At 43.4% G+C, this 240623-nt stretch overlaps 15 protein-coding genes across 36 annotated transcripts; 9 read left to right on the top strand and 6 right to left on the bottom strand.

The window, feature by feature from the left end:
- Positions 1 to 1505: 1505 nt before the first annotated feature.
- mrpl45 (mitochondrial ribosomal protein L45) lies at positions 1506 to 11864 on the bottom strand. Its single transcript, XM_040146232.1, has 8 exons — positions 11733 to 11864; positions 10833 to 11028; positions 9271 to 9388; positions 8963 to 9061; positions 7133 to 7181; positions 6850 to 6999; positions 5324 to 5497; positions 1506 to 2100 (listed from the first exon to the last, which is right to left on the bottom strand). Exons 1-8 carry the CDS (start codon positions 11793 to 11795, stop codon positions 2002 to 2004), a joined length of 948 nt encoding a protein of 315 aa, XP_040002166.1. The 5' UTR covers positions 11796 to 11864; the 3' UTR covers positions 1506 to 2001.
- Positions 11865 to 13431: 1567 nt separating this feature from the next.
- Positions 13432 to 36973, top strand: npepps (aminopeptidase puromycin sensitive). Its single transcript, XM_040146231.1, has 23 exons — positions 13432 to 13780; positions 16709 to 16793; positions 17031 to 17108; positions 17237 to 17358; positions 18692 to 18799; positions 21424 to 21624; positions 21973 to 22069; positions 22162 to 22195; positions 23916 to 24030; positions 24384 to 24548; positions 24918 to 25022; positions 25106 to 25166; positions 25264 to 25373; positions 25594 to 25657; positions 26471 to 26610; positions 28124 to 28258; positions 31756 to 31975; positions 32655 to 32797; positions 33327 to 33383; positions 33624 to 33731; positions 34212 to 34367; positions 34751 to 34798; positions 36801 to 36973. The coding sequence occupies exons 1-23, from the start codon at positions 13658 to 13660 to the stop codon at positions 36945 to 36947; spliced, it is 2622 nt and encodes an 873-aa protein (XP_040002165.1). The 5' UTR covers positions 13432 to 13657; the 3' UTR covers positions 36948 to 36973.
- A 3457-nt stretch (positions 36974 to 40430) lies between these two features.
- c15h6orf120 (chromosome 15 C6orf120 homolog) lies at positions 40431 to 45554 on the top strand. Of its 3 annotated transcripts, none has more exons than XM_040147112.1 (2): positions 40431 to 40476; positions 42673 to 45554. In XM_040147112.1, exon 2 carries the CDS (start codon positions 42721 to 42723, stop codon positions 43267 to 43269), a length of 549 nt encoding a protein of 182 aa, XP_040003046.1. In that variant the 5' UTR covers positions 40431 to 40476; positions 42673 to 42720; the 3' UTR covers positions 43270 to 45554. The 3 variants fall into 3 exon arrangements, with proteins under 3 accessions (XP_040003046.1, XP_040003045.1, XP_040003047.1); XM_040147111.1 differs by lacking the exon at positions 40431 to 40476 and adding an exon at positions 40483 to 40550; XM_040147113.1 differs by lacking the exon at positions 40431 to 40476 and adding an exon at positions 40805 to 41205.
- A 1788-nt stretch (positions 45555 to 47342) lies between these two features.
- On the bottom strand, positions 47343 to 48167 carry mrpl21 (mitochondrial ribosomal protein L21). The gene has a single exon (XM_040147110.1). The coding sequence runs from the start codon at positions 48148 to 48150 to the stop codon at positions 47563 to 47565; it is 588 nt and encodes a 195-aa protein (XP_040003044.1). The 5' UTR covers positions 48151 to 48167; the 3' UTR covers positions 47343 to 47562.
- A 15-nt stretch (positions 48168 to 48182) lies between these two features.
- wipf2a (WAS/WASL interacting protein family, member 2a) lies at positions 48183 to 78352 on the top strand. 2 transcript variants are annotated; one of them, XM_040147108.1, is made up of 9 exons: positions 48183 to 49163; positions 49263 to 49586; positions 59588 to 59732; positions 62169 to 62301; positions 65138 to 65257; positions 66892 to 67578; positions 70194 to 70430; positions 74211 to 74312; positions 75972 to 78352. In XM_040147108.1, the coding sequence occupies exons 3-9, from the start codon at positions 59670 to 59672 to the stop codon at positions 76013 to 76015; spliced, it is 1386 nt and encodes a 461-aa protein (XP_040003042.1). In that variant the 5' UTR covers positions 48183 to 49163; positions 49263 to 49586; positions 59588 to 59669; the 3' UTR covers positions 76016 to 78352. The 2 variants fall into 2 exon arrangements, with proteins under 2 accessions (XP_040003042.1, XP_040003043.1); XM_040147109.1 differs by having other exon boundaries at positions 48183 to 49176.
- A 918-nt stretch (positions 78353 to 79270) lies between these two features.
- Positions 79271 to 87010, top strand: cdc6 (cell division cycle 6 homolog (S. cerevisiae)). Its single transcript, XM_040146300.1, has 12 exons — positions 79271 to 79427; positions 80478 to 80760; positions 81571 to 81777; positions 82694 to 82893; positions 83541 to 83689; positions 84026 to 84132; positions 84212 to 84351; positions 84468 to 84568; positions 85035 to 85102; positions 85306 to 85484; positions 86568 to 86708; positions 86871 to 87010. Exons 2-12 carry the CDS (start codon positions 80490 to 80492, stop codon positions 86961 to 86963), a joined length of 1656 nt encoding a protein of 551 aa, XP_040002234.1. The 5' UTR covers positions 79271 to 79427; positions 80478 to 80489; the 3' UTR covers positions 86964 to 87010.
- Positions 87011 to 91997: 4987 nt separating this feature from the next.
- ccsapa (centriole, cilia and spindle-associated protein a) lies at positions 91998 to 104284 on the bottom strand. 4 transcript variants are annotated; one of them, XM_040146918.1, is made up of 5 exons: positions 104183 to 104284; positions 99621 to 100015; positions 97395 to 97747; positions 95179 to 95354; positions 91998 to 93171 (listed from the first exon to the last, which is right to left on the bottom strand). In XM_040146918.1, exons 2-5 carry the CDS (start codon positions 99979 to 99981, stop codon positions 93138 to 93140), a joined length of 924 nt encoding a protein of 307 aa, XP_040002852.1. In that variant the 5' UTR covers positions 99982 to 100015; positions 104183 to 104284; the 3' UTR covers positions 91998 to 93137. The 4 variants fall into 4 exon arrangements, with proteins under 4 accessions (XP_040002852.1, XP_040002853.1, XP_040002854.1 ...); XM_040146919.1 differs by having other exon boundaries at positions 97395 to 97744; XM_040146920.1 differs by lacking the exon at positions 91998 to 93171 and having other exon boundaries at positions 93798 to 95354.
- A 2301-nt stretch (positions 104285 to 106585) lies between these two features.
- Positions 106586 to 114561, bottom strand: acta1a (actin alpha 1, skeletal muscle a). The gene is made up of 7 exons (XM_040147008.1): positions 114430 to 114561; positions 112258 to 112397; positions 110645 to 110969; positions 109292 to 109453; positions 108763 to 108954; positions 107673 to 107854; positions 106586 to 107077 (listed from the first exon to the last, which is right to left on the bottom strand). The coding sequence occupies exons 2-7, from the start codon at positions 112384 to 112386 to the stop codon at positions 106934 to 106936; spliced, it is 1134 nt and encodes a 377-aa protein (XP_040002942.1). The 5' UTR covers positions 112387 to 112397; positions 114430 to 114561; the 3' UTR covers positions 106586 to 106933.
- A 4694-nt stretch (positions 114562 to 119255) lies between these two features.
- Positions 119256 to 137964, bottom strand: nup133 (nucleoporin 133). The gene is made up of 25 exons (XM_040146703.1): positions 136775 to 137964; positions 135159 to 135274; positions 134890 to 134993; positions 133528 to 133761; positions 133045 to 133215; positions 132792 to 132947; positions 132518 to 132588; positions 131927 to 132074; positions 131537 to 131687; positions 130752 to 130906; positions 129922 to 130013; positions 129193 to 129356; positions 128402 to 128496; positions 127492 to 127716; positions 127280 to 127402; positions 126990 to 127089; positions 125967 to 126230; positions 124801 to 124934; positions 123789 to 123947; positions 121951 to 122086; positions 121664 to 121782; positions 120628 to 120708; positions 120470 to 120534; positions 120080 to 120168; positions 119256 to 119507 (listed from the first exon to the last, which is right to left on the bottom strand). Exons 1-25 carry the CDS (start codon positions 136900 to 136902, stop codon positions 119371 to 119373), a joined length of 3417 nt encoding a protein of 1138 aa, XP_040002637.1. The 5' UTR covers positions 136903 to 137964; the 3' UTR covers positions 119256 to 119370.
- Positions 137965 to 138988: 1024 nt separating this feature from the next.
- LOC120800022 (NACHT, LRR and PYD domains-containing protein 1-like) lies at positions 138989 to 159168 on the top strand. Of its 8 annotated transcripts, none has more exons than XM_040145741.1 (22): positions 138989 to 139071; positions 140593 to 140744; positions 141956 to 142129; positions 142435 to 142611; positions 143320 to 143493; positions 144188 to 144361; positions 144437 to 144610; positions 146353 to 146399; positions 147588 to 147667; positions 148170 to 148216; positions 150580 to 150641; positions 150874 to 150947; positions 151039 to 151105; positions 151411 to 151523; positions 152389 to 152444; positions 152860 to 153089; positions 153222 to 153487; positions 154375 to 154488; positions 155694 to 155835; positions 156248 to 156331; positions 156757 to 156852; positions 158177 to 159168. In XM_040145741.1, the coding sequence occupies exons 2-22, from the start codon at positions 140614 to 140616 to the stop codon at positions 158479 to 158481; spliced, it is 2787 nt and encodes a 928-aa protein (XP_040001675.1). In that variant the 5' UTR covers positions 138989 to 139071; positions 140593 to 140613; the 3' UTR covers positions 158482 to 159168. The 8 variants fall into 8 exon arrangements, with proteins under 8 accessions (XP_040001675.1, XP_040001674.1, XP_040001672.1 ...); XM_040145740.1 differs by having other exon boundaries at positions 139000 to 139226; XM_040145738.1 differs by lacking the exon at positions 138989 to 139071 and adding an exon at positions 139233 to 139370.
- A 1035-nt stretch (positions 159169 to 160203) lies between these two features.
- Positions 160204 to 165406, top strand: taf5l (TAF5-like RNA polymerase II, p300/CBP-associated factor (PCAF)-associated factor). 4 transcript variants are annotated; one of them, XM_040145745.1, is made up of 5 exons: positions 160204 to 160408; positions 160962 to 161103; positions 161912 to 162016; positions 162239 to 162999; positions 164077 to 165406. In XM_040145745.1, the coding sequence occupies exons 2-5, from the start codon at positions 160965 to 160967 to the stop codon at positions 164872 to 164874; spliced, it is 1803 nt and encodes a 600-aa protein (XP_040001679.1). In that variant the 5' UTR covers positions 160204 to 160408; positions 160962 to 160964; the 3' UTR covers positions 164875 to 165406. The 4 variants fall into 4 exon arrangements, with proteins under 4 accessions (XP_040001679.1, XP_040001681.1, XP_040001680.1 ...); XM_040145747.1 differs by having other exon boundaries at positions 160395 to 160506; XM_040145746.1 differs by lacking the exon at positions 160204 to 160408 and adding an exon at positions 160462 to 160589.
- Positions 165407 to 168101: 2695 nt separating this feature from the next.
- Positions 168102 to 182639, top strand: capn9 (calpain 9). Its single transcript, XM_040145920.1, has 20 exons — positions 168102 to 168308; positions 169396 to 169465; positions 169560 to 169678; positions 170884 to 171017; positions 172383 to 172551; positions 172680 to 172763; positions 173007 to 173092; positions 174203 to 174280; positions 174807 to 174967; positions 175128 to 175285; positions 176992 to 177200; positions 177551 to 177587; positions 177671 to 177751; positions 178733 to 178790; positions 180007 to 180071; positions 180679 to 180747; positions 180840 to 180918; positions 181867 to 181983; positions 182151 to 182209; positions 182432 to 182639. The coding sequence occupies exons 1-20, from the start codon at positions 168102 to 168104 to the stop codon at positions 182456 to 182458; spliced, it is 2067 nt and encodes a 688-aa protein (XP_040001854.1). The 3' UTR covers positions 182459 to 182639.
- Positions 182640 to 186434: 3795 nt separating this feature from the next.
- Positions 186435 to 198429, top strand: ltv1 (LTV1 ribosome biogenesis factor). The gene is given in 12 exon segments (XM_040145989.1): positions 186435 to 186654; positions 187782 to 187913; positions 188574 to 188774; positions 189468 to 189555; positions 190170 to 190302; positions 191315 to 191555; positions 192551 to 192678; positions 192865 to 192908; positions 192911 to 193009; positions 194643 to 194695; positions 195941 to 196141; positions 197599 to 198429. Coding segments are annotated over 12 exon segments (1434 nt in total). The 5' UTR covers positions 186435 to 186651; the 3' UTR covers positions 197710 to 198429.
- A 553-nt stretch (positions 198430 to 198982) lies between these two features.
- Positions 198983 to 209471, bottom strand: ifngr1 (interferon gamma receptor 1). Of its 3 annotated transcripts, none has more exons than XM_040145991.1 (7): positions 209192 to 209471; positions 206507 to 206624; positions 203825 to 204006; positions 203523 to 203671; positions 202464 to 202635; positions 200387 to 200514; positions 198983 to 200281 (listed from the first exon to the last, which is right to left on the bottom strand). In XM_040145991.1, the coding sequence occupies exons 1-7, from the start codon at positions 209253 to 209255 to the stop codon at positions 199889 to 199891; spliced, it is 1206 nt and encodes a 401-aa protein (XP_040001925.1). In that variant the 5' UTR covers positions 209256 to 209471; the 3' UTR covers positions 198983 to 199888. The 3 variants fall into 3 exon arrangements, with proteins under 3 accessions (XP_040001925.1, XP_040001926.1, XP_040001924.1); XM_040145992.1 differs by lacking the exon at positions 209192 to 209471 and adding an exon at positions 208999 to 209059; XM_040145990.1 differs by lacking the exons at positions 206507 to 206624; positions 209192 to 209471 and adding an exon at positions 205108 to 205521.
- Positions 209472 to 218025: 8554 nt separating this feature from the next.
- LOC120800138 (small integral membrane protein 28-like) lies at positions 218026 to 224773 on the top strand. Of its 4 annotated transcripts, none has more exons than XM_040145994.1 (2): positions 218026 to 218126; positions 223890 to 224773. In XM_040145994.1, the coding sequence occupies exons 1-2, from the start codon at positions 218100 to 218102 to the stop codon at positions 224310 to 224312; spliced, it is 450 nt and encodes a 149-aa protein (XP_040001928.1). In that variant the 5' UTR covers positions 218026 to 218099; the 3' UTR covers positions 224313 to 224773. The 4 variants fall into 4 exon arrangements, 3 of the variants coding, with proteins under 3 accessions (XP_040001928.1, XP_040001927.1, XP_040001929.1); XM_040145993.1 differs by lacking the exon at positions 218026 to 218126 and adding an exon at positions 220439 to 220658; XR_005708953.1 differs by lacking the exon at positions 218026 to 218126 and adding an exon at positions 222137 to 222159 and having other exon boundaries at positions 223890 to 223991.
- Positions 224774 to 240623: the final 15850 nt, after the last annotated feature.

Raw genomic sequence — 240623 nt, 5'->3', positions numbered from 1 at the left:
GTTGTGCAGTCCTGACTGAAAATAATCTCTCTTTTTACTGAAGCACATATTGCAGACTCATCACGTCCCTCATTGATCCAGCAATGATCCACAAACAGATATTCTCTGAACGATGGAAGGGCATCTAAGGCAATTAGATGAAGTCCCTTTTCTTCCTGCTTCTACCCTCCCCCCATTATAAATTAAAATGTTTTTTGTGTCTTTGCATGTTTTTAGCCGACAATTCACATATTTGCCATGTACGTAGAGTATGTTGGACAAATGGCTGGTGCGAATATAATCACAAAATCGGAACTTAAAAAGTCTACAGTGCTCGCAGATGCAAATATAGCACAGGACCTTTGAGACAAAACCCTAATCCAGCGTACACGTGATAAATTCAGTCTAATTCTGTTCTTTTGTGGAAATTATATTTTTAAAGTAGAAGAAAGTGTTAAGTGTCAAGCAGTGCCGCCACGACTACAACGGATGTCAAATTTCATTTCAATTAAGTATCAACGATTCATAAAACTATGCATACCTGTTTGCTTAAGTGACTGATTAAAATTACTCCCTCACTTTTGACTCAGTCATAATAACGGGAAAAATAACACTCAACCAATAAAAAAGGCAATGCCAAAAACTGCATAAAGCACCATAAACTCAGACTTGAGGCCTAAGAATTCTCCCCGTTACGGCGCAGTGATTACTGCACATTTCTTTTACATCTGAGATCTGCAGAAAATGCCACTGCAGTCACTGCTAGAAATAGGTACTCTTTGGTCTTGGAAAGGAACTAGATTTTAAGAGATCCTTCTGCAAGAACCCGTTAATATACAGAGAGAGATGGTAACACTGGAGAAAGAATGATGCTGATTTTTCCATGAAATCAGTTTAGGGATTAGGCAAAGATTTCTTATGACTATAAGATATCTTCATTACAAGCTAATAATTTATCTGCATCAACAGTGGCCCTACATTCCAACGTCTCAGCAGTGAGTAGTATTTTATAAAGCTCTGAATCATTACACTAAGTTTAAGGTACAGACGATTGCAACTTTTTAAAAGCAGTATTATTTTTGGAAAAAGGTTTTATGGTGAATAAAACAGTATTAGCAGTTTTTTCTGTATTGATGTAATCAAGTCACGCGTCTATGACAGCGAGTATTCTGTGAAATCGACGGTCAATTGTTGGTGATGGGGACGACGACCAGCACTCCTGCTGCAGCTACAGTCATTCAGTCTCACGCAGCTTCAGGTTTCTTTCATTTAGTGATCTCATTGTTAAACACTGCGCCAAGTTTTTTTAGTCAGTGAAGTGACCTAGTTTTTGTGAGCCTTGTTGCATGTTTGTGTGTTTTTGAATGAGCGTGCTGTAATTTGTTGTCATGTAAAAAAAAAAAAAAGAAAAAAAAAATGTAATATTATTGTAACACACCCTTTGTTTCGCATAGAGAAGCAGCCCATGTACTGTTTTCAATTTTGTATGTATCTTCTATGAAAGATTATTCCGAAAAAACCTGGTGTGAAGAAAAGCAGATGGGACACTTTATTTTTGTATTTCCTGAGGTCAACACGCAGTATATTCATCACAGAAATAAACCATACAGTTTCTGGAGATCTGTACATTTTTATTTTTTACATGTACACATTAAACTAGTCTCATAAAGAAAACATAAAAATGTGTGAAACGACAGCGAGCTGAAGTCATGAAAAGAGCTGTTATTACTGTTCCAGACTTGTGTGTGATGATGATTTTCTGTAGAGTGCGAAGCAGCTTTATTGGCTTCGGGACACAGCGGTTTGTTCATCCTACAACTCACCTGCTGCTTCCACCATCTGAACAGCCAAAAGCCTTTTTTTCCCAAACAGAAAAGACAGAAAAGGCTCCAAAGGAAGCCTGGTTTCCTGCCAAAGGGGACAAACTAACCAATCATGGCCAAATTTTAAACGGCATTTGGCCCACGGCTGGTGCTAATGTCCTCCTGTGGTTTAATCGAAAGAGCAGCGCCATCTGGTGGCCTATTTATACCACTGTACTGCCGCTGGTTTGGGAACTTCATTGTTGACGGCATCGAGCTCTTGTCCGGCCCACAGCTTCGGACCAGGAATCATGACGGTCTGGGAGAGAACAAGGAGCAGATGAGCGTCACTTGTAAATTCATATCAACACGCAATCACATGATACATAACCAATATCTCAAGTGCCATCCATTCCGCACCCCATGTCATGACTTATTTTGTTCCAAGGGCAGTTAACCTTCGGGGCCAAGAGGGGCAAACCAGTTTGCATCGTTCAAAACACCGAGGAGCCACTGGACACGACTTCAACGATGCGATTACTGCGAAAGAAGCGTCCTAGTGGGACTGTAATGGTTTGCTTCTGCATTCCTCTGTTGTTTTATATCAATACGGACGATACAGTTCCCAACGTTTTCTTAGAATTAGGAGGTATTTGCTATTTACCCTACTTGTTTTTAAACTAAACACCAAGAGCAAACAAAGAAAATAAAAGAGCAGCAGATTAAGACGTAATTGCGTAAAACCTTTCCGGTTTAATTTTTTTTCCCCTCCATTTAATTGACTACAGCTTGTGAAAGTGTCCTGCTTTCGTTTGTCAGTTGGCTTGACAGATTGTGACTGACAGGTGGCAGAGCCTAAAATAACCGTAGACCGCAGAGGTTTGGTGAAACCGATTTGACTGAGGTTTTTGTAGCGTCATGCATGTAAAGAACCGCAAGAGGATTTAAAAGGAATGAAAAATGTTTAAAATATATATATTTTTAAATCTGCATAAAATGTATCATCTCTTCGGTCAGTTCTGGTTAAGAACTGAGTTTAATATTTTTTTACATAAACTAATCTCCCTTGTTTTCTTACAGTAAATGAAAGGTGTGAGGAAACTTGCAGCACTGCTTTTGAGATCACATTTACAACAAGGTCTGTTGCAAAGTAACAAAGAGAACGAAGGAGCAGAGACAGTGTCGTCACTTTTATGTTCACCGACAAAGTGAGCACCGATAGCGAAGCTTTTTTTTTTTTTTTAGGTTCTATCAGAGAAGAGTAAGAGACGCCTTCCAGGCAACATTACTGCTCCATCTGTCAGGTACATCTCAGACACAGCAGGGACTGACTCAAGGATTTAAGGTGATTAAGTTCTACGTTTTGCGGTGATGCGTATAATGCAAGTCATCTTCTATTCCAGTACACACACCGGGAACTTTATTAGGGACACCACACTAACCCTGGGTGGTTCCTCCCTTTGCTCTCAGAACAGCCTCAGGTCTTCGTGGCCTGGATTCTACAGGATGTTGGAAACTTTCCTCTGAGATTCTGGTCCACGTTGACACGATTGCATCACCTCATTTCTGCAGATTTGTCGGCGTCACATTCAAGCTGCCAATCTGTTCTACCACATCCCAGAGGAGTTCTACTGGATCCAGATCTGGTGACTGTGGAGGCCACTGAAGTCCACTGAACTCATTGTCATGTTCATGAAACCAGTTTGAGACGACTTTAGCTTTGTGCCATGGAGCATTATCCTGCTGGAAGTAGCCAGTAGAAGATGGTGAACTGTGGCCATAAAGGGAAGCACAAACACTCAGATGGTCTGTGGCATTCAGACCATGATATATAAGGGGCCCAAAGTGAACAGTCCCCACACCTTTACACCACCACCACCAGCCTGGACTGTTGACACAAGGCAGGTTTGGGTCCATGGATTCATGCTTTAGACACCAGATTCTGACCCCACCATCTGCTGCCTCAGATGAAATCCAGATTCATCAGACCAGGGTACTTTTTTCCAGTCTTCAGCTCTCCAGGTTTGGTGCAGCCCGTGGCCACCGCGGCAACAGATTTCTGTTCTCTTACCAGTAAAATGAGTAAACTCTCTGGAGACTGTTGTGTGTGACAATCCCAGGAGATCAGCAGTTTCAGAAACACTCAGACCAGCCCGTCTGGCACCAACAGTCCTGCCACGGTCAAAGTCTCTGAGATCACATTTTTCCGTAGTCTGACGTTTGATGTGAACCGAAGGTCCTGACCCGTATCTGCAGGATTTTCCGCACTAGACTGCCGCCACATGATTGGCCGAGATGTGCTATTTAATGAAATATACTGAAACATTAATAGAAATATTGCCGTTTAACTCGGAATCAACTCTGCGAGCAACACAATCCAGTCAGCAGGAGTCCCTTCCAGAGCGTAGTGATTAGGAAAAGTTCAGCCTGATGTTCGGACTCCGTTGACTGAGGAACATTAGCTACAGTAAAAGAGTTAGTTAACCCCAATTACAAAACACATATTTTGTTTTTCACCTCTGGTTGTATCTACAGACAGTTTTGGCTGCGTTTGTCCAGGTTTTGAGATCTCTGCCTCCAACCCAATACAATCGACGTGAAAGGAATTTTGGTTTGTGCTGCTCAGACCATTAAAAAAAAAAAAAAATTACATCTTTCCAGAACCAATTTCGCTGTTGTGATTTAATTTCAAAGAAACGAGTTCCTTTGTTAAATGTCTCACTAGTCCCCGAGGTCTATGGCAATATCCTTGTCAATAAGAAAATATAAAGTCTTCAATAACTGGACAGTTCACACTGGGTCAGTTATGGCTGATGAATGTCAGCACTGTAGCAGGGAAGTCTGTGTCGGGAACATTTTGGCTTAGCGATCTGACGAAACAAGCCCGAGTCAAGACCTCCTCACGAGCTCTTTCCGGAGCTTGTTCGGCAGCTGTTCCGATCTCCCCATTATCAAGTGCTATGTGTAAAGGCTACTGAGGGGACCCCGAGTCGGACATGTTCACTATTTCTAAATGCCAAGGATGCACTTTGGTGCTTCATTTTTGCCATATTTTATGTTTCTCTAGACAACTCTCTGCCGTGCGCCTCATGTTGATTTGAGGTTACCTGCAGTATCACGCTGTGATTAAAAAATATATATATTAAAAAGCTTATTACATATTCTATGCTCATGTTTCAGGAGATTACTCCTGTACTGATCTCAGTTGGAGCAGAATGTGGACTGTAATCAAACCCCAGATGTATCATTCTCTACTTTATGAGAAAAAGCGAAAGCACTTAAGAGGGTTCATATAAAAGCACGTGTGACAGCAAGGACAAGAAATATAATATACTTGAAGAAAATAAGAAAATGACATTAAAAAGTGTGAAAGATGGAAACATATTCCATCAACCTTGTTCACGTGGTCATTAAAGTGAAGTATGAACTGGCCAGTTAATAAAGGTTCTCTAATATCCTTTTGACAGGGAGAGTGGCTTGGACCTCTGCCTTCTTCTTACTAAAAGATAAATGCTGTCGGCCGGTGCAGAGTAGGGGGTCACCTTAATAATTGGGTCTTTGGCAGGAGCCCAGGATGGCACTATTTTTCCGTGTAACCTCCACCGGCCGTAGGGGTTGACGAGGTGTCGTTCTATAACCAGGTACTCCAGGACGTCCTTCGGCTGCTCCTCGCTGCCCAGCATCAGCCTCCCGAAGCGGTCGTAGATGGCCAGAGTCTGTAGGACAAACGCACATTTATATAAGAGGGTTTATTAAGTGATCTAAATCTGGATTTGAACCTTGGCTTTAGCCCTCGGACGCAAACCCCAAAACTGCTCTTCAATTAACTGTGTGCGACATACAGTGGATATATATAACATTAAAACCGTTCGGGTTTGGATGTTTTTTTAATCCGGCACCAGTGCAATTTGGGTCCCGAGATGTGACTTTGTTCTGTTCAGTTCAAAACACTTTATTTGTCTCTCAAGGGGCAATTTGAGGCAAGTGAGATTGCAAACAGAAGTGCACATAGACAATTCATTTAAACACATGAAAAGCAATCTAAAAATACAAATGTGACAGTGCTAGAAAGAGCAGCCCATGCAGTTGTACACAAAGGTTTTGAAGTGAAAAGAAGTAAATAAAACCCCTGCAGCAAAGCAGACATTAAAAAATGTCAACGCACCGTTACTTTTTATTTCATGAACTAAAAAAAAAAAAAAAGTCACAGCAATTCTGGAGTGTGCAACGGTTTAAGTCTAAGTCAGCAGTTACGAACCCTTCCTTTGGCAGATATCACAGCTTGCCAACACTTCTTGCAGCCAGCTATGAGTCTTTCTTTTCTTAATTTAGGAATTTTCACCCACTCTTCCTGCAGATCACTTCCAGTTTTGAGATATTTTTAGGCTGTAGCATGTGAGATATACAGTTTTAATGTCCCATCGCTGCAGGGGTTGTAGTTACTTTACTTCTTTTCATTTCAAAAAAAAAAAATCAACAAAACTTGTAATTTACTCTAAAATTTGCATACAAACGTAGCTGAAGGGCACAGATTCTGTCAAAAAAATTCAAGTGGCTCCCGGAATAATCAATCTAAAACACATTCCTTATTCTATTAGCTTACAGTAGTCACAGAGGGCATCACGTGCGGGGTTGTTGATAATCGTACATGTGCTTCTGAGGACTTGATCGGTATTAAGATGTATTAGAGGTCGCTGTGTTTTGCCAATAACTCTAGAGTTGAGGTTATCAACACCTTGGTTGTGGACCAGCAAACACATGAAAGAGGCTTTTCAATTAGAGGAATAAAACCTTGTCAAAGTTCTCGGACCTGAACCTGTTTCACAAGGACATCTGTATTAAAACTAAATCTCAATCTCTTATCAAACATAGTTCCCAAGTATTTCAGTGTATTTATGAGTTAAAATTAATTTATGTCCAAAACTATACTTGAGCCTTGGCCATGCATGGTAAGAGTTATAATGATATATCTCAACAAAAAAAAACAGGAAACACTTTGAGAAAACGCTCTGCACACAAATGGTTCGTACTCAATCCTGCATTGTAGCCATTAACACATGGATCGTACCTGTTTGGAGTGCATTCGAACCGTCACCTGGCCGTACAGGTTGCCTTTGGAGACCATGTCGGGGCAGCGGGCGTGGACCACTCTGGGTGGCTCCAGGGACTCGACAAACCTCCAGCGAATCGTCTTGTAGCGGTTCCCCCTCGTCATCTCCTGGACACGGGACAGAGGAGTGACAGGAGGAGTTGCAGTGCGGCATTTGATTAAAAAAAAAAAAAAAACGTAAACGAGAGGGGGATGTAGCTGAATTAGCTGGTGTGGTTCTTCACAAGAGGACGGAACTTACCGGATAACACCTCTCTGTTAACAAGGAGTGAAGTTTCTCCTTGTTAAACCTGAAAAAAATAAAATAAATAAAAAACAAGACCAGAGGTTCACCTTTCTCTCTTGACCTTAAACCAAATGTTCTTATATATTAAGTGAGTTAATGCTTCGTTTGACAAAAAAGTATTTAATTTCATGACAGGCTGCATTCGTTTAGGCTCTGCCTCATGTCAGTCAGGCTACACAAACATGATCACCTAGAAAATAATTCCCCTGTTAAAAATTCCCAGTTCATTTCAAGCTAATTTTGAACTGTAAAGTTTAGAGCCCAAACAACTAATTGATTAATCGGTCAGTTGATCTGACAGAAAATGAATCACCAACCAAAAAAAAAAAAAAAGCCAAATGTTCACTTCTTCCAGCGTCACATTTTTCGAGAATCAGCTGCTTGTCTTTGTCTTATTTGAAAATGAATGAAATGTTTACGATGAAAAGCCATTTGAAGATTGTTTTAGAATATTGTGATGGTCACAGCTGTCAGAAGAAAAATGGAAAATAATCTGCATAATCTACATGTGCTGTTTTGTTTCTAACAAGTAGACACGTACAGAATTAATTAAATAGTTTTTTGACCACAAAAAAAAAAAAAAAAAAACATGTCTAAAAGAACTTCATCATTGGGTGGAGTTTTCACGGTTTCATTTTAGTTTTATCCAGTTCAGTTTACTCTGACCGAGCAAACTCAATCCTCTGAAGAAGACTGAGAAATGTGGTTGAATGCTCCAGAAAAAGCTAGTAAGTGGACCTTGAGTTAGGCATTTTTTTGTGTCAAATATTGAATGAATTCTGTAAGACTGTTTTTTTGTTGTTGTTTTTTTTTTTTTTTTTTTTTAAATCATGACAATGACAACTGAGCACAAGTCGATGAGACAGTTTACTGAACAATGGCTGGATCAGAATTTGGACTGTAATCAAAAACCAGAAATTTCATCCTCCATGCTATGACAAGGAGCAAGGGCCACTAAGAGAGGACATGTTAAAGCACATGTGACAGCAAGGGAAGCTAGGTGTACCTAATAAACTGACAACTGGGTCGAAACTAGGGCGGATTGTAAGAAAATAATGAAAAAGGTTAATATACTGAAGAGTACCAGACAGTTTGATCACAGTAAACATGACTATCGTAACACTAAATGTACATGAGCTTAGTACAGCAGCTCTACAACATGTGATTAAATTGGAATGGCTGTCTAATTCTTGATTTTAAGTCTGCTATCTTTTTAACGCCTGGAAAAGAAGGGAAAATGGACATTAGTATTTATTTTGATTTCTCTAGTACTGTATATGTTTTTTTGTCAGTCACTCATTTTTTTTGGTGTAGAAAAGCAATGTGGTGTAGAAAGCAATGGTCTTTAGATTTTATTCCGGAAGAAGCCTAAGTTGCTTCTCTGTTTTCGGAAATCTACACACAGCAATCTGGTCCTGGCATGTATGAATTTGTGGTGTGTTGTAGGCCCATGTGTTCTGGGCATAGTTATATGCACAACAACAACAACATGAATAAAAATTTGACTGATTCATCCATTCCATCTTTGTCTTGTGAGATCTTTTCTGAGCACTGGCTCATTAATCACTAGTAAGTAGAACAAAGCCAGTTTTTTAGCCTAATTTGTCAACAATGCAAAGGATCTTTCTTTATTTGAGTTATTTCCCACTTTGCAGCATGTGTCATTACTCTCACTTCCGTAACAACTGTCACGCTGTTAGATTCGTTATGTCTCCCTGAGTGGGAGGCTGAGATAAGCTGTGTCAGCCGGCTGAGCGAAGTGGAGACAGGAGTTCATTTTCTTACTGTGTCAGAGCGTTGTGAGCCTCGATGAAGATTTCTTGAGCTCGCTCTGCAAAATCCTTCGTTGAGAACAGAGAGTCGTGCTCTTTGATTTTACGAATCCTGTGAAGACAGAATAAAAAATCTTCAGCGTTTGCAGCTTGATTGTAACAGCTGACCTTTTAAGATGTTTTGGATTTAAATGGATGAGACAGCTATAATAAAATGACAAACTCACACCGAACTCAGTTCTCTCCTGCAAGATCCAGACATGTTTGACGGGAAAAACGTCAGAACGCGAACAACGTGAGGGGTTAGAAAAACAATCTTACGCTAGCTGTGAGGCAGCGCTCTGTCGTATCTGTTCAGTCCGTTGTTTCAGGCCCTCTTTAGACAGAGTGGAAAGACGAGCGTCACCCTCTGGGGGGATGTAGGGATCAAAGATTCCCGCTGGTAAAAACAGCAGACAGGACTGATCAATCAGTGAGTACCCCCCAAACACCGACAGTTTTTAAAATAGATCGTTTCAATACCAAACTGCTATCTGATTGATGAAGAGTAGCCCCACTAAAAGACTCTTTTTAGGGAGTTGTAAACTGGGATTTATTACAAAACACAACAACAGCAGTTGTTGGACAAATGTGCTGAATCTATCTCACTACTCTGTGACTCCAGTTTCTTTAGCCAGATGATTACCGGATGTCTCAGTTTCTGTACCATTTACCAAAACAACACGTTTTTCTGCAACTCCCAGTAAGAAACTTGCACATCTTTTTCCATGACACCGTTTTCTTAATTTAACAAAATAACATCTTAAATGTTGAATTTTGTCTCAGCGCAGGCAGCCATACGATTGTAGCGATGAGGCACCAATTCAAATTACGGACATAAAACAAAGTGAAAACGAAATGGGTGCTAATATGCAATTTGGTCTGACTATCAGGCTACAAAAAATGAGGCAAAATATAATTTAAATCAGAATCAGTCTGATTGAAGAATACATAAAGAAGAATATGAATTTCGACTAGACAATGGATGCCAACTTTACTCTCCTGACAGTTTTTGATACCAAAACCACATTTTAGTCATCACCGAAAACTTTTGAGGTTCAGTACCCAGACCTACTGGTGGTTACATGTTAAAAGTCACTGGTAAACTGGTAAAGCTGGTGTGGTAAACTCACTAACCATCAACTTAAATCTACCGGCATTAGTCTGAATAGACACTATGAGCCTCTCCTGAAAAATATATATTGTTTTCGTAAACGATTCAATTTTCCAGTTTTACGTTCCTATTTCCTAATATTTCTCTAGTCAGATATTGAACACCTTCTTTAACTGTCTTGATAAAAAGGTTGGCGGACTGTGAAACACCACGGAAAAAGATGCAAATAACAGTTACTAATAACTAATTATTAATGTTAATAATAATCTCGGTGTTATCTCCGACTGTCCAGCGACTAAAGTTTTGCAATCCTGCTTTGTCCAACTGAGATATTTAACCAAGATCAGCTCATTCCTTTCACCTGCAGATGGAGAAAAAGGTCAACCACTCTTATCTCCTCCAGACTGGACTACTGCAACGCCCTTTAGTCTGGTATCAACAACCAAAGACTGTAGCTGATACAAAACGCTGCTGCCAGGCTTTCAACACGTTCTAAGAGAAGTTGCCACATCACACCAATCCTTGCTTCCCTTCACTGGTTACCTTACTCTGTAGTAATTGCTTTAATTGTTTATCATGTTTTAGATTAATTTATTATTTTTATTCCTGGGTTTTTACTGTAAAGCACCTTGTAACTGTGTTTTGAAAAGTGCTATATTAACAACGCTATTGTTATCATTATTATAAATAAGTTGACATAATATGTTAACATGAGCAGCAGCTGTTTTACCAGTGCAGGCGATGTTGATGGGCCTCTCAAAATACTCCTGTCGGATGACTACGCCCGTCGCTCGGCTCTTGGCCTCCATGCTCCCCTGCATCTTCCCCTTCATCCCCACCGTTGGAGGGATAAAGTACCGCTTCTTGGTCCGGACCGGCAGGAAAAGTGGGACTGGGTGCCTCACACCCAGAGACGCCTCGGCGTTCTAAGAGAAGGTGGACGGAGAAATGCTTGCTGATTACAGGTGTTTTCAAAATTAATCTACACTCAGTGGCCGCTTTATTAGGTACGATCTAATGCAATCCAACACGACAGCTCTGCCATGAATCCTAATGAAGTTTCATTTGTTGGTGACACTGTCAGAAAGGTGTCAATTTACTTCTTTATGTTATTATTGAGATCGTAGTAGGTGGTGGTTTTGTACATTACATTTAAGGGGGGTTTCTAATATTCTGCCCCTCCTCGTTAATGTAAATGGGGTGGAAAAAATATGAGAAACACCTTTCAATGTAATGCAGTTCACCACCACCCACTACGACCTTAAAATAATGTGATAAGTCAAAATTTTGCCTTTTAGAAGTTAAAATGATGTAAATTAAGTCAGAATTTTAACTTACCTTCCCTGTCACAGTTTTGACTCAGTAACTCTCATAAGTTCTACATCATATCCAATAATTCTGACTTAGAAACTTCCTGTTTTGACTTATTTGTTTTTATTCTCGTGGTGAAAACAGTCTCCCATGTCCTGACCGTTAGCTAACGTTAGCTAAGCTAGCTCCGGGAAGGACTGCGTGCAGCGCAGCGCGTTCAGAACAAAACAAACCGAAGCTGCTTCTTCAACAAATTCGCTGACTAATGCTTTTTAAAAGCAGTAACGTGTTATGGTTGACGTGTCAAATGTTTCGTTACCGTAAGACTGCTGCATGTTGCTCTGTGAAGGACCACCAGCGTCCTCCTCATGGGCATCGCCATTTTTTCCCCCGATTACCGGAAAGAAGAAAAAAAACTTCCGGTTATCACTTTCAAGATAAAACCGTGAACCGTGGAAATCGTGATAATAAAAAAATTGTCATGGTAAGTCAAATATTTCGACCAACTAAGTCCGAAATTTGACATAAAAAGTCAAAATTGTTAAATTAAAAAAGTCATAATTACGAGTTAGAAAGTCTAAATTTTGACTTACTATGTCAAAATAATGATTGAATACTCAAAATTAGGAGATGAAAAGTCAAGATTATGTAATAAAAAGTCAAAAATGATCAGACAAAAGTTGAAATTATGAGATGAAAAGTCACAGTTATGAGATAGAAAGTCACATCTTTAAATTCTAAATTTTGGGGCTTTTGAATGTTGGTCAGACGAAACAAAAAAATTTGAATTTGTTAACTTGGGCTCCGGAGCATATTTCACAATTTTTTGACATGTTAAACACTGAAAAATCAACTGATTATTGTAGAAATAATTGTCAGATTGATCATGAAAGTAACTGGTTGCAGCCTTACCTCTGTGATTGATTACCACTGCTTTATTGTAAGTTTGTGTAAATTACTTTTTTTAATTATTTCGATTAAAGTTAATTACTTTTTAATTCAGTGGGTCAAATAAAAACTAAAAAAAAACTTTAAAAAAGTTGGAGTAAATTGTCCATAGTGTGTTAGAGGAGCTGAAGGTTTTGTCGTTGTTCACAGGTGAAGACCTGAGACCTGAAAGGGCTTGAAGTTTCAGCTGAAGTGTAAGCACTGCATGCAGTTGAAATGTCAGTTACAGAATGGAAAAGACACAAATAAATCATAAATAAACCAAATAAATGATAAGTGTAACAGGACAGACTGCACACCTGGACTTTTTATTTATCAAATTATGTATAACATCTTTTATATATCAGAATAATCGGATCTTTCAAGGTTTGCGTGGCTCTGTACAGCATATATCCACCAGACTCGCACTAATTTACAGTGTATTATGGTATATTACCACCATTGTACAGTGTATATGCAGCACACAGTATAGCTGTGGGTCTATCTTCAGTCTCTATTTTTTAATGTATATTTATTTTTTGTTTTTATACTTTATATAGTCCATTTGGTTACTGTATAGAATTTAGCCTTTAACTGCATCATTTGTTATTGACCTACCTCATTTTTTTAATTTTTTGTTTTTTTATTTATTTATGTGCAGAAGCAGCTGCAACACTCCGATTTCCCTTTGGGATTGATAAAGTGCTCTAGTCTTGAAATAAAACCTCCTCAATGAAGGTTATAATGTTCAGCTTGTTTTAGAGAGTGGCTAATAAACGTATATAAATACAAATACACACACACACACACACACACACACACATATATATATAACTTCATACATATGGAACTTCAATTTCATCTTCAAACTCTTTAAGCAATTTCACTTGAGCTTGTGTTTTTGATTGCACGGCCATGTACACGCACGTTGGGCACGTATGCAGAGACGTGATGACGCTGTCTCCGTGTGTGAATGTGTATGTATGTATGTATGTGTGTGTGTGTGTGTGTGTGTGTGTGTGTGTGTGTGTGTTAGAGTGAGTGAGTGAGTGAGTGAGTGAGCGAGCGAGCGAGAGAGAGAGCGCGTGCGCGCGTGTGTGCGCGTGCGGACGCAGGTTAAACTGAGTTGTTTGGGCTGTTGCGGGGAGAGAGGAGTCGCCCAAGAGGGTTTCAGCGCACGGAGTCACTACCTGCTGTCCATCCCCACTGCCGAGGCCCGGTCTGGTCAGCGTTGCACTAATAAAACTCAGAGCGATAACTACCCTCACACACGCAGCACCGTCTTCGTTAGCGTAGCCAGCCAAAAATACAGGAACCATGCCCGAAAGGAGGCCCTTCGTACGGTTACCGACTGACGTTTACCCCGTCAACTACGGCTTATGCCTGAAGCCCGACCTGATCGACTTCACTTTCGAGGGCAAGCTGGAGGCGCTGGTGGAGGTATGTTATGGATAGGTTTGCGTCTGCATGGTGGAGGATCTCGTTATGTAATCTGACCATCTAACGTTTCCAGTAGCTGGCTAATTTTGCCGTGTTCGACGAAAACCTCGTTGACGGAGGTAGCTAGTGTTAACGTTAGCTGGCGGTTGCTAACTGACTAACCTTCTCTCAGGGGCTCACGCCGGCCGAAGGAGACCTGTGAATGGAGAACAAACGACGGCGGGGTGTTTGTGCGACTAGCCGCAAGCTAAGCGAAGCTAGCTAGCCCAACAGTCCCGTAGAAAGCCAGCAGACTTGCCTCCTCATGTTAGCTTAGCCAACTGTCTCATACGGTGGACATTAGCCTGCTAGCAGCGCCTGGCAATGCGCTTAATGTGCAGCCGGAGCACCGTAACCCCTTATAACATCAATGCATTACTGTTAGGCACTATCAGTATATAGGGTTTTCGATTACAGAAGTTGTTAACTATAGCTAACTAGCGGCTAGCAAGCGCTCACTAATGTTTGCTAAATCATGGCAACATCATGTCGCCCCCTCCCACCCCGAGCCTCTCTCGGTCATTCATTTCAACCCAGGTTTACCTTGCACACATATCTGGCAGTTTATTAGGTCCACCTAGCTAGAACTAACGCAGCCCCGCGGTAAGTCCTCCCTTCGCGGAGGTTATAATGTTCGCTTTTTGTTGAAACCGTGTTAGAGAGGTGTTGGTTCAACTGTGCGGTCACTGTGGAGGCTGCAGTTTGTTGCGCTGTCTAATTGCGTTACGGGTCTTAAAGGTGCTTCTATTGATTTGTCCAAACCACTTCCATCACCGAGGGTTGGCTAAATAACAAAAACACCTCTCCTTGTAACACAATACAGTTTCAACAGCACCACAAACTGCAGCCCTCCAACATGACCATCTGGTTGAGTCAACACCTCTCTAAAACTACTTCAACAAAAGCCGAACATTATAACCTTCAGGAAGGTAGAATTTGATGCAGGACTGTTGTATCAGATGGGTATAGATAAAACTAATGCAGTCTAATACAACAATCCTGCGATATTAGAATTATTTATTTATTTATTTTGGTTACCGAAATTGTTTTCAGAGAGATGTTGATTCAACTGTGATCACTTTGGAAGCTGCAGGCTCTGGTGCTGTTGAGTTGTGTGGTGTTATACAGTGCAGTGTTTGTTATTTCTAGTTTTCCTATTTCCTAATATTCCTAATAAACTGACAACTAAGTGTATTTAAACATTTTAAAACTGTCCTGACCGGGGTATCGCTTTGTGGATCAGTTGGGTCCCTTATTACTTGTTTCTGAAGTGGGTGTTAGATAGTAGCTGCTATAAAACTAACACATGGAACAATAGCAGCTCAATTTGCATATAAGTCATGAATAGAAGTGCAGTGTGTAAATGCAGAGTTGTGTGGCCACCTGTCAGCTGATTTTCCTACCACCTGTGCCTGCTGCTTCGTTTATATTACACCTTTCACTAATTTTGTATAACCTGCTTAACTATTCAGGAACAGATAAAGGAATAGTACTAAATGAACAACAATAGAACGTGAGTTCAAATACAAAGCCCACTGCTATAAAACAAATAAAATTTCCCTGACCAGCAGTCCTAAGCCCAATGATATACTGTTCACAATGATATAAAACTAAGAACAGCTGTAAATCCTCACATTGAGAAGCTTAGATCAACATGTGTTTGGCAATTTTCTTTGTAAAATGACTTAAAATGGATACTTACTCAAGGCTGTTGACAATTATCTTTCTGTCGACCGATTCATTGTTTCAGCACTAAACCACTAAAAGTTGGCACTGATTGCTTTTGAGAAGTTTGGCCTGTGTTGTTAAATGGCAAAAAAAAATCTTTTTTCCTTTTTTTTTTTTTTTTTTTTTTTTTAGACATGTGTTTATACACAGGGAAAAAAAGGTAAAAAGAGAGGATTGTTTTTATGTATCTTTACTAAAACTTCTTGTACTGTATTGGCACCGTTACTCAACCATGTGAAACGCCACCTAGCACAAGAAGTGTAAGAGATCATAAATTAAAAAAACTATTAAAGCAACACACATTCAAATACACTCAGACTGTTTTCATAAAACATTTAAACAGGTTTTGAGCATATTCAAACACACTGTTCTTGTGTTAATCATTTAAATGTTTGCCGGCGGTAATTGCAAATCCCATCTACAGCAAGTCTGTAAGTTGACTCCTCCTGAAATTTTTTTTGCTAATCAGTGAAAATTCCCTGTCATTGTTTGGTTTACTAATACCCCGTTTACCTGTGGTTTGTACAAAGCCTGGATAAAATAGAATAGAACAGAGGGAATTCAAGCAACGTGGCACTTTGCCATTTGCCCGGCATGTTTCATAATTGCTGCCTCTTTGTGGCTGTGTCAGCCTCCAAGTGTCTCAATAAACAGCAGCGTTGAACCAGCAGTGCCACAAACCGTGAATGTCACTACAACGGCCCCCTCTGAAAACTGCATGAAATCCAAGCGTGCCACTGTGTTTCTCCCTTGAAAGTCCCACTGTTTTTTTTTTTTTTACATCACACGCCAGAAGCTCCTAGTTTTTCTTTCTTTCTTTCTTTGTTTTTCACCACTTTCTTTGCTTTTTTTTTTTTTTTTTTTTTTGTATGCCAACTGGTACGTTCTTAAGCCTCTGCAGATTTAGCTCACAGTAAGGATATAGTCACTCCTGTCCCCACTGTCTGACCCAGGTTCAGTTTGGATTTACTGTCATTCGCGCATTTACACTAACAACACTCTGACATCTTTACGTACTCATTGTCAAGACCTGGTCATAGGTTGATAGAAGCATTACACTTTACTGAAACTTTATCTTTCCCAGACAGATGGGATTTTGAAATTTTGCCACAGCAGAGATTATAAGAGTATAAATATTCTGTTTTATGTCAATATTTACAGGTTACACAAGCCACAAATCAGATTGTGATGAACTGTGCTGACATCGACATTATCACGGCTTCCTTTGCACCACAGGGAGGAGAAGGTAAGGATCAGCCTTTGACAGCTTTTTCCCCTCTTTTTCTTTCTTTATTAATGACACTGTCATTAATGAAATGAAATACAATTTGTAGATACCTCATTTGACCTTGACTCTGTTTTGCTAAACCTGATTTAAAGTTCTTAATGGATGATTGTCAAAAGCAAACAGCGTATGCTCTGGCTCTCAGCCCGTGTTTGTCTTCCTCTTTATTATTTTTTTTCTTCCTTTTTTTTTTTTTAGAAATTAACGCTACAGGATTCAACTATCAAAACGAGGATGAAAAAGTCACCCTGTCATTTCCTAGCGCTCTACAGAAAGGTAAGAAGGGCCCTCACTGTGCTATGCGGAAAGCAGCCTATCATCGCTGCTGTTGAAGAATAACAGATTTTCCCCCTTTGGTCGCGGCTGAACAAACAGTGCAACTCTCTCTGTGCACGCGTCCCCAGGCTCCGGCACATTGAAGATCGACTTTGTTGGTGAGCTGAACGACAAAATGAAAGGATTCTATAGAAGTAAATATACAACCCCTGCTGGAGACATCCGCTACGCTGCTGTCACACAGTTTGAGGTGAGTTTATGGTCTCAGGGAAATAGAGCGTTTTCCTTAGGTGTATTGCTTAACTCATTACTTGCCTGTGTTGCAACATAGGGTGTGATGGTCATGTGAGCCTTATTTGTATTCAGAATGGTCCCGAAGATGCGGCGGTTTCTCATATTTCATTCTATTTATACGTTCTGTTTTGAAAATGCTGCTCTGTGTTTACATATGTTTCTTGGAAAGTAAAACCGGGTCAGTCTAGTCTGGCCACTGACTGGGGGCTTTGACCAGAAGCTGAACCTCTGCAGGTATAAATCTGTACACAGATCTCTAAAAAGATCTTTGTACAACAGAGTTATTGTGGAGGGTCTGCAACATGTAAACAAGTCACATGCAAATAAGTTTTGGTAGTTTCTCTTTAAGTTACTCACTCACACTCACACACACACACACAAATATGCCTTCATACCAAGTTAATCTCTGACTGTTAACAAAGCAACCTGAAAGACAGCAAATTTTAAAAAATAACTTGCAGTCAAGTAATGAATAATTGGAATACTTTCGACAGGGTGTAACAAGTAGAGTAATTTCGTTCAGAGTAACTTACCCACCACAATTTTTGTTCACTTGCTAGCTCACAAATGTGTTTCAGCAGACACTTGGTTTAAAAAGGAAATTTAGGAAATGTTTTTATATTTAAAGGAAATGCTACAAATGCCACAGCAAAATTTGAGGCCTCCAGCGCTTTGAAAAACAGCTTACAGGGCGTTACCTGGCACAGGTAACAATGCTCAACTGTAGTGCTGCCTACTCCTGCGCAGAAGAAAGAAGTTCGGGGCGGCTTGCCCAGCAACTTAACAGTCGGTGAGGGAAGAAAGTAAAAATAAGTGAAAATCCACATAGAATGGGACAGATAGACCAGTAAACTGAATTTGTGCTCTGAAAATGAGGGACGATGTTTAAAAATGGCTGTAATTCCTAAACAGTTAATATATTTTTGTTAAACCCCTTGAATTAAAGCTGAAAGTCGACGCTTAGATCAAATCTTGATGGGTTCGTTTCAAATCCATTGTGGTGGTGTACAGAGAACAGAGGGAGTTTTCTTGTTTGTTTGTTTGTTTGTTCTTTTTATCTGAAATGAATAAAGATCAGATAAACAATTTTTATTCGTGGGGGGGGCTAACCAGACAAGGGAAATATGATCACAACTGGGCTGGGAAACGTTTAAGATGCATTTTGATTGTGTGGTGTGAGCTGCAGTCCATCTCCCCACCTCAGTTGGACCTAAACACAGTCTAGACTCATCTGGATTCAACCCACCGGGTCTCACTTTTTTGTTCTTTCTCTTTCTGCCCCCCTCCAGGCCACGGACGCTCGCAGAGCTTTCCCCTGTTGGGACGAGCCAGCTATCAAAGCCACCTTTGACATCACTCTGATAGTTCCCAAGGACCGAGTAGCCTTGTCAAATATGGTACGTGTCGTATGTTCGCTCCTCCCTCTGAGAAACTAAACGGCTTCAGAAAACATCATCTGGTTTGGATTATTTCTAACAACACCCCTCCAGGCTAACACAGCTCATCTGGGCTAAATTTGGGTCTTTCTGACGACTGACTAACTATGAATGACATTAATGTATGCTGTCAGTGTTTATTAATGTGTCTTTTTAAGTCCACTCCCGTTTTGTCAGTTGTTGAATCCAGACAGACCCTTTTTAGACAAATTACCAAAGAATATTATAGGCAAATAACCCTAGTTGATAATACTAAATAACTAATTATTATTAGAGACGTATGACAATCGTAGTAGACAAATTGCAGACCAAGACTGAGGGCTCTGTTTAGACTCATGCTGGTCCAGCGCTTGACCTTTTTGTGTGCACATACCTGCTGAAATTTATTTTCTCTGCAAGTATACTGTGACCTTTTAAAGTCCAGTGCGAGACGATACTGCATTTACCTTGAGTTTGTACAGATGCTGCTAAGTGGTTGTGGTAAGAAGAGAGTTTTAAATTTCAGGTGACCCTAGAAAGTGCTCTTGTCATGTCGCTACAGAGTGAGCATGTTTATAGAGGAAATTAAGTTGCTAATTGTGGCTGTGCTAGATTTGTTTTCCTCCTCCACTGAGTCACACAGGAGCAACAGTCAACAGCTCCTTAATTCTCTTACCCCTGTTCCTGTGGGGTTTTTTTTTTTTTTTTTTTTCAATGTGTCTAAATACGTCTGTCCAACACCCTCGTGCAGATAGAGAAAGATATCTCAACAACCACTGGCCAAATTGTCAAACAGCTTGGTGATACTGCGTTTGTCCCCAAACCAGAAATTTGGGTACCGGTACCTTTTTTTAAATTCTAGGCTCGATACATTTGATTTACACACATACACACACATTCAGTGTGTAAGCAGTAGTTTAAATTGACGGACCAATTAACGACAGACCAATAGTGTGAAAATATTCATTAAAAAAGTCAACGCTATATTCTGACAGACTGAACGGGGATGGCGGTAGCCTACTGACGTTATGAGCTGTCGCTACGTTAGCCTGAACAAGATGACGTTAGCGTTTGTGAAGGTTGTGTGTGAGTGTGTGGAGTGTTGCCACGACAGATGCCAGCTGTCGCAGTTCGCAAACAACAAAGGTGACATTTCAGGACATGAGCGTTTTTACGACATGTTGTTAACATAAAGTTAACAGTTGAAACTTGCTGGCCCTGAATTCTGTGCACAGGTCAGGCTGTGTGTCTTTTGAAGTGTTTCTGATACCACATGCCTGCTGGCTTCTGGTTGTCTCTAACTTTTCCCTGGTGATCTGCCTCAAACACGAATCTTGGCGTGTTGCTGTAACTGCGCTTACCGCCACACAGATAAATGTAGTCATCGTTGACCATGTCTGCCATCCTTCTTCCTTTTGCATTTGACGTCACCTGTAGACTTATTATGCTGCCATCGTCGGTCCAGGAATAATCGCAGCTCCAGTACATGCGACATCTACGGCAGCCTCGGTACCTACGGTACTGTAGAAAAACACGTACCCTGACGTTTTCAGAATTTTGGCTTCGACTTGGTACCAATGTGGTGGTTCTTGTGCCATCACTGGGTGACATTCTAGATTTTTTTGATTTTTTTTTTTCTCATTATCAACCAATCCCCCAAAAAAGATCAAAACGAACATTAAATACATTCTACTAACAAGTATTGTTTGTGCGTATTAAAAAATATATTTTACTCCTCTCTGCCCACTGTTGTCCAAAAACTATTAAAAACAGTGAGCTACACTGTTACGCTGGGTGACATGTTCCTTCATTACCATGAAAAATCCCACATACACTGTCCTTCTGCCCCAAATACTCACCAGAGCACCACATGAGAATTAATCTGCCACTGAAAATAGTCCCCAACAAATTTTCCTCTTTTTGAGTGATGTTTGCTAAAAACAACAGTTCCAGCTGTTTCAGGATATTACTGAGCCTTTCTAACCAACAAAATTATGTATTTGTGAGGGTTTTTTTGTTTTAATGCTTTATTTCTTCAGTAGATAGTAATGGGTTTGGAGCTGAGAGCCACAGAGAGAGTACGGTAGTCCGACAGAACTGTGAGACGGACCAGCACGCTGTCGATTTTGGTCCTTTAGTTGATTTCAGATTCCGGTTTCCTAATGATTGTGAAGACCTGCTGATCTTTGTTCTAGTGCCACCACTGGGCCAATCTTTTCATTTGTTCAAAAGAAATGTCAAAAGCAAATGGGAAGAATTAATCAAATGTACCGAGGAGATTTATGCTCTCGGTGGATGTGCTGTTATTGATGGTGAATTTAATGACCCCATAACCGTTCTTCTCTTTTAGCCCCACTGCTAGTCAGCATAATCAGTATGCCTTTTTGCTCTGTCAGATATCACACGTGTTGTGGGTCATGAATATTTTAACCTGCAGTAGCTGCTGGTGGGTCTATAGACTTTTAGTCATTTTGTGTTATGCAACATGTCTATTTACCCAGAGAGAAATTTATGAGGGCATGGTGTTAAAGGCACACTTAGAGTTCAGCTCCGTCTACTTATGTCTCCACATCGAGCCGTTTCATTGTTGTCTTTCCTTCCTCCAGAATGTCATTGATCGAAAGCCATATCCAGAGGACGAGAACCTCGTTGAAGTGAAGTTTGCCACCACCCCCATCATGTCCACATACCTTGTAGCTTTTGTCATTGGTGAATATGACTATGTGGAGAGCCAGTCATCAGATGGTGTAACGGTACGCGTGTACACACCCGTGGGGAAGGCAGAACAAGGGAAATTTGCACTGGAGGTGAGCATGTTTTTGACACACTTCTACATTTCCAGACAGGAAACCACTGTTTAGTCCACCAACCACAGCAGCAGGGGCTTTCACCCCTGCCGTAAGAACTTTACAAACTACAAACATGGCTGTAGAGCTAGAGACATACACGGAAAACTAAAATCTTTTATCTACTTCATCCATTGTGTCTCCATCCGTCTTGCTGTGTAAACTTTGTAATAAACTCGTTTGAAAATGCTAAAACACAAATTAACAGACTTTTGAAGTTTTTTAAATGCTTTGTTACACTTTTAAACAGCTTTTGTACATTGTTACATTGTTTTTTGTTTTTTTTTTCTTCCCTCTTCTGTTTTGCAGGTTGCAACCAAGACCTTACCTTTCTATAAAGACTACTTCAGTGTTCCTTATCCGTTGCCTAAAATTGATCTCATAGCTATTGCTGATTTTGCTGCTGGTGAGTAGCTGTCATGACCACATTCAGTAGTTTGACACATTTCCAAAATTTTCACATTTAAAGTGAAACAAATGCTCCTTCCTCCCACCCAGGTGCCATGGAAAACTGGGGCCTTGTTACCTACAGGTAATCTTTAAGTTACTTTCTAACTACTGATTTTAAATTTTTTTTTTTTTTTTTTTTTTTTGGCATCATTATTGCATTTGCAAACCACATCATTGTCATTATGGCAGGTTTTGGGAAATGGGAACTGAACTAAAATGCCGATGTGCCTTAAATGAACGTCACTTCTTCACCACTTCTTATACTGCGATTTTAGTTTTCACAATGGATAATCATCTAATACAGCAAATTGGCAATAAAGTAAACCATTTCATTAGACCCAGAACGTTAGATGTAGATGTTTATCTTTAAAGTGCTGTACGATAATTGTATAGCTATAGGAAAAACAACCATACAGGTTACAGAGAAATGAAAAATGAAGCCAACAGTTGAGCCAGATTAGCAACCACTTTATCTTCATGGAAAACCAAAAGTGAGTGCATCTGAAATGGCTCTTGTAATCTGCCAGTGCAGAATGAAGCTGTGAGTGTGCATAACTACTGCTAGTATGGCAAAGCTGAACTAGGTATGATGGATGTTTATAACGGACAGTTTGGGTAATAATTTTATCATTTGCCTCAATTTCTTAGTTTTTATTGTTTTTAGAAGCAAACCAACCAAATAGTATAAAATAATAGAACAGACCAGGTCACCAGGGGAAATGCATGAACAAATACAAAACCAGGAAGTTTGTTGAGCTTTACATTTTCAGTTTTCACAGGGAAAGTGTATATGGAGAGGCAAACAAACCAACAAAAAGCCTTAAAAAAAAAAAAAAAAAGTCTTCCTCTTGTTTTGAAATTGAAAAAAGGCCCAATATGGCTACAGGTGTCGCTGTGTTTGCCCAAGAGCAAATAAACTAGAGTGAAATTAAATACAAAGGAAAAGGTAATAGGGGTGAGGTGGGGTATAAAATGAGGACATTTCAAGTCCATAACTGATTCATAGCCCCAAAGTAAATTCAGAAGGTTTGGCCTTATAGAGACGCCCAGTTTTCACCTGTCCATTACACATACAATTACTGCATTTACTCAGTAGAGGAGGATGATATAGATATGATAATACAGGTTTAAAAATAAACATAAAACATTAAGGCTGGTAAGAACCGCAAAGGAGTATGGGTAAAGCTAACCAAATACATAAAGGCCAGAAAAAACCAGGTGCTCTTACTCTTCCTTATTTTACTGTATCCATATTCATGTGCAATAACCATTTTGTCTAATACTTTATAAATTAATCAATCTGGAATCTCAACAAAAAAGTCATAGTACCTATATTTAGTGATGTTGTCAGATCTCAGTAATTACTCTGTTGAGCAGCATGTCGTCATAATCGACTGAACCAATGTCTAGATCTACAGAAATTGGTAATAAACTGTAGTTTTTCTTTAAATCACGGTCTCAAAATCTACCAAATTTGTTAAAGCAGCATTCCTCCTTCCTTTCTGAAAAACTCATCGTTGCAGTTGTGTCTTTTTGCATCGCTGATGGCTTTGTAATTGCTTTGTGATTAGTTAGACATGCTGCCACCTGTTAGGTAATCAGTTGGTATGTGATGAGCACACAGCGACAGGCTCCATTCATCTACCATCCTCAGCCACCTGCCCGCAGGTTTTCTGAATAAACAGCCCAGCGGCAGCTGCGAGCCGTTAATTGTCGTTGGAGGCAAAACCGGCTGCTGTTCAGACCAAGTGTCGACCTTCAGTCGTCTTTTGTGTCAACCTCGAGCCTCTGCTGTTTTCCAGGGAGACAGCACTGCTAATCGACCCGAAGAACTCCTGCTCGTCCTCCAGGCAGTGGGTGGCACTGGTGGTTGGACACGAACTCGCCCACCAGTGGTTTGGAAACTTGGTCACCATGGTAACCAGCCATAACCTTTTCACATTTCAGACACTCGTACACATGGACAGTTTGTGAGAAGTTTTCAAAATAGTGATAATCATAAGAATAACATAATGACAAAACTCATAACCGTAATGATTTAAAAAAAAAAAAAAAAAAAAACTGTAGCATTAACTGAAAGACCAGTTTCTAAAGTTTATGGAAAAAAGGGAACAATACAAGAAAGAGAACTGCAGTTTGTTTGTGTTCCAACAATCACTCAGAGTCAGTGTCAGTATTAGTTAATGTAGGAGGTCATATTTTGGAAGGGAAGAGTTTTTTGAAGGACAAATATATCTCATCTACGTGTGTGTGTGTGTGTATGGATACAGGAATGGTGGACCCATCTGTGGCTTAATGAGGGATTCGCATCCTGGATCGAGTATCTTTGTGTGGACCACTGCTTCCCGGAGTACGACATCTGGACTCAGTTTGTCTCAGCCGACTATACCCGCGCTCTGGACCTGGACGCGCTGGACAGCAGCCATCCCATAGAGGTGAGCTGTGGAGGGAGCCTGCAGGGTTTCGCTTTATATATCTGAAAGCCGCTGACTTATGTAGTCTGTTGGGAGGTAATACTCTTACTTGATAGTAATCATGATTATGATTTCTCTCCCAGGATATATAGCCTCCTTTGTACAGTTGCTCTTCACAGAACAGTTTGCAGTGTAACAGTGTTTGGTAAAATGGACATCCCACTGATTATGGATTATTTTAGAAGTAACCTCCTTATTTATTTAATGATTTGTTTATTTATTTATTTGAGTGTGTGAAGGGCAGATACTGGTTAGGTAAATGATTAGGCATGTTAACACCGTGGAAGTTGCTCGAACACCTGATTTCTGACTTTTCGTTGCGTGCTCCAGGTGAACGTGGGCCATCCATCAGAGGTAGATGAAATCTTTGACGCCATCTCCTACAGCAAAGGAGCGTCTGTGATCCGCATGTTGCACAACTACATAGGAGACGAGGTTGGTTGTCTAACGCTCGCTGCCTGACGGTTTCGTTTTTCTATTTTGTTCATTAAGATTCACCTCTAACTCTTTGCCTGTAGGACTTTAGGAAAGGAATGAATGCCTATCTTTTGAAGTTCCAACATAAAAATGCATCAACAGGTACGAACATGCAGGAAATATTTACCTCGAGATGGAGTAGCTGTGTGAATTGATTTCCCGGTTTCTATCGCTTCTGACGCCCTGCTGTCTTTCACAGAGGACCTATGGGACTGTCTGGAACAGGCCAGTGGGAAACCCATCGCTGCAGTGATGGGCTCGTGGACCAAGCAGATGGGCTTCCCGATCATTGTAGTGGACCAGGAACAGGTGAGCTTCACTGGACACAAGCAGTTTGTTTTTCCTGCTTTTACCTTTTTTTTTTTCCTCTCTGTTCATACTCTGAAAAAGCGATTAAACCATTAGAATTCACCAACAGAAATGACATTTTGCAGCTGCAGTCTGCCAGTTTTTGTCTGGTGACTTTTTCTAATTTTTGTACCCTGTTTGTTGAATTCTCATCCAACCTGACCAAGATATTTTTTTACAGCAAGGTGACGACCGCATTCTCAAGTTATCTCAGAAGAAGTTCTGTGCCAGTGGACCGCATAATGGTGAGTGTTTCGGACGTTAAGGCTGAATCTAAATTTCCGGACTTAACCGCACTCGCGCACTCGTGGACTCGCAGAAGTCTGCGAGTGCTGAGGGCTCTCCAAACCCGCAATTCATCCATTCCACAAGTGGCCTTAAGCAGACTTTCTGCATATTTCCAGAAAGTCCACTTGGGGTGCAGACTTCACTAGACTTCTATGATTTAATTACCCACAAGTCATTGCACAATTCGTTGCAATAGAGATGTGACGTTGTAGTTTTTCCATTTGCTGACTAATAAAACAAATAACTTTATTGTGATACTTTACTAAAATGTTCCTTGAACCCTGTAGGCCAGAAATAATATTCAACCAGATCATGATACAGAAATATGTAGAACTATAGGCTTTAGAGGTAATCAAATGCTTTTTATTGTTGTAGTCCTTAAGTGATGGTAGCCTATAAAAGCCATGCAGTGTAATGATAAAATACACAGGATAGGATGCTCCTAAATGTAAGTTACACCCTTTTCATTAGCAATAGGCCGGTCCTATAGGCCTGTCTATCAGGGGCTTAGAAAGCCTTGCGGTCTCCCACCCTCGACGACTGAAGTCAGCGACGGCTCAGCCGCAAGTCCGTGAGTCTGGAGGGTTGACATTTGGATTCAGCATCACAATGTAGTGTTGTCAGGTCAAGTTTTTGAGCAACTCAAACAGGCAAAAACAAACCATATATTTATTTATTTAAAAAAAAAAAAAATCAGCAGACCCAGGGCTATCTTAGCTTTGTGCTAATTCTAAAATAAGAATCATGACTGTTGCTCGTGTGTCGGACAGGTGAGGATTGCCCCAATTGGATGGTCCCCATTAGTATTTGTACCAGCGAGGACCCTAAATGCACCAAGCTCAAGGTTCTGCTGGACAGACCGGAGACAACTATCACTCTGAGTGGTGTTGCTTCAGACCAGTGGATCAAGGTGAGGACATGCTACAGTTCTTCTGACAACAGCAGCTAACATCACAGTTTGACTGAGGGTATTTAGATCAACACTTTAAATGATCAATTTTAGTTTTTACATCCCCAATAGAAATCACTAACAAACACTTGTACTGTAGGTAAGGACGCACTGCTGGATCTTTTTCTCTCCCGATAGCAATTCCGACAGCTGAACTCCTCAAAGCATCTGCCAAAGCGACGATTTGGTACCTGATATATAGTGATAAATAAAGCAATTTTATCGTCGTGGCACTCGGTAGCCTGCTGTGATACAATGGACTTCGTGATAGTGGAAACACTGAGTGACGTTGTTTCTACACACTGGCCCTTCAGTCGTTATACCTACATGGAATATTCAAGTGATCATTTATTTCTTGCTTTTAATTAAACATCTCTGCCTTCTCTGGTTTGAAAACACTGTGGCATCTGTTAATTTTACATGAGGCTATGACCGGATTTGTGAATACGGTCACGTACATACAAACATGTAAAACTTTAAACTAAGATAGTTACTACTTTGGGTAAATTTTAACCCTGTTCTCAATGGACGAGAATAGAGATTATTTCCAAACAGGACGCTGTTGGTTTTCCAGTGAATTAAGCTGCAGCCTGAATGTGACTTATTGACTGTGTGACAGTGACAGATTGTGGATTTAGCTGAATCGATTGATCTGAATCATAAGAGAAGATGCCTCAGTCTGTCCTGTTTTCATTAAAAGTGAAACATCAGAGTTCACACACAATTCAGTGACTGGAGTTCCCGGTTGTCAGTTTGGAGTAAGAGCAGGAAAGGATGTGGTCATCAGGGCCTCACCCAAACTCCTTTTGTCAACCAGTAGTTTCTACAGGTATTTACACAGTTTACTAAGTTGTATTATTTTAATCCTTTATTCTGTTGCTTCGGGAGTGTAAATTAGGGCTTTGACAAATGTGGCAAGAACGTGAATGGATTTGTTCGATCTCCCCTGGGTGTAACTCGTAAATTAGCAGAGCTGATGATGATTTTGGTGCCTGGATTAAAAACCTCATCAGAAGTGTAATGGTGTAAGCAAAGGATTGAAAATGGATTGCGCTTTATACAGCTGATACTAATCTATAAATAATGCCTTGAATCCCCACTGTTCCAATCCTGCGGTTCGGCTTGTCCGATGCTCCTGTTAGCAACTAATTTGTGAGACGGAGTAATGAGGCTCCCAACTACAATTTTGAGCCAAAGATTTGCAAAAAATGAAAATTGCAAAGACTAAAGTTCTGTTTCCAAATGTCTGTTGTTTTTAAAAGTCAATATTACCAGTGTTTGGGGAAAATTCAACCACCACGACCATCACATTCTTGACTAAACCCCCAAGCACTGACATTAGTGTAATGGCATTTCATTCATTTCAAGCCATTCTGGATAAGAGCACTCAGTCTGAAAGGTAAAAATATAAGGTTAAAAAAAAATAACAGGTTTTTCCCAGAGTTTGAATCAATTGTGCTCCTGGTGTTTACAGATCAACCCCGGCACTGTGGGCTTCTATCGCATTCAGTACAGTTCGTCCATGCTGGAGAGTCTGCTTCCGGGCATCAGAGACCTCAGCCTGGAGCCTGTGGACCGGCTCGGCCTGCAGAACGACCTGTTCTCCCTGGTGAGACTGAAGCACACACACAGAGCCCTACCGCTGTGCAGTAAAACAATAACAGTCATTTCCTTTTTGTTTTCATGGCAGAATGTAATCTGCTACAAGTATTTGGGCTCCTCAAAAGGCTTACTGTTCGTCAGTATGGAAGGGAAGTCCACTCCCGTCCAGTGTAAACAAATTACATGGTGCAGAATAGAAGAGAAAAGGAGGCCAGAAAAGAGAAAGCGAAGCATGACGGCATATTTGTAAAGTGTGGAAATACGAAGATAGTCTCACACATGCAAAATCTCCTTAAATTCTTGACACTCTTAACAGACAAAGGTTCCCAGGATCATTGGTTTGGCAGTATTAGATCTATTTCTTGCCCGGCCCAAAACATATGTTTTTTCCATTGTGAAATTTACCAAAGACATTCTCCAGTGAAGCCAGGTAGCAGATAATTGGCAATGTGGACCAGAACCAGGGGATCCCTCTAACGAGTCTTTGAAATCGGAGGTTCAGAGTTCCTGGGGCGACTGTGGCTCAGGAAATCTACCCGGAAGGTCGGTGGTTCAATCGCCGGCTCCTCCAGTCTGCATGACGAAGTGTCCTTGGACAAAATACCCTCTCTCTCTGTGTGTGTGTGTGTGTGTGTGAGTGTGTGTGTGTGTGTGTGTGTGAGTGTGTGAGTGTGTGAGTGTGTGAGTGTGTGAGTGTGTGAAGCACTTTGTGTGGTCAGTAGGTCTAGAAAGGTGCAATATAAGTTCAGTCCATTTACTTGGTGATCGCACCTCAGAGGTCCATTTTGTAGCTGCTCTGGAGCTTCAATCCTATCACATCATCTTCAATAGCAGATAAGGTTTGCCCCGTCGCCATAGAATTGTTGGCAACTGGGCAAACCATATTGTAATTGACAAGAACTTGGATGAGAGGTACTTTGTGTCCCTAAAAAATGGGAAATCGTACTTCTACGCTTCCATGGCAAATGGGAAAACTTTATCTGCTGGTCAAGATCCTATGATCTGATATGATCAGAAACTCCAAACAGCTTCCAAATGGACAGAACGATGAGAATGTTTTCTCAACGTCTCCGAATAATGCTTCTTGGCAGTAAGTTGAAATAGTTTTATTTTGGAATTTTATGTGTTATGTTTTTGTATATCTTAGGATGTGTAAATAAGTTCTCAGCTTACAGGAAACAGTGGTGGGGAAAAAAGCGGTTGCGGGTCAGGAACAGAAAACATTCAAGTGAGAGCCTCCATGCAAGGAAAGTTCCACGATTCAACAATTTATATCCTAAAAAAATCTGCTCTTTAATTAATCTTTGTAATTATTTATCTTTAGAAACTGTTTGTTTCTGCTAATATACGTTCTGGGACACGGGATATGACTAGTCTCCGAAAAATGTGTGTTGTAACAAGTTGATGATAAATCTGAAATTTAAAACCCGACTGAATCGTGTCGTAACAAATGAACCGCAGAGACTGACGCTTCATTCATCCTCCGGTTCCTTCCTCCCTGTCAGTTGCTCTTGTGCAGCTTCTTGCACGTGTCTGCTGGTAGTTTCTGCCGCTCTTCCACTGCTCCGCGTTCAAGCTCTTTTAAGTTTGCAGGAGTCCTTTTTCGCAACGGCAGACTTCAGCTCTCTCCAAAGGTTTTCATTGGGACTTGGGTCGGGACTCACTGCTGACCGGCTTAAAACAGTCCATCTTTTCCTTCTCAACTGTTCTTTTGTGTTGCTGGATGTTTGCTTTGGGTCGTTGTCCTGCTGAAAGACCCAAGACCTTCACCTCTAACCTCCTTTTCTGACACTGGGCCACACATTTCGGTCTAAAAGGCCTCAGCCATCATCTGATTTCATCATTCGTTTGACACGTTCAGTGCCTCCATTACCAGAGGCAGCAAAGCAACCCCACAGCAGCATGATAGAGCCTGCACCATGTTTTACTTTAGGTAGGCTGTTCTTTTCCTAAGGGGCTTCATTTCATCACCTATAAACAAACTGAAGCACTGCATTCCCAAAGAGCTCTACTTTGGTTTCTTCTGAATGAAAGTCTTGGCAAACATTACTCTTGCCTTTTTGTGCCTTTCTTTCAATAGCGGTGTCCCCCTGGGCCTTCGCCCATGGAGCCCTACTTGGTTTGGTGTGTGGCTTATGGTACAGGATGAAACCCACTCCAGCTCAGCCTGAAGCTCTTTAGATCTCCTGCGTGGTGTTTTTCCCACAATCCGCATCAAGCTTTCCAGACTTCTCTCGTTGAGTTTCTTCTCAGCCCCACGTCCTGGAAGCGTCTTGACAGTTTCAGTGACTGTGGAACATGACGAACTGTTGAAACAGGAATTTCAGGATGTTTGGAGTTCGCCTCGGAGCCTCTGGAATCGTTACGTTTCTTTATAATAGCATTTCTGTGAATAAGAAACTGGAAACAATTTGCCTCTTTTTTTTACGCAGTAAAACCATCATTCATTGGTTAATTCAGGTCATGGGAACACTGAAAATTAAGTCTTATTTGTTTTTTGTTTTTTTATTTTGTTTGAGGAACTAATTTACATTCATCATATACATTCCAGTAACTTTGGACATTTTATTAAAATGGTATGATTTTACAAAATTGGTTAATTTGCATATATTTCTGAAGATGTTCTAAATTCTGTACATAATACTCAGGGGTGCCAGTAATTTCAACCAGGTCTGTATTACCCAGTTATCACATGGTGAGAAGTAGCTGTTCATCCACATGTTGCTTCACTTTTAGTTTAATCACCACAGGAACATTTTGTAACCATGTGTCTGACTGTGAAGCCAAGACTAACACAATTATCATTCTGCTTGATGAGTCAGACTTTTAAGTGACACACAGTCACTTCACAGAAAGTTTATTATCACATCAGGAAACGTCATCGGATCTGATTCAATTTTTATTCGACTTTATTTATATAGCGCCAAGTCATGACACAGGTTATCTCAGGGCATTTTTTCACACAGAGCAGGTCTGGACTGTACTCTTTATACTATTATTTAAAGAGATCCAACATGTCCCCATGAGCAAGCACCTGGCGACAGCTGCAAGGAGAAATTCCCTTTTAACAGGGGGAAACCTTGAACAGAACCCGGGTCACTGTGGGCGGCCGTCTGCCCCCGACCAGCTGGGTTGAAATTGCTTCAAGAGAAGTCACTGTATAAGCTTGTTCACTACACCAAAATGCATCTAATGTAAAAAAATGATAAGAAAAGGCTTTTATTTTATAGTAGATTTATTTCCTTTTTTCCCTACTGGACGATGCCTTTTTTTACCAGCAGGTGCTCATACAAATTTCAGATCCAAATCTGCCATCCCAGATTTTTGAGCAATTGCCCTCTGCTCTGACTATGTAAAACCTGCAGTATGAAACTTTCAAAGTGCCATGAGATGCAACTTTACCCCACACTGTGCTTTCATTCTGCAGTAACTTATTCGTTTTAGAGAGTCGGGAATTTGTACAGTGTTAAACGATGCCCATTTTTTGTGTGTGTTCGCCTGTAGTCTCGTGCAGGGATGATCAGCACGGTCGAGGTGCTGAAGCTGATGGAGGCGTTCGTCAACGAGCCAAACTACACGGTGTGGAGCGACCTCAGCTGCAACCTGGGAGTGCTGTCATCGCTTCTGTCCCACACCGACTTCCACGAGGACATCCAGGAGTTCATCCGGGACCTCTTCACCCCCGTCGGCCTCGAGCTCGGCTGGGACAGCAAACCAGGAGAAGGTGAGGAGGAGGAGGAGCCGGGCAAGAACGAGTGATCATGGGCTTCATCTTCCTTATTTAGACCCAAGAAGATTCCTTTCCTCTTTATTACCGTTTAACTGAAAGGGCTTAACTAATTATAGCACTTTCATTGCTTTATGTAAACCACAACACGTTACATAGACATCTAACAAAGAAACAATTCCCATAGAAAAACATAGCTCAAAATAACCCGTCTCTGAGCCGGTCGTATTTTTTAACTCATTTATTTCCCAAATTCCCAAAAAACCAACCAGTCTTTTTTGGTTAAGTCCAATAGAAAAAAAATGGCTAGAAAGAATACTTATTACTTTCGGTTTAGTGCCGTGACCACATCAACTTTTGCAGTGTGTTTTACCATAAAATGTTTCATACAAATATCAAAGGGTATCTACAGTATATCATCACACATGACGGTAGAGCAGCACTCAAATGTACTTTCCTCTATCATGTCAGGAGGTCTAAATAGTGAACAGTGTAATGGGAGCTGAGTGAAAAAATTCTTTTTATTTGTTACCACTGTGAAATGGAGAAAATAGTATTTTTATACCCATCTGAGTGACGTGTTCGACTCCTGACTGATCTGCATCGGTCTCGAGAAGAGCACAGTCCATAAAGAAGAGAAGTAGAAGAACCGGAGTGTGATGTTTCTGTCCCGCAGGTCACCTGGACGCCCTGTTGAGAGGCCTGGTTCTGGGGAAGCTCGGAAAGGCGGGACACAAACCCACACTGGAGGAGGCCAGACGGAGATTCAAGGACCATGTGGAGGGCAAGCTGGTCCTGCCTGCAGACCTCAGGAGCCCCGTAAGTGGACCATACAGGGTCATACCCGCCGACGACGCGTTTCATTTCCTGCAGATTCATTTACTACTAGAGACCGTCTTGCGATGGGATCAAACCCGCCGCCACGTTCCGACCCACGAGTACGTGGGTGGAACCTCACCCATCTTCGAACTCGGCCCCTCATTGCTCGTCTGACTTATGTACCTTGTATTTCTGAGTTATATATTTTGAATTATTAGACATGTAACTCATATCCAGTACGAAAGGGATCAAATGACGCTGCTGTAGAGAGGTCATGTCAGAGTAAGAGTAGAAAACACATTCGCAACTGTGCATCTACGTCAGTTCCATCTTTGTCTGGATGGATCAATACAACATGATAAGACAAAGTGATTAGAAAATACAGGCAAAAAAGAAAAAAACATGGTGAACACTGTACAGTATGAAGTAATCCTGTAGAACAACCCAGACGGCAATGAGATTCTGTTGAATTTTGCAAAGCGATCATGTTTGAATATCATTTGACGCCGTGTTTGTGTCTTTTTATCAGGTGTATTTAACAGTGCTGAAGCATGGAGACAGTGCCACATTGGACACCATGCTGAAGGTAAAACTGCACCTGGCATGTCAGACTCTGCCCTAAACATCTTCATGGACGATCGCACCAACAAATCACAATAATCTGAGAGACTGAGCTTTACCATCGTCATCCTAGAGGAAGTGAAGACGTTTTCACAGGATTAGATGCCGTCAGATTTTTTTGCCTTGTAACTTTTCGCTCTCTCTCTCAACCCTTTCTACTCTCTTTCATACATCCATTCTTTCCCTGTGTCACTCGGCCCTTCAGCTCCACAAACAAGCTGACATGCAGGAGGAGAAGAATCGTATCGAGCGAGTGCTGGGCGCCATCTCCGCCCCCGACCTCATTCAGAAAGTCCTCAACTTCGCCCTCTCGGTACGTCTGGCCTCATTTTTACTCCTCGTCGCAGGTTTGGTTTTGTTACTCAGAGGAAATGAAAAGGACTGTCGTAGATTGTAAAGTGCTATTTTTAACCAACACGCTTCTAATCATGTTAATGAGGGAGATGAGATTTTTGAGAAAAATGTGGCATGTTACCTTTTATAAAAGTGTGTACATTTCAGCTTTGAAATACTAATATGTGCTGATTTTTACCGCGTCAGTTCTTCCAATAAAATTTTTTTAACTATAAAATTTAGGCCGCTATAAATAGAAACTGGAAGTCAAAGTTAAGCAATCAACTGTTGAGTCACGTCGACAAATTTACCAGCTTTCCAGTTACATGAAGTTCTTCAGTAACAGGGATGTTGAGGCCGTTTGCTCAGACTCAGCCGGCCCAAGTCAGCATCTGACTACCCGTCCTGTCAAACGTCTCGACAGCTTACCGCTTTTTCTTCTGGGTCTTCTCCCCAACAGGAAGATGTCCGTCCCCAGGACACGGTGTCGGTAATCGGGGGCGTGGCAGGGAGCAGCAAACAAGGCCGGAAAGCTGCCTGGAAGTTTGTCAAGGACAACTGGGAGGAACTTTACAACCGCTACCAGGGCGGCTTCCTCATATCACGGCTCATCAAGGTAAAAAACAAACACAGAAACAAACTCCCGCTGCCTCTGAATTACACTCTGAATCTCCTGAGGTCTTGTTTTGATGTGACAGTGGGTGTACGATTCATTTCTTCAGCACTGCTTCCAACACAGTGATCATGAATTAAAAATAAGCAGAAGCCTCAGTTATTTTAAGTTCTGGCCTATTTTTCACAACAAGGCAGGTGGACTATCGGTGTCTGTGGTTTGTCTTTGTTTTAAATAATAATCCGAAACTTTCAGGCGGCTGTAGTTTGAGTGAGAATATTTCCCAACCTGCTTTCATTCAAAACACAGATATCACTGAGTTTTTTTTCTTTTCTTTTTTCTTTCTGTTCAGCACACACACGTTTCTTGTTTGCTTGTCTTTGCAGCTCACGGTCGATGGATTCGCTATTGACAAAATGGCTACTGAAGTGAAGGTGAGAGCACTTTACAGAACTCCTCATTGGTTTTCATTTGTTGTGGGGTTTTTTTTAATATATTGGGTTTTTTCCTGGAAGTTTTGCTTTTTAACGGAGAAAAAAAGGGTTGTTATAATGTAATATTCTTTTAGTTCACATATATAAATGATTCCAACTTTTCCTTCTTGAATTAAGTCGATTTTTGAAACGTAGTAGTTGATTTGGAACAGATCTTGAAATTGAGACTGTTTAGGATTTAAGTGAATTAGGACTGACCCGTTTCCTAAACCTGCAGGAGCATTTTTTTTAACCACTAGAGGGCAGAATAACTTTAAACAAAACCAAAAAACCCCTCAGTAACACAGTCCTGACCTACCATCAGCTGTTTAGGCTGTTGTGGCTGGAGTGTGAGCACACAACTGCCTCCGTTCACGTCCAGCAGAGCAGCCGTAGCATCTCACTGGAGCGAACGAGGTCCAGTGTTCATTCTCTGTTGTAGGACTCACCGACTCTCCGTATGGACGGGTTTCTCGTTCACAAACAAGTGAGGATGCACATGCAGCACTGGGGTAGAAAACGCGTTACCACGGTGTCATAATAACCTATATGCGGACGGTTTCACTGGGAACCTGTTATACTGCTTTAGAGGGTGTATCTGTAGCTGACAAACGTCCTTTGCATCTTTTTGACAGGCATCTGTCAGCTCTGGCTGTAACTAACGTGAAGCCTGTTCCAGTGAGAAACTGATCATGCCGGAGGAGACTAGACACAAAGTTGGCTCCACGGGGGCAGAGAGCCGTGACCCGTGCGCGCCTGAAAACTGCCAACGCGGGTCGTGTTCAACCCAAAAACACGTAAACGAGTCAAGAGCTCGGACTCGCTCATCCTGGTTTTTATGTCTGTAAAATCAACGTGTATGAAAATCCTGCTCTCTCCTCGGAATGTAGCAGACACGGGGTTTCTGCCAGATGTGCTACGTTGGTACAAGAACTCGTATCGTAAGACGACTGCGGCGTAAACGGGCAGAGCTGCACTCGGTCCGGGACTTGATCAGGATCACTGATCGGCCACCAAGGATCGAGACTCCGCTGACCTGATTGATTCGTTTTCTCTGATAAATTATAAGCGTAACGTCCCGGTGCCACCAGTCTCCTCGTCGGTTGTCCCGGAATTAAACTTTCCTCACACGTCGAACACAGAGCCTCGGTAATATTCACCGGTACCAGCGGGAGCGGTCTGGCCTCAGAACTGCCATTTATTCCTGCGGCTTGGAGCAGGACCATCCGGGGCTAAGGGCTAATTCTGCGCCCTGGGCCGACGGGGCGGGTCTCCGTCCCGGGGTAATGAACATTTTCAGCTCGGTACTTTTGCGTTTTGTCGGTCTTCGTCTCGGTTACTTTTGCGGCTCTTGTTCCGCGTCCCGCCGCTGATGTCGCTTCGGAAACCCGTCTAGAATTATTACCTGCCGCATGAACGCTTCACCCGGTCTCTTCACTCAACGCAGACATCGCAAATATCACCCGATGCAGATTTAAGTGCGAGCAAGAAACGCGTGCAGGCGGCAGTGAACCTGATGGGGAAAGGTGCAAAATGACTTCAAAGATCCGAGAGATTGTCGATATCAAACTCTCGCGGACTGAAAAGTGACTTTATCAATACATGTTGTCTTTGCATTAGTTTTAGGTTTAGTTTTAAAGACGATAAACCCACATCCAGCAGCCCCAGTGACCCGTGTCCCTTCTGTTTCTCGCCACAAGGGTCCGTTTAGTAGCGGTTTTGTTTGTTCACGTGATCATCTTCAGCAATGGAAGTTGAAACCTTTACGTCCTTCCGAGCGCTTTACGGACTCCTCGTCAACTCCAGCCGCTCTGCCGAGGAAGGTCGATCAAAAGCTGCGCATCGGCCGCTAGATCGACTCTGCGGCTGGATTGTGGGGACATTTCTTTGTCCTCTTTGTTTGTTGGTCTCCTTCCCAGTGCCCTTCTGCAAACGGCCCTGTTTTTCCTCTTTGTCCCCGCAGAGTTTCTTTGAGAGTCACCCGGCGCCGGCGGCCGAGCGCACGGTGCAGCAGTGCTGCGAGAACATTCTCCTCAACGCCGCCTGGCTGAAGCGCGACGCGGACGACATCCACCAGTATCTACTGCAGCGCAAAGCGCCCCCCGTCTGAGCCGGGCCCCCCCCTCAGCCGCCTCCTCCAGCCCCCCCTCCCCACTCCCGACCCCCCTCCCTCCCTCCATTGCGGACCTCCCAGCATCATAGCTGCCTCGCCCCCCCCCTCACTACAGACCGGAGCGGGAGACCAGAGCGTACTTACAGCAGGCTTCATTCCTCTAAAGAAACTGTATGAAATCAAGAAGACAAAGCCAAGAATTTAACAAAGTGTTGGAAACACAAAGAGACTCTTTCTACGTTATCGAAGCGAAATCCATTTTAGTCAGACCAGGAATGTAGTTTTACCCCCATTCTGTCCACGAGCAGACGACACGTGGGTCAAAACCCGGCGCTCGGTGAGGGCGCGGAAACGCCGCGAGCCTCGAGGTGATCGCTAACCCTGCCCCGCGTGTCCACCCTCGTCCTCCTCTGCGTCGTAGCTGAGAAAACTGTGAATCGTCCCCGACCCCCGGCCTCCTTCTTTTTCCCGCCTCCTCCTGCCAGACATTTTTAAATGCATGAAGTGTGATTTTCTGCATTTGCTGCTTTGTTTACTTCCGTTTGTTTTCTGTACAAACAAATGATTTGTCGTTTTTTTGTTTTGTTTTCACCTCGCTGTTTGTGCTCGCGCCCTCTCCTCCGCCCCCTTCGCTTTCGGGCGTCGTGATTGGGTGAAAGCCGAGGGCACCTGGGCAGAATGGGGTTAATAACAGTAGTGTGTGTGTGTGTTGTAGTTTCCAACAGCACTGATTCTCCATTGCTAACAGATGATTAGGACGAGGCGAGCAGCGCTAGCATGGTACTACATTGTAAACTGTATAATGCAAGCTTTTTTTTTTCTTTCTTTTTTTTCTGGCGGACGATGTTCCTTTTAAAAGAATTAAGTGGAAAAGTTAAAAAAAAAAAAAAAAATCATGATTACATGTTTCCACCTCCCAACCTCCTCCTCCTCCACCTAAAAACCCCATCGAGCTCTGTTCAGTCAGAGTTTGTATAGTTTGAATCAACAATCAATTTAACCCCCCCCTCACACACCCCCCCCACCCCGTTTCTTTATCTTCCACCCCCAATGAAATGAAGGTATTGGCGTGTTTTTATAAGACATCAGATGCAGTGATTTATTTAAATGTCGAGATAATCTTATATTCTGAGTAAAGGAAGAAAAAAAAAAAAAGATCACAACACTACTTTTCGGGGCCTTTTGATTCTGTAGTAACATCAGGAAACGCCGCCTCGTAGGGCTGAGAGTCCGGCGAGGCTTGGTCCGGACTCTCTGGACGTGACAGATCGACTTTGACTCCGCTGTCGAACTTGGAAGCCTTAAATTGGTCGACTGGTTTGCAGTAAAATATGAAATACTGAAGTGGTGATAACAGGTGACTTCCACGTGACGTCAAATGTATCTAATGTGACAGATAATATAGACTTGTTGAACGAGTATATCTATATAGAATTTACAGTTTGATGTGGTTTTTGAAAAACATACCCACCGAGTCATCCAACCTGTTGTCGAGACTCTTTCCCCCCCTGGAACATTTGGTTTTGTTTTTTTTTTTTTTTTTTTTCTTTGTTTGTTTGATTTTGTTTTTTTCTTCTTTATTTTTTTTTGTTTAAAACTACAGTTGGTGTTCATTAAAGTGAAAAAGGATTATAAAAACAAATCATGTGAAATTAGTGCACACTGACTTTTTTTTTTTTTTTTTTTTTTTTTAATGAGTGAGGTGTGAGTGTTCATGCCTAGAAACAGATCGGTAATTTATTTTGTATTATCTCACACGTCAGCAGGTGAGGAGGTGATCGTATTGGATTGCAAGCAGCACTGAAACGAATAATGTGTACATATGACAGCGGAATTATACCTAACAAGAATAAAATGTGTTACAGATCAACACAAGATGATCAGAGAGAGGAAATTCAAATGTCAAAACATTTTGGTTTCATAAAGAGTCTGTAGAAAATGTTGAGGCAGTGTTTGGCTTTCAGTTTGTGTCATCCGTGCAGAGACGTTTACTGTTTTCTTGTCTTTTTTTTTTTCTTTTTCTAATGAATCTGACTCCTAGTTCGGCATGTGAAATTTGTTTGTGGTTCTTAAAGACGAGGACAGCTTTGAATTTAGTGTTGCCCCGGCAAACGTAAATATCCAGTCCAGTAAAGTAACGCTTGATGATACAGTATCAACGACAATAAAAACTAAAATGGTAAGGGCCCTACGGTGGCAGCTACATTGTTCTATGGGTCGTTTTATACCTTTTCGTTAGATTGCTGACAGTAGAGAGATGATGGGGAAATAAAAGAAGAGGAAGGTGGGGAATGACAACCCCTAGACCCTGTAGAGGGGCCATGTGTCAGAATCTCTTTATTTTTCAGTAATTTCGGGGCATTTTTGCCTCTATCAGAGAGGAGATAGTAGTTAGTTAGTCAGGAACTGTAGTGAGACAGATGAGGGGATGAGATGCAGGTAAAACCCTGGGCTGAACCTAACCAGGGATGTTGAGATGAACATACTGAGACCATTTGCGTTTTTAAATCTAGACTCAAAACAGCAGATTGACTCCGCTTAGATTTTTTTTTTTTTTCCTTCCTTCTTGTGGTGCATTTCTTCTGCTTTCTCTTCGATTACGCATTTATTTTATGATTGAAAATCCCATACTTATGAGGGTGGTCCTTAAAGTAATTTAAAAAAAAAAAAAAAGCCCCAACCTGTGGGTCAAGCTAATAAATAGACCTTTTTCGTATCTGTTTGATACAGTTCAATGAAAAAATAAAACAGTGTAGTGCAGTTATAATACTGTATGTAGCTACAGCTTTCAAATGTCCTCAACACTGCCAGAATTTAAGCACCAGTATCCTGCAGAATGTTCGTGATAATTCAATGCACAAAGCAGCTTTTATTTTTTTTGTAATAAGCTACAAAAATAAAAGTTCTACCTGAAGTATATACTCAGTTGGTAGTTTCAGCCTCCGAAACGAAGCAGCACCTCTCTGAAACAGTTGCAGTACAAACTGAACATAATAACCTTCATGAAGGGAGGATTTTTTTTATTTTTATTCCCCACCCCCCCCAACCAGACAGCTGTATTGGACTGCATCGGTTTTAGCAGGGTGTACCATGATAAACTGCCAAATGAGCGTATGAGGTAATTAGATGCCGCATGGAAAATATATTTCAAAGTACAAGCATTTATTCTCTGTTTAGTCCTTTTGCCAAAAATATGCAAAATGTACCAATTTATACTGTGATCTGTGAAATCAAATGAATCCAGTTATCGGATAAAATCAAGTCAAATGTAAAGTTTAGGTGAATCACACAGAAACAAATATAATTAATGATTCACGTGGTCATGGCTTATTTTCTTGAATACTAACTGTGAATCATATAATACATATCTGCATAATATTACCATATCCCTGCTTTATTCTTTTTGTCCGTCGTGAAGTCCGGTCTGTCAGCAGCTCGTCACTAAAAAGCACATTGAGTGGATGCCGATGAGTGCAGTTACCAGGTATGACCGGTAGGGCGGCGGAAGCGAGCGGCTTGCGGTCTGGTGAGTCTAAGCTAAAAGAAGAAGAAGAGGTGAACTTAGTTTCGGCAGGTATCCGTGTTTGGACGAAGATGCAGGTTAGAAACTAACAACTGTGCAAGAAGTGCGAATTTGCTCATGTATACGTGTTTAGTAATAATTTAGTTATTTAATTGTTAAATTTTAAGTTATCCCGCGGCCTTGAGAGCTGAAACTCGCACTCAAACTGAACAGGCTAACAGCGACGTTAGCTGCGTGAATGCTAACTGAATGTAAGAAGCTATTCAGCTGTTAGCTCGGGCGAATACCAGCCTTATTTCTACTTTAACACCGGGTGAAATAACAGGTGTATGACTAAACATGTACTTAGAGTAACCGGTAGTAGCTGGCTTGCATGTGCCGTGTTGGCTATTAGCATTAAACTCAAAAGCAGCGTCAGGACACTGTTCAAGTTAAATTGTTGCTAAATATAAACAGGGTTCCGTTTTAATATTAAATCCATCACACGTAGCTGGTTTAAAAGTGGTGAAGCTTCATATTAAAGCAGGTAGACTTTCAGGTGCTCCGGGTTGCTAACGTCCGGTGGTTAAAAACGTCATGTTTTTTTTCGTTCGTGTCAAAGGTCGGACTCGGCGGCGGAGCCGAGACCGAGCGGTTTGTTTTTTTTAACTCGGCCGAGGGGCTTTTAGTCAGCGCCGGTAGCTCCGCGGTTCCTTCTACACTCAGCTTTCACGGGGACTGGGAGTCGCTGTGGTGGGTGCATGAAGACGTTTGGCCTATGTTTTTGTTTTTCTAGTTTTCACTTTTCTCTTTAAAGTTACCTTTAATTTATGTTACATAAATGTACGTAATGTCTTAGGTCAGGGGTCGAGATTTAGTTTTCAACCGTGGGCCAGTGTAATAGTTTTACAAACTGTAAAGATGCAGGCTGTACTGTATATTGTAGATGGAGTTTTTTTCCCGTCGTTTTTGAGTATTTAATTATTATTTAGTATTCAGTATTATTTAGTTTGTCTTTGGATTGTATTTAAATTAAAATGTAATTTCTCCCATAGTAAATTAAAGCAGCCAAAACCGACAGCAGCCTGCTTCGTTTATGTTGGACCATGAAAAGGAAACCACCACTATAAAAGTGAAAAGCTCAGCTTTAGTTTGGGGCACGAATGTTTTTGTTGGAGGGCCAGATTTGGCCCACGGACCTGTTATTTGCCCACCACTGCCACAGGTTAATGTACAGCCGTTTAATCTTGGCAGAGGCTATCGACGAACACGATGTAACCTCACGCTGACTCTGGCAAATCAGCAAGAACTAAAACATTTCCTGTCCAAAAAAAAAAAAAAAAGCCCCTCATGGTTTCGCTTCAGTGACACACTCTGACCTTCACACACGGAACTTTATTTCTATCGCTGGTGGTGCTCAGGCCAGTCATTCAGGGAGATAACATAACATCAGACTCCCATTAGACACAAGAAAGGCTGCTAATGATTATTTTCGTTATCATTATTACGATCAAAGGTGATTTCTTTTAAGCATTTAGTTTGATTGTGTGAAAAATTTATACCATTCATTTGTAACTCTAGTGTGTCCACAGGTAAGTTCTTTTTTTGGATTTTTTTTGTACCTGGTAGATACTGGTTTTCATCCTGTTTGGTGGGATCTGGTTTGTGAATACCCACTAAACAGGATCCTAGGAATGTCCCACTAGAAGAGTACTTGTTGCCAAGTTAACAACTTAAGGGGAGCTGAATATCCAGTAAGCAGGGGCTAACATTTTTGTGGCTAAACATTTGACTTCTTAAAAATTATTTAGCCGGAAAAATATTTTTGAGCCAGTGCTGATTGCAATTTTGATAAAGTAATTTATTCAGCAAAGTTACGAAATATTCATTGGTTCCTTCCTCTCAAATGTGAGAGCTTGCAGACCTCCTCTTTTTAACAGCATTTTAAATGTAACATTTTGAGTTTTTGGACTGTTGGTTGGACAACGTAAGCAGTATGAAGATGACACCTCCAGCTCTTGGAAGTTGTGACAGGCATTTTTCACTATTTTCTTTGACATTTTATAGACTAAACAATCAGTCAGTTAATCAAAACTGTTGCTAGTTGCAGAATTAGTTTAATATTTCTTGCACTGAATCCAGCACAGCTTTAGCTTTCTTCCTTGTTTGTGTTTGGCAGCTAAATCCTGGTTTTCATCTGTGTCTCGTCCTGTTTTTCAGGCTGTCTGGTGTCGTCCAGGCGGGGTCTGATTGACAGATGCCTTTATCATGATGCTGAGCTGCAGCGCCCTGGTCGTCGCCCTCCTGCTGTCCCACGCCAGAAGCTTCCTGAGCCCCTCAGAGGACGATGGCATCCCTGAGGAGTGGGTGCTCCTCCATGTGGTTCAGGGCCACATCGGGGCCGGAAACTACAGCTACCTGCGCCTCAACCACGATGGCAGAATCATCCTGCATATGCAAAGCCTCAAGGGAGACGCGGACCTCTATGTGTCTGATAAAACCCTGCAGCCGAGCTTCGACACCTACAAGCTGCAGTCGGCCACCTGTGGAAAGGACGTGGTGGTGGTGCCGGGGGAATTCGTGAGGCCTGTGGGCATCGGCATTTACGGCCACCCGTCTCACCAGGAGAGCGAGTTTGAAATGCGGGTGTTTTACGATGAGACGGTGCCCCAGAATCCGTTCGATATGGGCTCGTACGGTTCAGAGGACGGACATAAGCAGAAGAAATTTCCTCAGGCATCAGAGGAGAAAGAGGAGTCGATCTTTTGGACAATTCTGATCGGGCTTTTGAAGATTATTCTTGAGATTTTGTTTTGAAAATGGTTTCCTTCCTTACTGCTGTGACGAAGGAGGAGACTGTTCTTGGCTCAGCCAGCCTTGATACATAAAAGAAGGTTATTTCCCTTCATTCCGCAAGGATGAGAAAATGTCGCACCAGACTCCAGTGAGATTTCTGGCATTTAAACAATAATTCGCTTGCGATCAAACATACAAACTCGATAGAAACAGTACAGATCAGATTTAAATTGTCGAAGGTGGATCACTGTGCTGAACTCACCGGTGAACCACTATCAATCAGAAAACATTTCACAAAGTCTTTATGTTTGGTGATAAGCAAATGAACATTAGCCCGTCAGATATAGCAGAGTGTTACTTTGCTTTGGTTTCCCCCCATACAAAGACAGAATGAAGCATGTTAAGGCAAAGAACAGGCACATGTTTATGGCTGAATTTTGGTCGCTGCGATTTTTTTTTTTTTTTTTTATTTCTTAATTTTATTTTTCTTTTCGTTGTTGAACTGCAGTTCAACCAAAAAGGCAAGAGGGTAATATTTCTGGAGTCTTAAAGGATGTTTTTTTTTTTGTTTGTTTGTTTTTTTTTAAGTTTATCAAACACTCACATGCACATATGTAAACTGAAAGACTTTTTGGTTGCTGCAGTCTCTCCGTTCGTGCATAGTGGCCATGAAGGGATCCCTTCCTAACATTCCAGTGTAAGAGATGAGGGACAAAATTCCCAGGTAACATGAAGCTGCAGCAGTCAGAGTTAAGGCCTCAGTGTGCCTTGAATGAAGAATGCTGAAACGCATGTTGTACAGTCGTGTCTAAAAGCAGAACTGCAGATGCCACGACCTCATTTACGTCCGGTATTGACATGCGACCTGTATATGGATATTCAGTCTTGATGAGGAAAAACATGTCTTAATGCAGACAGAACAGGTGTGTGATGGGAAACCGATCGAGTCGGCCAGACCACATCTAGAGGTCTGATTTGCACTTGAAGATTCGATCACAGTGCGGGCAGAATCGAGATTACGCGAACACTTGTTAATACCAAGTGTGAAAGCAGAGCGGATCAGGTGTCATTATCCAGGTAACGTAAGATCACATGTTAACGCCAGCTGTAAATGGGGCTAATATTGTTTTGAGAGTCAGACAAATAAGGAGGATTTCACACCTCTGAACACCTGGGCTATCACTGCGTAATGTGATCGTCAGCTCGTCTGTTTTGAGGAAGTCACAAAAAGTTTTTTGAACGTGTCGAAAGGAAAAATTGAGACGCTTTTTGACAAACCAGCTTCGTTTGAAACCCGTGAGGACCTGTAGCCGAATCACGTGGGTTATTTCCCTAAGGTCGTGTTTGTCCTTTTTTTTTTTTTTTTTTTTTGTAAAACCCTCTCTGATTTTCGCGTTTCTCCGCTGAGCCGAGGCGAAGGAACATGCTATACCCTGCTGGTCGCTTGTGGCTTTGTTGTTGGGACAAAACTACACACGACCACCGGGATGAAGATACCCGCTTCCTTTAACCACCGCGGACTGCTGAAGCCTCCTCTTAGTTTCGCTCACACAGGACTGTGGATGTTGTCCCCAGCTTTTTTTTTTACAGCGTATTCCCACGCAGAATGAACACCTTTTAAGGCCAGCGTGGACGGTGGCAACGACTGCAGCAACCTCTAACTCTCTCAATGCACATAAGGCGCGTGAGTGTTTTGTATTACTTTAAAAAAATTAAAAAAAGACCAGAGTTATCCTTCACCTTGTAGTAAACCTGTCAATCGAATTTAGCATCAAACAGAGATTACAGCTGTGGCTGTCTCTCACCTCGGCCTGTGAACGAATGAAACTGCTCGTCTTAACTCTGCAAATCAACATCGCACAGGACGTGTGTGGGTTTAAATATCAAGAACCTAGCAATACAGCCATCGTCAGCCATTTTGAGATATACACGCGGCTCCCGCGGGACAGGTCGGGATTATTGATTCTGTTTTTTCATTTCCTCTTTACTGGATAGTTTGCTGAATTTTAGACTCCAAATAAGAACCTCTGGTTTATGAAGAGACTTAACAGTAACAGCAGCATTTCATTTGGTTTGATCATTCACTTTGTTTTTGTTTTTTTTGTTTTTTTTGCCTGTTGGACAAGCTCCTGACTTAAACATCACCTCCAGCATCGGAGTTCAGTTATTGTTACCGCTGAGCAGAAATGTTCAACAGTGCCTTCAGATCAGTCCTCTGCGGGGGAGAACGGCCGAGCAGTTCTCCCGTTTCCAGAGACGTCTCAGTCTGATTTCTAAATAAAACGGTTATTTTGCAGACTGTTAAAGTCGTCTGTCTCATGAGTCTTTTGCTTCAGATTTTGATTAAGAGCAACCTGGGGCTTCATTACCAGGAGAGGTGGGTGGTTTGAGTCTGAGGAGAAGCTGGGAAAAAGCTCCTCACTTTCCTAAGTGGAAAAGACTGGGCAACAAAAAACAAAGGAAGAAGACGACGACGAAGGAGAACCTTCCTCCATTATCAATATACTGTATCAGGTCCCTTGTTCATCACATTGAACTGCATGGTTGTGGGAAATCATTTTTAGCTGAACTCCCTCAAGGATATGTCATGATGCTTTTTTAAAAAGTGCAACATTAGTCAATTGATCAATTAGTTGACTGGCAGAAAATTAATCAGCAACTATTCTGATAATCGATTAATCATCTTGTGTTTTTTTTTTGTTTTTTTTTCTTTTTAAGAAAATCTCTGAAAATCTCTTGGTTTTAGACTGTTGGTCAGACAAAACAAGATATTTGAAGACACTTGGGCACTAGGAATTCGTGATGGCCATTTTTAAAAAAAACTTTATGACATTTAATAGACAAACGACTAATTGATTAACCGATTAAATAATCCTCAATCGCAGCCCTACCCCGACATTACAACAATAAAGAGTAATTATAATCAGCATAACTGGAACAGAATAAGAAGCTGTATAACCCCAGAAATCATTTCCAAATATTAGAGTAAGGCTGGAAAATACTCTAAATACGTACAAGGATTTTTTTTTTTTTTTTTTTTTTTTGGGGGGGGGTCCGACGATGAAGAAACTATTCTGAATATGTGATTCACATAATAAGGTTACGTCGGCGCGTTTCTGCTGCCAAAGCGAGGAGGAGGACGAGGGGCAATAAGTCTAATGTCTGATGAGGACGATCAGACCGAAATGTCGCATTTATAATCGTGGGAAATGTTGAACGTTACGTGGATTATTTTCCTGATGAAAAACGCCATTATTTACATCCATCACCACCAAGGCTCCTGATGTTATTCTGAGCTCCGGTGATGGAACGGGAGTGAAAAAGGCCTGGAGAATGACGAAAACCCCACCACCATCACAATTCAGCTGTAATCATCGGCCTGTATTTATGTATTTACTGTGGGAAACTCTCCCTCTCTGTTTGCTAGAAGCTCGGTTTTGAAAAACCAGAGGGACAAGTGGAAAAACCCGGAGCGTCGAAACGACTCAGCTCCTCACTACTTGTCACTTGGTTGCACGTCCATGTCCGGGGGATCCCGAGAGCCCGGGGACAGCGGGACCCCCCCCCGCCGGGCGCCCGACGGCGGCTCACCGTGTCTTGTTTTTGAGACCCTCGCCGAAGAGGCCTTCTTCACGGCGGTGCCAGAACGGCTCCCGCCGATGCCTCGTCGATTTGATGATCCACGCGTCGACACTCGTTTGAGGTCAAATTGAGTTTGGTCGAGTTGCTTTAATCGGTTTGTTTTCCCGAGCGTCAAGTAATCGACACGGGAAAAGGCTACAGCGAGGTCGCATTACTCCACCGGGAAGGCGCTGTACGGCCGCAAACCCACGACTGTCCTCGGTATCGAGACATCCGACGTTTGTTTTCTTTAGTAGCCGGTTGGTTGTTCAGTGTAGGACGCGACAAAGAAAAAAAAAAAAAAAGTCCCCCCGCCATGTACAGTGAGGGGCCATAGGGGCCATAGGGGCCCAGCAGTAGGTTGTTAGGAGCCATCGACTTAAGGCCTTTTTTATCAATTTGAGATCATTTCACACCTTTTTAAACACTTTTCAGGACTTTTAAAGTCAGGATTTTAAAAAGCAACCAAGTACTGAAAACACGAATATTCAGTTTATTTCGTGCAGCTTCTGCAAGTGTCTTGTTTTATTTACAGGAGTAAACCCAACATTTCCAGCCCTGGCTTGTTGCGGTTTTAAAAAACGACCCTGACATGTTTGTTTACATATTTATAATCACTCAGAACAAATAAACCCGCAGTCTGTGTGCGAAGTAGTCCTGACTTCTTCTTCATCACCATCCTCCTCCTCTTCATCATGTCAGTCTGGGGGCCAGCTCGATGCTGTTGATCCTGAGCACAGTCTGCGGCTGGATGATGATCCTCTTGCGCTGGAACCGGTGTCTCCTCCAGAACCGCATGTGGACTTTGGGCCAGGACTCGGTCTTTTCGAGCACGGTGGCCTCGACCCGGACCAGCTCCTTCCCCAGCAGAGGCCTGCCGATCAGGGTGAAGTCCTCCGCCCCGACCAGTAGCACCTTCTCCATCCGGATCCGCTCCCCGCACTCCGCCTCGATGTGGTTCTCGATCAGGATCAAGTCCTCGTCCGTGACCTTCCACTGACGCCCGGCGAAGTGCACCACGGCGAAGAGCCGGCCGAAGTCCTGCCGGTGGATCCGCTGGTTCACGGTGCTCACCACCGCGGCGTGTCGTCCCCGCTCCTCCTCCTGCGGGACCAGGCTCGTCTGCTGCGGCCACGGCGGGCTGGACAGCGAGGTCCGGGGCACCAGGTCCCCGCTCACGGAGCTCTGTGGTCGGGCAGCAGCGGGGAGCAGGAGACGGGGTCTGGTTGACAACATGCTACATGTCCTCCACAGTCCCGAACACCCTCTGCTCACCGCCATCTTGACAGGAAATGCTGTTGTTCTCACAGCGCATGCGTGACTTCTGTAACGACACGTATGCGCGCGCACACACATAATATGACTTTTTCTGCTTTAAAAAACGTTTTATTATCATTTATATATCATATGATATTTTTATATTTTACATTATTCACACAAGTCACGTGCAAAGTAAGTTGGGGGACGAACAGGATCAATAAAATAAATCAGATGCAATGAAGGAAAAAAGTACAAGCCACATGTAAAAGCCACACAACAACAACATCCGTGCAAAGGTTTGGGCAGATTCCATATTTCTCACGGGTTTTTGAAGTGAAAAGAAGTAACTTACGACATTAAAGTGAGCCTCTCTACAAATGCTACTGCACTTTTGTTCCATGGGCACCTTATTAAGTCAATATTTACTAAGTGTGTCTCCGTGCAACTTTTGCATCTCTTTGTGGTCGGTTTTTGTCTTTTTGTGTCTCTCTTTGGTTGTGTTTCATCTATGTAGTCTTTTGCATCTCTGTGTCTTTGTGTACATTTTGCATCTGTTTAGTGTTTCTTTTGGGTATCTCATGGTCATTTTGCGTCTCTTTGGGTTCGTTTTTGCATCTCTTTGTGGTCGTTTGTTGTCTCTTTGTCGTTGTTTTATGTCTCTTTGGGGTTATTTTGCACCTGTTTAGTGTTTCCTTTGCATCTCATGTAGTCATTTTTGTATCTCTGCGGTTGTTTTGCATCACTTTGTGGTCGTTTTGTGTGTTTGGGGGGTCTAGGGGCCTGTGTCCTGTATTACCGTTCCGTTTTCATCCATGCCTGTTTGAACTTCTGTGTTCAGTAAAGTTACTTCCCCCACTTCCCTCTATACCTGACGCTCGACAGTATATTACGACCTTGTCGGTTGGACCTGGAATTTCCTAAAGCACCTGAATGCGGCGCTGACGTGCCTCCATTTTGTGTCGGTCGGCCGTTTCCGTGTTTCCGAGCAGGGACCGATTAAACGGTGTCAGCGGGGAGTATGGCTCTGCTTGCAGGTCGGGAGTGCGGGTAAACTTTTCCGTTGCTACCTAAAACTGTTAAAAGTCTCCCTTCAACGCTTTTAACGGTTTGTTTAATGCGCTGTGTTATCTCAGAGACGTCTTGCAGGGAGAGCCGGGCAGCGCTGACACTGACAGCTGGGTAGTAAACAGCTAACGGCCAACAGCTAACGGCTAAAAGCGGCTAGCTCCAGTGTTACCGCAACTAGCCGAGCTGGTAAACCGTCGATAGCAGGCTAACGTTAGCCGGCTAACCCGTGAGTGTTTTTGGTGGCGTTGAGTTACATCACCGCGACCTACCAGCACCCTCCCACCCTAATTTTTGTCAAACTGCTCCGACCACGGATTGCCACAACGGCACTTTCCATTCATGTTGTTTTGGAGGACGAGACAACCAGACCTCCTCTTCTTCGAGCCAGGGTAAGTTAAATGTCAGGCTGCCGGAGCTAACTTTACTCCACCTAAGTTGAAGCTAGTACCAGGTGTGTGTGTGTTTCCGTGGATATTTACCTGGGAGCGGCTGGAGCAGCTGCACACCCTGTCCAGGCCCGATTAATCCTGTTTTACTGAGCTTTATGTCGGCCGGCTTGTATGTTTTCCGCCTGTTGAATTTACTCAATAACATGTAGGATTTGTGTAGTTGAGGGAGAAGTATTCAGATCCTTTTCTTAAGTAAAACTACGAATAAGGAAAAGTACTGCTTCCTAAACTCCATTTAAGTAAAAAAAAAATGTAACTATTATCAGGAAAACCTACTTAAAGGATCAAAAGTAGATGTACTATATTGTTTCTGTAGGTTTTAAAGTCTTTAAAAGCAATGATTTAGCTTTTCTTTAAAAAAAAAAAAGGTATGAAAACGTGTTAAATTTCACCCACAGACGTTTCCAATAGTTTGTCTAGCCTGCCATAGACAGTAACATTTGTTATAAAATGTTTTTGCAAAAAAAAAAAAAATCCCTGGTAACAATTGTTCCAGACCTCTGATCTTAAATTGACCAGTCACTTCCTAATTCATTCGCCAATCTATCCATTTTCTGTTGCTTATCCACGTCCAGCTCAAAGATTATTTGATTATATTATTAGGGACATACCAGGAAATACTGTCCAAAATGTGAAATAAATGTAAATAAATTGACTTATTTCTCATTACACTTGGTAAATCACTGTAGGCTTTATCACTCCTACTGGTTTATATGGATGTCTTTCATGCTTAGGGCAGCATGACTGGGAAGCACGTATTAAATCTCATTATATTTGGTATTAAATAATCTTAGATTTAACCTGTTTAACCCTGGAAAAACCCTGTTTTCATTAGCGATCAATCTGTTGATAATTTTTTTGATTCATTGTATTGTGTACAAAACGCCAGACCAAGGTGACATCTTCAGATGCCTTGTTTTGTCCGACCACCAGTCCAAAATCCAAAGATATTCCCCTTATTGGTCACAAAGAAAATGATCGAATCTGCATATTTGAGAAGTTAGAAATGGCAAGTATTTGGCATTTTTTCGTAAGAAATGGCTACGTTGATTTACTCAATTGTCACATCTTTGTATCACTGTCTTGTTTTGTTCAACCAACAGTCCAAACCTCAAAATTCTTATTTACTCGGAGTCAATTTAAGGCAAGGAAAAACTGCAAAAATTCACATTTGAGAAGCTGAAACCATGTAGAGCTTCAACAAATTAGTCAACTAATCAATCAGCTAATTACCAACCATTTTTGATAATCAGTTAATCATTTCAGTCATTTTTCAAGTAGAAGCGCCAAACATGGTTTGATGGTTCCAGCTTCTCTAATGTGACAATTTGCTACTTTTCTCAATTTTACATCATAGTATATTGAATATTTTTACGTTCTAGGCTGTTGATCAAACAACACAAGACATCGGATAACGTAACCCGGTGCCGTAGGATATTGTCATGGGCATTTATCACTGTTTTCTTATGTTTTATTCACCAATGCATTGTCAGATTAATCGACAGTGAAAATATTTGTTAGTTGCAGCTCAAAAACCATGAAATGTTTGAATGACTGAATGAGTTATCCTAACACAAAGTGTATACACTGTTAGGTAGTTAGATTTTTCACAATGAATCATATTTTGAAAGTTATTTGTTTTTTGTCCAAAATCTTAACTATATTTGTTTCTAGGAAAAGCCTAGAAACAAACAGGCATTTAGCTTAGTGTATTTCCCTAACCACAAAAGTGTCTAACTTCCTCACCCCCCCCCGGGCTGTATTTCTCTGTGCAGCGTCACACTTTTCCATTATATGGCTAAATGGAGCCCAAACCGCAGTGATCATGACCTACTTCTTAGGACCTCAATTTACTTTCATCTGGTATGGAGAAGATTAGTCAGATTATAGGGGTCAGAGGTCAGGACCTGTTGGTTTTTTCAGTGTGGCTGCCAGTTTTGTGTGTTTTTGTGTAAATAGATGTATGCTGCGGAGGGCAAGACATATTCTTCAATCTTCTCTTCTAAAAGCCATCAGATCGTTATATTAAAGAGAGACTGATGGGGGATTTTGAATATTTTTTCAATATTTAAATACTCTGTATCTCATATGTCCTCCTACGTAGGGTTGCAACTAACAACTATTTTCATTATCAGAAAATAAGCTATTTTAATAGCTTGTTTTATTTAACCATCAGTCTAGAATCCCAAAATGTCCAGTTTATTATGATATATGACAAAGAAAAGAATTTCAAAAACGCACACATTTGAGAAACTGGGCCCATTAAATGTTTGTCATTTTTGCTTAAAAAATTACTAAAACACTTAATCAGTAATCAGAGTAGAGACCAAATCCTTTTTGGCTACTGTTTTCACCACCAGACTCAAATATTAATTTTCATAATCGAATGTCTGCATTTTACAATTTGACTATATAATTGATTTTAGAATATTTCTTGACAGCCCTAGTAAGTGTCTATACCCCGCCCTAAATCTGACCACGATAGGACAGTTTAACATGAAGTCAGTCTTACTAAGTCTTAGTGTCTGATCCCAAACTTTTGGTTCTTAGTGGACAAATGCTCCGCTATTTTTGCTTTTACCTAATAAAATATAGAACTTGTTGCAGCCCTAGACACATCAATGTGTCTGCAACTAAGGATTTTCATTCTCAATGAATCTGCCTGTTATTTATTTGATTAATTGCTTAATCATTTGGTATTTTTTTTCACAATCTTTTTACATTTCAAAACACCAGTCACAGCTTTATAGAATCCAAGGTGACATCGTCAGATGTCTTGTTTTGTCTGAACTGCAGTTTTCTGTTATGCATGCCAAAGATAAGCAGCAAATCCAGCTGGAACCTGAGAATGTGTAAAATGTTCTACATTTTTTTGCATGACTAAACGATTAATCAGTCATCAAAATTATATTATTATTATCAAGAAATTACATTTATAAATTTATTTTCATTTTGCAGTTACTAAAGGACAGAAGACAGGCCTAGGACAGACTTAACTCCAAGTATTCTGTATCAAGAGACTTTATTTTGTTCTTTTAGATCCCTTCAAGACACTCAGTACTTCTTACATCTGTTACTGTTTTGCAAAATACTTGTGTCAGCAGAAAACTTTTTTGCATCCACTGCAATTCAGAATAGAAGAGACTAGATATAACAAAAATAGAAAGTAATGTCAGCTCCAACAAGCCATTATTTTTAAAATCCATTAATCTGTCCAGTCTGTAGGAGGATGTTGTGATGGCAACCTCCCATCAGAGTTCACCAGGTCCAAACTGACGTCCTAAAAGTTGTTTATGTTTCAAATCAAACTGTATTCAATTTAGATTTATATCAAACAGAAAAAGCAGGAATTCTTCATACCCCAAAGCTGTAACAAGCAATACTTCATAAATAACTTAAAATATGAACTGATCATCAAAATTATCTTTGATTAATTTTCTTCTGATGGATTAAGCAGTCAATCAGCTGATTGTTAAAGCTCTAATTTAGAAGCAGAGTGATTTAAAAAAAAAACAAGATAAATACTTGAAAAGCCAGCAGTGTGTGTTTTTTGTTTTTACTAAAAGTAATCTAAAACATTTACATGACAGGGGTTTCATATAGTGAATTGGTTTTGGGTTTATACATCTTAAAATCAAACAGAATGATGTCATTGTTTGAGGTGTGTTATTTGTGTTTGGATAGTTAGTCTAATTATTAGTCTAATAATAACCGTCTTAATGCAAACACAGTCATTGAAACCAGTGTGTGGCTTCAGCCCTCATGCAGTCAGCAGACATATAAACATTTCTTCACCCCCCCCCTCTCAGTCTCTGTCTCTGCTGCTGTGCCCGTCCATTTAAACCTCATCACTGACTAACTGGTGAGCTTGCTTGGTGAGATTCCTTTGGTTTCCCTCGGTGAAAACCTGCCCTGACACTCAGCCCCTAGCAGCCTGAGCAATGGAGCAGCGGAGGGATAGGGTGGGGTGAGGAGCCAACGCTGCCTGCCAGAGCCAACAATGGGCCTAGACAGCTAACTGGTTTGGGGAGATCCAGTGATCAGAGTCAGTCATTGTGTGCAGAGCGGACACATGTAGAGCAGTTTCAGTTTTATGTATAGTTTAAACTTAAAACCTCCACTTTGCTCTAAAGAGCAGCGACTTTTACAGAAGTAAAACTGAGTAAAGATGCTACACAGAGCAGTACACCTTGATGCCGGAAAAATGTGCAAAGACCACCATACCCATCCCACCAACGCTCCTGGAGGCCAGCCGGCCGGCCGCCCAAGCGATTGTGCTGGGCAGGAAATCTAACAAGGACAAACCCTCAAAAATGCATCCACACTGAAAGTTGGCTAAATCTGAAAATGCTGTGTCCACATTAGGGCTGCGACTAACAATTATTTTCTGTAGTTTGCCAAGTAGTTGTTATGGTTTATAACATATCAGAAAATGGCAAAAATGCCCATTATATTTTCCCAGAGTTAAAGGTGTCATCTTTAAATGTCTTGTTCCATCTAAAACCCAAATATATTCAGTTTGCAATGATATAAAGGCGAGAAAAACAGAATTTCTTCAAATTTGAGCTACAGAAACAAGCACATTTTTGGCATTTTTGCTTTTTACTTGAATTTCGCTGTAGCACTGTTATCTGATAACTAAACAAGTGTAAAGTACTAATACAGTTAGGTCCATAAGTATTTATAATATAATTTTGACTCTGTACACCACCAGAATGGATTTTAAACAAAATCATCAACAAAAATATCACATTAACCGTTTAAGAATTACAGGTATTTTAAAACATAGTCAATTCATTTTCAGAGGCAGATTTCAGAGGAGAGATTCAGATACAGATTATTTTTAGTTCTTGGATGAAAACCCTTTGCAGTCAATGACTGCCTGAAGTTTGGAACCTATGGATATGACCAAATGCTGAGTTTCCTCCCTTCAGATGCTTTGCCAGGCCTTTACTGCAGCCACCTTCAGATGCTGCTGGTTTCTGGGACTCTCTGCCCTCAGTTGTCTCTTCAGGAATTGAAAAGCATCCTCAGTTGGGTTGAGGTCAGGTGACTGACTTGGCCTTTGAATAATATTCAATTTATTTGCCTTGAGAAGCTCTTGGGTTGCTTTCGCAGTATGTTTTGGGTCATTATCCATTTGTACTGTGAAGCACTGTCCTATCAGTTTTGCAGCATTTGGCTGAATCTGAGCAGACAGTATAGCCCTGTACACTCCAGAATTCATCCTGCTACTTCTATCAGCAGGCATCTTCAATAAAAACCAGTGACCCAGTTCCATAGGCAGCCATACATGCCCCTGCCATAACACTACATCCTCCATGTTTCACAGATGATGTGGTATGCTTTGGATCATAAGGCATTCCTTTCCTTCTCCATACTCTTCTCTTCCCATCATTCTTGTACAAGTTAATCTTGTTTTCATCTGTCCAAACAATCTTGTTCCAAAACTGGGCTGGCTTTTTTAGATGTTTTAGATGTTTTCTGGCCAATCTAATCTGGCCTTTCTGTTCTTCAGTGTTACCAGTGGTTTGCAGCTTGTGGTAAACCTTCTGTAGTTACATTCATGAAGGCGTCTTTTGATTGTAGACTTTGACAATGATACGCCTACCTCCTCAAAAGTGTTCTTGATCTGGGTTGATGCTGTGAAGGGTTTTCTTTAACCAAGGAAAAAATTCTGTGATCATCCACTCTGGTTGTCTTCTTTGGTCTTCCAGGCCTTTTTGGTGCTGTTGAGCTCTCCAGTGCATTCCTTCTTTCTAAGAATGTACCAAATTGTCGATTTGGCCTCTCTTAAAGTTTCTGCCATCTGTCTTTTCAGCCTAATGATGGCCTCCTTCATTTGCATCAACACCTCTGTGGACAGCATATTGAGTTTCCATGAACAGCTACCAAATGCAAATTCAACTCTTGGGATCAACTCCAGACGTTTTTGTTTTGTTTTTTTTTAAATCTGCTTAATTTTTCATGAAATAACAAGGGAACCGGCCACACCTGGCCATGAAACTCCAGTTACTTTTGAGCCCCTGTAAATGAGGGACTATTTTATAAAAATGGCTCTAATTCGTAAACAGTCTATGTGATTTTTTTTTTTTTCTTTTGTTAAACGCTAAAAGTCTACACTTTAATCACATCTTTATGGTTTAATTCCAAATCCATTGTCATGGTGCACGGAGACGAAATTATGAGAATTGTCTTGATTAGGAAAGCGGCCTTTCCTTTGATTTAATTTCTATTTTATGATCAGTAACTTATCTTACGCATTGACCAAAAGGGGGGAGTGCTGCAATGAATGGTTTACTAATGAGTCAGTTAGATCGACAAAAAATTAAATGGAAACAATTTTGATGATGAGTTAATTGTCTTAGTAGTATTTCAAGCAGAAACTGCAAAACATTCTGATTTCAGCTTCTCAAATGTAAAGATTTGCTGATTTTTCAGTTTTCTGTCACAGTAAGAAATTGAGTTTTAAATTATTGGTTGGACAAAACAAAAACATTTGAAGACATCGCCTTGGACTCTGGGGAAAATAGGATGGACGTTTTCCACTTTTTTTCGTCTTTTTTTGATATTTTGATCAACAGTGATTAATTGAAAAAATAATCAACAGATTAATCAATAATGGAAATAATCACTAGTTGAAACCCTAATAACAGCACATATATTTTGACTGTGGTTTGATTGATATTCAACAAGTGATCACAGCGAGTGCTAGAAATAAGAAAAAGTTATCTTCTTTACTGCTGTCCACAGCAAAGTGCAAAGCTTTTGTTTTCAAAAATTTCCATCCTGTAGCAGATTTTCAAAAGCTCAATTTTTTGGTCTGAAAAATCCTGCTTTAGTGTGGATGAAAGGCCAGAACACTGTGAAAAAGATTTTCAGTTCTAGCTGGGTTGGTGTGTTGGTGATTAAAAGCCACAACAGGGGGGACTGACACGGTCCCCCCCTTATGAACTCCACCTATAGGCTCGTCAAGACACCACAGTCAGTAGGATTCATCCTTTGGGGTCCATGAATATATGTACCAAATTTCATGGCAATCCATCCAAAAGTGGTCTAGATATTTCACTCCGGATTTACAGACCAGTGCTGCCATCCCATAGTCTTGATGTTAGCATGGCTACAAATGGGTTTAAAGCTGAGATTTAAAGCACTCTAAGCTTCTTTCTGTCTGTGGAGCCTTGTCGCAATGTCGTTTTCAAAACTACGCTGATGTATCCCAGGAGCTGCTGAAGTAACAGCTTCCTTCTACCAAGAATGTCGTCTTTAAAGCAAAGTGGGAACAGCCATTTGTTTCCGCTGTAAAGGATCTGAATTAAGCTTTCGTCATCTTTTCACTTTAACATAGCACACATGTAAGCTGAAAATTATTGCAGCTGCAACTAATCATGGTGTTCTCATGTTTTTGCAACTTCAGGTTTTGTCCTACAAATAGGTGGAGTGGGTTTCTTTCTTAAGAGTGGGTTTCTTTCTTAAGTCTCATAAAATCCTGATGAGGTTTTTAAAAAGGAGTCGTCACCATCATAATTGGAACACTTCATATAGAATTTAGTTGAGAATGTGTGTTGAATATTGATTGAAAACCGCAAAACATCGTAAAATATGAAATGAAAAATAAATAAGAATTGTTATTAATATTTGTAAATGCAGACTAGGTCACAATAAGGTTTGTCTTATTCATTGGAACTAGAATTTTTTTTGTGTCAAGAATACAGTTAATTAAGGAACTAGTCTCACAAGTCTCAGATCTTTTATTCTCATCTGAGTCCTGTTTAATAGTAGTCCTAACCCCATGTGAATCCCCATACTCACTGTTACCTTCACTTTTAACTGACCAACAGGGAGATAGACTCATGTTGCGTGCTAGTGGCCAAAGGAGACTAAATAAAAGCACTTTAATATTGTGCTCTTCACAACAAAGCACTTTCATTATGCCTCAGAAATACAGCTGATCTTCCTTGGTCCTTGTTACTGGAGGCAGTAATAAAGACGGACTGAGCACTCTTCTGGTAACTGGTTAAATTCAAAGACGATTATGCGCTAGTTCGATTCAATTCAACTTCATTTATATAGCGCCAAATCATAACACAGGTTATCTCAGGGCACTTTTCACGCAGAGCAGGTCTAGACTGTACTCTTTATACTATTATTTACAGAGATCCAACATGCCCCCATGAGCAAGCACTTGGCGACAGCTGCAAGGAGAAACTCCCTTTTAACAGGTAGAAACCTTGAACAGAACCCGGGTCATGGTGGGCGGCCGTCTGCCCCCGACCAGATGGGTTGAAAGAGAGCGAGAGAGTAGTGAATAGAGTAAACACTGAAAATGGAAATCGCATACTGTGGTTTAAGTATGAAGAAGTATATATCCTATATATAGTATGTATATAGTAATTTTTTGATCAAAAATGTACAACATCCACTGGTTCAAGTTTTGTCATTTGCGAGGATTTACTGCTTTCCTTCTCTCCCAGGATTTGTGTCTGCTTTTTCTTGTTGATACCTCATGTGTCTCAGTGGTCAGATGACTGGGGCTTGGGGCTTTTACAGTGCAGCTATGTACTTGTTGCCTGAAGTATTTCCCATTTCCACTGTAAGCCAATGAGGGATAACTACAACAATTTGGATTTTCAACTATTTCTGTAAAATATACAGTACTCGTTAAAAGATTTTAGGCACTAATAGTAAGGTGAAGCTGCTTTTAAAAAATAATGCCATGGATACTTTATTTAACAGCCAACTACATACAAGGAGCAGTAAACAGAAAAAACCTAAATCAAATCAGTATTTCATGTGATCTTCCTTTGCCTTTAAATCAGCACCGGTTCCCCTTGGTTAACCTGCACACACCTGCTAAGGTACTTGGCACGTAGGTTGTTCCATCATCTTGGTGAATTTGCCATAGTTCTTCTGGGGATTTAGTCTGTCCGAGTGTCTCCTGTCTCTTCTGGTGAATCCAGACTGACTCCATGATGCTTAGATTAGGACTCTGTGGGGGCCAGACCATCTGTTGCAGGACTCCTGGTTCTTCTTGTCTCTGAAGACAGCTCTATATGAATCTGGCTGTATATTTGGGCTCCTTGTCATGTTGCAGAATGAATGTGGGACCAGTCAGACATCTCCCTGATGGTATTGTGTGATGGACAAGAATCTAAACATGTGAAATGCCCAAACTGTTTGCTCAGTACTGTATATTCTATATGGTAGCCTATCCATCCTCATTTTATGCCAATATCACCAAGCTGCAGCTGTTGAGAACCATTTAAGAAAACTGTGTACAGAGGAGTGTTTTCTCAAAACCAAAGATTGTCCCACTGGCGAAGACATTTCACATTGTGGCTGTCTTTTCTTAGCAGCTATTTCATTATTTGTATGTATGTAGTATTTTAGGTTTTTCAAATATAAATCTTAGAAGAAGCCTACCACTGTTTTGTAGTCCTTTTTGGATCCATGCAAGGATACATCAAGGAAAGAAGAGGAAAACTGGTTAAATATTGCCACAATCCTACATATAGCCTTCATACTCTTACTTTCTCCTTAGAGTATGACAAAGTATGAAGGATATTACTTGTAGAAGTTTATTTTCCAGTGAACTATGTAGATTTTCCCCCACAAAAGGACCAAAAGTAGATCAAGCGAACAAGAACACATACTGTGAATTAAAGGACCTTGTTATGGTGGTATCAGTGCCAAAAAAATGCTGATTTGCACTCAGGTTTTCATTGTATCCAAGTAAAGAGCTATTTATGTTTGCTGTAAATTTAATAATTCACCTGTGAGTGCTTCATCAGTAACAGGATTTTTAGACCTGACTTGGACTTGGAAAGCACAGCCGCCTACATGTGATGTGGCTGCACAAACAAAGATGTTCCAGTTTTTAATGATCATTGAAGGGTTGTTTTTTCAGCTTGATCAGTTGAAATTTGTCTGCTGTTTTTCAGGAGTCAGTGTGTGTCGTCCCAGCTGAGACAGTGAAGTCACCTGCCTTTACCCCACACAGAGAGGTGCCAAGAGAGGGACAGGATGCCTATTCCTCCCCCTCCCCCTCCTCCCCCTGGACCCCCACCCCCACCCACCTTCAATGAGGTCAGTGAACGGACTGAACACACAGTACATCACACAGTCGAGGTTACATCACCAACCGCAAAAGTAATGTTGGCGATGGGGAGATAATACAGTTCAGTGTCGCAGAATTCAGTTACTAAACAGTTCAAGTCTAACATGAGTACATGATGGATTGCTGTTTACATGATGGTATACAGTGCCCTCAGAAAGTACTTCAGACCCCTTTACTTCTCGCCCCTTTTCACATTTTGTTATGTTGCAGCCTTATGTTAAAATGGTAAATTCATTTTTTCCCCCTCATCAAGCTACACTTAGTACCCCGTAATGAAAAAGCGAAAAACAGAATTTTAGAAATTTTTGAAAATGTATTAAAAGGAAAAACTGAAATATCACATTGACAGAAGTATACAGAGCCTTTGCTATGACAGTTGTAATTTAGCTCAGGCGCCTCCCAATTCTTTTGCTCACCTTCAAGATGTTTCTACGCCTTGATTTCCATTGTAAATGCAATGGATTGGACATGATTTGGAAAGGCAAACACTTGTCTATATAAGGTCTCACAGCTGACAACTCATATCAGAGCAAAAACCAAGCCCTGAGGTCAAAGGAACTGCCTGCAGAGCTCAGAGACAGGACTGTTTCGAGGCAAAGATCTGGGTAAGGCTACAGAAACATTTCTGCTGCATTGAAGGTTCCCCTAGAGCACAGTGGTCTCCATAATTCTTCAATGGAAGAAGTCTGGAACAACCAGGACTCTTCCTAGAGCATGCCGCCCAGCCAGACTGAGAATCCAGGGGAGAAGGGCCTTTGGTAAGAGAGGTGACCAAGAACCCAATGATCACTCTGGCTGAGCTGGAGAGATCCTGTGTCGAGATGGGAGAAATTTCCAGAAGGACAACCATCCCTGCAGCACTCCACCAATCTGGGCTTTATGACAGAGTGGCCAGATGGAAGCTTCTCCTCCGTAAATACAAATGAAAGCAGCTTTTAGTCTGCAAAAAAATCAACTAATGGGCTCTCAGAATGTGATAAACAAGATTCTCTGGTCTGATAAAACCCAGTGTGAACTGTTTGGCCTCAAATTTAAGCGTCATGTCTGGAGGAAACCAGGCACCGCTCATCATCTGCCCAATACCATCCCAACGGTGACGCTGTGGTGGTGGTAGCATCATGCTGGGGGTGTTTTTCAGCAGGGACAGGGAGACTGGTCAGGGCCGAGGGAAATCTAAATGGAGCAAAGCACAGAGAGATCCTTACTGAAAACCTGTTCCAGAAAGCTCAGGACCTCAGACTGGACAGAAGGGTCACCTTCCAACAGGACAATGACCCTGAACACGCAGCCAAGACCATGCAGGAGTGGCTCAGGGACAACCCTGTGAATGTCCTTAAGTGGCCCAGCCAGAGCCTTGACTTGAACCCAATTGAACATCTCTGGAAAGACCTGAAATTGGCTTGATGAGGATGAGGGATCCCACACTGCCAGGTCCTATCTTTCAGAATCATAAAACCATTTATCCAGAACAGATTACTGTAAATTTACACTGGCCTCTACTGTATTAGCTATACCTGTATAATCTAATACAAAAGCCCTGCACAAAATCTTGCATTTATGATCTTAAGATGTCTCGTTTTCAGTAGCTGAGTCAATGATACTGTAACTTTAGAGGCTTTAGTTTGATACCCCTTTATTGGATTGCATTCCTTGAGCAATCTTTCCTTTTTTCTTCATACTTGTTCAATTTACCAGTCAGCACCATGTACAGAATTACAGGTGAGAAGCTTCCCATTGTTCGGATCAGTTTTGCAAAGACTCCATTATGATAATGATGGTAATATTTTTTTTGATTAGAAGATTAACTGTTGCCTTTTTTTAAAGGTGAACATGATTTTGAAACAACTGTCTTTTACATTTTAAGAAATTTTGTCTGGCTACATTGGTCTAATGAAACACTGAGTATTAACACACAGGACTTCCAACAAGACTGCGATGGGACAGTAGTGAACAGTCATTTTCAAAAACATATTTGATTTGTTTAGCCAGGGGAAAAAAGTGAAATGCTTCCCTTTAGAGATCTGTAGTGCAGTTACTTAGTCTTAGAAAACTTAAGTGTAAGAAAATGAGTCCAACCTGAAATCTGGGCAGATGGTCGTGTTCCCATGTTTGTGTTCTTACCTGGCATGAACAATAAGGAAGGTTAATTATAATAAAATTCAGTTTCAAGGACTGGAGTCTAAATCTGCCAAAATCTAAAAAGCTGACAGGATGACAAGTTGCCAAAACCTGTCCAGTAAACCTGCTACCAAGTCATGTGACTTGTTTACATGCCCTGGTTCTCTCTTAAGTTTGCAGTTTGAGCTCAAACAAAGTCCACAAACTTCCCTCTATGGTTCAGACCAGAGGAAATATAAGTGTGATCACAGGCTTTTAATTTGGTAACTTTGTTTCCTCCCCCACAGGCAAACACGACTCCTCCCAAACTGAGCACATCCGAGGCTAAGGGCCGAGGAGCGCTGCTTTCAGACATCTGCAAAGGAACCAAGCTGAAGAGGGTCACTGCGGTCAGTGACCGGAGTGCTCCCGTTCTAGAGAGTGAGTCACAGTTCATTTTATATACAGTACACTCATACCTTAACGGAGAACTTATTCCAAATCAGCACACAAACAGGGATGGTTCGAGTTAAGAACCAGTTCCAAGTTGTCCGAACCATCGTAGTCGTATGCCTCCGAGCTTATCGGTTCACTCTCTCCCTCTAAACTTCATGACTCTTTGCATGCACATTGGTCACACGCTGCGCCACCCACCACCACAAGTAAATTCTCAATTCGTGGGAAACACTGTAATATCTGTAAAACGGTAATTTCAAGTAAGGTTGGAAACGTTAGCAATATGCTGAAACATCCTTCTATGCAACATAGATTGCCTTTTATTTCACACTCTACGCACGAGTACAACTGCTTCCCACCTGAGCAGCACGTCCGTTACCGGGGGTAAAATCCTATGTTTTTTTTGTTTTTTGTTTTTTTTCTTTGTTTAAGAAAACCTAACGGAAACGAATGCTGTACGAATATTCTCATTTCCTCCATTTTAGGTGATGACAGACAGACTTTCACTACAGCCTTTGTTCAGACTCAGAAATAATAAAAGTTGCGTTGAAATTTAGGAAATTTATCGGGAATCATTAAGGGACTCGATAAAAAAGCGGACTGATAAACAGAATTGATAATGGCACTGGTATCAGTAAAATCTTATCAGTTCCCATCCCTACCCACAAACAGAGAAGTTAGTCTACAGGTGTGTTAGTAGTGGTGTTGGTTGATTTGTTTTGTGTTTATGGAATAAGGGAACATGCAAAACACGATTTTACAATTTCAAAAATCTATTCTTAACTTTGGAAATGGTAGTTTAACGAAATATTCTTGACTCCAGGTCCATTGAAAAGCCGCAGAAAAGGCTATTTATTTTATCATAGAATACTACAAATGTGTGTTCTTTTTGTATTTAGGAATCTTTATTAAACAGGACAGTAGAGATGTAAACATTGTTGCCAGTTTATTCGTCACACGTACCTAAATCTAATGCAGGTGTTTCTTGTATTTTATCCTCCCCATTTATATCAATGAGGTTTGACCAGTGACTTTATATAAAGATGGACAACACGTGTCCACTTCCTCCCACTGTACAAAAATGAAGCCAAAATATCCCAGATACAAGCGCTGCCATCTTGCGCTGGTGACGTCACCATCCAAAAACAAATTAAACCACACTTACCACAAAAATGAACACTTGAACATAAATCAGCGTGATTTAAAAACTTCCTAAAATGACAGAAACCATCTTTATCCAGGGGGCAATCACGATGTTTTGGCTTCACTTTTGGGGAGCTGTCTTGTCGTCGTCCATAAATATAAATATAAACATTAGAAACAAACAAATAAATAAATACATGCACATACAAACCTATAGTCACTGGGGTCGACTAAATAATAAACACCTCTGTGTAATGCAATAAAATTTGACAGCACCATAAACTACATCCTCCAGAATGATCATACAGTTGAATCATCAACTCTCTATAACAGTTAACAAAGCCTGAACATTATGACCGCCATGAAAGGAGGATTTATTGCAGGAGTGTTATATTAGACCGCATTATATTTAGCTAGGTGGACCTGCTGCCAAGTGAGTGTATGTCCCTAATTCCTCAAATACGCGAGAGAAACTTTGTCATACAAGTTACGATTGACAACTTTGCTTCGAGGATTTTGTGTTGATCTTTAACAGTACTCTGAAGGGTCATTTATCCATTTTACCAGAACGTAATTTTTCCTTGTGCTCAGCTTCCTTGTGGGGGGGGACTTTAGAGTTACTTTGACTCTAAATTAGCTTTTTCATTCAGTTTTTATAATTAAGAACGCTTAGTTATGTGCAGTAAAGGAACATTTTTATTTGCCTGTGCAAATTTAATGGGATTTATTTAAGGCTGGTCAGTTTAAACTATTAAAATAATAGTTAAGTTAAACAATTTCAAAGAAAATGAATAAATATTGAGATATTCAGTATCATCAAATGATGTGAAAATATTAAGGTAACATTTTTTTTTAGAGAAATTGCCTAGGTCTTCTGTACAGGTTTTGCTGTATTGAACGGGGTATGAGCTGTGGACTTGCATACACTCTGTGATGCTGGGTCAATTTTATACTTGTAAGAAAAGAGGAAATAGGAATATTTGCATGGAAAGGAGGAACTAAGTCAACACACCCTCAGTGTTTCAACACATTTCAAACTTGATAAAGATTCGAAATGTCGAAATGTTGTTTATAAAAGGTGTTTAGTTGAATAAATGTTGTCGCTCTTTTCTTCCCTGTACATACTCCCATGGTGCTGAATAACTACTATTCTCTCCAAATATTTGAATACAGTGGAAACTGCAAATAATGATCTCACATTTCTGGGTAAAATTGATCACTACAAGTGGATGATTGTTAAAACCAATTTTTTTATTATTATTTATTTATTTTTATTTATCTCTCATGCAGATTATCATCTCATTGACATTTGTATAGTTATTACCTGAATCTAAAGTAATGAAACGGACATAAAATAACAAACTGCGCCAGGGCCCTCTCCTGGTGCAAGCCCCGTCTGAATGGTCAGGATGAAAACACTACCCTCCACTCACGTCACCAATTGCTGCAGTGAGAGAGCAAGGACGATAATTACGCACTGTAAAAGCCCCAAAACGCAGGCAGAGCAGGAACGGTTGGGCAAAATAACTCACTGCGGTGTGAGTACAGGAAGATTTCACATGGCACGTTCACACATACACTACACACACTGTATTTAAAATGTTTTCCTTGTTCTGCCTTCATTTTTGTCTGTATTGACATTTGCCTCTTTTTTTTTTTTTTTTTTTTCCCCCACCAGAATCAGGAGGAGGTGGCGGTGGAGGAGGTGGAGGTGGAGGTGGAGGATTTGGAGGTGGAGGGCCAAAGGGAATGGGGGGCCTTTTCCAAGGCGGTGTGCCAAAATTACGCCCAGTTGGAGGTAAAAACTTGTTTTGTGTGTGTGCTTCATTTCGTATTATTGTTACTGAAATGGCAGGACTAACACATTTTTGTCAAGGTGTCCTTATCGTTCGTTTAAATAAATAAACCCAAAGTCCACCTCTAAAGGGAGTGGGCTAACGTATAAGTCGGATTGTATCAGTCACTGATTATCTGTCGGTAGTTTAAGCAGTTCATATCTGCACATACAGTAGATAAACTGTGAGGAGAAAAAAGAGCTCTTTGTGAATTTTTTTGAGTTTGTAATTTTATTTCAACTCCTAGCGGTCTGTTTCTCTGAGGATGTAGGGTATTGATTCTGTGATTTTTATCACAGTAAAGGTGAGATTTTGCCATTCCTTTTACTCCTCTGGGTGTATTAGACTTGATTTGTCAGTTATTTCATTTGACACATTTTAATCTTTTTTTTTTTTTTTTTAAATCTATTTACAGTTTCTCAAATGAGAAAATGTACTATATCACAGTATGTATTAATATTGCTATACGAAATAACATATACTGTGATACAGGATTAACAACATTAGAGCTGAAACAGTTTTATGATTAACTGAGTAGTCGATGAGGTAGAACTGTGCAGTTTAATCGGCTTTAGCCGGCTTTTATGATGCCTGAAATGTCTAGATTTTGTTGACACTGTCTTAGAGGTGTTAATTCGGTTAGATATTTTAGTGCTGAGGTCATATTTGGTGATGTTTTTGTCCTGGACTGTATTATATTCAAAGGTTTATCTAATATTCTGACTCCCTCGTATTGAAATAGGGAGGATAAAGAAATAGAAACACCCCTCAAATTAATGTAATCCAGTACAGCTCCACTTTTAACTATGAACTCAGTAATAAACATATAATTTTAATTTACACATATCTCACAAGATTAAAAAGTAACAGTTGAGTAATTGATTGGGGGGAAAAAATACTCAGCAACTATTTTCGTAATACAGTAATGATTTATTTTAATAGTTTGAGTCATGTTCATAATAAAAATTGTTGAAAATTTTCTGGTTTCAGCTTCTCGTGTCATGTCGCATGTTGTTTTTTGTATCGTTTATCTTTTCTTTATCTTTTGGGTTTTATTTGGGGGGAAAAAAAACGATCACATCAACTTGGACTGTAGGAAATTATAACAGGAATTTTACCTACTTTCTGACATTTTAAAGAAAAAAATGATGACGATGAATCGAGAAAATAATCTGCCAATGAATCAATAATGAAAATAATCATAATTTTCAGGCCTAGAATTTATGGCAAGACTGTTGAATTGCAACAAATTGTACAGGTGTTCCTAATAAAGTGGCCTCTGGGTGTATTCTGATCATAGATCAATATATTTTCTTGAAAAACAATCTAAGATTCAGAGATTTACAGACTGTTGGTTGAACAAAACAAGCGATTTCAATTAGTTCATGACATTCTTTGGCATTTTATAGGCCAAATGATTTATTGATTAATCAAGAAAATAATCCGAAGAATCGTTGATAATGAAACTAATCTATTTCCTGTGAGCATCTTACAATTCATCGTTTTTACCTTCAGTAGTCTGAGGTGTTGAAAGTGTTTTTAATTTTAATTCCACTGCTGTCACGTACTAAACACCACCTCTCTGTCCTCCACCCAGATGGTTCAGCAGTAGGTGGTTCGGTGGGCAGATCCGCACTGAGGCCGCCGGGGTCGCGACCCACAGCCCCTCGCCCCCCAACGGGCCGCTCCAACTCGCCCTCCCCAGCCAACAGGCCCTCTCCACCCGAGCACCAGCGCTCCCACCGCCCCTCACTCCCCGACATCTCCCGCCCCTCCAGTAGCAGCAGCAGCTCGTCAACAGGCAGCGGGATGAAGCACAGCACCTCCGCCCCGCCCCCCCCTCCACCCTTCAACAGGGGTGGCCGTGGCAACGCTCCGCCTACCCCCAACCAGAAAGCACCCGCTACGCCTTCCACATCCTCTTCTCACAGCAGAGAGAAGCCCCTCCCGCCGACACCCAACAGAGGCCCCACCCCTTCCAGCTCCGTGAAGCCGCCGTCATCTTCCAGCAGACCTCCAACAGGCGGCTCCTCCGCTCCTCCGCCTCCCCCGCCCTACAGACCACACACATCAGTAGGCATCTCCAACGGGCCGTCCCACGTAGACGGGGGCGGTGCCCCGGAGCTGCCACAGAGGCACAACTCCCTGCACAAAAAACACACATCAGGAGGCGGCAGCCATGGACGCAGCCACGCCCCTCCACCTCCTCCTTCATCATCTCCATCCTCTCAGCAGGTCGCCAGACCACCACCACCTGCCAGAGATCCGCCTGGACGCAGAGCAGGTACACCCCACGGCACCGTGAACACACAATACAGCCACTAACTGTGTTTTAAAGGTCAGAGGTCGTGACTTGTGCTACTTGTACTGGACCCCAGGACGAAGGGCGACAAGGATCAGGATTTTGCGTCAGTTAATAACAATAAAAGTTAAACCATTCAAGATCACATCAGTCAGTCAGACGGACATTTTGTTTGTGCTTTTAAAGGCATAGTTAAAAGAGAGGTCCACTTGAAAACAATTCTACTGCACATTACCCAGTGATGTACCTCAGATTTCTGGGCCCCTGGGTGTATTTTTCTAATTTCCTTGGAATGACTGACTGACTACTTTGTCAATTTATTAATTGTTTAGTTTATAAAATGTCAGGAAAAATGCCAGTAACAGTTTCCCAGAGGCCAAGGTGACTGCTTCAGATTACTTGTTTTGTCTGACCAACAGGTCAAAACCCAAGTTTTTTGATAAATGAATTGAACAATGAATCAGTTATAAACTGCAGTCAGTTAACTGTGGCTGTGGTGGCTTAGGGGTTTACGGCGCTTACGAATCCTGACTTCTGTGGTGTGAATCTGTCATCTCTGTACAAAACAAAGGCATAAGATGCTTTGGAAAAATGAATTTTATGTTGTTACTTTTATATCATATTATATTATATTTTAAATTTGATTAGCCGACTAATCCAACGGTCAGTTGTTTCAGGCATTGGACGTCCCTCATTGTGTAATGAAGTTACCGATTATAAATGTGGGACGACTCCTCCCGATTTAATGTTGGAACGGTCCCAGTAATGAAGACGACATCAGTCTCCATCCTCAGGTGGAGGAATGTTTATACAGAGGCCAAAGCAAGTTTTGACTCGTTTTCTCTGAATCTGTACTGTGCAATGCAGCCTCAAAGCAGCACCGTGTTAAAACATTTCCTCCAGCTGATAACGCCTACTGCAGTTTGAATCTGAAAATGGAGCAGAGGGCAGCGACATGATTTGTTTGGCTCCGTATAACATTCAAATGGTATCCGAGCCAGGTGTCTGCACGGACACTTAACATACGGTAGTTTAATATTTCCTATGATAAGTACAGCTGCGTTTGTTTTTGGGAATTACTTTTTTCCTCATTGGAGCGGCAGTTGGGGAAATTACAGTATTTCAACATGTGGAGCAGATATGCTTTCCGTAAGCATGCGCGAATAGGCTTGGCCTGGTAGATGCTATGTGGATGATGAAACACATAAGATACCTCTGTACCTTTTAAGTGTGTAACCCAGAAGTTGCCTCTGTGTGTGTTGACGTAGAAATAAATACTGGAGGATTTAAGGGGCCTACACCTACAAAGCGCCCTGGTATAAATAGAAATAATCCTCTACATGAAACTAATACGTTTATAAACTTTCAGCTGATAATGTAGTTTCTTCCTCAGAGCAGATTCATGACTCACTGGAAACATAACCATAATTTGAATTCAGAGTGAACGCACAAAACAGGAAGGCACTTGTTAGCTGGAGCTCTGTGTTGTGATTGGACGAGGGAGCGATTGGCCACGAGGCCTCCTGGTTTCTCTGCATTCCTGAAGCCCTGTGGAATATTCCAGCATTCCTCTTCACTTTCACTGTCTCTGCTTTTCCCCTACATTTTATATTAACTCGCAGGACGACTGATGTCTCTCTTAATCTCGCGGCTTCTCATTATACTGCCCTATTAATTATTGGTTTTTAAAAGAACATATGAGAGAGCAAAATGATGTTACTAGTGCCGTACTTTGGTTACTGTGTCTGCTCGAACTGGAAATCATTTCACAATCCACAGTTTCTGTTCCAGATCTAACTAGAACCAACTGGTCATGGTGCTTTGCTGCTGTTTAGAGTGCTATAATGTGGCGTGTGGCCGTCGACATTTGATTAATCATTTTGTCTATACATTGCCAGAAAATGGTATCCAATATCCAATATCCAAAGTTATACAGGTTATGGTCATGTGAGACAAAGAAAAGCTTCAAATCCTCATATTTGAGAAGTTAGAAACAGCACGTATTTTAAAAATAACAGAAACAATGATTCAGTTATCAAAATAGTTGCCGGTTTTAATTTTCTGTTGATCGATTCATTGACTAATCTTTACAGACCTATAACAAAACACAGTTTGCCATTTTTACATTGTAGGTTTATCAGTATTCTGCAGTGTTTAAAGAACCATACAGTTGGCCCTGGGTGTGTTTAGTGCTGAAACAATTAGTCAGTTAATCTTAGTAGATCAAAAGCATTAAATGAATCATCAAATGAACAAATCGTTTGGTCATTTATAAAGCAAAAAATTTCTAGTAGTAGTTACTGACAGTTTTCCAGAGTAAACCAGCAGTGTTTGGACGGTTTTCCTTCCTTCCAGGAAGCAAAATTTATCACTAGTGAAATATTAAAGTCAACTTGAAGAGTCTTGAAACTTGCAGATAATTAAACCCACACAGAGAATATTTGAAGATATATCTATTGTTTGTTGTTGTAGGTACTAGGTACTACTACGCCGTACCTTGATATAGATACTGAGTACTACGTGTATGTGTGTGTGTGTGTGTGTGTGTGTGTGTGTGTGTGTGTGTGTGTGCATGTGCGTGTGTGTTGTCCACGCAGCTCCCCAGGTGCCTCGTAACGGCGGTCGTGATGCCCCTCCTCCCCCACCCCCGTACCGCATCAACAGCTCTGCGATCTCAGAGTCCCACACCCGAGCGGGAAAACCGCCTCCTCCTCCCTCCTCTTCCTCCATCTCATCCTCCTCCTCATCCACCCGCACCCCGGCCGGACCCCCTCCACCTCCCCCGCCCATCAGGAATGGCCACTCCATCACCTCCTCCTCCAAGTCCATCATAGGTAAGTCAGGGCAGACATCATCATCGTATTCTTCCTACACCATTCACAGCCACTGAAGGATTTTAATACTTTCACTGTTTTTTATGAGCCAAACATGTTTTTATAAAATAGCAGGACTCAAAAGTTTCTGTTTATAGTTAGTGTTTATCATCTAAGTACTGTTGTATGGAAACATTTTTGCACTGCTGGGCTATTTCCCCATTTCGTTGATTTTTGAAGTGAAAAGAAAAAAATACAACCCCCTGCAGCAAACACACTAAAAATTAGCCTTCCTTGATTTGATCTATACTCAGTTGTGGTTACTTAGTTGGTTAAATAAAATACAGCTGAACCCAGATAACACTCAGGTGGTGGCCTATCACTGGTTTTATGTACTGTTAAATGCTGAAAGGTGGGGATGACAGACTGGTTACCTCATGCACTGGTGACCTACTGAAGTTTGGTGATGAAGAAAAGTCCAGCACAGACAAAACGGGGCCCAGTTCAAAGTTATTTACGGTGAAAAAAACTATACAATAGTCAGTAAAGTTTTTTTTGCTTTTTATATCGAGTCTTGTCCTTCCTGTCATATGGTTTGTGGCCTGACACTGGTCTGCAGTGGGGGGGTAGGGAACCACTGGAAGGGAGGACACTAGCAATTTTCCTGTCATCACTCTATTTTTCTTGTGCTTCTTCTTCTTCTCAACAATCCAAAATAACTCTTCCTGGTCTGTTGCTAAATGTACTTTCATGCAGCCAGACGTCTTTCCACTCTTCAGCACTTCGCACGGGCCACGAGTAAAATCTGGCAGAACGAAATTTCAAATGTGAAGACACGTAGGGGAAAATAAAACAGCCCAATGCGTTGCTACTTGCTTAAAATCACGGGTTAGGGCTGGCTGCTGTTTTCTGCATGAAATGAGATGCGGTGATCCCTGACATTTGTGTTCCTTACAAACCACTCGGTTTTCTTTTTAAATCTACCGGTTATTCTGATGTCCAGCTCGTACCGACCTCTCTCGTCTCTCACGTCGGCGTCTTTTGTAGAATTTTTCTCCCCACCGTTCTCAGCCGTGTGTTCAATCCTCAGTCACAGGAACTGATAACAGGGTTATGTTCAGATCTTGATGCGATAGAGACGACAGTGATGAATGGCCATCGATAGTAAAATATCCCACTGCAGCCATGCAAACGAGCCTCCTTCGTTTCCTGTTGCACTGGAACAAATCAGGAAGGAAGGGACAGTTCCTAGATTACTGTCGGGGGTTCTTGCACTTCATGTCTCCAGGCAGAAAACTGAAAAAACACAAATATCCAAAGTAAAGTCAAAGTCATAGGACAGTGATATGTTAAATTTTTCAACATATAGAATTTAAAGACAGAAAATTACTTTGAAGTTAAAAGGCTGGCTTTTAGCTTTGAACGTTTTCAAGCATATCCATATGACTACGTAGACCCATGTTATACCAATCCCCAAATTTTAGGACAGTGCAACAGGACAGTGATTGTAAAATTTAAAGACAACATAAGAAGACCCTGAAACGAGCAGGAAGTAAAGATCGCTGCACTACAGGCCTCTCAGAGCAACAGCAGGGAAGAAAAAAAGTGTCTGCTGATGTTTGTAGCCTGCGAAATATTAGAACCAAATATTAAAGAAATATAAAGCAGTTTATTTTTATTTAACTGTCCAATTACTCGTGGTCCCCTAGGACCAAGGGGTTTAATTATATAGAGGGCTGAGTTCCCATACTGCAGATCCGAAGTGGATGTAAACCCTTAAAATTAAAGCAGAAAATCCACGCTGTTGACTGTACTGGCAAAGACAAACTATGTAACAGATAGAAAGGCAGTAAACAAATTGACCTTCTGTCAACCAAAGGACACACTAAGGCACTTGAAAACAGACAACATAAAACACAGGTTGCTTTTCAGACACCAAACATTACTTTCACAAATCGGTAACTCCTAACGGAGCATATTTAAATTGAGATTAAACTATCAAATAATATTTCGTTAAACTTGACTTAACTACTGTCTAGAGATCTCACCCAAAACATACTGCAAGGTTTACGCTGAGGAGTGCTCACACCTCCTCTTCATCGTGTCTCAAGGCCACACACTTTCCAAAAGCAGTAAATGGCCCTTGACCCTTAAACCTCAAACACATCCTGTTTCCCGCGTAGCCTGTAAGTGATAATATATGAGTAACCTCGTCTAATCGAGGAAACAGCAGCATCTGCTGAGCCCGTTGTTTGACACTTGTTCTGTTTGCATTTTTCCAAAACATTGCAATCAATCTTTTGGCATGCAGAAAACAAATATCTGTAAATATGCTTTCTCTTTTAATGAAGTCTTCTTGGTTCAACCATAATCTAACTAACCCAGGACCCACTGGAGTGACTTTTGAAATCATCTTTTCTACTGATTCTAATGTTCCCTCTTCTCAAAAGAGCTTTGTTCTAACACAGCGAAGCAGTGTCCTCCTCACAGTGCTTTCACGTTATGCGTTTTGAAGCAACTTCTCTGCACCGGCTGCTTCTATACTCTGCTGAGCTTGTTTAGATAATTATCCTATAGCCGTTTTCGTTTTTTCTTCATTATGAGATTAGGAACTGTCCCATTAGTATACGTGGGTTAATCTGCTATTTTTCAATTAGAAAGAGATTAGGTTTGTTATGAGCCTGCAGTGGCATCTCCCCAGATACAGCTCTTTTGTTTCAGCTGTGTCTCTGTGGCAGAGCTGTGGTTTGGTTGTAGCTTTATTTCATAGTAACCGTATTTTGTACGTGCTGTTTCCACTGAAGTGATACATTTCTAAGGGATAATGATTTTTAAGATGTTAAAACAGATGTCAAAAGAGTTTTGACCAAATGTGTATTTACTTTGTCCTAGTTTCGTAGGCCAGGGTGGAGCTGTTACTGAGCTGAAACATTAAAGTCCAATCTGCTGGAAATACAGAGACAAATAAAAAAAAAAATATATTAAACAAATATCCCACTGGTGTTATACTAGAGTTCAGACCTCAGTATAAAAAAGCAGTCATAACTTTAGAGCCTCTACTGGGAGAAGCCCCGGAGTACATTTCTGAATTGTTACCTTCATACATCATCTTAAAGTGGCTCGGGTCGGCAAATCAGTGTTTACTGGAAAAGAGTTCTACTTTATATTCACTTTTCCAATTCAACAGAAATTTTTAGGAAACTTCTCAAACTCTCCCTAAACTTCTTTGCTTTGAACTTTTGTATTATTTATCTGTTTATGGTTGTTTTTATTTCTGTTATATAAGTTCCATTGTTTTTCTTTTATTGGTTATAATCCTTCTCATGCTTTTATCGTGAAGCACTTTGTAACTTTTGTTTTGAAAAGTGCTCTGAGAATAAACTTTAACTTACATCGTGACTGCGGTTTGACACGTTTACAACAAAGTGTAAAATCATTTAGCTGCAATGTTTTTTGTTTGTTTTTTACCAAACACAAAAGCAAAGTGTAGTTAATTGTTTTGAGATAATTGTTTTAGAGGGTTGGTCATTAAACGATCAATAACGGATAGTTACATGCTTGAGGCGGCAGAATATTAAAAATGCCTTTTAATATAAAACAGTCCAGTAAAACACCAGTAACCGCAGCTTTAGAAATGATCATAGTTGAGTCAGCATTATGAGCTTCAGAGACAGGAATTATTGGAAACTGTCGGATTTGTTTGGACTAAGTTGTTCAAGTGGGCCAACTCGATGTACAGTTGGATATGCACATTTTTAAAATCTGCCTTTTTTTTTTGTATTTTTTTTCTCCCCCCTTCAGATGATTTTGAATCCAAGTTCAACTTCCACCCCATTGAAGACCTTCCACCTCCAGAGGAGTACAGGCATTTCAACAAGGTCTACCCCAGTAAAAACACCAAGGGTATGGACGCAGTTGTCATTTCAACCTCTTCTTTACAGGACAGTGGAGACCTGATGGGGGAGAAAATGCCCAGACTGTTTACACTTTTCAGTACACTTGCCTTTCTTTGACTTTACTTCTTCATGATGATGATGATGATGATACTAGAGGGAAACACGTCGCCTTTACTGCTCATACTGCTCACTGAGAGCAGAGTGTTGTGGTCAGACAAGTTGGGTCTATTTGCTCAGTTAAAACGTAGATGTAACGGGGTGAAAGTACAGGACTGAAGTAGAACAACAAAGTAAGCGCAAGAGAAGAGAAGGATCATCTATCTCTGAGGTTCGATTCGAGATGGACTTCATCTGTCACCCCTGATGTAACTGTCTCATGGTCCCAAGACATCAGATTTAGTTGTGTTGTGATTATGATTCACCTCGGTTACGGAGCTGATGATGTCAGTCTTCAGGGCGACGCTGCGAATCAGGAGGAAGTCTGGGTCCTGTGACACGTGAGCTGCTGTAGCTCCCGGTGGCTGCCGGGTGTCCGCGCCGACGTTATCGTTAGGTTAGCAATGAACGGTTCCACGACTTCTGTCCCATTTACTGCTTTGTTGGTCCCTCGTTGAGGCTTTATCTCAGGTGCTAGAGTGAGTAGGCCATCAGTCGTGGGGACGGTGGCTCAGTCTCGGGCTCAGTCTGTCCACGTGCTCAGCGGTGGAAACCAACTTATTTAGACTTCTCCGAGCTTTGTGTTTATTTCAGTTTTAGTTGGACTTTGGATGGAATACTTGTAAATACAAGGACTCATCGCTACGTGAAATAATCGCTCCCTTCATCTCCCTGCTCGGTTTGGTCTTTCGTCATGCACAGGCGTACGTTTAAAAGCCGATTAGAAACCCAGTTATGCGAAAACACGGCAGAGAAATTGGTGTCCACCGGGCGAAATCTACAAAAGACGTGATGCTGAGGAAATGAATGCCGTGTCTGAATTAACCGCCCTGTTCGCTCATATTAACATTATTTACATTCTTCACTACCAACACGAAACGTTTGTTTTATTTTATTGGTCTGCAAACTGATTTATCAGCATGAATTAATTCTAACAATAGCAGTATAATAATATATATATTTTAATGATTATATATTTCGTATTAATAATAAGCTGGTTACACAGCAATAAGCCCGTGTCATAGAAAAACCGGACTGTAACTAACCAGATGTGTCTCCGCTGTCGCTCTGTATTTCGGATGAGGAAATGTTACATTAACAACCGAACGGCCACTCAGACAACATCTGCTTTGATATCAGGTGGCTATAAACTCATCATAAAACTCAAATACCATCACATATCGGCCAGTGGCCATAGTTAACGTTATTAGACACTAACATGACCAGCTGATCCTGGTGCTGTGTGGGACCTTCAGCGCCAGGATGTGAACACTGATGGATGTTTTCCAGGCCGACTGTAGAAGAAGCAGCTAGAAAATCTATTCTATGAGCTGTTTCTTTATCCCCACATGTTCACGCTGCGGGTTACTTATTTCCAGCTTTCCTTCTGTCTTCATGTCACAGGAGCCCTGTAGGATTTATAGCCTGTTTTTTCAGAGTTAATCATTTCTACCGGTTTGAAATTGTGAGATCTGACCTTTAGTGACCCTGTCTCTGTTTGTGCCCTCAGCCATGATGAGAGGAGCTCCTCCAGCGCCACCAGTGGGGAGGTGAACAGGCTTCAGCTCAGGACTTGAAACTCTCAGTCAGCTGACTCGGTCAGGAGAGAGTGGTGAAGAAACACTCGAATCTCACACACACACACACACACACACACACACACACACACACACACACACGCTAACACTAAACCACCAGACAGAAGCACAGTGGCCAAAAAAAGTAAACACTACTACACCAGACAGGTTTGACACTACTCAGCGGTCACTTTCTTTCCTTGCACGAGAGAATAAAAACCACTCGGAGGCGAGAAACGGACTTGACCTTTGTGACCGTGACCATCGCGACTTCTCCTCTGCTGACTGGACGTAGAGGCCTCGGTTTGACTACACATATCAGGACCAAACTCCGAACACTTCCAAACCTGTGCATTCCACCTTTTCCACATTTTTTTAATGCATATTCTTGATGATGATGTTGATTTTCATAATTCTGAATAACCTCTTTTATTTTGTTTATTTTATTATTTTTGGTGTCAGCATTAATTTGTGGGGGAAAGAAATTGAATTGAATTTATGTTTTAGTTTTCAGCAAATGAATTCCACTCAAGTCTCCCCACAAAACTGATAATGCTACGAATGTGGGGTTTATTGATGGTAATTTTATTTTGTTATCTTTTTTTTTTCGGTTAAGTTTACGTCTTTAATAGCCATTCCAGCAGTGCCAGGTGAGGGTGCGTTTGATTCATCTCGCTGTCTCTGTGTGCCAAAAGCGGGTGGAGTCGAATGAACTACCAAGAGTGAGGACAGTTTTCACGCTTGTTTTTTATGTAACTATAAGTTCTCTCTGATCATGGACAAAATGCATTACAGGAAAGCTTGCCAAGTTTTGACAGAAGCTTTGCCTGGTTGTTTATTTTTACATTCGGAGAGGGACTGTTTCCTGCTTTTTTTTTTCTTCTTTTTTTCTTTTTTTTTCTCCTCTCCTTTATTTGAGGGTGTTTTTATTTCCATCTTCAGGCGATGTTGCACGGCAGCTTAACTGCTCAACCGAGACACTGTGCACGACGCTCATTTATGCACTTAACACATCGGGATTACACTCACATTGATGTAACACCAAACAAAAAACACACAAGGATTCATTCCTAGTCTGTCCCTGATGTGTCTAACTGTAGTTCACATAGCCAGCATCTTGCTCCACTCACACACTGTGGTTTCTGTGTGGGCCGTCGCGAAGCCCAACAGTAAATTATTAGTTGTTTACTGGACCAAGTTTTGATGAGTTTTAGCTGCAGGTTTGCAGAGTTTTGCAGGAGTTTATAAGGGATCGTTTATCACTTTCCGCAGAATTCCTTTTCCAGGGAAGTCGGTCCAACAGCTCAAGTCTGTTCTGAATCCATAATTTTACTTTTGCTGCTGGTGGCCCTTTAAAGAAGGACCGTACGACCACAGGAAGACGATATGTTGTTGTTGTTAAATTGCTATGCAGTTTGATAGATTGTAGCTGGTAAGAGCTAACCAAAAAAAAAAGGAACACTTAAGTGCCAGAGAACTATTAATTCAGATGGAGGTTCTTCACTACACTTTTTTTTCTTTTTTTTTTCCTTTAAGCTTGACTTAAAAAACACTAATTACATATTCAGACTAAGAAACCAGGCAGGAAAAATGAAGAAATAGAAATGCTTGTTCAGGTCATTCTCCATTCTCCATTCTCAGTGATGCAGCGCCTCCTGCTGGTCTTTGCCTTACACGAATCCGTTGTCACTCTCATCGGTACCAGTGCTTTTATTTTTGTTTGTTTTTTTTAGGGGGAAGATGATGACAACAAAGTAAATAAGACATAAGTCTATTTGAAAATGCAATAAATATTGTATATTTACATTAAGGAATATGGTAATCATAGTTATTGATCTATTTTTATGTTTGTAAAAAGCTTGTAATATAGGAAAGAGAAATGATTAAGAGTTATAACAATGTTCCAGTCGGTGAGCTGACTCTCTGTAGCACTTCTCCGGATGTTTGGCCATAGTGGTGAATGAGCTAAATGGATGTGTGTGAGGTTTTGCCAACGAGCCGACATTTTGGGGATTCCGTTTCTTAAAAATCCAGTTGCTGGGTGAACTAGTGAACAGGATGAGCGGTGGATGACGGCGACAACACACAAAGGAAAACGAAGAAGAAACAACAACAACAACATACGGAAGTACACTTCCTGTCCTGGATGAGCGCTCACCTTGACACGCAGGTGACCCATCACGTTTGTCTCCTCATGTTCTCACCTTGTCAAATCTGAAGAGTAAAAACCCTGTGGTCATTTCATGTTAATCAACCTTGTTTTTATCATTTGAAATAATTTCAAATAAATGTATTCCTGTTGGGGAAAAAGGTACCTGACGTGCAGTCTTTTTGTTTTTTCTTCCTTCTCCGTCTCTGTGTTTTAATGAGCCCGTGTCATTTGCAGTGGTTGGAAAAACCTCTGATACTTTGCTGACGTAAAAGCGGAAATATCTGCATTTCAAAATGTTACCAGGCTTGTGAACTTTTCAATTGTCTGGTCCTCTCTCTGATTGATGCTCATTTTAGATTGGTGCGTTAACGTGGAAGTGGTTTGTTAATGTTACTGTTGATAAGCTCAAACTTCATTTAAGCATCATAGTTTGAGTTGACGGTTTGTAAAATCTGACAGAAAGTAGTGACCACAGCTGTCGGATAAGTTTGTTCTGAAATGTTGATTTTAAAAAAATAAGAAATCAAACGGTCTCACAGAAAACAAATATCAAAGCACCAGGTCTCTGAAAATTGTCCTCGGAAACGATGCTCAAGTAAAAAAAAAATCAGATTGTTTACTCAAGTAATATATGTAATACCACACTATAAAAATACTCCAAATACTCAAAGTATTAATGTGTATTTAGTGTCAGGGTCGAGTTAAGTGCGTCATGTACTGTTGGGTATCTTCATCTATGATAATGTTCATAATGATCAGATTTTATCAACTAGACAAATGTTTTATATGTAATCTGAAAAATAAGTAACAAGTAACTAAAGACGTTAAATGAATGTAGTTTAGCAGAAGTATAAAGTAAAACTAGCTCAAAATTATACTTTAATTACTGTACTTGATTAACGTTGTTCTAATAATGCAGTTCCCGGGAAAATGATATTCCGCCAAAACTGTCTCCCGTTGAAATTCCCGCCAAGGACCTTGCGCGTGGGCTTGGAGACACACGACGTAACACCCGGTTTGAGCCGAGCCAATAAGCATCGGAGACGCGCTCGCTGTGAGCCAATCAGGGAGCAGCGGCGGGAAACAGCTGTTCGACGGGGAGGAAGTCGACTCGATTTGGCGCTAGTTTGGATTCAGTCTACGGCAGAAGACGGAGGGACGCGGAGGCAGAGCGAGCCTCAAGACACGGGAAAACGCTGCGCTCCGAGCTGAGACGACCCTTCCGCTTTCCGTACCGGTACGTTTATCGCCGACACGTCCATCTAAGCGCTAAGAGCCGAGCCGGTCTGTTAACTGATGGCGGGAAGAGCCCAAACAGGCGCCGGCTGCCTCCTGCTCCCCGGAGTAAAAAATGCCGCCATTGTTTCTCCTTTCACGTTACGCGCCGAAAAACCTCTTTCCGTCAGAACCGTTCTCGTGTCAACCTGCTCTGTTGTAGGCGGAACCGGGCCGGTGTCGCGCTCTGCCGCCTTGGCGCCATTAATCCGACGCGCTGTATTGTCTCCTGTGCTGGCGGCTGTTTCATCCAGACGTGGCCGGTAGATACGCATCGACCGACTCTTACACGTCAGTGTTAAGCGTTGTTTTACAACCCGAGGCGTTAACGTGAACTCAAACCTACTTTAAAACCACCGTAACCTTTACGGACTTCGTCCTGGACTCTGAAAAGCCTGGATGGCTTTTTTCCCCCCCCCTCGATTTAATTGAGAAAATAATTGGCCGATTAATCACCAGGGAAAGTATTCATCAGCTGCGTCCCTACACCCGAGTCATTTTCAGTCCCGGAAATCGTTCGATAACGGTATCGATACCAAAGCGATACTTGCAGGTCCTGACTATTCCGTTTATTGAATGTTGTGATACGATGAAAAATGCCCAGCGTGGTTCCGGCTAAAGATGTTAAACAGACCCCCCCAAAAAAAAGGCCATTAACAATTTCCCAAGGTTTAGAGTGACATCTTCGGATTTCTCGCAGGATATCCTGCAACAAGCAGTGTTAAATATTCCCAGGACGATGTTTCTTTGTTTTTTACATTCAGCTCCAACTCATGTCTAGTTATTTGTCTCGGATGGCTTTACAATCTGAAGAAAAACTCTGTACGTGTATGGAAACGGCTTTGCAAGAGCCAAATAAAAGACAATACGACATAACGCAAGTCTAAATTTAGAACTGGTGAACGGAACCGAAGATCTCACCAGATGTTCTTCAACAGATTTGGGTACTTGTCGGTTAATGTCCAGGTCACTTTTCCTTAATATTGGATTATTTTTCCCTTTTCTGATTCAGGCCAAACCCAAAATGCCCAGCACGCGCTCTCAGGGCCGGGCTCAGCCCACGCTGCAGTTCCCCCGACGCAAGTCCTGCAGAGTTTCCTCCCTGTCCAAGACGCCTCAGCCCCAAAAGTCTCCCGTCGCTTCACCGACCGGGCCCGAACCTCCCCGGATCCGGATCGGACCGCTCTCCCCGAGACGGCCCGCCGACCGGCCCGGCCCTCTGTCGCCCAGGTGCCCGCCGCCCTCCTCCCCCGGTCTCCAGCCACGGCTCCCCCTCAGCCCCCGAAAACGCACAGGTAAGAGGCCCCAGACTGGGAAGGTAAACCGGATCGGTGTTTTACTAAACCCCGGCGTCTGCATGACGGTTACCGGTTGGTTAGTAAGTAAGTAATGTTTGTTGTTACGGGTGAAACACCTTTCAAAACCGAGGTATATTACAGGTGCATGAAATATTAGAGAACCGGAAAATGTGACAGGAAGTTGAAGGAATAATCCATCAAAGAGAAGTTAATATAAAAAGAACAATATAAAGTCGTGGGGGGGTGAGTTAAAAATGAGCCAAAAGTGAACTGCGATGGTGAAACTGGACAAATGGGGCCAAGGGTTATTTTTAAACACTGTTGGTCACGTCTCAGGCTTTGTACCTGTTACATCCCCCTGCTTCGCATGTTCTTTATGGACTTTGATTAATAGCTGTTTATTTTTTTTAAATCAGTTTTTCAATTGACATTAAAGGACCACCACGGTGGTTTCAGACAAAAAGAGGTTGGGAGTCGAAGCAGCGGGAGCGGAGACATCTCGGATCCGGCTCCAAACGGGCCGGACCCTACGATTCCCATAGTGCTAAGGGGAAGGATCCGGCCCTTCCCTCCTGGCAGACGGCCACTGACCCACAGACGCCTTAACGTTTAAGTGTCGGGTCCAAACTGAAACAACCCCAGCGACATTATCGGGGTTCTTTTCTCAGACTTGGCGAAGCTCGTCCAGAGGAGGACGCTACGCCGCTGTCTCGGCTCCTTGAGATGTGACCGGAAACCTTCACGGGGAAAACCGCTGGCTTCTCCCTTTAAAACTGAATTCAGGGTTTAAAATTTTTGTCTCTCCAGGTGACGACAACAGCTGTAACCTCGGCGCCGGCCCGCTGGGCTCGCCGCCCAAGCAGAGCAAGCCGGCTCTGGCCTCGCCCCGAAGACTGGGCTTCGACGAGAACTCGCCGGTCCCGCCCTCGCCGCGGCGCCGGGAAACACCCGCCGGGAGTCCGGCGCGTCTGAACTCTGAGAAGAAGCCGCCGGTCGTTCGCCTGTTTGCAGAAAGTGAGTGTCTGGTGCGTCCGAAGCGTTCACTCGGGGCCACAGGTGACGATGGATTTCACCGTCGATCGGACCATTAATTTATTGTTTGGTTCAGAGATTTCTGTCACGGCTTCACATGTTAAAGTTCTGTCTCAGAAAAAGAAGAAATTACAGCAAATATTCCCATTTGACCACATGAAGCCAGAGAAATTTTCGGCATTTTAGTTTAAAAACCACCGTAAAACATTTAATCAATTGTTTAAAGAAAATAGTTGCAGGTAAAATGTTCTGTCCGTCCACTAATTGGTCCTGCTCCGGTCCACATTTGGTTTAATGGGGCAACGCATGGTGTGATCTGGTCCTCTGAGCTCTCTTTCTGATTAACGGTGGGGAATCAGTTCGAAATGTGGGACAAAGTCTGCGTTTTCCAGATTTTTAAAACTAATCACGGCACCAGAAGAAGCACAGCTGTAAACCTGAAACGATTAGCTGACTATTGGATTCGCTGGATGAAAGAGAATGTAAACTTTTCTTTATGTTCATTTTATTTCTCGCCTTTTTGAAACAAAACTGTCCGGAGATCTCTGGTTCCGTCTTTCCTGGTATGAGGACGAGCTTGTCTCTTATTTATCATCATAGACGGAATATTTTTGGGGACTTGGTCGGTGGGTCTGCGTCACCTTGAGCTCCGGGCAATTTAACATCCAGCGAATAAATGACTGACTGAAAAAAAAGTGATCTGCAGGTTAATTGAAAACGTAAATAATCAGCAGTGGAACTACCAACGTGCTTTTTAGGGAGAGAATGGACGCGAGCTGCCGTTGGACACGCACCTGGTTCTGTCAGCGATGTTTGTCCAAGGGTGGGTTCGGGTTTAGTTCCTCTGTCGGCGACATTGTTAACCTCCCCGTCCTGTCCTGTCCCGTCCCGTCCCCAGAGTCCAGGTTTCAGAGCGTGAAGCGGGCGCTCCACACCGCCGTCCCCGAGCGGCTCCTGTCCAGGGAGCCCGAGCGGGCGTCCATCCGGTCTTTCCTGGAGGAGAAGGTGCTGCGGCGTCTCCCCGGCAGCCTCTACATCTCTGGGGCCCCGGGCACCGGCAAGACCGCCTGCCTCAACTGCGTCCTGCAGGAGATGAAGGTACTTGAATAGCGGGGGGTTTTCAGAGTGAGAGGAGTTGAGCCGCTTTTCTGAAAGCGTCCACGGATCTTAGGTCCAAAGTTTTAGAAGCCACGGCGTCTCTCACTGGGAGTCTGGAGACCAGCCCCGATCCGGAGGCTCCCAGGGTTAAAGGCCTGCTGGAGGCATAAGGCTGCGCTGGGTCTCTAATGAATGCTGGTTTCTGGGCCCGCAGACCTCTTGACCCGGAAACTGAGCAGCAGCGTTATGGACCACTTGACCGGGGAGAACACATTTGTGCAACACACAATGATTGTGTTATTGTTATGTTGATTATTATTCCTGACAAGTGGTTTGAAAGTGGACGTCGCTTCGCTGTTTGGGGTCCCGGGCCTCAGAGGTTGAGAACTTAAAAGGGAAAAAGTGTCCAGAAACGAAACCATAGCAGATGAATGTGCTGGATTGTGTCTGGTGCAGGTTTTAAAAGCTGCTAAGGACCAACTGTGAAAGTTGGGTAACTGGTTAAACTGAATGTCTTTGGGTTGGACAAGACCAGCAGTCACCGTGGACCGTGGGAGAGTCTGATGAGCATCTTAATCTGTTGTGTGACACTTTGTCGCCTGAAGAATTTGAAAATAATCCCCTGATGGTTGTGGTTCCGTCCACAGGCCGAGCTGTCGTCGGTACGGACGGTGGTGGTGAACTGCATGAGTCTGAGGAGCTCCCACGCCGTCTTCCCGCTGCTGGCCGACAAGCTGGGGGCGTCCGGCGGACAGGGCGGCCTGCAGAGGCTCCTCACGGCCCCGGGGCCCGCAGTGTGAGTAAACCCAACCCTGTAGCGGGAGTCTGGGCGGCGACGCAGGCCGTCGTTGGGGGAATGTTGAGCCTCCGAGTGTTTTTGTCTCGTTCGTTCGTCGGTAACTTGAGACAGTCGAGACATCATCGTGATCACTTGCTTTAGACGTCCTAAACCCAGCACCGGCTTGTCTCTGCTTCTTGTCCTTTTTTTTTTTAACTGATTTTGAACTTGATGTACCGATGTCTTCGTGGGGTTGGGGACAAAACGCGTTCTGTCCAAAAAAGACTGAATCGGAGGACTCGGTAACCACGGACGCCAGAAGAGACTCTGACTCCGCCTCTCTTTCCCCCTCAGGCTTCTCGTTCTGGATGAGATGGACCAGCTGGACAGTAAAGCCCAGGACGTCCTCTACACCATCTTCGAGTGGCCATACCTGCCCAAGTCCCGCCTCTGTCTCGTCGGTAAGACCTCCGTCCGCCGGATGTTGTCCCTGTTTCCCACGAGCCGCGGTATTTATTGGTCGTTTTTTTTTTTTGGCAGGTATTGCCAACGCTCTGGATCTGACAGACCGGATCCTGCCCAGGCTGCAGGCTCGGCCTCACTGTCGCCCCCTGCTGTTAAACTTCCCTCCCTACAGCCGCCAGGAGCTCGCCGCCATCGTGCAGGACAGACTCGCACAGGTAAACGCGCACAGGACCGCAAAGTGGCGTCGGGGAGGCAGGTGAACGCGCCGAATAAGGCAAAGCCGCGAGCGTGGCTGTGATTCTTCTATTAACCTGTGACCCCCCCCCCCCAGGCGTCGGCTGACGGGATCCTCGAGGCCTCGGCGGTTCAGTTCTGTGCCAGAAAAGTGTCGGCGGTGTCTGGAGACGCCAGGAAAGCTCTGGACATCTGCAGGTAAACGCGTCTCCCTGCTCCTGCTTCTCTCTCTAAACGTGAGACATTTGTCTCGGCGTTGACGCTTTTCCTGTCGCAAGCAGGAGATTTTAGCAAGATTGAGATCGGTCAGTTTGTTTTCTCTCCTCATGAGATGAAACTACATTTCCTTCTGGTTTCCCCCATTGAATGATCCGTCTGGAGCATATTAATGAAACGCTGGTTTGATTTAGTTTTCCACTTATTTCTTTCGATTTGCCCACAATATTTCTGCAATGATGACCTTACAAATACAGAGAAAAACTTGAAACGTTAATTTAAAAAAGTGTCTGAAAACCACTCAACATTTTGGGCCAAGCTTTTTTCTTCTTCTTCTCTCTGCTCTAAAAAACCGTCCGTGGATCTCTCATTCTGTTGAACTACATCGGCTCAGGAGCCGAATTTCTTCCGCGTTGCACTGATTTTTCTTTTCTTTTCTTTTCTTCAGGAGAGCAGTTGAGATCGTGGAGTCTGACGAGAGAAAGAAAGCAGCCGATCCAAAAGAGGAAACTAAAGGTGAGTGAAGCTGAGCCGTCTGTGATTAAAATGATTCCCTTAGCAGATTCAGTAGCCGCATCATTGTGATTATGGTACCGACGTGAGGGATGATTTAGAAATTGGCCGCTGAAAAACGGGGTCTGCTCCAGCCGATTGGCTGATTCTTGCTTTTCGCCGGACCTGAACTCTGACTGAAACGCTTCTCGTCCCGCTTGCTTCAGCGTCCCGGGTCGGCCTCCCTCAGGTCGCGCGGGTGCTGTCGGAGGTGTACGGCGACCGGATGGCGTCTCCCAGCGGCGGCTCGGAGGGAGAGAGTTTCCCCCTGCAGCAGAAGCTGCTCGTCTGCTGCCTCCTGCTGCTCATTCGCAACGGAAAGAGCAAAGAGATCGGCCTCGGAAAGGTGAGACCCTGAGCCGGTTCGGCTTGTGTAGAGGGAGCGATGACATCTTTGGTCCCGGAGCACCAAGATGATCTGAATCTGTGGTTCCTTAGCCTGGGGGTCCCAGGGGAAGGGTGCTAAAAAAGGCTAACACGAAGTAAAATCATGCTGCCGACTAATAAAACGCATTCTGAGAAGTATTTTAATCCCAAAAAAGTGGTTCCACTGCTAAAAGATCGAGAAAAACCACGGATCTAAATGAAACCGAGCAGGAGGTGAGTCCTTGAATCTTGTGTTTGGTGACAGGATCTCAGGGACCATGCTGCCACCGTTTCAGACTTAAAACATCCTATTATTCCTTCCCGCTGCTGCTTCGTTAAGTGACCCCAAAATATATTTTCTGGCCAGTGAACGTGAAATACCTTTTTTTTCCGGACACTGCGCTTGAACCTGTATCAGTGTTACGGGAACTCAGAACCTAAAGAGACGGTCGACCTCAAACTTGACCTTTCGTGGCAAAAATGATGTTAGAAGGCAAGTTTATTTGTGTAGAGCCATTCAACACTTCACACAAGAGAGTGAAGCGATTTAAGACAAGATGTGAACGAAAAGAGGCAAAAATAAAAAGACAGACGGGTTTTAAAAAGAGGAAAATAACAGATAAAAATAGGACACAATAGGATGAGAAGGATTAAAGGGTAGGACATTGTTGAAGAAGCCTGAAGGCCGAATCTCAACGCGGCAGGATGTGGATGTCGGGTGTTGCTAGGTCACGTAGCCGATAGGATTAAAAACTCCACGAGGAAATGTTGAGACAAATGAAAAATAAATGAGTCTGGCTCCTAATTAAATGACTGTAATGGAGTCACATGTCAGCGCAGAGTGAATTTACATGTGTGTCATTCATTCTAAGTAAAGATGCAACAAATAGAAGCCAAACGACTGGGATGAGGGAAACCAGGACAAAGCTACGCAACGGGAATCTGGGCTGAAGTGACCGTCGCAGTCAGAATTAGCAGCGAAAGAAACCTGCTAATTCCGCCGGCAAACGCCGGCGACTCGGAGTCAAACGCCTTAACGAGGTTTGTTCTTCTGCGGTTTCAGCTGCACGAGGTCTACAGTCGTCTGTGCGCTCAGAGGCAGGTGTCGGGGGCCGGTCAGGGCGAGTGTTTGTCGCTCTGCAGCCTGCTGGAGAGTCGAGGAATCTTCGCTCTGAAGAAAGCCAAAGAGGCTCGTCTCACCAAGGTACGTCCCCCTGCCCCCCCACTCCGTCCTAGGCTCTGTCGCGAGTCCGCTGGTGACGGGAAACTGAACGTCCCCAGATGTTTTGTTGCCGGCTTTTATCACCTGGAAACCAAAAACTTGAGCCTGTAATCTGAAAGAGAATTTTTTCATCTCCTCCTGCAGGTGTTTCTGAAGATCGAGGAGAAAGACGTCGAAAATGCTCTGAAGGACCGGACGCTGCTGGGCAGCATCCTGGCTGCAGGACTCCCCTCGTGATCGCTCCATATTTATGTTTTAGCTCTGAATTTTTTTATATTTTCTTTTTTTTTTTTTTTTTTTGGTCTAACCAATTCTCATTTTTGCTGGGAATTTGTACATTTCACTGAACATATTTACCAAAAATGTGTTTTAACTTTTTTCTTTTTTTCCCTCCTTCACCTGGTGTTTGACGCTCAGCTTTGGCTCGTTGGGGAAAAACGTCAAACCTAAATGTTGGCACCAGTTATGAAATGACAGCATTTGTTTCGGTTGAGATTTGAAACGTTTCCATTTTTATGCTGTAAATAAACAGATGTACAGACGTTTTAATCGGCTTTCCTCCTTATTTCTGAAACGACCGACCTTTCTAGCTCCACGCGGTTTTACTACCTGACTCCTGCTCTCGTTCATCTTCATCGCTGTTAATTTCATTTCTATCCCGGGACTCTGAGACACCGGGGAAAGTATTTGACGCTTTTTATCGTCGCGTCGCCACCTACACGGCGCACGCCTGCGCTCTGTCGACGTGTCGTCACGCCCTGTGTGAAAGTGGGCGCGAACACACGGTGATAACCAGCGGCCTGTATCTATCAAACTGCGGGAAAGTGAAATATGGAAATAAGATGAAGACCGGAATAAAAAAAGTCTCTAAAAAATCTCTAAGAGGAACAAATCTGACCGGATTCACAGTCACGGTCTGAACGTCTTCGCCGTCAGCGCGGAACCAAAATCCTCCTCGTTCTCTGGCTTCTCTGAGGCTCCTCGTCGCCCAGCAGCAGAATTTTGTTTCCAGTTTCCTGTCGTCTCATCCCCGTTTATACATTTATGCATTAGACACATTAGGCTGCTGTTCATTTCTCATGTTAATTATTACTGGAGATTTAAAGATTTCACAAACAATAATCTTTTTAAAAAGGAACATGTTCTTGCAGAGTAAAATACCACAGAATAAACACTAATGTCCAATATAGTAGATAAAGGGTCGATGTATATCACTGGCTATTTTCTTCTGGTCCATCGTGATCAGTTGAAAGTGTTTTTTTACGCTTGGCTGTAAGTCGGAGGAGGTCACTTGATAAATGTGTCTAATATTTTTTTTCCTCTGAAGTTTAGAGACGTCTGTTTGGCAGATGCAGGTCCAGCTCATCAAAACGCTCAACATGGTTTCTTTAGAAATGACTATGAGAGCATCCTGCACTTTACTTTGATTTGAATAAACTCCACATAAAAGTTATAGAGATTTCTCTGAGGCCATGGAAGCTTCCTTCGTAGCTTCTGGAGGAAATCCCGCGTCGATGTTGAAGGAAATCTTCTGCATCCGACCAAACCTTTTGTGAGGCCTTCGGGGATCAGTTCCTGGCACTTGGCTACCTTGAGCTGGTGGGAGACCTCCAGCCTGTCCTCCCAGGAACTGCGAGTTCCGCCGTGACACATGTTTTGGTGCTCTTGGGAAAAGTAAAAGCACCATGTCTGGTCGGAGTGACGTGGCTGCTTCCTCTTCTGTAAAGAGTTGTTGTTTCTTGAGGTTTACTCGCGTCTCCCCACCGGATGCCCGATGAAAAATGGAGCGAGTGTTCTCAGCGGTTGGTCTGCTGGATATCTGGGCCCCTTCTCTAACAACGTTGACGTGTTCAGGTGGTGATTACTTTGGTCTCGTTGGCTTTTGTTCTCTCCAGCGATCACGACGGGGACCTTGTGGCGTCTCCGCGCGTTCTGGCGTTCGCCCGGTGCTTTGGCAATGGGCCGCTCTTCCCAACCCCAGGTCTTCAGGTTGCACTGTGTGTCCTGCCACAGCGGCCAACATGGCCTCATCGATAATCCACTGCTCCTCGGGGGCCTGGTCCTAACGGTTTAAGAACTGGACCTTAATCTTATTTTACATCTCTCCTCTCCGATTGGATTAGAGGGTTAACGGCCTCACTGCAGCCCGGGCCACACTGGTTTTTCCCGCGGCTGCGGCGGGTTTAAGGCGACTTCATTACGCACAACTGACGCTTAAAACCGTCTGGTCTCTGAATAAAACCTCGCATCTCGCTGAACGACGCTGGGGCCTTGATTTTTTTCAAGGTACTTAAATGTCTTTGTTGCCTGAACTTTTGCCTCCAGCTCTGTTTTCTTTGGATTGACTACAGCGTAGAAGCTGTTCTCTCTGGTAATGGATGACATAGCACCAAAAAGATTAAGCTTTCGCCCTTCGCTTTTGGCAGTTATTAGGGAAGGTTGAAAATCTGGTGACCATCTGACAAAAACTACTATAGAGATTATAACAGAGGAAAATTCTAGCATTTAACTGTTAAGTCCACCGTAAGCACGTTGCCGTCCTCCATAACTGATTGACCCTCGTTATTCCAAGATTTGTACCCGTTTTCTCTGAGCTTCCCTTCCCAAAAACGACATTACTGTCCCGTAGCTTGGGTAAGATCCCTGGTCATCGTTTATGGGAACGTATCCCATTTGTTTTGTATGCTCTTCTATCTCCTCCAGCCAAGTTTTCAAGATTCATTTTGTTAAGACCATTTCCCCCGAACATCGGTTTTGTCTCCGGTACCGTGCCAGTTTGGTATCCAGTATAATTACCTCTCTTTTCCTCTGAATGGCCCAGTTGTTACCCCAAGTCTTGTTTTCTCCACTTTATTGGTGCCCGATTCAAGTTTTTACCAAAATGACCCTGCATTATTTCAAACATCAACATAAATTAAACATCAGAGATGTTCTGCCACAACAGGGACACTGCTAGGACTCGGCGTGAGATGAGTCTATCCGCCGCCTCCCTCCAGTGGGATACCTGTGGCTAGGGTTTACCAGCCCGGTGGAGTCGGTTTCGCCCCTTAGCCTGAACGCCTCGCCTCAGTCCTCACCAGCAGACGGGTTCTTCTAACCCGCGGCCATGGAAGCTTCCTTCGTAGCTTCTGGAGGAAATCACGCGTCGATGTTGAAGGAAATCTTCTGCATCCGACCGCTCAGCGCGAGCGATGCCGTTCGCCAAACCTTTTGTGAGGCCTTCGGGGATCAGTTCCTGGTACTTGGCTACCTTGAGCTGGTGGGAGACGTCCAGCCTGTCCTCCCAGGAACTGCGAGTTCCGCCGTGACACATGTTTTGGTGCTCTTGGGAAAAGTAAAAGCACCATGTCTGGTCGGAGTGACGTGGCTGCTTCCTCTTCTGTAAAGAGTTGTTGTTTCTTGAGGTCTACTCGCGTCTCCCCACCGGATGCCCGATGAAAAATGGAGCGAGTGTTCTCAGCGGTTGGTCTGCTGGATATCTGGGCCCCTTCTCTAACAACGCTGACGTGTTCAGGTGGTGATTACTTTGGTCCCGTTGGCTTTTGTTCTCTCCAGCGATCACGACGGGGACCTTGTGGCGTCTCCGCGCGTTCTGGCCTTCGCCCGGTGCTTTGGCAATGGGCCGCTCTTCCCAACCCAAGGTCTTCAGGTTGTGCTGTGTGTCCTGCCACTGCGGCCAACATGGCCTCATCGATAATCCACTGCTCCTCGGGGGCCTGGTCCTAACGGTTTATGAACTGGACCTTAATCTTATTTTACATCTCTCCTTTCACTTCTCAGTAGTGGTGGAAAGAGCACGCAAATGTAAGATTTTGCCAAACTTCAATTCAGAGGTTTAAATAAATGGTAAAAATCTGGAGTCAACATGTGATTTTGACCCCAAACATGAGGATAAACTTTAAAACAACTTAATTTGAAAAAAATACAAAGCAAATAAAATAATATAAAACCAGAAGACCCTTCTCAACTCCGACAGGTAAATGAATTGCGATTTAATTCCTCATTCAAAAGCTAGCAGGCCAGCATGACACAAATATAAACTATTCAAATGTGGTTTTATTCAAATGATTTAATCACAGCAACGCCTTAAAGTGGATGAAAATATACATTACTGTGCATGTTTTCAATTACAAACACAGTGACCAAAAATGTAAACGTCATTGGATGCAAAACACGATAAAATATTCAGATGTATAATACACATTTCATTTAATCATATGCCAAGAAACCACGCTAGGAAATAATTCAAAGCTTTAGTAGAGACAGAGATACAGCGAGCAAACACTTTCTCCGACACACTCAACTTTATATGCAATAGCTTATACTTAGTGTTTGTTTTTAGCCGAAATATGGGATTTTCTAGAATTCAACTGTCAAATTAACTCAATCAATAACACTTCAAATACTTTCCTGTGATTGTCTGATCGTCCTGACTCTCGAAAACCAACTCCACAGATACCAAAATAAAGACACACACACCACCGAACATCTGCAAACACATTTGAGCCAGTTCACCTCTACAGAATTACATCTGTGTAACATCAGGGGTTTTTTTTCTGCTAATCGAGACCTTGTGTGTTATTTTACAGGGATTTTTTTTTTTTTTTGATAAACTAAATAGCAAATAAAGCCCTTAGGTGATCAAATGAAACACAAACAGTCATTTTATTACAGTATAACATGAGATCTTTTAAAATGTAACACAGAAGTAGTGTATCCGTCTCAACATTTAGAAACCAAAATTCGTTTTCTAAAGTCTGTCATCCAACTTCTCCAAACTTTCTTATGCTGTACCTGGAAACAGGAGTTCCCATGTGATGCCATAATATCATTTCTCAAATTCCCCGTTTTATTGCTGCATTCGTGATCCTTCAACCCCTTCAACCCTTCTGCCTTCCTTAACGTTTACACCGTGCAGCCAAACGCTGTTCTAACTCAAAGAAACTTAAATTTTACTACTGTAAATTCTAGTTTAGACGCCACAGTTTCAAAGGACGATCAGTAGCAGGGTAGCGATTCTTTTCTGCATTGTGAATGCTGACAAGACAAATCAATTCTCTACGGAGAAAAAAAAGATTGTTCATGCTGAAGACATTAAAGCCGCAAACACTTCTGAAGTTTATTAAAGCAAAAAGCCAGTTTAAAAAAAAAAAGTGAAGGAAGAGACACGAACACATCTGGATGTCCAGTTTGAGACAACACTCACTACACCAGTTAGATGCTTTAGGTCCGTTTTAAGAAAAAAAGAAAATGAAAATCTTTTTTTTTTTAAATTTCATGTCTTGACTGGTCCAGATGGGAGAAGCTGTGATGATTTAATTGTTCAACCTACTGACTGGACAATTATACGGGAGGCAGGGTTCAAACAACATGGGTTTCTGAGGGTTTATATCTATTTTTATACCTGTTTGTCCCATTTGTTGACATTTTGCCCTCATGTGTTTATTTTGATCATTTTGACCATTTTCAAGCAAACACATCTTCAGTGTTTTCTTCTAAATATTCAATTGCCACTTTTTTTTGTAGAATCGTGTCAGGAGTTGACATGGACACGTGACACACGTGCTGTTATATAGCAACGCTATGCTAGCGCCGCGTCGTTTCAGACTGGACACACTTGAGGTTGACCTGATGTCAGAAACTGACTTGTGAGTATGAATCGGGACAATAGAAAGGAAATAAAAGTAGTAAACCAAACGTAAATAAATAGTTTTGCGCATTCAGCGCGAGGAGGTTGAGCCGGTGTGAGATCAAAAACATTCTCAGTGACTTTAGGTGCATTCAGTTTGAAAAGTATACTCACAACATGTACGTTAAACACAACAAATCGTGATCATTAGCCCTCAGTTTGACCATGTATTCACGATCTTTAGTTACATCAACAAACGGTCGACCAAACTCTGAGCTCTGCGACGTTACCGAAAACGTTTCTTCACTACGACACTTGACACCTGAAGTTTCTACTTTTCCCCAGAGTCGGTTGGATTTGACGGAAACGGATTTAGTTTAACATCTAAAAACGTCCACCGTCGACACACAGAGGTGCTGAAAATACGAGGAGGTGGTTTGGTGTCGACATCTATTAAAGTTTACACTTTCCCTTTCTCCTATTTAGTTCCATCACTGGGTTTAAACAGCAAGTGGAAAGAAACTCAGTCCAGGGTTTCTTGCAGGTGAGAAGGTTTTATTTTCAATAAGTCACACTGTAATTTTCTTTTCTGTAAAGAATTCTGAACATTTTGGTAAATATTCATTTATTATGTATTTATTGTATTAGTGGAACCTTCAGTCGAAATCATTTTTAAATTCTACGCTTGATCGATCGGTTAGTCAATCAACATAAAATGATCGGTTTAGTCAATTTTTTCTGCTTCCAGCTTCTCAAATGTGAGGATTTGATGTTTTCCTTCTTCACACATGAACGTGAACTGAGTGTCTTTGGATTCTGGAGACAAAACAAGACGTCTGAAGATGACATTTTTCACATTTTCCTGATATTTTGAGACCAAAACGATTAATCAAAGAAAAAAAAAATTGATAATGAAAATAATTTGAGTTAGTTGCAGCCCTTGTATGATTGACTTTGGACAAATTTGACATTTTTGAATGAGACTATGGGTTATTTATTTAGTGGAACAAATTAATTGTAAATGTACCAACTGAACACTGTCTGGTTTTTTAATTACTATAATTAGCACCAAATCACATAGCTCCTTCCAGAAAATTAGTCGGAAATTACAGACCCCGATGTTCAAACAAACTGATTTCTATACAAGCATTATGATTTTTATTTATCAGATATGAGGAAAAATTCTCGAACTGAGAAAAAAAACGGAGCCATAAAAACGAAGTTTTACAGAAACCGTTTAGCTGAGGTGGTGAACCACCTCGATCTCGTCTTGTAAAGAGTTTAGTTAGATAGAAGATTAAAAAAAAAAAACACACTCACTCAAATATATATAATTTAATTTCTCTTCTCTTCTTTTTCTTTGCTTTTTTTTTGTTTTTTTTTGTGTTTTTTATTATTTTTTATTTTTAGAAAAGTTTTTGCTTTAAAAAAAAAAATGGAGTTTGAATCTGGATTTCTGATAAAGCAAACAAGTTTCAGCTGCCCCTATACACCACAAATCAGGGATAGTACAGTGTTGCATTTTTATCAATATCACACATTCATTATTTAAAACTTCTACTCAACCGAAAAGTCTCAGAAACTTTAGATTAAGAGTTTACTTTTGCATAATAACCCCAAAAAGCTGAAGTAAGAGAAATAAGTTGTGTGTTTAGCATTGCAGTTAACAGAAAAGCACCATGTTGGCATTTTTCATCAGAATGAATGGAAACAAGAAGCGGCAGGCTGCTGCTAAACAGCCACAATGTGTCAAAACCTGAATAAATGCCAAACAACTCTGAAAACCTTTAACAGTCCCCTGAATTAAATTAAGTGCTTTTAATTTCTTAAAACTGAGATGATTATAAAGCTAGCACATCTTAAATATACTTTTTCCTCTGAAAATACCTTAAATACTAATTTTGTTAGATAAATCTTGTGTTTCTATATTTTCAGCAGTAGTTTTAGTCTTTAAATTGCAAAATACTCAAATATCAAAAATATTCCAGTTTGGTCCTTTCTGCTGCTTCTGATTCAAACACTGTTAGAAACACGCAGCTGCCTTTGTGAGAGAGGAATGAAAAACACTACGTGTGTCTGAAAGGAGATTAACGGCTAAAATAAAGCACAGCAGTGTCATTGGAGACTTTCATGCACAGAAATCAAATACATTCAAGTAGTGATGTTGGTGTGATATTTCTTTTCATATAAAAGCTTATAAAGAGTGAATTCTTTGAAGTTTGTTCGCTGTCAAACTGAGAACAGCTTCAACAGAAACACAGAACCAGAGGAAAAACATTTCAGACCATCACATCTGACCTGGGCTGAAAATCCAAACTGTTCCTACGGATCAAAATCGCTGCCGTCGGGTTAAAAACACGCATCTGAATAATAAGTTATTTCTCCCTTTTTGACTCTCTCATTAATGTTCATTTTAATTACAAGGATTTTGTTCAACCCAGACCAAGCCGGGGAATAAAATGCATTTTGTGGGAATTGAAGTTGAATTCTTATGTATATCCGATGGCTGTAACATCACCCGGTTTTATCCTAAGTTTTCCAAGAGGTTCCTCTGTTTCTTTACTACTTTTGCTTTGAGAAAAGCTGAATTCTACATAAATATTTTTGCCCACTTCTTTTTATTTTTCTCTGTTATCTCGCTGTCCAAAAAGGAGACAAGACAGCGGGCAGCCTTTCAGCGTGATGGACTGTAATGAGACAACATGGTTCTCAGTTTGTCTTGTTATTTCAACTGAACAAAAACGAACTTAGCCCCCGTCTTATGTTTGCTCCCCAATAAGGAAATGTGCTTTTCAGGGGTCGTGGGATGGATCCCGTCTCTACCTCAGCCGGGCGGAGAAACAGCGCATGTACTCCGTCATCCAGCGGTCGTCCACCACCATCAGCTGCGACCGCGTCATCTTCTCCAGGTCGGCCGAGCGAGCCCGCCGCCGGTCCAGGTTGGAGCTCCGCTTGTTGGACTCCCGTCGGGTCTGAACGCAGGCGTCAGACCTGTGGCTCTGAGAGGAGAAACCAGAGAGAGGAGATGTTTCCGAAAAGCACACCGGTGTTTTATTATTAATGTCTGAGTGTTTGGTGACATGCCTTCACTTCTCTGGTGTCCTGTGAAAGAGGCCAAGCTGCTCTGAAGGATTCAAACTGTTCTGACTCTGAAATTTTACACCCCAGACCCCACAGACCTGTAGCTGGTCCTCTTTTTAAAATACTTTCTAAATTACATATGCAAAAAAAAAAAAAAACAAAACACAAGGACATCACAAAAACGGGTAAATTAGAGCAACAAAACAATAATATTAAAGGATAAGGCTGAAGAAGTAGATACTGAAGAAGCAAATCTTGAAATACGCCTCATAAATATATAGTCTCAGCAAATTCCTAAAACGGCTGGTCACTGAAGTTTTTAATCAAACAAACAGGAGGAAGTAGTGCAGTGGTTTGAGGCAGAACAACAGTGTATGTGGGACTGAGGAGGAGGAGGAGGAGGAGGAGGAGCTCTTCGGCTCACTGGAATAAAATATATCAGGCTTTATTTACACAGATAATACTCGTTAGAACAAATGAGGCAGCTGAGGTAATGGAATAAAACAACACTGTGTGTTTTTGTGGTATACAATACAAATAGTATTAATTAAACTGTACATTCGGGTCATGATATTAATGAGACTATAAAGCCCTAAAATGGTTGATGTGGAGTTGAGAATCCTTTTTGAAAAGTTGAGACTTTTGCCAGACTCATATGGGGGATCTTCGGCATCTTGGACCTCCTGAGATTTTTCTGGCTTGCCCTCTCCTTCTCTACCCTCATTTGCCATCATCTCTCTACAGTCTGATATCAGACAAAGGCAACACGCTCAGAAAAATATCAAACTCTTATAAAATATCTCCCTAAAATACGTTCTGCAGCCTGACTATCACCTGTCAAGGCACCACAGATGATCAGCTTCCCTCACCGAAACGCTTCGAAGCTGTAGTTCCACTTTTTGACACCAACTTGAACACATGAAACAAATGCCCAAAATAGCGCAAAAAAAAAAACCAACCTCTGCGAGAAAACACTACAATGTGCCTTTTAGCAATCTTACAAATGAAAACTTTTGTTTGTCACACCAGTTTCCACTTAGAAATTCAAATTTCATACCCTTTCCACATCCACGTCACTGCCGACTGACTGAGTTTTTACATTGTCTTCCCTCCTTCCAGCCCTTTTTTAATATTGAAAGTCACCTTGCAGAGTATTCTGAGCTCAGTAATCCATGAACATCTGTCAGGGTTATTCTATTATCACAGGAACCTTTATGAAAACTCTTTGGTGGTGCATTTAAATACCCTCTGACATCTAATATGATAATCAACTGCCTAAAAGCACTGGATGAAATATGTTGTCAGTAAATCAAATACACTGGACAAACGTGTACAGATGAGATGAGAAGGATAATGTTAAAAGGTGCTATATGTTGGTTTTGCTATGGCTTCATAGCCAACGTTAGCATTAACAGCTGTTTACTTACCAGTCTAGAAGAAACATTGCAAGTGGCCACAAGCTGTCTCCAGTGGTGGAAAGCAGCGCCACTATTTTTTTAGCTTCTGTTGCCATCATTTCTTTTCTTCTATTGAAGCTAGCATGCTAACCAGCTAGCCCCGGCCTGTCCCGTCTACTAATACTCTACCACTTTGCAATAGTGAGTCACTGTAGCATCCAGTCTGCCCTCAGTCAAAAATGAGAGGATGAAGAGGTAGCAAGTAAAGGAAAAAAGTTTGATGCTGAACTTGCAGCATTTCTTCTGGACTGGTAAGTAAACAGCCGTTAATGCTAATGTTGGCTATGTAGCGATAGCGAAAATGTACAGATAGCACCTTTAATCTGGTAGTTACCTGCCGCTGTTATGAGATAATCAGCGGTCTTCACGTCATCTGTGAGTGGTCGTAATGTCTTGGCTCACACTAACGATGTTTAAATTTGTCTGTTGCACACTAAAGAAAGTTTTTTCCTCAGTGTTCGTTCAAATCTTTTAAAAATACACAGGGTCTTAAACACTCACATCATTGGGCATCCTCCTAACCTCCGTCTGTCTCTCGGTCCAGTCCAGTCGGCTGGACGGTCTCCGGTTCTCCTTCTCCTTGGTGCTGATCGGTGGTTGGCTCTTTGCTCTTGGCGGTTTGCGGACGACAGCTGGTTTGTCGTCATGGGAACCGTCCGGGTGTCCTGGCTCAGAGCGAGGGCTGCGACGGCAGCGGCGACTTCTCGGTACCGGGTTCGCGGGTTCCTCGTCAGAAGACAGTGTGTCGGCCGGCCCGTTGTCTGTCGCCCTGTCGTCTGAAGGGCCGCTGGTGTTTGGAGGTGTCGTCACTGAATCTCCGCTGGCTTCATTCACACCCTCTTCTACAACCACTGCTTTAGAAGAGAGAGACAAACACGTTGGGAGACACACGGAAAACACTGCAGGTTAGAGTCACTGTGGCAAAAAGATTTTCTCATCGATTTTGTGTTGTTGAGCTGGAGCAGAAAGTAATGAAAAATGTTCATCATAATTTCTCAGACCCTAACGTGACTTATTTAGACGGCATTTTTTGTCCGACAAACAGTCCAAAACCCAAAGATATGCAATTTAGCACCAAGCACCAACTCATCATATTTCAGGAGGTGAAAACAGAATTCTGGTATTTGTGCTTGAAAAATGACTCAAAATAGTTGCAGATTTTGAATTTTCTATTAATTGATCAACCAACTAATTGCTTCAACTTTAGTTTTAACCAGCGCTTATGGTCTGTGCCGTTTGCATGCAAATACTTGCATACTTAACATGGCAGTTTATCATATCGTATTACTATTATTGCTTTGCTGACCCTGTAGCAGTTGTGAACACATCTGTTACAACATTCTGTATTTATTTTCTTGACCGACCGTTCTGTAACAGGATGTTTGAGTCACGGTAGCTTTTGACTAACTGTACTAATATGGTAACATGCTGTTTTTTAACAGTAAATTATAATTGTCAAATTTACTGTATACAAGCCCTCTAAAGTTTGTGCAGGTGAAATTCAGAGCTGTGCCCATCTGGTGTCCTGAAACTCTCCCGTCTGAAATGCAGCCATGGAAATGCTAGAACATACACAATAGGCCCCTTTATATCTGAGCTCGGTGTCTGAACAGGAGGATACAGCCCCATCTGATCACTGAACCTTCAGTCCAAATATTTTTAGCATCAGTGTCTCCTGAGGTAAACCAGCCTCTGGCCCTCATACTGTCAGAGTGATGCTCACACAAGAGCACAAAGAAACTCCTCCAGAGGGTCTGTTAGATTATTCCAAAATTCTCCTGGAAGCTAGACAGAAAGCAGAGGAAACATAGGAACCGGTACAAACAGGACAATTTTAAAATTTCCTTCAACTAAAGTATAGACAGTCATATAAATCTCTCTTTTCTCATATCAAACTGAAAACCGGGTGAGATCTGGGTCCCTACAGTGCAACCTGATCAGCTGTAGTTATTTAGTTTAGTGCATATTCATTTAGTGCTCCTCGATTTGGAGGAAGTTTCAGAAGGTCTCATGATTCAAGATTCAAATTAAGTATCATTATGCAACACAAGACTGTTTAGTGAAATTACAGTCGAGTCCGTTTATGCTCCTCACAAAAAAAACAAAAGTTCTATAAATGAATAAATAAATAATCAAGTCATAGAAATAAAACTCTTTTTGGTGTTGGAGTAGGGAGGATGAATTCAGTAGTTTGGCAAACGTCTGGCACGTTAGCATGACGTAATGTTTATCATGTTCACCATTTTACTTTAGTGCCTTAGCATGCTAACATTTGCTGCTAATGCCATTACTTTTGCAGGTATTTGGTCTTAAACCAAAGTATTGGACTAATTAGAATTTTGACCTAATGATGGATGATTAGGATTCATCCGTGTAGGGACATGAATTTACATGCTAGAGCTTCACTAGTCAAAGTCAATTAATTGATTGGTTGATGGACAGAAAACTAATCAGCAACTATTATGATAAATGCTTAAACTGCTCTGAGTAAATTTTTTAAGAAGAAAATCTGCTGATTTCTTTAGTGTACTCTGATTTAGTGTATGATTGTGATAGTTATTCAGTTTGAAATGATTTAGAGAAAACCAGAAAATTCTTCCATATGAGAATCTTGAACAAGCAAATGTTTGGCATTTCTTCCGTAACCTCCTGTTGATTTATTGAAATCGATTAATTGACCGGTTTCAGTCGTCTCTAGCTCAAAGCGATCACGGAAAGTTTCCTCACCTGGGGTCGGTGCAGCGTCTACATCCGCGGCCTCTCCAGCTCCCACCTCGGTCTCCTCAGAGGGCGGCTTCGATCCGGGACTGGTCTTCAGCTCCCACAACCTCTGCTTGACCTCCGAGCACGGCGGCGGCGGCGGGAGGGACAGAGGGGCGACTTTGTTCTTGGTCAGCCTGGGCGTGGACCAGCCGCTGGAGTCGGAGCCGCTGTCCCAGCCCTCCCAGAACCAGGGCTTGTGGGAATGCTCAATCACCCGCCGGGTCAGACGGTACTTCAGAGAGTCCTCGTAGCATTTGGAAAACGTCTCCCATTTGGGATCTTTAAACTTCTTCATATACTCCGTCCGGATTTTCTTGGTCACCATGGTTCTTGTTATTGCTCGTGTCTGGTTCTAATCACTGGGGAAAAACAGAGGAGGGAATAAAACAATGATAATAACAAAATCAAATCAAACAGAATGGTCAGCAATGTCTTCTGGTTATTATCACAAAGTAAGAGAAGTTCAAGTGGTTGTACTTTCTTCAAATCTGAATGTATTGACATTTAATGGACATCTGTAATACCAGTGTCATTAGTGACCGACTGATTTTAAAAAATACACCATTTCATAACTTTTGTCATATAAATTGAGGCAGACATATTTTTTTTTAATCTGTCCAAAGTCGGTTCCATTCTGACCTACAAAACAAAACAAAACAAAAACAAACAAAAACAAAACCTTTCCTGATTCTATCTGTGTAAAGCCTGTTAGGATCCTCATATCGCTGCAACAGCTGCTGACCCAGAATTGATTGTCAGACTTGTGGCTATGGTTCCACAGTCTTTTCCACACAACAGGTGCCACTGCAGACCTAATATTCCCCTTTTTATGCCAAAACTAAAAAATAGGGGAGGAAAAAGAGCGCACATTTCTACCATGTTCGTGCCCCTGTAACCTTGCTTCATTATCTCTTATACTCATTATTAATATATGGTTTTAAAATTCAAAGACTATCCTTTCAAAAGGAGACCAGGGTCATGACTGTATTCAATAGGGTTGAAGAACAGTGACCTTTTTTATTTTGGGTACATTATTTTGGGGGACATCTCCTACAGGTTCCTAAAGAGACATTTTAAAGATGTGAGCAGATGGCAAATAGGAGGAGGGGACGAGGTGGGACAAGCACCACAGCTGACGGATCAGTCAAGCCAACAACTCCAAAGAGGCTTTACGTTCCTGTAATGGAACAATAATTCTCCAAATCCCAAATTCTATAAAAAGTTAGATTATTAACTGCAACCTCAACTAAATTTATCAAAAAGGTTTGATTTTTAATTTTAAGATATAATTTGTGACTTTGTGAGTTTTCTCCGAGCTACGAAACTGCAGCTGCAGACAGACGAGCTTCCCCCCTCAGCTCCGGCGAACATTAGTGTCCATTATCCGTTAAAGGTTTCAAAAGCAAAGCAAAGCAGCCACGTCTCCAACATTGTCTAGACAGTTGTTTGCCAACATTTTTTGTGCTTACTGAAAACACACGTGCAGCTTATTGATCGTCAATGTGGTAACAGTTAGTTTGTTACTCTACCTTACTGGTTTTATTACTGTGCTGCAGCTTGGTAACTTATCTTTATCTTCCTGAATCGTGTGTATTAGCAGAAAGAACACTGTCGAATTCCTCCTCCCGAATTCCTGTCAATCTAACCAACAGGAAAAACTAGTTGCTGTTTATGCTTTAAGACAAAGTCTACACCAAATGAAATGCACCATGTACATAAAAGTATTAAATTGCCAGTTTGCCAATAAACAGCATTTGTATGTGTTCACAAGTGAACGTCAGGCTTCTGAAACGTGAGCTGAACGGCGGCCACAAAGGCAGCGGACGTTCTCCGGCTGCTACAGCAGAGCCACAACGCAACGCACCTGCATCCAGTGGACACGGGAGCTTTGGTCTCTAGATTGCAAATGTTCACCATGAGCAGACAGTTGAAATATCCGAGCCAGAGTTCAGCATCTCTGCAGCACAGCAGGATCGAACCTGAGCCTTATTAGACTGCCCCCTGTGGGGCTGGTAGTGAGTCATCAGGACTGTCTATTTATGCTGGACAGATAACTGTTTGCAGTTTACAGTTTTGTTTTTTTTGTTTACAATTTGTTGCCTCACATTTCTCTATATTGAGCTCACTTTTTCAAAACTCAGTTAACACAGTTTTTCTGTAACTTCATGCAGCTCTGCACAACAGCCGGTCTCACGTCCAAAATGCACTAACGCACAACGAACACTGACAACATTTGATCTGAAAACTAAAGAAATTGGGTGACGTGCCTTTAAATTTAAAGCTCCATCAGACTGGAATATCCTGCTCAGTTCACTTAGATCTATCACCTCTTTTCATTACTTTAAATCCTCTCTTTTTCCTTATCTTCAGGCAACTTCCTCTGTCTTCTAATTAAATTTGAGACATGGAAATGATTTATTTCTAATGTGTACGTGCATGTATATAGCTTTGTGTGGGCATCGGCATCATGGGGAACCAGTGGGTGAGGCAGTGGTTAGGCATGGGAGAGCTTTTGTCTGTGCATGTGAGAGTGTATTGGTGCTGATTTGTTTTATGCATTGTATTGTATTTTCAGTATATCTGTGTTAAGGAACCCCTGAAACCGAGATGGTTCGTCTCAAGAGGCTTAGACTACTAATAAATGTTTGAATGTTCGTCTCCTGAAAGGAAAATATAAATCGACCCAAAACAAACCCCTAACATTTGATCTATTTATTTGCAGTCTTTACAGTAACAATCTGCTGCAGATATGTCCACACATCCAGCATTCACCGTGTCCAAGAGAGACGTCTGATCATAAACTGTCCGCCTCCGTGAGGAGAAGAGTTCCTCCGCCGGGCTGAGGAATGGAGAGTGAGGTGGAAGGAAAAGTGACACCATCCCGGGATGGACTGTAAACCAGTCGGTGACTGGGAGAAAACAGTGAAACGCCACATTGTCCCACACAGTTACAAACTGTTCTGGATTCAGCCCCACCTGCCCCCTGTTCCCCATCTGTAACGGGTCTTTCACAGAGGTCATCAAGGAAAGAAAATGGACGCTCAGTTTCCCAGTTTATGCATTATTTTTTTTAAATTTCTGTTTAGATGTAGATTCAGCAGAATGTAGCAAATCACAGTCTAATTCAGATTAATTTTGTGTCATGATTTAGGCTTTTGAACGAAAACTTAACATGTGCAAAATGGACTGCAACTGCACAGAGGTCTCTGTTCATGTATGTTGAAAGCTGTGGTAATTTTAATGCACTCGGCATCAAAGCAATGAAAAGCGAAGTTTAGTCCACACTGACCGTTGCCGTGCCGACTGTGTGAAGAGTTTTGACAGAGGGAACTCAGTACTGAGAAATGCCAGTTAAAAACTGTAAAATTAAAATGAATTCAAACTGTGATGAATCTAACAATATAATTAATTATAATTAATAATATTATTCAGTGTATGTGACAGTATTTTTACCATTGGTCAGTGTCTGCAAATCATAAAGATTGCAAAACTTCATAAAACAAAAGACGGGCTTTACAAAACACTCACACCTATAATCTATGAATCTAAAAATTATGTTGTGAGCTTTTAATTTCATCTAAAACGGTTTGAAATTTTATATCTATTTATATACTTTATATATATCTATATCTATAGATATAGATATATAGAGAGATATATAAATATCGATAAATATCTATATATATTAATATAACAATTTAAACGGTAACAATCCTTATTCATGCAAAGTACCTGTTTATAAATATTTCACCAAACAAATCCGTGTATAGTTTCTGAAGGGCTCTACCTGCAGCACCTGGTGACGTGACGTGCCTCTGCCAGGCGTGGTCTACCTGTACGCCCCGCCCACCGCCCTCCACGTCGGATTACACCGGGAGCCGAGGATTGAGGCTCATTATGGTCTTACTGCTGACCGACCGCACTCAAGACCGAAATGGATCCTCGGCCGTTAACGCAGGATCCATTTCGGTCTTGAGTCCGCCCGCCCCCACACACACACACACACATTTCTGTTTCTTTTTTCATCTAAATACCTGCTATATTTAGTGAAAATACACTATTAATTATTCATTTATCTGAGACGGCCTACATCTGATCCCCAGACGGACCCGGGACAATACTTATCGTCGATTTCTTGTCAAGCAGCAAGCTAATCGTTGCTAATCTGATTGATTTCTGTTACTGAAATACAGATATGTGTCTTGTTTTGAAGGCTCTAATTCTCTCAGTCCCCCGCCCGCAAGAAAAAAAAAAACATCGTCCTTTGAAGGTTTTTGCCTCACGCCACAGCCAGGACGGAAATAATAAAGCCTTTCTGGGTCTGCTGAAGGCGAAAAAGATGCCATAAAGTGTGTAAATTTGAGCTTTAAAAATGACAGTGACCGTAACCACTAACCAGGCTCCAGCCATGTTACCCAGCCGCTACCCTCACCTGCCCGCTCCGCTAAGTCCCGTTTTGCATTCACCGCGAGGTTTAAATATGGAGGGTAAACGGTTCCGGACCGGCCGGGCATATTCTTACTCACCCAGACCTCGTTCCAGAGGGGGTCCGGTCTGGTTTAAAGTCCAGTCGGTCGCTGTGTCGCCGCGGTCACTCGACGAGCGTCGCTCCGTTTCTCCGACTGATGAGCGCCGAGAGCGGAGCTAGCTAAAATACAACACACGGCTTCCGGCTGAGACTTTCACAATAAAACCATTAAAAGAAATGTCTCGAAATGTATTAAAAATCGAAAAAACTGAAATCTCTCATTTACAAAAGTATTCAGACTATTTTATGTGGCACTCCAGATTGTGGTCGTGTGCATCCTCTCTCTTTTAATTTTCCATGAGATTTGTCTACAACTTGCCACCTGCGGCATATTGAATTGACTAAACATAGCGTATGTCAGGGGGGAAAAAAACAAGCCATGAAGTCCCAGCGACTCTCTGTAGACCTCTGGGATGAAACGGTGGCGAGGCGTGGATCAGGGCAAAGGTTTAAAACCATTTCTAAAGCTTCGAGTGTTCCCAGGAGCACAGCGGCCCCAACGGGCGACCAAGAACCCAGTGGTCACTGTACTAGATTCAGCACTAGGTTCAGCTTCAGAAGCCCGCTGCAGAAATGGGAGAACCCGCCGGGAAGACGACCATCTCAGCAGCACTTTGTCAATCAGGCCTTTACGGTAGAGGAGAGATTCTCCGGTCGGATGAGAGCAGAATCTCAAGCGTGTTTTTCAAATGTAAAATCTTGATTTGAAAAGTAACTGTATCTGTGAGATAAACTTAGATAAAAAACGCCTTTTAGCATTATGGAAAACAACGATTTCAACACAAGTGATCAACCAAACGTTATGTTTGTTTTAGGGATAATTCTGTATAAATGAAATAACCATAAACCTCAAAACACAGAATTGGCTATAAAACAAAACAAAGCAAAAAACAAAGCAAAACAAAAAAACATTTGATAGACAGATCGGGGCAACTACCCTGATGCCCCAGACCTGCAGGGTAAGTGAAGTGCCGCTCATCGTAAACCTTATTTTGAAAGAAAGATCCGGTGCTTCCGGTACAGCTCTACGTGTCTGCCGCCAACTTGGCGGAAGCGGCGCAGAGATGTAGTAGTGAAGAAACGGGAGAGGATGCAGGGACCGGACAGCGCATGCGTGCTCTGCCTCCAGCTGTGCGGAGACGACAACAGGTGAAGACGTTAAAACACCTGCCGAGAACAGACCGGTCAGACTTCAACTCACTAAACACGCTCTCCTGATCTTTTATCAAATATGCTTCCGGCGAGTCCTCCCACGTTTTAGAAAAAGCAGTTCAAACAAAAACAATCACCCGAGTGGCCCCTTTAACACTTTGTTTATTTATTGTCTTCTCAGCCCTTCACACCTGATGTCATAAGAAGTCCCTCAAACGTGACGTTGAGTTCCTGGGTTCGTTGTCGGTCTCCGGAAAACGGCGGCTGACCGAACGGTCTCGCCTCGAGACCCGTGCCGGGTTCCGGTTTTCGCTTTGGCCCGCGTTGTAGGAGCTCAGATCTCCAACCTCGACTGTCTTTCATCTGGCTCTAAACTGGATGTGATGAGTAACGGGATTACCTCCAGGGGACAGAGTGGGGTTAACTTCAACTGGGCCGGTTGCTTCTCCCCTTCACACTTCTCACCCCCCCGTTTTGTTGGTCTTTTGTCAAACTGACTGGTTTGACAAAACTTTCTTTTGTACTTTTCCCACTCTGAACACACTACATACAGAGCCAAAGACCCTCTTAGCTGTAGATGTGTGAAATGTGGACACAGCTTTCATATTTCCTGCTTTTTTTTTGTTTGTTTGTTTGCTTGTATTTGTTTTTGTTCTCAGGTTGGAAAAGTTCAAAGTTTACCAGCTCTGTAAGAAGATGACCCACCACTCCTCTGCAATATGGTATCAAAGTGAATATTAAACTGCTTCACGTCAGACATTATTAACTATTAGATAAGAGGAAGATCCAAAGGAGAGTAGTTTTTTCTTCTAAAGTCGTATTCAGGAGGGAACTTGCTTCATATCAGAGGTCAGACTCCCTGATTTAAATAATAATTTTACCAATTTTAGGTGATTTTATTTTTAGGTTTTTAGGTTTATGTACAGTGTCTTGTGCTTTGACAACATTGAACGTTTGCTTAAACTTTGGCTTGTTTTGCTGAATAACATAAAGGATTCCGGAGGAAAAAAAAAAACATTGTATTTTTTTAAAGTAGGCGATGTTTTAGAATCAGTATTGCAAATCAGTGTCAGTGCTTTAACTCGGGTGTTGTGTTGGCAGCGGTATTGAAACATTTTGTCAATAAGCGGCCATAATCCGAGGTGGATGAAGCGATAAAAAGACCAATATTGACCAGATGTGTCGGTAAAAACATAACCCCAAAACCATGCATCTAAAAATGTCCAGGATCAGAAATAACAGGCAGCAGTTGTACGTGAAAATATATGGCTTTTATTTGCTTTGTTGTCTCGTTTCTTTATCTCTCTTTTTTTTGTTTTTGGTTTTTTTCCCCTCACACTTGGTCCGAGTCGGAGGAGTTTGTCCTACCTCGAAGCCCAACACTCACTTTGCTTTCACATACACACGTCGGACATCATTCGCATTCAACACATCACATACATAAAAGAAGGAATAAATAGCATATGTACAGGTGAGACGCCGAACTGTCCCCGTGTCCTCCTGGTGTCGGGAGAGGACGTTGTCTCAGAGTTTTCCAGGGGCGACAGTGCTGCGTTTGGCGTCTCGTCCGTCTGGACCCCGAACCCCGAGGAGGCGTTTAGAAGCACTTGCGGTGGACGATGCTGGGGCCGGCCTCGTCGTACTCCTGCTTGCTGATCCACATCTGCTGGAAGGTGGAGAGGGAGGCCAGGATGGAGCCGCCGATCCAGACCGAGTATTTACGCTCAGGAGGGGCGATGATCTGCAGAGGAGAAGGGGACAAGATTGAGTTTTTATTTCCGACCAGCACATCATATCACATAATCATGTAAGAGAAAGGATGGTGGGGATTTAGATCAATACTTCTGACTGGTTGCTTGATCAGGTGATGAGTTTTCTAGCTTACAAAAATAAATCTGCAGCTCGTTCTTTTGGGATTTTAGGACGTTTCCACTGGACGTTTTAAAGGTGACAGAGGAAGAAACTAAGCAGGATGACGAAACCGCTAAACGTTAGGTCCCTAGTCTGAATGCTTGTTGATCGGTTGATTATATTTTGGATCAGCTGTTGAGTCGAGTAACTTTTCCTGCTTCTGTTCATCGGCTGAGTACGCGGCCTGCTGCATCGCATCTGCCTCGCTATGTGGCCAAAATGACGGGGAGCGGGTCCCTGCAGCAGGTTCTGTCCAGGAGAGCGGAGGCTGCTATAGCAGCAGGTCGACGCCCGTTGTTTTGGAATCAGATGTTCAACTATCACATGTGGGTGTAATGTTCAGGTGTCCACATACTTATTGCCGTGTAGCGCGCGTAAAATGTTTGTAAACCCTCCGCGATCATCCCAAACTGTCCAGATCGTACCTTGATCTTCATGGTGCTGGGAGCCAGAGCTGTGATCTCCTTCTGCATGCGGTCAGCGATACCCGGGTACATGGTGGTGCCGCCGGACAGCACGTTGTTGGCGTAGAGGTCCTTACGGATGTCGATGTCGCACTTCATGATGCTGTTGTAGGCGGTCTCATGGATACCAGCGGACTCCATACCTGTTCAGGTGCACAGGGAGAGCGGTTCAGTTGACTTCCCTCTATAGCACCCAACGGGAAATTGTGTACGATTTTCAATTCTGAGCTTTTAGCAAACGTCTTTATCGTTGTCTTGAGCTACTGAAATAAATATTACAGTACACTACACAAGATATTATGGGAAAGCATCAAAGACCGTCTGAGACGCAGGTTCTGTTTACTGGAACCAGAGCTGCTCCTCTGCTCTGACTTAGATTTCTTTACTAATTTGACTGTTGTTGCTGTGCAGGTGTAACAGGATGGAAGAAATGAACTGAAACGTTGGATTAGACTCAGTGTTAAAAGACTGATCAGAGATCAGGAGCAAAAAAAAAAATCCCAAACAGAGTCTCCGGCCCAGGGGCCCAGGGGCCCCTAAACCCCCGAGTCCCCGGGCTTGTTTCCATTCAGTAAACCCCCCATGTGCCTGTGGTGTGGCTACAATAATCCTGGAATATTTCCGTGGTTTTCCCGTACAAACGCACAGTTTAGATGTTATTTCTTGGCAAGGTTCCTTTTCAAAGGTGACAGGTGGATTTTAATGTTGTAACTGACACAGTCTGAGTTTGAAATCTTTGCGGAATCAATTTGAAAGCGTGTTTGCGTTTGAGCAGTTGTGTGAACGGTTTTCTTTTCACGCTTTTAGGCTTCTGAGGAAAAAAAAAACCAAAACTTAGTATTTATATTAATGTTGCTTACACATAATGAAGTCACACCTGACTCCAGGGTAGAAAGCTGCGACACTACTTCATTTTCGTCTTTGAGGATGCAGAGATTGCTCGTGACAATTCAATTTTAAACTTTCAATCTTCAGCTGTGAGTTTCTTTTTCAGATTGTTTCAGCTCTTCTCTCCGCCACGTAAAAAGGAGAAAGTGTTCTGAGTACGCACCGATGAAGGAGGGCTGGAACAGGGTCTCGGGGCAGCGGAAACGCTCGTTGCCGATGGTGATGACCTGACCGTCGGGCAGCTCGTAGCTCTTCTCCAGGGAGGAGGAGGAGGCGGCGGTGGCCATCTCGTTCTCGAAGTCCAGAGCCACGTAGCAAAGCTTCTCCTTGATGTCACGGACAATCTCGCGCTCGGCTGGAAACAGAGGGCGAAGATCAGGCCTCGGGCAAAATGTGTCAGAAAAGTGCTCAGGAAAACTACGCACGGCTAAATCTGCAGCAGAGCTCGAGTATCAGTGTGTAGCTAACTGAAGATGGAGTAAATCAAGACTTTGCCTCAAACTGATTTTAGATCCTTTCTAAGCCACATGCAGCAAAAGGTCTAAACTGAGAATATTTTTCAATCTAACAGAGAGAGAAGGGATAATGTCCTGAACATGAGCTCATGGCTTCAAACAGTGAACCTGCCTTTGGGCCTTTGGACTCAAAATAAAGTGAACCGCTGTGTCTTTCTGTTGAGATGCAGTCTTTACCGGTTGTGACGAAGGAGTAGCCGCGCTCGGTCAGGATCTTCATGAGGTAGTCGGTCAGATCGCGACCGGCCAGGTCCAGACGCATGATGGCGTGAGGCAGGGCGTAGCCCTCATAGATGGGCACGTTGTGGGTCACACCGTCGCCAGAGTCCAGGACGATGCCTGACAACAGGAAACAGAAACGTTCAATCTTAGTGTCAGAGGCAGGCGGAGGTTGTTTTCTTTTTTAATGTCCGGTCTGTGAGGAGCCACGAAAGAAAAAGGCTCATAAATGAGCAGCACTTTCAATCGCAACTTCTTCCTGAATACTTCATTCTGCCCTGATGTCTACATCAGACGTCAGCATGTATAAAAGTTGAAAAAATAAATAAAAATCTCGACAATCTGTTGATATGTTCAGTTTCCCAGACCCCGAAGTAAGTCTTAAAATGTGTTGTTTTGTCAGACAAACAGTCCAAAACCCAAAGTTATTCAGTTTACATGAGATAAAACAGAGAAAAGGACAAAATCCTGACTTCGGAGAAACTGAAATTTAAAAAAAAAACAAAAAAATTGGTATTTTGCTTCAACAAATTACTTCAAAAATTAACTGCTTTTAATTTTCTGTCGATTGACTAAATGTAGGCCTACAACAGATGATTAACAAATATTATCTTTTGTAGAGAAAAAATATTTTCTTAAAAACATTTTACTTCTCTCGGTTTCACAGGATTATGAACCGAATGCCTGCAGATTCTGGCAGGTTGCAGCGTAAAGACACTAGTGACTGACATTTTTTATTATTTCTGACCAGAGAATAACCCACAGACTAATGGACAAAGGAAATATTAAACTGTGATATAGATGTATATATATATCTCATGATATAGTGAATGTTTGGGTAAATCAACTGAGAAACGATTTATATCCGGTTAAACTGACCTTACAAAGTGTCTGTTTTCGGGGTCATCCAGTGAATTAAATAACTGTACAATCAATGTGCCATTTCAAACGGACGCAAAAAATCCTGTAAATCCGACGCTCATAGCCGGAAACATTATTCAACATTCACTTCCTTAGGGATGCTCACACAAACTTTTGGCACATTTACACTCTGTGTGTCCATACCAACAGTCCCGCGTATTGATTGGCCCACATTTTCACAAGACGACCAGAGACGTTACAGGAATAGACACCTCGGCAGAAATGCAAAATATGTTTGCCGGTCACGGTTTGTGCCGTCATATCGCCCAACTCCAAACGGACAATAAAAATAATCCTTAGTCTCTATATAACTATTGGTGAAGAAGCTACAATCCTGTGATAATCCTTTCTCGAACACATGGAAGCCTGTATGCGAGTAACCGGACTCACCGGTGGTACGACCGGAGGCGTAGAGGGACAGCACGGCCTGGATGGCCACGTACATGGCGGGGACGTTGAAGGTCTCGAACATGATCTGGGTCATCTTCTCCCTGTTGGCCTTGGGGTTGAGGGGGGCCTCCGTCAGCAGGGTGGGGTGCTCCTCGGGGGCCACGCGCAGCTCGTTGTAGAAGGTGTGGTGCCAGATCTTCTCCATGTCGTCCCAGTTGGTGATGATGCCGTGCTCGATGGGGTACTTCAGGGTCAGGATGCCCCTCTTGCTCTGGGCCTCGTCACCCACGTAGGAGTCCTTCTGACCCATACCGACCATCACACCCTGAGGGGAGGGGAGAGGGGGGAGACGGGTGAACGCTGATCAGTGTTTAATTAACTTAGAGAACACACACACACAGCGAGGTGTTAGATTCAGTACAATTAAACACTGTTCTCCAGAGTACCCCAATCAGCTATCTTATAAGAAGAAGTAGAAGAAGAAGAAGAAGAAAAAGTAGAAGAAGAAGATGAAGAAAAAGAAGAAGAAAAAGTAGAAGAAGAAGAAGAAGGCTGCATTGATTAGTTGATTAACTGATTAGTCGATTGACAGAAAAAATAAAAAACAAGACAAAACAAGACATTTCCAAGTCGTCATCTTGTGAAGCATCTTACGAGTCCACTCATTGGATTAAAAGTTGATTCGGAGGTTTAGGAATCATTCGTAGTTGAGACTCTCCTGTGTACAGGGACAGGTTTAACTTCATTGTTGACCGGGTCTACGCTTACTTGGTCTTTTATTAGGTTATTTATCTGTTTTCTACACCGTGTAGAGAATAGACATTATCGATAAACGCCTTCTCCTTTGACCCCAAAACTATGCAGAGATTTACTCGTTGCACTGTACCGAGCTTTTTCTTTAAAATCAATAAAAACCTAAATGCCAAAAAATATATATATATATTCGCCCATGGAAAGGAGATTTCCCGTGTAAAGAAAATACACATTTTAAATATTTTAAAAAGAAGAGGACAGATTTCAACATGGGAATAATAATAAAAATTAAGTAAATAGTTGTTTTTTTAATTTCTTAGGTGAATGTTGGCTTCATCTGGTCCGTTTGAGCCCAGAAATTGTTACTGGTGGTTTAAAATGTAAAAAAAAAAAAGTAAATAGAGAACTTGACTGAAAACATACATCTGTGAGAGCACATGCTTGAGAAGCAAAAGCTTGTTAAGAGTCAAGAAAGTGCTCAAACAAGAGTCCCGGCATTTTCCCCAGACATCCGACACTTTCAGCCAACAAAAAGATTAAAGGACTAGCCAAGCATTAAGGTCAGCCAAGTTTTGGCCTGATGGGGGCGATAGTGGGAAGGACAGAAGGGCACCAAAGTGACGAGGTTACTTCCTCTCGGGAGCGTGAATGTGCGCGGCGAAATTCGTACCAAATACCAAAATTGATGGGAGTGAACAGAGGTGGTTTCATTTTATTTGACGGAGGTGAGATACTCAAATCCAGTGTTTGCCCGTAGAACTGATCGATTAAGTAAATAGAGTAAATTACAGATCAGTTTGAAGATTTTTGTTGTTGTTGTTTTTTCCCCTTTCTCTGGTGTTGCTGGGGTTCCTGTGTACCTGGTGGCGGGGGCGGCCGACGATGGAGGGGAACACGGCCCTGGGGGCGTCGTCTCCGGCGAAGCCAGCCTTCACCAGGCCGGAGCCGTTGTCACACACGAGGGCGGTGGTCTCATCGTCGTCACACATGTCTGCAGATTCTGGAGGTGGGGGGGGAATCAAGAGGGGGTGAGTTAACCGTGCAGTAGAGGGACTCGACAGCACTTCACACGCTGGGGAAGTTTTTAGAAAAGTCACACATGCCAGGTCAACGCACACAAACGAACAAGCAGAGAACAATTATCTTCCTTGATCTCTAATCTGAATTATTTCCTTAAAGCACAAGGTGACATCATCAAACTGCTCGTTTTTTCGGTCCAAAATCCAAACATATTAAATTTGCAACAAGCAAAAACAGCAGGAGAGAGGGTTTGGCATTATTTCTATAAAAATGTCTCAATCTACTGATCAAAAAATTATCAAAATGTTTGCAAATGTCAGTCAAATTTTCTGTCAATCGACCAGTCGATTAATTGAATCATTTCAGCTCCAAAACAAATCGGGATCTGAGCTTTGGACATGTAATGTTTAAGTGTGCAGACCATTAAACAAAGCTGTCATTCATTACAACAGCCATTAGTACAATATACATCGTTTCAGTGTTACAGTCAATTTAACCTACAAAATATCTGCCTTTGTCTCGTTAGCAGTTTGATTAATTCTGCATAAAAACAAAACTAAAGCCAAAGTTTTTTGTGTTTTTTTTTAAATGCTAATTTTAGATTGATTTCACTTCCAGAAATGTCTTGATTGGTATTAATTGGGTTTGATTACTCGTCATGTTCTCTCATTTACAGAAAAAACATTTTTGCTGTTTTTTGTTGTTCTTTTTTGAGAAAAGTAGGTTTTTAAAATAAATTCATAAATAAAATAATAATAATCATTGGACTAAACAGTGTTAGATGAAAAAACTAAACAAGCATTGAACACATGATCAGTCTTCTACTTTTTCTTCATGATGTTAAACAGCTGGTCGCTGAATACACTGTGTGTGTGTGTGTGTGTGTGTGTGTGTGTGTGTGTGTGTGTGTGTGTGTGTGTGTGTGTGTGTGTGTGTGTGTGTGTGTGTGTGTGTGTTTTCTACCATTAACACACTTTCTGTTCATGACAGTGTCTGTATCAGGTTATAAACAGCTGATTAACTGTTCACTCAGCTTGTACTCACGTGTCCTCATTGAGAAATAAACCGAAACACCATTGACCCACGTTTGCTTGATGATGCCTTCATGGGCTCCTCATAAAATCCTTATTCTGACCATTAAACTGCTTTCACTCATGTTGAACTACCGACATGGGATTTCTGCTGGATTAAATTTTAGGTGTCATGCATGGATTCTGTTTTTGACTCACTGAGCTAACACAAAGGTTCTTTATTCATAACTAAAATTTGGGTTTTTTTTTGTGATTTTTATAATAACTAATTTCGATTCTCTAAAAGACTATTTGCTGTAATTATTTTCATTCAAAACTTGAACAATACAGTATCTGCACAAGGAAATGTTAAAATGACACTTCTGAAAATATTTAATACCTAATTCCCCTCTATGCTTTTTTGTTTTCTCATTTTCAAAAAAAAATCTTTACTGTTCTATGCGTTTTATTTGTATTTTCTTTCAATACACGCTGTTTGAAAAATATTGCTTGCTTAATAAAAAGCTTAGGGAGACAAGACTTTGTCATTATATCCATGTCTTGCTGCGTTGGCTATTTAGAATATGTATTATAATGTCAAAAGAACGTACAATTTTAAACAAAGATCACACAATTGTTACCGCCATTAACGACCGAGCTTACACGATCTCTGTCCTGCTAATATTATATCTCGGTGTTTAATTTAATGAAAAATCATGTTCGCACAGTTTGTCGTGCCGTTCTCTCGGCATTGCGGAATTTCCGACGGCGCGCGAACGCAGCTCCCGTCTGGACGTTTCCCGCTGCCTGTCAAAACAAAAGCTTCCTTTTTTTTAACCGCGGATCAGACGCAGGCTCCGTCTCCGTCGCTCACTCAAGCCAACAGCAGACCGGACTCCATTCACTCAAATTCAGCTACTTCAAACTCCCTGCTTCCCTCCACCCGCCCGCAGAGCCACCACCCCCCGGTGCCCGGCTCCTCCGCTCCTCCAAGCCGCCTACCTGTGCTTGTCTCCGGCTGTCGGTGAGGGGAACTTTGACCGCTGCTGGTTCCAGCTGAGAGAGGGGTGACAGGCCGGCGACCACCGGGGTCCTTATATACACCTTCTCCTCCGGGCCGCTTGTCCCCAGACAGCCGGCGGGAATGTCCGACTATTGGGCAGGAATTCAGCCGGCCCTTTCGGCCATATTTGGTCGCGCGGTAGGCGCACGCAGGGGCTCGCGCGCCGGGCGGGCCAAATATGGAGAGGAAGCCCCCCGCGAGGCAGCCGCGGAGCGCTCGAGCCCGTGTATGGAGCGAGACCGCACCGACCGCGCACGCGCACACACACACACACACACACACATACACACACGCCACAAACACACACCACAGACAGACACACACACACAAAGTGTGCGGAGAGTGCTGTATACACACGCATTCAAAACCTTGAAGTTTAATTAGAACATTCCTAATGTTTTTTTTTCTTGTTTTTGAGTTTTGTTCTGTCTCTTTTTTTTGTTGCTGTTGGTTCCTAATTCAGTTAATGTGTCATCGGGAGAGTTGGTTCACATCACACACAGCAAACACACAGTAAGACTCATGGCGACATCAAACTAGAGAGAAAACCAGTAAACTGTGTATCACCAGCAGCCAAAATCCAACCAGACATTAACGTGTAAAGACAAGTTACATAAAGAATTGTAACGATAATGGTAAGATTGCAGTTCCAGGTTTCCCGTACGCCATCGTTTGACCCTGGGTCATGTTAAAGGCCCCCCCGCCCTCGTACACAAGAGCAAGACGACCAAACCCAAAATCTGAGGCTTTTTCTGAGTGAGGATTTTTGCATCTCTTTGCAGCCATTCTGTCTCTTTGCAGTCACTCTGTGTCTCTTTGTGGTCGATTCTTGTCTCTTTGGGGTTGTTTTACATTTGTTTTTTGTTGTTTTGTGGCTTTGTAGTCATCTTGCATCTCTCTGTGGTCGATTCTTGTCTCTTTGTGGCCATTTTGTGGCTGTGTTTGGTTGTTTCGAGTCTCTTTGTGGTAGTTTTGCATCCCTCGGTCGTCGTTTTGATTTGCTTTCCAACTGCTACTTGGTACCTTTTTACCCGTCTCATACGTCCTTCAAAGAAAATGAGAGACGCTGAGTTTGAATTGACCTGCTGGAAGAAAAGTTGAAGCGACAGTTTACGCGTTAAGTGCCGAGCTGAAGCTGAAGTAAGTTGAAGTTTGAGCACTGAGAGGAGCCGAAGCGCAAGCGCCGCAAACAGGTTTGTGTAATTGTTGGTTAAGACCAAACCTGCAGGTAGCAGACTTCATTCACTTTAATTAGAGTAGCTGCTGCTGTCAGCCAGTTTACATGACTCATTTATCAAAGTGACCCGGAGACTATTGTTTTTATCCGGAGCCTGAAAAGTAAAAAGGTTCTTCTTGGTTTCAGGGGGATTTTTGTCAAAAAACCTCCATATTTCTTCAGGTTTTTGTTTGTTTTTGTTTTTTTTAGATTGTGTTTCTCGGCCGTAAACTCGGAGCAACAACATCCACGCAGCCGCTGAGCGACGTTCCCGCTCCAGTTGCTAAAACAAGAGGGTCGGGACCTCCGACACGCCGGGCACAGCCGCAGCCGGAGGCCTGAGTCTGAATTCCTCCGAGAGCCAAGAACTGATCCCAACAGACGGGGCCGTGTTTATCCAGCCGTCAGCTCCAGGGTGTCGGGATTCACGGAGCTGCAGCTCACAGAGGCCGGGACCTCAAACCACGACACAGGGCCGGAGTCGTGAATCTAAAGGGGAGGACGATGCAGCTTCGACGTTTGATGCCAAATCGACTTCCCGCAAACAGACACAACATACCGCACGTTATCCGGAAGGAAACCCTAATCTGTTTAGAGGCTGTACTCGACGTGGAGCTGGGTGATGACTTTACCTTTACTGGACTATAAACTACCAAGATAGTGGAAGGTAATCTCATCTCATCAGCATTCTCACAAGAAAAAAGGCCAAAACAGAAAAACACGGACAGTGAAGCATAATGGTTCATTTTCAGTGTTCGCATGACCCGAATTAACCAATGAATGATGGTTTTACTTCCGGTTACTTTTTCACAGCGGTGAAGACAAGAGAGCAACAGAAATGCTTTTATCAGAACCCAAAACGATCCCAGAGGCCACAAGGCGACCGCCAAAGATCCTGAAATCCCTGTTTCAACAGGAAGTTCCACAGTCACTGAAACTGTCAAGACGCTTCCGGGACGTGGGGCCGAGAAGAAAACTCAACGACAGAAGTCTGGGAGGGTTGATGCAGTGGTGGGGGGAAAAAAAAACAAACAAAAACACCACGCCAAGACATCTAAAGAGCCTCAGGCTGAGCTGGATTCAGCCCGTACCATACGCCGCACGCTGAACCCAGTAGGGGTCCCACGGGCCAGGACCAAGGAGGAGAGGAAGTGTAAAGGACCATAAATCGGAAACACTCTTTTCTCTGCTGCAGGTGCAGGTTTACTGCGACAGACTTGAGCGTTGGTTGTCCAGAAATTCAGCAGTGAAAAAAACAAGGTCAAACATTAAGCTCATGATGTTTTCCAGTCCTGCAGGTCTGCAATGGTTTTTAAAGGGAAACCAAAGATACAAAGGCCACGTTCACATTATGCGCAGAATCTGGGCCACTTGCATATGTGGTCCTAGATCAGATCCATATCATACTTATCTGTGGCTACACTGTGTTGGTTTAGGACCTCAATGGCCCGGATACACGTCACTTACAAACACGAATATGGAACCATTAACACAAAACGATCGGATCCAACGTAAAAAATCCAAACTCTGCATTGAGGCCTTGCGTAAATCCTCATTTAGTCCGACGTTTTTTTTTTTTTTTTTTAAACATATTCTTACTTAAGGTTCGGAGGAATATTCCAACGCTACACTTAAAAAAATTAAAAACAGAATTTAAGACGTCTGTTGTTTCTATTGAGCTGCGTTATTTAGGATTGGGTTCTGCCAATAATGAGTTAACCCTCGGCTCGTTAACATCTTACTACTGTAATAAACGAGTCCTCAACATGTACCCTTATATTGGTGGATATTGTTAGATATTGTTGATTATTATTGGCCACTGCCAATGACCCTTTTCATATTTGTATTTTTAGATTGTTTTATGTCTGTACATTCATTGTTTGTGCACTTCTGTTTGCAGCCTCGCTTGCCTCAAACTGCCCCTTCAGGAACGAATCAAGTATTTGAATTTAATGGAATTGAATTAAATTATTTTAGATAAAATCAGCCATATTCACATTTGGTGTGTTGACCGGAAGTGAACACAAACTCCTGTAGGCTTACACCATGCTTGTACGCCCAGTCTGCCAACCGTTGAAGGTTTAGAGGTTCAGTTCAAAGTGGAACGTTACACTTCTGTGGAGCTGACTTCCCCGATCTAACCTACTTTCACTATTTTTAGGTGAAGCTGGACGCTGAAATCCATCTGCAGAGTCTGTAGCTGTGAAAGTGGAGCGTCATGGAGGATCCCTGTCCGGGTGGCAGTGGGCCAGCCGAGGGGCCAGAGTCTATTTTTACGAGACACATCTGCCCTTCGTCACCAAACGGGAGGAAGTCCTGACTAATGCAGGCCGGTTTCTGGAGTCGCTATCTCGCAGGCTCAGGCTGCTGTCACTCTCCAGGTCTGACGGCTCTGATATCCCACGGTACAGAGACACCGAGGGTAGAGAGTAGCCAGGGTTTAAACCGGCGTCCTGCAGGGAAAGGTCACAGTCCTGTCAAAGGGTCACTTCGTATCAGCTGGTTGTACTTTTTATGAATTTGAAGCATCAGCTACGATGGGCCCTTCATCGCGGATCTTATCCGCCTGGTCTTGTAGAGGCGCCGCGTCTCAAAGTTAGCATTCTCATTTCTGCTTGTTTGCTTTAAGGCAGTTATTGTTGTAGCTCGTGTTGGGCTCATGCGAATATACAGTGTTTCTAAACACAGTGCGACCAACGAGTATTATCATTATCTATTTATTAGTCCGACAGTTATTTCATCATTGATCAATAATTAGTTTATCATTTTAAAGAATCCTCGTAAGTCAAAGGTGACGTCTTGTTTTGTTTTGTCCGGCCAACAGGCCAAAACCCAAAGACGTTCAGTTTGCTCTGATACATGTGGGAGAATGAGCAAATGTGCACATTTGAGAAGTTAGTACCTGTTCATATTTTCCCCACTTTCGCTTAAAAAAAAAAAAAAAAAAATCCATAATCAAAACTGCCATTTAACTTTCTGTTGGCCAACTAATCAATTATTCGACTAATGTCGGAAATTAAAACAGGTTTTCCTTACCGCCGTGAGATAATGATTACAAACTGTTTATTATTATCTGTAATTCAAGCTACAGATGCTGGAAGCTGAACCCAGATAGATTCTATAAGAGATTTGAAAGGATTTGGATTCAGATCTAATTTTCTGGACATGCATCGTACTTACTTACATACGGCCTCATTTTAAAAACCAAATTATGCGACTAGCTTCTCCCGTGACAACGGCAACAGAAATGTGCTGGATGTAGGATCTTCCCTGTAACGTCTTCTCTTTTGTAGGTAAGTGTTTGATTCCCACTACCATTCGATCGTTTCTTTCGCCAACAATCCTTTTCTGACTGAATTTGTACATTTTGTCCCTTGTTGTTTTGAAACGGTGCATCAGAAACGCCACTGGACGTCAGTAAGTAACAACAGAACCCAGTTATTCAAAAAAAACAAAACAGAAAAGGTACTTTTCCACCATCACTCTCTGTAAAATCATACCGAACTTAATGTAGGTTTTTTGTACAAATACAAAATATTCTTAACTACAGAAATAACCAACATGTTTATTTAGAAAATGGCAGAATTATTCAAACACATCTTGAAAATGATTCGAATGCAAAGGAAAGCTGAAGTGCAGTGGGCGTCGACGGGGGGAGCAGTCGTCACATCTGGGCTTGTAGGTAATGTTCGTAATTGGCTCGAAGGACAAATTCAAAATAGGGTTTGGATTTCAAGCTGCTCAGGTCGTCCGACTCCAGCAGCTCTTTGATGTCGGGCAGGTACGTCTGCAGGGGAACACCTGGAAAACACAGTTTGATCTGTCACACGGGGAGAATGCTGAACTGAAACGTTTACGTCTTCATCAGTCTCACTACATGGACACATTCAGATTAGTCGAAACCTTGAGGAAATTGAACAACTTTTCATTCTGTGATGCATAAATGAAGGGGTTTTTTTTTCTGCCAAGGAAAGAAAATGCATGAAAAATTAAGCATGATAAGGGCTGCAACTGAGCACTATTTTCATTATTGATTATTCTGCTGGTTATTTTCTAGATCAGTCGATTTATTCTTTGGGGTAAAAAATGTCCAAGAGCAAAAGTGACGTCGTTCAATGTCTTGTTTTGTTCGACCAGCAAAACCCTCGCTGCCAGTCTGTACTTAAATATATGCAAAAGTTGAAAATGTGCTTCCTCTCCCCCGAAGCCTGTGACAGACCAGAAAGGACCCACCTTGGGTGAGGATTTCTGTAAGTAGGAAATAATCACATGCGCGTCCTCGAGAGCTTTCATGCCTTTCTCAAAAAGGGGACGATATGATTTACTTCCTGAAGATAACGCTTGAATCCTCCTGCCCGCCGGCGTTTTCTCACCTTCCTGTATGAGTTTGAGGAGGATCTTGACGAAGACGCTGTCCTTGGCGGCTTCCAGGGGGTCGTCGTTCCCGTCAGCCGAGGACCAGCTGAGAGACACACAACGTGCGAAACTATTCAGTGACAAGCTTCAACAGCAACCTGGGACTGTGATGTACAGTGAATACGGAGCAGAGTGGCACATTAATAAATCACCGTTTTAAAGTATTTCTTCCAACTTATTTTTTACTTTTGCTTTTCTTTTATAAATGGTTACCTCCATTTGCAAAGGGCCCTAATCTGGATGTGATGAGTTTGTGAAAAGCCTCCGTAAGTGACGTGAAAATCTAATTTAGGCAAAGCTTCAGTCTTCCAGTTAAAGTTAAAGGAACAGATAAACCAAACTCTTACTCGTCTCTCCTGAGCGCTTTGCCGAAGATTTCACATTTCAGCGAGTCGATGTCCACGGCGTCCTCCTGAAACACAAACAGAAAATCCGCATAAGTCGACTTTCAGCTGCCGTCGAGCCGAACCTCCGACCGACCGGCGCTCGGTAAAATCAGACTGACCTCGTCGATGTACTCCAGTAGATCCAGGGCCTTTTTGTAGTCGTACTCGTTGGCTCCTCGGTTGTCATCGCAGATGTACAACTGTGGAGGAGACAGGAGGAGACACCGAGGTGAGCCGAAGCTGCGTTTACACTGACCACAACGAACAGGGTGATTTTCTAATAATGGCTGGAATTCGGTTTCAGAAAGCTCCACGCAAACAGAAAAATCAATTGCTTTCTTCTTCCGGTTAAACCATGAAACGTAAAGAAGTAGCAGAGGTAGGTTTCTGCCTGAGAAACAGTTTGGTCATTGACACCATGAACACCAACACCGTAGGTCTCGAGGGTTTGAGAGGGAGATTCTTCGATAAAGTAGATAATGAGGTGGCACATTATGGCATCTCTCTTTGGCAAAAATTACCTGATGTGTGGTTCTCAAACTGAACGAAAGGGTCACTGGTTTGATTTCAGAACAAATTGAAAAAGAAAAAAAAAAAAACACGTGTATCTATAATCTGATCTTTTTTTGTGTTTGTGCCTTTTAAAATAGCTATTGACAAAAAGTAAATAATGTACATTTTAAAAAAAAACAAAAAAACATTTGAAAAGCAGCAACGTGTGTTTTCACAGACAATCTGCAGATACAAAAGTGTGGGGAAAAAAAAAAAAAAAAAGGGTGGCAAAAAATGGCAGCAGGTTAAGCGGGGCAGCCCAGACGTTTGCCTCCCCGGCAACGTTACCCCGCTCCTCCTGGGGGACCATGAGGCGTTCCCGGCCCAGATGAGATGTATAATCTCTCCAGCGTGTTCCGGGTCTACCCCGGGATCAACTTTGCCTTTCAGCTCAGCTCCCTCGTCACCGCAACGGTCCGACACAACGCCCGATTTACTGCCTGTCCGTCTCAGGCTCCATCCAACCCTCCCTCGTGATCAAGACCCCGAGATACTGAAACTCCCTCAACTGGGGCAGAAACTCTGTCCCAACCCGAAGGGGGCAATAAATACAACAGACCCGTTTTCCTGCGCTGGGTCGAGGCGTGTCGCGTGTGTTTTCACCTGTATGAGGTTGTGAGCGCTGAGCAGGGGCATGGTGTCGGGGTTCTGCTGTTTCTCCTCCAGCAGCTGTCGGGGCAAAGTCTCCTGATGCAGCAGGAAGCGCTCCTGCTCCACGATGTCTGATTGGACAGAACATTGACGGGGGTCAGGGGACACGCTCAGCACTGCAATCCACTCTGCAACAAGACTACACACTGAACTGGTGAAAACAAAAAACAAAAAAGCAAAAAAAACCAGATCGGAAGTTCTGATCGCGAGCCTCGATTGTGACCAGGTCGTGTTTTTACCGTCGACTTGTTTGTTGAGCTTGTCCTCCGGCAGGTCGGAGGCCAGCGCCGTGAGTTTGCTGAGAGCCAGCAGCGTCTTCTTCTTCACGAAGTAACGTGTCTCCATGTTGGCCTGGCCGTAGAGCGTCCTGTGGGCCTGCGGAGACACGAGTCGCCGCGTCAGTCACGACATCGCACTGAACACCACACGAAACGGATCTGTAAATGAAGCTCCTGGCATTGGATCGCGTATTATTTTAAACTCACGGTTTCATATTGTTGTCAAGGACTGAATTCAGATCGTGTCGTTTTTGGTCAAATGTTAAAAAATGAACCCGAAGTTACTACAAGTATCTTTTAACTGCTGATTGTGTCTGACCAGCAGATAAAAATCCCCAAACTACTTCACTTTACACTGACATGAAACAGTGGGAAAAAGCAGCAGCTGCTCACACGTGCAAATTCACGCAGGGTCTAACTGACATTAGAGAAAGGGATCGTTTTCTGACCATCGACTGATCCATCAATTGATGGAAAAACCAAATACATAACCTAAATACCTAAAATACCTTTCAAATTCTACCTGGAAACAAAAAAAAAAACAAACATTGCGCTGAGGAATGTACCTGGTAAAGGGGAACAACAAACAAATAAAAGCCCATGAAAACCTCCCAACGGCCAAATTCTGCATCTAAAGCAGATGTGATCAAAACTACTATTATTACTGTGTTCTGTGTTCCAGTCTGAGCAGTGAATGAAAGTAAAACATGCAAAAAAACATATAAAATCATTAACATCTTATGGCTATATTTAAAAAAAAAATTTAAAAAAATGGTGAATTTCCCTTTCTTTTGGTTACACAAACCAAAAGAAAAAGGAAACAGTGTGACTGAGGGCTTGTGGTTTTTCCTGTATGTACATGTGAACTTCAAGCAGGAAGGAAGCTATGAAACCTGTGTGTGTGTGTGTGTGTGTGTGTGTGTGTGTGTGTGTGTGAGAGAGAGAGAGACAGTACATCGCTGTATAGCTGCTGGTCTCTGGTTGTCATGAGCATCAACGTGTTTAATGAAGCGAGAAGGAAACTGAGTTTGTGCGTGTTACTGCTACTGTTCACTGCACTGTGTGTGTTCCAGGAAAGACAGTGGAAGGAAGGAAGGAAGATGCAGCCCTGTGTGTGTGTGTGTGTGTGTGTGTGTGTGTGTGTGTGTGTGTGTTCTTTGTTGCATGGTGGTAGTTTTAGAGGACAAAACCTTTAATGTGGTAAAAAAGGGAACAAGGAACGTTCATCTATCCTCCACTGTGGCAGCAGCAGCAGGACAGATGGAGAAAGACGTGAAACAGAAGCAGGTGAGTAAAAACAAGGAAGTAAGAGGAAGGAAGGAAGGAAAGGGAAAAGGGAGGAAAGGAGGACGATAGGGTGGAAGGAAGGAAGGGAAACACAAAGGGAGGGAAAGCAAAAGTAAAATTAGACAAGGAGAGGACAGAAGGAAGGAAGAAGGAAAGAACAAGGGAAGGAAAACACAAAGGTAAAAATAAAAAAAAAACAGACAGAAGACGGAAGGAAGGAACAAACGAAGAAATAAAGGAAAAGGAAAGAGAGAAACAAAGAAAGACCAAAAAGTGAAAGTGTACAAGGAGGGAAGGAGGGAAGGAGGAGAGGGAAGAAGATGCATCAGTTATAGAAGCTTTAAAGAAGGAAGGAAGGAAGTTGTGTGTGAGACAGGGTGTGTTTCCTTTAACCTCACAGAGGATGTAGTTGTGGTTTAGAGCTGAAGCATGAAACAAGCTCTGTGTGTGTGTGTGTGTGTGTGTGTGTGTGTGTGTGTGTGTGTGTGTGTGCGTGCGTGTGTGTCCCGTACACTGTGGTAGTCGTGGACGTGGATGTGGTGCAGCCAGCTCAGGTGCTCGTGAGCCTGCAGGAAGCTGGCCAGCTGCTGGTGCTGGGCGGCCGGCTGGGACAGCAGCTTGCCCCTCTTCCCCTTCTCCATGTACCAGCGAAACAGGAAGTCAGCAAAGTTCTGCAAAGCGACACGTGGGACAGAGAGAAGACGTCGGGTAAGACGCGTAAGATGACTGTTGTATCCTAACAAATACGACCGCACCTATTTGTTTCTTGGGATGAAGCGCTCCGGTTTATTCATCCTCCGACCAACTGAGGTGACTAAAATAAAGGACCGGAAGGGGGACGCTTCTCTACCACAAACTACAGCACACACACGCACGGGGAAACCCGAGAACTGCACTGAAGAGACTGAGAAAAAAAAATAAATTGTTATTTTACTTTAAACTCGAAATACATAAACGGAGGAGGGGCCACGACGACCAATCAAAAAAGGTCAAGCCACATTACTCACACCTGAGACAATTACACCTTCAATAACTGATTAAATGCAAGCATCCCGGAATTCATTCCCGACATTCAGGACACTGGCCGTTAGTTACTCATTTCCTTTGCTTGGCTTTAAGGATGAAAAGTTCTCATCTCAAGAGCCACTTTCTTTTCTTGCCATTTGTGCTTCGGTGGTGATTTTTAACAAGACTTTAGACTGAGATGATGTTTTGAGATCTTGAAAAATGGAGCTCGATGTGGTTGGATTCTTAGATTCTAGTGGGACAAAGACATTCAAGTTTATCCCGAGTGCGATTCCAGCGGAAGGACGACGTCCTTTCCTAATTTAGAAGGGTTATAGGACATCTGAGAGCGAACGTCTGTCGCCTGATCTGCTTCTCAGAGAAGCTCGGTTGTGCACATAACCCAGCCTCGTCTTACTCGCCATCTGCTGGCCTTTTGTTTCGCGGTGCCTTACCGCCGTCAACTGTCAATCCCCGAAACAGGAACCCACGCACCGAGGCGTTTCTGCGTCTGCGTACCTGGTCCGCGAACTTGGCCATGTAGTGCTGCAGGCGGCTCTGGTTGTCGGTCTGCTCGCACATCTGAACCAGGATGTCGAAGTCGCAGTACTTCTCCGCCAGCGCTGCCACCCACTGGTACTGACCCAGCTCCACTGCAACACACAGCAGGTACACGTTGACCCCACCCAAGCACGAGAGCCTACTTCAAATGCAGTCACATTAGGTGGCGTCGCTGGGACGATCCAGCGCGCGATTTCAGTTCATCGCGGTGAACAACGGAGTCCGCGCGCCTCTCCTCTCTGTAGCGCACCGGTTAAATGGATTTCACGCTGACTTCGTCGCAACACACACACACACACACACACGAGTTGTTGTGTTTCCTGCTGCGAGAAGACGCAGCTTGAAGTTTTTCTAACCGATTTTTAAAAATACTTCAAACTGTCAAAATCAAAATGTCAGCTCCTTGGTTTGTGATGCAGAGTTTGTTTCTTTATTGTTCCTTTAATTAGATTCATTTCTTCTCCAGTTACTTTAACATCTTTCTTTTTTAAGTCTGAAAACTTAATTTCCTGAAATTTTTATTTATTTATTTTTATTTTGTAATTGTTGTTGTTCAGTATAGTTTTTTTTTTTTTTTAATGATTTTAGGCTGCATTTCTTTTTTCATCTCATCTCATCTTTAGACTGTAATTTTAAACTGTTTCAGATCTTAAGTTGTGGTTTATGGTTGTTAATGGTACCAATCTAATTTTAAGTGAAGTTTAATGTTAGAAAATTACTGTTACATTTGCTGTTGGATTCATGTTTATGAAGCCTTTATAATTCAACTGTAAAGTGTCCTGCTCAGTGCATATGTGGGCCAAAGCTCTTTACTAAGGACGTTTATTGTATCTTTTTAAAAAAAACGAAATATCGTTATTAGATATTTTTTCAAGATTGTCAAGACAGAAAACAGGGGTATGAGCCGCCGCGAAGGCCCCTGGCTGAAATCGGACTGGGAACATTACTGTTATACAGTCGGTATCTTTAATATTTGGCCACCACGACGGCCTGTTGTCAGATGTTAACGCCTAAATTATTGCCACAAAAAATCCGTCATGGGTTGTGGCAGTCTGCGACGCCTATGATCTGAATCTTATTCTGTTATCAGACTCATCCTCAGTCCGGTTTTATCCTCCACCTACACAGTGGCTGCAGCAGCTCAGAGCGGCGCTGGCTGTACTCCATCTCCAGGCTGTTGTAGCGCTCCTGTTGGGCCCCCGGGGGCCTCTGCTGCTGCAGGGAGGTGAGCTGGGACACGCAGCCGCCCAGGTAGATGTCCAGCAGCGCCACCAGCTGCTCGCACAGGGCGCCGCGGAGCGTCGAGTCGGCGTGCGGGTACACCGAGCGCAGGATGATCTCGTGTTGGCGGGAAATGACGGTACGGACGCCGCCCACACCGCCTGATGCTGGAGGAGGAAAGATCAGGGGGGAGAGAAACGGGGGTTAATAACTCGTTCTACTCCAGCAGCCACTTTTGCAGCGAACTAACCAACCAGTCTTCAGTTTCTTACAATTCTATGTCAGAAATAACGCAGTGATCAAGTGAAAAAAATTGCAGCATCAAATTGAGGTATGGAAAATTATTCTATCCGATTATTTTTAGGACGTCGTTTGTGGTGCTGTTGAAACTGTATTGTGTTACAAGGAGAGGTGTTTTTGTTATTTAGCCAACCCTCGGGGATGGAAGTGGTTTGGACAAATCAATAGAAGCACCTTTAAGACCCGTAACGCAATTAGACAGCGCAACAAACTGCAGCCTCCACAGTGACCGCACAGTTGAACCAACACCTCTCTAACACGGTTTCAACAAAAAGCTCCGCGAAGGGAGGACTTACCGCGGGGCTGCATTAGTTTTAAAGTGAAAGTGGTCACCTGTGGTGGTCCGAGCTGCAAAATGCAGCGCCGAAAGCTTGAAAACAGCACACGCTGACGTCTCAGGTCACATGAGGACCGAAAGTGATCACACCTTTTTTCTGCAGATTCCAAATCAAACCACCCTGACAATGCAACCTCCACACAGACTCCCTAGCACGAGTGGCCCAGATAAATCCCGAGCCGAGTCCCTGGAGCAGTTTTCAGAGCCACGTGCGACGACCTGAGGCTGCTGGTGGGAGAGAGAAGCATCACAGACACACTGGGTCTCGTGCAACATGAATGCGTGTTACCCGTCCATGGGATGTACTCCGGCTCTGCGGCAGCATTTTCAGACGCTCTGTACATGGAGGCCTTGGTGTCTCTGTACTGCCCGGCAGCCTGAAGCACGTCCTGCACACACACACACACACACACACACACACACACACACAGAGCACAAGCTGGTAGGAGCATTTTACTTTATTAAAATCACTACGAACAGAGGTGGGGTCTTTTTCCCAGGTTAAAGCCAGCGCTGGTGTCTTCCCTCTCCGGCGGCAAACAGTAGCCTTCATGAAATGAATGGACCGTGTTGGTTTACCTTGATGATGATGTTGACGGTGAGAACCACCTCGGCCCACTGCACCGAGTCCACCGGGTTCTCCTTCAGACTCCGCTCCTCCTCCTCCAGCAGGCAATCAAACACCGAGGAGATCTGAGACACCTGCGGGAGAACCAAAAACAGCAGTCCAGCAGCCAGTCGACTCCCACACCACAGCAACGATTCCGAGCGGAGAACGGCGAGACACAGACCTCTCTGAAGAAGACGTCCGCGGCGGTGAGGCTGGACGGCACGGCGATGTTGTTCCTCTGCAGCGCGGTGCCGATGGCCCGGTTGACCAGCTCGGCGTGTTTGGTGTGGTGGTTCTTCAGCACCATGGCCGCCTGCAGCTTCTCGGCGTGTTCGCACAGAAGCAGGCGGGTCGCCATGGGAGACGAGCGCACTGTCACCTGGCCGAGCCGGTCCAGCAGACCCACCTGGCGGGAGGAGGACAGTGAGGATCATTTCACAGATTCCGTTCTTTCTAAATCCAGCCTGCAACTTGTATTATCACGTCCAGCAGGATAAGACTGTATGTTCTTCCCTCGGGAGGGAGTTACACGGGGGGTGCGACAGGAAAACCTAGGACGCAGGCCATTAAACAACCCATCAGTCTTTGGTGCAGTGGCTCCACCGTGTGGCACTTTAACTTCTCAATCACACCTCCTGAACTGTACAAAGCAAGTTAGCTACACCAGGTGTATTTTGTCCTCCTCGTTTTTATTAATATAATGTGACACAGCTCATGAGCCTGAGAAACGTCTGTCTGTGCAATGCAATGAAAAAAAGATCAGCGCAGCTCTAATGTTTGACTGGTTTTAGTTTGAAAAAGACACAGGCTGGATCGTAACCAGGGCACAAGCTCGGCATTTAAAGGCCTTGTACACCTTTGCCTCAACCGCGCAGGTTGATTAAACCTCTTCTCAGGTCTGTGTGGCCATGTACAGGCTGCTTCACTGAAATGTCCTAGACTCTCCTATTAGCATGTGACAATTTCCCAATTCCACCTTGTGCATTTCCCAGCATCTGCCTTGAAATTAATCCAGCGTAATTAATTTAAAAACACCCGGGGGGGGTGGGGGCAGGGCCGCGACTCGACGGCCTGCTAGTTGTGTGTGTTACCTGGAGCAGGAAGTCCATGAAGCAGCCGTGAGCCTTCATCTTGTCCTCCAGCTGGTGGAGGATGATGAGGGAGGTGAGAGGAAAGCCGACGCTCTCTGGATGAACAGAAACAGACGTGGAAACGTTTGTAGAAAATAGAGACTGAAAAAGTGCAAACCACCTCGAACACTTCCATAATCCTCAGGGTATTTGCTATAACTGCTCTTTATGCGCACTCTTTTTCTGTTCTTGAATTATTAGTTTGTTTAAATATTTTAATGATTGTTTTCTTAAAATTTCTTTTCTGTCGTGATTCATACACTGATTTTTGAAAAGCTGCATATGAGTGAAGTTAGGACATTTTTTTTTTAAAGTATATGGACGAGTAAAACTGAGGACAGACGGGGAATTGATAACTGAGGGACATAAGGTGCAAATACACCTGCATTTAAAAGACAAACCTGGTGCATACACTGTATTAACTCTGACCTAGTGACAAGATTCTTTGCTCTGCCTGTCCAGTAACACCCACCTACAGCTGCATTCAGCATAATTTTATATTTTTTTTTTCAACAAATGCAAACAAATATGTTCAAATTAACTTGACAAATTTGGTGTAATTACCTCGAGAGGACGGGAATATAGTGAGAGAATTCCTCGAGCTTTCAGGAACCCTGTTGTATTTATTTAACATGGTAAAGAAATGCAGCTTTTTGGTTTCAGGATTTGTATAGGGGTTTTTTTTTTTTTTTTTTTGGTTTGAAAAGGGAAGGTGGATAGACCGCCTCTCCCGCCCCCTTTCCCCTCCTCACCATCGGGGACAGACTCAGCCCAGCGGGGATCGGAGGCCGGGTAATCGTCCACCAGATCCAGGTTGATTTGAGTCACCACGCTGTCCAGCTCTGCCCCCTCCTCTCCGTCGCCGTCAGCGGGGAAGAGCTCGTCTGTGACGGTCTGAGCCCCCACCAGGTCGTTACTGTCAGAGGAGAGATTTTTATTTTTATTTACAGTATTATAGGGACTGAATCCTTGTTTTCTACATCTCAAATCACGGTTCAGATTTTGTTTATTCAAAGGGTTAAAGATATTGGGCACCTGAACAAAGTATCATCCTTTTACAGCTAAAACTATTGATATCAGCCCTCAAAAAAAAATGTTTTTTAATTCTTGTTCAATACTAAAGGAACACTGGCCTTAATAAAACAAACAGCCCAATTACTCCACATAATACGATGCAGAGAAATGAGGCTCTTTGTATTTGTGAAGCTTTGACCAACATGTCGGATGTTTTTTACCTGATAAATGACCAAAATGAAGCTTTTCCCAAAAGGGACCTGATTTGTTAATAATGTAATCAGCTCAAATTCATAACCCTTGTTTTTAAATGGATATGCTGATAACGCTGATAATGTGCAAATACGGTACAAACCAAAAAGTGATGCGTGAATCCAGAAACCAACTCTCACAATTAAAAGATTTTCGTTGGTTTTTTGTTTTGTTTTGTTTTGTTTTGTTGTTTGTTGAGCCATTTGTTGACGCACCGACAGAACTGCAGGAAAGCCGCCTTCAGGAGTTTGGTTTTGTCCTCATGAGCGACAGGCTCTGCTCTGGTCGGCGTCTCCATGGCTGAAACCTTAAAGACAGAATCAACATCAGAAATGCATTTTAGATTCACCCACTGTCAAAAGGCTCAGAGCCATTTTCTTTATTTCCTCTCAGTTTCCTTTTTCCTAACTGGATTTCCTATGTGTGAAAGGGTTTACGGTGCGATAATCTAGAGAAAGGCTGAAATCTTACTAGAGTCTGGTCAAAATAATTCCCAGCTGTCTGCAGATACGGCTCCTTCAGGGTTTCTGCAGGTCCACCAAGCTAAACTTAAGACCTTTTTAATACCACACAGAATGTCATTTAATCCCCTATTCATGCTGAACGGAGGAAAGTACGACGAAAACCAGCAGCGGCAGCATGGCCTACAGTTAGTTATTATTAAATAATAGATTTCAGTAATTCTCAGCAGTATATAACAATAATTGCGAATGATATAATTAATTAAATAAATGTGACCAGGACCTGCATAAACAGCATTAAATGAATGGGTAGATTAACCAGCTAATGATGACAAAGTCATAAATGGATTTCAATGACTTTGTCATTATAAGTCGGTTAATCAGGCAAGAGAGAACATTAAAGACTCTTGTACATGAAAAGTGAGACTTTTAAAACCTTCTAAAGGTATTTTTCTTTTTGGAAATTGCGTTCAATGCTTTTTAAGACTTTTCAAGACCTGCAGATACCCTGTCATTTAGTCTTTTTTCCTGTACAGCCTGGCTAAGTTCGGCAGCCACTGTGTCGCCGGCAGTTCGAGCTTTACCTCCGGGGCGGCAGCCAGCGAGGAGCACAGCGAGTCCTCCATGGTCTCCGGCAGGATGGAGGCGCTCTCCCGGGCCACCACCGCCAGCAGGCCGCTGTTCTGGGAGAAGAACACCGGCAGGTTGGCGCAGCAGCCTCCTCCGCGTACCCCGTCACCTGGACAGACGGCGACGTCAACACAGTCACGCACAGACATCATGAAGTCTTTCTATCTTTTACCTATTTTGGTTTTACTCTATATCGCATTTTTGTCAGCATCTCCCAACCATACGTAACATGATTCCTAAAAGCATAATTAGATCACCAAACAAGACTTGGACCTGGATGGGGGACAGAAAATGGATGGATGGATTCATAAATTTAGGAAAGGTCCACATGTGAATTTGACATAAGGACAGAGGTCTAGAACAATAGTACTGGAGATCTTCTGGTTGGTTTTTGCTAAAATCCAAAAACCTTTTATAAAAAGATTTTTCTAAGTTAATTGAAGACTTTTTAATTCCTTCTAAGGCCTCTTCACTAACTGACCCCTTAAGGATCATTCAAATCTTACCTAATTCCATTACTCTCAATGCTATAAAATCCCATTTAGCTGCATTATTTCTGACCTGATTCTTGTTTATTCTCTAAATCCAGCGAATCTTTTCTCAGCCGTGAGTTTTTTTGTCGGAGCATTTACTACAGACCGTAGCAGAGAGATGACAGGAGATGAGGGGAAAAAAAGGAGCAAAACAGATCCCCGATCCGACCCGTTCATGGTTAAGATACAGCGCTGCCACTTCTTACCGGGCGAGTTAAAGCTGACTTTCTCATCAGGCACTCCTCCCCGGCTGGTTCCAGTTGAGCAGGCGAACACCAGCTCCTCGTTGTAGAGGAAGGCGGTGGAGCCGGGGGAAGGTGGCAACACCAGCCGTGTGGCCTGCAGGGCCTCCTCGCTCTGAGGAGGTAACAAGTCGTAACAACACATGTTCAAAATGAAGCCTTTATCTTCCATTTATAATGACTGGAACTCATAAAACTCAAAAAAAAAAAGGGGAGAACTACGATACATCTCAAGAAAGTTTTAAATCTCAGGCAGACCATTTGGGTTCACGTGCTGATATTTGTAAATATCCACCTCTGAGGTTTCTGAGGCAGAAACGTCAGAACCTCAGGATCCTCGGGATCGGGACTGACCTGGAACGGAGGGTTGTATTTGGTGACCTCCACGGTGAACTGGTCAGAGATGGCGGCTCCGTTGTCCTGCAGGGTCACCAGGCAGAAGTAGGCCAGGCAGGGACTGTCTGACGGGTGCCAGGCTGCAACCAAAACCACCAGGCCGGCTCTGAAAACACACACCACAGAGCCCGGCTCAGCTCAGCCCCAGATACATGCGGCAGATGTCAATTTTGGATGTAAACACCCAGGAATCTCGTAGCATGAACGCAATGCTGTTCATGTACAGGTATTCAAGCCTTTTGTTGTTTCTCCATTCTAGCCGTCTGCACATTTGCTGCTGTCTTTCATATTTTTTTTTGTCAGGACCACACTGCTTGTTCCTGTGGGAGCGACTATGGAAGATTTAACCCAGTAAATTACCTGTTCTATCCGTTTCTTACAAACAATTGATTGACCTTGATTGATTTCTAGGAACAGCGGATTTTTCAATTCAAGATCTTGCCTAAGATTAAAATACGACTGACATAATTCAACATGTTTTTTTTTTGGACAAAGCACAGAACAGGCAGAAAACAAGCGACACAAACACAGACAGATGAACACACTCACTGGCTGAGCTTCATATCCAGATAGGCCACATTCGCCCCCTCCTTCATCTCCTCGTAGTTGCTCTCTGACCCCTGATGGGAGAGAGATCCTTTCATTTGTTTTGTAATGTAATTTTATTAAGGCTTTAGCTGAATAAAATGAGTTGTAACTCCACAGTCCATATAAAATAGAATTTCATCAGCCCTGTCTCTCATTGTAAAGGGCCACTGTACGACCCCGAGTCGGACTGATGCTGACATACAGTATCTGTGACCACGCGTGTCCTCGTACTGACCCAGATGGCATCAGCGATGCTCTCGGTCAGAGCTCTGCGGGCGTCCCAGCTGAGGATCTGGTGCTCCCAGCTGCTGTCCATCTCCCATTTACTCAGACTGGAGCTGGTCAGCGTGTACAGGCAGCTGGTCCTGCCCGCCCACAGCACACTGTGGAGCTGCAAAGAAAGCCCGAGTCAGATTCAGGTCGCAGAGGTTCACCACCTGAGAAAAAGACCCGTAAATCCTACGGTGGGATCTCTCAATATGACTCACTGTGTCGTTGGCCGGTGGGGAGAGGATGCCAAACAGGCTGGAGACGCGGCGTCCGATGCCAGACAACATGCCCTGACCCTGCTGCAGAGCTCGGTACTGCAGCTTTCCCGAAGAATCTGCGCTGACTCTCAACAACCGACTCTTCACTGAGGACAAGATGAAGCTTCCACCCTGAGAGAGGAGGGAGAAGTGACAGGTAGAGGTAAAACAGAAGGAATATTCAATCTGATGAGAGCTAAAGATTCAAACCGGACCGGAAAAGCTTATTTTGTCTCACATTTTTCTCTTTGCTTTGTTTAAGTTTCCAGTGATGAATTAGAAATAAAAAATTAAACAAAAGGGACTGAAAAAAAAACAAAAAACCCCACAATGGATTCACTGGCAGCTGTTTTATTGGATAGACTTTGTCAACCGCCAACTTACAGACTTTAGCTCCACAGGCATCCAGATAAATGTGATTTATTGAAGATTTACTGCACTTACTCTGACAGCAACAACAAAGTTGCAGAGATCTCCCAGGTCCACGTCCGTCTCTGTATAGTTGCCCTCCTGAGCCAGGCTGGGCCAGAAACGAGCCGTTCCCTCCGTGGCCACTGCCAGGACGGAGATGGACTGCACGGCTGCCGTCTCCAGAGGAGCGGCGGACGTCACGGCCACGAGGTCAGCTGTGTAGTTGTACTCGCTGCTGGGCAGCTGCAGCTCCTTACACACCGAGAGCTGCAGGAAAACACAGCGAGCGCCTCAGTTCGTGAATTCAAGGACCTCAAATACGAATCCGTGAGCGTTTTCTCAAGGGCCGCAACTGACTATGATTTTTATTATTATTTGATCTGTCGGTTATTTCTTTGATTATTCATTAACAGTTTCCCAAACCCCCACTGCTACTGAGAGAGTGTGAAGTAAAAACCAACAGTATGATTTTGAGTAAATATTGTATGTCTTGATGTAACCTGCAGCAGAAATATAAACGGTGGGAAAAATGACAAACGGATTGAGCTAAAAATGAAAGACAGAAATAAATGTTTTAACATGTTACAACAGCAGAATATTTGGTCACGAGTTCAATAGCTGTTGCTGTGATGTTTTCTTTGGAGCGTCTCCTTGTTGGTCAGATCTGCCCTGAGTTTAATTGTGGCCAGTCGCTGCTTGCGACCGATCTCTCTCTTTCTCCCAGCATTGATACAAACATCACAATCACGCAGCAGCAAATCTGAACTTGTGTTGTTATTGCCTTGTAACGTTGATAACCTGATCTAGTTTGACGAATAGTTCATTTTTATGCTGTTTCTTGCTAAAGTTATCATTGTAGTAACGTATTGGGTTAATTAGAGATGTGCAATTTAAACCAGTAATTTACTAACGTCTGGCTGTAGGTTTGTCAGCTCGTCAGTATCATGGTTTTACACACACGATGCAGTTAACTGCTGTTTAAGTGAAGCAATGCTCATGTTCCTTTCCGGGCGCTTAGATGTATCTTCACATGTGCTGTGCAGAAACCAGTGTCCACAATCGTGATAATGTCCTTTTCCACTGAGTGAAGGAGGTGGAACCTTCATTCGGTGGATCTGTTCTCTCTTGCAGGAGCTCTGTAGCAGTCAGTGGAAATTATCCAGCCGGTCTCACAAAAATCCATCAACAGATTTGTTCGGCCCCAAACAACGTACACTTGAATACGAACTATGAACTCAGGCAACTGTCTTAAGACCTCAAACCTCAGATGGAATATTCAGCCACGTCAGCTTCTTGTGCTACAGCTTTTCAACTTATTCCCTTCCTGAATAAAATCCCTGGACTGGCGTTTGGTAATTTATGGATCTTTTTGATGGAAGAGGGGCTGAACTGTACCTTGGCCACAGCAGTCTGGCAGATCTTCCAGATGATCAGTCTCTCCCCACAAACCATCCAGGCCCAGCCACTCTCGTTCACCTTCACTGAGATCTGGTCATCAGCTAGAGGGACCAACACAGACACACAGAAATGTTCAGTGGAAATACTGGAAGACACGATAAAGTCCTTCCAACAAACCCTCACAAACAGGCAAGGGGCATCAACAAGAACGGGGAAGGAAAAAGAAAACTGGAATACATAACAGAGAGAGGTTTTTTTTCCTTTACCGTCAGCCATCGTCAGCGCCTCCATCACCTTGACAGGTAGTGAAGAGCCGAAGGTCTGGACATCATAGTTGATCGATTCTGCAGCTGCATGACTCTGCACTCGGGTGGGTGTTGACCTGGCGGAGGGAGTTTCAGAGTGAGACAGGGGAGACACCTTCTCCGCTGAATATTGAGCTGAAACTAGTTGGTGATGCTGCTGAACTGTAATGAACTATGTTAAGACTAGTGCTGGACCATTGGCCATCCTGGGATCTCTCTCTCTCTCTCTCGATCTCTCTCTCTCTCGGCTGTCAAAGCCTCATTCCAGATGTTCTGGATCTGGATCTTTGTCCTCCAGGAGTCCAGCCTCCCCCTCGCCTCTCTCTCCCACTGCGTGTTCATTTCCTACACACGGACATGTGAATGGAGAGCTTGGCTTTGCCCCTGTGTGTGTTTGTGTAGTCTGTCGTTTTTCCAGGTCTTCATGGTGGAGAGGAGGTCATGTGGCCCAGGTCCTCCCAGATCATCTTCATTTGGATCTTTCTGTGATAAAATTCTGCAGGTCTGAGCTGATCAGACAGACTCTGACTACCCTGATTCATGTGTTAGAATTTTGATGGAACGAGAGAAAATTCAGCACCACAACATCATCCTGCTAAATAAACTCAGGCAAGATTCTTGCTGCCTTCTGCCTACCGCTTAATGGTGCTGTAAAATGTGACTGGTGTTTGTACTGGACTCACTGGGAGCTGTGGTCCTTGACCCACTGTGCTGCTCTGCTCCTCCTCTCTGTTGTCTGCAGAGTTACTGCTGCTAGATCATGGACGGACTACTGAATGAGCCTTTGTTTGAAGTGACTGTTTTTGCCGGAAAGTCAGTCAAGGAGACACAAAACGACCACGAAGGGGTGAAAACCGACTACACACGGACTCGTCATTTGTATATTCTTCAGTTTGGGGGTCTTGTTCCTACGTAGGAGGACTGGGGGCCTTTCACATGGATTTGAACTTCTTTTCTCTCAACTTTGCCACCACAGTTTTTTGTTTTTTTTTTACTTTGTTATTCATGTAAAGCGAGTCAGCAGCAGTCCACTGCTGGCTGCCTGTCTGATGTCTTACTTATTATTGATTTGTTCCACAATGGGCTACTGGCCCAACCTGTGTAGTGGCCCACCGGGAAAGGTCCTGGTTCTCCCGAATTGGCCACTTCGTCACTGATTTAGGTGTTTTGGTATATCTTAAGATATTAACAGTATGAACTAATTAACACCTGTTTACTGACAACACTGAAGTCAGCTTCCAATTCAGCACCTCTCAGGGAAAGTCAAGTTACATTACTGAGCTAACGGTTCTCCAGTTTTTGCGCTTCTACTGCTTGAAACCCACTTTCCAATTTGTGATAACTTTATTTGATTTATTAAAGCAAGAAAGGGAGATCTGACTGCCTTTTTCACTTCAGACCAGGTGGTTTTTGTTCTGACCCTGGTCTGATGATGTGGTCTACATCTGAAAAAGGCGGTAAAATCTCACTTTGCTGCATTTTCACAAAGAGAATTAAGGCCTAACAAATCTGAAACTTTAACTAGTCTTTAGCCTCTCTGGTCGGATCTAGTCAGACCGGTCAGTGTTTTCTCTCACCTCGCCGACAGCGGCGTCCTCCGCGGGGAGAACAGCAGACTGTTGGAGGCTCCGGAGACGCTCTTTCTCCCGGTGGTCCGGCCCTGCTGCCTCCGGCCGGAGCTCGGGGCGGTGCGGGGACTAAACATGCCTGCTGTGACACCCCGAACACCTCGACAAATCCAGAAATAAGTAATATTTTTGAACGATACGATTTATCCGCCAACGTAAAACTCTCCTTCTCCAAATAACGCGCGGTGCAGTCGCGTGAATATGTCGTCACCGCCAAACCCAAGCCCCGCCCATTCAAAAAAACCGTTATTAACAACGCGAACAATTTACAGTCATAATGACTCTATGGGATAAGCACAGGGGGGATTTCTGGTAAAGACACGGCCGCAATAAACTCAGGTTGTAGAAACAATTTAAAAACAAACGATTCTGAAATAAACAACATCTGTCAGCCTCTTTTGCCAAAGTGTAATTTTCTGGGATTCAATTTCGTTGAATTCAAAGCAGGAATATTGTTAATCGATTAAAAAACAAATGATCAGAACATGAGCTCCAATCATGTTTAAAAAAGGGTCTGGTTTTAATAATATATCTTTGGACACTGCCCTTTCCCCATTTGCTGCTTGTCACAGCCCCTGCTACCGTCTTTCGTCCATGGATACTGTATATTAATGTTTTCCCTCTTGCCTTCAGTCTGCTTTTCCTTATTATTTTACTTTTATTTCACCTCTCCTCTCCCCTTAACATCGCGCTGGCCATTTCCTGTAGGCTAATTAATATTAACTGCCTGAGTATATTAACTAATAAAATATGTTAAGTTATATACTCACATAGCTTATTATTAAAACTAAACTGACAACTCATTACTGTTTTAGCAATTTGATGCATTGACTTATTGCTAAGAGTAGTTTTTTTTATGCTTGAAACGCTGAAATCTCCTGTCCCACGTTATCTAACACTGTCAGGTTGAATGGGACGTTGTTTTAAATCTAATTTTCTTAGAATCTGCTTAGCCTGTGCACAGTTTTTGGTTGTTTTTTTTTTTTTGGTAAATTTTAAGGAGTTGACAGTATAAACATTGTTTAAAAGTAGAATTTCGATTGCTGGTTGATAATTGTTTTAATGCCAGTGCCTTGTTGGTGCAAAACGTTTCACGAGTTCAGTGACAAAAAGTCACAATAAAGTAAATTAGGATTAAAGCAAAGATTAAAAAAAAAAAAAAAAGTGGGGGGGTTGAAGGAGGTGTGAGGAAGGAGTTTGCAGACAGACCCAAGTCAGTAACCAGGCATGAAAACCTGCTTTAACAAGTAAATACACATAACTCAGCACGTTGTGCTTCTATCTTTCCCCTGCCACTGCTTAAAGTTGTTGTCAGTGTTAAAGTTTATAATAAATCGCTATTAGCTCGTTTAAAACGCCGTAGCCCCCTTTTTTCCCCTACATCCCAGGACAAGCTGTTTGATTTTGTATTCCCGGAACAACAACGAGCCCAAATCCTAACGTTGCCCCGGTCGTAACCTAAACCCAGACCCTTACCTCACGCCTTAAACCGGGACTCCACTCCACAAGGAGGGATTTGTGTTATGGGGGCTTTTTTTCTCTCTCGTTAAAACGGGACTTTGACACAAAAAAACAAAACAAAAAAACATCACACACGGATGTGATAGTGTCTGCCGGTTCTCGTGGATGTTCACGGGTGCGAGGAAAGATCCTGCCTCTCAGTTTCCTCCTCGCTACCACACGTCCACCACGGCTGTGTGTCCCTGGTCCCCGGTCCCTGGTCCCCGGTCCCTTCCCGTTTCGGCGTCGCCCCGTGTCGCGGGAGTAGGTACGACGCCGGCGGAGTGACGGGGCTTCCGGGACATCACCGTAGGCGCTCACCCGACATACCCGAGGTGGTGGTGATCAGACAAGTCCAGACCGTTAAACGACCCCCCCCAAACACACACACACACACACACACACACACACACACACACACACACACACACACACACACACACACACACACACACACAGAGGACGGAAACGGGTTAGTTAAACTGATTGTGGGAGTGAGCTGTTGTAGCTCTCCGAGATTCCGGTTGCCGTTTGGGCTCCGACTTGTGCTGGGAAACCGTTTTGTTTTTTTTTCTCTTGTTGTTTTTGGACGGAGCCACGCAGAGAGAGAGGAGTTCGGGGGAAAAGAGGTGGGGGGGAAAAAAACAAAAAAACAAAAAACATAAAACGAAAGAACGACGAGGAAGAGAAGAGGAGGGCAGAGGAGGGGGGGGGGCGCCGGGCAGCCGTCCACCAACCTCCGTCAGGTAAGACACCGCGCATTCCGGTGTCCGTAACAACAACGACCGGAGTCGTCTGAAGTTTTCATTGCTTAGGTGCAAGATGGCAGTTTCTGTGGGTAAACGGAGGCGGGACGACGAGGGCGGGAGAGAGAGAGAGAGAGAGAAAATCAATAATTCATGTAAGTTTACTTTCTGTCAACTTTGAGACGTAGCGGCGGCGCTACTGACGCCATGACAGTTGCGCGGGAAAAACTCTGTTTTAGCTGCCGTTGGATTCCCGAGACTTTTACCCGGAAAAGTGAAGCCTGTCTCCCCGGCGACGTGTGAGTCCCTTTACCGTAACCTTAACCCCCCTGCCCCCTGCCCCCCAACCAGCCGCGAAGGCGTCTTGTAATCCGGTGTTGACCATTGACCATGGCTGTCTCAGTCAGCTTTGTCAGAATTACCCACAGGGATGTTAAAATGGCTAATCCGGTATCATATTCACCAAGCGAGAGAGAGGGAGAAAAGGAAACCGAAAGTAACCTCTACGGTTCCGTATCATCTGTACTCAGGTCAAGATCACATAAAATAATTGTTACAACAAATTTAAACAAATTTTAAATTGCACAAGAAATAGAAATAAAGCCAGATACAGTTTATTAGGTACTCTCAGGTAAAGCTAATGCAGTCTAAACTCCCGATAAACTCCCCTTCCTGGAGGTTGCGAAATCCAGTTTTTATTTGTCTCTGAGATGTCGAACCGACTGCATGATCTTTTTTCAGGACGTAGGTTTTGGGGGTGCTGTTGATTTGTGTTTTGCGTTACTCAGAGAAGTGTTGCTGTTATTCCGCCTGCCCTCGCTGACGTCAATGGAGTGGACAAAACCGTAGAGACACCTGACCCCCTCATAACGTGGGCGTACAGTTCAGCAGCGCCGAAAACCTGCAGCCCTCCAAGACGATCCCAAAGTTGAATCAACACTCGCCAAAACAGTTTCAACACAGACGGTGGAAGCATCACCATGGGGGGATTTATTGCGGGACGGTCGGGTTAGACTGCATTAGTTGTCCAATACTGCCTAAATAGACATTGGACCGTCCAATGTCGTACAAAACTCAGGCTGATCCCCGTGCTTCAAAACTAAAAGCTCAAAATTGGATTCATATGGTGTAACACAGTATCCTGGGACCCGTCGTATTCTGTGATCTGATTAGTTTGCCTTCATCTCGACCCGAACGCAACCTCCTCTGCACTGTCGAGAACAAGAAAGGGAACAATAACTGGAATAAGGAAGCCACGCAAAAGTGAAAAAGAATAGAAGGAGTAAAGGAAATATATATAAATGTACAAGAGACAGTTAAATGTATATTAACATATCAATATACAGTAGGCTAAATCTACTTAGACCTGTTGTCTCTCTCTTTTTCTGTATAGTGGAAGTCACACTTTGTTCCTATTGGACAAAAACATGGAGGCTGAGGCAGGACAAGTGTTATTTTAGCATAATTATGTGTACAATCACGCAACACTTTTGATTAGAGTGCCACTAATTAACCTCCCAGACTGACTGAAAAATCCAGAAGATGAGTGACAGTGGGGAGGAAGAGACGCGGGGACCCGTGTGTCTGGGGACCAGCTGTCTGTCCGTGGCGAACGAGTGGCCAGAGTATTGTGTTTCATCGGTGTGCAGTGAACCCGGATCCTGGAGCAGTTGGTAAGGCTGCAACTGTAACACTGTTGGTGCTGTAAAACCGCCAGTGAAATTTTGGTACTTGTATCACAAAATAAATGTCCGTGATGTAAACTTTTTTTCTGCTGCTGTTTTAATTGAACCTGCGGCTAAAACACAGAGGAAATTATACGTTTTCTGACTATCTTGTTTTTTTGTTACTGTTAATCAGTCACTCTATCCATCCATACATTAGCTACACCTGCTTATCCTTTAAGGCGGTAGGAGGGCTGGAGCCCATCCCAGCTGACATTTGGCGAGTTATTATTATGTCAGTTATTATTTGATTAATTGTGGAATGTGTAAAATGTCTGACAATAGTGAAAAAAAATTCCCCCATTATTTCCCAGAACTTCAGGTCACGTAAAAAGTAGGACTGAAGGTAATCATCATTTTCATAATTGATTCATCTGCCAGTTCTTTTTTCAATTAATCAACCGATCGTTTGGCCTATAAAATGTTAGAAAATACACATTCAGATTTATCTAAAGCCCAAGCTGTTGTCTCCAAATAGCTTGTTTTATCCAATCAACTGTCTAAAAGCACCCAAATTATTGATGGACTTTTACTTACGTCATGGAAAAAAAGCAGATCTTCAAAATCATGTCCAACCAATCAACTGACTAATTGTTTCAGCCCAAATCTGAAGCCCAACCATGTTTAACTTATAATGATGTAAAAACAGATAAGCACATCTGAGACGCTTGAACCAACCATCATTTATTTATTCATGAATATAAATAACTGATAATAATTGACTATTAAATAATATCAAATAATTGATGAAACAAAAAAAAACCTTAAAATAAGGCTCATTTAACTTTTCTGTATGTCACGAAGGCTCAGATTTTTGGTTTGATACTAGAATATTTCTCTAGATTACACAATATTCTCATTTTTTCCAGAAGGGGATGAATTGCAGTGTACACATGAAGGTTAGAAGGTTTCAAGCAGATCGTGCAACCCCTTGTGTGGATGAAGGCAAGAAAGTTAAGATGAGAAGTTAGATAAGAACCTCAATACCACTTTCATTTTTGTGCAGTAGGTAGGAAGCTACCTCCAGGAGATGGTTAGCTTAGCTAAGCACAGTGACTGGAAACAGGGGGGGGGGGCGACACTTAGCATGGCTCTGTCCAAAAGTGACAAACTCACCAATCCGCACCTGTACACATAACTAATTAACTCTGTTATTACAGGCCTCCTCATGTTGAACTCTCAGATACTCAGTGTGAAAACCTGGCATCAGCCCTGAGGTCCAGCCCCTCCTGTTACAAAGAGCTGGATTTCAGTAGAAACTCTCTGAAGGAATCAGGAGCGGAGCTGCTGCTCGCTGGACTGGAGAGTCCAAACTGTAGAGTGGAGACTCTGAGGTCAGACTGACTTTATTAGGTTTTCGTTGATAAAAATATTATGTTCATATTAGTCACTGTTTTTCAGACAACCCTATAAAACTGAAATAATAATGCATCGCACTGATAAACCTAATGGCAGAGCTCTTTTTCTGATGATTAAAACAATTGAATTTGGCATAGGAATGTGAACACTGTGAAGACACATGCAGTCTTTACAAAGTTAATCTAAAACAAAATCAACTTAAATAGCTTATTACTCAATCAGTAGTGAAGGAGAAGAAGGTGTAACTGAGCACTAGTTTCACACTTTATTCTCTATTTAGACTGAGTGACTGCGTCCTGTCGAAAAGATGCTGTGCTTCACTGGTCTCAGCTCTTAAGTCGAGCCCTTCCTACCTGAGAGAGCTGGACCTGAGCGGAAACAAGTACCTGATGGATTCAGGAGTGAAGCTGTTGTCTGCTGGACTGGAGAGTCCAAACTGCAGACTGAGGACTCTGAGGTCAGTTCAGTTACTGTCCATTGCGCCTGCAAATTGTTGGTCTTTAATGCATATTGGTTGTTTTTGTAGTAGGATGATGGCTGGAAGAGCGTGTCATGAATGAAAATGAATTTCTTGGTTGTTATTGAGACACGTCTCACAACAGTCTGACAGTTGCACACTTCTGCAGCACTCATTTTAAAAGTAGAACAGGGTCCTGGCCACTGTCTGTGCATTTCTCTTTTTTAGGAAAAATACTGTTTTCAGTTGTTTCTTAGTTCCCGTTGCTTTTACTTTGCCTTTTATTCAGTACCAGGCTACTAGAGAGGGGAGGGATTAATGTCGTTTAAGTGACTGGAAGGCTCCACCTAACAGCAGCGCAGGAAGTATTGAGTCTCGTTAGCAGTAGCTTGGCACCAAATGGGCCCTGCTTTCAACTGGTTCACTTCCTTGACAGCCATGTTAATGTGATAGGTGTGTGTGTTCAATCTGTAGTTTCTAATTTGAGTGATACACTGCCATGACTAAAACCTATACAGTCTCATAAATACAGTAAATACAGCCATGATGAAAACGATGTTAATTCAACTTGTGGGCCATTTTGTATTTTGTGGCGCTGAGAACTGTTTGTATTATTTACTTTACCCTCGATTTTATAAAATTGAGGAACAGCGCATCATTGCAGCCTCTGTTGTCAAACTCTTAATTGATATTATCCTCTAATTACAGACTTGTTTGCTGCGAACTGACAGAGAGCAGCTGTGCTTCTCTGCTCTCAGCACTTAGGACCAACCCCTCCAATCTTAAAGAACTGGACCTGAGTGGAAACTGTCTGCAGGACTCAGGGGTGAAGCTGCTGTGTGCTGGACTGAAGATTCCACACTGTACGTTGGAGACTCTGAGGTCAGACTGTCTTTATTAGGTCTTTGATATGAATATTACATAATCATTACAATGCCCCGGTTTAAGAGCAAACGATACTTAATGCGTCCACATATGCGTAAAGGTATACAGGACGAAGATTTCATGATCTGTTCTGAGGGGGTCCGTGCAGACATCTTTAGGGAGTCTGTGTGTAGCCCAAACTTTACGACAGCATCGACTGTGCACACCAACTGCACACGTGTGGACACATCTGCTTGTTTCTCTGCAAAGATGTCTGATTCTAAGAATATGAGAGACTGTCTGTTAGCTTGTCCTCCATCTTCCAGTGTTAGTCTTCTCGGATGAACCTATCTTACCTCGATTCTGTTAGAACATACCTTACAAACCTGTGAAAAAGCTTCGGGAAGTGTTTAGTCTGCATTGATAGCATGCTGACATCTGTGCAATCGTGTACTTTGCTTTCAGGTGGATTAAAACACGTCAGATTCAGATAGTCTTAGAATATCCTGAATGTGCGGTAGCAGCATAACCCAGTATGTCTGGTCTTCCTATAAAGGCAGAACATTGAAAGGTTTTAAATGTTCAAGGTTGTTGAATTGAACACCAATACTTGGAACTCTTGGGTCTTGGGTGTTGGAAATTTGATGCGAGATTTAAACAACATCTACACTGTCTCCCGTAGCTTCCTTGCTGTGCTTTATTCCTTATTCAGAATTAGTTACTGCAAGTTGTCAGAGAACAGCTGTGGTTCTCTGGCCTCAACTCTGAAGTCCTACCACTCCCGTCTTAAAGAGCTGGACCTGAGTCTCAACCAGCTGCGGGATTCAGGAATAAAGGAGCTGTCTGCTGGACTGAAGAGCCCTCACTGTAGACTGATAACCCTGAGGTAAAGAGTTTCTTTGCCTCCTGAGTGAAATTTCAAAGCCAGAAATTGTATATTCAAGTCGTCGTCTCTCTGCAGGTTGATACACTGTCTGTTCTCAGATGAAGGCTGTGCTTCTCTGGTCTCAGCTCTGAAAACCAAGCCCTCTGGTCTGACTGAGCTGGACCTCAGTGGGAACGAGCTGCAACATCAAGGGATGCAGCTGCTGTCCGAACATATGGAAAGTCCCCTCTGTCAACTGAAGACTCTGAGGTCAGTGGAAGGTTGGATTCATGCTGGTTGCTGGTTTCAACTGAGTTAGTTAAACAGAGTTAGTGTTAAACTGGTAGGTGGGCGGTAGTATTGAAATGTCAATTAGTATTTGAGTTACTAGTGCTCAATTAATGATCTATTGTTGTCACTTCCTCTTGGAACATATTTGCATAAAGGTAAATGATTCATACTTTAGTTTGCTGAAATTTTAGAAACTTGCTGATAACTTGTGCAACCTTAGAAATGGATAAAAGCAACTGAAATGAGGTAGAAATTTGGAGACAGACAATGTGCTACATGTTTTGCTTGATCTGTGCAGATGGCTCACAAAGGCAGACTAATGTGTAAGCAAGCTAGGCTCAACCCTAATTCAGACCTTTTCCGGTTTCGCAAACATGGCTTTCTCAAAACCTTGTTTAATCTTGGTGGTAAACTGTGTCGAACGGCAGACCCGTTCAGCAGCGTGTTAGAGCGAGGCCGTGTAGCTTTTTCCGAGCAGCAGCATCAGCGGCTGTTCACTACAGGACGCTGGCACATTTAATTGGGGTGATATCTGAGCAGTGAAGGGTACTGGACTGTAGCTAAGAGGAAATGAAAGGTGTCTTCGGGTGAGGAGAAAAGATGTTCCTTCAGGCTCAGAGGTACTAACCAAGAGGTAGTTTGTGTAATTAACTGTTCCTAAATAAATTGAACTCTAATGTTAGTCTGCGGTGTGGCCGTCTTCCTAAAGTTAGGATATTGAATCACGGCCACACACAGTAATAACATAGAGATGTAATCCCCACTTTGCCGTAGTAACCAATGCACAGCAGAAGCCAATGTTAGAAGTTACATTACTGGTCGAGTAAAGCAGGCACCATTTCCGAGTCTGTTTGGGAGCCTGGCTGTTGCTTTGCTTCTTTCCATCATGTTATTGTTGGACTGGGGTATAGTCTTGTCTTATGCTACTGTGTGTGTGTGTGTGTGTGTGTGTGTGTGTGTGTGCGTGTGCGTGTCAGTTTCTGTTTCTGCCTGCTGCCGATCTGACAGTCTTACCATTATGCGTCGAGGGATGGTGGCTGTTGCATTTCCCCCGAGATGTTTGTGGTGGTCACTTTCCTTCTTGTTTGTTTTTATGTCCCACCACCTTGTAACGTGGTATGTGGGCCCATTATATTGTCGTGTCGGCGTCTGTCACACACAACTGTGAAGATGATAACTGGAGAGGGATACATAGTAGAAACTTCATACTACGGCGCAGGTGGAGAAGATGATCTGCTGGGATTTTGGTGTGCCATGCTGCATAAAATTGCATATTAATGAGGTAACACTTACTTTTTTAAACCTCTGTTAGCATTCTTAATGGCAAACACCTGGTACAGTGAGCATACAGTATGTGATCTTTTGTCATGGAGATCATGGCGGGACACATGGGAATCCCCAAGTGTCTGTTGTTATGTTTATGTTTTATGGTGACTAGCAAACAATAAGTGACTCACTACCGCCACCCACCACTATAGAGTATGGCTTTGGTTTCTTTGCTTTTCCCTCAGCACCGTTGTTCACACTTTGTTGTTTGGGAACACAGATACGATGCTACTTTCGGCTGGCATATCTCCAAAGTGGTCGTACTCGACAACATATGAAAAACAGAGTTTACACTCGTGCGTTTAGAGGGGACGAAGAAGAGAGAATGAAAATGTGAATCATTTGGCCGCCGCTAACCCACCTTGAGTATTAACTCTCTTAATTCATACCCACAGAGTGGACTATGGACGAAACTTGATTACAACTCTCAGCCATATGAAATGTGAGTATTGAAAGAGTGGTCGCCTTATATCGAGATACTATGGTGGCCCCTTGACAACACATTTACAACGTTTCAAACTTCAAAGTGAGAGAACGCAACCTCTGCCACAGACAGTAACATTAGTTACGCATTTTTTGTGTGTGGCTGTGGACTTGCAGTGATGAGATTATGGGGAGTTGACCCAGGGCTGAGGGTGGAGCAGGGGAGTGGTAGCAGGGTTTTCAGCAGAACAGGCAGACGGACAGAAACAGCAATGGACGATGAACCTGAGGCACACACGGAACCAGGCGGAGTTCAGGCAAACACGGGGAAATGAAATAGTACAAGCTAGAACTTGAGCTAAGCCATGCACTAGTGCCACTTGGCAAACCGAGCAATCTGGCAAAGACTGTAGAGTGTAGAGCCGGGGTCTTTACACCACAGGCGATGATTAGTGGATGGGCTTCTGGTGCACAGGTGGAATTGGTGGCAGGAGGGGAACCGGATAGCCACGGCCAAAAAGACACACATATACGCAAACAGGGAAAGAGACAAATTGGGGACAAACAAGAAACACAAGGGAGGGATAAACAGAAGGAAACACAGGGCATGAGGAAGAGGCACTGCCGACACCATGACAGCGGTAAATCTATAAAACTGTAAGAGAGGCTGGTGCTGCAGCGGACTGTGTGTGCAGGAGGTTGTTAAGTTAGGGTTGGAGTTTCAATCAGGACATCAGACCTGTCACAAACACCGTCACTACCTCTGCTCCATTAACTCAGAAGCTCATTGACTGAAAATGGACAAGTGTCAATTTTAGCAAAAATTAATTTAAATCAAGCGATATTTTTTTAATTGGTCATTCCATCCATCAATTTTTGCCACGTATCTGGGTCCTGGCCATGTTAATTGATTAATTATTGCTAGGAATTGTTGTTATATACAGTTGAGAAGTAACGACAATGTCAGTAAATTCATATATTCTAGAAATAATTCTTGGCCTTATTGTCCCTACTGATTTTTCGTCATTCTTTTAACAGTATGACCGTAAATAAAGGTATGAAATTGCGTTCTGTGTTGTCCTAAAATGGTCTTAAAAAGTCTTAAATTTAATTTGGTGAAATCCACAGAAACGCTGAGCAGCACTGACTGAGACCTGAGTCTCTTTTTCTGAACTTGCCTGTTGTGTGTCCTTTTTCTCTCCATCAGATCAGCGTGAGCCATCGCTGGATCCAAACACAACAGACACAGCCACTTGTTTGTTTGAGGACAAGACAGAAGGGATGAAGGTGAGAGCGGAGCAGTTAACACAGAAATGTTATTGGTGCAACACATGTTAGGTGACACAGCTTCAAGGCAGATTAAATGTCTCATCAACCCTGGCGGATGAGTGTTAGTGTAGTGTCAACAACGAGGAGTTTACATACTTAGAAACGCAAGGTATAATAAAGACACATAAATAGGGTTCAGGAGGAGTAGATACAAATAAGCAAGGATTGATTGAAACGGAAAAATCTGAAGAATTAAAAAAATAAAGTGTAGTGATAGTTCACTCTGTCATTGTAATAAACAGGTGAGCTTGTGCTTGTTCTGCAGTGCTGCTGATGGTCCAAATGCAATCTGACTCATTATATTTCACTATCATTCCATTTAGATGATCTCTCTATCATTATATAACGTTCTTGAGTTTAATACATTATGGGTGGCGAATGTTTTCATCCAATTCATAGCACACAACTACCACGTTGCAATGTTTGGAAAAGACTAATTTTGTGCTTTTCTGAAATACAGCGCCCATCAAGTTCTACACACTATGGCGCTGCTGACACTTCACACTGGTAATTATACTGTTAAATGGCAAAATACTATTTTCCCTACTTTAATTTTCAGCGTTTTTTTTTTTAATTTATAATTTGGACAATTAACAGGAGCTTCAGTTAATGTTCACATCAAACATCAGACTGGGGAGAAAATGTGACCGTGACATGATTGTTGGTGCCAGGCGGGCTTGTCTGAGTGTTTCTGAAACTGCTGATCTCCGGGGATTTTCACACACAGCAGTCTCGAGAGTTTTTAATCAGAATGGTACAAAAAATAACAAAAAAACATCCAGTGAGCATTAGTTCTGCGGATGGAGACACCTTGTTGATGAGATAGATCAGAGGAGAATGGCCAGACTGGTTGGAGCTGACAGAAAGGCCACAGTAACTCTGTTAACCACTCTTTACAACTGTGGTGAGCAGAAAAACATCTGAGAATGAACAACACATCGAGCAGAAATCTGTGGCTGCAGTGGGCACAGGCCCTCCAGAAGTGGACAGATACTGATGTATGTGAAGTTCTGCTGGGGGACACAGATGGTAGGTTCAGAATCTGGCATCAGCATCTGGACCCAAACCTGCCTTGTGTCAACAGTCCAGGCTGGTGGTGGTGGTGTAACGGTGGGGGGAATGTTTTCTTGGCTCCACTTTGGGCCCCTTCGTACCAGTTGAATGCCACAGCCTGTCTGAGTGTTGTTGCTGACCATGTGCTTCCCTTTATGGCCACAGTTCACCATCTTCTACTGGCTACTTCCAGAAGGATAATGCTCCATGTCACAAAGCTAAAGTCGTCTCAAACTGGTTTCATGAACATGACAGTGAGTTCGGTGGACTTCAGTGGCCTCCCCAGTCACCAGATCTGGATCCAATAGACCACCTTTGGGATTTGGTAGAATGGGAGAACGGCAGCATGAATGTGCGGCTGACAAATCTGCAGAAATGATGTGATGCCATCATGTCAACGTGGATCAGAATCTCAAAGGAAAGTCCACAGCATCTTGTGGAATCCAGGCTACGTAGACCTGAGGCTGTTTTGTAGATGTATTTTGAGGACGGATTAAACTATAGTGAAAGGGCCATATTGAAGAAACCAACAGACACAAAAGTCAATTCAGTCCTCATTAGTGAAATTCCGTTCTTTCAGTGTTTTTAAAATATTTTGCAGGTACGGTTTTATTTTTGATGACAGATTTGATCCTGGATGGTACCAGTCTCTTACAAATCTGTAGAGAGATGTTCTGCCATTCATATTATTCTTTTTAGCTGCTCATTGCTGGATGGTTTTTATTGCTCTGCCTTCTGCTTTTAAATACTCCAAAGGTGTCATATCGGATTAGAGTCAGGTTCATACTTGGCCAGGTCCTAATTTTCACTTTTTTCTTCTTTAAACTCTCTTGTGTGATTTGTGTAGAATGTGTGTGTTTGGGATCATCGTCATGTTGGAAAATTCCTTTTGTGCCAAGCTTCTTGAAACTGGGAGTCATCTCTTCATTCAGCACTTGGGTAAACAAACCTTCAGCTACAAGCCCCATTTCAGCACACTCCCACCTCCATGTTTCAAGGTCGGCACCGTGCAGTCACTGTGGTAGTCCTGGCCAGGTCCAAACCAAATATGCTGGACCACATCTGATCCAAACAAATTTATTTTGGTTTCGTCGGCTTCTTCTTTTCATCATCTTTGTCAAAGTTAAACCTTGCAGTTTTGTGCCATTTTGTGTTTACTGGTTTTCTTCTTGGACGCTGTCTGTAGAGGTTGACTTTGTGCAGTGTCCTTCACACTGATGAGTCACTGAAACACCAATTTGCACAGATAAGCACTTTTCCCGCCTGTTTTCAATGCAATGTGCGCATAGCAAAGTATGAATGGCTTCATTTTTTGAGGACAGCCACTGCTCCTTCTGTTATCGGTAGTATGGCTGTGTTTCGGCTCATGTTCAGTAGCCTGCTGATGCTCTTGTACCCTCTCCCATCGTTGCGAAGTCTCAATCTGGTTTCTTACTTGTCCAGTTAACTCCTTACCGTGTGGAGCTGTGTTGCATGAGACACAACCCAGGCCAAAACTGAGAACGCTGTGGTGTTCAAAGGTTATTTTATAACCTCGTGCAAGCAGTCAGCTGTGACTGGAAGTCACAGGTGTAATCAAATTTGTTGCAGTGATCACAGGTGTTCTCGCTTCTGCTGCATTGAGGTTGTAGTTTGGGGCCTTGTTTTTAACTAGACATGAGATCAATTACGTTACACTTTAACTCCAAAATAATAGGATTATTCTAAAATGATACATTCTTGTATAATTTAACACACACACACACACACACACACACACACTTGTAGATGTGTAAAACTGCCTGTCATATTAACTGCCTTTTCATTTGCTGTTTTAGCTTTCCAGTTTTTGAGACCACGCAAAGAAAATTCTTTCAGTCTGCATCAGAGGATGCTTTTGGTAAGTGAAAAAAATGTACTTGTGGATCCGGGTGAACTGAACCTTTAAGGATTAAGTCCCAGCCTACATCTTTGTGAACCCTGATGTGGCAGAATATTGAATTGGCTATCCCCTATTGGCTGTGGTTTGGTTCCGGGAGATATATCTTACTGTGCACATTAGAACAGATAATTATGTCACCGTTGTTCTTTTTGTGACTATAACTTTTATTTCCTGTCACTTTTCATGGCAGTGTCGTCGAAGAAAATGAGCCTCCCACTGCTGCCATACAAGAGGAGAGATGATGCATCTGTTCACAGAAAACGGGTATGGGCATTGAATGTTTTTATTCACTTCATAGCACATAACTATACATTATGTTTAGGAAAAAGTCATGGTGTGCCTTTCTGAATTCCAGATCCCGTTAGCAAAATCAGAAAGTTTGTCACTAGCAGATTTTCAGTCTGCATCAGAGGATGCTTTTGGTAAGTGAAAAAAATGTACTTGTGGATTTGGCTGAACTGAACCTTTAAGGATTAACGGAGCCACAGACCTACACCTGTGTTGTATAGCCCAGCATGTAATACTAGTAATACATGTATAATATGTAAATGAACCAATTAATTGTGAATTTTAATGCCAACATTTTAACAGTCTTTTTTTATTGGAATTTATTCCATGGTAGCCAGTACTATTAAGATTACCTCAATGTCTTTTTGTTTCATAATGTATTTTTTATTTTGATCAACTATGGTGAACTATTATTATTCCCTGTCAATTTTCATGACAGAGGTGTGGCCACCAGTAATAATGGTTCCACCGGACGACTCTCATCCCTCACTGGATCTAAAAGCCGCAAACACAAAGCTTGATTTATCTGAGGACCAGACAGAGGTTATGAAGGTGAGAATGAAACAGCTGATCAGGAAGCGTTTATGGGTGCGACACATTTTAGCTGACGGACGCACCTTCAGGGCGGATTCCATGTCACAGTACAGCTGCTGGTTGCCTGTTACCCGAGAAAAAGAAAGCAAATCTTGATTCGGAGGAAGCAAAGTTAAACATATCAAAGATTAAATTGTTAAAAGGTTAAATTGAGACAACAAATTACATTTAAACATATTCTTATACTATAACCTACATCTCCAGTATACCATATTGTATTGGACATTGTGGTGTGTTGCGGAGCCACACAACTACGCATTCAGCCACAGTCACATAGCCACAAGTTTTTTTTGAAAGCGGGAACCTGTGTTTTTTGTCCGGCACCGGTCTGATTCAGACAAAATCTGTAATTATGCGTCTGCAGGCCTCACTTAAAGTGGGCGAAGGCACGCGGGGGTTTCTCAGATATGTTCACGTGGCTGCTCCTTTTATATTTGTATGTCGTGCTGTACCTTCACATTTATTCCATTTCAAACCCACCTCCTGATAGGAATTGAATCGACCAATCTGCTTGCTTGACATACATCGGCTCTTTTGCAAGCGTCTGCAGCGAAAGTGAACTTTTGCGAGCTGTGGTTACCCAGAAGACCCTTCTCTGCGTAGGTTCGCAGAGATGATTATTTGTGTCTTGGGAGAAGCTAAATATCAGCTTTGGTCGCAACACATTTAATTCCTATCACCCTCATGTTCAAATGTTCCCTCTCTGACCTGATATCATGTACTCAATTAAATACGTACAATGGATGTTTTTAATCACTTCATTGCACACAACCACAAGTTGTTATGTTTGGAAAACTAATTTTGTGCCTTTTCTAAAATCCAGGCCCCATCACATTTTACACCCGAAGTGTTAAATGAATGCGGAAAGACTTCATACAGGTAATCAGACCATAAGATAGCTAAATATTGTTTCCTCTGTTTTAATGGTTATCACTGTACATACAACATGAATTTGTTTTTAATTGATAAAGTGGACAAGTTAGTCAGTATTTATCACTGCATATAAAATACATTGCACTGCGGTGGACGGTTTTTCCTCAAAGGCATTCCTGTTGTTGTGACAACAGTTTCAGAGTGAAAACAATTCAGTGACAACGATTCAATGAAAGTCCACAGCACCCAGGCCATTTACTCAAAACTGCTAACCATGCTTTTATTACTAGAGGATCAGCCTTCTTGGTTTGGATGAGGCTGCAACTGCCACACAGCAGGGTCGTGCTAAATTGTTAGCGTGCAGCACGGCAGTCAACCGTGTGATAAAAGGGCCAAAAAACGTATCCCATTCCTGTCACAGTTCTGTGTCATACAGGTTCAGGGGCCCGTGTCCGGGTGCGTACCAGTGTGATTCGACTGGGCTGGTGTTTACTATGACTCGGGAGGGGGAGTTGTTGTACAGGATCGTCCAGTGGGATGAGGGCCTCCTCCAGTCAGCTGGAAAGACGCGTGCAGGTCCGCTGTTTAACATCACGTGTTCTGAGGATGCTATATCCCAGCTGGGCCTCCCGCACTGTGAAACAAAACCTGGTAAGTGCGTAGCAGTACGTTTTTTCTTGTTTTTGCAAATGTATGATGTGAAAAAAGTTGTTAAAATGACAGAGGAGCGGAATTAGAAGGACTCTGGCATTAAATGTTGCTGATGGCTCTTTGTATTTACAGTACCGCTCTCTGAGAGCCTGTCCGTTGTCCACATCAGTGATGATGGAATGAACATCATTGAGCCGCGGGAAATAACAGAAACCCACGTGGTTGTGGATGTCCCTCACCTCTCCACTTTTGGCTTGGTATGGGATATCATCAAAAGGTTTCTGAACATTCAGAAACCAATAAGCAGCCAAGTTCTGCTGTTTCACCAACCAGCGTACACAAGGCGAGGCCGAAAACTCACTGTGTTTCTACTGCCAGAAAACGTCCCGGTGCTGGAGGTAAAAGATTAGCGTCCGTTCACAGTAATTTTAGGGGTCAAGGCTTCTGTAAAATTCAGGGTCATCAGTCAGTGCCACACCTAATTTCTCTCTATACTTGTTATCAAACTTTGTTATGCTATAATGAGAATCATTCCCTCCAGATAAACTCAAAATTGAAAGTAAAATTATTTTTGCTGTGATGTCAATTCACTTTACTTTACTCCACCAGTACAGTAGCATATTGCTGCAACCATAACAAAAAAATATTGCCCAGTTTCCGAATGAAATGAGAAAATTTCCTGCTTTAATGAGACTTTTTCAAAAAAGTCTCAACTTTTTTTTTCTGGCTATAACACCATATAACTTTATCCTGTTAAATCAGAAAACGTTCTTCTTACTACTCAAGCGATATAAAACAATAAAATTACTGCATATATATTTCAACCTGTCCCTCATTGTATAAACATGTGTATATACAGAAAGGTGAGAAATTAAATGAAAACCTGAATAAATGAGAGAGCAGATGTTTCCACAATGTGCATGAGGGCTCACTGAGTGTTCTGACGAGCATAGAATTATGTGAATCACAGGATATGGCCTTAAGAGGCAGTGCACTCTCCGCCACCATCATCCAAACACTGAGCGAGGGAACATCTTTCAGGGAAGCGTTGTTCATCCCTCCAGTCAAGTTCCGGTGCACCGAAGACGCTCTCTTTTCCCATTTATTTTTCACCAGTCGGTGTATACACTGCTTATACAACACTGAGCGACAGATTACAATAAAACTGCAGCGTCTCCACAGGTTATCATATCCTTTATTTACTCTTGTAGCAAGTAACTAATTCTCTCCTATGGGAAATTGAAGACCATTAACTGTCTAATAAAAATGTTGTAATACTCCGAAGGTCAAAGCGCAACAGGAAAATGCCGAGTACATCGTGGCCCCATCCACCTGCCCCCTCATCAAAGGCCAAATTTACAGTCTGGACTGTTCTGAGGCCTATAAAGTTCAGCCTGCGGTGAGTGTGTCAAATACGACTTCTAGTAAATGTAACGTGTCTCAGTTAGTGCCGTAGCAGACTCGCAAAGTAAATGAAAGGGGTATCCTGAGTGTTATACAACGGTGTGGGCAAATGCTTGTTTCTGATTGGTTTGTTTAGTTTGTTGAGAGTTTTTCTGTGCACCCACGCAGACGCGTTTGGACCAACCCCAAACCCCAACTTGCAATAATGAACTTAAAGCTGAGGCAGTATTTTTATATCAACAGACAGAGTTTCCTCAGTCAAACTCACAGGAGGAAATGTCTGCTCCACAGAGCTTTTTAGCTTGTTTTAGGCTACTATTTTGGTTTTGCAGGTGACAACTTGTCTCACCAAACTTGTTTTTTTATCAGCAGCGGACAGTTGTTTCAAGCTAAAAGGCTCGGAAAAAACAAACAAACCCCACTGTCCACTACCTGCTCAACAGCAAACAGCAGACAAACACAGTCAGAGGCCAGCTGGTGAACACGGTGGGGAATTTAGCAGCTAAAGAGCCAGACATTTAGGGGTTGGTGAAGACACAAAACAGACTTAAAAGACAGGGAATATTGGTGTTTGATTCATCAGGTGGCCAAAAACAGCACTCCGACGGGATGAGAACGTAGCTGCGTGTCTGCTAGATGTGCAAATAAGCAACTTTTTGCTAACATATTGGTTATATCAACTTTAGAAAGATATAATACTGTGATGTCATTTTGTAGCTGTGTTTATATCAACCTTACAAATGTAAGTTCAATTTTTACTCTCCTTTAAGCTCTGGTTTGGTCTCTACCAAAGAAAAAATATCTGTCTCTTTTAGCTGCTAGTTCCTCCACTTTGTTCAAACCTGTCTGTTGTTTGATGCTGAGCGGGTATTGTAGAATGGGATTTTCCTGCTTGTTGGTGTACAGAAACTCTCCGCCACAGCCGGAAACTGGGTTGATGGGGGCGAAACAAAACAGAAAATTTGCAGGCGGTCAAACAAAAACAATGAGCTTAAACACGCTAAAAAGCTCTGTAGAGCTGCGGCGAACTGCAGAGTCGGGTGGTTCTCAGTGGGTTTCTCATTACGACCGACACCTTTCAGATGACACAGTCATTTGGCTCATTGTCAGTATAAAAATTTGGATTAGAGCAGCTGTAACTTTACGTAGTTGCTTAACGTTATGGTGAAGTAACCATGAGACATTGTGACTGATTTACAGTATGCGCTGTTTGACTTCAAGTATGGACCAAATTACCACCCGACCTTTGAGATTCGGCTAAGTGCGAGCACGGAGGAGGCGACTGTGACAGTCCGAGACCAAAACAAGGGACAAGTCTGGGAGTATCATGTTGAACTGACTGGTAAAGAAGGCTTTCACAGCTGCTTTAATTCAGACCATTTTTCTTTTGGGCCGAATTTAACCACTCATGTTTTTCACTGCGGCTAACGGCTCTACCATTAGCAGCCTTGGAATTGGAGCTAATGGGTTCGCAATTTCGCATTCGGGGCTTTTTCAGCCCACAGCATCAACAGGTAAATGCTGACGTGTGTTGATAGTGAGGAAAAGGAGGAACTGACATGATCGTTATGTCATAGTCAGAAAACTAAATGCAACCAAAACTGTGGGATGCTTTGCAAGTATGTGTGCTTTGACATTGGTTATATACTACATACAGTATATGCTACTGAAATTCCCTGCCCCGAAATAAAATGATCAGGAATCAAATCACATCGTTCACAGCCTTATTACTTATGTCTTGTTTTCGGATTCAGAACCAGCCTCAAGCCTAGCTGCTCTGTCAAAACAGGACCCAGCCAGTGATCCAGCCCTGCCGTCAGTCCCAGCTGAAGAAGAAGGTGAACGACACTGTTGAATGAGCGCAGGAAAACCTAGTAAAGGACAAAGTTTCTGCAGTGCCGTATGGAGTTTACTTATAATTAAAACACATATCAAAAGGTTTAATTCCCGCCTTTTATCTCTGACTATGCACCTTAACCACTTTATATGATGATCAAAATCAGAGCTTTTATTGTGTAACCAGGACTTACATGATTCAGAGTTCAAACTAGAGATGCCGATTCATGAATTTTTACTTGATGTATGTGAAGCAGTAGAGGAAGGGCTCACACACACGTCCACATCCTGTTCAATATCCTGCCTTATTAAATCTCCACGTTTTCTTTTTGTAGAGTTATTTAACTTACCTACACAAGATCAGTGAAATTTCTCTTATTTTATCAAACTAAGTTGTGGTTGTTTTTTTTTTTTTTCCTTGGTTCAGGTTCAGGTTCCTCCTCAGCTTCAGTCTCCACTGTTGAGTCGAACCAGCCCCCAGCCAAGAAACCAGCCTCAGTCCCTGGACCAGCTGGAGGAGGAGGTGAGCAACACTGTGTTCAGATAACCTACAACAATGGAGTCTCTGTGGTGCTTTATGAATCTAAAAATACAAATTTGAGAGTGACCAGGCCATACTCTAGCTGACCAACAATATCCAACAACACAGGGGCAACTATCATGTCAAAAAATGTCAAAACTGTGTGTGTGCGTGTGTGTGTGTGTGTGTGTGTGTGTGTGTATTATGCTTTACATAGACAAAGAAAAAATTAAGACACCATTGAAAAACTAAAAAGCACTAAAAACCAGAATAAAAGTTTCTTTAAAAAAGAAATAGATGAAATGAAATATACTATATGAAATGAAAATAAAATAACATACAAATAAGCAGAGATAATAGTATAGCTGAAATACAGTTAGAGTGCACTAATAAATGCAACAAAATGCGACAAAGGAAATAAAAATGCAGCAGAGCGACGGATCAGTCAGAGGCACAGGAGAACAGCAGAGTTTTTAATTGAGGTGGGGCACGTTTATCATCATGAGGAAGTTGGTTCTATCCGTAGCTAAAAGCAGCGCCACCCCGATTGGTTCTGACTCAAGGTTCTACCAGCTGACTGCTTCCTCGAGATCTAAGAGCCCTGCTGGGTTCCTGTTCTTCTGGGGGATCAGAAATGTGATTTGGCCGCGTATCATCGAGGGATCTATAAACCAGCAGCAGCACTCTAAAATCTATTCTGTAGGTAACTGGGAGCAGGTGTAAAGATTTAAGAACAGGACAGGTGAGCTCAGTTCTCCTCCTGGTTATCGTTAGAACTCCGGCAGCAGCGTTCTGGATGAGCTGAAGTGGTCTGAAGGGTACAAGACCGTTACATAGCCCACCTCAGTAGTTGATCCACACGAGGGGAACCTGTACTGTGTCTGTTCACAGGTCTATTGTCTTTAGGCCACACAAGCGATCTGAAAAACACTCCTGGTGGCCAGAGAACATGTGTGGGGTTGTTGATAGTCTTGTTTTCTTTTTTGAGGACTTGTTCAGTATCAAGTTGTTCTAGGAATCTTTGTTTTTTTTACCAGTAGTTTTAGAGCCTTGATGAACAACACCTCGTACCTTGTTCCCTTTGCTCTTTTGGCCAAGGGATGTAAACGAGCAAATAATGCAGAGAAATGAAGTTTTCTCTCCCCATGTCTCTGCTACTGCAATGCACCGTGTTCTTGCTCACGTCAAGAAGCCGCAGCTCGGTCACAGCTGTTACCAATTCGGCATCTCTAATGAGCCCAGACAGAAGGACCAGCAAGACTAAAACTAAATATTTAAAATTCCCTACTAGCTATCCACTTTAAGTATTCTACTTCTTAACTTCCAGGTCCTGGTCCAAGTGGGCAAAAACTACAAAGGGCAGGAGAAGAAGAGAGGAAGCTGTTCTCTAGTCGGACAGAGTTTATTGACAGAGTGTCCACTTCTGTTCTAAACGACCTGCTGGATACGCTTCTGCAGAACAGGGTTTTGAACAGCAGGGAAATGGAGTCGATTCAAGCAATGCCCAGGGCAGACAGAGCACGAGAGCTGATCGACACGGTGCTAAGAAAGGGAAACCCGGCTTGTCGGATCCTGATCGAAACCTTCTGTGAGGTGGATCCCTTTCTTTCTGAACTGCTGCACTTAAACTGAGGCAAAAATAAGAAACAGTTGAATACTGATGCAGTCAGTCTTGTGTCAGTGTATTTTATACCGTAGAGCATGAGATGCTTTATTTTCAAACACCTCGTTTTGAATTTTCACTCTGAGTTTTGCATGAAAGACCACAGACTATATGGATGCAGGAAAAAAAATAAAAACATTTATGACTGGTTCCAAGAACTGTGATTGGTCCAGCTACTGCGAGCCAAAACTCAGGTGACGCTAAAAGCTGTGCCACATTGTCACACACAGGCAACGCCGTCAGCTGACTGTTGAAATATTTTTTTTATTCAACAGATATCTTTTATTTTATTTTTTTTTTGGTCCCTGTGGCAAGAGTAAGGGACTCTGCCCATCACCTGTTTTTTTTCCAAGTACTGTATTTATTGTATATGGCACATTTTATGTATCCCTGTAAATATATGTATAATTAAAACTGATGGTTTGGCTTTTTCTTGCAGATCATACTGCAATTTTAAAATGCAAGTTGTATTCTGTGATCAGCGTATTGAATACAGTATGTTACACAAATGACATAACACGATAATGTGGGGTGAGGATGTGAAAATATGTGATGAGGGGAAATGAATTGAATGTAATACATGTCCTTAATTGTCTGTTAAATTGCATTTTTTTATTTTTATAAAAGGTTTCTAAGATATTTTCTATGTATTTTTAGTGGTTTTAAAATGAAAACATAATCTCTAATGGAAAACGTGTCTGAGTGTATGTAAGACATACAGTATATACTGTATTTATGTATATATTTTAAGCGGATCTTTTTGTAATTGTTCCGTCAGTCCCCAGCACACACTTCACCTGCACTTTTCAAAGCTCCTGTGTCAAACAATGTGGGCGAGACCGTGTCGTGTCTGCATTTTCATTTCTTGTTACCTCTGTCTGTTCTGTCAGGGCAGTGACAGGTACTGACAGAGGCAGACTGGATGCATCCACCGTCACGGTGTCTCCTCTTTCTTTTGTGCTTCTCAAGGGGTAAATGAAGCAATAAGAATGTTTTTTTTTTTCTGTCAGATTCTCCCTCCACTGTTTCCACAAGCCCATCGGTGTGCTTCTCTTTAGAAGCGGCCCTTAAGTTTTTCTCTCAAAATGTTGTCATTTTGGGTGAAAATATCATTTTGACCGGACAATATTTAGGGGTTGACTTTACGTAATTATGTGGAGTGTCAGCCTTGAGGCAGCTTAGCATCATATGTGATTTTTTTTTACAAGTTTATAGTCTTTAATGAAAAACCAATTCAATCTTCAAATACATGTTAAAAGCCAGCAGCTACACATAATCAACAGTAGGCGGAGATAATAACACCGAGTTGTGCTGTTCGATGAAGTCACGCCAAACTCCTCTGAGAAATTACAATCTTAAATTTGAAGTTGCTTATTTGGGATACATGAAGCAGAACTTCATAGTATTAATACTTTTATCATGTACTGGTCCTACAATGTTTGTATAGCCCTAACAAAATGGGGACTAGCTAACGCCAGTTGAGAAAGAATAAGTAAATGTTTTCGTTGTTAGTTGGTCTTTAATGTAAAGTATAAAAGCCGAACACGCAACTGGCGAGTCTGACTCATGAATATTAATAATTTTATATATTACAAAGTTTATTTCTTATTCTATATTCAAAGTCACAGCGTAGTTGGTAGATTTTTTAACGGGGTTTGGTTCAGAGTAAGATAAAACGATACAGACCTAAGCAGTCGGTCATCGATAGATCAACGCGAAGCCAGGCCAAAGTAGAAGATCCTAGCGCGATTAGATGGCGGCAGAGCGGGAGGGGGGCGGACAACCACGATGGAGCGGCAGAAAAGGGCAGCGGCGTAGTTTCAGCTGGACTCTGAGTGGCGTTAAAAACCCCACCATTACAGTAACTGAGGACAGAGAAGCACGGCACGATATGCAGTGAGTAAAAGAATTCCAACCGGTGAAGCCACGGAACCGGATCGGTCCCGCTAGAAGCCAGGAGTCGTCAGGCCCGCTGCTAAGCGCTAAATTAGCCGGTTAGCTCTGGTTAGACGCCCTCCTCTAATGTGGAAACCTGGCGTCTTTAGACTGGATTAGTCCAGGGCTCAAGTTGCTTCAGGTTGACAGATTATCTAACATCCATGTTTAGAGCATCATTAAGGGTGTTTTTAGTGGGGGGGTTTGCCTCAGTGAACACGGTAGCTCGCTGCTTTGCTAGGATATTAGCTACTGGGAAGATGCTGTGAGCTGGACGGTTAGAGTTGTCATGGAGAGGATGAACTGGAGTTTAGCACTTTAAAAGAAATGCACCGTCTTTTGTGACCACTTACCTACTGGTAAACACTCAGATTTGAACCGTTTGTGCTACCAACGATCTTTTGCTGAGAGAGAAAGTGATGTGCAGGTGTCGTCTCAGGTGTGTGTGTGTGTGTGTGTGTGTGTGAGAGACACACAGAGTGACACACACGCGGCTTTTTGCTTTTTCTTTCAGGTCATGAAGCGGGTTCGCACTGAGCAGATCCAGTATGCCGTGGCTCAGTACCTGAAGAGGAGACAGTATGTGGACACCGACGGCTCCCTGAAAGGAGCCAAACTCTTCCAGTCAGCTGAGGAGATGGCTGCCAGCCTCACAGGTGAGCCCACTGCTCAGGTGAAGGGGAGGGAGAAGGAAATACATTCTACTTTTGTATTTTTGCTCCGTTACATCAACAGCTACACACAGAACATATAAATCAGTCTATGGGATATGATGCATTTCCGTCGGTGTTGCCAGATCGGGCCACTTTTTTTCTCTAATTAAGCAGGTAAACACTGATTTGGGCAGGTTGTGATGAATTGGGCTACTTTCTCTACCATCTGGGCATGCAGGCTGTATTCCAGATGTGTCTGGAATAAAGACATTGATTCAGTGTGAGTTACTTTCCGAAGACATCACTAATCTCTGATGTCCATCATGAATAAACGCCCACTGAGAAAATGAAGAAGAAAAAAATGCTCCTAATAACTTCAGAACTTCCCTGAGAATCATCACGTTTTTACCTTTCCCTCAGTATCAAAGTAATCCACTGACAGTTGTTTGCACATCTTGCACATCTACAGTCTTTGAACCAACCGACGGGTTATAAAATAAAGTACAACTTAGCCACATTAAAATGCTGCCAGAATCTGATGATTTACTCATAGTAAAAATCCACTATTGTAACATATGACAAAATGAAAGGGGCCATTCTGTAAAAGAATATTTTACTTCTGCTTATATGATGGTATTTCTACCTTCTCTTAAACCTGCTCCCGTCTGTCTTTCTCTCTCTCTCTCCCTCTTTCTTTCTCTCTTTCTCTCTCCCTCTTTCTTTCCCCCCCACTCTCTCCCTCTCTCTTTCTCTCTCTCTTTCTTCTTTTTCCCCCCTCTATCTCCCTCTCTCTCTCTCTCTCTCTGAGCAGTGCAGACAGAGTCGGGCTGTGCCAACATCGTCTCTGCTGCACCCTGCCAGTCTGACCCGCAGCAGTACGAGACTCAGTACTCCAGGCTGCGCTCCTTTCTGTCAGGTACCAAGTCCACATTCATGCTGCACAGCCACCGGATCACCGCACAGCTGCACAACGCAGCTGTGCGTCGTGCTCGGACATGGCCAGTAGTTACCAGTTAAAATGCCTGATTTTGCCTGGGAAAGATTTATCCAACGAATCTCATTTACATGTCCGTTTTAGAGGCTACATGATCTTGTTTTTACAAATCCCTCAGAGAATTTTTTATTTCCCCTGAACTAGAAGCAGAAATTTCCTGGGCGAAGGAGGTGAGCAGCATCCTCTACCCGCTCTTCGTCTACCTCCACCTGGACATGGTGCGATGTGGCCTGAAGGGGGCAGTAGATGGTTTTTACAGTCGCTTCCACGGCGCCTTTCTTCAGGACAGCGAGCAGCGTGCCACCATTGAGCAGCTCCGCCACGTTCTCACCGCTCAGGATGTGGCAGCCAATCCAAAGCTGAGTGCTTTCCTGGAGCACAAGTACGTGGTTCACCTGACGGAGCCGGCCTACAGCTACCTGCTGCGTTACCTGCAGAGCGAGGACAACAGCGCCCTCTGCAGGGCCCTCAGCACACACCTGCAGGTGGAGGTCACCGCCTCCAGGCGCACGGACTACCAGCTGTATGGAGCCGCCAGCGGGGCAACTGCCGCCCCAAACTCCACCACCTCCTGGGCGGGAGTGGACGGGGCGGAGGGCAGGGAGGGGCTGGAGGTCCCCGCAGGGATCCCACAGAGCGAGGCGGCCCTGGAGGCTCTGCAGGACTGCATCAAGAAAGTGCGTGAGGGCCCCCCCTCGCTCACCACTGTGTGTTTTTACGCCTTCCACCACACGGAGCAGATGCTGAACACCGCCGAGGTCTCGGCTGACAGTCGGCTGCTGGCCGCCGGCTTCGACAGCTCCACGGTGAAGCTGTGGAGCCTCCGAGCCAGAAAGCTGAAGGCCAAGCCGCATCAGGCTGACGTGTCGCACGTCCACCTGGCCTGTGACGTCCTGGAGGAGGAGGTGAGGTGATTTAAGAGAGAAATCCGGTCTAGTGGTTGTGTATAGCGGCTCGAATGTATTTTGGAGTTAAAACAGTGACGACACATCGACGGAAGCAGGGCAGTAGGAGCAGGGTTCCTGTGTAGTTGTCCCTGTTTTTGCAGATTGTGATAGTATGCGTAGCTTATTAGGGCTGCACCTCAGGATTATGGCTTCTATGATTTCTGTCTGTCTGTCTTTTTCATTTTTCACATTTATTCTTTTGGTCTATAAAATACCAGAAAATGTAGAAAAATATTCACCACGAGTTTCTGGAGCTCAGGGTGAGTTCAGATAAAGATACTCAATTTACAGTGGTGTAAAACAGTTAAAGGAGTGAATCCCCAGGTTTGAAATATTTAGAAGTGTTTCTTGCTAAATGACCATTGATTAATTCAAAATGATTAAAATTACATTAGAAAATGAAGTGACTATTTGTTTCATTGGACGTTATTGATTCCTTTCAATAGCCGGTTTATTTATTTGCAAAGTTTAGGGTTTTAATTACTTCACAATTTACAGACTGCATAATGGAGAACCAAAAGTTCCTCATAACATTTCCTATTTAGTTTGATCAGAATCGGTGTTTCCATTTATTATGTATTTCTATTTATTTCAATGATTTTAAATGGAAACATAATTCACCCTCATTTGTGAAACTAATTGATTTGAGGACTGTTTGGTTCGATTGGTTAACTGATTGAAGCTACAGTGATCAATTAGTCAATTCATTAATCCACAGAAAATTAATCTGCAACTGTTGTGATAATTGATGAATCCCTTCGAGTCATCTTTTATTTGGGGGGCACAGTTACAGCTTCATCAATGTGAATAAACCCTATAATATGTGATTATCCCGAAACACTTAATTTAGAAAAGTATCAACAGATTAATGGATAATGAATATAATTGTTTGCTGCAGTTTTCATATCACAAAGAGTTGAAATTTTTTTTCCCCATGATTTGAACTCATTCAAATGTTTTCAAAAGACAGAGTTAACAGTGCAGGACAGAGACAGGTGATGTCAGATGTCTCTCTTTCGTCTCCTTTCTCCTCAGGTGGATGAGGAGGACGGCTCCGGCAGCGAGATAAAGACGCTGCGGGGTCACAGCGGCCCGGTGTTTCGTACCGCCTTCCTGACGGACAGCTCCGGCCTGCTGTCCTGCTCTGAGGACACGACCATACGTTACTGGGACCTGGGCAGCTTCACCAACACGGCGCTCTACCAGGGCCACGCCTACCCGGTGTGGGACGTGGACGTCAGCCCCTGCAGCCTGTACTTTGCCAGCGGCTCCCACGACCGCACCGCCCGCCTCTGGACGTTCTCCCGCACCTACTCGCTGCGGCTCTACGCCGGCCACCTCGCCGACGTCGACTGTGTCAAGTTCCACCCCAACTCCAACTACCTGGCCACCGGCTCCACAGACAAGACTGTCCGGCTGTGGAGCACCCAGCAGGGGGCGTCTGTTCGCCTCTTCACCGGCCACCGCGGCCCCGTGCTGTCGCTCGCTTTCTCACCCAACGGGAAGTACTTGGCGTCCGCCGGCGAGGACCAGCGGGTGAAGCTGTGGGACTTGGCGTCGGGGACATTGTTTAAAGACTTGCGGGGACACACAGACAGCGTTACCAGCCTGTCCTTCAGCCCGGACAGCAGCCTGGTGGCGTCCTCGTCTATGGACAACTCCGTCCGGGTGTGGGACATCCGCAACTCCCACGGCGGGACGCCAGCCGACGGCTCGTCCGGCGAACTGGTGGGACTCTACGCCGGAAACACCAGCAACGTGCTGAACGTCCAGTTCATGGCCTGCAACCTGCTGCTGGTGACGGGAACTGCACAAGAGAAAGCAGAACAGTAGCCGAGGACGTCGGGTTTTTGTGGTCGCCGCTCAGACTGTTGTTTTGTCCTCTAATGTCACCACCTGCCCAGGAGTCGGATTTTTGTTTCCCTCATTAGTTCTCAGAATAGAGAGAAAACAAGGCTAAATATCTCTTTTGGTAATTTTTTCGTAATCCTTAAGTCTCTGTCCTATAAAAGCTGGTTTAGATATTCACTTATAGATCAATTATCTTCTGTCCTGCTGGTATTTTCACTTTACCAAAGCGTCCCCACTGGACATCGGTATTAAAGAATTCCTCCGTTTCTGTGTAACTGATGATTTCAAAAGTGTAAGGGTCACGGTCTGGTGCCTTGGTGGTCGAAAACTGTTTTTTTTCTGTTGTCATGCACAAGTTAAATGATTTATAAAAGCATCGTATGAAATGTGATTATTGGAAAATATTATTCCTGTTGGATAAAATAAGAGAAATTGAATCTGCTAAACATCGGTTGTACCCAACTAGAAGATGGAAATATATATTTTGAACCAAGAATATACTTAAATTACATAAGTTATGTTGTTTTTGTTTTTTTTGCTGGTTGTTAAATGCTGAACTTTGTCTGACATCCATCAGTTGGTGGGAATATAAATGGGATCGGGCACAGATGAGTGTTCTGGGATGAAGTGGTTCCTGGTGTACAGAGTATTAGGGCGACTCTCGGCATGTTCTTGAGTCGCACCTGCTTTACCACAATTCATGTCTCATGACCGAAAAACAGTCTGATATTTTGAGAAACGTGCTTGTTAGCTGCCATATGAGAAGAGTTTCATCCCTGTGCATCCAGCACAGAGGGGGGTCCAGGATCTGTCCAGTCTAGCTAGCTAAAGACCCCGGTAACAGCGGAAAGCGCCACAGCGAAATCCTCACGAAACACGTGGCGCCTCAAGCTTGGTGACGTACGTCAACGCAGTGTTTGCGGAATCCGCTCCTGTCCGGTCACTCACTGCACACGATGCCGCATCTCCTTTGTGGAGATGCTTGTATTCTTGACAGAGCTGGATTAAATGGAACTAGACGGTGCAACAGAGCCAGTGCGAGAGCTTCCTCCAGTCAGAAATCTGGACTCCCTAACCAGCGAACTCACCTGGCAGTTTTCACTTAAGCTGACCTCTAGGACTTTTCCCCCGAGGGCAGATCCGCTGACGGTGACCGCTCCATTCAAATGATGGATTGAGGTCTGGAATCTCCAGTGTTGGCCAAATTGATTTTGGAGCCCAGCAGCAGAACCAGGTGCCGAGGATACAGAGAAACTGAGTTAGGGGCTAAGGCTGCAGGAAGGGAGAGGTGGGGGGAGGGGGGCGGCGAAGCTCCTGGGGGGGGGGGGGGTCTTCTTCGAAATGAAGAAAAAAGTGAAGAAAGCCCAGTGTTTCCTTCCAGTGTTTAAATAAATGCTTTTTTTAAATTCAATGCCAGCATGCAAGACTCAGGGGGTCAGGGGGGTCAGGGGGCCCCCGGGTCCAGGGACTCTGTTTGAAGTGACTGTTAACATTTATTGTTGGGAAAAACTAGACAACACACAGATCCACAAAATGACAGCAGAGAGACAGAAGGTAGTTTGTTTGGGAGGGAGAAGACGGCCTCATCTTGTCCCAGCCCGGTTTCTGTGTCGGTCCACGGGCAAAAGCGTCCGATGACCCGCCCCCACCGTCGGGTCTCAGACCCATACTAACCGGGCGCATACAGTAGAAATGAACCCTCGCTAAGAGTAATCGCTCGTCCTCAGCTACCTGAGGAATGTGTCGCTGCCCTGGGCCAGACGGGCAGGGTCTCCACTGCTCAGAGACGGAGGGAGGAGGGGAAAGACAGCTCTCATCGTCTGTGACCGTGGATGGGTGTTTTGTGTCTCTTCGCATTCATTTTGTGTCTGTTCGGTTTACATCCCAGTAGTAATTCCGTGTCTCCCTGCAGGCGTAGTGCATCTCCTCGTGGTCGTTCTGTGTGGTCTCTTTGCCTGAGATGCAAAATGACCAAGAAACAAAACAACTGCAAAGAGACATGAAATATTCAAATAATGTGTCTTTCGGTACAGGTGTGTTACTCCTGTGTCGGAGGGGTGGAGGGCCTTTTACACGTCTGTCCCAGGCCCCCAGTGTCTCATAATGAAAATGATGATAATAATGCTTTCAGTCACTTTTCATGCCAAAACCTTTCCTGGTTTCAGCTTCTCAAAGATTTTTCCTAAATTACATTAACCTTTTTTTGAGGGTTGGACGTATGGAGGTGTCGCCAGCCAGTTCTGGGTAAATGTGATGGAAATTTCTCACTGTTTTCTCGCGTCCTCGCAGCAGATTAATCCACGATGAAGGTCAACTTCATGGCAGCCAGCGTATACAAGAGAGAAGAGTTGTTGCCGCCTACACCCACTACAGCAGTAAAAGGCCGCTTAAACATTAATGCATGAGTAATAAAATACTGATAGTAATGTAGAGCTTTATTTATATATGTTACAAACTGCTGTAGCGAGGAAAGATTAAAACAAATCCACGACAGCCATAAAAAGGATTTTTTTTTTTTTTGAATGAAACTAAAAGAGAGTGATAGAGTTGGGTAGAATCCCTCAAATACAAATAAAAAATGACTTCGAACAACGACAAGTTAAAACAAAAGAAACAAACAGGGACATGAAACAAAGTGCAGCCAGGAAACTAAAACTATAATAAAATCTGATGAAAGGCTCCGTTAAAAAGATTCGTTTTGAGAAGTGATTCAAAAGATGTTACTGACTCTGCAGGTCTCAGGTCCTTTGACCGCAGAAGCCCGGTCTCCCCTAGTCGTGACCTGGGACTGAGGAAATCCTGCTCCAGGGGCATTTCTCTGCACGGAGGACTTTTACTTTGGACACTTGAGGTGCATTGGCCTGATGGCGCTTCCACTTGGGTACGGGAGCGTTCAGACACTGCGCTGTCGTTGCTCTTGCTCGAGTGAAACGACCCGAATACTTCCTCCTCCACCGCCACTGTGTGTTGCCAAACCGCCAGGAATGAATTGTTACTGTTTGCTGTGGGCCGAGCCCAAAGAGAGAGAGAGAGAGTCGGCAGGGGCGAGGTCCACCGCCACGGGAGGACAAACCGGTTTCTGTCTGGAGGGTGTGTCCCCTCCACCCCTACCAACCGGACAGGCTTGTCCCCGCATCGAACACACAGCAGGCGACTCGCTCCATCACACCGCACCTCGCGTCTCCTTCTCCTCCGCTCGTCTGGAGAAGATGCCTCTCCAGTCCACTCTGTCCGGCCGGGGCTCCGGCTCGGCCCAGGCCGTCGACACTCAGTCGGACGGCAAGTCCTTCAGGGAGCTGAGGCGGGAGTGTCTGCAGGAGGGGGTCCTGTTCGAGGATCCGGACTTCCCTGCCGCCGACTCCTCGCTCTTCTTCAGCCAGAGCGTTCCCGTCCAGATCGAATGGAAGAGGCCCAAGGTACGTAGGCGCCGAGCGCCTTAGAGTTTGGATTTCGAGTTTCAGGAGCTTGGCTGATGCTCTGGGCAAAGCAGCGTCCACATGTCTCAGACTGCAGCTTGTCCTCCTAAGGCCATGAATGGTCTTGCGATTAATGTCTTCGACTCGGATTTTAAATGTCGAATGAAAGAGATGTTGCGTTTTCTGGGTGAACTCTCCATCTGATGAGAGGTCACGTCAGGCTGTTTCATGACGGGTCGGTCGCTTTCGTCCTCCAGCTGTCTTCAGTGATAAAGCTGATCCCAGTCTTAAAGTCCAGCGATCAAAACCCTGGTTCTCTGAATAAATACCTGCACCACAAGCTGTCCATGGCAGTTGAGTGAATTCAGGCCGGCAGCATCGATCAACAGAGAATCCCCGACTACTGATGTTATGGCACTAAATAATTCAAGCGAACGTTTATCTGACGTTTTATTTCCTTTCACAGAAAAGAGGCAATTAAGTGTTTATGCAGCTGTGGCTGCTAAACCAGTTCGGCGGGAACACGGTGTAAACAGAGCCAGGTGCACGCAGACTTTATCCCCCGCACGCCGCAGTGTTATCGGCGGTGAAACCGCTGTGAGACAGTCTGCGTCGTACCCAGAGGTTGACTGTGGTTGTTTTATTTTTAGCTGCTGGGTTTTGGATCAAGACATCTGTGGAAGCTTTGATGCATTTTTTCCATGGAGTCTCGAAAGCTAGGCGATGCTCGGCCTCATTGGGTTTTTTTTCAGTCTCCTATGCCACTTTACACTTTAAATGCCTTTCTTGTTGTGTTTTTTCTTTTAGCTCACTTCCTGCATCTTTACCTGTTGACGTACCCACAGCTCTGACCTCACCCGTTACTACTGCATTTCTGTCTTGGGCGTTCCTTCAGAGCGAATGCTTCGGCTGCCTGCCTGTGGCGTGTTCTAGTGACTGGGGTTTCAGGCTGAATAATATGCCTGGAATGTGAACACACCTATCACAGGCAGCGGCGTCACCTCTCACCTGTCTTTCTGTTTTGTTTTTTTCTTCTTTAAATAAACCAACCAACCGGTTCTGTTCCTCTCCCTCGTCCCTTCCACAGGAGCTCTGCGACAACCCAAAGTTCATCGTGGGTGACGCGGACAGGACAGACATTTGCCAGGGACAACTCGGTTGGTGCTCAAGTCGCCTGCATGACTCATTTTGCGTCGTCCGTGTGCACACTTCTCACTCGCTGACCTGTGACGCGCCTGTTTGTCTCCGCAGGCGACTGCTGGCTCCTGGCGGCCATCGCATCCCTGACCCTCAAAAAGGACGCACTGGCCCGAGTCGTCCCCCCTGACCAGGAGTTTGACCACAGATACGCCGGCATCTTTCACTTCCAGGTGCACTGGCGGCTGAGCAGATATGTGTCTCTTCGGGGATTCTGACTTCCTCTGCCTTTTCAGCCTTGTCAGTCTGTGTCAGGAAGGAGACACAACTACAGCTCACAGATTCATGCAGAATGGACGGGAACAACTATTTAGTTCCAGCCCGAGGAAGTAGCTGAAGCTCATTCTGTTGGTTTAATAATCAAAAGTCCTTTAACATAAACCAGCCCTGCATCCATCCATCCATCCACTAGCTCTACACAGTTATCCTCTGCAGGGTGGCGAGGGGCTGGAGCCAGGCTCCACTGATGCCAGACGAGAGGCAGGGGACACAAATCAAATGAACCCACTGAATTATTTCAGTAAACATCATAAAAACCGACCAACCAACACTTAACCTTAAGCCCCCACCCATTCGGCATTAATAAGCAGAATATATACAGTCAATAAATGGTTAATAACACACTATAATGTAGTTGTAAGCTCCAACTGTGGACATATAAAATATGTCTTCATAGGAGAAGTTATTGTTGAAAAACACTTAAAAACATCCTTATATCTGCATATGACGACATTATAGTCTGTTATAAAGAATTTATTAAAGGTTATCGTAGTGCTTATAAATGCTCAGGAGGGGGGATAAAAGCGATTTAATGTTACTGCTAACTGCTGCTCCCAGTTTCACGCCATAAATTAATCTAAAAAAAACTTTCAGTGTATTCAAACTATGCTGGGTCCACTGCAGATGGGGGCTGACGCAGTAATAAAGCGCCATGAGCTTCACTTCCTCTGAGAGCTGTTAGATTCTGGCCACAAAATCCCCTTAATTGTTTGATTAAAAAAAGGCTACATTTTCTACAGGATTTTTCTTTTCTTTTTTTGTCAATAGTTCATTTCACTTCTTCTAACTTTCATTGATTTTCTGTTGTTTTTCCAATAATAAGATAAAACAGTAGGATCTTAACCAGAGGTATTTTGGAGACATTTTGGTTGATGTCTCGACTAATCACACTCGGCTGTGGTAGTTGACAAAAATAACACACGTCATTTCACAAAATGGAGGGAAATTTCTTCACTTTTTGTGTCTTTACGCAATCACAGTGGGCCTAGGCAAGCTCCCCGGGTCCCCTGTGTGTCACAGATAATAAATAATGAGGCAGTGGGTGAACGGCGCTGGAGGAGCAAAGTGTTCAGTGACACACTCTCTGTTGCTCCCACAGTTCTGGCAGCACAACAGATGGCTTGACGTGGTGGTGGACGACAGGCTGCCGTCGGTGAGAAATGAGCTCATCATGCTCCACTCTGCCTCCAACAACGAGTTCTGGAGCGCCCTCCTGGAGAAAGCCTACGCCAAGTAAACGCGACAAACACAGAACACTTTGCATCAACCTTTGTTTCCTCGCCTGACGTTAAACTGTTCGTCTGCAGTCCTGCCATTTCTGCTTAAACCCGACGGTTCATCCTCTGGCGAGCATAAATGTTCCCCCGAGAAGTCATTGCATTGTTGCCGTGTTTGTAACGATGGTGGTCCTTGATCAAAGGTCACAGGGTGTGCAAACTGGAAACGGTTCGCCCTCTGGCGAGCGTAAACGTGCTCAGTAGATTTCATGACCTTTGAGTTTAGCAGCGTTGCTCCGGCCGTTCCAGGCAGAAATATTTCAGCAGCTATCGGGTGGATTACCAGGAAATTTTGTGCAGACATTCATTGTTCCCAGCAGATGAATCGAAGGCTTCGATCAGCCCCTGACTTTCCTCCAGCGCCACATGAGGTACATATTTGTGTTTTTTTTTAAAGTCTCAACTGCTAGTCTACCTGCAGTGAATCGACAAAAGCTCATAGTGTCACTGGGAGGATTATTACAGACACCAGTAATAAGTTCAAAACACATAAACTGCAGGAGACTTGTGTGATTTAAACAGCCGCCTGTGGACGTTATGTAACGATTCCATCAAAAACGCCCCTTTTTTTCTACTGACCCGCAACCTTACATCTCCCGCATCTCATCAGTTTAAAAATTTTAATTTGTTCCGTGCCGCAGTTTGCCGACAGTGCCGGGGCGGCGGTGGCTCAGAGGGTGGAGGGGCTCGTCCAATCACTGCAGATTTGGCCGTTTGATCCCCAGCTCCTCCTGTTCATGTCGAGGCATCCTCGGGAAAGACTCCAAACCCCATATTGTTCCCCACGATCAGGCCAGCGCGTTTGCACGGCAACTCACTGCCATCAGTGTGCGCGAAGGGTCGAATAAGAAAAATGTAAAGCTTATAGATATGCAGCGATTTCCCATGTTACCTGCAAAACTAATGACATTCCCCTCAGCCTCAGCTGTTGACGGGGGCGTGCGAACACACAAAAATAAGGCGGTCAACATGGTAAACGTTATACCGTCTAAACTAACCATGCAACTAGTCTAAATGAGCGTGTTAACATTATCAAAGTGCACATGTTAGCATGCGGAAGTTAGCATTTGGCCCGTAGCGTTGCTGTGCTTATGGAAAGCCTCACAGGGCTGCTGGCCTGGCCGTAGACTCTTAGACATTCGTTTTGGTCTGACGGTGGTGCTAGAGGAAAGGTCAAGGGGGTGACCAAAAGGATCAGGACGTATCCGCTGGGGAACACGAATACCCATGGCTAGAAGGCCATCGTGAAACTCTTCTTTAAGTTCGGCTTTTGATTTTGCCGTCCGTGAAAATCCTTGACTTGCTTTCCTGCTTATTTTAGACTTCACGGCAGCTACGAGTCCCTGAAGGGCGGCAGCACAATGGAGGCCATGGAGGACTTTACCGGCGGCGTTGGGGAAATGTACGAAACCAAGAGCGCTCCAAACAACCTGTTCGCGATCATGAAGAAGGCCCTGGACAGAGGCTCCATGATGGGCTGCTCTATTGAAGTAAAGACCCGACCCAAAGAAAACGTTCCCATTTAACGTTTTACATCCTCATATAAAAGGTTTTAGTCAGTACTTCAGCCCAGCTCCTCTGTTTTGAAACCTGTCTGGGTGTTGTGGTTTTTGTCCAGATCACCAGCTCTGCTGAGTCCGAGGCCAAAACGAGCACCGGCCTAGTGAAGGGACATGCATACTCCATCACAGGCCTGGAGGAGGTAAGACCCACGGACTGGAGGCAAGAAACCAGCTCAGATTAGAATACACCTTCACTACATATTACAGTAAAAAAAAAAACATCCGTTTTCTGATCTTTTCATTTAATTTTTCAGAAAATAAATGTAATATTTTTTGTCTGTTATACAGATTTTGAGTTTAAAAAAAACAAAAAAACAATTAAGTAAATAAACCATAGTTTTACTCGTCACAATAAACAAATATTTATTACGTCTGATTTTCAGGTGAACGTCAGAGGTCAGAAAGTCCAGCTGATCCGGATCAGAAACCCCTGGGGTCAGGTGGAGTGGAACGGCCCCTGGAGTGACAAGTAAGAATAAAGGGATGGATCATGGATGGACTATGAGACAATGGGCCCCTGTGCACAGACATGTAAAAAAAAAACAAAAAACAAAAACCCTCATCCCTCCTTTATGGGAGCAAGATCCTCAGACTGACACAAAATGGCTCGACGTGGCCGAATCTGTAGTTGTTTTGTCTCTCTGTAGTTGTTGTTCACGTCTCCTCCATCTTGTCCTTTTTGCGCGTCTTTGTGGTTGTTCCACATCTCTTGGAAGAAGTTCTGCTTCTCTCTGTGGCTGCTTTGTGTCCCTTCGTGGTAGTTTTGTGTCTGTTGTGTTGCCATTTTATGCCCTTTGTTGCTACTTTAGCATCTTTTTGTTGTCGTTCTGCGTCTTTCTGCTGCCGTGTGATTTACTCTCCCAAAAGAAATGTAAAGCATCAGTTCAAACAGAGGCTCAGGCCCAGGGGCCCCCTGAGTCCTTGGACCCCTGGGCCTGTGCCCGGTAGGCCCGCTCAGTGATCCGTCCAGGGCTACACCGGCCGATTAGATGAGACAGCCCAGTCGGCCGGCGTGGTCAGCGATCAGGGCGGTCAGCGTCTGACGGGGACAAACTTGACGTGAAGGAGCAACAAAATATTTAAGACAAAAACAAAAGTGAAATGAATCTAAATCACTGATGCTCTTGAAGAAGAGAGAGAGGAGGAGGGATGAAATTTTTCAGTCTTCCTCTGATCTGCAGGTTCAGAGGAAGTGCTCTAAGGTCTTTTTCATGTCCGTTTGGTGTGACGCTCATTATCATCCACCTGTTGTTCAAAACGAGTAAAATGTCAGGTGGAAGTAGCTTCTTGTGTAAAGACCTGCATTTTTTCCACAGTTTCTGCTCATATAAAAATTATTCCGTCCCCAAAACTAATCCTAATCCCAGACACTGTATCTTCATTGTAGTTTTTTTTTCTCCTTTTAGCTTCTCATAAAAAGTCTGAGGCCATTTAAAGTCTCATGCATATGATTCCGAAAAATCCAAATGTACAACTTACGATTGATTTAATTCCTCAGAGGAAAAACAGTTGTTCCCAAAAAGTGTCGACGTTATTGCTTCCCTCCGATTGTATGTGTTGCGTGTCCTTCCTGTTTCAGTTCCAGAGAGTGGAATTATGTGGACAGAGCAGAAAAAACTCGCATCCTGCAGAACTCAAGAGACGACGGTGAATTCTGGTGAGTCCGCCTGAAGGAATTTGGTCCAAGCTAAAGGCTGAGAGATCCGTTCAGTTGTATAGAACTTTGTTTTAGCATCAGAACGGTTAAATTCAGAATGACTGTATGTATGCCGGAAAAGTAGTAGACGGTAAAAAACAAGTGGAATAAATAAAGGGTTGTATATGTCACGCTAATGTGCCACATGGAAAGAAAGTACAGTATACAGTCTGGGGCCAGGAGCCTTTTAATTTGACTGAAGAGTTTCTGTAGGTCTTGTAGTGGAGATTCAGTCGTCTTGGACCTCAGTCCGCTCTTGTTCAGTCACATTCACTTTGCCTAATCCACGGACGACCATTAACTATCTAAGTATGCAAAATGTATTTTTTTAAAAATCACCTTATATAATTTATAGATTGGCTTTGTACTGTTGACGATTGTGCCATTTTAGAGTTGAACTATGTGGCGATACGTTAGATGCCGTAAGGCTGAACGCTTGTGAGTGTGCTGTAATCCGAGGTGACACTGATGGTTTTTGCAACCCCAGGATGGAGTTTGAGGACTTCAAGAGGAACTACGACAAGGTGGAGATCTGCAACATGACCCCGGACTCCCTGAGCGACAACACAAAGCGCCACTGGGAAGTCAGCATGTTCGAGGGAAACTGGATCCGCGGCTCCACCGCTGGAGGCTGCAGGAACTACATCGGTGAGACCACCAGCTGATGATGGTGACCTGAAAATTAAAGCCTGACATGAGAATGAACATTGATTTGATATGTTGCCTTTTGGCATTAAACTGTTCAAATGTCAGTCTCATTTCAGTCGGTCTTCATATCCCTCTAAAACTCTGCATCTTCAATCCGCAGACACGTTCTGGACCAACCCGCAGTTCAAGCTGCAGCTGGAGGACGCCGATGACGACGACGACGTGTGCAGCGTGGTGGTCGCGCTGATGCAGAAGAACAGACGAAAGCTGAGGAAGGAAGGCATGGAACTGGAGACCATCGGCTTCGCATTGTACGAGGTCAGAAAAAAGCAAAAAAACCAACATGTTTGAGCCTCAGACTTGCTTCAAGTGTTCTTCTTTTAATGGTGTCGCTTTTTCTCTGTATAAAAGAACTTGCAGTTTCAAATCTATTATCCATGACAGTGTTTCCGGGTAGGGATGTAAATCATCAGAACAGAGTTTCTCAACCTTTGGGTCAGGACTCCATGTTGGCTTTAACTACTCCCATTCCTTTAACTATATTAAAATGGACTAATGTAAAAAGACATAATATCAAAATTATTATAATAGAATAAACTGTCTGATGACATGTGGTCTAAAAGAAATGTCTATGTTTATACTTGCTGTAAGCAGATATTCGTTCCAAAAATATACAAATGTTATGGACACATTGAATGGATGTGAAGACATTAACTTAGTGTATAATTAGTCAGAGGAGAGCCTGTGAAAAAAATATGTATTATATTACTGTATATATTATTTTTATATATTTTTTCTTTCAAATATATTTGCAATGAAGAAAAATACCAAAATGAGTGATTACAGTGCACTTCGTTAATGATGTATTTTTATTTTATCTATTATTTGATGCCATTTTTTCTGCAGTCCAACAGATAAATTAGGAAATACAGAAAGGCTACTTTCTTAACTTTTTTTTTTTTTTACTAGAAAATTAATTTCATTATAACTATGTATTTAGTAAGCAAAACTATCTTCTTTTCAGCAAGTCTTATTGAGATCAATCACAACACACACAATGGTATCATCGGCATAAAAATGGACGTTGCAGTTGGAAGATAACGATTTATTCTGCTAGAATAAATGGCCTAACATTGATCCTTGTGATACACCTAAAATTATATGCAACAACAGAGTGGGTATTTTCAAGAAATACACAGAGCTGCAAAAAACAAACACCTTGGACAGACGTGTAAAAAGTGTGGTCCACTGAATATATGACTATTTAAGTTTTTTTTTTAAGTAGAATAAATTTATCGGTAGTAATAATGGTTAAAAATGACTTACTGGACCCTTATAGATATTAAAGGATAACTCTGGGATTTTTGAACCTGGACCTTATTGTACCGTTCTTGCTCAGCAGTGGACCAATTGCAAAGATTTTTGTCCCTATCAATCATTTACACCCACAATCGTGGGAAAAGACCCAGGTTCAAAAGTCCCAGAGTTATCCATTAAATATCAGCTCTAAAAATAACGTTTAAAAGGAAGCTTTGGTCTCTTGCAGTTCACAATCAGAATAATCACAGTTTCTCCATTTAAAATGTATTTCTCACCATAATCATATGCCTGCTCAGGTTCAATTGAATTCTTGACTTTGGAAACAGCAGGTGACCACACAACCTCACCTCAAAGTCCATTTAGTAGCTGCTTTGGAGCTTTCGGACATATCACTTGGTCGCCATCCGCCGATAGAGCTGTAGCAGAATGAGAAGGAAATACGGACGAGAAGGCTTTAAAATTCTCAGAAAAACGGAAATATTAGCATCTACAATAGCATGATGAAGATCATTTAATATGATCAAAAGCGTAAAGATGGCTACTAAAGGGACCTAGGCCTACTTGTCAAATAATCTGAAAACCCTGTTGTCTGTTAGCCTTGTACTTCCGCCCTTTACTAATCTTATTGTGTTGCTTAATGCGTTTTTCCATGTTAATTATCCTATTTTTTCCACTCAGGCTAATTTAATCTCCTGTCCATTCAGGCTCCAGACGACGAGGACCACCAGGGGAAGGATTTCTTCCGCTACCATTCATCCAAGGCTCGTAGCAGGGCCTACATCAACATGCGGGAGGTGTCGGAGCGTTTCACGCTGCCTCCTGGAAAATACCTGCTGGTCCCCACCACCTTCCAGCCCCACCACGAGGCCGACTTCGTCATCAGGGTCTTCTCCGAGAAACAGGCTGCAGCTCTGTGAGTCTTCGAGAACAAAACTGAATTTGAGGAGTAAAGTCAGTTCTCTCCTCTCAGTTCAAACTTAATTTCCTCTGCTAAAACTCTCATAAATTTTTCTGTCAATCGAATTGGCCCCAAAATAATTTCACCTGTTTGGGTTCAGTGGAGAGTTGAAGTGTCCTGCTATGGTCTAAATGCAGCTCCAGTGGCTTATCCGGTCGGATAAGGATACAATTCTTAGAGTAACACAGAGTAATTGTTAAAAATGAAAAATGAAACATCTGAAAATATTAAATATCGGAGCAAAATAATTGCAGTCACTGACGGTCCTTTGAATTTCCATGACAACTTGTGGCTCTGTTGCACAGGGAGATGGGAGGCAACATTGACGCCGACCTGCCAGATGTAAGTAGATTGAAAATCCATCACCCGTCCGGTCGATCAGCCGGTCAGGTCTACTTGTACTGACGGTGCGTTGTTTCCACCAGCCGCCCATGCCCAGTCCCCCAGAGGAGGAAACCGACGAGGAGAAAGGCCTGAGGAGGCTGTTTGAACAGCTGGCCGGTGAGGTAAGAAAACAGCAGCCTCACCTTCACCAGATTAAACCACGACGAGGAGTGCCTGGGGTTTCTCCCTCTCAGACACTGGGAAGGACAGATCCAAGTGAAAGTCTAGCTCTAAGCCCCACGGTGCTGGGGAATTAAGGGGAGCACGGTTCATCACTTCTGGCCCCCGGTAGCAGCGGGGCCTCTAGAGACGTCGGTCTGTTTTTTCGGTCCCAGAGTGGCCGACATAGTGGCAACGCTAAGTTCCTGTTAGTTCTAAACAGTGTTGGGCAAGTTACGTGAAAACTGTCACTCGTTACTGTTACACATTACTCATTGAAAAAGTAATGAAATTACTTGAGTAACTGCTCGGCAGCGACATCAGTGCGTTACACTCCTGGTTAATCTTGTTACTCGGCTGTCAGCACGGTCCAAGGTGCCTTTAAACAACTCCGTTAGCCTCGGTGACTGCACACGGACCTCCACAAGCTCAGCTGCCCACCCTCCGACTCGTTACTGCAAAAAGGAATCGCATTACTGCGACATCTTCCTGAGTAATGCATTACCGCACAACACTGACACATCACTTACAAGACCCTTCATGGGCTTTTTTTTTTTTCCCCCAAAAAAAGACAATCTAGCCTCTTTTTGGGAAGAGCTTCACTCTTCTGTCTTGAAGAGAGTCGTCCACGCTCGTGTAAAATTGATCAACTGTTTGCTAATATTTCACTTAATAAGGTGATGATATGTCAGAAGTGTTTGTGGGTCTGAAACCAAAACGTTTTTTTCAACATGGAGAAAAAGGTGATATTAGGGATTAACACTGTAACCTTAACAGGGGTGTTCACATATTAAATACTCAAACTAAAGCCGGTAATATTGAAATAAAAAGCTCAGATTCCTAGATGCCCATTATTACTTCTTCAGCAGGTGTATTTAGCGTCATATAGCATCAGTACATATGACTCTAAAGTTTTCTTTTTTTAACACTGGCGTTGTGTACAGGACAAGGCCATCTCTGTCAGGGAGCTTCAGCAGATGCTCAACGGCGTTCTCAGGAGACGTGAGTAAATGAAAAAGTTTCTTTCTTTTTCTGACTTTGTTTTGAGTTTGGATGCTGTAGAGCCTCTTTCTGTAAAACCTTTTCACAGATGCTCTATGTAAAACGAACAAGTGCTGGTCGAGTTGACACCTATGGAGTTCCACAGGGGTCCGTTCTCGGACCTCTTCTGTTTAATCTTCAGAGCCTTACGCCTGGCCCTGATATCAGCAGATGCGCGATGTGTTGTCCGAGCCGTGCAAATACGTTTCACTATTTCCCGATAACACGAGCATTTCACATTCGCTGCCCAACTGCTTAAAAGACATCGGTCTCTGGTTATCGTGAAACCTCCTGCAGCTAACCAGAGAAAACACTGAAATTCTACAGCGTGCAAAGGTTCAGAGGCAGCAGAAAAGCTTTTGCTCCGTACGTGAGAACAACATCCTCTTTGCGTTTTTTTGCAACGTAACGCAAAAGAGAAGATTTTCCCTCCAACTTCGACCCCTGAGTGGAAGTTGCCAGTCCTCTCATTTATGGTCCTATATTGTTGAAAACTGCAGTTGTGGTGGTGTTAACTCAGCCGTTTTATCACTGTATTAGTGATATTCAATCAGGAATGGAGGATTTTGTCTATACACGACAAGAAAGATAATAATACCGTTAGCAGCAAACAGGGGATTAAATTGATAAAGTAAATCAGATCAGAATTATTCGTACATCAGCCAGTGCATCCATAATAAATCAAATAAATGATTTGGTGCATCTTCTGTGCTTTTTTTTTTTTTTGGTTCTCACCAAACAAAGCATGTGATGTAAATGCAAGACAAAACAACTCGCTCAACAGTTGATGAACTTTTAACCAAATAAAACAAGTCCTCGTTAATACGAGTTGAGCTCTTTGTTCACCACGTAAAGAAGATCTGGAGGCAAAAAGCCGACAGGCCTCAGACCTGGACAACTTCGGATTTCACAGAACCCCGATAGAGGTCTTCGCGTGAAGGTTTCGGCCGGGATTGGGGTCGAAGGAAAAAAAAAAAAAAGACTCTTGATTTAACACTAACGTGTCAAGATTAAATGTGTGGTTATGACTAGACGTCAAAACACTGCAGGTGGCACCTTCAATAATCTCGCCGGTGCAGTATGTGTTTTTCCTTTCTCCTGTCTTGCTATGTTGTATTATTTCAGTGGCCGGATCGACTAAATAATACTTTTTACTACTTTAATCCTCTGTCTTCAGGTAAGGAGATCAAATTTGACGGCCTGAGTCTCAGCAGCTGCCACAGTATCATCAACCTGATGGACGTATCCTCCCCAGTTACTGACTGACTCATTTCAGCCTCACACTTTTTGCTTTTTTTAACGTAACGACGGAGTATTTTATTCCCGTTTGCGTATTTTGATTCACAGTAGATCCTGACACTGAAGCACCGACACATCTTAAGTTGGAGGTTGAGAGTTTGAAGAAGTACACTGTGAAACATCATCCAGGGATTTAGTGGAATCGACTCATCTTTACTCATTAATTTAACTCGAACATATTCGTTTCATTCATTTCAAGTCAACTAGACTTAAAATTTCGAGTGTTTTGACTTTGCGTGTTTTTCTCCGGGGACCCTTCTGTTTTCTAGTTTAAAGAAAAGATTCACGAAGGAAACTCTCTGTTAATTCGTGTAAAATGGTGGTTGTGTCTTCTCACAATGAACGATTCAACTTAAGATCACGAGTCTGACGAACCTTTTATCTCAAGTTTTGTGAACTTGACTCTTCAAAGCTCATAGAACGACTTTAATTGTTCCATCTAAGATCAGTTGACTCACGTTTTTAAGGCGGGCGGGGAACTTTGATTTACAGTGTACGATTTTGAATGAATCGTTTATTTTTAAGTCTTTTTCTTGACGCCGTGAACCAGGTGGACAACACGGGCAAGCTGGAGTTCAACGAGTTTAAGGTCTTCTGGGAAAAGATGAAGAAGTGGATCGTAGGTGTCGATTTTGTGTGGTAAAACCGTGCGATTCAGCTCTGGTGGCGGACGCTTTGAGGCGGTGGCTAACCTTCTGTTGCTGTTTGCAGATGCTCTTCCTGTCCTTCGACACCGACCGGTCAGGGAAGATGTCGTCCTACGAGCTTCGCATCGCCCTCAAAGCTGCAGGTGAGGCGGAACTATCCACACACTTTGATATTCTAATTTCACTGTATATCAGTTGGTGGACATTTCATATAAGACTTCATTTCATTTTGTTGCTTCCACGCAAAGGACATGCTCTGTTTATAAATGTCGATTCAATAAACTGACATTTATTTTCACGTACTGTTTTACAAGTTTCACAATCGCTGTGTTTCGTCTGACAAGAAAATGTTAACTGGAGGTCCACTCACAGTACCAGCTCTTTCCGGAGCTTTCCGACATCCCACGGTCTTCCTGAGGGGATGGTGGAGGTTGCCCGACGGAGTCTCCACGACAAATGAAAGAAACTCCATCCACTCAGGAAGACCGTGGGGTGCAGCTGAAAGCCCCTGATAAAGCCAGTACATGGACCTTGAGTTAAGATTTTATTTTTCGACAAATTAAATGTTTGCAAGGTTGATTTTTATTTTTTTATTTGAAGAGAATGAAATGAATTGTATACAGACCATGATACAAGCACAGTACTGTATCACACAAGAAGAGCGATGAAGGAGGGTCATTATATTTTGTAATACATTCATGAAGAAAAGTGGAAAAGTGACAGTATATTAGCATGTAGTCTAAAATCGATGGGAAACCCGTTTCAATATTCCAGTGCGAATTTAAATAAATTCGATTTCTCAGTGTCAGTATGTGTTTGTTTCACATTTGCTCGTGAGGCAGTTGAGGTTCCTTCTCTTGTTATTTATAACAATATGAGTGAAAGTAGTAGAGGCTGGATTTCTGGTAGTAAGGGTGAGCGGTAAAAGCAGAATTGCGAGAACTGACGGCGATAGCGCTACATCCAAAAAGCATAAAAAGTAAAAAGGAAGTGATGGTCTTTGGCTTTTGGAAGTGATAAGCGGTTTCTGTGAACGTCTGGCGTGTGGTGGCCGGTGGGTTCGAAACGCTAACTGCTCTGCTCCCCCGAAGGCATGCACCTGAACAACCAGCTCCTGCAGCTGGTCGGCCTGAGGTTTGCTGACGCCAACTACGACATCGACTTCGACGACTACCTCACCTGCATCGTCCGTCTGGAGAACATGTTCAGTACGTTAAAAAAAAACCCAAAACGTTTTTAAATGAATGAAAAAAGGCAAGATGAAGATCCTGCAGCAGGTTTACAGTTAACTGCACCAACGCATGTCAGCGATCGCAGTAAAGATTCTCTGGTGTTAAAAGGGAAAAAGAAAACTGAAACTCTTTCTCTGCACCAGGAGCTTTCCAGGCTATGGACAAGTTCAAGAGAGGGCGGGTGAAGATGAACATCATGCAGGTAAAAGCCCACTCACCTGGGGTGCTTGTTTTAACGTACCTGGTGTACCAGACAGGTGGGGTTTATCCTGCCCCTGTAGTGGTCACAAGCTTTATTTTGCTTCCGCTTCTGTTCCTTTTCCTCCTGCTACGTGGCCGGATTTAGCTGGCAATGTTCTGGGACTTGGCTTAACTGCGGTGTGTTGCGATCTGACCGCGCCCTAATCTCCTCTTTGCCTCACAGTTCCTGATGTTGTCGATGAACGTCTGAGGAGAAGCCGAGAGCAAACCCGAAGGCGCCAGAAGAACAGCGGGCGGCGGACAGTCTCCGAGTGTCCAGGCCCTAATGATGCAAACACACATTTTCTTTTTCTTGTTTTAAGCTCGGAACACCTGCCCATTTTAAATGCCGCCATTTTGGCGATTAATGCGAGATGCCTCCTGAGCTAAAGTTTTGGAATGGGTGGGGTTGCTGCTTGGTGGGTGGGGGTTAAACTTTGAATTTTTATGACCTGTTTTATTTTTCCTCTCTGCACGAATGGAAATAAATTTTGAATCAAATTTTTGTCTTTGCTGAAGAGAAACGCTGCGATGTTTGACCGTTGTACTTTACTTCTATTTTCATTCACTTCTACTATATATTTACCTACTCTACTAAATTTAAAAGGAAAATATTGCACTTTTATGTCACTACATTTATCCGACGGCTGTAAGGTTTTACAATAAAGCGATGCGATCGACCTATAACGTACAACGCACTGTTACCCCTCATAAAAAACTGCCCGCCGTTGTGGCTCTTTGTCCCGTTTCCAGTGTCCGTGACCTGTCAGCGGCTCCGCCAAAGAGACGTCTCCCATCGGGTTGGTTTTATTTAAAGAACTGCTTGACGCCCAAAGACTGAAACGCTCCAGCATTTTGCCAAAGCAAAGATAGGAGCAAAATCTGAAAACTGAAAACAGATTGTGTTTCAAAGCTTTTGTTTGTTTGTTTGTTTGTTTTTCTTTCTTTCCTCGCCCATGAGTCGTCTCACGACCCATCAGCTTCACCTGGTGACCCTTTCGAGGGGCCCGACCCCCTAGGTTGTGAACCACTGGACTAAACTACCAAACTGTGTATAAAGTAGTGAAAACCAGCTGGAAGTGCTGCCAACACATTGATGCATCAGTAGTAAAAATCTCAGCAGAGCGAGTACTTTTACTTCTGTTTTTAACTTGAGGAGGATTTTGAAAGGAAGACCTCATTATTTTATGGGTGAATTTTTACATGGGGGGGGTGAAGTTTGTGTTTGTGACCCTCCGCTCTGCTTTCTCCAAAAGCTGGATCCGTCGTTCTGCCGAATTCAGTCCCACATTTTTATTTTGTGCTCTTTTCTTATGTGGTTTTCATTCGACCAAAACCGGATCTGACTCACTTCATAAACCTTCATGTTACACGTAAAGTGAGAGTGAACGGTGGGAAATGGAAAAACGCCAGATGTGTTGGACGTGTGCTAGAAAAAAAAACCCGCCTTTCTCAGTCGACACGTTGTTCGAAGGCGAGAGTCGTTCTCAGGAACGTCGGTGCCGCTGGCATTCACGGGTAACTCGTTATTCACACCTGGGCCTTTCCCGCTGTGACATGTCGGGACGTCGTGCAGGAGAAAGGCCCGGTTGTGTCCCCGCGTCTACCTGCTCAACGCCCAGCACACACCGACCTCCCGACCCCAGGTTTACCGGGTACTTTACTCTGTTCCACAGTTTCTTCTTTCTTCTCAAATCGCCAGCTCACGTTGAGTCCATCCTTCACATCACCAGGACGCGCGCATTCGTTTAGTGAAGTATGCACGACGCAAAAAGTTAAATTCACATCTATTTATTAAAATACAGCCGAGTCTTAAAGACTGAGGTTGCTCACGGAGCTCTGGACCAGACTCTGCATCCCTGACGAGCATACAGCATCCACATCAGTTCACGAAGTCTGAGTGACTATTCTCTCCCTGGTCCAGCAGATATTAGGTTTAAACATAGTAATTAACATTGTCATCTTCTTATTGGCTGAGACCTCCGTCACTCCTCAGGTATGTGCCTCCCTCGTACGGACACTTCACTCTGGACATGATGGACTCTCCCCATTTAACGACTTATCTGTAGAAAAAGACAAGACACTACACAGCACCCAAGGACGGTTTCTCAAACTGTCCTGCCGCCTCCATATAAGGGGTCGTTTGTCACATATAGACAACCATGTGTCTTTGGGTGCATTCCTTGCAGAATAACACCTCTGTTTAGTACCAGCACCTGAGTTTAATAAGCTCCATAAGCTGCTTTCTTTTAGTCTCATAACAAGATAATATATAAAAACACATAAAAAGAACCCTTCACTCACATAAGTCTACGCTGAGGTCGCTTCTTCCGGTCAGCGCGCCAGCCGGCGGTGCGGGGCTAAAAAAAACCGCGCCTCGTCACGTGGCGTTGCGTCGGCGCAAAGCGCGTTGAAGCAGCTGTTTTCTCACCTCTGTCTATTTCCAGGCCATTTGTCACATTTACCCACCGCGGTAAAACTGTTTGGAGTCAAAACTCCAACGCGAAACAAAACGTCTGTTGGATGAGGCCGGAGCCGCCGCACGCAGTTGCCCCCCCCGAGGGGGAAGCCCGAGCAGGTCAAGGAGCTCAGAGACCGGTAAGTCCGGGGGACGCGGTGCAGTACACACGACTGGCTTTTTGTCCGGTAACCAAACCCTGCTCAGAAATGGAAAACCGGAGACTTGAATCCAGGCCAAAGCCTCACATATTAACTGTTGTGAATGAGGCTGGTTTCAACCCCCCCCCTCAAAAAAAAATAGCCACGAGGAAGAAATGTTAGTGGAGACGGGGCAGCGGTGGATTTCCTGGGCACACATCACAATGCGTATCGCCAGCGATGCCTGCACCCTGAAAAAGGGGGGCCACGGAAATTAAGCGAGAGTCCAGAGCGCGGAGCGGCGGGACCTGCAGCACCGCGAGGGAGGGAGCCGCCGTGTCGTCTAGGGCTGGTCCCCGCCCCCCAGCCTTAGGAGTGACAGCCATAATGGGCGGATGGATGGAGATGGAGTCGAACGTCTCCTGAAGTGGCCCCCGGACCGGAACCGATGACGAGCTTGCGGCCCTGCGGCTGCTGGGCCCCGTTGCCTGGTCTTCCGCTTTTGGCCCGACCCCTCAACGGGATGGGAGTAAGAGGGAAACTACAGGTGCAATGTCCTGCGGTGCGTTTGGCTCGCAAACACTGACCGTAATGTAATAGAGGGTCTGTTCTCTAACTCTCCTGGCCCCTGGTAAAGGGGGCCCGTGTAGGGACACCGCTCCGGTGGTTGTCAGGGGCTTCTTTGACCAGAACAGCCCCAAAAACGCAGGCAGGATTAGCCGGTAATAACGTGAGCGGAAAGAGAAACGGCACAAAGGCTGGTTACGGAAAAATCACATTTCTCCAGATTCCGCAGACTGACCGACAAAAAGGGATAACTCGTAATTACATGACGTTACATGACGCACTTATATAATACTGCTAATGCATCAAATGTAAAACAGGTATGTCCAGACAATATATGAGGACGTTTTCATTGTCTCATGCACAATACTTTCTCTCTTTTTTTTTTTTTGTAGGTGTTGAAACCTCCAGAAGAGTCGCTGCAGGTCCTGACAAGTCTGAAGTCAGTTTCCTTAAAAACAAAGGGGGGGCATTAAAAAGTCTGAAATGTTCTCTCTGTCTGTTGTTCTTGGTCTGTTTGTTTTATTTTGTCCATGCATCAGTCAAAAAGTCAAAGATGTTTCATTTACTACTGTATATGACCAAAAAAAACCCCCAAAACATCTTTACATTTGTTTTTAGCTAGAAACCGGCAAACGTTGGACAGTTTTACTCTCAGTTGAGTGGATTTTACTCTCGTTGGTTGACAGGAAACCCTGTGTGGTTTTTTTTGTTGTTTTTGTTTTGTTTGTTTACTTTTCACAGTCAACCCACCGACTGCTCCCCTTTCCGGTCCAGCAGGTGGCGGTATCACGCCCAACCACCGGTTTATCAACCGCCAGTAAATAAATAGAGAAAGAACCCAGGCGATTCGGACAATACCAACAACTCCACAATGTAATGGGAATACGACCGCAGTCTACAGTAGCACGAATTACATTATTAATAGAAATACATTTATACAGAAAGTAGGTTTTTTTTTTAAGGATCTGAATTTATCACATCACATCTCCGCATTAAAGCATGTTAATGTAGTTTTCACCCCCCCTCCCTCCCCTGTTGTTCTCCGGAATGGTTCCTTCCAGTTATGGTCGCACCAGCACCAGCAGCGTGGTGAAGGAGAACCCGGCGGAGACAAAACATCGGCGACAGTTTCCGGATTTAATTTACGGTTATCGGTTATAACGTCTGCCTGTAGTTTGAGGTTTCGCGGATCTTTAACCCCGACCGGTCGGAGAAAACCGTCAGAGATTCCGTTTCAAGATGGTAAGCTGACAGTCCTGCGCCGAGCTAACGTTGCTAGCTAACATCAGTCCCGTGTGCCCGTTAAAAATAAACAGTGCACATGTGGAAAATATGAAGTACATATCTGTTTGTGTTACAGTAAGATCATTATAGTTAGACAGCGTTGTAGCCGTGGTCGAAAGTAAAATTCGCCCCCTTTTCACTCTCGTTTTTCTAACCGGTAGTAAAGGAAGTACTCCAACTTTTCACTAAAGCAAAAATAGAGATACCACAGTGTAGAAGTACGTGTCGCAAGTGAGGTCCCGTAAGTCCTGCAATCAGAATTTTAACTGAAGAAAAGAACAGAACCTATACCTCAAGTACTCACTGTGCAGAATGGACCATTTCAGAATGACACTTATAATATGATACTATGGGATTATAATTATTGATGTATTAACGTGTACATCACTTTAATGTTGCAGCGGGTAAAGGTGAGACTACTTTGAATTACTCGTTACACTGCTTGCTTCAGTCAATAAAGCCTTCTATCGTTTTACAATAATACAATACAGCTTAGTTTTTGATTGCATTTTGTATTTCAGGGCATCTACAGGTCTTGAAAAGCATGAAGTTTAGGCCTTGGAAGCTGTGAAAAAGTCTAGAACTGAATTTACAAAAGTCTTAAATGTTTTCCCTTCCCTCCCGCAGGCGGTGACGTTTAAGTGTTTTTGTGTCGGGAGGCCTCAGGCACCCATAAGCTACAAGTGGGACCGTTGTGACGGTGGGCCTGCGCTGCAGGAGGCCGTTCGGCCCCCTTTTTGTTTCAGTCAAACCCTGTCACCACGGCAGCTACAGCAGCCATGACGATCACCACCTGATAACTGGCAGATGTAGATCCAGATTCTGGAAAAGCTACTTGAAGATGCCCTCTCGAGCTCTGAGAAATCGTTATAGGCATTTTCCCTTCTTTTCTGACATTTCATAGACCAAATGAATATTTGAGAAGATGCGCGGTAGACTGTTGACTGAGTGGCTGCGCTGAAGCAGCTGGAGGTTGCCTGCCTTGCTCAAGGGCACCTCACCGAGAGTAACGACGGAGGGGGTAGATCAAACCGGATACCTCAGCCGCGATCGCCGCTAACCGCTGCTGCGTTTGTCTCCTCCAGCCTCATCGAAAGAAGAAATCGTTCATTGAAAAGAAGAAGGCCGTGACCTTTCACCTCGTCCACAGAAGTCAGAGGGATCCGCTGGCTGCAGATGAGAAAGCACCACAGCACGTCCTCCTGCCTGCCACCAAGGTACAGATTAACTGTGCTGTCTTTTCACTGGAACTGCAACTATTGATCGATTAGACGGAAAATTAACCGGCAACTATTTAATAAGCAGTAGAGCGTTTTAGTCACTTTTCAAGCAAAAAAGCCAAAAATCCATTGGTTCTGGCCTTTTAAATGTGAAGATTTGCTGCTCTTTTTTTCTTTTTTTTTGTCATGTGACGGTAAACTCAATATTTTTGGGTCGAATCAAACGAGCAGTTTGAATTCATCTCCTTGAGCTGTGGGAAATCATAGCAGCCATTTTTCACTGACATTTTCTAGACAACGCAATCGATCAAACGGATCGAGAACAAAATCCGCTAATGAATCAATAATGAATGTGATCGTTAGTTCCAGTCCTGCTTTTTATAAATGTTGCGTTACTCTCTGTTGAAAAGTGTCGTATGTGTTATATTTAGCTTTTTGGCTTGTGAGAATTTAAAGAAAAGCAATGGAAATCCCTGCGACCCCCGGCTCACAGGTGGCACCCTTTGAAGAAGCTTGAGGAGGGTCTTTCTGTTCAGCTTTTCACAATTTAAAGAAAAAAAATCCCTCAAAATAAATCTGAGCAGTTGCTCATAATAACTCAAACAAATGACACAAATGACGTTATGTCCAACCTGATACCTTTTTGATACCTTCCAGGTGGAAGCGGAGAAGAGGCGCCAGGAGCAGAGGGAATTTGGCGTTTTCTTTGACGACGACTACGACTACCTGCAGCACCTGAAGGAGGCGTCGGGCCTGTCTGAGCTGGTGGCAGCCGGACCCCCGGACACCGACAGACGACCTATTCCCCTCCGCGACGAAGATGAGGAAAGTGAGGAGAGGGGTGACAAGGCCTTTCCTGTGAGTCGAGTCCGAGTTCCCATCAGTCATGGAAATGCTGGGAAAGTTGTGTAATTTAAATACCGGTTTCCCGCTATTTTGAAAAAAAGTGATTTTGGAAAACTTGAAAGAAGATTTCTGGCATTTCCGATTCTTATGTTAGGCTTGTTATTTTTGCAAACTTGAGTTACTTCCTCCAAGGAGGGTTTTTTTTTTTTTTTTTGGTCCTGTTTGTTTGCATATTTCAAACAGACTTTAAAGATTTCAGCGCAGTGTGGTGAAAAAGTAGGCAGTGGATTGTGTGGTTGAGGCCATCATGTGGTAATTTATGGAACACCCTTACATTTACACTTTCACTTGCATCAACTTCTGTTCACGTGTTTACTCATAATCCCTGAACTATGAGGAATAGAAGCGAAATAATGGCTTTCCTGGATTCCTCAGTCCAGCAGGTAGAGGTTTGCGGTTTGTCTTACGAAGTGTGATTTTAACAAGATCCCGGAAAGCTTCGCAACTTTCCAATCAGTTCACTTTTTGATGCAGCTGGTCAGAAATTGGCCACTGTTATCACCAGATGTCACTCACGTACCTTTACGCAGTTGTTCATCAAACGAAAAAGCAAGTTAACTTAGGAATGTTGACGTTTCTCTGAAGTTCTGCTCTTTGTATAGAATCATCTATAATCCCTTTGTCTCTGTTTTGCCCGACGAGCAGGCAGCTTGCATCAACCTGCCCTCTTCGGTGTTTGCCTCAGAGTTTGAGGAGGAGGTGGGACTTCTGAACAAAGCTGCTCCTGTCTCAGGTAAACGGCTCCTCATCTTAAAATACCATAAAGCAGTGCAAGAGCTGGTGGGAGCTGCAACAACACTGATGGATTTAAATATTGTGCGGTTCCAGAAGTGGTGCAGTGTACGTGTAATCTTTCAGATTAAGCACCTTAGAAATGAAATACTTTAAGACCTAAGAATGCTGGGAACAAAGTCATCATTACGTATATTGTCTCTCTGTAATTGTGATGTTTTGGATTACACTGTGTTTCACTAAGGTAATTGGTGTGTGACTTTTCAAGATTTAAGAAACTGTTAGGAGCTGAAACGCAGAGACACTTTTCCCCCGATTCAGGATTTATTCTAATCTAAAAATCCGGTTGTGTTATCAGCAGCTCGAAACAGAAAACACCGTTGAAAAGTTCAGCCTGACTTTGTAAGAGTCATAAGAGATCAGGTGCTTTTAAGGCTGATGTACTGATACGTGTTTGGTGATAGTTTAGAACGTTATCCTTTCTCCAGGATACTTCCGGAGCTCCTTTACTCAATTTCATGTAGAAACTGGACATACTTCCGGTGTCATGGCAGCGTTTTACTGTCGCCGTTTTGCTGCGTCGTCTTCCTCACCGCTCTGTTCGTTTTCCGCCAGGACCGCGTCTGGACATGGACCCTGACATCGTGGCCGCTCTCGACGAAGACTTCGACTACGACGACCCCGACAACCTCCTGGATGACGATTTCATCTTCAAAGCAAACAGTGCGAGGGGGGCAGTGGACCTAGAGTAAGAACTGAAATCTGGATGTCGTGATTTTTGAAGCTTGTTTTTTAAAAGCGGTTATTCGAGTTATCTGATGTCGTTCCATGCGGCTGGTGCTGTAGAGAACTGAGCATCATTTCGACTTCTGCACGAAGGCGTCGTCATTTGAGGGATTCTGACATATTTTTGACGTGTCTGGAATTTTTACCATTGTTCCTGCTGCTTACGTTACATGGCCGCAGTAGAAATTCTGACTAATATTCCAGTTAATAGTGTTAATCGGTTTAAGCAACACAAATGATTCATTGTTTATCATCTTTTAGTAGAATCATATTGTACTAGAACAGGCCTGGTAGCTTAGAATAACAACCATATTATCTCTCTTTCTTGAGAGAGAAATCGATTTTCTTTTGCAGGTAAAAGATATATACCGTATAACTGTATAATATGAATTATCACAAAGTTGTACGTGAACATTCAACCCCATCTGAGTAAATTTTAACACTTTTGTTACTCAAAAAAGGGGAACTTTTGGCAGTAATAATGCGATTGTTCCGTCTGCTTGTCTGTTTAACAGGTAATTTTTTTATAGATATTGGCAGATTTTATCATTATTGTGATTTTTAATTTTGTCAATATCTCCCAACAATCTGCTGAAACACAGAAGACACAAAAGGATGAGAAACTTTTCCATATTTTTGATTTGTAAATATTCTATGACATTTAATTCTGATTAGAGCTGCAACGATTAGTCATTTAATAAGAAAATGAATGTGTGTCTAAAAAAAAAAAAATTCCAGACATTTTGGTCATACATGAGAGTGAACGGAAAGTTAAGATTTTGGACTGTTGGTCAGACAATACAAGACATCTGAAGACGTCACCTTGGTCTTTGGGAAATTATAACAGGGGATTTTCTGGCATTTAATAGACAAATGAAGTGATTGAAAAAGAATCACCGAATTAATGGCTAATGAAAATAATTGGTAGTTGCAGCCCTGTTTGTGACTTCCTGTTCATGTGTAACCTGTGACAGAGGGGACCACGATGAAGATGGCGACGATGATGATGATGAGTGGGAGGACACGGACGAGGAAGGCGACTTTGACTCTGAGGGAGGACTTTCGGGCGACGAGCACTCGACAGGGGACGGCCGCGGTCGAGAGTTTCTGTTCATGGACGAGGAGACCAAGAGCCGATTCACCGAGTACTCGCTGACGTCGTCCGTGATGAGGAGGAACGAGCAGCTCAGCCTGCTGGACGACCGCTTCGAAAAGGTGAACTTAGCCCCCCTCTTAACCTTTCTGCTGACTCGGACCGAGTCGCAGTTTATCAGCTACACGCCCCGTCCTCAAATTAACAGAGGGGTCTGCAGGTCTTTAGCTTTAGAAAGTATTGATTCAGGTCCCTCAATCAAAGGCCCTTAGATGGTCTTGAAAAGTCTTGAATCTCATTTACAATCATTAGTTAAACTTTATTTTGTATGAAGTTGCAGGCTGTTGGAACACATCATCATCATCATCATCATCATCATTATTATTATTATTATTATTATTTGTTACTATACAGCTGGGAAGCACTGACCAAGATGGGATGCTGTCAGTAAATTTATGTATTTAATAAATATTACTGTCCTTGTTGTCCCTACTGATTTTCTGTCATTCTTTTACCGGGGTGACAGTAAAAGCACCAGCAGCAGCAGCAGTTGTAGTCCAGGTAGCCGCAGACTAAAGCTACCTACTTTAGTCCAGGTAGCCGCAGGTTTAGTCCAGGTAGCCGCAGACTAAAGCTACCTACTTTAGTCCAGGTAGCCGCAGGTTTAGTCCAGGTAGCCGCAGGTTTAGTCCAGGTGGCCGCAGACTAAAGCTACCTACTTTAGTCCAGGTAGCCGCAGGTTTAATCCAGGTAGCCGCAGAGACAGGTTTAGCCCGGATAGCGCCAGACAGGTAGCCGCAGGTTTAGTCCAGGTGGCCGCAGACTAAAGCTACCTACTTTAGTCCAGGTAGCCGCAGTGTCTGGTATGTCATTGATCATTGTTGTTGACAGTCACTGATCGAGATACTGGCCTGTTTATGTCCTGGCATCACAGCACAGCTCTACGCTTTGATTTGCGTCACAGCCGGTTTGGGAACTCGGTGGTTGTGATGAGCGTGGAATCGTGTGAAATCCCCGTCCACAGCACCAAGTCACCTGTGTATTTGTGAAGGGCCTCGAATCTGTTCACGTTTCAGACTTTGTCAAAAACTTGCACCTGTGTTGTTGTTGTTTTTAGTTTTACGAACAGTTTGATGATGACGAGATCGGCGCTCTGGACAACGCTGAGCTGGAGGGCTTCATCGAACCGGACAGCGCGCGTCTGGACGAAGTCATAAAAGACTACTTCACACAAAAAGAGAGAGAGTGAGTGGCTTTTATTTTTCTTCCCCTTTTAATCTGATTCACTTTTCTTTTTTTTTTCTTTGTGATGGGAAATTTAGTTTAAATATGGAGCAATCTGGTGGATGACATCAGATTGCTCTTTTTTAGTTGGAAGAACATTGCTCAAAATGACCCGGGTGACTAATTTGTGTCCTTTTTGTGGTTCAGGTTCCTGAGGCCTGATGACTTGGGTCCCAAAGAACTTCCTGTTGTCAGGAGGAGGAGGAGGAGGAGGAGGAGGAGGAAGAGGAAGAATTGGAAACCGTCGTTATTGCGGCTCCAGAGGAGAAGTGGGACTGTGAAACCATCATCAGTGAGTTTAATTTCCACTTAATTTCACTTCTCTGTACAGTTGTGTATGTATGAGCGGTAAATGCCACAGGAGGCTTTCCGAGGATGAGTCAAGTTTTCACTTTTCCTTCAGTTTCCTCGTCAGCACTAGAAGCCTCTTAAATGGCTTTTCTTGACCCAGGACATTATTCAGCAGCCTGAACAAACCTGACAGACGCATTAAAGGTGGTTTGTAGGTCTACTCAGTCATTTTTGGAAACATGTTTTGCCTGCTGTCTCTCCAGGAATCAGGTTTATTTAAACACACCGTAGTTGTTAGAGGGCGCTGTGGATGCAGCTGGACGCATCCTGCAGCTGCTGCACAAAGACGAGTGGCTCAAGTTCGTTTTAAAAAAAAAAATAAACAGAACAAACCTTTCCAAAAGCCCTCCCTCCCCATCCCCAATAACACGACAACTCGGTAAAAAGACATTCAACAAACATAAACTTAAATATAAATATGTAATTACAGAGGGGAGAAGACCGAACAGTAAACGTGTCTTTTCTCATCATAGACATGTACACAGTCAAGTCATTCATAAAGTATCTAAAACCAAACTGAAATCTGTTAACTAGAATCTGAATGTCCTTCTGTTTCAGCGCAGTTACACATTTGGCTTGTGACAAACAAGGTTTCCTTACACGTACTGGAAAATCTTTAGGGTATGTACGTGACGAACGTATGTTAGCTTCAGCAGGAACAGCGCGTTTCTGTCCAATCAGGGAACGGGCTCAAGAACCTGTATCTGGAATACCTGGAGCTGACCCCAGAACAGTCAACGAAAAGCTTACGAACTGTAACGAGCAGGACTGTAGGGTCATTGAACAGGGCGACTCTCGCTCTCGACTTTGACCGACAGTATTGACGTCTTCTGTAATGGAACACGGGGAACCACACTATTCGTACTTTAATTTTTATCTGTCAGACTGTACCAGTGTCAGCGTAATCAAACGATTCTCCGATTGCAGATATAAAATTTGAATAATAAAAATGGGCGTTAACCTGTTGGCTGAGACCTTTTAGTGTTTCGCCGGGGCCATAGGTTAAAGTCTTTCCCATGTCAGTGCAGTAAAACTTGTCAATGGTTGACAGGAAAAATCCCCACAAGCAGTTTTGGTCCGAAGTCCCTCCATGTTGGAAAGTCCTATAGTAATAAAGCACCAATTGAAATCCCACAAATGTCTATAAAATATAATGTTTGTGTCTTAATTTGTTGAGTTTTATAAATTAAAAAATATATATATCTATTGCAGTTTCTTTTGGTAGGAAAAACAGTCACGCAGTCTGATAGGTCAACAGCTGCTTTTAATTTTCAAGTTTAAACTTTCAGCTATGAAATTGGTTGTTAATTCCTATTTGACCTGGCACTGAAAAGAATTTAAAGCTCTCTCCCTACAGTATCTCTGATAGACGTGTTGTCCCAGCTCAGATGATGAGAGAAAAATTCAAATAGTTCAGACGCCTCCAACAACTTAATTACATTGTGTACAGTATTTTATTGCGAGAGACAGGTGTAAGTATGTGGTAGAGACACAGACGGTATTACTATATCTGTGTCCTGTAGATATTGTACCTGTTGATCTTATTTTGACTCTGTGCTTCTTTTCTTCTCCAGGCACATATTCCAACATATATAACAGACCCAAAGTGATTGAAGAGCCAACAAAGGTACGAAAAGACCTCCTTCCCCGTATTTTACACACGTAGAAAAAGATACACGCACCAAGACCATGAAACAGGGTGCAGGGGGTTAACTATCCAGCACCCCACAAAAGCTGCCGGGCGGCCACACAGGAAGTTAGTGTCCTGCCACTTGGCGCTGGTGCGACAGGTATATGACGATGTTCACCTGGTGGCGCAAATCACACCATCGCCAGCTGTGACTGTACTGAGGAAGAAACTGTCAAGGCGGCAAAAAAGTACAAGGAAATAGTAAAGACTGTGTATCTGAGATAAGAGGAACCTTCTCCAGCAGAAGGACTCGTGCACGTCACGGCAGATGTAATTGATGTTTTAATAAAAGCAGTGTGTGAAATGACAGTGTGAAAACAGTGTGAAAGGCGTCTCTGGTGGTGATGAACCTACAGAGAATTTGTCAGCTGAATCTGCAGCCCCCCGACGGCTTTGAGGAGCTCTGCAGTGAGTTCCAGCTCGTCGTCTATCTGTCCGGACACAATTTTTTTACGGCTCCGGGTCACTCCCACAGCAGCAGGCAGCTGTTGTCAGAGAAACCGCTGTAAGAAAGGCCACCGTCCAGCACCTGCTCAGCGGCAAACAGCAGACAGACTCAGTCAGAGACCAGCCGGTGAACACGGTGGAGCATTTAGCAGCTGAAGAGCCAGATGTTTCCCTCAGGAGCTGGTGGGGACCAAAACCAGAGCTAAAAGAGAGGGAGTGCTGGACTTGGATTCATCTGGTGGACCACGTGAAGGATCATGTTGCTCTGTAACTGCTGAGAGTAAATAAGCAACTGTTTGCCAACAAGTTCACCATAACAACTTAAAAAGGAGACAATATGTCAGTGTTGTTCTCAACTTGTTTCTGCTGTCCCAAGGTGGAGAAAAAGAATGTTATTGCAGGTTTAAATGTCTTGAGGACAGCAGATGTACCCTCCTGTGTTGATTGCTTTGTGAATGGGTTTACTGAAGTAGAACTGAGATAAACATCAACCAGTGAGGAAGGTGAGAGATGTAAGGGCCGTGGCTGAGCTCTCGCTGAGTTGTGGAGCACAAAGTCAAGACACAGTTGATGAATGTTACTTAACCTGCATTTATAAATTTACACATTTTTTACTAGTCTGTAAAAAAAAAAAAAAGAAAAGCTGTTCCCAAGACCAGCCACTCTTTTACCCCTTCAAGTACAGTTTTGACTCAGACTTCAGTTTTTTTCTTTTCTTTTCTCTTCTGTCCTCAGCCGAAGCCGATCCGCGTGTCCAGCAAGACGGGCATCCCTCTGGACGTCCTCCCCGCCAGAGGCCTGACGGCCAAGCAGGTGGCGCGCATGACGATGATCAACGACTCGGACCTCCCCCGTGTCTCCACCCAGCCCCGAAGTAAGGAGGAGAGCAAAGAGGAGAGGAAGGCAAGGAAGCAGGCCATCAAAGAGGAACGCAAGGTGAGACACACAGACAGGAGGAAGCGGCTGTTCGGAGCGTTACTGATATTGTGTAGTCGCTCAGCTTCAGTCGTTCCTCCGGGAAACCGGTGAGTAGTGAAAGAAAGTGGGATGGATGATAAACGAGAAAGTTCAGTGCTGAATTAAAGTGCAATAGAAAAGAATACACTTTATGTTATAACAAATACATGTGTTACAGTGATCTTCGGGAAAGAACAAGTTTGGCTTAAAGCCCATGAAACCTTGCTTTCAAATATGAAGTTCTTCTCTATAACGTTCAATATTAAATATTAAATATGACTAAATAGGGAGCATTCTAGGGAACATTTGAATAAAAGCATCCTGTTCATCAGGACTGTGTAGGTGTGGTTTGATCAGATTTTAGTGACAGTGACCTGGTAACACGAGCAAACGACCCCCGGGACTCTCATCACATTTTGATACTAGTCTGCTCTTTGCTAACCGAGCCTCGACCTCTTCAAACCAGTGAGGAGGGTGCAGGCATGGAAAAACAGAAGTGCGGAAATGTCTCATGTAGAATGACAAAAACTTTTCCGACGTAGGCAGAACACACGGAGTTCGTGCAGGGTCCCGGAACGCATACGAGCAATCTGAATGACCGATCATCCCGCTGATGTTGTATTTATCCCAGCAGCCAAAAATTCCCATGGAAGGACCAAAATCGACACCGAATGTCTCCTGCTAACGAGTGCTGAGTGTGTATCAAAGCCGGATTTATCTTATTCTTCTGAGCCGTAGCAAACTATTAAAACATCAGTGAGACACGCTGTTCATCACCATGAACACACACACACACACTGTACTTTATTTTGACTCAGTCCATCACACGCAGTTTCGCTGCCCCAAATACTCGCTTGAGCACCGAATGTGGATTAATCCGCCTCCGAAAGTAGTCCCCAACAAATAAACTCTTTTCTTCTCTTTGAGTGATGTTTGATTTAAAAACTCCAGCGAGCAGCTGTTTTAGGAAAATACTGAACCTTTCTTAAAAAAAAATTGAACTTATATATTTGTGAGGTGTTTTAAAGATTCACGTCTTAAAGTAGGAACCAATGGGGTCGGAGCTGAGAGCCACAGAGAGGGAACGGAAGTCAGACGGTACTGAGAGACGGACTTTTCGTGGAGGAATATAGAATAACACCGGCCTTATCCTTTACCAAAGAGAAAAACATTAAGCAGCTCAATAAGATGTTTCAAGTCAGTGATTTTAGTTGGTTTTGTCTTTATCCAAGTGCAAGTTATATCAGAGCCTGGTGATTCTCTGATTCCTCCGCAAACATGTCGATGTCAATCCAAATATATACCAGCTAAAAAGGGCATCATCGCAACGAATCACTTTTTTATCGTAAGAGAAGGTCAAGATACCAACTGACGATTAGGACATGTAAATATCTGTACGATATCAGATGTTAAATTCTGCCTCTGCGTTTGTTCAGGAGAGAAGAGCCGAGAAGAAGGCCAACAAGATGGCGTTCAAGGACGAGAAAGTCCGACAGGAGAAGCAGATGTTGAACCTGAGAACAAACATTCAAGGCCTGAAGCTTTAGTAGCTGACGGCCGGCGCTCTGCCCACACAGACTCTTCACCCGTTAATGGCGTCATCAGCGGACGCGCCGCTCTTCGCTTCAGTGGAGCTGACAGGACGGCAAATCGACCCCCAGACGAGGGAGGACTGACGGGAGGCTCTGGGCTTGCAGACCACAGCAGAGCATCCTCAAATCGCCATGAGATCCAGTTCATTTGACTTGACTTTAAATGGAAGGAGCAAAAGTAACTTTTTCTAAGACGCGGCAGCTCAGGTCATCGTGCCGTGATGTGTTTGAAATCCAGGATTAATAATAATAATAATAATAAAAGGCTGGGTATCGTACTTCAACAGTTTTTCATTACTTGGTGCTACAAACATTTTGGCTTGTACCCAATCATATTGGTAATCGGGGTTACTCACTTATTTCACAATTTGAGACTTTTTTTTTTTTCCTTGTGCGGCTTTTCATGTGAAACCACATTTAAAGGGAAAGATGAGAAAATGAATACCGCCCTCTGGTCTGTAACTTAGTTTTGACTGAAAGCGGGGAAACAGCAGCCCGGGCTCTGTCCTGGGGGGGGGGGGTCCACCTCCAGGCACCTCTGAAGCTCCAATTAACACATTAAATTGTTTTGTTTTCGTCCGTTCAAAAACCGAAAAGGGTGTTTGTCATTTTTATACTTTGAGAGAAATGAGATGAGATTAGAGGTGCTAGTGGGTGGATTTTTTTTTGAACAGATCCAGACTAGCGGTTTCCAGTCTTTGTGCTAAACTAAGCTAAGCTAACCGGCTGCAGGTGGTAGCTTCATATTCAACAGACTGACAGAAGAGTGTCCAACTTTTATGTGTAACATTTTAAAGACAAAAAAACTTTATATTCCTCAAAATCAGGAATTGAAAAAAAAAGATCGTTTTGGTGTCTGTACTAAAACTCACATATCAGATCAGGATTTGTGTTGGAGAATTTTAAGTTATATCCTGCCCCACAAACACATTAGAGTTAGTATCTATATTGTCCACGTCTCTGCATTTTTTGAGAGATTTAATGTTAATCTCATCACTCTGCACTTTCCCCACAGGCGAGCTGATAATCACCTGTCTGACTGGAATTTATCTGAGCGTCAAATTGACATCAGAGCAGAGCAGGAAATCTTTGGCAGAGCAACACTGACATTCATTCCTCTCACGCAAACAAGCAGGTGCAGTGGAGGAAAGGAGATTTTCTGTCCAATGGGAAAACTCGGTTTAAAGTCCATTTTACAACAAAAAAGAATACAAAAGAAGGAATAAAATCAATTTGACTTTGATTTTTAATTCTAAAGGGAAACTGAACAATTATCGTAAAATTACTTTATTGTAATAGGTAACCATCTCTTATGAAATTGAGTTTTATACAACCCCCCCAAAAAATATGCACAGAACCTGAAGTAATGTTCAGAAAAGATCTAATCTCACAATGCAAATAAAAGAATAAAACTCCCACACACTGTAGGAGCAAAGCCGGTTTTGCAGGTTGAGACAACTAATTACGTGTGGCATTGTGTACAACACTGAGAAGTATTTTACGACACCTACAACTTTGCTATACTCACCTAGACCTTGCTATTTAAACTATTTAAGCCTCACTACAATTCACATCTGTGAACTGCACATCCAAAATACCAGAAATCTTAGACGTATAAATAAACCAGGGCAAATAAAACCAAAGTCTACATGATTGGATACCACTTGAAACGTGTGTGTGTGTGCACGCCAGTCATTTGGGTGAACTGTCACCTTAAAAAAAAAAAAAAACAAACAGTAAAGATTTTAGATTAGAATACATGGAGCCCCCCTTCACCTTATGAGCTATATGAACAGCTACACATGCAATTGAAAGTTTCAGCCATTATTAAAAATAAATAGCCGACAAACTCCTGTTCTTCTTTTAAAACTGTTTGAGATTTAAAAAAAATAAAAAAAATCTCCCTCTGGTGTTGTGAAGCAACCATTCCTGGACATTAACCTGCGCTGCTGCGTCCGATTAAAAACGCCACGGGAGCTCAGGTCAACTGAAGCCGGTGTCGTCTTTCCAAAATGTCTGTGTGGGCAGGGCCTACCGGAATCCATCTAATCCCGTTTGCGTCGTAACTCTGAGGAGGTTGCGAATGACCTTAGAAACGTTCTTTAGTCCCAAACCAAGGCCTCTGACGGTTCTTTTACCTCTTGGTGTAAACCTCGACCATGTCTCCATCACCTATGTCCGCTTGCAGAATGTGCGGGCGGTCATAGTTTGACACGGGTTCCGTTTCCTCTTCCGCCTCATCCATCGAAACACACTCTGTTTTCAAAGAGTCGTCTGCAGAGTCGTCATCTGTCCCGTGTCCCTCGGACATCAACCCCACAGCTTTCAGCCTCTGGCTGCTTTCCTCCGAAAGTCCTCCTGTCGCGTAGAGGGATTTGGTGAGATGCTGCAAGACCGAGCAGAGGCCGCTGTCCTGGAGGTTCTCTGTGGAGCCGTTCGCCTTTATCAGTCGGACAACACTGATCGGTGTGGTGGCCACAGTATTATACCTCAAGTGCCGTTCACCATGGTTTGACAGCTCTAAGTCCTTGGTGACAAGAAGACAGAGACAGACAACATGTGTCACAAAGATGAAAAACAACATAATTACTAGTGTTTTGGGGGTTTCCCCCCCCCCAATATGACAACTTACCAGAGCTTTGGGTGGACTTTGTAGCTTCATTGTCCAGGCCCTCACCTTACAGATGGCAGCTGTTATCAAACAGATTACGAGGATAACAACACACAGCAGTATAGTAAGCGTCACCTCTGCGTTGCCCTCTGAAATTTAAGAAAAAAAAAAATTAGCTTCATTGAAAATTTTCTTACTTAACGTAAGTTTTATTTTTAAGGATATGGTCACCATTTTTCAAATCTGTCTGAAAACGACAGTCTGACGACCATATGTATGTTGGATCAGTTTTTGCTTGCTGTAATCAGTCCTCCTGTTCATCCCGGCCACTAAGAGATGCACTTCCAATGTACGAGGTGGGGCACGAAATCAACAAGTCTTTGTTTTCTGTGCAAAAATACATCCCAAAACAAGTTTATCTGAACCCAAAATGAGGCGGGAGAGGTCGGAGGTGGACAATCAATTCCCTCTTCGAGTGACTAACCCTCAACTGCAGCTCAGCGAGGGAACTGTCAGAAACACAAAGGGCGGATTCTGAACTGCTAACTTTGGAAGACGTTCAGTTGATTTGCCGAACTCAGACCGAAGCCTCATGTCAGCTTCCTATAAAAAATCCGGGCATTTTACCAGCATTAGAACTGGATCCAAAGTGGAATTGGCTCCGCGCCCAACGAATCCCTCATTGAATCGTTTCGTTCACAAGCTCCGTTTAGTCTCTCTCGCCTCCTTCTCTGACACCGCAGGCATCAGCAAAGAAAAACAAGACCGATCATGTAAACAAGGGTCTGATCACTCAGCGACGTACCAACAGAACAACTGCAAATCGTCCGACATGTCGAGCTAAGATCTCGTGTTATTTTTGAGGACTTGAGAAGGACGAGTGCTTGGCCTCAGCTTCCCGTTGGTGATACGCTGCACTCTGTGACCCGGCGGATTCTGTGACCTGTGGAGGCGCAACAACAAGTTCGCCCTCAGGTAACGTTGAGTGCATCGTGCAAAACATCAGCAGTTTAATTTGGTTGATAGTCGGTGAAATATAAAGTAGAATTAATATTATGTGCACTGTTGCTTTTACTTTGTTCCTGCAGTGAGGAGCAAAAGGGAAAAATGAGTCAGGACGGGTATAATGATCGTCACAAAGCGGTGACAGCCCTACAACCCCTCAACACAGCAGAATGTCCATGGTTTAGATTTGATGGGGCGTTACTGTCGTCTCTATTAGTGTCAGTGTCGTACTTGTCTGGTCCATAAATCACAATTAAAACTAGACCGGCACCGAGAACAGCGCATACCTCCGTCGAGGCGAAAAATGCCCTCTCTCGCAATGTTAAGGAAATTAATAAAGTCCTGGATCCGCTCCAAAATGTAATGGGTTCTTCCCTGGCCCAACCCCCACTCGGTGGAGGGATCAGTGTGCAGTAGCTGTTGCTTAATCCTTCCGACAAGCAAACTGACAAGCAGACACAGGTCCTTGGCAGAGGTACCCAGTGACAGTTCTCTGTAGGTTCATCGCCATCGTCTACTCTGAGAGTCATGCCAAACTCATTGTTGGCGTGGCTGCGTTTTGTTACAACAAACCAGAAGGTCGAGTGTAAACGCTGCAACCTCAACAACCAACATCGTCTAAAAACTGCAGTCTGACTTTGTCTGCGTTAGGAAGCTCTGTCAATGTTCCGTGTTTAACGCCTGAGGCTTTGAGTGTATTTTCCTCAATAGGTCTTGTGCTGGGATCACCAGTTGACATAGTTCTGTTTTCAGAGATCGTACGAATATGGGTAGTAGCACGCCGGTCGGCGCTGAGTCTGTTGTTATCAGTATAAAATAATTAGATTAAAACTATTTAATATGCTGCAAATACTAGCTATTATTTATCATTAATTCAGGCTAATAAGGCTACCAGGTAGAGAGCACTCAGTATCCCGTGGCCGATTTAGTTCATCTTGTGATGACAAGCATACCCCCCCCCCGCGACCAGTCGATTGGTTGACGAGTAGCTACGATCTCAGTTGACCAAGCCTCTCTTGTGTTCACTATAGCCCTACAGTAGACACATTTTTGACGCGGCATGCAGGATATGATTAAACCTTCCCAGACTTGCCCTCTGATTTGCTGAGGCAGATGAGGCCCGTCTCTCTGAACACCACTCTGTCGGCGCTCTTCTCACCACCCAACCATCCTTTCAGCGTGACGCACTCCTCCACGCCCTCAGGGAACGAGATGACTTCCTTGCAAATGATCTGTTCCGAGCTGCAAACTGACTCAAAATGTCTCTGAAAGTCACAGAACACAGATAATTAATATCTTATTTTCATATTATCATAATAATGAAACAAGCATTTGACCTCCAATGTGTTGTATTAATATACTGCGCATATTCAGTCTCCCCAGAGGATGAAAATAGGGTTGAAAGGATTTGCTGATTGATTGATTAGTTCATGGACAGAGAATTTATTTGCTGGTTGGAGTTTCAGGATATACTGCTTGCCTCTGTTTGATATAATTGAAAACTGAAAATCTCCAAGTATTTGACTGTTACACTGACAAGAAAAAAAAAGCGATTCCGTCACGTCCCCTTCCTTTTACTTCAGAATCAAAACGATAATCAAAAAATGAGCACCATCCTCAGGGAAACTCTGGGAGCTGGAGGAAATATTACACCACCACGGTGGATTTGAAACAAAGCCATTAAGATGTGATTGAAGTGTAGCAAAGCATCCCAGGGGAGGAAACTCAGCATTTGGTGACGTCCATGGCTTCCAGACCTCAGGCAGTCGTTGGCTGCAAAGGATTTTCATCCAAATACTAAAAATAATCCTAATTCCTAAACGGTTGAAAACCCCTTGAATTAAAGTTGAAAGTCTACACTTCAATCCCATCTTGACGGCGTGGTTTCAAATCCATCGTGGTGGCGCGCAGAGGCAAATCACGAAAATTGTGTCACTGTCCAAATACTCATGTACCTGACTTTGTTTTGGGGGCTTACGTAGGGCTTTGGACTTGTGGCCTTTCCACTGTGTGTCAGTCTGCATAACAGCACCATCCTCCAAATGCAGTTTTAAGAATATCCGGTTTGAGCTCTCCGTCATCCCGTACTTAAATCTGAGTTCAATTAAGAACTGAATCATAAAATCTCAATCTTGAAATTTATGGAACTTACGTCATCCGAAGAGACGTTGAATTCAAAGAAGACTTTGTGCAACTTGTTGGCCTGTTTCAGTTCTTTGTAGAAGTGGAGGGGATTCTGGAAACTGACTGTTGTCCCCGAGTCCTCTGAGGTCAGTTTCGCGGGGGGGAAATCCAAAGCACCTGTAAAGAGCAGTTTAGATTTGATTCTCTGCAGGAGAAACTACGCAACGAAATTTCATAACTCCAACATCTTCCTCTGACCTGCGTCACGCTCCAGGAAGTGACGTGATCTGTTGTGAAATAAACACATTTCTATCTCTACCTATTACTTACATTTTATATGAGCCGTCTTCAAGTTATTAAAGGTGAGGGATTTGGACTGTACTGGTAGGGACTTGGTGCTTCCCTGTATGGCTGTTACATTGACGTAATGGAAGCCCATGTAGTGCTCTTCGGTTTTCCAGACAAAATGGCTCAGATCATACCGGTGGTCCGCGGTTTCATTCTCATAAGGCCTTGAATAAAAGCAAGGAGACGGCAGATTAATCCCACGAGTAACATCACGCTAACGCAGACAGAAAGCAGCACGTGTGTCAGTCAATCCAAAAAATAAAATCCACGGGGTTCAGCCGAAGAGCTCTTGCTTAGTTCAATCGGCAACCAAAAGGTTATTCAACGATATCATATATACACTCACCTGTCAGTTTATTAGGTACTGTCAGCTAAAACTAACGCAGTCTAACACAACGGTCCTGTAATAAATCCTCCTCTGTGAAGGTTGTAATGTTCAGGTTTCGTTGAAACTGCGTTAAAGAGGGATGATTCAACTGTGCGATCGTTTCGGGGGATGTAGTTTGTGGAGCCGCTGAGCTGCGCTGCATCATACGAAGAGGCGTTTCTGTTGTCCAGCCTACCCTCAATCGATTTGAATGGGGTGGACAAAATAATGGGCACACCTGTCGACGTGCAGTTCGGCAGCACCATAGACTACGTCCTACACAACCGTCACACAGTGGAGTCGACACTTCTTTAACATAGTTTCAACAAAAACTGACCACTGAAACCTTCATGATTGAGGATCTATCACGGGACTGTTGTATCAGACTGAAATAGTTTAGCAAGGTGTTCCTAATAAACTGATAACTGAGCATCTGCGTGTGTGTGAGTATATCTATCTACCTACCTACCTACCTACCTACCTACCTATAGATAGATAGATAGATAGATATATTTTTATAGATATAGATATCTATAAAAAATATATATATCTCTATCTATATATATATTTTTTATATCTATATAGATATGGATAGATCGATCTATAGATATCTATATAGATATATCTATATATATCTATATAGCTATATAGATATATATCTATATAATAGTGATAAATCCTAACATTTTTTTCAGCTTAAAAATGTTTTGATAAATCGTAATTTTTATTGATATGTAGCTAAAACAGTCCACGATCATAATTACTGCCTAATAATTATGTAGAAATAGCCCCCCCCAAATAATAATAATAACAAATAATAATAATAATAATAAATAATAACTAAAAAATATGAATTATGAATTTCATATCATGTAGTAGAATATCAGTTGAGTGTTACCCAGCAGATGATCCGATACGAACGCTGAAGTAGGTTGGCGGTTGCTGTTTGCTGTATTCCCAGCTGACTGTGGTTTTGAGATTTTGGCAGCTCAAAGTCACGTTGGTTGGAGGCGGAACTGTAGGAGAGGAGACGAGACCCCTGAGTGAACGCTGGTTCGGTACTCTGTGTACACAACGGTAGCTGCGGGGCATTTGTGCACCTTAATACAAAAACCTAAAACGGAGAGATGCAACACAGGTCCCCAGCCAGACTCGAATGACATACGTGTGAGGTTACACATATACAATCGTGCTCCCCAGCGGATGAACCCCTTCAGTTTTGGACGCTCAAATCAACTTGGCTCTGGTTCCAAAACCGCACCGGCCCAAAATGTCGGGTTTGCAAATAAGAGTTTATTAGTTGGCAGTTTATTAAGAACTTCCTGACTAAAAACTAATCCTGTCTGATGCAACTGTCCTGCAATAAATCCTCCTCTGTGAAGGTTGTAATGTTCAGGTTTCGTTGAAACTGCGTTAAGAGGATGATTCAACTGTGCGATCGTTTCGGGGGATGTAGTTTGTGGAGCCGCTGAGCTGCGCTGCATCATACGAAGAGGCGTTTCTGTTGTCCAGCCTACCCTCATTCGATTTGAATGGAGTGGACAAAATAATGGGCACACCTGTCGACGTGCAGTTCGGCAGCACCATAGACTACGTCCTACACAACCGTCACACAGTGGAGTCGACACTTCTTTAACATAGTTTCAACAAAAACTGACCACTGAAACCTTCATGATTGAGGATCTATCACGGGACTGTTGTATCAGACTGAAATAGTTTAGCAAGGTGTTCCTAATAAACTGATAACTGAGCATCTGCGTGTGTGTGAGTATATCTATCTACCTACCTACCTACCTACCTACCTACCTATAGATAGACAGATAGATAGATATATTTTTATAGATATAGATATCTATAAAAAAAATATATATATCTCTATATATATATTTTTATATCTATATAGATATGGATAGATCGATCTATATATATCTATATATCTATATCTATATATATCTATATATCTATATCTATATAGATATATAGATATATATCTATATAATAGTGATAAATCCTAACATTTTTTTCAGCTTAAAAATGTTTTGATAAATCGTAATTTTTATTGATATGTAGCTAAAACAGTCCACGATCATAATTACTGCCTAATAATTATGTAGAAATAGCCCCCCCCAAAAAAAACCAATACACATTTTACATAACTTATAGGCAAAAACTAAAATGCAACTAAAATCTAGATAAATAAATAATAATAACAAATAAAAATAATAATAACAAATAATAACTAAAAAATATGAATTATGAATTTCATGTCATGTAGTAGAATATCAGTTGAGTGTTACCCAGCAGATGATCCGATACGAACGCTGAAGTAGGTTGGCGGTTGCTGTTTGCTGTATTCCCAGCTGACTGTGGTTTTGAGATTTTGGCAGCTCAAAGTCACGTTGGTTGGAGGCGGAACTGTAGGAGAGGAGACGAGACCCCTGAGTGAACGCTGGTTCGGTACTCTGTGTACACAACGGTAGCTGTGGGGCATTTGTGCACCTTAATACAAAAACCTAAAACGGAGAGATGCAACACAGGGGTCCCCAGCCAGACTCGAATGACATACGTGTGAGGTTACACATATACAATCGTGCTCCCCAGCGGATGGACCCCTTCAGTTTTGGACGCTCAAATCAACTTGGCTCTGGTTCCAAAACCGCACCGGCCCAAAATGTCGGGTTTGCAAATAAGAGTTTATTAGTTGGCAGTTTATTAAGAACTTCCTGACTAAAAACTAATCCTGTCTGATGCAACTGTCCTGCAATAAATCCTCCTTCATGAAGGTTCCAGTGTCCGGTTTTCCGTCGAAACTGTTTACGAGACTTAGCCGCGGTTTAACTCTGCGATCGCTTTTGTTTTGTTTCGTTGCACGGACCGGGTTTCTACTGCCCCGTCCAGCTCATTTATTTCGCCGAGGATAGGCTAGCAAAGTCGCCATCGGTTAAACCACCGCAAACCAACTGTCGCGTGGTGAACCCCGGAGCCTTCAGGTTCAGCTGGGTTAAACTCCTAAAAACAAAAGGGGGCCTCTAAGGACATCTCAGTCCCACTGAGTTAAATAAACTTTCAATTATTTTAGATCAAGTGGCAACGATTTTTGAAAACCGATAAGTCCGTTTTCAGCAGATGCTCGACGGTTCCAGCTTCGCACAAATGAATATTAGCTAGTTTTCCAGTTTCCTGTTGATCAGGAAAAAAAAAAAACAACAACACAATGAGGAATATGTTAACTTGACCCTTTCACCATTCTGTGGCATTTTACAGACTCAATAAACGATCGATTATTAAAGACAATAACTGTCAGGTGTATCGATAAATGGAAAAAACCTTACAGTTCTCCTGGGGCGGAATAATATGACGTTTGCTGTGTGTTAATCGCTTGATACACAGAAAAATAAAAAGAAATAGAGCGGTTTGAGAAAAAAAAAACCCAAATTTAAAACCGACGGCCACGTTTTAAACTAAAACACGTTCAGGCGCTCGGCCAGGCCGGTATGTTCAGCCGCCCTGCGGTTGCTCTCCAGCATTCCTCCGGAGCCTCGCACCAGACCCGCGCGTACGAGCGTAATGTATCCAGACGTTTTCGATTCGCAAATAGTGCGATATTGATCTGGACGGGGGCTGAGGTCAGGGGCTCCGTGCGGGCCGGTCGAGACCCCCTTTCTTTGTGGACCTGGCACTGACTACCACTGAAAGCCCCCTCCCCCCATTGGAACCATGCACGTCCACATACTTTTGACAGTGTGGCGCACAGGTGTGTCCGCCGCATGTTTGTTTTCCACGGTCTGATGAAAAGGTGAGCAACACCATCGTGGGCGGGCGTTGCGTCGCCCGCCGCGCCGCCGCTCACACACACACTCTTCCGAGGGCGACACAGAACCGGGGAACCGGTGGCCTCGCCCTCGACCTTTGCCCCCCCCGCCCCTCCCCGGTCTGGGAGTGCCAGGGTTGATTTCCAGAGCGTAACGTGCCGCATGTCACGCTGGAACAGAAACTGTTGGCTCAGTAAGGTTTTCTTTTGCCTGCCCCCCCCCCCCCAACACGTAGTATCATCCGCTCAGGAGTCCGAGCGCAGAGGAACCGCGTTACGCTCACTTCTGTCCGGAGGGAGGACGGGAAAACCCAGAACCTCCCCCGCGTCATTCTGAAACCTCGACGCTGGTCACAAATGAGTCAGCTGCGCCCAAAGTGCGCCTCGCGGACACGGAAGCGGCTGCTGCTTCTGGCTGGATATTTAAAAACCAAAAGAACCAAAAAAACCAAAAGCGTGACAGACGCGGTCTGCACCGTGCCCCCCCCCTGCCCCCCCGATGTCTCAAGAGCGTCGCGGTATCGCGCAGGTTCCCTGGAAGTTGAATGAAGATAAGCATCTTCTGGAGAAAACATGAGCCGGGTGTGTGCTGTGAATTTCCCGGCGCCGACCTCGTCGAGGTCACCGAAAGTCGACCGGGAAATGAACGAGCGAACGAACCGACCCAGCAGATTCTGACACCGGGGACAGTTCGACTAGAGAAGTTTGGAAAATTCATCTGCTGTCGATTAACCGTTTGATCAAATCGACTGATTTCTGCAGCATCGCGAGAAAGAAAGAAAAAAAAAAGACTTTCTGACTATTTCTCACTTACGATGCACAACTTTCTTTTTCTTTCAAATAAAAACCCAAACTTTACTCAGCGGTGAACAGTAAAACGCGCGGGTGTCGACGTGAATTTTCCTCGTTTCTTTCCAATTTTACTTCTTTTTAGCAATGATTTTAATAACGGGTGTAGAATCCAAGCACGAAACGGACCCAGCATTTTCTTTTCCAGATCCTCTTGAGTTGAGATTCTTATTCTTTTTTAATTTCATCTCATTAGAAAGCAGACTGTGTTATTCTACAACGTTATTCTTCCCGATGCTCCACGTAAACTTTGCTGAGAACCGCTTCGAAGTCGTTTCAGACCGCGAGCCGAAAGCGCGGTGCCGCGGGCGAACCTACTCACCGGCCGCGGCCGAAACTCCGCTGGTCAGAAGGAGGAGCGCCGTGAACGCGCCGTCCAGCGGCATGGCTCGGGCCCCTCGCGCCGTCCGCTCGCCGGCTCCCCCCTCAGCGCCGAGCGGCCAGCTTTAAAACGGACGCGGGACACCGGGCTTGTCGCAACGACGCCGGGACGTTTCACAGCGGCGAGGCTCCCGGTTTCCTTCTGGTCACTTTCTCGGAGAAAAACAAAAGCCGAAAGCTCAGCCCCAGGCACGTGGGGGCACCGAGGGCGGAGACACGCCGGTCAAATGAAGCGGCCGGTCTGGAAACACACCTGGGTGACGTCGGCGGCGGAAACCGGGCCGTGATTTGCTTGGTTTGTTGCTTTTCAAAATAAAGGCTTTAGAAGGTCTTAGAGGTAAAAAAAAAAAAAAAAAACAACAACAACAGAAAAATCGCTGGAGAGGAAAAAGCTAGAGGTGGATAAATAAACAAGCAGACAAATACACGGGGAGGCTAAATGGAGTGTAACAGGGAAACAAGCTGGAGACATCGAAACAGATAAAGTCTAATAAATGCAAGAAAGTCAGAAAAAAAACAACTAAAAAAGCCTCAATACCTTTACAGATGGATGGATGGATAGATGGGTAGAGAGATGGATAGATTGACAGATGCATGGATAGATGATAGATTTTAGATAGAGAGAGACGGATAGAGCGATAGATGGATAGATGGATAGATGGATGGATAGATAGAGACTGATAGATGATAGATGGACAGATGATAGATGGATAGACAGATAAATGAGAGATAGATGGATGGACAGACAGATAGAGAGATGGATAGATAGAGAGATAGATGATAGAGAGATAGACTGATTTTCATAAGGAAAGCTGGTCTTCGTCGCCACCTACAGTTCACACCCTGACAGGACACTTCCATTGTTTTGACAGCTGCAGCACAAACCCTGCCTACACGTTATTTTAATGTTGTTATGTTTTGCCCTGTGTTTTTTCTTACATCTCGTTTTATTGTCTTCTTTATGTCGTTTGCGAAGCACTTTGCTGTTGAGAGGCGATAAACAAGTAAACTTGTCTTTCCTCGTCCAAAATGACCACAGGATACAGTATCGGTTTCAACGGCTGAAGTCTCTTGTCCCGTCTTAACAATAATTTTTATGTATTTTAGGAAAATGTCCAACGACTGTTTTGATGTTTTTCCTGAGGGAATCTAGTTTGTGCGAGTGGACATCGCTCTTCTCCTCGTCTCTGTCTCTGACTCAGTAAAAGACTGCAGCTGTAATCCCGTAAGAGGCTTTGCTTTTCACTCCGCTGAAGTTGGATGCCGTCGGCACGGTGCGATAAACACGCTTTGTCACAGCAGCCCGGGGCTAAGACGACAACAACTGGGCGGCAGACACGGAGCACGAAGCGAGACTGTCCTTTCAGATTTCTCTGATCTCGCAGCAAAGGAGAGTCATTTATTTAGTTTCACCCCAGTCCTGCTTGAATCGGTGAAGAAATCAGCGACGTGGGCGGGAATCCGGGGCCTGGGACCAAGTAGGGTTCCTGTTTATTTCTCCCTAAACAATGCAACCCATAACAGAAAATAAATGAAGTCAGATTTTCATGAGCCGTGGATTCACTACCTCGGTATTTCTAAAATCCTTACAAAACATCTGTGCCGCATTCCGGGGGTCTTGTCAGCAGAACCACGGCAGAATGATTTCCGCTCAAAACGTCTCAGACGACTCCATTTAGAATAACCGTGCAAGGAACAAAGTGGTGAATACATCCGACAGTCAACAGAAAAAGCAAAGACGAGATTCTTTACCCTCCCGTTAATCATCTCATGACCCCCCACGGATTTATCTTGTGACCCTTTGGAGGGCCCCGACCCTTAGGTTGGGACACACCGGACTTATTTACCTAAATACAGATAATACGCCCAGATAATACACGAGTAAACTTTTGAATGCAGGAAGTTTACTTGTACTGTAGTATTTTTACATTGTTGTGGCGCAGTAAATGATATCAATACTTCGTCAGGCGCCGCTGAAGTTTAAGTTGTACCAGCTGGTGGACACACGGAGGAAAAAACATGTGTTGTCAGTCAAGGGCCGCGGGATTACTCAGGCAACCATCAGTGGTGTCACGACAGGTCGGACTCTACCCATGATCCTCCTCTCCACCTCTGTGTACTCGGACCCGGTCCTCATATTTCTGCCCACTCAGCTCGCCACGTGAGGAGTAATTACAGCGGCGGTCTGCACGCCCGGGGCCAGTAATCCTGCGGGGACAAATCCTGCGGGGACAAACACCCCCCCCAGGCACCGAGAATCCCGCTGGGTCGATTCCAGACAGATGTTCGACCCGACAGCTGGAGGGTGGGCGAGTTAGTGTGCGTCTTTGATCGGCGCTGGCATCGGCATCGTCATGAACGACATCTGGACCGGCGCTCAAGAATAGGTGACGAAAGTGACCAAGTACATTTTCTCGAGCATGCTGAGACACGGTTAGGGACAAAAGTACTTGGACAGTGACAATTTGTGCTATTCTGCCTCCGTACACCACCACAATGGATCTGAAACGAAAACCACCAGGATGTGACTGAAGTGTAGACTTTCAGCTTTAATTCAAGGGGTTTAACAAAAATATCACATTAACCCTTTAGGACTTACAGCCATTTTTATACATAGTCCTTCATTTTCAGAGGCTCAAAAGTGATCGGGCAAACCAACATAATTATAAACAAGAGGATTATTTTTAATAATCCTTACGCTTATAAAGACATGGACTGCCTGAAGTCTGGAACCCATGGACGTCACCAAATGCTGAGTGTCCTCCCTTGAGATGCTTTGCCAGGCTGTTGCTGCTCGTCCGTGGGTCTTTCTGCCCTCAGTTGTGTCTTCGGGAAGTGAAAAACATGCTCAGTTGGGTTGAGGTCTGCCTTGAGAAGCTCTCTTTGATCAGTGCAGCGGACGGCAACATCAAGCTCACTCGGGAGGATGTCAGAGGACGTAGTCTGTCCTTCTTGGACTGGGTGGTGCACATTGCAGATGACAGACGCCTCAACATTGAAGTGTACACAAAAACCACAGACCCACAGGTCAGCATTTACCCTTTGATTCTCATCACCCACTGGAACAAAAGCTGGGGAGCGCTTAAAACGTGTGGTTACCCAAACCGGGCCTTCGTCAGAACCACAAAAAGATACAGGACGGACAGAGAAGAAATCAACAAATACCGGAACAACATTGTCGTGGACTCGGGACTCAGCGGTCCACCTACATCTGCAGGACATGGGACACTCATTTGAGGACAGAACAACTGTACACATTTTGGCCAGAGAAGACCGATGGTTTGAAGGAGGCGTGAAAGAAAACCATTTACTTCAAACTGGAACGACCATCATTAAACAGAGCAGGTGGTCTACGACACCACCTGTCACCCTCTCACAATGCAGTCTTGAGATGCAGTATTGGCTCATGTGACCTTAATGACCCACAGGAGGGCCAGGTGGGTCAACGGCTCACATGTGACCTCTCAAGGTGTTAACGACCCTACGAGAGGTCAAACGCCTGGACTCCCCACCAGTCGATTAGAACTGAAGACCAGGCTACGCTTCTCCAGTCTTCAGCTGCCCAGTGTCGGCGAGTCTGTGCCCACTGCAGCCGCAGATTGTCGACAGGACTGGAAGCCGCCGTTGTTTTTGTCGTTAGCCCGTCCAGCTCAAGGTTCAACGTGTTGTGCTTTCTGAGATGCTTCCCTGCTCACCACAGTCGTCAAGAGTGGTCACCTGAGTTACCGCAGCCTTTCTGTCAGCTCCCGCCAGTCTGGCCGTTCTCCTCTGACCTCTCCCATCAACAAGGTGTTTCCATCCACAGAGCCGCAGCTCATTGGATGTCCCTTGTTTTTCACACAATCCGGATTAAAAAACTCTAGAGACCGTTGTGTGTGAAAATCCCCGGAGATCAGCAGTTTCAGAAACACTCAGACCAGCCCGTCTGGCACCAACAGTCCTGCCACGGTCACATTTTCTCCCCAGTCTGACGTTTGGTGTGAACATTAACTGAAGCTCCTGACCTGTATCTGCAGCATTTGATGCACTGATGCCACGTGATTGGCTGATTGAATATCTAGATGACTAACCAGGTGTACAGGTGTTCCTAATAAAGTGCTCAGTGAGTGTATGAGGCCGGGGTACTTCAGTGGTTGTACTTTGGTACTTTCACTACAGTCTGTACGAGCAAATAACTGCCAGTCCCAAATAAAGGCTTGGAAGAAAATGTTAAAATAATAATAATAATAAAACAAAAAACGTGAATAACCAGTTGTTCATCTAGTTTATCAATGTGCAAATGGCCAAAAATTGTGGACATCCAAACAAGACAAGACAAGGTGACAAGAGAGGACAAGAAAGGATAAAGGATGAGACTTAATCGATCCCCGGGGGGAGAAGAAACAGGCCGAGTAAGTAGACAGAGCAAGCAGAGGAATAAAATAACATAAAAAATGTGGAAAACTACGTATAAATCAAAATCAAACTGCTGCTACAACAGCCTCCATCGTTCTGGGTTCAGTCTTTCCACCAGATTTTGGGGACTGGCTGCAGGGATTAGCTCCCATTCAGACACAGGAGCATTAGTCAGGTCTAGACCTGATGCTGGGTGCTACCCTTCCCCGTGTCAGGCCTCCCCCGGGTTCCCTTGGCCTCCGACCTCTCCGGTGAAAAGAGCTTGTCTGCATTTTGTGTCTGAGCTGATTGCCTCTATGATATATAAGTCAAACATGAAGCAACAGTGACGTTTTTACTTTACCACGACAGCGGTGATCACTAGACTAGACCGCAGGCCAGTGGCCAAAGTGCTCGACCCAGACAGGCTGAGAACTGCCGCCGCCGATCATGACGACGGCGCCTGCGATGGCGAGGGAGGGACTTTATCTTTGACCTCAGCGTGATCGAGTGTAACACGGTTGGTGTTTGCGATTACTCAGGCAGAAAACTGTTCCTACGCCAGTGATAATCCATTTGACCAGTTATTCCATCTGCGGGAGTAAAGCAGGGGAGCTCAGATTAACCTTGATTGATTAAAAAGAAAAAAAGAGGGAAAAAAATCCCTTTTTAATTCAGAAAAAAGTGGAATCGAAAGGTGAATCGAAAAGAGATGTCGACGTAAATGGGAATGCATTGTTCAGTTCCGCACCAGGCATCAAGACCCCATGGTTCAGAGGAAACTTCAGATATACACACCATCGATTCAAAGGTGAAGGCGTTCACAGTTGTGCACGTGGGACTAGTTGACCTGCCAAGGTCACGGTTCACTGTAACACTGAGACGCTCCCACGTTGTTCTTCTTCTGAAAAGCACAGATTTCAGTTTCTTCTCAGATCTGAGGTTTTGTTCGGCTGCATGTTTCTGATTTAAATATCCATTCTGAACAGGTCACCCTTATGAAATCTGCTCAACGCCGTAGATGTTAAAAAACAGGATGCTGACGCAAAAGTATACATGAAATACAGGTCACCATTCAGGTGCATCACCCAAAACGCAGCCTAACTCAGTGTAAAATGTACGTTTTATCCAGCCACAGCCAGCTTTTGTGAGAGTTTTTCGAATTTTTTAAAGTTAGGTTTTAAACTCTTAACTCTTTGCTGTTCAGACATCTCTTTTTATATCATTTCAGAAACACGCGGGGGTTACGTCGGTTTTTCTGCAATCAATTGCCCGATTGTACCGGATTACCAGTCCTTCTGTTGGCCCGTGGAGAGCTGAGGCATGATCCCTCACTGGCTTCCCACCCACAGACCGGTGCTGGCCCAAAATGAACAAACATCTAATCTTTTCTTACAGGGATTTCGTTGTGACTTCGATATGAATGGAGTTTACACCGGTACGTACTGCCTCCGTGACATTGGCTCACACTCTTAAGTCCGGCACCAACGAAGGCTTCCACCTTCTCCCGCCTGCTCGCCTTCCATACGTCACCAAACCAACTGCCGGTCACGGGAAATGAAAGCATTGCCATGTTAAATAGTGTCACAAACTCACCTGAGTACGGTGTGACAACGTGTAGCTTTAAGCAGTGCAGGTAGGGCTGACTGCGGCTGTGCGCGCTCGCCGCTGAGACCGTTCGGTGACGCACAACCCGTACGAACCCGAACTCTGGACTCAGCTCAACTCAGCTCTACTCAGCCGAAGCCGATACCAGCTCTGGTACGTACTCGCTGCCCGCAGCAAGCCCAGTACATGCCGTACTGCCGCCCGTACGCCGAATCATGCTGAAGAGGGCGCTTGGGAGCTCCGGGCCTCGCGGGAGTCGTTCACGCTCCAGAGCCGGACAGTAGACTCAGCGCCTTTTAGCCCGTTAGCCTGTGGATATTACTCCTGATTCCTGCGGACATTGGAGACACTTCGCTGCTCCAGTTACACAACTTTTAGTTCCCGTTAGTGTTACTAATTGTTTCGCATGTTGATTGAAATACCTCTATCGTCTCCAGGTCATTTTATTATTTCGGCTTCTGATATGAGATGGTGGAGTTGTGTTTAGTTACTTCAACACAAATATCACAGTAAATCAAGTAAAAACACCTCTTGATTTCACAAGTTATCAGCTATATGTAGCCTGCTGCTCAATATTTTGGGAGGACATTGAAGCATATTGTTTTATTTCCACCTGATACCAATATAACATGTTTGTGTGCCTTTCACTCTTGTGACCCGAGAGACGTGCAACACCTGAAGCACTTAAAGGTCCCAAGCCGGTACGTGACGCTGGGAAAATAAAACAAAACGCTCGAACATCCTGGCGCTACCACAAACATGGCCAACTGGAGGAACTGTCCGAGCCGGAGGTACAGCCATCGGGATCAAAACCCAGTCTTTACAGTGGTGGACATGACTCTACCCCTGCGCCGCCAGTGCTCCCTCAACGCCAACGAACAATCCGGTTTGGAAAGTTCTGAACAGTCACTTTCATCTCACTAGAAACACAGTTTCCCCCCTCAAAAATCTTGAATCTCGTGTAAGGGGGTCTGTCAAATTGACTTTTTTTTTTTTTAATGAACATGGCAAATTTGACCGCACTAGGAAGCAGCATCAGCGCCTTCTCCTGGACATCTCTTCTTAAGCGCCAGAGTCGAGTCACGAAAAATGTCTGGTCGGAGTGGCGACAAGCGACAGGTCTTCAGGGCGGCGTTATGCTTCATCAAAAACAGATTCACGAATTAAACTTTGCAGCCTGCTCACAAACAGACGCGAGTCAAACGCGAGGGAAGATGTTTGGATCATTCATGCCGGTTTCATCTGCGGCACCAAAACCTTTGTATACATTTACACGCGAGGTGTTTCGCACATTTTATTCCTATGCGTCGCTGCCTTTACAATAACATTGTGTAGGGGTTTGTGCGTCTGTAAAGACGAAGACTCGTCTCTTCGGGCTCCATCAGCTGTGAGAGCTTCTTTAAATCCCCCTGATTGAAGGCGTGTTGAGGATTTAGACCAGAGTGAGCAAAGATTCTGCCGACTTGTAAATCTGGATGGAAAAAAATCAAGCTTTGGCTCCGGCTTCGTTCGGGGACAGTACCAGGCTTCATCCGACTTCCTAAGCCTCCGTGGGAGTCGGACGAAAGCCGTGCCCAGATTTCTTTTCATCTGATACTGGTGTCGGTGACAAAATGCAGACCCCTGAGGGAATTAGGTCATTAAACAGTCAACCGGTGAACAACAAGAATAGAACAATATCCTCTTCTACTGTTATTCTAACCTTTTTATTGAATGTTTATAATATAAAATCAGCAAACACACAGACCCAAAATCCACATATTCCAACTCCAGCCTTCGTCCCCTGAGGAAGGAGGAGAAAAAAGGGCACATTTTGAAATTATGTACGATATTTTGTTCAATTTTGAGCAGAAAAGCGAGACGGGCCTTATAGAACTTTCTGGTTGAGCCGAGGAGCTTGCTTTCGTGTGTCCCATCACATCGTCCAGAGGTGGCCCTGCGTCTCTCTCCAGTTGAGGAAAGGTCAGTCGTCGAGCGAGCAGCGGAGCTCGGTTGGCAGTGATCTTTAAGACCTCAGGGTCCACCTTGAATATGGCTGTCAAAGGGCTGAGGGCAATAAATGTGCCATATCCATTTTAAGGGGGATCAAAAATCCCTATTCGAAAATCCTCCAGCTGCAAAAAGGTACAGTTGTGGCTGCTTTTTTTTTTTTTTTTTTGGTTGCCAGTTTCCCACTGGTCAGATGGAGCCTACAAGGACTCGGAAGTAATTTCATCTGCCACCTTGTTTTTCCTCCTTTTGTTGCAAGAACTAATGATTATCAAGGAAAAAGTTTGTGAGGCCTGGTGTCATTTTTTTTTTTCATATACTGCAGATGTAAAAATATGAAATAAATATCCCTACCATTGTCGTGGCTTTACTGCTCCATAGGTTTTGAAATGATTTTTTTCAATGCTTATATTTTAAAATTTTTATTTGTTTTGCGATGATTTATTGTCACAGGTTGTGTAACGTGTTGCTGACCTCGGAATTTGTAGTTTGACAAAAATATGTCGCAAAACTGGGAAGAATCTTTATTTTGAACAATCGTTTTTATTTAACTTTTGCTTTGTTATGTTTATTCTGAAATTAGTAAATGTTTTATACAGTTTTTATCTATTTCCTTTATATGCAGTATCATTATATTTCTAATATTATGTTCTTTTGCCTTTATTCAAAGTTTTATTAGCTTTTCCAGGCAGTAGAGAAATGATTACAACACATCAGCCAACTGGGCAAAATGATCTTAACTCAGGGTCCACTTACTACCTTTCTGCAGAGCTTCCGACCCCGTCGCATGGTCTTGTCATGGACACAGCTCGGTTATCGTCCGCGCCCATAACAACTGAGCAAACTCCAGCTGCGGATGAAGACTGCGAGATGCAGAGATGAAAGCTCCAGAAAAGGCTAGCAGAGTAAGTGGACGCTGAGTTAAGATTTTTAGCTCAGTGTTCAAAATCTGTGTGGTGTTGAAATATGTCTTTATTACTTGGAAAAGTTAATAAATAAATGAATTATAACGAAAATATTATCAAATATCTCCCTAATAAATCAGTTTTCACTGCTCCACTCATCAAAAATGAGATTCACTCTGACTCTAACAGTGACGACCTGACCTTCCGAACACCGAGGCCTCTCCATACCGTGAAACGTGCAGATAAACCTCGTGCCTAATCCATCATATAGATATTTAATCAAAAAGCCATTTCAGGTAATTTTTTTCTCTCTCGTGCGATATTTCAGCGAGGATTAATGGAAGGAGGCTGCACGCCGGCAGGCAGCCGTAGTTTGGTGAGCTGCTGCTTCGGGTTTTATTAAACACACGCAGACGAGAAACAAACGTACGAGCAGTTCAGAGGTTTGCCACCGTCAGGTTCTTCTCTTGCATTTGCGCAGACCCGGCAGGTTCGTGTTCAGTTCGACCTGTAACGGAAAAGCTCGAAAACACGAAATCATGAATATTTTATTCCATTTCTGCCACTAGATCCCCCTGAATCCCAAACAGCAGGTCCTTTAAAAAGGTAAAAAGCACAGAAATCTTTTTAAAAGAAACTGAGAAGCTAAAAACACAAACACAACAGACAGCAGGTAAAAATGTGCAAGGCGGAAAATAACGAGCTCTTCAGCGTTTGTCAAAGGACGAGATTCTTTAACTGCTGCTAATCAGAAGAGAAATTATAAACAAAAATATGAATTCATTCAGTCTATAAAGTGAGAATACAAAATATTTCCTGGTTTGACTTCCTCTAATGGGATTTATTTGCTTTTCTCTAATAAATAATCACCATGTCAGCATCAGTAATAGAAGTTACTGTTAGACATCATTTAGACAAATAAGAGCTCTGATGGGCAAGTGGTCGCTTTTAACTTAATGTTTGACTTAATGAATTAATAATGAATCAGAAACTGAAATAATCATTAACTGCTGAGGGAACTTCTCTTTTGTTTTGCTTTGAAGCATTTTCTGTAGTGAACTGGCAGGGGCTCCTTGCCGCGGGGCCAGATCAAACCCCACGGGGGCCAAGTTCATTTTGTTCAGCTGAAATATCAGAGGGGCTGTAACTGATATTTTTATAATAAGAAACTCACGTGACGACGAGACAGTGTAAGAAAGGGGTCGCTTGTAGTGATGAACCTGCGGCTCTTCTCGGCCTCTCGGAGCTTTACAGCGAGTTTCTGTCAACGTCTCAGTTTCTTCCCTTGTGTTTCCCTGTGTGTGTGTGTGTGTGTGTGTGTGTGTGTGTGTGTGTGTGTGTTGCGCTCCTCCCTCCACCTCTCTCCCTCTCTCTCCGCCACCTGCAGTCCATCAGCTCATCATGTCGGCAGTGTGTGTGTATATAAATATACAGCTGCAGCTGCCATCACAGATTGTTGTCATCAAATAATGCTCAGGTTGATTAGAAGTTACCCCCCCCCCCCCTTGGGCTCTGGGCCACTACTCGCCTGCCTGCTTTTCACAGCACCAGGCTCCAGGCCACCTGCTCTCCTTGCCAGCCGCCAGCCCTCTACACCCCACCGTCCTGCCCGCTCCTCTGCTCCGTTTCCAGCTTCCTTAAGACGGCTGCATTCCCTGCTCTCCACCTGCAGCCTGCGTCCCTCTGCCCCTCCAGTCCCTCCCTGCCTGCCCAGGGTTCCTGGGCACCAACCATCCCTGGCTTCCGGGACTTCCACCTTCCCTGCCCGGCTCGCAGCTCCCTCTCTGCCTACTGCGCGCTTCCCTCGCCCCCCCCCCCCAAAAAAATGTATTCTTGTGATTTTCTTTTTTTTTTTTCACAACAACTGTAGTCACAACAGAGACACACATGCAGATGTAACAGCCGTGTAATTTTACTACACAGCTGTTTGTTTTTCCCTGGACGGTGTTCCACGTGCCTGAGATTTGATCTGGAGAGGAGCCCCGCCTTTTTCTGTCACCGAGCTTTACTGGCACACAAGCTGGACACACGCAAGCACACACACACACACACACACACACACACACACACACACACACACCTCTCACTCTCTCCATGTTATAGGGCAGCTGCACAGCTCTAAATCCCATCATTGCCCTGAATACGGTTGCTCTGCTGCATGTGTGAGCATGTGAGCAGCTACTAAGCTCGTGGCCCCTCCCATCAGAGCCCCCCTCCCCCCACTGCCCGTTGCTGGGCACCAACCATCCCATCTCGCCCTGGACTCCCACCATCCCCCCCCCCCACCCCCCTTGACCACCAGTCGTCCCCTCCCTCTCTGCTCTGTTTACTCCTGAAACCACTGGACCAGCTGCTGGAGGCTTTGGTTGATCAGCATCCATTTACTCTACAAACACACATTTCTCCCGCCGCCGTCGCCGTCACCTGAGAATCATGCGGGAGCTACTGGAGAGCAGCTGGATGAGGTTTGGACCAGCGGGCAGGGGGTCGTACGACTGGGTGACGGGATCACCCGCAACACCGGAGAAGCAGGTGTGTAGAGCCCAGCGCGGCGTTTAAATCCGACGACCAGCTCCAAACCTTAGACTTTAGCAAAAAAACAAAAAAAATCCCCCAAATGTGGATTCAAGTTAGAGGGAGAAACGTTCCTTCCATGTCACTGTTTGTTTCTGCTTGTTTCAGTGTTTATTTAAGGTACACGATGCTGATTTGTAGTGAAAAACTGAAATCTAGACATGATGATTTAGCTGCAAAGTCCCATCAAATAAAAACAGTCCAATACTATTTCTTAAGGTACTATCAATATTTAGGAATGTAAATAATAATACTTGGCCATACAACATGCATCGCTGCAGGGCCGAGGAGGCAAAGAGTGTTGTGTTGTGTCGGCCAAACGAACTGACCTCCTGATCCACACCCCTTTCTGGACCTTTCCGTCATATGGCAGATGGAGTTTTTCCGCTTGTTTTGTCCGGGCACTTTAAGGACGTCCCGTCCACGTTGGCTTGAACGTTGGGATTTCAAATGTAGCCTCGATTTTGGACACAGTAGATGACAAGACGGTGATCATGGTGATACGATCAAAAGCTCCAGACCAGCGAAACGAAATGAACCTCGAGGGCAGGTCGCTTCGTCAGCTGCGGTTTTCGGAGGTCGGAAATGGACTCGGAGGCCTGACCGGGGGGGGTCACACAGTATATGTTCTAAAGCTGACAGACTCTATTGATGTTTGTTTAATAACAACTTCATTTTATAAAAGTTTGAAATATATCATTAACCGGTGGGTTTTTTTGCTCTTATAATAGATTTTAAAAGTTTGCGTATCACATTCGAGAGGCTGAGAAACTCAAATGACCTGTCACGCTATGCCGAGATCTCTCAGGGTTTTTGTTTTTTATTTTCAGCAGTTCAAAACAAAAAAAAGTGGAAAACAATGACATTTCAGTCAGATTATCTGGCAACAGAAAAAATTGCTATATGCCCTTTAATTCCTTTCTAATATCTCTGATGCGGCTCCAGTGGAACTTGTGATGTTTTCAGTTTAACACGTGGCCAGAAATGGGATTTTTTTTTTTTTTTTTTCTTTCTGATTAGTAAATAAAAGCCCAAAATGCCGAACTCACCAAAGATTGTACCTCTGACAGCTGATCAAAACACACTTGAGTACTTGAGCCCGACAAGACTCGACAGTGTCTGGGTTCTCGCCGGCCTGAACGACATGCCGTCTTTCTGTCCCCGTGAGAGTCCTTCTTAGGCCCCACATGCGGTCTCGGGCTTTCGGGACAGCGGCAGATTGTCCCGAGAGCGGTCGGGTGACACTCAGCGGGATTGAGCATTAAAACCGTCCAGTCGCCGTAGAGGACCGGCGTCCGCAGGGTGCCGGGTCATCCAGGCGGCATTAAGTAATTGCTAGAAAAACCGAGGCGGGGAGAATCCGGGACACTGTGGGCGGATGGAGGCGGCGCGGCCACATGTTGTTGTCTCACAGCGGGGGGGGTGCAGGGCCACCCTGAGGATCAAGCGCGGACTCGGGGTTCGTAATGCGTGATGAGCAGCGCTGCGGATTTGGAGCTGGTGCAGCTCGTTCTCAGACAGGATCGCACCGAATCTGAAACGCATTCGTTTCTGCAGAAAACCAAAGAGCTGTGGACAAAACGTTGTGGTTGAACTGCAATGAAACCTTAAGTTTAACCGGTGAACAGACGCACCCATTTTTGCGCACAAACCCCAAAAATAACCCACTCGAAATAAAAACTTTTTGATCACAGTCGTGAGCCTGGTCTCAGTCAATCAAGCAATTGCAAACACAAATTCTCACGTCTCTGGACCTTTTCTCCGTGACAACACGTTTGTGGAACTGAAGCTCGGGTGCATTTTGTTCACTGGAATCTCGTGGTGAAAATGGTGTTGAGTTTTTAACACTGGGACCGGTGTGTGTGTGTGTGTGTGTGTGTGTGTGTGTGTTAACCTGCTACAAAATGAATACCAGCTGTTGCAGTGATGTGGGGATCCTAAAATACTTTGCACAGATAGAATCAGGACACTTCGGGCTTTCAAACAGCGTATGACTTGTCATTTGGGTAAAAACTACAATCACTTCAGTTGACAAGCTCGATTCCTGCAGAGTGAGGTGTCTCGCTGCAGACGTGGGGACAAACAGAAGAAGGTGCCTCTTCTAATCTCGGTCTTACTTCCTTAACGCCGTGAACCAGACCAGAGCGTTGTCTGGTGGGAAAGTGGCACCGGTCTTAACCATTTATATGGAAATGAATCGGAGCACATCGAAGAATATCCCTCCTGCTTCTCCGTTGCACACGAAACCTTCCCGTGTTCAGCAGGGACGAACCTCTGCAAAATCACTTCACTGGTCTGAAAACAGAAATGTTGATTATTGCTCGTCGTCTTGTAAGTAAATAAATAATATATATAATAATATATGACCTTTAAACCCCCCCCCCAGGCTCAAGGGTGCAGCCAGACTACAGTTCACTCCCCATTCGTTTAAACGTTTAAATGAAGAGCTTTGAACTTCACACGCAGAATCCAGGCCGCTTGAGGGGGACTGGCCTTCCCATTCAGGAATGTCTGCTCATAAAATCTTGCTGGGTGTTCAGATATTAGATATGGGAGTCATACGTTTTTTTAGGTCTGTAGAGCATCAATACCTCACCTGCAAACACGGCCAATGGTGTTGAGTGGGAATCAAACTCTTGGGTGTCTGTGGCGGTTGTGTGGCGGAAATGTTCCCCACTCCGCCACCAGCGAACCCATCAACGTTCCGTGTTCGTTGCTCAGTATTTCAATTGAATGATGCCAAAGTGTTTTTTGATTTGGTTTCATCAAAATAGATGAGAACAAAAACATAATCATGCAGAGACGGAACAGAACCGCAGACAACTCGCTCTCCGTCCGATGATTCCCAACCTCCCCGTCATCGTCGTTTCCTCCGTCAGCCCCGCTTCACGATGTCACGAGTTGTACACGACAATGTGAAACGTGGAGACAACCAATAAAAAGGGTGCGTGGGAGGGACAGCCCCTCGGCCCACGTCTCAGGATTGTGTGTCAAAGCGTCTGCGTCCACAAGCGTGGACAGTGGGACTGGTCTGCATCGAAGCCTTTGTTTTCATTTTCTAAATGAGTATGATTAAACTGGAAATGTACAAAGGGCAACTAGGGAGTTTCCAAAAGTGAATGTCTGCTTAAAAACCCAGACACGCAGGAGTCTTAACAAAAAAATAATCCCCTCCTTGTTGATCAACAGGGCCACAACTGGAATGAGTTGGACCTGGGGGAGGACAGAAACTCAGAGCTGGTGGTTTACGTGGTCCTCCCGGTGGTCTCCGTCCTCCTGCTGGCTCTCCTGGTCGGTCTGGTCTACCGCCGGTGTTCCCGCAGTAAGCTGAGCCTGGCCAACATCATCGCTCTGGACCTGCAGGACACGGAGAGCAGCGCCGAGTTCCTCTCCTCCCTGACCAGGAACGCCGAGCGCCACACCAGCACCAGCTCCGACGGATCGGACGGCGTCTTTGTCATGGTCTACCTGCCTCCACCCTACGAAGAAACCCTCACCAAGATCACCCGGGCCGCCAGCCTCTCCAGCTCCAAAGACGTGGAGTCAATAAAGATAGAAGATCTGGAGGCCAAGCTGTGTCCAGAGCTCAAGTCCAGCGGCCGATACGTGTGATATCGTTTTTATGCCGCAGTGTCAAAAGACCTTATAACTCCAATATTTGGTGTTTTTGAAATAACTTTTGTTGTCTGTAAATTATAATCATTTAATTATCACTCAACTCTACAGCTCTGTAGAGCTTTTGAGCCTCTGTTAGCACATAGTTTTGGTTTTTACGGCATGGCTCAATCTCATCACCAGCCTTTTCACCAAACTGGCTCCGGTAAACCCTCTGTCCTCTGCCTGCTCAGCACCGCACAGCAGACAGAATCCGTCTGGGACCCGCTGGTGAACGTAGCCAAACCGGGAGCTAGAGGAGGGGGAATGATGGACTTACATTTGGGGGGGGACAAACCCGACTCGCAGTGGGCCGGGCATGTTGCTGTGCGTCTGTTGAATGTGTAAACAGGCTTTTGTGTCTGCGTGTTGTCAGCTTGTTTTAGAGTTCTTCTGCCCTCTAGTGTCCAAGAATTAATAAATGCAGTTTTAAAGGAGTCGTTTTGTCATTTTACCAGCACTCAATCAATAACAAATGAATTTTGACCCATAAGTAAAGTGACTAGAATCAGCATGTATAACGGGTAGTTAACTCTTATCAGCCTCGTTTGGTTTGAGAAGGTTTGGGCTGAGGCTGATGGGAATATTGTAGTTTAGCAGATATCTGGTCATAAACCAAAGCACTGGGCCAATTTGGACCAGATGGTGGCGCTAGATGAGAAGTCAGAGCATCACCAGAGCTATTAGAATCCATCCTGACGGGACAGGTTTTCGCGACAATTCACGCAACTGTTGTTGCTGTTGTTACACTGAAATAAAAAAAACATCAACCTCATGGTGGAGCTAGATTAAAGTCAGGGGATCGACAAAGCCAGTAAGAGTCCATCCTGTAGTCGCCCAGGTATTTAACCAAAAAGCCAATAATGTCAACCTGCTGGTGGCGCTAGAGGGAAAAGTCAGGGGATCCACCGGAATCGTTAGGATGCGTCCTACGGGAACCAGGCATATCTGCACCGTCGTGGGACAAATCATTTCCTGACTCAGCCGGAAGTCAGTGTAAATGATATACACTCACTCTGCAATGGATCCACCCTCAGGAAAGCGCCACTGCTCCATCTACGCTGTGAAGCCGTTTGACACGCGTTGATTCAACTGTGTGACCGTTGTGGAGGGTGAAGTTTCTGCAGCTGCTGAATTCCACGGGGTCACGCCGACAGGTGCTCCCGTTATTTCACTCTGCCCTCACTCATATAAAAGGGTTGGACGTAATACAAAAATACCAATATCCCGTGACAGAGGCGAGTACTGGCTGTAGTCTGTGAAAATGCAACCTAATGAAGACGTCTGACCGGCACTGATGAGTTGGGTAACAGAATAATGAAGTAAAGGAGGACCTCTAGTGTTGACAAGTCCCAACAACAAGAAAACGACGCCTCCAGCAGTACGCTTCCTGTTTTACTGTACACAGACATTCTGAGATTCCGACGCGGTGAAATCCGACTTCTGGTGCTATAGACTTTTCTTTCGGCCTGTTAAATTGATGCAAAATCCTCTATCTGCTAGTTTCGGAAACAACTACTAAACCGGGAACGTGGAAGTTTAGACGGAGCGATTTACAGGTTTAACCTCTTGATGAAACTCCTACAGGCCTTCCTGTCCAACAAGTCCTGGCATTTAACGTCCGTCGCTTCACTCAGGGGAGGACGCCGCGCTTCTTTGACCTCAGGTTCGCACTGAGATAGAGGCTGTGTTGTTCCGATTTTGTAAGGTTTGTCATACATATATTGGTTGGAGATACTGTGGGGACACTGCTGTCGCTGGGAAGGTTTCAAAGAAAATATGAATGACGCTGGAGAGAGTCTTTCTTTTTTATAAAAGGAAATACAACCACCCCAGTAATGTTTATACAGTCCCTTATACTTCAACCGTAGGACCCTTTTTAAGTATAGCAACGCACCGGTGACTCAGCCATACAGATAAATAGCTTCTTTGAATGTGCTGCTGAGACAATAATAAAACGGGTTCATGTTAATACTCTTTAAAGTCCTTCAATCATCTCTACTGACCTGTGCAGTTTGGAGGAAACTCCTTCATCGGGCCACATTGAGGAACTTTTATCCGAGCTGCTGTGGGGCAGATTTTTATTGTGGTTTATAGACACAAAAAACGCTACAGCGAGGTGCGACAGGCTTTCACTTTATTGTCGCTGGCCGCCCATCGGAGAGACGACTAGTCGCTCGAGTGAAGCTTGTGGCACCGAATTCATTTAGGTTAGGAGCATTCAGCAAAGTAATCGGAGGCCCGCTGATCTCTGCACACCTCCTGGAAGATGAACCGGATCCTGCAAATAAACAGAAGAGGTCAACATCACTTGAGGTATTCAAACGCTGCCTTTTGTTGCGTATACAGACTGTATTGATTTCATGCTTAAATGGTAGTTCATTCGTAATTTATTAGATTTAAAAGGCTGATTACCGAAAGCAGTACATGCAACTTAAAGACAGGACATGGAAGCAGATGAAGGTGTGGCTTACATTCGTTTTAACTCCTCCCAGTGGGCCGCCGCAAAGCCATTTTCACTGTGGAAATAATTCAGGATATGAATAGAAAGACATTTCATTCGCTGCATTTTTATTTGGACTTTAGCTCCTCACTGATCAACCGAGGGCAAACAATTTCTCCCTTCAGGCTGCAACGAAAACGTTTTCCGGGCCGTTTTCCATCAGCTATGAAAAGGCAAAAAAGCCCCGAAAAAAACAGACCAGGTGCCGCAGCAGCCAGGTAGCAGCCTCACCGGTCCGTACCTGTCCCTGTCGCTTTGTTTCCCGTCTGTGACTCTGTGCTAACAACCAGCCTTACCAAAAAAACGTACATGTAAAACACGCTCTATAACATCACTGATTGTGGGCATGAACATGGAGGGATTATGAGACAATGGGCCCCTGGGCACAGGCCTGTAAAAGCCAGGAGCAAGACCCACAGACTGACAGAGACACAAGTCACTTTCTGTCTCGTTGTGGTTGGTTTGCATCTCTTTGTGGCCATTTTTTGTCCAGTCATATTTGCTTTGTCCCTTTGTAGTTGTTTCACTTCTCTTTTTAGTTGTATTCCGTCTCTTTGTGGTCATTCTGTGTCTATTTTTACTCTCTTTATATCTTTGCATCTCATTGAAGTCCTGTGATTGACTTTCTGACAAGAAATGTTCACTTGAGAAGGAGGCTCACGCCCGAGGGCCCCACTGTGTCCTTCTGACTGACCAGAAACGCAGAATGCTTGAAATGTTGGCCCCTAGAAAGCAGAGGAGCGGCACTTTCTCTGTCCCAGTGTCTTTTTTGTGTTTGTTTGGTTTGTTTTTTTTGCCTTGTCTGCTTGTTGTGATGAATCCTCGGCTTCCCCCTCCTCTCCAAAATGTGTTTTTCTTATTGTTCCTCGACTCGGATGTTTGACCTTCACTGTGCAGAATGATGTATGTGCAGAGTCTGACACTAGAAGACCGCTTTCACATACGTCTGCGTTTAAGATGTGGATGCTCCAGCAGGATTTTGTGACCTCGACAACTAGTTTAGCCTCAAACTTGAAGCCTCCAGAGCACATGCACTGAGAATGGACTTCATAGTGAGGTCAGGAGACATTTTGTGTTTAGTGGTTAAACTTGTGAAATGAACAATATTTGCATTTTAATTATTTCTAGATTTTTTCATTGAGGGAGAAGGAATATGTCATTTTAAGAAATTTTTTGTGGAAAAATCCAAATTATTATCCAAAGCAAAGCGTTTTTATGTGTATTTAAAAAACAAAAAAAACAAAACACTGAGTTGACTCTCAATGTAATTTTCAAAGATGGAGAATCTATCATCATAAATAACAGTGAAAAGGAGTAGGTGTATCCAGGTGCGGCAAAACTGGTTTAAAAATGTAGGCCTATATATAAACTGTCACATTTAACAATAGCGTGATGGAAAATGTAAAAAAAAAACTGAGCAAAAACATGAATCAGGTGCAATTATCCTTGATGTCAATGTACAGTAAAGTAAAGATAAATCAACGCACAACAAATTTAAAAAGAAGTAACTGCGCAAAGGTTGTCCAACATTTACTGCATCCTGCGATTCCACCATGGAGAAATTATAAAATGAACTTACACGAGATTGGTCAAGATCCTCAACAGACAACCGATGTCATCGCGTATGTCGTCATCAACCAAGTCTGGAAAGAAAACGAGGAGACAGTTTGCTGGTTTAAGGCGAAGATGCAAGTTGAAAATGTTTCAACGTGAGTGAACAACGTCAGCTTCCCTCAAGGCAGGAAGAAGAGGAGGCAAGTAAAATTTACTGTAGTTCCTGTAAGTGTCACACCAACAGACAGCAAACACACACTAATGATGCGTAAGTTGTTAGCTAACTACGGCTAACGTCTGTTCGGGGCGAAACGAACAAGGACTGTGAAAAACCTTCACAGGTGTGACAGTGACAACAACGCGCAGACGTAAACCAAACACAAACTGAAACTCACTGCCACAGTTTATCCCACAGATGTTGGGGGACGGAGTTGTGCCGTCGCTGCAGACCAGGTGATTGCTGAGCTGGAAAAGGCCGTATAAAGTCCAGCGGTCCGCGTCGTGACGTGGAGACCCGGTGGGAGACGGAGGCTCCTTGGCCTGCCTTCGCTCCGGAGTGCGGGGGCTGATCGTGCTTACGAGGCCCTCGTGCTCGGCCAGGCTGAACAGGCCCCCATAGGGAGCATGCCTCCTCCTCCTATGGCGATGGTCCTCCATCCCGGGGATCAGCTCATTCACCGCACTGGTGTTAAAACCCGACGCCAGCTCCACGTGACAGATGACTGAAGGCCATTGGAGGGAAGACAAGAACAAAGGTCACGCTTTTTCATCCACACTTCCACAAACTCCTGGCAAGACTTGCTGCGGATATTCGGGATCCCCAGAAGACGATTCCTGATAGTTTTATGACCCCCTAATCTTTCCTCTGGAACCAGTCTCGGACCAAATCGTCGATCGTCAAGCCCCAGAGGATGAACCCAGTGCTTTTTGGACACTATGTGAGCTTTACACTAGTGACTATATCAGGAAAGGCTGGCCTTTTAAAGAATAAGATGGATGCTGTTTTTTACTTGGTGTTAGACCCAAGCCGCCACTGAAGTTCTTGTACTAACAAGTACAGTGTGTGTATCCTAAGCCTGATGTATCATCAGCCCTCTGGGCCTAAATAGCTCCATCGTTGTCCTGTAAGAGTCTACAGCCACGCTAACAGCTCGGCACAGCAACAGTGGCGCCTTCGGCTGAATACTGAGGTCATGTTAACACGCTCATGTTAACATGTCTACCACGATAAACCTAACACGCAGGTACAATGTTTACCGTGTAGCACCACGACGTACAGTTGAGGCTGATGGAAATGCCATTAGCTTGTATCGGTGCTGAATGAAAAGTTCACCGAAATTATTACAATTCATCCTGTAGGGGAACATGAATTTCTACACCAAATTTCATGGCAAACCAGCCTGTGGTCGTCGAGAAATTACACGCAAAACCCCAAATGTCAACATCATGGTGGCGCTAGAGGAAAAGTCAGGGGATCACCACAGTTATTAGGATTCGTCCTCTGGGCACCACGAAAGTCTGTAGAAAATTCATCGGGATCCTTTCAAAAGTTGACAATGGCCCTAGTTGACATGTCCCGCATAAACCTAAACACGCACTAAAGCACCTAATGTGGATAGTTCCCCCCAAAAGTCACTTTTTCCTCCTGTTTGAGTGACGTTTGCTAAAATACTACAGTGGCCAGCTGTTCAAGGAAACTACTGAGCCTTTTTTAAAAATTAAAATATAAGATTTCCGTATCCGGCAGGAACCGGTGGGGAAGTCTAAAGTCCCGACCCTGTATCTGTCTAACTGGTAGTCGGTTTTGTTTCTTTCATGGGATTTTTTTGAAAGTAACAAAAATACAGAATAGCAACAGCCTTATCCTTTAGGACAAGAAATAAGAAATTAAACAGCCTCAGAGTATTATCGTACTAACATTTCTTGGACATATTGTCGAACTGAGGTGTCCTCAAAGAAAAACAGTCAAAAAATAGTCACCTGCCGATCCATCATTTCTTTTCTGGTTTGGATCTTTGGCCAATGATTCATGCAAATGGACTCCGACAGTATCTTTTTTATACAATTGCATGCAAATCCAAATGTCTGTAGTTTCCATTTGAATTCATCAAATTTTTTTTCTGTTTTCCTTTTTATTTGAAAAAAGCAGCACAGTTGTTCATGAAAATCAGCCTTTAGACCAAAGGGAATGAAAAAGACAAACGAAATAAAACACAGCCACACTGTATACAAATGCACATTTCCATAAAATGATTTTTAATAAAAAATAAAGAAGACAGGGAGAGAAAAAAGTGGGGGAGGTGCGAGAGGCGATCTTGCCACATTCATGTATTATACTTGCAGTGCTTCTTTTTATATCTGCTTCTATTAACACAAGTGAAATTCAATCAGTACTGTTGGTCTACATAAAATCAGTTTCCCTGGATTCGCAGCGGCTTTTACACTTTCAAACCAACATGTATTCATTTTGCTAAACCCTTGATTTTGGCCTTTACTTTTTCATAATGTAAAAATAAGAAACCAGTACTTACTCTTGGCCACTAGGTTCTCTCCAGCCAGTCCCTTCTGCTTTTCCCTCTCTGTCAGTTCGCCAATCGCCCTCATCAGCCGGTCCCTCAGTTCACATTTTGACACCAGCCACCCTTCAGCCAGACCGCAGCCCAGCACCGCCAGCAGAAACACCACAAGCACCCTCATCTTGACTCCAGCTGTCGTCTCTGACTCCGCAAACATACCTGAGATGATATATATACGTATGCTGTCTGCAGAGCCAGAGAGAGCTTACATCTTTTGTTCTGCTCAGATAAAGGCCGCTCCCTTGGCGCCCGGAAACGGGGCTCTGGAAGTGCACAGTGTTGTGCCACATCTCACACCCGGCTTTGGGTTTCTGAGGCTCTAAAGAGGTCGGGGGAGGAAAAACGATCCGTCTGCCTGAAAACATCTTTTCTCATTTACAGGTTACGCCTTCGTCCTGCTGAAAGGACCTGGCCGTGAGACCAAAATCAGATAAGGTGAAACGGTTTATCTTCCCACGTCACCATAAGACACTTACAATTTCAGAGGATCGGGTGTCAGCACCGGCAGTGTGAGGGCCGTGAATTCAGAGTGTGCCTGTTGAATGTGAGGCCGTTTGTCTCCTGAGCGCAGCTATCACGTTAAGCCCAACAAAAGACCGAACAATGCCAAGAGCAGCAAAGCAGCAACATGAAAGCTGAGCGGAGGGAACACAGGATTTCAGTTTCTGTGACAAAGCTTTCCACGGGGGATGTTGTTAAAGTTTTGATACCAAAAAACCTTGTGCGTTGACATCCCCACCCATCTAGAGCTCCAGGCTGATAAAACCAAAGTCAGAAATGTGAAAAGAAAGATTTTATTACAGAAAAAGTCAGAGAGGCTGATGCTGTGGGGAGAGGTGATTCGCCTTCTGCTGTCCCTGTGTCAAGAAACTCAATACAGCTGGAAGTTATTATACGTCATCACAGGCATGAAACGTACTGCGCAGTTTAGAGGTACAACCAAGGAACTGGTCTAATTCCGTTAGGGGAGACTTTTTTAGTAACTCTATCCCCAACAACATATGTTTTGTGGGAGATTCTTGTCCCCTGCTGGCCTGAGGGAAAACCCGGGTTCCCTCTCTTCATCTGTTAAATTCACATTCAGAACTTATTCTCTGACCCTGTTTGGCACCGACTGTTGACCGGTGTGTGAAGCCTCTGATCGCTATCAAGCTGAGACGGAGATGATTCTTCTCCCTTTTATCTCATCCCGCGGACACTTGCGTAACTCCCTTTCACCTGTCTTGTGGTGACATCCCTGGATTGTTTTAAAATGGTCCAAAGTGCTTCTCCAGGACGTTTCGACCGAACTTCTTCACGCCGGCTCCCCACCAAATGAGGAATCCAGCTCAAGAGTATTGTGATGACTTCTAGATCTCTTCGGGGTCCGACACCTGCCTACAGAGATATAGTGATCTACTGCAGCCACATGTCAACAGTAGGTCTCTGAGGTCCCTCTGACCAGGGCTTGTCGGTTCTTTCCTGCCTCCCAGCTTAAAACTGAAGGAGACTGTGTTCTTGAAGTCGTGGCTTCTAAACGTTTGGAACGGTCTCCCTTTGGACCTAAGCTCTGTGGATACCTTTAATGAGCAGCAGACCCACCTGTTGTTTAGTTTTTGTTGTATTTTTTTTATCTCCGCTTTATTTATTCCTCTGACATCGTGTCTGTATTTTATGTCTTTTGTTGTAAAGGATTTTGTGACGTCTGATTTTGAAAGGTGCTATATAAACAAACCCTTCTTACTAACTTGGAAATACATTTTAGGATGCTGCTGCCTAAATTTACTTTCACTGGGGATATTTTCTTCAATCCAGAAAGTGTGACGTCCTTAAACTGCACAGAGCTTTGTCCACCACTTTGGTCCAGGCTGAAATTTTCCATTTGTTTGAACCTTTGTTTGGACAGGAAGTCTCTTGAGATGCATAATCTATCTTACAAGAGAAGCCCGGCTAAATGTAAGAACACATCAAATATCTCAACAACTATCGGATGTATTTGCTGTGAAATTTGGTTCAAACATTTGTGGTCCCCGAAGGATGAACGCTACACGTCGGGGGATTATGAAACTCATGGTGACCCCCTGACTCTCCAGCTAGTGCCACCGACAGTTCAAAGTTTTCGATTATCTGGAGAAATCTCCGAACATTAAGGGCACAGGTTGGCGTAAATTTGGTACAGATACTCATGGTTTCCAGGAAACGTAGTAACTTCGGCGATCCCCTGACATTGGATCCAGCGCCACCAGCAGGTTGACGTTTGTCTCAGAGTGAAATGTCTGAACTGTTGGATTGATTTGCATGAACTTTGGTTCAGGCATCCATCATCCCCTCAGGATGCAGTGTAAAAACCTTGGTATCTTTGCAAATATATAAATAACTCAAAGACTGAAACCTTTAGTTTACAGCAGTATTCAGATCCTTAATTCAGTACTCTGTAGAAGCCCCTTTGGCATCAGCTACAACTTTGAGTCTCGACAAGCTCTGCACACGTGGATTTGGGCTGTTTATCCCGTTCTTCCTGGCAGGTCCTCCCAAGCTCCGTCAGATTGGATGGGAGGCGTCTGTGGACTGCCCTCTTCAGGTCTCTCCACAGATGTTTTTCTGGGGTTTAAGTCTATGATCGTTCTGGGCCACTCAAGGACAGTCAGAGACTTGTCCCTAAGCCGCTCCAGTGTTGTCTCAGGTGTGTGCTTTGGGTCATTGTCCCGCTGATAGGTGAACTGTTGCCCCGGTGTCGGGTGGCGTGCACTCTGGAGCAGGTTTTCTGCAAGGACCTCTCTGTATTTGGCTGAACTCATCCTTCTCTCAAGTCTGACCAGTCTCCCTGGCGCTGTCACTGAGAACCCCCCCCCCCCCAGTTTGGCTGGACGGCCTATTCTAGGAAGCATCCTGGTGGTTCCAAACTTCTTCAATTATTGAGGCCGCTGTGCTCCTGGGAACATTCAAAGCTTTAGAAATGTTTTTTTACCTTTGCCCTGATCTATGCCTCGCTGCAATTTTATCACGGAGGTCTACAGAGAGTTGCTGGGACTTCATGGCTTGGTTTTTGTCCTGATATGCAGTGTGAACTGTGGGACCTTAACAGCTGTGTGCCTTTCTAAACTATGTCCGATAAATTCAGTTTGCCACAGGTGGACGCCAGTCAAGCTCTAGATCATGTCAAGGATAATTTAAGCAAACAGGAAGCACCTGACCACAAAAAAAAGTCTTTGCTTTATCAGTATAGATCATTGAGTGTAGACAGATGGGCAAAAGTTTTATCCATTTAGGATTAAATCTACAACAAAATAAAGTGCAAAAACTGAAGGGGTCTGAGTACTTTCTGAAGCCACATTAGTCAGCAAATGTAAAGCTTAATGCACACTGTGATCCCACCGTCGTTCCGGTCTTGGAGAAAAGAAATATGCATTATGTATTTCAGCGTGGAATCATATTAAGCTCGAGACGAGTGTGTTCAGGCAGTTGATTTTGAAAAAACGCACACAGATTTTGGAGAATGGTGTGGTCATTTCAAGTTCAAAGTTTCAAAGCTCCTTTATCTTCCTACACCTCATCTTCTAATACATGGGATACAAGGGTAGAACAGGGAAACTGTATGTGTGAAGAGCAGAGTTAATGAGTGGAAAGGTGTCCCAGAGGATAAAGACCAAACAGGTTGCAAGTTTATTTTCTGTAACAGACAGTACGGGTGTATTGATAGAGTCATGTGTCCTCCATTGCTATACTGTATGTCATCAGAATTAATAATCTGATCAGAAAAGATGGAAATCTGATTTGCCAGTGTTGCTATGAAAACACATTATCAGGCTTCTCAGAGCGCAGAGTAAAACTTATATAGTGAAAGGTCACAGAAAGCAAATTACACAAGAATAGTTTTCTTTTTTCGTGTTTTCTCGCTAGGAAATAATTGGCGTGAAGCCCTGCGGGTAGAACATGTGTGCTGACACCCGCTCAGTTACACTCGTTGAAGAAGTACCAGGCAGGATAACACCGGCGAGAGATGTTCATCAGCAAAAACCTGTTTGATGACAAAAAAAACAGCCTGTTAAAACAGAAGTTATTAGTTTGTAAGCAGCAAACACCTATTTACAATTAATTGTTTTATCACTTTTATTACACTTCACTGTTTCTGGTACATTCTACGCCTGTACTTATATTTTGTTTATGAGTCATTTTGCTGGCTGAACACTACTTAATACCACCTTATACTGTTTGTTGTTTTTTGGGGTCGGTGTATTTAAACCACGTATTTCTGTGGAAAGGAGGGAATGTGGTAGAATGTGGTACAGCGTGATAAAAAACAAACAAACCCCAAAAACCCCCCAAGAAAATACAGGTTAAGTTTTGAGCTTGTTATATTCAAGTTCAGCCGCAAAGCACGTGCTACCATATAAATGATCTGCAGACATGTATTTCTGCTTTTATCCGTGATGAACATTGGCAAAAAAATGCGAGAGATAACTAACAGACACCAAAAACCAAATAATCCTACAAAGTCTCCATATTTTGATATTTTGAATGAATATGAATTAGAAACGAGCGAGGGTTGCCTGAAGGTCTGTGCCGTGGTCCAGAGAAGAGCCACAGCTTAACAGGTTGATTGCAATGGGCTCTGACCACAGGCCGGGATTTATGATACAACACATAAACCTAAATACGGTAACACAGTAACCAAGAGTTTACAAGAGAGATGTGAGTGGCGACTGTGACAGACGAGGTGTCACTTTTCCGGGGTCACTTTTCCGTAATACATTATTGACATGGTTACCGTTGGGTCAGTAATCAGGCTGGTTCCAGATCAGCTCTTTACCATTTCACCGTTGTGGGGGGCAAAAAAAAAACCAAACTATGAATCTATGACTCCATTTCAGAAACAATTCCAGTGGACACTGAAACAGAGGACAACTTCATAGTGAACATGGCCGCGTTAAAACACAGTGTATGGGATCGAAGAGAGCAGGGGGGCAGAAACGGAGGTTTAGAGAGCCAACTCGGCCGTCACAAACGTGCACAGTCGGCCAATCCATGCGCACGGCTTAGCAGTCCGTCACTTCGGATTTCCACATCTGTTCGCTCAGATTCACTTTCAGGTAGCAGAGCACTCGCAGCCACAAAGACGATTTACAGTACATACAGACGGCGGGTTTGTCTCTGTTTAACAAAGAGTCAAATTGTGACCATTTTTATGGAAAAAAAAGACAAAATGAAGGAAGCTGCATATTCTCATTATATAGTTAGATGTTTGTGTTTGCTGATCTTTGTTCAGCTTTGTTACCCTTGCTTTAGCTGTATGTCCGGGTACTGTGTGTAAACACACGAAGGACTACTGGGAGCTGGCCTCTGTGTTGTTGACCTGCTTGAAAAGTTAAAGATCTGAATAACAATTGTCTAAATGAGCTAATAAATCACACGTGGTCTATGGTTGATCGTGGTCTTAAAACATCTCTTGTACGAGCATAATTGTCACCGTCTGAATCCCTTGTATCGGCCAGCCATGCATCCAGGTTGGACACAGCCATTCTGCTTTAGGAAGCAAACTACAACTTCTTAAGTCACTTTTCCAGCCTAGAAGAGATGAGTGCTTCATACTCAAAAGATAGATTTTGGCTGAAGTATCTTTTAACTTTGCTGTACAGGAACTTACCTCCAGTAACCAGTCTTCACGAAGCAATCAATGTCATCCGTTATATCGTCATCAGTGAAGGCTTCAGGGGAAAAAGGAACGGTTATTCATTTGCAGAATATCAAATTTAAGTAATTATCGGTCATTACTCTTTTCTCTGTAAGTCTCTGATTCAAAGACTCACCTGTGCAGGCTGTATGGCACACGTTTCTGGACCAGCGATAACCCGAGTCACAGAAGTGGCTGTCTGACAGCTGGAAGAGCCCATAAAACCCGAGGGACCAAGGCCTTCTTGGTCTTATAGGGATCCAGCGATAAAGCCCTCGCTTCTTACGTTTCCCACCTTCCTCAATCTCCTGCCCTTCCTCATCCCCTTTGTCACCATCCTCCTCATTGCCCTCCTCATCCTCATTGTCCATCTGGTTGTCGTCCTGCTCCAGCTCCTCCTCGTCGAACTTGCTTTCTTCCTCGTTCAGCAGTTCATTCAGGTTCTTGACCATCTCCGTCGAGTCATACTCCTCGCTAAAGGTGCCGACCTCCCGCTTTTGTTTAACGCCACCGGCTTCCCGAGCCGTTCGATTTGGTTCAAGGGTTGATTCAGTGGTCGTCGTTTCGGTGGCTGTTGTTTCAGTAGTTGTTGGTTCCATAGTTGTCGTTTCAGTGGTGGTTGTTTCGGTGGAAGTTTCAGTGGTCGTTGGTTCCATAGTCGTCGTTTCGGTGGTCGTTGGTTTGGTAGTCGTTGCTGACAGAGTCGTGACCGTCGTTGTTGGTCTGGCTGTCGTTGTTTTTCTGCGGTTGCCGTGCACCCTGACCAGGCCAGTGTTCAGACGGGACCTCAGATTCAATTCACAGGTAACTGTAGCGAACAAGTCGTGCAAACAGATGGCAGAAAGGAAAAACAAGGGAAAAGAAGAGAAGAAGATTTTTAAATAGGGTGGTAGTCAATAGTTGAAATTCTCTTCCATTAACATCCATGCAAGTGCTTTTATTTTTCTTTGAGCAGCTACATTTGAGGTTATTGGGTTCTTAAATCACATACGGTCTATGGTTGATCGTTACATGTAAAAGGACCACCACCCCTCCTTTATAGGAGCGAGACACCCAGACTGAAAGAGATGTTTGTGTTGTGGTTAATGTTTGAGGGCTTCGTTTCCATCTCTTTGCAGTCATTGTGCATCTCTGTAGTATTTGCATCACTTTGTGGTAATTTTGAATCTCGCTGTGGGCGTTTTGTGTCCTCTTTGTAGTTTAGCATCTACTTGTAATCCTTTTTTTTGTCTCTTTGCAGTCATTTATCATGTCTTTCTGGCCATTCTGTGTCCATCTTTAGTTGTTTTGCATCTGTTTGTGGTCATTTTGCTTCTTTTTGTTTTCTTTTAGTCAGTTTGCATCTCTTTGTGCTAGTTTTGTGTCACGTTGTAGTCGTTTGATTGAGTTTACACCGATAAATGTTAGCATACACCTCAACAGAGGCTCTGGAGTCATTTGTGCCTCTGGGGGTCATGAGCTGACTTTTCTAAACCTCAGGACACCCAACCCACCATTGATTAACCTCACCTATTGCCAAGATATTTTCCTTGTATTTTTGAAGCCTTCTGGGCAGGTTGATCACTTCCCTGAGTTTTTCTCTCAGCTCACATTCGGAGACGGTCCGGCCCTGAGACAGGCTGGGCACCAGCACTGCCACAGCCAGCACCACCAGCAGTCCCACCTTCATGTCAGCACCTTCTGTGGGGAAAAAAGGGAAATATTGAAACATCGCCCTGAATAGGGGTAGATGGGGTAAGGTGAGCAGATCCATGTCCCTCAACCAATGCAAATAGTTTTCATTTGGATCCAGTTTCAACTAAAAAATAGACAGGCTGGTTTAAAATGATCTTCAGCCAGATTCTCCGTTTTTGTAAGTAACCAGCTGTGCTGTTGGGGTCCTCTAGTGGTGAGACCAGCTTAAAACATGCTTCCTTTAATGAACAGTCAAGGGCAAATGGAAAGTAAATGCAGAAGAGTCGGAGGCTATGCTTCAGATCATCAGCCTGCGTTCATCCCAGAACTCAGGCTTTCTTATGGTTCCTAGAGTCTCCAAAAGTAGAATGGGAGGCAGAGCCTTCAGTTATCAGGCTCCTCTACTGTGGAACCTTCTTCCAGGTTTGGTCCGGGAGGCAGACACCCTCTCCAGGTTTAAGAAGAGGCTTAAAACCTTCCTCTTTGATAAAACTTACAGTCAGGTCTGGCTCAGGCTTGGCTTGAACCACCCCCTAGTCACGCTGCTATAGGCCTAGACTTCCCGGGGGGACTTCCCATGATGCACCGAGCTCCTCTCTCCTCCTCTTCCTCTCCATTCGTACTCATTCATATCCCATCAATGCTCGTATTAACTTCACTTCTCTCTCCTGTAGCTTTGTCCTGCTCCTCTCTCTCCTCTCTCCTCCGTCACTCTCTGCAGGTGTTTCTGCCCCTGGTGCTGCAGAGTCTGGATCTGTGACTGCAGACCACCTGCTGCCCCATGATCCTGCTCAACACCCACCGCTTCAACTATTATGATTATCGTTGCTATTATTACATTTAGTTTTATTAGTGCATTATTGTTCAACCTATTATTATATTACTATTTTTATTATTAGTCTCATTATTGTTACACATCTTTATGTGGAACCTGTACTGTGCTGTGTCCCCCATGAACACTGCATCCCTTGTTGCACAAATTTGTGAAACAAGGGGAAAGGCACTGAGAACAAGTCGATTTATCTCAGTCCATTTGCAAATAATTTTGATCAAGAAAAATAGGTCTTGAAAGCCGAATATGAGACCAAATTTCCTTTTTTTTTTTTTTTTTTTGCTGTGCAGAGGAATTTTTTCGGGAATTTCTGTTTATGCCAGTTAAAGCATATTTGCAGAAAAACTCTAAAATTACTACTTGAATAAATTTTGTGTTCTTCCCATAACTGCTCAAATTGAAGCTCTTATTTTACCCCTTTAAGCTACAAAATCACAATAACTGTTTGGACATTTTCATTAGGACGAGTTATTTCCTAAAAAAAATCGAATGTGTCTAATAAGGATCTGTGTTTCGATTATATCCAACATTAACACACTCACAGTTTGTTGTAAAATGTTTTTATTAATTTATTTTTTTATTGTCGGTCAATTTTTTCCCTCATCACTTTTTTTTCCAGCATCAAACAAAGTGGTGAGTAAAAACATGGCAACAGAGCAAGTGAGAAATTCAATATCAAATATCACAGCACTGACAAGATGGTAAGAAAATGAATATTAGTAGGATGATAAGATAAAGAAAGGATGTTTCTTACCACGTTCTACGGATTTTCTTTCCTGAGTTTGTTGCCTGATGAACGTCTGCCTCTGTGTCTCCAGACAAAAATGCCGAGTGAGTTTTTATAGCACGACTTTGACCTGTGGACCAACCTGTTTTACTGCTTTCATAGTTTTTCACGTAATTTCCTCGAAGGAAGGGGGAACTGGGAAACGATGCTCTGAGTGCTCCGATCACTGTGACACCATGGATCGAAATTTGTAAAATCCACGGTGACATTGGAGATTGGTCAACCGACACCCGAACCTGACAACTACAGCTGTCATAGTCTTCCATATTGAATGACAGGAACAATAGAACAATACAGACGCAAATCTGTGTCTTGAATGCAACAGAGTGTCGTGAGTGTGGTCTTCTAGTGTCCTAACTACATACACAGTATGTCTATATAGTATAAAACATGCATGAATCAGTAATTCTGATAAATTCATCATTCGTTATTAAAATTCAATCAGTTATTTCTATAAAAAGGTGCCTCCCAAGGTGCAGAAATCATGGAGAATTATTACCAACGCAGCAGCTCTACTGAGGTTTTTTTTTTTTGGCTTATTTAGCTCCCGGTTTTGGTTTAATGTCACATTTGCTGTCTGGTTCAGTCTCGTCAACCCTGTTTCCAGCGACGAAGCTAAATGCAGTGGCCCCGAGAGCTCAATGCACTGAAGCTAAAGAAAACACATGCAAACAGACAAAACACAAGTAAATG

Source organism: Xiphias gladius, chromosome 15 (assembly GCF_016859285.1).
Source record: "Xiphias gladius isolate SHS-SW01 ecotype Sanya breed wild chromosome 15, ASM1685928v1, whole genome shotgun sequence".
Taxonomy (NCBI): Eukaryota; Metazoa; Chordata; class Actinopteri; order Istiophoriformes; family Xiphiidae; genus Xiphias; species Xiphias gladius.
The sequence above is the reverse complement of the archived record's forward strand: the minus strand, read 5'-3'. Positions and strand labels throughout refer to the sequence as shown.

Excerpts from the sequence above, each read along its gene's own strand:
- npepps (XM_040146231.1), top strand. The coding sequence starts at position 13,658 with ATGCCCGAAAGGAGGCCCTTCGTACGGTTACCGACTGACGTTTACCCC. Across the intron at positions 13,781-16,708 it reads AGCTGGAGGCGCTGGTGGAG|GTTACACAAGCCACAAATCA; the intron begins GTATGTTATGGA and ends CAATATTTACAG. Across the intron at positions 28,259-31,755 it reads AGAACGACCTGTTCTCCCTG|TCTCGTGCAGGGATGATCAG; the intron begins GTGAGACTGAAG and ends GTTCGCCTGTAG.
- capn9 (XM_040145920.1), top strand. The coding sequence starts at position 168,102 with ATGCCTCTCCAGTCCACTCTGTCCGGCCGGGGCTCCGGCTCGGCCCAG. Across the intron at positions 172,552-172,679 it reads TGATGGGCTGCTCTATTGAA|ATCACCAGCTCTGCTGAGTC; the intron begins GTAAAGACCCGA and ends GTTTTTGTCCAG. Across the intron at positions 177,201-177,550 it reads GAGAAACAGGCTGCAGCTCT|GGAGATGGGAGGCAACATTG; the intron begins GTGAGTCTTCGA and ends TCTGTTGCACAG.
- taf5l (XM_040145745.1), top strand. The coding sequence starts at position 160,965 with ATGAAGCGGGTTCGCACTGAGCAGATCCAGTATGCCGTGGCTCAGTAC. Across the intron at positions 161,104-161,911 it reads GATGGCTGCCAGCCTCACAG|TGCAGACAGAGTCGGGCTGT; the intron begins GTGAGCCCACTG and ends CTCTCTGAGCAG. Across the intron at positions 163,000-164,076 it reads GTGACGTCCTGGAGGAGGAG|GTGGATGAGGAGGACGGCTC; the intron begins GTGAGGTGATTT and ends CTTTCTCCTCAG.
- mrpl45 (XM_040146232.1), bottom strand. The coding sequence starts at position 11,795 with ATGGCGATGCCCATGAGGAGGACGCTGGTGGTCCTTCACAGAGCAACA. Across the intron at positions 9,062-9,270 it reads AGCGCTGCCTCACAGCTAGC|GATTCGTAAAATCAAAGAGC; the intron begins GTAAGATTGTTT and ends CTGTCTTCACAG. Across the intron at positions 7,182-8,962 it reads GCTCACAACGCTCTGACACA|GTTTAACAAGGAGAAACTTC; the intron begins GTAAGAAAATGA and ends TATTTTTTTCAG.
- acta1a (XM_040147008.1), bottom strand. The coding sequence starts at position 112,386 with ATGTGTGACGACGATGAGACCACCGCCCTCGTGTGTGACAACGGCTCC. Across the intron at positions 108,955-109,291 it reads CTACTCCTTCGTCACAACCG|CCGAGCGCGAGATTGTCCGT; the intron begins GTAAAGACTGCA and ends CTCTGTTTCCAG. Across the intron at positions 107,855-108,762 it reads GTTCCAGCCCTCCTTCATCG|GTATGGAGTCCGCTGGTATC; the intron begins GTGCGTACTCAG and ends GCACCTGAACAG.
- wipf2a (XM_040147108.1), top strand. The coding sequence starts at position 59,670 with ATGCCTATTCCTCCCCCTCCCCCTCCTCCCCCTGGACCCCCACCCCCA. Across the intron at positions 70,431-74,210 it reads CTCCTCCAAGTCCATCATAG|ATGATTTTGAATCCAAGTTC; the intron begins GTAAGTCAGGGC and ends TCCCCCCTTCAG. Across the intron at positions 74,313-75,971 it reads CCCCAGTAAAAACACCAAGG|CCATGATGAGAGGAGCTCCT; the intron begins GTATGGACGCAG and ends TTGTGCCCTCAG.
- c15h6orf120 (XM_040147112.1), top strand. The coding sequence starts at position 42,721 with ATGATGCTGAGCTGCAGCGCCCTGGTCGTCGCCCTCCTGCTGTCCCAC.
- cdc6 (XM_040146300.1), top strand. The coding sequence starts at position 80,490 with ATGCCCAGCACGCGCTCTCAGGGCCGGGCTCAGCCCACGCTGCAGTTC. Across the intron at positions 84,133-84,211 it reads GTCCCGCCTCTGTCTCGTCG|GTATTGCCAACGCTCTGGAT; the intron begins GTAAGACCTCCG and ends TTTTTTTGGCAG. Across the intron at positions 84,569-85,034 it reads AAAGCTCTGGACATCTGCAG|GAGAGCAGTTGAGATCGTGG; the intron begins GTAAACGCGTCT and ends TCTTTTCTTCAG.
- ccsapa (XM_040146918.1), bottom strand. The coding sequence starts at position 99,981 with ATGGTGACCAAGAAAATCCGGACGGAGTATATGAAGAAGTTTAAAGAT. Across the intron at positions 97,748-99,620 it reads AGACGCTGCACCGACCCCAG|CAGTGGTTGTAGAAGAGGGT; the intron begins GTGAGGAAACTT and ends TCTCTTCTAAAG. Across the intron at positions 95,355-97,394 it reads TTAGGAGGATGCCCAATGAT|AGCCACAGGTCTGACGCCTG; the intron begins GTGAGTGTTTAA and ends TTCTCCTCTCAG.
- mrpl21 (XM_040147110.1), bottom strand. The coding sequence starts at position 48,150 with ATGGCGGTGAGCAGAGGGTGTTCGGGACTGTGGAGGACATGTAGCATG.
- LOC120800022 (XM_040145741.1), top strand. The coding sequence starts at position 140,614 with ATGAGTGACAGTGGGGAGGAAGAGACGCGGGGACCCGTGTGTCTGGGG. Across the intron at positions 148,217-150,579 it reads GCTGCTGACACTTCACACTG|CTTTCCAGTTTTTGAGACCA; the intron begins GTAATTATACTG and ends TTGCTGTTTTAG. Across the intron at positions 156,332-156,756 it reads AGTCCCAGCTGAAGAAGAAG|GTTCAGGTTCCTCCTCAGCT; the intron begins GTGAACGACACT and ends TCCTTGGTTCAG.
- nup133 (XM_040146703.1), bottom strand. The coding sequence starts at position 136,902 with ATGTTTAGTCCCCGCACCGCCCCGAGCTCCGGCCGGAGGCAGCAGGGC. Across the intron at positions 132,075-132,517 it reads CTGGATATGAAGCTCAGCCA|AGCCGGCCTGGTGGTTTTGG; the intron begins GTGAGTGTGTTC and ends GTGTGTTTTCAG. Across the intron at positions 128,497-129,192 it reads GGCTGAGTCTGTCCCCGATG|AGAGCGTCGGCTTTCCTCTC; the intron begins GTGAGGAGGGGA and ends CTGTTCATCCAG.
- ifngr1 (XM_040145990.1), bottom strand. The coding sequence starts at position 205,301 with ATGCCCCGCAGCTACCGTTGTGTACACAGAGTACCGAACCAGCGTTCA. Across the intron at positions 204,007-205,107 it reads CGTATCGGATCATCTGCTGG|GCCTTATGAGAATGAAACCG; the intron begins GTAACACTCAAC and ends CTTTTATTCAAG. Across the intron at positions 202,636-203,522 it reads TCAACGTCTCTTCGGATGAC|AGACATTTTGAGTCAGTTTG; the intron begins GTAAGTTCCATA and ends TGTGACTTTCAG.
- LOC120800138 (XM_040145993.1), top strand. The coding sequence starts at position 220,560 with ATGCGGGAGCTACTGGAGAGCAGCTGGATGAGGTTTGGACCAGCGGGC. Across the intron at positions 220,659-223,889 it reads CCGCAACACCGGAGAAGCAG|GGCCACAACTGGAATGAGTT; the intron begins GTGTGTAGAGCC and ends GTTGATCAACAG.